This window comes from Urocampus carinirostris, chromosome 3 (assembly GCF_059441175.1).
Source record: "Urocampus carinirostris isolate Australia breed hairy pipefish chromosome 3, RoL_Ucar_1.0, whole genome shotgun sequence".
Taxonomy (NCBI): Eukaryota; Metazoa; Chordata; class Actinopteri; order Syngnathiformes; family Syngnathidae; genus Urocampus; species Urocampus carinirostris.
Window position 1 is genome coordinate 9056813 of NC_142351.1, and position 288358 is coordinate 9345170.

The 288358-nt window shown below is 40.7% G+C and overlaps 8 protein-coding genes across 15 annotated transcripts in view; 2 read left to right on the forward strand and 6 right to left on the reverse strand.

Moving 5' to 3' along the window:
- Positions 1 to 14858: 14858 nt before the first annotated feature.
- On the reverse strand, positions 14859 to 44211 carry ribc1 (RIB43A domain with coiled-coils 1). Its single transcript, XM_088329756.1, has 8 exons — positions 44073 to 44211; positions 42183 to 42407; positions 37163 to 37359; positions 33746 to 33860; positions 33552 to 33670; positions 24340 to 24570; positions 22065 to 22231; positions 14859 to 15195 (listed from the first exon to the last, which is right to left on the reverse strand). Exons 2-8 carry the CDS (start codon positions 42400 to 42402, stop codon positions 15114 to 15116), a joined length of 1131 nt encoding a protein of 376 aa, XP_088185882.1. The 5' UTR covers positions 42403 to 42407; positions 44073 to 44211; the 3' UTR covers positions 14859 to 15113.
- A 358-nt stretch (positions 44212 to 44569) lies between these two features.
- Positions 44570 to 84165, forward strand: smc1a (structural maintenance of chromosomes 1A). Its single transcript, XM_088330567.1, has 25 exons — positions 44570 to 44962; positions 47646 to 47834; positions 47910 to 48022; positions 48772 to 48975; positions 50268 to 50506; positions 54276 to 54534; positions 57113 to 57253; positions 57327 to 57409; positions 59541 to 59640; positions 59722 to 59829; positions 61640 to 61825; positions 64038 to 64217; positions 66806 to 66952; positions 70388 to 70525; positions 70588 to 70811; positions 72832 to 72973; positions 73051 to 73196; positions 73265 to 73418; positions 73484 to 73591; positions 75955 to 76111; positions 76185 to 76339; positions 81526 to 81677; positions 81752 to 81821; positions 81883 to 81993; positions 83886 to 84165. Exons 1-25 carry the CDS (start codon positions 44854 to 44856, stop codon positions 83964 to 83966), a joined length of 3696 nt encoding a protein of 1231 aa, XP_088186693.1. The 5' UTR covers positions 44570 to 44853; the 3' UTR covers positions 83967 to 84165.
- Positions 84166 to 93779: 9614 nt separating this feature from the next.
- LOC148368595 (dihydropyridine-sensitive L-type skeletal muscle calcium channel subunit alpha-1-like) lies at positions 93780 to 176581 on the reverse strand. The gene is made up of 46 exons (XM_088330569.1): positions 176328 to 176581; positions 160756 to 160861; positions 158399 to 158538; positions 153888 to 154021; positions 153649 to 153801; positions 148773 to 148978; positions 146294 to 146397; positions 146081 to 146226; positions 144153 to 144234; positions 143935 to 144095; positions 143644 to 143869; positions 142010 to 142217; positions 141816 to 141936; positions 136309 to 136423; positions 136143 to 136242; positions 136009 to 136078; positions 129024 to 129156; positions 126020 to 126149; positions 125882 to 125941; positions 119957 to 120063; positions 119736 to 119823; positions 119540 to 119647; positions 117214 to 117266; positions 117004 to 117150; positions 116518 to 116719; positions 116288 to 116446; positions 116109 to 116219; positions 115950 to 116033; positions 112213 to 112266; positions 111929 to 111973; positions 110409 to 110435; positions 110211 to 110336; positions 110084 to 110149; positions 109935 to 110026; positions 107687 to 107846; positions 107496 to 107623; positions 107325 to 107421; positions 105582 to 105684; positions 105416 to 105517; positions 103440 to 103573; positions 103203 to 103328; positions 99976 to 100139; positions 99823 to 99887; positions 98581 to 98627; positions 98470 to 98508; positions 93780 to 94186 (listed from the first exon to the last, which is right to left on the reverse strand). Exons 1-46 carry the CDS (start codon positions 176510 to 176512, stop codon positions 93983 to 93985), a joined length of 5418 nt encoding a protein of 1805 aa, XP_088186695.1. The 5' UTR covers positions 176513 to 176581; the 3' UTR covers positions 93780 to 93982.
- Positions 176582 to 184573: 7992 nt separating this feature from the next.
- tmem9 (transmembrane protein 9) lies at positions 184574 to 193599 on the reverse strand. Its single transcript, XM_088329757.1, has 5 exons — positions 193384 to 193599; positions 191530 to 191621; positions 189383 to 189491; positions 187840 to 187971; positions 184574 to 184739 (listed from the first exon to the last, which is right to left on the reverse strand). The coding sequence occupies exons 1-5, from the start codon at positions 193468 to 193470 to the stop codon at positions 184611 to 184613; spliced, it is 549 nt and encodes a 182-aa protein (XP_088185883.1). The 5' UTR covers positions 193471 to 193599; the 3' UTR covers positions 184574 to 184610.
- Positions 193600 to 197104: 3505 nt separating this feature from the next.
- birc5b (baculoviral IAP repeat containing 5b) lies at positions 197105 to 205031 on the forward strand. Its single transcript, XM_088330570.1, has 4 exons — positions 197105 to 197266; positions 199145 to 199254; positions 202751 to 202868; positions 204690 to 205031. Exons 1-4 carry the CDS (start codon positions 197141 to 197143, stop codon positions 204777 to 204779), a joined length of 444 nt encoding a protein of 147 aa, XP_088186696.1. The 5' UTR covers positions 197105 to 197140; the 3' UTR covers positions 204780 to 205031.
- A 5422-nt stretch (positions 205032 to 210453) lies between these two features.
- Positions 210454 to 220806, reverse strand: mrgbp (MRG/MORF4L binding protein). Its single transcript, XM_088329758.1, has 5 exons — positions 220571 to 220806; positions 217210 to 217331; positions 215485 to 215566; positions 212813 to 212887; positions 210454 to 210811 (listed from the first exon to the last, which is right to left on the reverse strand). Exons 1-5 carry the CDS (start codon positions 220710 to 220712, stop codon positions 210609 to 210611), a joined length of 624 nt encoding a protein of 207 aa, XP_088185884.1. The 5' UTR covers positions 220713 to 220806; the 3' UTR covers positions 210454 to 210608.
- A 3487-nt stretch (positions 220807 to 224293) lies between these two features.
- hm13 (histocompatibility (minor) 13) lies at positions 224294 to 258513 on the reverse strand. Of its 4 annotated transcripts, XM_088330571.1 has the most exons (13): positions 257834 to 258513; positions 249988 to 250023; positions 244867 to 244965; positions 241746 to 241828; positions 241581 to 241669; positions 241423 to 241508; positions 241204 to 241329; positions 237039 to 237096; positions 234983 to 235103; positions 233629 to 233731; positions 230964 to 231049; positions 228948 to 229131; positions 224294 to 226131 (listed from the first exon to the last, which is right to left on the reverse strand). In XM_088330571.1, the coding sequence occupies exons 1-12, from the start codon at positions 258056 to 258058 to the stop codon at positions 228978 to 228980; spliced, it is 1266 nt and encodes a 421-aa protein (XP_088186697.1). In that variant the 5' UTR covers positions 258059 to 258513; the 3' UTR covers positions 224294 to 226131; positions 228948 to 228977. The 4 variants fall into 4 exon arrangements, with proteins under 4 accessions (XP_088186697.1, XP_088186698.1, XP_088186699.1 ...); XM_088330572.1 differs by lacking the exon at positions 249988 to 250023 and having other exon boundaries at positions 257834 to 258506; XM_088330573.1 differs by lacking the exon at positions 228948 to 229131 and having other exon boundaries at positions 257834 to 258501.
- A 1188-nt stretch (positions 258514 to 259701) lies between these two features.
- The window catches only part of LOC148368600 (deoxyribonuclease-1-like 2), a 28827-nt gene continuing 170 nt past the window's right edge, over positions 259702 to 288358 (reverse strand). Inside the window, exons 1-10 of one of the 5 annotated variants that reach the window (XM_088330577.1) lie at positions 288288 to 288358; positions 281401 to 281564; positions 278519 to 278607; positions 273239 to 273250; positions 269143 to 269226; positions 267083 to 267180; positions 266892 to 267004; positions 263977 to 264134; positions 263806 to 263902; positions 259702 to 260579 (exon numbers count right to left, since the gene is read on the reverse strand). The exon at positions 288288 to 288358 is cut by the window's right edge and continues 170 nt beyond it. In XM_088330577.1, the coding sequence (XP_088186703.1) occupies positions 260448 to 260579; positions 263806 to 263902; positions 263977 to 264134; positions 266892 to 267004; positions 267083 to 267180; positions 269143 to 269226; positions 273239 to 273250; positions 278519 to 278607; positions 281401 to 281559 (942 nt within the window). In that variant the 5' untranslated portion in view covers positions 281560 to 281564; positions 288288 to 288358 and the 3' untranslated portion in view covers positions 259702 to 260447. Of the gene's footprint in view, positions 260580 to 263805; positions 263903 to 263976; positions 264135 to 266891; positions 267005 to 267082; positions 267181 to 269142; positions 269227 to 273238; positions 273251 to 278506; positions 278608 to 281400; positions 281565 to 285307; positions 285409 to 288287 lie in introns of those variants that run through there. The other 4 variants (XM_088330575.1, XM_088330576.1, XM_088330579.1 and 1 more) reach the window with 4 other exon arrangements.

Below are 288358 nucleotides of genomic sequence, written 5' to 3' on the forward strand. Positions count from 1 at the left end.
ACTTTTGCTTCAACTAAAAGCACCAAAATCATATAGGTTTCCATTTTCTTAAAAGATTTACCATGCAAACGCTGACAGAAGGGGGGGAGGAATAAGTAACTGAACCCTTTGACATTGTTAAAACCATTCGCATGCAAAAACAGACTTTTGCTTCAACTCAAAGCACCGAAATTGTATAGGTTTCCATTTTTTAATCATGATACAATGCAAACAATGGTAGAAGGGGGAGGAATAAATAACTGAACCCTTTGACATTGTTAAAACCATTCGCATGCAAAAACAGAGTTTCGCTTCAACTCAAAGCACCGAAATTGTATAGGTTTCCATTTTTTAATCATGATACCATGCAAACAATGACAGAAGGGGGAGGAATAAATAACTGAACCCTTTGACATTGTTAAAACCACTCGCATGCAAAAACAGACTTTTGCTTCAACTCAAAGCACCGAAATTGTATAGGTTTCCATTTTTTAATCATGATACCATGCAAACAATGACAGAAAGGGGGAGGAATAAATAACGGAACCCTTTGACATTATCAAAACCAAACACACGCAATAACAGACTTTTGCTTCAACTAAAAGCTTCGAAATTGAATAAGTTTCCATTTTTTAAATAATGATAGCATGTAAACAATCACAGAAGGGGGGAGGAATAACGGCAAAAATGATGTTGGATTGATTTTCATTTTGTTTCTGTCGCATTTGATGTTCGTTTTACCGGAGATCAAAGAGATCAAAGCCAGGAGAGAAAGCTTACCACCTGTTGTGAGTCATCATTTGATTCATATTTAGTTTCTTTTGTCTTTTATTCGCATATTTGGTATTGGAGTCATCCAAAAGTCATTGAAAGGAATCCAGTTAAAGTAATCCTGCATAGAGTCTTACAAAACAAGAGTATTTATTCCTGAGTAATGCATTTTTTAAATGGCAAAAACAAGGGGCGTGTCCCCCCGATTAGCATAGCGCCACAGGCGGCTACATATGCTAATGAAGCCCTTGGTGGGCGCGCGCCACAAGACAGCGATCTCCATGCTTTACAACCTGTTTACCGTTTTATTTTTCGATTTTCTCGCTTGGATTTCAAATCTCCTCCCAATTCTTAATACAGTAGCACCTCTACTTATGAATTGGTTCTGGGAGTTGCTTTGTAACCTGAAACATTCGTAAGTAGAGACGCATGTTTACTGGTCCTCAGCAGTGGTTTTTGCCTGACGTTTTTGGAAAAACTGATTCAATAACGTCTGCTTTTTGTGGCTTTTGACATTCCGTGTGAAAAGCAATGTAAAAGATGAAAAAGGACAAAAGTAAGGAAAAGTGGACATGAAAATGATGAAAAATGAAGGAAAATGACTGAAAAAGACAAACGGAAAGCAAAAAGTAAAACGGGGAATTAAAAAAAGAGAAAAGGAAAGGAAAAGGAAACAAAAAGCAACTCAAAGAAAATAACTAGGGGAAAAATGAAGAAAAACGAAAGGGGGAAGATAGGAAAAAATAAGAAAATGAAAAGAAAATTGAAGGGAAATGAATGAAAGGGACAAAATGGAAAGAAATAATGAAAAACAAGTGGGAAAAAAGAAAGGAAAAGGGAATAGGAAAATTCAACTATTCAAATATAAAATGACTCAATTTTGTGCAGGCTTGGGGAGTAACGGAACACATGGAACGGCAAAAATGACGTTGGCAAGCTGTTTGGATTTTGTTTCTGTGGCATTTGATGTTCGTTTTGCCGGAGATCAAAGAGATCAAAGCCAGGAGAGAAAGCTTACCACGTGTTGTGAGTCATCATTTGATTCATATTTAGTTTCTTTTGTCTTTTATTAGCATATTTGGTATTAGAGTAATCCAAAAGTCATTGAAAGTAATCCAGTTAAAGTAACCCTACCCAACCCTGGTTTTGCCGGAGATCAAAGAGATCAAAGCCAGGAGAGAAAGCTTACCACGTGTTGTGAGTCATCATTTGATTCATATTTAGTTTCTTTTGTCTTTTATTAGCATATTTGGTATTGGAGTATTCCAAAAGTCAATGAAAGTAATCCAGTTAAAGTAACCCTACCCAACCCTGGGTGTAACTTAACCCCTCGGTCTTTTTAAAATGACTCAGCGTCCGCACTAACTAAAAGCTAAACATCTCAAATCTGAAATAAAATCTAGGTTTACACATTTTATTGAGGATAGCATGCAACTAATGACAAGAGGGGGAGTAATAAGTAACTGAATGTGATCTACGTCAAACTAAAGCTCCAAAACATGCATCGGTTTTCATAATTTAATGAGCATGCTAACAAAATCAAAAGGTGGACGAATAAGTAACCGAACCCACTGCAAACAGTGACGCAAGGGTGAGGAATAAGTAACTGATCCCTTTGTCTTTCTAAAATCACACGGATGCCCAAAAACAGTGTGTGCATTAAAAAAAGGTTTCCATATTTTAATGAGGGTATCATGAAAACAATGATGGAAAGGAGGAATAAGTTGTCGGGACCAGGACAGGAAGCAGAACCCACTCGCGTAACGTTACTCACAGTTTATTGGGGAGAAGAGAAAGGAGCGCACACTCGATCCGGGGTGGTGGGAGTAGATTGCTCGGAAAGAGGAAGTGGTCAAAATCAAACAGAACGAGCAAAAACACAGGACAAAAACGGGGATTCACAAGGCTTGGCAAAACAAGAGCAAAAACACAGGGAAAACGGAGATTCTCAGGGCTTGATGTGTCAAAACAGAGTTCTCAGACGCTCCGAAAAAAGGCGACTCACAGGACAGCGTTTAAGTAGTCACAGGGAGCAATCCGTCAACGAGTTTCAGCTGGTGTCCATGGGCGGGGCCAATTGGGCGCCCTGGCAACCATGACAGAAGCTGGCGCCACACGGTGGGGCCAATTGGGCGCCCTGGCAACCGTGACATAAGTAACTAAATGTCATCTGATCTTTTTCAAAATCACACAGATGAAAAAACAGCGTGCATTTTATATGAAACCCTCCCAAAGATTTATAGGTTTCCATATATAATTGAGGATAGCTATAAACAATGACATAAGGGGGGAGGAATAAGTAAGGGAACCTTCTGCCTTAAAAATCACACAAATGAAAGAAACAGTGCCTACATCTGCTAAAAGCACCCAACCTTTTTTAACTTTCCATGTTTTAATGACGATAGTTTGCAAACCATCACAGAAGGGGGATGAATAAGTTACATAACTCTCTGCCTTTTATGAATTGCGCAGATGTAAAAAAAATGGCGTCTATTTGAACTAAGAGAACCGAAACATTGAGAGGTTTCTGTAGTTTAATGATAGCATGCAAACAATGAAGGAAGGGAGAGGAATAAGTAAGTGAATCTCTGCCAACGATAGGAGGAGGAGGTATAAGTATCTGTAACCTATGCGATTGACCAAATCACACAGATAAAAAAAAAGTGTCTGCTCTAACTAAAAGCACCCTAGAAATTCTAGGTTTCTATATTTGATTGAGGATAGCATGCAAACAATGACGGAGTGGTATTAGTAACTGAACCCTCTGTCATTACAATACGCAAACCTAGAAATGACAGGCCTTCAAATGTTGCCTGAAAATTGCCTTCAATTGCCATACATATCTCCTTAGGCATGAGGTTCAGTTACTTATTCCTCCCCCTTTGTCAGTGTTTGCATGGTATTTTCATTTAAATATGATAAAATGGTCGTGCCTTTGGTTTAAGCAAAATGCTGTTTTTGCATGAGTGTGGTTTTGACCATGTCAAAGGATTCAGTTCCTTATTCCTCCCCCTTTTGTCTGTGTTTGCATGGTACCATCATTAAAATACAGAAACCTATACAATTTTGGTTCTTTCAGTTGAAGCAAAAGACTGTTTTTGCATGTGTGTTGTTTAGACAATGTCAAAGGGTTCATTTACTTATTCTTCCCCCCTCCTCTTATTATTTTCTTTGTATCATTATTAAAAATTTTAAACATATACAATTTCGGTGCTTTCAGTTGAAGCAAAACTCTGTTTTTGCATGAGTGTGGTTTTGACAATGTCAAAGGATTCAGTTCCTTATTCCTCCCCCTTTTGTCTGTGTTTGCATGGTACCATCATTAAAATATGGAAACTTATACAATTTTGGTGCTTTCAGTTGAAGCAAAAGACTTTTTTTGCATGTGTGTGGTTTAGACAATTTCAAAGGATTCAGTTATTTATTCCTCCCCCCTTCTGTCATTGTTTAAATGCTATTATTATTTAAAAAATGGAAACTTATTCAATTTTGATGCTTTCAGTTGAAGCAAAAGTCTGTTTTTGCATGTGTGTGGTTTAGACAATGTCAAAGGATTCAGTTACTTATTCCTCCCCCCTTTTGTCATTGTTTACATGCTATTATTATTTTTTAAAAATGGAAACCTATACAACTTTGATGCTTTTAGTTGAAGCAAAAGACTGTTTTTGCATGTGTGTGGTTTAGACAATGTCAAAGGATTCAGTTACTTATTCCTCCCCCCTTCTGTCATTGTTTACATGCTATCATTATTTAAAAAAACGGAAACTTATTCAATTTTGATGCTTTTAGTTGAAGCAAAACTCTGTTTTTCATGCGAGTGGTTTTAACAATCTCAAAGGATTCAGTTACTTATTCCTCCCCCCTTCTGTCAGCGTTTGCATGGTAAAATTATATAAAAAATAGAAACCTATACAATTTTGATGCTTTCAGTTGAAGCAAAAGTCTGTTTTTGCATGCGAGTGGTTTTAACAATCTCAAAGGATTCAGTTACTTATTCCTCCCCCTTCTGCCAGTGTTTACATACTATCCTTATTTGATTTCGACAAAGATCGGATCACATCTGACAGCGATTTGACGCAGAAATGTGAGAAATTCCATTTTAAGTGCCAGTGATTCTTTTTTCTAAATATTTGTATTTCATGTCGCGTACTGTTTGTTTCGGTAAATATTTCATAACTAACACACTAACAATGCATTATGGGAAGTGGCTGTGAAAATGCTAAGTAGCATCCGGTGTATATATTAGCATCGCACTCGCGTGTAACTATTTAGCCATAAGACAGTATTAAGTCTAACTCCCGGTCCTTTTACCACTTCCTGTGCCTGATGGCTTTTGCTTCGATCAGATTGTATATTTTGTGTATCTGGTTTTTGTCAGTTTTACTATGGAATGTTTTGGGGAGGGTTGGAGGGGAGGAGAAGCGTTTGCAGACTAAAGGGTTGGCATCTTGCCGGTGACCAAAATATATCTTGATACATCGGTACTCGACCGTAAGGTGTGGGCGGTTTTGATCTTTATAGCAAAAAAAAAAGCGTTGGATCTAGGTATTTCGTGTAACGCTGAAAAAAATGAGTCCCCAAAAATCGTTTTGTTGAAAATTCCACAAAAATGGCGGTTTTTTGTTCAATGACCTTTGCAATGCAGCCCTAAATTTAAGTGAGTTTGTAGGAATCCACAAACTTTGATTTGGTTTCAGAAAAGTCGTTCATCTTGCTTCGCACAGTACCCAAAATTTTGTGTCGTTTTGTGCAAAACCCCGCAAAAATCGTGATTTTTTGTTCAATGACCTTTTCAATGCAGCCCCAAAAAAACTGCTTCAAATTTTGTGAGTTTGTTTGTAGGAATACACAAAAATTGGTAGAGTTGCGCAAAAGTGTTTTATCGTGTTTTGCACAGTACCCAAAATTTTGTGTCGTTTTGTGCAAGACCCCGCAAAAATCGCGATTTTTTTTTGTTCAATGACCTTTGCAATGCGGCCCCCCCAAAAAAACTGCTTCAAATTGAGTGAGTTTGTTTGTAGGAATACACAAAAATTGGTAGAGTTGCGCAAAAGTGTTTTATCGTGTTTTGCACAGTACCCAAAATTTTGTGTCATTTTGTGCAAAACCACACAAAAATCGTGTTTTTTTTTTGTTCAATGACCTTTTCAATGCACCCCCAAAAAAAGAACATTTCTTCAAAATGAGTGAGTTTGTTTGTAGGAATCCACAAAAATTGGTAGAGTTGCGCAAAAGTGTTTTATCGTGTTTACACAGTACCCAAAATTTTGTGTTGTTTTGTGCAAAACCCCACAAAAATGGCGTTTTTTTGTTCAATGACCTTTGCAATGCAGTCCCCAAAAAAGAACATTTCTTCAAAAAGAGTGAGTTTGTTTGTAGGAATACACAAAAATTGGTAGAGCTGCGCAAAAGTGTTTTATCGTGTTTTGCACAGTACCCAAAATTTTGTGTTGTTTTGTGCAAAACCCCACAAAATCGCGTTTTTTTGTTCAATGACCTTTTCAATGCAGCCCCAAAAAAAGAATATTTCTTCAAAATGAGTGAGTTTGTTTGTAGGAATCCACAAAAATTGGTAGAGTTGCACAAAAGTGTTTTATCATGTTTCGCGCAACCCAAAATCTTGTGTCGTTTTGTGCAAAACCCCACAAAAATCGTGTTTTTTTGTTCAATGACCTTTGCAATGCGGCCGCAAAAAAGAAAACTGCTTCAAATTGAGTGAGTTTGTCTGTAAGAATCCACAAAAATTGGTAGAGTTGCACAAAAGTGTTTTATCATGTTTCGCGCAACCCAAAATCTTGTGTCGTTTTGTTGAAAATCCCACAAAAATCGCGTTTTTTTTTTGTTCAATGACCTTTTCAATGCAGCCCCAAAAAAGAAAAATGCTTCAAATTGAGTGAGTTTGTTTGTAAGAATCCACAAAAATTGGCAGAGTTGCACAAAAGTGTTTTATCATGTTTTGCACAACCCAAAATTTTGTGTCGTTTTGTGCAAAACCCCAACAAAAATCATGTTCTATTATTCAATGGCCGTGACAATGCAGCCTATCAAAGAAAACTACTTCAAATTGAGTGAGTTTGTCTGTAAGAATCCACAAAAATTGGTAGTGTTGTACAAAAGTGGTTCATCTTGTTTCGCCCAACCCAAATTTTTGTGTCGTTTTGTGCAAAATCCCAACAAAATCATGTTCTAGTTTTCAATGGCCGTGACAATGCAGCCTTTCAAAGAAAACCGCTTCAAATTGAGTGAGTTTGTCTGTAAGAATCCACAAAAATTGGTAGTGTTGTACAAAAGTGGTTCATCTTGTTTTGCCCAACCCAAAATTTTGTGTCGTTTTGTGCAAAACCCCAACAAAAATCGTGTTCTATTGTTCAATGGCTGTGAAAATGCTGCCTATCAAAAAAAAACACTTAAAATTTAGTGCGTTTGTTTGTAGGAATCCCCAAACTTTGATCTTTTTTCAGAAAAGTGGTTCATCTTGTTTCACACGACCCAAAATTTTGTGTCATTTTTGTGCAAAACCCCAACAAAATCGTTTTATCTTGTTAAATGGCTTTGTCAATGCAGCCCAAAAAAGAAAACTTCTTCAAATTGGGCAAGTTTGTTCGGAGGAATCCACAAAAACTGGTCAAAAGTGCTTTCTTTTATTTCGAAACACACAAAATCTTGTGCCGTTTTGTGCAAAACCCCAACAAAATCGTGTTCTAGTTTTCAATGACCTTGACAATGCGCCCATTAACGTAAATTGCTTCAAATTGGGCCAATTTACAGCAATTGTGTTGTACAAAAAGGCCCAAAACTGGGTCATTGTGATTTTCTAATAACAAAAAAGTCCACAAAAATTAATTATACACTGAAAAAGGACCTCTGAAAACTGGGTAATTGTGTTCCTTTGGTATTATAAAAATCCACAAAAACGTGTTCCTTTTGTTTGATGTACTACCAAAAAAACACAATAATTGGTTTTGTTGTCTAAAGAAATTCCATGTAATACAGTGGTATGCAATCCGTGGGCAATCGTGGGTAATTGTGATGTTTTTATACCAAAAAATCCACAAAAATTGGATACATTTCTATGATATAACGCGTCTGAAACGATCGTTTTTTACCGTCAACACCCAAAAATCGAAAGTATTTGTTAACTCAAGTCAAGTCCTATTTTTTTGTGACGCCCTTTATCACAAAAAGTCTCAAAGAGCTGCACAGCTTTAACAGTTTGAAATCACTTTTCATTTGAATCTACCGTCACCTCCCCCTTCTGCATCCCTCCGCTACTCCACCGTACCAGGTGAATCCATTTAAAACAGAAAATCTCGAAAACAGTCGGAATTTTTCTTCTGGTGGAAGACGTCACGGCGGTATTTCGTATTTGCGCAGGAAAATTCGAATTCTTGACATGAATTTGTGATCGTTGAGTACAAAAAAAAATCCGTACCCCCGAAAATACAGTCGAGTATCGAGGTATCACTTTAAGCTGAAACAATCGTCGATTTGCGTCTTTATATTTGGGATCTTTCTATAAAATCAATTTATACCACGCCACCATTTTAAACAAACACGATTTCTAGTATCGTTCGTGGAATACCGAAACGGAAATTTCTGAAAAAAGAAAAACATATCGAAGGTCTTTATACATTTTTTACGAAAATTGCGAAGATGAATACTGCCGAGTTTTGTAATCCAAATATTTTGGTTTTCTCTTTAATGGTGGTACAGACATTTGAAGGGGACCATTAGGATAGGGGTCTCCACTCGTTCATACCGTCCAGGGGAGAAGGAAAGACAAAATATGAAAATTAAGGATAAGAAAAAGGGGCGGGGCTAAAGTAGAAATAGTAATAACTATTAACTATATCAAGGAAGGAAGGAGGGAGGGAGGGAAGGAAGGAAGGAAGGACAGAAGGAAGGAAGCAAGATAGGAAGGAAGGAAGGAAGGAAGATAGGAAGGAAGGAAGGAAGAAAGGAAAGGAAGGAAGGAATCAAGCAAGATAGGAAGGAAGGAAGGAAGGAATCAAGCAAGATATGAAGGAAGGAAGGAAGGAAGGAAGGAAGGAAGGAAGGAAGGAAGGAAGGAAGGAAGGAAGAAAGGAAGGAAGGAAGGAAGGAAGGAAGGAATCAAGCAAGATATGAAGACAGGAAGGAAGGAAGGAAGGAAGGAATCAAGCAAGATATGAAGACAGGAAGGAAGGAAAGAAGGAAGGAAGGAAGGAATTAATCAAGATAAGAAGGAAGGAAGGAAGGAATTAAGCAAGATAGGAGGGAAGGAAGGAAGGAATCAAGCAAGATATGAAGGCAGGAAGGAATTAAGCAAGATAGGAAGGAAGGAAGGAATCAAGCAAGCAAGATAGGAAGGAAGGAAGGAAGGAAGGAAGGGAGGTATTAAGCAAGATGGGAAGGAAGGAAGGAAGGAAGGAAGGAATCAAGCAAGCAAGATATGAAGGAAGGAAGGAAGGAAGGAAGGAAGGAAGGAAGGAAGGAAGGAAGGAATCAAGCAAGGAAGGAAGGAAGGAATCAAGCAAGCAAGATAGGAAGGAAGGGAGGGAGGAATTAAGCAAGATTGGAAGGAAGGAAGGAAGGAAGGAAGGAAGGAAGGAAGAAAGGAAGAAAGGAAGTAAGGAAGAAAGGAAGAAAGAAACTATAGCTATATCGATATGGAGGCGGCATAGTGGATGGGTGGTTAGCGCGCAGCCCCACGGTGCAGAGGTTCAGGGTTCAAGTCCAGCTACGGAAACCACCTCGTGTGGAGTTTGCATGTTCTCCCCCTGTGCCTCCTGTTTCCTCCCACCTTCCAAAAAGTTCATTGGCCGGTCCAAATTGTCCCTAGGAGTGAATGACCTAGCACGGTGGCTGAGTGATTAGCGCGTCCGCAGCACAGTTCTGAGGTCATGGGATCAAATCCACCTACCAGCGGAGTTTGCATGTTCTCCCCGTGCGTGCGTGGGTTTCCTCCGAGCATGTCTCGGTGATTGGCCGGTCCAAATTGTCTCTGGGTGTAACTGACCTTGCACGGCGGCTGAGTGATTAGCGCGTCCGCAGCACAGTTCTGAGGTCATCAGATCAAATCCAGCGACCACCCTTCCTGTGCAGAGCTTGCATGTTCTCCCCGTGCTTGCGTGGGTTTCCTCCAACATTAATTGGCTGGTCCAAATTGGCCCTAGCTAAGAATGAGCCAGTGAGTTGTCTGTCCCTGTGTTCAGGGTGTCCCCTGCCCACTGCCCTGAAGATAGCTGGGATGGGCTCCAGCACCCCCGCGGCCCTACTGAGGATAAACGGTGCAGATAACGGATGGATAACAATATAGTGAATGTATATCGAGTTTTCTAAAATGATGGAAATCCCACACGTTGAATAAAAATAAGAAAAATGCCTTTTCGATAAAAAGAATAAATAGGGAAAATGAATTATGGTGACAAAAAAAGAAAGAAAAATGCAAAGTCTGGAACTGGATTTACTCTCGGGAAGGAACTTTTTTTTTGGGAAGAATGTAAATAAGAAAAACGCTGAAACCTTCAAACTTATTTCTTTTGTTGTCACATTTCTGGGTTGTGTTGTCGCTTTTGTTCTTGCGCTACGATTTGGCTGTTCGGACAATGAAATAAGAATAAAAATGACCAAAAAAGGAGGAAGGCGTGTGTGTTTTTTTACGGAAATGGATTATTTTTGTTGACATTGAAACGATTGTTGTTGTTATTGTCACGAAGCAGGACAGGAGACAGGAAGCAGAACCCACTCGCGTAACGTTACTCACAGTTTATTGGGGAGAAGAGGAATGAGCGCAAACTCGATCCGGAAATCGTTGGTCGCGGAAGTAGACAGATCGGAACGAGGAAGTGTCAAAAGCAAACAAATCGGGGCGGGAACAAAACAGGAGCAAAAGACGGGCAAAAACGGAGATTCACTGGGCTTGACGAATCACAACAGAGTTTAGCAGGAGTTTCGCAGACGGACCGACAAAAGGGGACTGACAGGACAGAGTTTGAATACTGACAGGGAGCAATCTGTCAACGCATTTTAACTGGTGTCCATGGGCGGGGCCAATTGGGCGCCGTGGCAACCGTGACAGAACCTGGTGCCACACGGCTGGGACCAATTATGCGCCATGGCAACCGTGACAGTTATTATAGTTTGGTTTATATTTTTTTAATGATGTCTGCTTGCAGCCGTGAAGAAGGCATAAGTTAGTAACTGTAAGGACAAGAACGGAAGCAGAACCCACTCGCGTAACGTTACTCACAGTTTATTGGGGAGAAGAGGAATGAGCGCACACTCGATCCGGAGATCGTTGGTCGCGGAAGTAGATTGCTGGGAACGAGGAAGTGGTCACAATCAGGCTGGGGCGAGAACAAAACAGGAGCAAAACACGGGCAAAAACGGAGATTCACTGGGCTTGGCAAAACAAGAACAAAAACACAGGCAAAACGGGGATTCACAGGGCTTGACGAATCACAACAGAGTTTAACAGGAGTTTCGCAGACGGACCGACAAAAGGGGACTGACAGGAAAGAGTTTAAATACTGACAGGGAGCAATCTGTCAACACGTTTCAGCTGGAGTCCATGGGCGAGGCCAATTGGGCGCCGTGGCAACCGTGACAGAATCTGGTGCCACACAACAGGGACCAATTAGGCGCCATGGCAACCGTGACAGTTATTGTAGTTTGGTTTACATTTTTTAATGTTGTCTGCTTCCAGTCGTGAAGAAGGCATCAAGATAAGTTAACTGTAAGGACCAGAACGGAAACAGGACCCACTCGCGTAACGTTTACCACAAGTGTTATTGAAGTAACGAGGAAGGGTTCCGCCCACGATCCGGTGTTCGCTCTCGTACTCGGCTTGTGATCCGAACACGGAAGTGGATCTTCCGTGGCGAGCGATGGTGGTGTCGGGAACGGAAAAAACGGGTCGGGAGCCGGGACAGGAGAGCAAAAACGTGGTCGGGGTCGGGAGCGAGTCGTAAGCCAGAACGGGAGAGCAGACGTGATCGGGGTCAGAAACAAGTCGTAAGCCAAGACGGGAGAGCGGACGTGATCGGGGTCAAAATAGGTTGCAGCCGGAGACAAATGGTACAGGCGGGGGTCAGGGTTGAAAAAGGCTTGTCTTGCATTCGCGGAGATTCGCAGACGGACCGACAACAGGGGACAAATAGTAGTGGGTTTAAATTGGGACAGGGAGCCAATCAGAGTCCGGGCAGCTGGCGCCAAATGAGCTGGCACAGGTGATTCACATCGGTAATCATGACAACTATTTTCACATGCATGTAATAATCCGATTGGAAATGAAATATTTCCGATATTCACACAATAGCGTAGTTTCAAAGTATAAGTCTTACCAGCCCAAAAAATGCATGATTTAGAAAGAAAACATGTAGAAGTCGCACCTGGAGTATAAACCCTTGAGGGCGACATTTATTTGATCAAATTTAACACTAAAACTAATTTAAAATACAAATAAAATAGAGGCTGAATAAGTGTACTAACGTTTCATGACTGACGTGCCTGGTGATGTTAGTATCGACTTAACATATTAACATATTAAAGTTATTCAGTTAACTCTAGCGCTGGGTTTTTCAACCTCTTTTTGATCCAAAGCGCATTTCTTTTATTGAGAAAAATAATAGTAATAGTAAATCCAAATATAACCAAAACTTGTCGTGTCCTGCATGGTCGCCGTGGCAACCGGCTGGCCCCGCTCCCTGGGAAACAGCTGAAGCAGATCGCTTAATTTGCGCGTTTGCTTCTTAAGGGGGGTTTGTTTATTTTAGGCAGTTTTCAGAGTTTTACCATATTTTGAATCCCGTTTTTGTAGAAAGAAAATACTAAAGTACTACTTAAAATAGGCAAAAAGTAATTTCTCATAAAACAAAAAGATTTGTTTAATAGGTTCTATTGTTTTTCTGTTTTTGTTATTTTTTTTATGCGTACTATTTTTGTAGTGCAATCTTCAAAAGCTTCATAAAACAAAATAAATGATTTAAAAAATATATATATATTATATATATATATATATATATATATATATATATATATATATATATATATATATCCCATCTCATTAGCTACACCGCTTATCCTCAGTAGGGTCGCGGGGGTGCTGGAGCCCATCCCAGCAATCATCGGGCAGTGGGCAGGGGACACCCTGAACTGGTTGCCAGCCAATCGCAGGGCACACAAGGACAGACAACTCACTCGCTCATTCACACCTAGGGACAATTTGGACCGGCCAAGTCACCTGATATGCATGTTTTTGGAATGTGGGAGGAAACCGGAGTGCCCGGAGGAAACCCATGCAAGCACGGGGAGAACATACAAACTCCGCACAGGAAGTCTGGAGCTGCATTTGAACCCACGCAGGAGGTTCCCAAGACATGAACTGTGCGGGTTCAAATCCAGCTCCAAATTGTCCCTAGGTGTGACTGGGCGAGTGAGTTGTCTGTCCCCATGTGCCCTGCGATTGGCTGGCAACCAGTTCAGGGTGTCCCCTGCCCACTGCCCGATGATTGCTGGGATGGGCTCCAGCACCCCCGCGACCCTACTGAGGATAAGCGGTGCAGCTAATGAGATGAGATGAGATATTTACTACCTGTATATTTTGAACCAGTTTTGGGAGTTTGATGACATATTTAATCTTTTATAGAAAAATATAAGAAATACTACTTAAAGTTGAAAAAATGATCCGCCATTAGAACACAAATATTTTTACCATGTTTGAACCGTTTTTGTCAAGGCCAGAACGGAATCAGGACCCAAATGCGTAGCGTTAACCGCAAGTTTATTGAATAGAAACAAGAAGGACAGCAAGTCGCTCTCGTCATCGGATCTTGATCCGAATACGGAAGTGGATCTTCCGTAGAGGGAGATGGCGGTGTCAGGAACAGAAAAACAGGTCGGTAGCCAGGACATGAGAGCAAAAACCTGGGCGTGGTCAAAAACGGGTCGTAAGCTGGGACGGGAGAGTAGACATGGTCGGGATGAAAAACGGGTTTTCAACCCAGGACGGGAGAGTAGACGTGGTCGGGATCAAAAACGGGTCGTAAGCCGGGACGGGAGAGTAGACATGGTCGGGATGAAAAACGGGTTTTCAACCCAGGACGGGAGAGTAGACGTGGTCGGGATCAAAAACGGGTCGTAAGCTGGGACGGGAGAGTAGACATGGTCGGGATGAAAAACGGGTTTTCAACCCAGGACGGGAGAGTAGACGTGGTCGGGATCAAAAACGGGTCGTAAGCCGGGACGGGAGAGTAGACATGGTCGGGATGAAAAACGGGTTTTCAACCCAGGACGGGAGAGTAGACGTGGTCGGGATCAAAAACGGGTCGTAAGCCGGGACGGGAGAGCAGACGTGGTCGGGATCGAAAACAGGTCGTAGGCGGAGACAAACGGTGAGATCAGGAACAGACAGGTGGAAAAATGGGTGCAAAAACAGGCGGGAGTCAGAGTAAAAAATGCTTGCCTTGTAACAACAGAGGTTTGTTGACGGACTGAACAGGCCAGTGAAAGGACTGGGCTTAAAATGGGACAGGGAACCAATCAAATGAGCAGGCACAGGTGATCCAAAATCCGTAATCATGACTGTTTTCCCCTTTTGTTGTTGTTGTTTTTAATGAAATAAGTAAAAACTCAATTTCGCAAAGTGCAATATCTATACTTAATTGAAATATCAAGATTAGTATCAAACAGCTTCACCAAACAAAAGTTGTCGATTTTCCATTTTCTACCTCATGAGCAGATCATTCGTAAATAAAAATGATAACAAATCTACTGCCACCTACTGATATGGATGAAAGCTACAATTACTGGGTTGATCACTGCAATAAAGCGAAAATATTGAACAATAGCATGCTTTTTAAAAGCAAATTTAAGCATTTTTGTTCACAGCAAAATGCTTGAAAAGACAACAAAAATACTGTAAATCGATTGTTTTACAGCACAAGCATAACGGCCTGTCGTTGTCGGGCATTCTACTTGCTTGAGGTTGTTGGGTTTGTGGTTTGTCTAAAAAGCATGAGGGAGCCACTAGGGAGTGCCCGAGAACATTATGACCGCATGCAGCTCCGTCCATCCGGAGGCTATCGCGATCCTTGGTTTGAATTAAACAGTCGGAGAAAATGTTTTTTTGATTTTGCTGGTATTTATTGTAGTTACCTTGACACGAAACCTAGCTAAAGACACTCCCAGAGGCTTAAAGTACTACCGTGTAAATTCCCACGAAAATCAGTTCAGCCATTCCGGCGCTTATAAGCCACATACGAACACACACATACATGCAAATCGGGATTTGTACAACAAACTAGACTAAATGCATAGATTTTGAGTTGCAATTTTTTTTAACTGTATTTGATTTGAGATGAACGAGTGAAGGACTGTTTTTATCAGCGAGCGCTTGTTCGAAACTGCGTGAAATAATCCTGAGTGGGTTTGTTGGTGTACAGCTCCTTCTCCAAATACTGCTGACTGAAAGAAAGAGAAGGGAAAAAGAAAATCATGAGTTAATGGATATTTCAGAGAGGAGCGATCTGACCAAACGTAGAAAGAAATGTCGAAATAAGAGCTAGAAAATAAATGAAAGCATCAATGGATCACATTATAAGTTAAATGGATCTCTCTGTGTAATTATCTTGTCTTTTTTTTGTTGTGTATTCTTTCATGTATTTTTTTCGTCTTTCTTGTTTGTTTTCTTTCTGTCTTTTTCTCTCTCTTTCCTCTTTTGCGATCATTCTCTCTTATTTATGTTTTTATTTGTTTCTTTTTTGTTCTTTCTTTCTTTCCTTCCTCCCTTCCTCCCATCTTTCCTAGCGTTCTTTCTAGATTCATTCTTCCTTCCTTCCTTCCTTCCTTCCTTTTCTTTCTTCCTTCCTTCCTTCCTTTTCTTCCTTCCTTCCTTCCCTTCTTCTTTGCTTCCTTCCTTCCTTCTGTCCTTCCTTCCTTTCTTCCTCCCTGCCGCCCTCCCTCCCTCCCTTCCTTCTTTCCTTCCTTTTGCACACCCTCCATCTCTCCCTCCCTCCTTCCCTCCCTTCCTTTCTTTCTTCCTTCCTTCATTCTGTCCTTCCTTCCTTCCCTTCTCCCTCCCTCCCTTCCTTCTTTCCTTCCTTCCGCCCTCCCCCATCTCTCCCTCCCTCCTTCCCTCCCTTCCTTTCTTCCTTCCTTCCATCTTTCCTTCCTTCTTTTCTTCCTTCCTTCCTTCCTTCCTTCCTTCCTCCCTCCCTCCCTTCCTTCCTTCCTTCTAAACCTCCCTCCCTCCCTTCCTTTCTTCCTTCCTTCCTTCCTTCCTTCCTGCCTCACTCCCTCCCTTCCCTTCTTCTAAACCTCCCTGCCTCCCTTCCTTCCTTCTAAACCCCCCTCCCTCCCTTCCTTCTTTTCTTCCTTCCGCCCCCCCTCCATCTCTCCCTCCCTCCTTCCCGCCCTTCCTTTCTTCCTTGCTTCCATCTTTCCTTCCTTCCTTCCTTCCTTCTGTCCTTCCTTCCTTCCTTCCTCCCTCCCTCCATTACTTTCTTCCTTCTTTCCTTCCTTCCTTCCGTCCTTCCTTCTTTCTTCCCTCCCGCCCTTCCTTCCTTCCTTCCTCCCTCCATAATTCCTTCCAAAATACACGACTGTCACGGTTGCCCATGGCCACCAATTGGCCCTGCCCGTTTGGCACCAGCTGCAGCTTGTTGACCGATTGGCTTCCCTTCTATTTAAGCTCAGTGCTTGGTCAGTCTGTCAACTAACCTCTGCACCCGCAAGACGTGTGTTTTGACTATGTCCGGTATCCTGTTCGTGCATCCTGTCCGGTATCGATCCCGTCTATTTCGTCCTGTTTTGATATCGGTCTCCGGTCACCAGTGTCTGGTATCGTTCCCGTCTATCTCGTTCTGTCTGATCTATATTGTCTTCCCTCCTATTTAAGCTCAGTGCTCTCACTCACCCTTTGTCAGTCTGTCAACGAACCTCTGCACCCGCTTGACGTGTGTTTTGACTCTGTCCGGTATCATGCTTGCTTATCCTGTCTGGTATCGATCCGGTCTATCTCGCCCTGTTTGATATCTGACCCCAGGCTCCAGTGTTCCCGTCTATCTCGTCCTGTTTGATATCGGACTCCAGTCTCCAGTGTCTGGTATCGATCGACTATCTCTCCCTGTCTGATATCTGTCTCCAGTATCGGGTATTGATCCATTCCATCTGGTCATGTCTGATATCTGACGCCAGTCTCCAGTATCGGGTATGGATACCGTCTATCTCGTCCTGTTTGATATCGGACTCCAGTCGCCAGTGTCTGGTATCGATCCCGTCTGTCTCGTCCTGTCTGATATTTGACTCCAGTCTCCAGTATCGGGCATCGATCCCGTCTGTCTCATCCTGTCTGATATCTTGCTACCATCTCCAGTATCTGGTATCGATCCTGTCTGTCTCGCCCTGTCCGATAGCTTGCTACAATCCTCGGTATCCAGTATCAATCCCGCCTGCCTCATCCTGTCGGATATTTGACTCCAGCCTCCAGTATCCGGTATCGATCTGGTCTATCTCGTCCTGTTTGATATCGGACTCCAGCTTCCAGTATCTGGTATCTAACAACTGTCTCTCCCTGTCTGATACCTTGCTACAATCTCCAGTATCGGGTATCGTCCCTGTCTATCTCGTCCTGTCTGATATCGATCTCCAGTGTCTGGTATCGATCCAGTCTGTCTCGTCCTGTCTGATATCTGCCTCCACTCCTTAAGTTTCTGATATCAATCCTGTCTGTCCCGTCTTGTCTGGTATCAACTCCATCTGTCCGGTATCTGCTCGTGTATCTGGTATCGATTTCGTCTGCCTCTGGCTTCCTGTTGCTCCACGCCAGACTTCTGCCTTACTTCTTCCGCCCAGCGATCGCCGAATCACTGGCGTTTGTGTTGCCCCCAATTGGCCCCGCCCATTTTTCGCCAGCTGCAGCTCGTTGACCGATTGGCTTCCCTCCTATTCAAGCTCAGTGCTCTCACTCACCCTTTGTCAGTCTGTCAACGAACCTCTGCACCCGCTTGACGTGTGTTTTGACTCTGTCCGGTATCCTACTTGCTTATCCTGTCTGGTATCGATCCGGTCTATTTCGCCCTGTTTGATATCTGACTCCAGTCTCCAGTGTTCCCGTCTACTCGTCCTGTTTGATATTGGACTCCAGTCCCCAGTGTCTGGTATCGATCGACTGTCTCTCCCTGTCTGATATCTGTCTCCAGTATCGGGTATGGATACCGTCTATCTCGTCCTGTTTGATATCGGACTCCAGTCTCCAGTGTCTGGTATCGATCCCGTCTGTCTCGTCCTGTCTGATATCTGACTCCAGTCTCCAGTATCGTGTATCGATCCCGTCTATCTCGTCCTGTTTGATATCGGACTCCAGCTTCCAGTGTCTGGTATCGATCGACTGTCTCTCCCTGTCTGATACCTTGCTACAGTCTCCAGTATCGGGTATCGTCCCTGTCTATCTCGTCCTGTCTGATATCGATCTCCAGTGTCTGGTATCGATCCAGTCTGTCTCGTCCTGTCTGATATCTGCCTCCACTCCTTAAGTTTCTGATATCAATCCTGTCTGTCCCGTCTTGTCTGGTATCAACTCCATCTGTCCGGTATCTGCTCGTGTATCTGGTATCGATTTCGTCTGCCTCTGGCTTCCTGTTGCTCCACGCCAGACTTCTGCCTTACTTCTTCCGCCCAGCGATCGCCGAATCACTGGCGTTTGTGTTGCCCCCAATTGGCCCCGCCCATTTTTCGCCAGCTGCAGCTCGTTGACCGATTGGCTTCCCTCCTATTCAAGCTCAGTGCTCTCACTCACCCTTTGTCAGTCTGTCAACGAACCTCTGCACCCGCTTGACGTGTGTTTTGACTCTGTCCGGTATCCTACTTGCTTATCCTGTCTGGTATCGATCCGGTCTATTTCGCCCTGTTTGATATCTGACTCCAGTCTCCAGTGTTCCCGTCTACTCGTCCTGTTTGATATTGGACTCCAGTCCCCAGTGTCTGGTATCGATCGACTGTCTCTCCCTGTCTGATATCTGTCTCCAGTATCGGGTATGGATACCGTCTATCTCGTCCTGTTTGATATCGGACTCCAGTCTCCAGTGTCTGGTATCGATCCCGTCTGTCTCGTCCTGTCTGATATCTGACTCCAGTCTCCAGTATCGTGTATCGATCCCGTCTATCTCGTCCTGTTTGATATCGGACTCCAGCTTCCAGTGTCTGGTATCGATCGACTGTCTCTCCCTGTCTGATACCTTGCTACAGTCTCCAGTATCGGGTATCGTCCCTGTCTATCTCGTCCTGTCTGATATCGATCTCCAGTGTCTGGTATCGATCCAGTCTGTCTCGTCCTGTCTGATATCTGCCTCCACTCCTTAAGTTTCTGATATCAATCCTGTCTGTCCCGTCTTGTCTGGTATCAACTCCATCTGTCCGGTATCTGCTCGTGTATCTGGTATCGATTTCGTCTGCCTCTGGCTTCCTGTTGCTCCACGCCAGACTTCTGCCTTACTTCTTCCGCCCAGCGATCGCCGAATCACTGGCGTTTGTGTTGCCCCCAATTGGCCCCGCCCATTTTTCGCCAGCTGCAGCTCGTTGACCGATTGGCTTCCCTCCTATTCAAGCTCAGTGCTCTCACTCACCCTTTGTCAGTCTGTCAACGAACCTCTGCACCCGCTTGACGTGTGTTTTGACTCTGTCCGGTATCCTACTTGCTTATCCTGTCTGGTATCGATCCGGTCTATTTCGCCCTGTTTGATATCTGACTCCAGTCTCCAGTGTTCCCGTCTACTCGTCCTGTTTGATATTGGACTCCAGTCCCCAGTGTCTGGTATCGATCGACTGTCTCTCCCTGTCTGATATCTGTCTCCAGTATCGGGTATGGATACCGTCTATCTCGTCCTGTTTGATATCGGACTCCAGTCTCCAGTGTCTGGTATCGATCCCGTCTGTCTCGTCCTGTCTGATATCTGACTCCAGTCTCCAGTATCGTGTATCGATCCCGTCTATCTCGTCCTGTTTGATATCGGACTCCAGCTTCCAGTGTCTGGTATCGATCGACTGTCTCTCCCTGTCTGATACCTTGCTACAGTCTCCAGTATCGGGTATCGTCCCTGTCTATCTCGTCCTGTCTGATATCGATCTCCAGTGTCTGGTATCGATCCAGTCTGTCTCGTCCTGTCTGATATCTGCCTCCACTCCTTAAGTTTCTGATATCAATCCTGTCTGTCCCGTCTTGTCTGGTATCAACTCCATCTGTCCGGTATCTGCTCGTGTATCTGGTATCGATTTCGTCTGCCTCTGGCTTCCTGTTGCTCCACGCCAGACTTCTGCCTTACTTCTTCCGCCCAGCGATCGCCGAATCACTGGCGTTTGTGTTGCCCCCAATTGGCCCCGCCCATTTTTCGCCAGCTGCAGCTCGTTGACCGATTGGCTTCCCTCCTATTCAAGCTCAGTGCTCTCACTCACCCTTTGTCAGTCTGTCAACGAACCTCTGCACCCGCTTGACGTGTGTTTTGACTCTGTCCGGTATCCTACTTGCTTATCCTGTCTGGTATCGATCCGGTCTATTTCGCCCTGTTTGATATCTGACTCCAGTCTCCAGTGTTCCCGTCTACTCGTCCTGTTTGATATTGGACTCCAGTCCCCAGTGTCTGGTATCGATCGACTGTCTCTCCCTGTCTGATATCTGTCTCCAGTATCGGGTATGGATACCGTCTATCTCGTCCTGTTTGATATCGGACTCCAGTCTCCAGTGTCTGGTATCGATCCCGTCTGTCTCGTCCTGTCTGATATCTGACTCCAGTCTCAAGTATCAGCTATCGATCCTGTCTATCTCGTCCTGTTTGATATCGGACTCCAGTGTCTGGTATCGATCCCGTCTGTCTCGTCCTGTCTGATATCTGACTCCAGTCTCCAGTATCGTGTATCGATCCCGTCTATCTCATCCTGTTTGATATTGGACTCCAGTCTCCAGTGTCTGGTATCGATCCCGTCTGTCTCGTCCTGTCTGATATCTGACTCCAGTCTCCAGTATCGTGTATCGATCCCGTCTATCTCATCCTGTTTGATATTGGACTCCAGTCTCCAGTGTCTGGTATCGATCCCATCTGTCTCGTCCTGTCTGATATCTGACTCCAGTCTCAAGTATCAGCTATCGATCCTGTCTATCTCGTCCTGTTTGATATCGGACTCCAGTCTCCAGTGTCTGGTATCGATCCCGTCTGTCTCGTCCTGTCTGATATCTGACTCCAGTCTCCAGTATCGTGTATCGATCCCGTCTATCTCATCCTGTTTGATATTGGACTCCAGTCTCCAGTGTCTGGTATTAATCCCTTCTGTCTCATCCTGTCTGATATCTTGTTACAATCTTCGGCATCCAGTATCAATCCCGCCTGCCTCATCCTGTCGGATATTTGACTCCAGCCTCCAGTATCCGGTATCGATCCCGTCTATCTCGTCCTGTTTGATATCGGACTCCAGTCTCCAGTGTCTGGTATTGATTGACTGTCCCTCCCTGTCTAATACCTTGCTACAATCTCCAGTATCGGGTATCGTCCCCGTCTATCTCGTCCTGTCTGACATCGATCTCCAGTGTCTGGTATCGATCCCGTCTGTCTCGTCCTGTCTGATATCTGACTCCAGTCTCCAGTATCGTGTATCGATCCCGTCTATCTCATCCTGTTTGATATTGGACTCCAGTCTCCAGACTCTGGTATCGATCCCGTCTGTCTCGTCCTGTCTGATATCTGACTCCAGTCTCAAGTATCAGCTATCGATCCTGTCTATCTCGTCCTGTTTGATATAGGACTCCAGTCTCCAGTGTCTGGTATCGATCCCGTCTGTCTCGTCCTGTCTGATATCTGACTCCAGTCTCAAGTATCAGCTATCGATCCTGTCTATCTCATCCTGTCTGATATCTGACTCCAGTCTCCAAGTTTCTGATATCAATCCTGTCTGTCCCGTCCTGTCCGGTATCTACTCGTGTAATTGGTATCGATCTCGTCAGCCTCTGGCTTCCTGTTTTTCCATGCCAGAATTCTGCCTTACTTCGCTGAATCACTGGCCTTTGTGATAACGCGCATGACTGCCCACTTTCCGTAAAATAAAGCTTGTGTGAGAAACGTTACGCATCTGGGTCCTCCTCCTGTTCCAGTTCATGACAAAGACGAAATACCAAAATCAATAAATAACAATATGCATGATAAATGAATCAATTGACTGTGATTTAGGTATTATGTTATTGTTTTATTGACCTAGCTCATTTTTGTAGCTATTCATTTCTTTCGACATTTGTTTCTAGAAACGGCACGATCGCTTCTCCATATTAGCGCGTATTAGCGCTAGCTACTTACTGGGCTAGCTGTGTTTTAGCTAGCTGCATGTTGAACTGGTCGGTTTGAATTCGTTTCGCTTTTCTCAGTTGGGAAATTTTCTTCTCTTCTCGGCGAGCTTCTTCGCTCGCCTTCGAGAGTTGCGAGTTCCACGCCGCTTCCTGGTTCTTCTCCGAATCGCGGCGTCTCTTATTTCGGAGGACAAAGACGGAAGTTATAAAATTGTAACTTCTTGTGAAGTATCAACGATGAGTGGGACACAATCATGCAGTGGAACAAACTTTATTGGATGTTTTAAACTTTTTTAACAAATAAAAAACGAAAAAGTGGCTGTGCAAACTCTGTACAGAAGTTCAGTGAGGATCTCTCAATGATTCAACGTTGATCTAAATGACTAACGATTATAAACGGAATCCATCTCTGTGTAATCAAGTCTTTGTATAAATGCACCTACACTGTGATCGTCTCAGAGGTCTGTTTAAAGCGCACAGAGCATCATGAAGAACGAGGAACACACCAGGCAGGTCCAAGAAACTGTTGTGGGGAAGTTTAAAGCTGGATTTGGATACAAAAAGATTTACCAAGCTTTAAACATCCCAAAGAGCACCGGGCAAGCAATACTATTGAAATGGAAGGAGTATCAGACTACTGCAAATGGACCAAGATCGGGCCGTCCCCCTAAACTTTCAGCTCCTACAAGGAGAAAACTAATCAGAGATGCAGCCAAGAGGCCCATGATCACTCTGGATGAACTGCACAGGGTCTACACCTGAGGTGGGAGAATCTGTCCATAGGACAACAATCAGTCATATACTGTACAAATCTGGCCTATATGGAAGAGTTGCAAGAAGGAAGCCATTTCTTAAAGATGTCCATAAAAAGTGTCGTTTAAAGTTTGCCATAAGCCACCTGGGAGACACACCAAACATGTGGAAGAAGGTGCTCTGGTCAGATGAGACCAAAATCGAATGTTTGGCAACAATGCAAGAGGTTATGTTTGGTGTAAAAGCAGCACAGCTCATCACCCTGAACACACCATCCCCACCGCCAAACATGGTGGTGGCAGCATCATGGTTTGGGCCTGCTTTTCTTCAGCAGGGACAGGGAAGATGGTTAAAATTCATGGGAAGATGGATGGAGCCAAATACAGGACCATTCTGAATGAAGTCCGCAAAAGACCTGAGACAGGGACGGAGATTTGTCTTCCAACAAGACAATGATCCAAAATATGAAGCAAAAGCTACAATGGAATGGTTCACCAAAAAACATATCGAGATGGCCGAGTAAAAGTCCAGACCTCAATCCAATTGAGAATCTGTGGAAAGAACTGAAAACTGCTGTTCACAAACGCTTAACATCCGACCTCACTGAGCTCGAGCAGTTTTGCAAGGAGGAATGGGCCAAAATATCAGTTTCTCCCTGTGCAAAACTGATAGAGACCTACCCCGAGCGACTTGTAGCTGTCATTGCGGCAAAAGTTGGTGCTACAAAGTATTAACTCAATGGGGCTGAATTATTTTGTTCACCTACTTTTTTATTTGTTCAAAAAGTTTAAAATATCCAATAAAGTTTGTTCCACTTCATGATTGTGTCCCACTTATTGTTGATTCTTTACTATCTATCTATCTATCTATCCATCTATCTATCTATCTAGACATCTATATCTATTTAGACATCTATCTATCTATCATCTATCTATCTATCTATCTACTACTTTTTTCTTTTTGTTTACTATTTACTTTTTTCCTACATTTATTTATTTTCTTTTTTTCTGGCTTTTTTTCTAAATTTGTCCTTCTTTTTTTCACTTCCTTTTGTTTCCTTTTTTTCTCAGCTTTTCACTCCTTTTTCATTTTGGTATTTTTTTATTTTTTGTTCTATTCCCCCCTTTCTTTAAGTCATTTTGTGCATCATTGTACTTAATATTTGGTCATGTTGGGATTAAAGAAGCAAAAAACAACCCGTAGAGCCGTTTAAGACCCGAATGAGCCGGTTCCTTTTAGTGAGCCGAAGAAGCCGGTTCTCAAAAAACTCTACTGACTTTGCTCAACTTCATTCTACTTAGACCTTGACTTCAAAATACCGCATTCAGAACACAGTGTCAGGGGAACCCGTGTATTTTGACCTTCATACACTGTAACTTTGACTTGAGTTGCTTCTTATTTAGTAAATTTGAGCCCTGATTTTTGTGCGCTGGCTAGATTTTCTTGTGCGCTGAGAATGTGCGAGCAGGGAACACTGGTCTCCACCCAAGTAGCTTATTTTACCCCACTGGGGATTTCTCACAGTTCCCTACCTGTCTCTCAAGGCGTTGTTCCTCCCTCTCCCTGTAGATGGCGTCGAGCCGCTCGGGACTCATTCCCTTCCAGTCTCCGGGTCCGGCAGGCTTCCCCTCCCCCAGCCGCTTCACGGCAGCATCCCAACCCTCCGTCATCATAACGGAGGTCAAAATGCGCCACTTGTCGGCCATGTTTTCCCTCTCCTCTTTTCGATCCGCCTCCTTCCGGCTTTCCGATTGTTCGACGGCCTGAAAAAAAGCCAAACGCGGTCATGTGCGTCGCAGGGGTCCCAACGTTTTCTTCTGAGGGACAATTTTAGAGAAATTGAAGGATGCAAGGCCCAAATGAGATTCTTTTTCAACTGAGATAGATAGATAGATAGATAGATAGATAGATAGATAGATAGATAGATAGATAGATAGATAGATAGATAGATAGATAGATAGATAGATAGATAGATAGATAGATAGATAGATAGATAGATAGATAGATAGATAGATAGATAGATAGATAGATAGATAGATAGATAGATAGATAGATAGATAGATAGAAACCATAGATAGATACCATAGAAACCATAGATAGATACCATAGATACCATAGATAGATACCATAGATACCATAGATAGATACCATAGATACCATAGATAGATACCATAGATAGATACCATAGATAGATACCATAGATAGATAGATACCATAGATAGATACCATAGATAGATACCATATATACCATAGATAGATAGATAGATAGATAGATAGATAGATAGATAGATAGATAGATAGATAGATAGATAGATAGATAGATAGATAGATAGATAGATAGATAGATAGATAGATAGATAGATAGATAGATAGATAGATAGATAGATAGATACCATAGATACCATAGATAGATTGATAGATACCATAGATAGATACCATGGATAGATAGATAGATACCATAGATAGATAGATAGATACCATAGATAGATACCATAGATAGATACCATAGATAGATACCATAGATACCATAGATACCATGGATACCATGGATAACATAGATAGATAGATAGATAGATAGATAGATAGATAGATAGATAGATAGATAGATAGATAGATAGATAGATAGATAGATAGATAGATAGATAGATAGATAGATAGATGTGTAGATGTCTAGATAGATGTCTAGAAAGATAGGTAGATAGATGTCTAGATGTCTAGATAGATAGATGTCTAGATAGATAGATGTTTAGATAAATAGATAGATAGATAGATGTGTAGATGTCTAGATAGATGTCTAGAAAGATAGGTAGATAGATGTCTAAATGTCTAGATAGATAGATGTTTAGATAAATAGATAGATAGATAGATAGATAGATAGATAGATAGATAGATAGATAGATAGATAGATAGATAGATAGATAGAAACCATAGATAGATACCATAGAAACCATAGATAGATACCATAGATACCATAGATAGATACCATAGATACCATAGATAGATACCATAGATACCATAGATAGATACCATAGATAGATACCATAGATACCATAGATAGATACCATAGATACCATAGATAGATACCATAGATACCATAGATAGATACCATAGATAGATAGATACCATAGATAGATACCATAGATAGATACCATATATACCATAGATAGATAGATAGATAGATAGATAGATAGATAGATAGATAGATACCATAGATAGATTGATAGATACCATAGATAGATACCATGGATAGATAGATAGATACCATAGATAGATAGATAGATACCATAGATAGATACCATAGATAGATACCATAGATAGATACCATAGATACCATAGATACCATGGATACCATGGATAACATAGATAGATAGATAGATAGATAGATAGATAGATAGATAGATAGATAGATAGATAGATAGATAGATAGATAGATAGATAGATGTGTAGATGTCTAGATAGATGTCTAGAAAGATAGGTAGATAGATGTCTAGATGTCTAGATAGATAGATGTCTAGATAGATAGATGTTTAGATAAATAGATAGATAGATAGATGTGTAGATGTCTAGATAGATGTCTAGAAAGATAGGTAGATAGATGTCTAGATGTCTAGATAGATAGATGTTTAGATAGATAGATAGATAGATAGATAGATAGATAGATAGATAGATAGATAGATAGATAGATAGATAGATAGATAGATAGATAGATAGATAGATAGATAGATAGATAGATAGATAGATAGATAGATAGATAGATAGATAGATAGATAGATAGATAGATAGATAGATACCATAGATAGATAGATAGATACCATAGATAGATAGATAGATAGATAGATAGATAGATAGATAGATAGATAGATAGATAGATAGATAGATAGATAGATAGATAGATAGATAGATAGATAGATAGATAGATAGATAGATAGATAGATAGATAGATACCATAGATAGATAGATAGATACCATAGATAGATAGATAGATAGATAGATAGATAGATAGATAGATAGATAGATAGATAGATAGATAGATAGATAGATAGATAGATAGATACCATAGATAGATACCATAGATAGATACTGTCACAATCACCCGGATCGGAAACACCTGGGTTCTGGATTTGGCGCCAACAGCCAGGACAGCTGATTGGCGCACGCTGTACATTTAAATCCCCAGCTTCCGGTAACACTTTTATCCGATTGTACTATGCGATCTGTTGCCATCTGCTCAGAAAGCCCGTACCTCCGACTCTTTGCCTGCCTCCTGTTTTTCTACCTGATCTCCGTTGCCGACCCGTTTCCAAATCTGCCTACGACCTGCCCTGCCCGCCTGACTCCTGATCTCTCTTCCGAACACAACGACGCCTCTTCCTCTCCAGCCCCAACCAACAATACGACGACTACGCCTGTCCGCGACCATTCCCGCCAAGCCTTCACCCGCCTGTCAAGTCTCGACAATCCGTCAAACAACGGATCGAAGATTCACGTCTTGTCATTCCTTCCTTCCAATAAAAACCAAGAAACGAGTGATCTCAGATTTCCTTACATCCTGCCTGACAGATACCATAGATAGATAGATGGATACCATAGATAGATACCATAGATAGATAGATAGATAGATACCATAGATAACATAGATAGATACCATAGATAGATAGATAGATACCATAGATAGATAGATAGATAGATAGATGGATAGATAGATACCATAGATGGATACCATAGATAGATACCATAGATAGATACCATAGATACCATAGATAGATACCATAGATACCATAGATAGATAGATAGATACCATAGATACCATAGATAGATACCATGGATAGATAGATACCATGGATAGATAGATACCGTAGATAACCAGCTCAGTAGCCTAGATGGTAAGGCGCCCGCTTTGAGACTGGGAGGTTCGGGTTCGCGCCCCGGCCGAGTCATTCCTAAGACTTAAAAAGTGGTCGGCGGCGCCCTCTCTTGGCTGCGGCTGCATCGGGTCAGATGCAATCGACATTTCGTTCTGTGTACATTGTTACACAGAATGACAATACAAGGAAATTATTATTATTATTATTATTATTAAATAGATACCATAGATAGATAGATACCATAGATACCATAGATAGATACCATAGATAGATACCATAGATAGATACCATAGATACCATAGATAGATACCATAGATACCATAGATAGATACCATAGATACCATAGATAGATACCATAGATAGATACCATAGATACCATAGATAGATACCATAGATACCATAGATAGATACCATAGATAGATACCATAGATACCATAGATAGATAGATAGATACCATAGATACCATAGATAGATACCATGGATAGATAGATACCATGGATAGATAGATACCGTAGATAAATAGATACCATAGATAGATAGATACCATAGATACCATAGATAGATACCATAGATAGATACCATAGATAGATACCATAGATACCATAGATAGATACCATAGATACCATAGATAGATACCATAGATACCATAGATAGATACCATAGATAGATACCATAGATACCATAGATAGATACCATAGATACCATAGATAGATACCATAGATAGATACCATAGATACCATAGATAGATAGATAGACTGTAATTTCTTGTAAAGAAGCAACAATAAGTGGGACTCAATCATGAAGTGGAACAAACTTTATTGGATATTTTAAACTTTTTGAAATAATAGAAAAGTAGGTGTACAAAATGATTCAGCCCCATTGAGTTAATACTTTGTAGCACCAACTTTTGCTGCAATGACAGCTACAAGTCGCTCGGGGTAGGTCTCTATCAGTTTTGCACAATGAGAAACTGATGTTTTGGCCCATTCCTCCTTGCAAAACAGCTCCAGCTCAGTGAGGTTGGATGGAAAGCGTTTGTGAACAGCAGTTTTTAGTTCCTTCCACGGATTCTCAATTGGATTGAGGTCTGGACTTTGACTTGGCCGTTCCAACACCTTGATTTGTTTTTGGGTGACCCATTCCATTGTAGCTTTTGCTTTATGTTTTGGATCATTGTTTTATTGGAAGACAAATTTCCGTCCCGGTCTCAGGTCTTTTGCGGACTCCATCAGGTTTTCTTCCAGAATGGTCCTGTATTTGGCTCCATCCGTCTTCCCATCAATTTTAACCATCTTCCCTGTCCCTGCTGAAGAAAAGCAGCCCCAAACCATGATGCTGCCACCCCCATGTTTGACTGTGGAGATGGTGTGTTGAGGGGGAAGAGCTGTGCTGCTTTTACACCAAACATAACGTCTCGCATTGTTGCCAAAAAGTTGGATTTTGGTCTCATCTGACCAGAGCACCTTCTTCCACATGTTCGGTGTGTCTCCTAGGTGGCTTGTGGCAAACTTTAAACGACACCTTTCATGGATATTTTTAAGAAATGGCTTCCTTCTTGCTACTCTTCCATAAAGGCCAGATTTGTGTGGCATACGACTGATCGTTGTCCTATGGACGGATTCTCCCACCTCAGCTGTAGATCTCTGCAGTTCCATTTCAATATTATTTGTCATAATTGCCCTATTTGGAACACCTGGACAAGCTGATTGGTGGCCACACCCTTCTTAAGCCCCTTCAGTTCGAACTTTGTCAGATCGTTGCGAGCTGTTGTGTTTCACTCAGTGAGTGTTCCCGTCCGACTCCGTCCCTGTTAAAACCTGTTTCCTGCCTGATTCCCGTTTTTTTCGACCCGTTTCCGAACCTGACAACGCCTGTTTTGCCCGCCGCCTGCCTACGACCACTATTACGAACTTTACATCGCCTCTGATCTTCAGCCCTGGTCAAATAACTAGCCATTCACGCCTGTCTTCTGCTCGTTCCCGCTCTCTGCCAGTCTTCGGATCAAGCAATCAAGCAAGCCTTACTCTCACTCTCTTTCAATAAAATCTGAGAAACGCATGCAATTGAGTCCTGTGTCCGTTCTGGTCTGTGACATTATTGCTTGCACAATGCTCCTTGGGAAATCTTTTTGTATCCAAATCCAGCTTTAAACTTCTCCACAACAGTATCTCGGACCTGCCTGGTGTGTTCCTCGTTCTTCATGATGCTCTGTGCGCTTTAAACAGACCTCTGAGACGATCACAGTGCAGGTGCATTTATACAGAGACTTGATGACACACAGCTGGATTCCGTTTATCATCGTTAGTCATTTAGATCAACGTTGAATCATTCAGAGATCCTCACTGAACTTCTGGACAGAGTTTGCTGCGCTGAAAGTAAAGGGGCTGAATCATTTTGCACACCCACTTTTTCGGTTTTTGTTTAAAAAAGTTGAAAATATCCAATAAAGTGTGTTCCACTTCATGATTGTGTCCCACTTATTGTTGATGCTTCACAAGAAATGACAGTTTTATATCTTCATGTCTGAAATGTGGCAAAAGGTCCCAAAGTTCAAAGGGGCCAAATAGTTTCGCAAGCCACTATATATATATATTCTTCTTCTTCTTTTTTCCGTTCTTTTTTCTACTTTTTTGTTTTTTCTTGTTGTTCTCTATTTACTTTTTTCTTACATTTCTTTCTTTTCTTTTTTTCTGGCTTTTTTTCAAAATTTTTCCTTCTTTTTTTCTCTTCCTTTTGTTTCTTTTTTTCTCAGCTTTTCACTACTTTTTCATTTTTTTTTTTTTGTTTGTTTTTTCTATTCCCCCCTTCCTTTAAGTCATGTTGTGCATAATTTTACATAATATTTGGTCATGTTGGGATGAAAGAAGCAAAAACAACCTGAAGAGCCGTTCAGGAACCGAAAGAGCCGGTTCCTTTTAGTGAGCCGAGCCGAAGAAGCCGGTTCTCGACAAACTCTACTAACTTTACTCAACTTCGTTCTACTTCGACATTGACTTCAAAATACCGCAGATAGATAGTATTTTTACCTTCATGCACTGTAATTTTGACTTAATTCGCTTCTTAATTAGTAATTTTGAGCCCTCATTTTTGTGCGCTGGCTAGATTTTTGTCAGGTTTTCAATGTAAATCTCTTGAATTTCTGTCTCAAGGTAATTAGCTTGTTTTTATATTACTAGATATAAAAACAATGTTTCTCATATACACACACATGAAGTAACGTTTCAATAATCAGTCTAATTGCATCTTTTGTATGTTTATCAATCTTATATTCTTTTATTGTGAAATGCTCATGTGAACTTTCTCCCTGAAGTATAATAAATTACGCCCACGTTGTGGGCGGGGTCTCTTTCCCTTGTAACAACATCACATGAAGGACGTGAGGAAATCTGCTCTTGGTATGATTCGATTTTAACTACATATATGTATTTTATTTTGGTAAATATGGCCACGAAATAGTCTTAATAATGATTGACTTTAACAATTTTCTTGAATCTTAGAGGGAACACTGCTTAGGGCCCCATGAAAGTTTGGTAGTGGTATTTTCATCTCATCTCATCAGCTACACCGCTTATCCTCATTAGGGTCGCGGGGGGGGGGGGGGGGGGGGGGCTGGAGCCCATCCCAGGCATCTCCGGGCAGTGGGCAGGGGACACCCTGAACTGGTTGCCAGCCAATCGCAGGGCACACGGGGACAGACAACTCATTCGCTCATTCACACCTAGGGACAATTTGGACCGGCCAATTCACCTGAAATGCATGTTTTTGGAACGTGGGAGGAAACCGGAGTGCCCGGAGAAAACCCACGCAAGCACGGGGAGAACATGCAAACTCCACACAGGAGGTTCGATCTCAGACAACTCACTCGCTCATTCACACCTAGGGACAATTTGGACCAGCCAATTCACCTGAAATGCATGTTTTTGGAACGTGGGAGGAAACTGGAGTGCCCGGAGGAAACCCACGCAAGCACGGGGAGAACATGCAAACTCCACACAGGAGGTTCGATCTCAGACAACTCACTCGCTCATTCCCACCTAGGGACAATTTGGACCAGCCAATTCACCTGAAATGCATGTTTTTGGAACGTGGGAGGAAACCGGAGTGCCCGGAGGAAACCCACGCAAGCACGGGGAGAACATGCAAACTCCACACAGGAGGTTCGATCTCAGACAACTCACTTGCTCATTCACACCTAGGGACAATTTGGACCAGCCAATTCACCTGAAATGCATGTTTTTGGAACGTGGGAGGAAACCGGAGTGCCCGGAGGAAACCCACGCAAGCACGGGGAGAACATGCAAACTCCACACAGGAGGTTCGATCTCAGACAACTCACTCGCTCATTCACACCTAGGGACAATTTGGACCAGCCAATTCACCTGAAATGCATGTTTTTGGAATGTGGGAGGAAACCGGAGTGCCCGGAGAAAACCCACGCAAGCACGGGGAGAACATGCAAACTCCACACAGGAGGTTCGATCTCAGACAACTCACTCGCTCATTCCCACCTAGGGACAATTTGGACCAGCCAATTCACCTGAAATGCATGTTTTTGGAACGTGGGAGGAAACCGGAGTGCCCGGAGGAAACCCACGCAAGCACGGGGAGAACATGCAAACTCCACACAGGAGGTTCGATCTCAGACAACTCACTTGCTCATTCACACCTAGGGACAATTTGGACCAGCCAATTCACCTGAAATGCATGTTTTTGGAATGTGGGAGGAAACCGGAGTGCCCGGAGAAAACCCACGCAAGCACGGGGAGAACATGCAAACTCCACACAGGAGGTTCGATCTCAGACAACTCACTCGCTCATTCACACCTAGGGACAATTTGGACCAGCCAATTCACCTGAAATGCATGTTTTTGGAACGTGGGAGGAAACTGGAGTGCCCGGAGGAAACCCACGCAAGCACGGGGAGAACATGCAAACTCCACACAGGAGGTTCGATCTCAGACAACTCACTCGCTCATTCCCACCTAGGGACAATTTGGACCAGCCAATTCACCTGAAATGCATGTTTTTGGAACGTGGGAGGAAACCGGAGTGCCCGGAGGAAACCCACGCAAGCACGGGGAGAACATGCAAACTCCACACAGGAGGTTCGATCTCAGACAACTCACTTGCTCATTCACACCTAGGGACAATTTGGACCAGCCAATTCACCTGAAATGCATGTTTTTGGAACGTGGGAGGAAACCGGAGTGCCCGGAGGAAACCCACGCAAGCACGGGGAGAACATGCAAACTCCACACAGGAGGTTCGATCTCAGACAACTCACTCGCTCATTCACACCTAGGGACAATTTGGACCAGCCAATTCACCTGAAATGCATGTTTTTGGAATGTGGGAGGAAACCGGAGTGCCCGGAGAAAACCCACGCAAGCACGGGGAGAACATGCAAACTCCACACAGGAGGTTCGATCTCAGACAACTCACTCGCTCATTCCCACCTAGGGACAATTTGGACCAGCCAATTCACCTGAAATGCATGTTTTTGGAACGTGGGAGGAAACCGGAGTGCCCGGAGGAAACCCACGCAAGCACGGGGAGAACATGCAAACTCCACACAGGAGGTTCGATCTCAGACAACTCACTCGCTCATTCCCACCTAGGGACAATTTGGACCAGCCAATTCACCTGAAATGCATGTTTTTGGAACGTGGGAGGAAACCGGAGTGCCCGGGGGAAACCCACGCAAGCACGGGGAGAACATACAAACTCCGCACAGAAAGTCTGGAGCTGGATTTGAACCCATGACAGGTTCCCATGACATGAACTGTGCCGCACAAGCGCTAACCACTGCCCCACCGTTCTGCCCTGGTATTATCACAGTATTCTTAAAAGAATTTTCAAGCAAAGGAAAAATTGAGAACCAGAGCTCGATTGTAGCGATCCAGGGCCACCCGGGCGGCTCTCCTGCCTTCCTCCTCTAGGTGGCGTTGCCGTCTCCAGCCGAGATCCAGTCGCGAGAGTTTTTCCTCGGCTAGCATCTCTGCCGGACACAAACAACATTTTTGGTGCAAAGGGAAAAAAGAAAATAGTGAGGAATAAAAGTTTTCGCACCGACCGATGTGTTTATCCTCGGCAGATTTTCTCTCCTGTTGAAGTTTTTGTTCCAGGAGGTTTTTTTCCGTTTCTTTGATTTGTTCTCTCTTTCGCTCTGCCCAGTCGAGATCTTCGCCCTTCACATTGGAAAAAAAACGATTTGGCATACGTCGAAGGAAAGTGTAAAAATAGAATGTTCAAAAAGTACTACTATTAATATTTGTTTTCCCTTTGCTTATGTTGTCGGCCATGTTGCTGCTATGGGTGCCACACCTAGAAACAAAAAAACTGTCTTTTGGGGTTTTTCTTGCTTTTTTTTCCTTTTTCTATTTTTTCCCCATTTTTTCTCTTTTCCTTTTAGTTTTAATGTTATTTTTTCTTTATTTTTTCTTTATTTTTCCTTATTTTATTTCATTTTCTCTTTTGTTTTTTCCCCATTTTTTCTCTTTTCCTTTTAGTTTTAATGTTATTTTTTCTGTATTTTTTCTTTATTTTTCCTTATTTTATTTCATTTTCTCTTTTGTTTTTTGTTTTTTCTTTCGTGTGTCTGTTTTCTGCTTTTTTTTCTTTTTCAATTTTTTCCCCATTTTTTCTCTTTTCCTTTTAGTTTTAATGTTATTTTTTCTTTATTTTTCCTTATTTTATTTCATTTTCTCTTTTGTTTTTTCTTTTTTCTTTCGTGTGTCTGTTTTCTGCTTTTTTTTCTTTCTATTCCCTTTTCAATTTTTTCCGTTGTTTTCTTCTTTTCTTTATCCTTTTCTTTTTTCTTTTTGATTTTCGTTTTCTTTCCTACATTTTACCCCATTTTTTTTTTATATTCAGTTTTTCATTTGTCTCGGTTGCCCATTGCCCCTAATTGCCCCCTCCCGTTTTGCGCCAGCTGCTGCTGGTTACCTGATTGGTTCACCCTCCTATTTAAGCTCAGTGCTCTCACTCACCCTTTGTCGGTCCGTCAACAAACCTCTGCACCTGCATGACGTGTGTTTTGACTCTGTCCGATATCCTGCTTGTGTATCCTGACCGGTTTTGATCCAGTCTATTTCATCCTGTTTGTTATCTGACTCCAGTCTCCAGTGTTTGGTATCGATCCCGTCTGTCTCGCCCTGTCTGATACCTTAATACAATCTCCAGTAGCAGGTATGGTTCCCGTCTATCTCGTCCTGTTTGATATCGGACTCCAGTCTACAGTGTCTGATATCGATCCTGTCTGTCTCGCCCTGTCTGATACCCTGCTACAATCTCCAGTATCGGGTATCGTTACCGTCTATCTTGTCCTGTTTGATATCGGTCTCCAGTCTCCGGTGTCTGGTATTGTTCCCGTCTATCTCGTCCTGTTTGATATCGGAGTCCAGTCTCCAGTGTCTGATATCGATCCTGTCTGTCTCGCCCTGTCTGATACCGTGCTACAATCTCCAGTATCGAGTATGGTTACTCTCTATCTCGTCCTGTTTGATATCTAACTCCAGTCTCCAGTGTCTGGTATTGTTCCCGTCTATCTCGTCCTGTTTGATATCGGACTCCAGTCTCCAGTGTCTGGTATCGATCCCGTCTGTCTCGCCATGTCTGATACCTTGCTACAATCTCCAGTATCGAGTATCGTTACTCTCTATCTCGTCCTGTTTGATATCTAACTCCAGTCTCCAGTGTCTGGTATTGTTCTCGTCTATCTCGTCCTGTTTGATATCGGACTCCAGTCTCCAGTGTCTGGTATCGATCCCGTCTGTCTCGCCATGTCTGATACCTTGCTACAATCTCCAGTATCGAGTATCGTTACTCTCTATCTCGTCCTGTTTGATATCTAACTCCAGTCTCCAGTGTCTGGTATTGTTCTCGTCTATCTCGTCCTGTTTGATATCGGACTCCAGTCTCCAGTGTCTGATATCGATCCTGTCTGTCTCGCCCTGTCTGATACCCTGCTACAATCTCCAGTATCGGGTATCGTTACCGTCTATCTTGTCCTGTTTGATATCGGTCTCCAGTCTCCAGTGTCTGGTATTGTTCCCGACTATCTCGTCCTGTTTGATATCGGACTCCAGTCTCCAGTGTCTGATATCGATCCTGTCTGTCTCGCCCTGTCTGATACCTTGCTACAATCTCCAGTATCGGGTATCGTTACAGTCTATCTCGTCCTGTTTGATATCGGTCTCCAGTCTCCGGTGTCTGGTATTGTTCCCGTCTATCTCGTCCTGTTTGATATCGGAGTCCAGTCTCCAGTGTCTGACATCGATCCTGTCTGTCTCGCCCTGTCTGATACCTTGCTACAATCTCCAGTATCGAGTATGGTTACTCTCTATCTCGTCCTGTTTGATATCTAACTCCAGTCTCCAGTGTCTGGTATTGTTCCCGTCCATCTCGTCCTGTTTGATATCGGACTCCAGTCTCCAGTGTCTGATATCGATCCTGTCTGTCTCGCCCTGTCTGATACCTTGCTACAATCTCCAGTATCGGGTATCGTTACCGTCTATCTCGTCCTGTTTGATATCGGTCTCCAGTCTCCAGTGTCTGGTATTGTTCCCGTCTCTCTCGTCCTGTTTGATATCGGTCTCCAGTCTCCAGTGTCTGATATTGATCCTGTCTGTCTTGCCCTGTCTAAAACCTTGCTACAATCGCCAGTATCAGGTATCGTCCCCGTCTATCTCGTCCTGTTTGAAATCGGTCTCCAGTGTCTGGTATCGTTCCCGTCTATCTCGTCCTGTCATATATCGGTCTCCAGTGTCTGGTATCGTTCCTGTCTATCTCGTCCTGTTTGATATCTGACTCCAATCTGCAGTATCGGGTATCGTCCCCGTCTATCTCGTCCTGTCTGATATCTGTCTCCAGTCTCCTGTATCTGATATCAATCCTGTCTGTCCCGCCCTGTCCGGTATCTGCTCGTGTAACTGGTATCGATATCGTTGGTCTCTTGCTTTCTGTTGTTCCACGCCACGCTTCTGGGTCCTCCTCCGGTTCTGGTTCTGATTTTTTTCTTGTTTTCTTCTTTACTTGTTCCCTTATTTCTTTTATTTCTTTTCTTTTTCTTTATTAGCAAAATAATAATAATAATAATAATAATTTCCTTGTATTGTCATTCTGTGTAACAATGTACACAGAACGAAATGTCGATTGCATCTGACCCGATGCAGCCGCAGCCAAGAGAGGGCGCCGCCGACCACTTTTTAAGTCTTAGGAATGACTCGGCCGGGGCGCGAACCCGAACCTCCCAGTCTCAAAGCGGGCGCCTTACCATCTAGGCTACTGAGCTGGTAAAAGGCTAAGCAAAAAAAATTGGTTCACTTTCTCAGTAGTTTGCATCTTTTTAGTGCTTCTTTTGGGTTGTACGACACAATAAAGCGCCATCTGGTGGTCAAATATTACACAGTATCCCTTTAAAATGGAAAAAAAATCTGGCTAGGCTCCTCTGCAAGATTTTAGAATCCCCTATTCTTTTGTTTGGTCGTACCTTAAAAATCTGCATGCTGGCAGGCCCCAGCTCACCCTCAGTGCTGCCAATTTCCCTCCTAGAGGCCAAGGTGAGACTTGCATCCCGTCGCTGAATATTCCAGAATTGCGTCAGGCCGGTTTGCAGAGCTTCTCGCTTTTTTCCTTCCTCTTTGTGTCTCTGCAACAGCGCTTCGTCCAGCTGCAATCTCTGCCTGTCTGCGACACACAGACACAGAAATAGACGATTCAAAAAAGCCCCATTGACAATGAATGGGTTGAGGATTTTCCCATCCGCAATGAGTGGGGCCCATTCATTTCAATGGGTCACCGTGGTAACCAGGGAGTTTCCATGGGTCACTGTCCCACATGAAATTTAGCCATGGGCAAATGGTGGATGCTAACTAGTGCATGCTGAGAAGTTGATGCTAACAAATTAATGCTAATGAGTAGGTGCTAAAAGCTTGGTGCTAAAGAGTCATGCTAACGGTTGCATGCTAACAGCTCCATGCTAAGAAATGATGCTACATATTAACAAGTCATGCTAAATGAGTTATGCTAACTGCTGCATGGCAACCTGCTGACAAATTATACTAACGGCTACATGCTAACAAGTCATGCTAACAGCTACATGCTATCAAATTATGCTAACTGCCACATGCTAACGGCTACATGCTAACAATTCCTGCTAACTGCTACATGCGAACGAGTCATGCTAATGGATACATAATAACGAGTAATGCCAACTGCTACATGCCAACAATTACGTGCTAACGAGTATTGCTAACGGCTACATGCTAACGATTCCTGCTAACTGCTACATGCGAACGAGTCATGCTAATGGATACATAATAACAGTAATGACAACTGCTACATGCCAACAATTACGGGCTAACAAGTATTGCTAACTGCTACATGCTAACAAGTCATGCTAACAACTACATGCTATCGAGGTATGCTGACTGATAAATGCTAACACCTACATGCCAACGAGTAATACCGGTTCTCACAGCTGCACACCGACAGCTAAATGCTAACAAATTATGCTAACGGCTGCATGCTAATGAGTCATGGTAACGGATACACGTTAACAAATATTGCTAACGGCTACATTCTATCGAGTTATTCTAACGGCTGTATGCCAACGGCTACATGCTAAGAAATTATGACAACGGCAACATATTAATGAGTCATGCTAAACGAGTTATACTAACTGCTGAATGGCAACCTGCTAACAAATTATACTAATGGCAACATGCTAACGAGTCATGCTAACGGTTACATGCTAACAGCTCCATGCTAAGAAATGATGCTACATATTAACAAGTCATGCTAAATGAGTTATGCTGCATGGCAACCTGCTGACAAATTATACTAACGGCTACATGCTAACAAGTCATGCTAACAGCTACATGCTATCAAATTATGCTAACTGCCACATGCTAACGGCTACATGCTAACGATTCCTGCTAACTGCTCCATGCGAACGAGTCATGCTAATAATAATAATAATAATAATAATAATTTCCTTGTATTGTCATTCTGTGTAACAATGTACACAGAACGAAATGTCGATTGTACCTGACCCGTTGTAGCGAGCCGATGCAGCCGCAGCCAACAGAGGGCGCCGCCGACCACTTTTTAAGTCTTAGGAATGACTCGATGGATACATAATAACGAGTAATGCCAACTGCTACATGCCAACAATTACGTGCTAACGAGTATTGCTAACGGCTACATGCTAACGATTCCTGCTGACTGCTACATGCGAACGAGTCATGCTAATGGATACATGATAACGAGTAATGCCAACTGCTACATGCCAACAATTACGGGCTAACAAGTATTGCTAACTGCTCCATGCTAACAAGTCATGCTAAAAACTACATGCTATCGAGTTATGCTGACTGATAAATGCTAACACCTACATGCCAACACAGCTGTACACCGACAGCTAAATGCTAACAAATTATGCTAACTGCTACATGCTAATGGGTCATGCTAACGGATACACGCTAACAAATATTGCTAACGGCTACATTCTAACGAGCTGCATGCTCATGGCTACATGCTAAGAAATAATGCCAATGGCTACATATTAACGAGTCATGCTAAACAAGTTATACTAAATGCTGCATGGCAACCTGCTAATAAATTATACTAATGTCTACATGCTAACGGCTGCATGCTAACAAGTTATGCCTATAGCTACATGCTAACAAATATTGCTAACAGCTCCATGCTAAAAAGTCATGCTAACAGCTACATGCTAGGGAGTTATGCCAGCTGCCACGTGCTAACAGCTACTTTCTAAAAAATATTGCTAACGGCTACATGCTAACAAGTCATGCTAACGGCTACATGCTGAAGAGTTATGCTAACTGCTACATGCGAACGAGTCATGGTAATGGATACATGCTAATGAGTTGTCAACTGCTACATACTAAAAATTACATGTTAACAAGTATTGCAAATGACTTCATGCTAACAAGTCATGCGAACTACTGCATGCTATTGAGTTATGCTGACTGCTGCATGCTAAAAGCTACATGCCAAGGAGTTATACCAATGGCTAGATGCTAACAAATTATGCTAACAGCTACATGCTAGCATGTTATCCAAAATGCCACATGGTAATGGCTATATGCTAACGATTTATGCCAAATGCTAATGAAATTAAATGAAATGATCTGCATCCATATAGCGCTTTTCAAGTCAAGACTTCCCAAAGCGCTTTACCGTGTGCTTCACATTTCCCAATAGCGGCCGTGCAGCCATGTAAGGCGCCAACCTGCTTATTGGGGGCATTAGGGGTTCAGTGTCTTACCCAAGGACACTTCGACATATAAGAAGGAGGAGCTGGGATTCGAACCTGCGATCTCTTGATCCCAAGACGAGCACTCTCCCTCCTGAGCTAATGCCGCCCTAATGAGTTAGGCCAACGGCTACATGCTAACAAATCATGCTAGCAGCTACATGTTAGCAGGTCATGCTAACTGCCACATGCTAACAGCTACATGCTGACGAGTTATGCTAAATGCTATATGCTAACGAGTCATGCTAAGGGCTACTTGCTAACAAGTTACGCCAACTGCTACATGTTAACAGTTACATGCTAACAAATATTGCTAATGGCGTCATGCTAAAAAGTCATGCTAACAGCTACATGCTTGCAAGTTTTGCTCACTGCTACATGCTAACGGCTATATGCTGACAAGTCTTGCTAACAGTGTAACAACAGTGTTATTACTATGTTACTACTATGGATGTAATTTTTGAATACTGTCCCTGAAAGTATCTCCTTATTGCTAATGAAGGATTTTATACATTTTACTGTGAGGGATTTTGTACGATTGGATGCAGGTTACATTTATCGATTGCGATGAAGATTTTCACCGGGTAGGCTGAAGTTCAATGACAGGTCACGCTGATCCAAATTCGGAATGTTTTGGCTGGGGAATTTTGATAACAGAACTCTGGCGCAGAACGGTGATGAAGATAAGACCAATTTGTTGAATCGTCTCATACGTGTTAAAAGAAGATGCAGGAATCAAATGACGTAAGAGGGAGTTCTTTTTTATTGATACACAATTTCAACAAGAGACTCAGCGAATCTAAGATATGCGTGTGTCTTTATAGTTTTCAACATAGCACGTGTACCCGGTTTGGCCCCGTCCCTTCTCACGCCTGAAGGCGTACATGCCCAGGGTTCCGTCCTTATTTGGAAGTGTTTTTAAGTTTATACCAGTTTATGTCACCTTGCCCTTTGCCGTTATCTCTTGTCCTCCCTTAAGGAGGATTGTTTACACTAATTAGTCCGCCGAGACCTTCCCGAGATGTAAGCAACATTTCTTTCTACATTTCTTTCTAAATGTACGCACATCTATTCTACAAATGCAAGTTTATTTTCTACAACAACGGCAGGCATTGTTTGGAGAAGTTGTTTTGATAAGCACTCTGCTGTTATGAGTTTTTTCAGACATCGAGGCGAGGGGGCTTTCCTGGCGCGCCCATGGGAGGAGCCGGCGAGCCAGCTTGCGGAAAAAAACGTGGGCCGAGATCGAAGAAGATCGAGGGAGATCGAGAGAGGAGGCTTGACGGAGACTCAAGCGACACTAATTCGATGGAGTTCACTTAGTCAAAATTAAATCTGCCCCCGTGTGGAAACGAGCACGCATTGTTGCGTTTGGTTAATGGAGTCAGATAACTAATCCGAACAATTTGGTAAACGCTACATTTTAATATTTTAATTCCTAACACTAAAGACTACATTCTTACAGTTACATGCTAACAACTCGATGCAAGCGCTACAGGTCGCACAAAGCAAAAACGAACAGACTCAGAGACAGTTTCTTCCCCACAGCCATTACCACCCTAAACAGACACCGCACAAAAAACTGAAAACTGTTGCAAAAAAACTACCTCACACGTATGTAAAATGGTACTCACGTACATGCTGTCTGCACTATGTTTGTTCACTGCTCAAACAGACACCGCACAAAAAAAAAAAAAAAAAAAAAACTTAAAACTCGTGCCAACACTACCTCATACGAATATAATGTTACTCATGTCTTGTTCTTGCACATGTCGACTGCACTACGTTTAATGCTCAAATTGCACAATGTCTGACCATTTCCTGTTTCATGCTGACTATTTTTGCACTATGATGACTTTGCACCAAATGCAATATTGCACAACCGTTACGATACCGACGTTATCACGACAACCCTGTATGTAACATCCCACATGCCGACATTTCTTGTGTGAATACCATGTAAATTATAACTATAGCCTTATCCCCCTTGTCTTATAACATTATCTTCTCTGTTCCTTTATCTTCTTGCTCATACCTCACTATGAATGTGTAAAACTGGAGTGTCATGCCCAATTTCGTTGTCACAATATGTTAGCCCATTTGTAACAATGACAATAAAGGTATATTCTATTCTATTCTATTCTATTCTATGCTACCGGTTTTATGCTAACCAGCATCAACTTTCACGATTGCCTCGGGAATTGTCTTGTTGTGAATGTTTTCTTACCAAAATCCTTCTTTGCCTCTCGCTCCATTTCCTCTCGGTGTTTTTTCTCCTGGGTCTGTTTCTCGAGTGCACGGAGGTCGAGACCCATCAAACGCCACCTGGGGTTCAGGATTCGAACCCTGCGCTCCGCTTCGGCGACCCTTCTCCGCTCCACGGCCGCCTCCATCGGTTGCTCGACAGGGAAATTCACTTTGTGCATGTTCTTGTTTCGATAAGTCATATGTTCTAGGGAAGAGAATCGAAGATGTCAAGTATTAAGTACTAAATTCTAAAACGGTTATGCAGGAGAAGTATTTTATTTACACTTGCCACCATCAATGTTCCCTGTCATTTTCCTTACCGGTCTGAGCGTTCACACAAAGTCGGTGAGCAACGCTTGAAACAACAGTGAGCAACGGCGATCCCAAGTGTGGCAACTAAACCATTATCAAACATGTCCAAAACTTGACATCATTTTGCTGAGTTTCCGGCAATGCAAAAATATTTTTCACTTTTGAATGAATTGACTCATGTACTATTGCAAAGGTTGTAGGGCCTACAAACGTCGTTTGTTTTTACAATTATTTCACAAGATTTCCACTTTTTTTTTCCTGGTATCTTTTGTCGCATAATGCTAACATTTTTGGGGGCTTATTGAGTCGGTGGCACGATACAGAACTGTATTTAATCACATTTTTGAGTGGAAGTACAATGTTGGCAACAAGATTCACTTGATCTCATCTCATTAGCTGCACCGCTTATCCTCAGTAGGGTCGCGGGGGTGCTGGAGCCCATCCCAGCTGTCTTCGGGCAGTGGGCAGGGGACACCCTGAACTGGTTGCCAGCCAATCGCAGGACACACGGGGACAGACAACTCATTCTCTCATTCACACCTTGGGACAATTTGGACCGGCCAATTCACCTGAAATGCATGTTTTTGGAATGTGGGAAGAAACCGGAGTGCCCGGAGGAAACCCACGCAAGCACGGGGAGAACATACAAACTCCGCGCAGTAATCCCGTAGCTGGATTTGAACCCACACAGGAGGTTCCCAAGACCTTAGAACTGTGCCGCGCACGCGCTAACCACTGCGCAGCCGTGCTGCCCTGATTCACTTGATATACCGGTAATTGGAAATTATTTGAATGCAACACAAACTTTTTCTTCTTTTTTCCGTGGTTTTTTTCTACTTTTTTTTAAATTCCTTTAAAAAAAATCGCATTGTGTTTATCCTAGCTGTTACTTTTTTTCTTTTTGTTCTCTATGTACTTTTTTCCTTTGTTTCTTTCTTTTCTTCTGGCTTTTTCTAAAATTTTTCCTTCTTTTTTCTCTTCCTTTTGTTTCTTTTTTTCTCAGCTTTTCACAACTTTTTCATTTTGGTATTTTTTTCTTTTTTGTTCGATTTCCCCCTTCCTTTAAGTCATTTTGTGCATAATTTTACCTAACATTTGGTCATGTTGGGATTAAAGAAGCAAAAACAACCTGAAGAGCCATTTAGGACCCAAAAGAGCCGGTTCCTTTTAGTGAGCCGAGCCGAAGAAGCCGGTTCTCAAAAAACTCACTTTACTCAACTTTGTTGTACTTCGACATTGACTTCAAAATACCGCATTTAGAACACAGCATTAGGGGAACCCGTGTATTTTTACCTTCATGCACTGTAACTTTGACTTAATTCGCTTCTTAATTAGCAATTTTGAGCCCTCGTTTTTGAGAGCAGGCTAGATTTTCTTGTGCGCTGAGAATGTGCGGGCAGCTTAGAGTGAACATTAGCCACCATTCCCATAACTTTGTGCAATGGAATATTGTTCATACGTCACGTTGACTGTTACAGTTTTAAGTGCAATACCACGGTTCAAGTGCAATATTAATACTTTAATGTTAATTCTAAAATACTAACAGAACGGAACTCACCATGTGTGACGGAATTCTTTCAAAAATAATGCAAAAACAAGCTTTCTGGACTACAGCAGGGCCGTCTTTCTAGTCCTCGGTATCCATGGCAACAACAAACTCCTTTTTAAATCACATCAAACATTCACATTTTTAGTTATTATTATTATTTTGAAAAAAATAAACCCAGACTAGTAATTATTCAGTTTTTGTATCATTTTGATAAGATTAAAAGAAATAAATCACAAATATTTCGGTTGGTCTCGCGAGATCAACTGCGAGATTACGCAGAGGTTCCCGTTAGATTGTAAAATGGCGCTTTGCTGTGGTCGTCTGTATCTATGGCAACACCAAATTCATTTTTAAATAAATTGTGCGTTCAATGGTTATGTAATTATTGTTTCATTGAAAATACATAAAACTATAGCAACTCCGTTTTCACTTTCACTCGATTCGACATCCAAAACGTTGCTCCGAAGATCTCGCGAGAGCGTACGAGGTTACAGCTCTCGCGCTCAAAGCTTCCTGCTGGATTTTAAAATGGCGTATTGTTGTCATTTCGGCATCGTTAAAGATTCATAAAAATCCGTTTAAACCGTCGATAAAGGACTAATGCGTGACACAATGGGATATATTTAGTAGTGAGCATTATTAGAACAATAATTTGTTTGCATGCACGCTTCTTTTGTAGAGCTCGTCCCGTGGACATTGTTTGCTAGCATTAGCATCAGCTAGCAGTCGGTTACTGATTTTTATGTTGTTTTCCTCCGTGTGCTGAATAACGTTCATATTTTAAACTACAATGGGCTACCTGAAGCTCATCGAGATCGAAAACTTCAAGTCGTACAAAGGACGCCAAATTATTGGACCCTTTCATAAATTCACGGCGATCATCGGCCCAAATGGATCAGGTATGTCCGCTCGTATAAATTGATATTTTATTCTAAATTTGCACAATTGAGGGTTTTAATGATTTAAAATGTGCATCTATATTCGTTGCGTCATGGGTGTGTCTCACCCACGCTTCATAGTCTACTTGTACACCCATCCATTCATTATCTGCACCGCTTATCCTCAGTAGGGTCGCGGGGTTGCTGGAGCCAATCCTAGCTATCTTCGGGCAGTGGGCAGGGGACACCCTGAACTGGTTGCCAGCCAGTTGCAGGGCACACAGAGACAGGCGACTCACTCGCTCATTCGCACCTAGGGACAATTTGGACCCGCCAATTATGCAGGCAATAATCCGACTTGAAAGAAAATATTGGGTGGTAATTTCTGGAGCAATCCCAATGAATCACTAGTGGTTAACGAGTAAATATGGCGCCTGCGAGTAATCCGATGGCAAGGGCGAAACTTGGGCGACGTGGTGACACGAATAGCAGTGTTCATTTGACCTGTGAAAAGTGATGGGTCCCGGGGACTCGCATGCTCAAAAATCTATGGGTCCCAACAGAGATCTATGGGTCCCCAAAATTTAGTGTGCTCGTATTTTCCCTTACGAAATACAAAAAATGTTGTTGTTTTTCAAACATGTATATATATGTACTTTAACATGTTATATTGTACATGTGTTTCCTTTTATCATATATATTGTTAATGAACATTTTGTTGTGAGACACTGAGTTGCTCGACGTGAATGAGGTTTATTATAAATAAAGTTCAAAAATGAAGTAGCTTGGACGTTCACTGTAGAAGGAAAAAATACATGCAAATATAATTAAGTAGAATAATACATTTTCTTATTCAAATTTTTAATTCGTTTTCTGCATTAAATTATTTTTGGTAATATATCGATTAAAAGGGATCACCACAAACCTGTTTTTTTTTCATTTTCTCCTTTTATACTTCCTTTTTTTTTCTCAACTTCTTTATACAACATCATCATTCGTAATATAATGCATCAAAGCACATGAGCCGTTTGAGAGCCGGCTCTTTAATGAGTTGAGCCGGTTCTCTAAAAAGAGACGGACTTTCTCTTACACAACTCGAACTTGAGATTGTCGTGCAGACGAAAACTCGAACCGCAAGACCAAAACAACAATGGCGGATCTGCCTGACGAAAAGTTTGGAGTGCAGTAAATCTTTGTTAAAAAATTATGATGGCAATTTCGTGTCAAAAAAGTTGCGTCCCGGAGACGCACTTTGATTTGACACGATGCGTCCCCAGCAAAAATAATGCGTCTAGGACGCAGGGACGCAGGCAAACGGTAACACTGGAATAGACTCAATTTTTTTTATTCCACTTTCTCCATTTAATAAAGGATCCTCTCATTCATGTCACTCACCAAAATAGTAGCGTGCTTTTTGCCCCAAAAGTAAGCTCCATTTTCGTGTCCCGTCTGTCTACAACACGTGCTGGTATTTGGCTAGCCAGAAGCGTGGACTTTCACTATATATGGATGGATACAACGGTTTCATTATGTCAGCGGTTGCAGAATTTACAATGGAAATGTCCCGGAGAAATCAACCTATATGGCTTTCTGGCATGTAAGCCTGAGTTTACATGTGATAATGGATTCTATTCTAAAAGTCCCATAGTGCTCTGCGGTATCAAAATATCCCGGATGAGGAAAACAAGTAAATAGTTCACTTGAATTTGATTGCATGCGCGAAAAATCGTAAAATGAAAGGACAAACTCAACCGTTGGAATTGGGAAACTGTTGGACTAAAATCTTGTTCAGATTATTGTGCATATTTGCATGACCGGAATACAGAAATCCGGTGAAATCTGGGAAGCAGAAACCTTAATTGTTTTACAATTATTATATCATTTAATACTCTTATACACTAAAACCAAAGAAAAGAATCCTTTTTACAGGCTCAATCTTTTGTTTCACCAATAAAAGTTGTTGTTTTTTTATCTACGACTGTATCGTCGTTTTATTTTTTTTATTTTTTTTCTTACCACGATATCGTCAAATATTAATAAGCAAGGAGACCGTTTAGCCAATCAGATTGCGGAACACAATGCCCGATGCAAATCTGTGATGTAGCGAAACCGTGAAAAGTAGAACACGTTATAGTCAGGGGTTACTGTACTGGCAATTCTGATTTTTGCCTGCATGGAAACTTACCCATAAATTAAGCAGAGGTAAAAAAAAATGGTGTGAACGCGCTATTATTTTAATGTGTTAACAACAACTTAGGAATGTTGGTGATAGGAATGAGTGGAGAGGTGTTGTGAAAGGATAGTGGGATGTTTGGACCCGTTCTAAGGGATGGGCAGGGCACCTGTATAATGCGGCAGGGGTAAACCAGTGAAAGCTGTCGGGCTGTTGAAGAAAAGAGTGTGTTGTGTCACCCTGACCCGGTTGACATGGCCGCTTTCTTGTGTCCCGTTTCATCTGGCGGGACGAAAACTTGACCGACTTGGGTGCCGAGGCGCTTAACTTGTTTGGGTGTTTTCTGAATTTGGGTTGGCCATGGTCCAAAAAATGTTAGTGTGTGTTTTTTTTTACAATTTTTTTCCCTTTTTTATTTTTCTTTGTTATTGTATTTGTTTGTCTTGCTGTCGGTCACCCCTCTTGAGGGATATGACCAAGGTAGATGGATAGATAATGTGTTAAAGGTGACCCATGATAATGTCTCTGCAGGAAAATCCAATCTGATGGACGCCATCAGCTTCGTGCTAGCGGAGAAGACCAGCAATTTGCGAGTGAAGACCCTGAAGGACCTGATCCACGGAGCCCCCGTCGGGAAGCCGGCCGCCAACAGAGCTTTTGTCAGCATGGTCTACCAGGAGGACGATGGCGAGGAGCGCACCTTCACCAGGATGATCATCGGTAGCACACAACAATGTTTTTTCTTTATTTTATCGGAAATTCTTGAGCCGGTCCCTTTGTGGTTTTCCGTGTCAGGTTCCTCCTCGGAATACCGCATCAACAGCAAAGTGGTGGGCTTGCCGGATTACAGCGAGCAGCTGGAAAAACTCGGGATTCTCATCAAGGCTCGGAACTTCTTGGTTTTCCAAGTGAGTCTGACAGATACGCTGGAGCAGAGAATTGTGGTGAAGTAGACCCCCAAGATAGGACAAGAATTGAATTGTCGTCGATAACGATGTGGGTAGGCATAGAATAGAACGCCTTTATTGGGATCAAGAGGTCGCAGGTTCGATTCCCGGCTCCTGTCATGTAAGTAATGACTTCAATGTTGCCTTATGTAGCGGAGTAGAAGTATTGTTTTTTCTTCACAAATTTACTCAAGTAAAAGTAAAAGTATAGGGATTTCAAAATACTAGAAGTACAAAATTTCCCAAAACTTACTCAAGTAAATGTTACGGAGTAAATGTACTCCGTGACTACCCACCCCTGACTTCAAGTATTTTGTTCACAGCAAAAGTCAATTGTAGAACAATATAAATTGAGTTTCACTCTCAGGAACAATTCACAATCTCTAGTCAGACAACTGCTTCACGTATTTTCACACAACAAAAGTAAACGGTTCAACGATTTAAAGTGCGTTTAACAATGCAGTGTAAAATAAGAGACAACTGGTCAAGTAGACATAGCCAATGGCACTTCAAATATTTTGTTCACAACAAAGGTCAACAGTAAAACAATTTAATGTCACTATTCAATCCCTTTCTCTACCTGTCCTACTCACCCCCTCTCTCCCTCGGTCTCTATCCCCCCCCTAGATTAGATTCCACGTTACCGATCGAAATATCTTCACGTTAACGGCGTCGTCCATTTAAAAAGGATTCTTTTGTTGTTTTTCTAGGGAGCCGTGGAGTCCATTGCCATGAAGAACCCGAAGGACCGTACGGCCTTGTTCGAAGAGATCTCACGTTCGGGGGAATTGGCCCAGGAATACGATCGTCGCAAGAAGGAAATGGTGAAGGCCGAAGAGGACACGCAGTTCAACTACCATCGCAAGAAGAACATCGCGGCCGAGAGGAAGGAGGCCAAGCAGGAGAAAGAGGAGGTCAGACCATTGACGTAAAGGATAACCTTGATCTTTCAACCTAAATTGTCTGCGCATCACTGTAAAGTCCTGTGTTTCAGGGATCTTTTTTCTCCACTATTTCCTTCTCTAGCCATTCAAGTTAGCCATAGGCTGCAGGCTATGACTCAGTTTTTGTTGTTGGCTGCTCCTGCTTTGTACTTCATTGTCACTTGCCTTACACAGCTGCTCATGCAAGGCAACGTCGCCGAGTCCCTTGATTTTGGCATCTTTGACTTTTTTTCATTGTTTCCTCCTCTAGACACTTCTATTTGCCACTTGGCTTCAGGCAGTGGCTCGCTGCCTTGTTATTGTTAGCTGCTTCTATGTCTTCCTTCAGTGTCCTTCAGCAAACGTCGTCGGGTCCCATCATCCGGGGCATCTTTGCCCCTTTTTTTTTTTATTGTTCCCTTCTCTAGCCGCTCATATTTGCCTCTTGACTTCAAGCTATGTTCGCTGCTCCTGCTTCCTCTTTTGTTGTCACTTGCCTTACACAGCCTCTTATGCAAGCCAACATCGAACCAAGTCCTGTAATTCGGGAATCTTTTATTTCCACTGTTTCCCTCTCCAGCCACTCAAGTTAGCTACCCGACTGCAGGCCAGTGTTCGTCACCTTATCTTAATGTTGACTGCTCTTTTTGTTCTTCAGTGTCACTTGTCCTTTAAAGCTGCTCATTTAAGGAAATGCTGGCGAGTACTGTGATTCAAACATATTTCACTTTTTTTACGTTGTTTCTTCCTCTAGCCTCTCATATTAGCCACTTTACTGGAGGTTACAGCTCGCCGCTGTTGTATTATTGAGTCTCATGATTCAGGCATCTTTAACTTTTTTCCTCCTGTTGTTATTACTAGCTGCCCCGGCTTCATCCTTAAGTGTCTTTCATAAAATGTCACTGGATCCCTGTTTTTCAGACGTATTACACTTGTTTCCATTGTTTCTTTCTCGAGCCACTCACGTTAGCTACCTAGCTGCAGGGTATGGCTCACTGCTTGCTTATATTCTTACCCTGTTTCGTTCTTCTCTTGCTTTCCACAGCTGGATGATGATGGCTGCCGAATCCCTCTTTTCAGGCAACGGTGACTTGAATTTTTCACTGTTTCCTTCTCTAGCTACTCAAGTTAGCATCTTGGCTGCTGTCAGTGGCTCGCCTTTTATTCTTATTGTTAGCTGCTCTCGTTTTGTACTTCAGTGTCTGTGGTTGACGGCCATTACGCCGACGTGGCCCTCGGGGAAGAGGAATTTGATGTTTCCACTTTTTTTTTTGGTCATCCAGGCGGAGCGCTACCAACGACTGAAGGACGAGGTGGCAAAGGCCAGCGTCCAGTTGCAGCTCTTCAAGCTCTATCACAACGAGACGGAGATCGAGAAGCTCAACAAAGAGCTCGGCCAGCGCAACAAGGAGATCGACAAGGACCGCAAGAGGATGGACAACGTGGAGGAGGAGCTCAAAGACAAGAAGAAGGAGCTCGGCAGGCTCATGAGGGAGCAGCAGACCATTGAGAAGGAGATCAAGTGAGCTCACGGCAGAATTAACTATTACAGTAATCCTTTTTTTCCAGAGGGGTCGCAGTCCCCTAAAAATCTGCGATAGGCATAAAAACCCTTATTTTTTTACTGAAAATACTCATAAAGAAACTACTTAAAGGCTCAAGCCAGTGTCTGAAACTCATGAGAAAAAGCTACCGGACACCAGGACAGACAACTCTGAAAAGTTGCCTGCCCCATTTTTCACAATTTGAAACACAATAAGACGACTCATCGCAAAAAAACCCGTTGTTGCAAAGTATTAAGGATTGATAATCAGAATATATAACAGAACAACACTTTAAAATTAAGTTTTTATCATTTACAGGCTGGCATAGGCTTAAGCTGCAAAACAAAGCCTGCAATTGGCCGAAAAAGATGTGTCAATCATCAGTTGAATTGATCACTATTGGCTAAAGTTATTCGGAGGTCAAGGGGCGGATCCTTTTTATCATTTACAGGCTGGCATAGAACAACACTTTAAAATTAAGTTTTTATCATTTACAGGCTGGCATAGGCTTAAGCTGCAAAACAAAGCCTGCAATTGGCCGAAAAAGATGTGTCAATCATCAGTTGAATTGATCACTATTGGCTAAAGTTATTCGGAGGTCAAGGGGCGGATCCTTTTTATCATTTACAGGCTGGCATAGGCTGAAGCGGCAAAACAAAGCCTGCAATTGGCCGAAAAAGATGAATGTGTATAGCACGTGGTTGACGGCATACAGAAAGCATTTTTTACTATTCTGTATTTGTAAATATTTTATTCTCCTGAATTTACTACACTCACGGATATTAGAGGAGCATTATTATTGAACACAACGACTTCGGTGAGCTACTCCGGCTATATATTTTCCCTGTATCTTGTTTCAGACTGAACTCGATGTTTCTGTGATAAGCGGTGCACATAATGGATGGAATGGAGTGTCTATTTTTAAATTAAACTCAATTCCAAGTGTTTATTGTCATATGCACAGTAAAGTTGCGTGAAAATAGAAACTAAGGAATGGTTGGCATTTCTTGAATCCCAAGACTTTAACCTTCCGAATGATGGAACAATGCATTTGAGTGACATCGTACGGACACCGCATCCGCACGTGTTCTCGACACATATTTGCGTCTTTGCAAGCTTTGGGAATGTTAAGGGGGTAATAAGTTGGACTGAACTATCTGACTGTTTTGTCGACGTTCCCATTGTAGCCTTATAATCCGGTGCGTCTTATGTATGTCAAATATAGGACCAAAAACTATTTTTTCGGGGTGCGCCCTATAACCCGGTGCGCCTTATAGTGCGGAAAATACGGTATGTTTGCGTTTTGTAGCGTCATCAATTTTGTTAGCTTCTTTTGAATCTTTCTTCTGGGCCTGAGGTTTTGGCTTGATTCCAAACCACTTCTCCATTTTTCTTGTGTTCTCTGTGCGTCTACTTTGGAAAATGATATGAAAATGCACGACCTTATAATGCTCAGGAAAGTCCGGAAGCACAAAGTTATTCGATGCAGGCTTCTGATTGGCTGCCGATTATGCAAATTGACAAACGAAATTCCGAAGTTTCCAAACTAAACGAAGATTTCAAAGTAAAGCAAACGTTTGATTTGAAAAGAAAGTTTTTTTTTTCTTTTTTGTTTCTTGAAAAAGTTGTCGGCCACCCGGGCAGAGACGTTTTGTAAGTTGTACGCCAAAAATAAAAGATGCACGCCCCAGGCGTCCGGGCAGACATTATTTCAGACACTGGCTCAAGCTATTGATTAATAAATAAAAGTGCTATACTTTATAAACCTTTTTTTTTTTTTTTACAAATAACTTCTGTCTTGTCAATTATTAAAAAATACCTTTGCTTCTATATTGTCCCTATATTGATCCTCAATAATGCAGATGATATTTTGTCGTCATTATGCAGACGATTGGAAAACAAGAGGTTGCAGGAAACAATCATTCCAGACAACATATAAAAGAACTGTAATTTGTAAACATTCTTTGCAAATAAATTTTGTACTTTCGGGTTACAATTTCAAAACAATCTTGCTACTATATTGCACTTGATTGGATATATGAAATATGATTGGTTGGCAGACTTGCAGCTTTCTATGGGAACCTGATTGAGGCCCAAATCTCAATTTGGCCCAAAATGACGCTATATTCTCTTATGTTATGAATTTTACGATATATTATCAAATGGTTGCCCGTTTTTTTGGCAGGCTATATAAAAAAGATGAATTTTGTACTTTTAAAAAACATTTTCAATTATATTTTGTCACCTTCATGTGAACATTATTGGAAAAACAAGGTGTAGAAATGCCTTTCCTATAGCATGCGGAAAAATCAAACTTGTGAGCAATTCAAAGCATCTTCCTCTCTCTTTTGGTCCTTTGGTGGGTCCAGAGCGTTTTGTCATCATGATGACTTTTAAAGAATATCGACATTGAAAACGATTTGTGCATAGGTTGTTTTACGTATGTGTACAATTAAGACCGCAATATTGTTAACACCCAGTTAGAAAATGGGGCAGAGGGACTGTTTATTTTTCAAACTTTTTCACCCACAAATGAAGTCGTCAATTTACTTATCCAAATTAAGCAGAAGGGAAAGTTATTACAGTGGAACCTCGGTTCTCAACCATAATCCATTCCAGAACCCTGTTCGAAAACCGATTTGTTCGATCACAGAAATCAATTTTCCCATTAAAAATAATGTAAATCGTTTTAATCCGTTCCAACACCCTGAATGTTTACCTTGAATATTTAACGTAAACATAAAGCCAACCCAGGCTAATTGTACATTCGCGTTATCGTAATCTTCCGTGCGAAAAATTACGCAAACGTGAACATGTAAAAATAAAAAAATCAGGTCGTCATTTAGCACCCGGGTCTCCACAACAAGCGTTGAGCGGTTCATTGGAAAGGGGGCTCCGTTCCAACACCCTCAATGTTGGACTCCGTTCCAACACACTCAATGTTTAACGTAAACTTAAAGCTAACCCATGCTAATCGTACGTTCGCGTAATCGTAATCTTATGAATAGGATTTCTTACCTTTGTGGTGGTCAACAGAAGGTGCTCGCACACCTCCTTCATATTTTGCTATTATTTCTTTCTTAAATGCAATAGTTGTACGCACTACTTTTCTTTTTTCACCTGTAGCAACTTTGCCGCTTGCACTGACTTTCTTCGGAGGCATAATAAGGGGCTAAAACACCCGTACGCCGCTCAGCATCGCACCCTAGCGTACGCACTCATGCATTATCGGCATTCAAACTCCGTTTTTTTTGACCGAACAGCGAAGCAAGAATTTCTCGAAATTTTTGGTCGGACTCCGATTTGTTCGAACTGAAACATGCTAGGGTTCACTTTTGGTATCATCAGTCATTATTCAATCGCAGGTTTTTTCAAGACTCGAATGCAATTTGGTCTGTTACCATGGCAACCACCAATGACAACAACACAAAAAGAGGAATTCTCACATCTGTGATGGAATTTGGTGCTCCTCTCCACGGTCTGGTTGCTCTGGCGCTGTGTTCTTGATGTACACCAAATTTTTGCCACACATCCTTTATTTGGGATTTCTTTTGGTGCAGTAGTAAATGTGTGCTCCTTTTCGTAGTCCGTGTCTTGAATGCTCACATGATCTAAAGACCTGTGACGTAAAAACATTTGAAAACTGAAAACTGCTTTAGGTGTGCTGGGGATTGCTCGATCGCAGTATACAGCCGATCCACACAGTTGGCCTTAAGTGTGACTAAACTGATTTTCTCCCCTCCCCAGAGAGAAAGACTCAGAGTTGAACCAAAAGAGGCCGCAGTACATCAAGGCCAAGGAGAACACCTCGCACAAGATCAAGAAGGTCGAGGCGGCCCGCAAATCCTTGCAGAACGCTCAGAAGATGTACAAGAAACGCAAGGCGGACATGGACGAGCTGGACAAGGAGATGAAAGCCGTGGAGCTGGCCAAGCAAGATTTCGAGGAACGCATGGAGGAGGAGGCGCAGAGCCAGGGACAGGATCTTACCCTGGAGGAGAACCAGGTACAGCGCCGATTGAATTTTTACCTGCAGAATATTCCCAATATCAATCAGTCCCGACCTCTCAATTTCCCTCTCCCTTCACCAAACTTTGACGAGCTAATTCCTACGCAAATTGATTAGACGGCTGAATTGAAATCAGGTTTAACGCAAAAGTTAACACTTATAGCTTGTGTAAAATAATAAACCCCAAATAGCTGCCAACTAGTTTAAATGCTGCAATTAACCTCTCCCCAAAACCGTTTTTAATTGATTAAAAAAAATCCTGTGCCAAATATTCGAACAAGGACAGTTTTAAAATCAGTTTAAACACGTTTTAAAACGTATGCAAAAAACTGACTAACTTAAATGTCACAGTTAACCTCTTCCACAAAGATTTTTTTTAAAACTATAAGCAATCCTGTGCAAAATGTTCAGATAACTGATTTTAAATTAGTTTCTTGAAAAGTTGACAGCCATAACTTGTGCCGAAAAAGAACAACGAGCTACTACCTAGCTTAAATGCCATATTCAACCTCTCCCAAAAACAGCTTAATTTATTTAAAAAAAAAAATCCTGTGCGAAATCATTAGATAACTCATTTTTTCAGTTGTAAAGAAAATGTAACACTCATGCATAAGTAAAAATCAACCCACCCGAGCTTGTAACTAATGCTGCAACTAACCTTTCCTAAAACAGTTAATTGATTTTAAAAAATCCTGTGAAAATAACATGATTTGAAATCACTTTTAATTGGTACAAAAAAAATAGCTACTAACAAGCTTAAATGCCACATTTAAAACTCCCCCCAAAACTGTTAAATTGATTTAAAAATATACAATCCTGTGCAATATGACCATACAAAAACTGATTTTAAATTAGTTTTAACACAATGTTAACTCACAACTTGTGCCCAAAAAGCCACCCGTCCTAAATTCTTACCCTTGAGTTCAGAATTTTGCACACAAAAACAAAATGTCAAGTCGTGTTTATTTGTGATGCCCTTAATCACAAGGAGTCTCATTGTGCTGCACAGACACTATTGCAAACTACATACTAATATGTACTGTGTACCTGTGTACCTGACTTGTTAACCTGACTGCACATTTTGCACACCTGGTTAGCTACTCTTCTTGCACTATCGGCACTATGGTAAAATACTATACGTAGCCAAAATACAATACAACATTATTTATATCTGTACATTCAAGGAAACTGTGGGGGTCAGATGCATCGACATTTCGTTCTGTATACACGTGTACTAGAATGACAATAAAGTAGATCTGAATCTGAATCTGAATCTGAATCTGAATATGACCCCATCTTCTGATCCAAAACCTACATGAGGGCAAGGAAGAACTCAAAAACTAGTCAAGTCATGTTTATTTGTGATGCTCTTAATCACAAGAAGTCTCAAAGGACTTCACACAGACCACAGGGTAGTAGACTTTTATTACACAAACCCCTGATCTAAAACCTACATGAGGGCAAGGAAAAACTCAAAAACCTCAACATGAGGTAAATGAAGACACCTTGAGAAGGGACCGCATATATTTTAAATGATGAATTAAACACGAATTTGATGATACAGTGGAACCTCGGTTCTCGAACATAATCCGTTCCAGATCCCTGTTCGAAAACCGATTTGTTCGATCACCGAATTTATTTTTCCCATTAAAAATAATGTAAATCGTTTTAATCCGTTCCAACACCCTGAATGTTTACCTTGATTTTTTAACGTAAACATAAAGCTAACCCAGGCTAATCGTACGTTCGCGTTATCGTAATTTTCCGTACGAAAGATAGCGCTAACATGAACGTGTAAAAATGAAAAAATCAGGTCGTTTACAAGTCATTTAGCACTCGGGTCTCCACAACAAGTGGTGAGCGGTTCATTGGAAAGGGGGCTCCGTTCCAACACCCTGAATGTTGGCCTCCGTTCCAACACCCTGAATGTTTACCTTGAATGTTTAACGTAAACATATAGCTAACCCAGGCTAATCGTACGTTCGCGTTATCGTCATCTTCCGTACGAAAGATGACGCTAACATGAACGTGTAAAAATTAAAAAAAAGGATGAAGAAAAGAATTATGAATTGGATTTCTTACCTTTTTGGTGGTCAGCAGAAGGCACTCGCACACCTCCTTCATATTTTGCTATTATTTCTTTCTTAAATGCAATAGTTGTACGCACTACTTTTCTTTTTTCACCTGTAGCAACTTTGCTGCTTGCACTGACTTTCTTCAGAGGCATAATTAGGGGCTAAAACACTTCGTACACCTATATTAAAAGTGAAAGCAAAACGAAGCACGTCCGCACGCGATAACAGTTGGTCACGAAAAGAGCGATCTACACCCGTACGACGCTCAGCATCGCAACCTAGCGTACGCACTCACGCATTACCGGCGTTCGAACTCCGATTTTTTGACCCAACAGCGAAGCAAGAATTTCTCGAAATTTTTGGTCGGACTCCGAATTGTTCGAACTGAGTGGCGTTCGAAAACCGAGGTTCCACTGTATTTATGTTGGCATGAATGTGATCAGGACGTGACTAGCCGAGTGAAAAAGACTCCAAATAACCGCGTGAGCTTTCCCTTTCAGGTCAAGCAGTACCATCGCTTAAAGGAGGAGGCCAGCAAACGCGCTGCCACACTTGCCCAGGAGTTGGAGAAGTTCAACCGAGACCAGAAGGCGGACCAGGACCGTCTGGACTTGGAGGAGAGGAAGAAAGTGGAGACCGAGGTAACAGGAAAAGACCGATGGAACGAGTGAAAAACGGGAAGGCTGAAAACTGTTTAATGCCCCCAAATTGCAGGCTAAGATCAAGCAGAAGATCCGTGAGATTGAGGAGAACCAGAAGCGTATTGAGAAGTTGGAGGATTATATCACCACTAGCAGGTCAGCTTTACCGCGATGAAAAAAATGAATTGGAATTGTCTTTATTTTTATTTCTAGCATTGTTTACAGCAAATGTCAAAAAAGATTAGGGCTGCAACTAACAATTATTTTAATAATGCATGAATCGGTCGGATATTTTTTTTCGAAGAATCGGATTTTTTAAAGGCATTTTTAGTTTCCTCCTCTTTATTCAAATATTGAAGGTTTGGAGAGATAGAAAAATAATGCACGAAAAAATATATCAGAAATGTAAACCCACTTTTACAATGTTGTCAACAAATTGGTTTTTGTTTTCTTAAATCTTTGAATACAATAAACAATCCCAATTTGAAAATGCTTTATAATATGCTTAAGAATCTGCCCCTTGTGTAGAGTTAGACATGTCATTATTATTATTTTACTTTTTTATTTACTTATTTTCTGAATTTTTTTTTCTACTTCTGCAGCACTTTCTTTTCCCTTGAAATTTGTTATTTCATGATGACACAGTCAAACACTTCAAAGTTAATACTTTTATGCCAAATGTGTTTGTAATGATGCAATGTTCAATAAGAAATTTACCGTATTTTCCGCACTATAAGGCGCACTTAAAAGCCTTTTTTTTTCAAAAGCTGACCATGCGCCTTATAATACAGTGCGCCTTATTTATGGATCAATTTTAAAGTTGCAAAGTTTCCCAACTAACTTGCAGCCGCCGACTAGATTTTCCCCCGAACGCCAAGTAGTACGCGGTGTATGCTGGGATTTATTTACCGGCGTTTCATTGGCTAACCAATGTGTCAATCATCATTTGAATCGATCACTATTGGCTAAAGTTGTTCGGAGGTCAAGGGGCGGATCTTTTTTATCATTTACAGGCTGCCATTGGCTTAAACGGCAAACAAAGCCTGCAATTGCCCGAAAAAGATGTGTCAATCATCAGTTGAATAGATCACTATTGGCTAAAGTTATTCGGAGGTCAAGGGGCGGATCTTTTTTATCATTTACAGGCTGCCATTGGCTTAAACGGCAAACAAAGCCTGCAATTGCCCGAAAAAGATGTGTCAATCATCAGTTGAATCAATCACTATTGGCTAAAGTTATTCGGAGGTCAAGGGGCGGATCCTTTTTATCATTTACAGGCTGCCATTGGCTTGAACGGCGAAACAAAGCCTGCAATTGGCCGAAAAAGATGAATGCGTATAGCATGTGGCTGATGGCATAGAGAAAGCATTTTTTTCTATTCTGTATTTGTAAATATTGTATTCTCCTGGATTGACTACCCTCACGGATATAAGAGGACATTGCCTGCACATTATTATGAACACAACGACTTCGGTGAGCTATTCCGGGTTTTATATTGTCCCTGTATCTTGTTTCAGACTGAACTCGATGTTTCTGTGATAAGCGGTGCAGATAATGGATGGAATGGAGTGTCTATTTTTAAATTCAACTCAATTCCAAGTGTTTATTGTCATATGCACAGTAAAGTTGCGAGCGAAAAAGAAAATAGATACTAAGGAAGGGTTATCATTTCTTGAATCCCAAGACTTTAACCTTCCGAATGATGGAACGATGCATTTGAGTGACATCTTACGGACACCGCATCCGCACGTGTTCTCGACACGTATTTGCGTCCTTGCAAGCTTTCGGAATGTTAAGGGGGTAATAAGTTGGACTGAACTATCTGACTGTTATGTCCACGTTCCCATTGTAGCGCCTTATAATCCGGTGCGTCTTATGTATGTCAAAAATAGGACCAAAAACTATTTTTTCGGGGTGCGCCCTATAACCCGGTGCGCCTTATAGTGCGGAAAATACGGTAATTAAAAATGTCATAAAAACGGTCTTTGCTCCCTCTGCCGGACCAAAGTGGTACTACAACGCTCCGCTTCACAATGGAATTGTGTGGACGCTTATAGTTCTTAGTGGCTCATAAATCACGTCATACAAAAAAAAATCAATGATCTAATAAGTTGCCAACACTTCTAAAAATCAATATTAATCGATTTTATTGATTAGTTCCCTAAAAAAGATAAGAGCGGTGTTCCCCCTCCCCTGCGCTTTACCGTAGAATGGGATAGTCTTGTCGCCTTATGATGAAACAAAATCCGAACAAAATAAACGGGGTGACCTGGTTGTTCCCATGCAGGCAGTCTCTAGACGAGCAGAAGCGCATGGAGGAGGAACTGACGGAGGAAGTGGAATTGGCCAAAAGGAGGATTGATGAGATCAACATGGAGCTGAATCAGGTAAGTTCAGCCGTGAACAAATTTGAGGGCGTGTCCTTGACCGTGGCGGTGTTTTTTGTTGTTGTTGTTTGTTCTGTTTAGGTGATGGAGCAGCTGGGCGACGCCAGGATCGACCGACAGGAGAACAGTCGGCAGCAGCGCAAGGCGGAGATCATGGAGAGCATCAAACGACTCTACCCTGGTTCTGTGGTACGTTCTTTACAGTCAGATACCGTAAGGCGCGCTTAAAAGTCTTAGATTTTCTCAAAAATATGTCTCATGTAAAGCGGCGATGAGGCACACGGCACAGATTAATGCTCAACTCTGATTTTTGGGTGAAATCTGATGTTTTTGTGAGATTTTTCACATTTCCGACTAAATGTGACTTCTATGCGTCTCCTGTGAATTTCAGGTGTCTCTTGTTCGATTGCCATCATATCCCACTTGTGCGGAAGAGGACGCGTGTCGTCACACACGATGCATTGTTAGCGGAAGTGATCATAAATGCTAACGCCGTAGCGTATTTAGCAACTTGAAAGTTCTTCTTCCAGAGGCACGACAGAGTTGTCCCCCTAAATGTCATTTAAATCTAAAACGTCACTTTGCCAACTCTGGACCAGCTCTACACCCTCTGCAGGGTCCTTGAGGGTGCATGGGAGGTTGCCTATCCGGTCTACATGTGTTTTGTGGACTTGAAGAAGGCATTCAACCGTGTTCCTCGGGAGGCCCTGTGGGGGTGCTTCGGGAGTATGGGGTACCGCACAGTCTTTTCTGGGCTGTGCAGTCCCTGTATGCCCGGTTCCAGAGTCTGGGCTGCATTGCCGGCAGGAAATCGGATCCATTTCCGGTGGGAGTGGGACTCCGCCAGGGCCGCCCTCTGTCACCAATTCTGCTCATAATATATGGACAGAATTTCTAGGCCCAGCCTCGGTGTGGATGGAGTCCGGTTTGGGGGCCTCAGCATTGCATCACTGCTTTTTGCAGATGACGTGGCGCTGTTGGCTTCCTCGGGCCGTGATCTTCCGCTCTCGCTGGAGCGAGTCGCAGCCGAGTGTGAAGCGCCCGGGATGAGGATCAGCACCTCTAAATCCGAGACCATGGTACTCAGCCGGAAAAGGGTGGCATGCTCCCTCCGCGTTGGGGATGTGATCTTGCCCCAAGTGGAGGAGTTCAATTGTCTTGGGGTCTTCTTCATGAGCAAGGGTAGGATGGAACAAGAGATCGACAGACGGGTTGTTGCAGCGTCTGCCGTCATTTGGACCCTGTACCGGTCCGTGGTGGTGAAGAGGGAGCTGAGCCAAAATGAAAAGCTCTCGATCTACCGGTCGATCTACGTTCCCCTCACCTATGGTCATGAACTGTGGGTTATGACCGAAAGAACACGATGCTGGATATAAGTGGCTGAAATGAGTTTCCCCCGCAGGGTGTCTGGATTCTCCCTTAGAGATAAGGTGAGAAGCTCAGTCATCCGGGAGGGACTCTGTGTAGAGCCACTGCTCCTCCGCATTGAGAGCAGGCTCGGGAATCTGATAAGGATGCCTCCTGGACGCCTCCCTCGTGAGGTGTTCCGGGCACGTCCCACCGGCAGGAGGCCCAGGACACGCTGGAGAGACTATCTCTCTAGGCTGGCCTGGGAACACCTCGCGATCCCGTCGGATGAGCTGGGGATACCCCTGGCCAAACTAAGGGGAAAAAAATGACTTATAGTCCGGAAAATACAGTAGTATTTTTATTGGCTGTATCTAGGCTAAAATGCTCCCAAAGATTACAAGTTTTGGTACTTGATGTTGAAGCTTTCATTTGTGTATGTTAGCGCTCAAGACAGATGGCATTGTGCATGAGCAACTGTCAGCAGAGATTGTAATCATGTAAGAGGCCTTACTCTGTTGGAAATACAAGTCTGGCAACAATAGTCAACAATGAAGTTCATTGTCGAATAGTTCTATTTTCGATTTTTGACTAATTTCTGCAACTAGGTTACCCGCTTGTCAGAAATGCGATTTCTTGTGTCTTCCCGCAGTACGGCCGCTTGATCGACCTGTGCCAGCCCACGCAAAAGAAATACCAGATCGCTGTGACCAAGGTCCTGGGCAAGAACATGGACGCCATCATCGTGGATTCCGAGAAGACCGGTCGGGATTGCATCCAGTACATCAAGGAGCAGAGGGGGGAGCCCGAGACATTCTTGCCTCTCGACTATTTGGAGGTAAAGGACATAGTCTCAAGACTTAGGGCAAAAATGGGAACAACTCAATACTTCATGGGAAGTTTTACACATTAACAACTTTTACTGTTGAGTGGAAAATGAACAAATTTGGGAAGTCTTATTTTCAACAAAAATGCTCTTCCTTTATTTCTTTCTTTTTTTTTTGCAGGAAAAAAAACAGTTTTGTGAGGCTTGTTTTTGCAAAACCACACAGGATGTTGTGTTAAATTAAGCTAAGTTTTTGTATTTGACTCAAACATTTTGATTTCTTTCTTTTCTTGCTACTTTGCATTATTCAGGGTTCGTATGGGTTCTTAAAATCCTTGAAAATGCTTGAATTTTCATTTTTCGAGGTAAAGAAAATGCTTGAATTTTGTCTGATAAGTGCCTTAAATTCTTGCCATATGATGTTTCTTGGCAGTCTGAGTCGACCGACCACGCATTAAACAAAGAAATATTAATAATACATGTCTGCTTAAATTGTCGCTGCTGGCCCAATGCTGGGATTGCATTGTCTTGGCGTCATCGCCCCCTACAGGTGTATTAGGAAAGATAAATCACACCCAAATGCTGGAAAGTTGCAGATTTATTAAAGGATGATTCTAGAAAGAAAAATACTAACAATGGTTAAATCGTGGAACAAATCCATATGCTGCAAATGTGTGCACAAAAAAGATACAATTCTTAACAATTGGAGAGTCCCTGCTTTCCAGTCGGGTAACTCACAGAGGTGACTAGCTTGAATATTATTTTTTTACTAACTGTCTGCTACATGCTACACCTAAAGAGGGCACTATAAAATGTGCATTAGTGTAATGATTATGTGTCAATTAAGGACATTTATTAAGGGCCATGTTAAAAAAAACAATGTAGCGTTTCCCTGTGGTAAATTGTAATGGGAAGAAGTTTATGCTAATGAAAATGCTAAGCTAAAAGGGACTGTCATGATGCTCAACCTCTCTGAGGAGAGATATGTCCCTAAAATATTTACAAACGCATTGTTAAGATCCACAACTATATTCGCGATTTACTCCAAATCTAAAAATCACGTCTTGGTGAATGCAAACGCAAGATTAACAATCGCAGATATATTTGTGGCTCTGTAAAATACATGATTTACACTTGATTTTTTTATTTTATTGGTATTGGAAAAAATGGGAAATTGGCCTTGAAGGTGCTTGAATTTGTCCATGTTCAAACAAAAATAGCCAGAATATGAAGAAAACGTGTACCTTGCAAACCCTTTGCCCCTGAAATATTTATTTTTAAAAAATATGTATTATTTTCTAGTTTTCACTCTACCTGTTTTCACTTATGCAGAATAATGCAGCGGGTGTCACAGCATCCTTTAAATATCTTTGCTTTCCCTTATACATCTTATGTGCTAGGCAGTGACAGACATTTTTGATTTTTCATTTTCTTTTAGGTTCTGTAAATGCTCTGATATAGTAAGGAATCAATTCTCTCTGTTTTTAACCATCATTTTTGACGGCAATTTGCTAGCTGTGATCATGTAACTACCCGAAAACTTAGTGAGTTTGCAAATGGCACTGAAAGAGGTTGCCACTAATAGGTTGAAACTGTAACATAGGGATTGACAAATGTGGCAACATTGCGTTTAATTATCAAGCAACCCTTAACTTTTGAATGCTAGTGTATATGTTTGTTTATTTTTTCTGTGTGTCTGTACAGCCAAGAAAAAAAGGGGGAAGGAGTTAAGATATGATCACCATCTTGTCCAGGCAGTAGGTTACCCTAGATGTGAAAATGGGAACCTAATTGAGGCCCAAATCTCAATTTAGCCCAAAAAGCCGCTTTATGCTCTATGTTATCAATGTTAAAGGCTGAGTAAACGCTTTAAGTTTTGTTGATGCAGCAAAAAAAAAAAAGAGCGCAAGTGGATGACTGAACAGCGGCTTTTCAACTACCAGTCTCCAGTTTGCTCCTTGGATTCTTTGCATTTTGAGGTTGATCTTTTCCAAGCAATATAAATGTAGACAATGACATATTTGGGCTGTTGGTACCGCCATTTCAGTATTTGAGTTCCATCTGGACTCAGTCTTATTCTTTGGGTTTTCTATTCTCATGTGCAAACGACCCTGCCAAAAAAGGAATGCCAACCAAAGATGCTTTTGCGTCTCAACGCGGGTGATACTCTAATGACGCTCAGCCATTCTATTTTTTTAACTCCTTTCCCGCCGTCTGCTGACAGGTAAAGCCGACGGACGAGAAACTGCGAGAGCTGCGAGGCGCCAAGCTGGTTATCGACGTGATTCGATACGAGCCGCCCCACATCAAGAAAGCTCTCCAATACGCTTGCGGAAACGCTCTCGTCTGTGACAATGTGGAGGACGCCAGGAGGATCGCTTTTGGGGGGCCCTACAGGCACAAGGTACACAATATAAAACTCTTGAATGCTCATGTTAAGTCACATTTATTTATATAGCCCTTAATCACAAAAATGTCTCAAAGTACTGCACAGGATTACAATGACACAATTACCTGATCTTAAACCAACATGCGGGCAAGGAACAACTCAAAACCTCAGCGTGAGGAAAAAGAGAAACCTTGAGAAAGGACCTCACAAGTGGTAATCCCCCTTCCAGGATGACCAGGGTGAATCACAATTAGCATTACTATACACAAGCATAGTAAACACTAGGTAACATGTTGAAAATTTGTCCGGAAAGTGCATGACAGCAGCGACGCCCCCAGCCTGTAAACTAGTCCAGAAAGTCTATGACGGCCACGACGCAGTTTCCCATCGCTGCCAGCTGGTCCATGCAGGCGTTCACATGCTTCCGGTCATGAAAGACAGTAAACCCCCCGGGATAAAGAAACCTCGCCTTCTCTCGAGTGTATGTAATAAAATGTATTTTCAGCCATTCATTACGGCATTTTCCCCACTAAAAACCACATCAACATACAGGACTGTCTCAGAAAATTAGAATATTGTGATAAAGTTCTTTATTTTCTGTAATGCAATTAAAAAAACAAAAATGTCATACATTCTGGATTCATTACACATCAACTGAACTATTTCAAGCCTTTTATTATTTTAATATTGCTGAATTTGGCTTACAGCTTAAGAAAACTCAAAAATCCTATCTCAAAATATTAGAATATCATGAAAAAGTATACAAGTAGGCTATTCAACTAATCACCTGAATCATCTAATTAACTCGAAACACCTTGCGAGGGTTTCCTGAGCCTTAAAAACACTCAGCTTGGTTCAGTAAACTAAATCACAAGTATGGGGAAGACTGCTGATCTGACTGCTGTCCAGAGGACCATCATTGATACCCTCCATCAGGAGGGTAAGACACAAAAAGAAATTTCTCAAAGAGCAGGCTGTTCACAGAGTGCAGTTTCAAAGCATATCCACAAAAAGTCTGTTGGAAGGGAAAAATGTGGCCGGAAACGCTGCACAACCAAGAGAGATGACCGCAGCCTTAACAAAATTGTGAAGAAGAGCCGCTTCCAGAATTTGGGGGAGCTTCAAAGACAGTGGGCTGAAGCTGGAGTCCAGGTATCAAAAGCCACAGTTCACAGACGTGTCCGGGAAATGGGCTACCATAGCCGTATTCCCATGGTCAAGCCACTTCTGAACTCAAGACAACGGAAGAAGCGTCTGACTTGGGCTATGGAGAAGAAGCACTGGACAGTTGCAGAGTGGTCCAAAGTCCTCTTTTCAGACGAAAGCAAGTTTTGCATTTCATTTGGAAGTCAAGGCGCCAGAGTCTGGAGAAAGGCTGGAGAGGAGCAAAATCCAAGTTGCTTGAAATCCAGTGTGAAGTTCCCACAGTCAGCAATGGTTTGGGGAGCCATGTCAGCTGCTGGTGTTGGTCCACTGTGTTTCATCAAGTCCAGAGTAAATGCAACTGTGTACCAAGAGATTTTAGAGCACTACATGCTTCCATCTGCTGAAAAGCTCTATGGAGATGAGGATTTCATTTTCCAGCATGATCTGGCACCTGCCCACAGTGCCAAAACCACCAGTAACTGGTGCACTGACCATGGCATCACTGTCCTTGATTGGCCTGCTAATTCCCCTGACCTGAACCCCATCGAGAATTTGTGGGGTATAGTTAAGAAGAAGATGAAAGACACCAGACCTACAAATGCAAATGAGCTGAAGGCCGCTATCGAAGCATCCTGGGCATCAATAACACCTCAGCAATGCCACAGGCTGATTGCCTCCATGCCACGCCGGATTGATGCAGTAATCCGTGCAAAAGGATTCCCAACCAAGTACTGAGTGCATCAATGGACATTTTCAAATGTTTGATTTAGTTTTGCTGTTATAAAATTATTTTTTTACTTGGTCTGAGGAAGTATTCTAATATTTTGAGATAGGATTTTTGAGTTTTTTTCAGCTGTAAGCCAAAATCAGCAATATTCAAATAATAAAAGGCTTGAAATAGTTCAGTTGATGTGTAATGAATCCAGAATGTATGACATTTTTGTTTTTTTAATTGCATTACAGAAAATAAAGAACTTTATCACAATATTCTAATTTTCTCAGACAGTCCTGTATACGGTAGTTCTTTCTAGAGGTCGATTGATTATTTGAAGGGCCGATTATCGGCACTGGTATTTGGGAATTTGACAGGTATCGGCATTTTTATATATACATATACACACTGGCTTGCGAAACTATCTGCCCCCCTTGAACTTTGTCCTTTTGCCACATTTCAGACTTCAAACATCAAGATATAAAACTAATTTCTTTTGAAGAATCAACAATAAGTGGGACACAATCATCAATTATTATTGGATGTTTTAAACCTTTTTAACAAATAAAAAACGAAAAAGTGGGTGTGGAAAAAAAAAAAAGCTATCGCTCCATGAACAGATTGATGTGTCTACAGGAAATTTACATATTAGTAAAGATCCAAAAGGAAAGCTTGTTGAAAATAGAATCTTTGATATCTGCCATGACTTTCAGGGGGGGAAATAAAGTCCCATTTTGTTTTTCAGACCGTGGCCCTCGACGGAACCCTATTCCAGAAGTCCGGAGTCATCTCGGGAGGAGCCAGCGACCTGAAGGCCAAGGCCAGACGCTGGGACGAGAAAGCCGTGGACAAACTCAAAGAGAAGAAAGAGAAACTCACCGACGAGCTCAAGGTAAGAGAAAATTGAGATTAAAAGGGAAATATTTTCAAGTTCGCACAAGCGCATCACAACGATAGTGCTATGACATCAGCTTCATCATATTTCCAGAGTAACAGTAGAGAAATAGGATTTTTCTATACACAAGCAAGATATTTATTTTTTTCTATCTTGTGTTCTTGTTTAGGGTGGTTCCTTCCCCTGAAATAACCATCAAGTGTAATCTTTGTCAAAACAAAAAGATGAAAAAACAGTGTCTGAATGAAAACATTTTTAGGTTTCCATATTTTCACAAGGATAATCATGCTAACACTGACAGAAAGGAGAGGAATAAGTTAGGGAACACCCTGCAAGCAATGTTGAATGGAGGAGGAATAACTGAACCCTCTTTCCTTTTAAAATCAGATTAAAAACAAAACCAAACATTTTCTTTTACATTTTAAAAAATATAGCACGCAGACAATCGCAGAAGGGGTAGGAATAAGTAACAGATCCTCTTTATCATTTTCAAAATCACCCAGATTTAGAAACAATGTCTCCTTGAACCAAAAGCAACCAAACATTTTCTGGTTTCCATGTTTTAATGAGAATAGTTTGCAAACATTCGCGGACGGGTGAGGAAATGTAACTGAACCCTCTGCCTTATTAAATCAGATGAAAAAGCAGTTTTTGCTTGAATGAAAAGCATCCTGTCAGGTTCAAAACTATGTCCAGATGAAATAAAAGACTTTTGAGTTACACTCAAACTTGTTTATTAAAGAAAAGCAAGCACATTGAAACAAGGCAAAATAGCATTCTTGGATTGCGATGAAACTGAAGTATGAGCCTCCTTTTGATACTGTTTCATAGAGTTCTCATTAGAGGATAGAGTAAAACACGGACACTGATTGGTTTAGGCAGGAATCACATATTCAAATGCAGTGTTGGTCGCTAGATGGCGTGAGAGCATACTAAATGATACATCACAGCAGTTTGCACTAGATAGGAGTCTTGTAAAAATTACCAGTGAACTCCAAGTTGTGGAGACAGAGTTCAAACAGCTTCTGGAAAGTTATGCTCCCGTCCTCGGGTTGTACGGTTTTGCCAAACAGAGTACCGTGCACATGTTTGATAACAGATAGGGAGCTTCCAGAGCTGTCGAAACAAAGGTCCCTTGGCTTGGGAAACCCACGCTCTCGACCCTGGAGGCGCTCGATCGGGACCACAACTCAAACACAACTGTCAAGTCATGTTTATTTGTATAGCCCTTAATCACAAAGAGTCTCAAAGGGCAGCATAGACCACAGATTATTGCAAACCACAGACTATTATGACACCATCCCCTGATCTAAAACCTACATGAGGGCAAATAATAGATATTGTCAACATAAAATATAGGGTATTCATATGCTATAGAATAGTAGTGTGTTTTAAGCCTAAATTTAAACTGCACAATTATTGAAGAAATATAAATGTATAAAAGCATTGTAATATAGTATGAAAGGCAGACTTCGACCATAATTTCCCTTACAACCCAAACAAGTTTTCATATTTTCATGCCAACAATGACAGAAAGGAAAAGAATAAATTAGGGAACTCCCTGCAAGCAATGTCAGAGGGTGGAGGAATAACCAAACCCTCTTCCCTTTCAGAATCAGATTTATAACAAAACCAATTTATTTCACATTTTATTAAAAATACCACAGAAAAAAACATAGAAGGGGGAGGAGTAAGTAACAGAACCCTCTGTCAGTGTTGGCATGCCATCCAGAACCTTTTCGAATTTGTCATATTTCTGCATTAAATGGCCATCAACAGCGGTCTGGTCACAAAAATGATGGTTTGTTTTTTTCTGTTAAGTTTATAGTTGAACAGACACTAATGATAAAGATAGAAGACGCCAATTAATTTGGAGCGCCCAAGGAGAACAAGGGAGGACCGTACAAACCCTCAAGATGTACAATATCCAGGCTGTCCTAAAAGTCACTTCATGAGTCCTTTCTTTTTATTAAGAATAAAGTACCGTAAATTCCGGACTATAAGCCGCTACTTTTTTCCCAAATGTCCAGCCCTGCGGCTTATCCGGTGAAGCGGCCAATTTATGTAATTTTTCTAACGGCCGCTTATGACGAGGAAGACTTCAATTCCTTAGATTATTCAAAAACTGTCTATATGACAAAGGTTCTTTCAGATGGCGAGGAGACGCCTTTTATAGCGACAGTTATAGAGAGGAAGATGAAAACGGTATACCGTGAAAATAACAATTACGGCATGCTTCTTTAATAGATACGTTTGATACGTTGCGTGCGTGTTCATAGTAGCGTGTTGGTACCTTTCAAGGCACGGTTTGGGATGAAAGTTATATTATTATTATTAAAGCTTTGAAAACTCTGTCGGTGTACCGTCTTTCTTTGTAAATATGTGTAACCATATATAATATGTATTTGCAACTGTATATTTTTGTAAAGTATTTGAGACACTAATGCTGATTTTCACGAGCGAATAAGAAAGAAGGGGCAGAGCAAACACGGGCTGATGGGAACTGGGGACGTGTAAAGGTGAGTGTTTGTGAATGCAGGAGACAATAGTGGATATATATTTTTCCCACCCTTACCTTTGGAAATATACACTTTTTTTTCCTTGGATTACTTTCAACGGGTACCCCGACTCTGCAGGTCTGCATCAAATGATAAGTAGCTTACTCTGTTCACTCCACGTCTCGGCCCGGTATTGCTGTACCACCAGGAACGATTTAAACTTATTAGCGTCAATAAATTTGTTCAAACCCAAAAAAAAACGAAGCTATAAAAAAAGGTTAAAAATGTCAGAAAAAAAATTTAAAACGTCATATTGCCAGACATAACGAAATTGTGAATATGCTTGATTGCTATTAAGGTTGTCGAGAAGGGTTGTTCAAACCTCACATTGTTTGTTTGCTGTTATTAGTGTCAATAAATTTGTTCAAACCAAAAATAGCACTGATAGTTTCTTGGCCCATTGGCGAGGACCTTGACTCAGTTCCTTGACTGGGAGAAAGTGTCTTGGCCTATTGGCTTTGAAATGTATCATGAATTGACTAATAATAGATAGTGGACGATTGATAAAGAATCTATATCAATAAACTTATCGAAAATCCCCCCGTCAACAGAGTAGTTCATTCAAAAAACATCTATTATTTAATGTGGGCGCATGCGGCTAATACACTGGTGCGGCTTTTGTATGTACTAAGTCGGTTTTCCTCCCGAAATGCGGTGGGTGCGGCTTATAATCAGGTGCGCCTTATAGTCCGGAATTTACGGTAGATCAACTGAAAACGGTGTGGAAATAGAGGAACTACAACAGGTGCAAAAAAATAATACAACCATGGTCTTATTGGCATTCTTCAAGTGTTTACTGATTAAAGTAAAACAAGTGTAAAACCGATATAGACAAATGAATACTAAACATGAAATGATGGTCTTACCTCCACAGGAGCAAATGAAAGCCAAGAGAAAGGAGGCGGAGCTTCGGCAGGTCCAATCGCAGGCTCACGGGCTGCAGATGAGACTCAAGTATTCTCAGAGCGACTTGGAGCAAACCAAAACTCGGCACCTCTCCCTCAACATGCAGGTGAGCTCTGCCTCTTTTCGGGCCCCGAGTCTCCTCTTGCTGATTTTGGTTTGCCCCCCCAGGAAAAGTCCAAGCTAGAGAGCGAACTGGCCAATTTTGGACCCCGCATCAACGACATCAAGAGGATCATCCAATCGCGTGAGCGCGAGATCACCGACTTGAGGGACCGCATGAACCTGGTGGAGGACGAGGTTTTCGTGGAGTTCTGCAAGGAGATCGGAGTCAGGAACATTCGAGAGTTCGAGGAGGAGAAGGTCAAGAGGCAGAACGAAATCGCCAAAAAACGGTCAGATCATCCGAGAAAGTCATTCTTTCGAATACAAACTAGTGTCACTTGGATAAAAATATATATCTTATAGACAGTTTTTCCTTGTTTTTTCTCAAATGAGAAAAATCAGAGAAAGTAGTCTCATTTCTATACAAAATACATTAAGATTTCATTAAAAAGATAGTGAATTATTCAATATTTTATCCAGTATTCAAAAAATAAAGAAAATTTTGAAATATTCAATATTTTTTCTTATATATTGCTTCAATTAAATGGATCTTGTGCTATCTGTTGTGCACACATCAGCCACCAGGGGCTGTATGTTACGGACCAGGGGTCTCCAACGTGGTGCCCGCGGGCACCAAGATGCCCCCTGAGGACCACTAAGGTGCCCGCGGACCTGTTCTGAAAATGGCTCACCAGTTCTGGGTCATTGTGATTTTCTAGTAAAATTATTTTTTTAGTGGTGGATTGAGTATATTTAGCCATATTTCCGAAGATGAACCTGGGAGTAACAACGCAGTAATAAAATTATAAATTGTTATATTGGAAATGCATATGAGGTTAGGTGCCCTTTGCACTAATTCGTAACGAAAAGTAATTCTCAATTAGAAAAATGTCGGGGACTCCTGTTACAGACAATAAAATGGTCGCAAATATGAGAGCAGCTAACCAAAGGAAAATACATTTCATTTATAAAAAAGCAGATGAATTAGATAATGAATTATTCAACAGTTTTTGTCCTTTTTTTTGTGCTTCATTTCTGTTGTGTACACGTTGGCCACCTGGTGGCATATTATAAGCACACAAAAACTGATGTAAATTTGGGGGTGCTAGAGCCCATACCAGCTATCCTCGGGCAGTGGGCAGGGGACACCCTGAACTGGTCGCCAGCCAGTCGCAGGGCACACAGGGACAGACAACTCACTTGCTCATTCCAACCTCGGGGCCATTTGGACCTTCCAAATAGCCTGACATGCATGTTTTTCAGAATGTGGGAGGAAACCGTAGAATCCGGAGGAAACCCACGCAAGCACAGGGAGAACATGCAAACTCCGCACAGGAAGGCTGGTAGCTGGATTTGATCCAATGACCTCAGAACTAGCCGCGGACGTGTTAATCACTTAGCCACCGTGCCACCCTTTTTGTATTTTTATATTTTTTTTTGCTTCAATTTAATGGATATTGTGCTTTCGGTTGTGCAGTCATTGGCCACCAGGGGCAGTATATTACGGAAATACTGCAGCAATCTTTAATAAATCAAAAAAAATATTAATACAAACAAATAAATACATTAATATTCATAAGACTGGCACGATACAGATCTACGTTTTTAGGATTGTTATAAAGATAAATTATTATAATTCATGTAACAAAAACAAATTAAATAGACTTAATAGATATGGTGCTTTCTGTTGTGCAGCATATTAAAGACATACAATACAGATGCAAACATGAAAGAAATAAATTAATCAAATTAATAAAAACATATTTTTTAAAATATATTGGGGGGAAGCTAAAAGAGATGTTTTGGATCATTCTTATTTTTAACATTTTATTTAGACATAGCACAATAAAAACTAATTACTAAAAGGAAACAATGACATATTTGCATGAAACCAATAATCCATCCATCCATTATCTGCACCGCTTATCCTCAGTAGGGTCGCGGGGGTGCTGGAGCCCATCCCAGCTATCTCCGGGCAGTGGGCAGGGGACACCCTGAACTGGTTGCCAGCCAGTCGCAGGGGATACAGGGACAGACAATTCGATCACTCATTCGCTCTTAGGGACAATTTGGACCGGCCAATTAACCTGACATGCATGTTTTTGGGATATGGGAGAACATGCAAACTCCACACTGGAGGTTCGATCTCATGACCTCAGAACTGTGCCACACACTGCGCCGCCGTCGTGCTGCCCAATAATCCAGTTTTTAGGAAATTCAACACAGAAACATTGTGTTAAAATGTACCCCAATGGGTTATTTATGATTATTTAGAATAAATGCAGTAACAAGTCGTGGTTTTTTTTTCAGTCTGGAGTTTGAAACTCAGAAGACCCGCTTGGGAATTCAGGTGGACTATGAGAAAAACCAACTTAAGGAGGACCAGGAGAAGGTCATGATGTGGGAACAAACAGTCAAGAAGGACGAAGCCGAGATCGAACGACTCAAGAAGGTGAAGACGTTACGAAGATTATGAAAATCGCTCATTTCCTTATTCCACCTTGTGGGGTTTTTCTTTCTCGCCACCAGGAGGAGCACAGACACATGAAGATCATCGACGAAACCATGGCTCAGCTGCAAGACCTGAAGAACCAGCACCTCACCAAGAAATCAGAAGTCAACGACAAGAACCACGAGATGGAGGAGATCCGCAAGAAACTGGGCGGAGCCAACAAGTGAGTTGTCAAGAACCTGGAGACTGAAGAAAGTACCCGCTGAAACGTTTGGGGGTTTTTGTCCCCAGGGAGCTAACGCAACTCCAGAAAGAAGTAACTGCCATCGAGACCAAACTGGAGCAGAAGCGAAGCGACCGCCACAACCTACTGCAGGCCTGCAAGATGCAAGACATCAGGTTGCCTCTTCGCTCGGGTACCATGGACGACATCAGTCAGGGCGAGGTACGGATAAAGACAGAAGTTCGGTGGCAAAGGCGCGATTTCCTGATAGACGCTCTTCGATTCAGGGAAGCTCCCAGACGGACGAGTCCAGCAGCCAGAGGACCTCCAGTAGCGTCCTGGCCAAAGAGGCGCTCATCGAGATCGACTACAGCAACCTGTCTGAAGATCTGAAGGTAACGAACACTGCGCTATACGATAATGCAATGTGAGATGTGCTATTGTGTGATTGCAAGACACTGCTTTTTTTTCCAAGGATTTAGAGACAGCAACCCTAACAAAGCTACCCAAAAGAGGGCGCTGTTTACTTAATTTTACCCCTTAATAATCAATTACCGTATTTTCCGCACTATGAGGCGCACCTTAAAGCCTTTTTTTTTTTTTTTTTTTTTTTCCAAAAGCTGACCATGCGCCTTATAATACAGTGCGCCTTATATATGGATCAATATTAAGTCGCAAAGTCTTGCAACTAAAGCCAGCAGCCGCCGACTAGATTTTTCCCCGAAGGCGAAGTCGTCCGCGGTGTATGCTGGGATTTATATACCGGCGTTTCATTTCCTAACCAATGTGTCAATCATCATTCGAATCAGTCACTATTGGCTAAAGTTATTCGGAGGTAAAGGGGGCGGATCCCTTTTATCATTTACAGGCTCGCATAGGCTAAAGGGGCGAAACAAAGCCTGCAATTGGCCGAAAAAGATGAATGTGAATCACACGTTGGGTGGGTTTCACTACGGCATAGAGAAAACATTTTTTAATATTCTGTATTTGTAAATATTTGACTCTCCTGGATTTACTACACTCACGGTTGTAAGAAGACCATGGTTACGTATCATTATTGAGCGTGATGGCTGCAAGAGAACTTAGGTGAGCTATGCGGCTTAATATTTTCCCGGTATCTTGTTTTAGAACGATCTTGATGTTTCTGTGATGAGTCTGTTTTTAAACTCAATTCAATTCAAAGTGTTTATTGTCATATGCACGGTAAAGAACCCCGTTTCCCTGCACAATCAAATTCTTACTTTGCTGTCCACACAGTTGCCAGCTGAAAATAAAATGGAAACTAAGAAATGTTTGTTTGGTGACATCGTACAGACACCGCATCCGCACGTGTCTACGACACGTATTTGTTTCTTTGCAAGCTTTCGGAATGTTAAGGGGGTAATAAGTTTGACTGAACTATCTGACTGTTTTGTCGACGTTCCCATTGTAGCGCCTTATAATCCGGTGCGCCTTATGTATGGAATATAGGACCAAAAACTATTTTTGGGGGTGCGCCTTATAGTGCGGAAATTACGGTAAATTCCCCTAAAATCCTTGTCCAAGACATACTCATAGTAGATTGAATACTGTTGTTGAACCAATGGTTAAGTACAAGCACAGAAAATGCACTTTTCTTTAAGTCATGTCTATTTGTATAGCCCTTGATCACAAGGAGTCTCAAAAGGCTGCACAGACCACATCTTACTGCAAACTACAGACTATTATTACACCATCCCCTGATCTAAAACCTACATGAGGGCAAGGAAAAACTCCATTAAAAATCGCATCAAAATTTCAACATTGGTCTGAAAACTCGCAATTGGGTTTTTTCCTAAAAGCCCTACTGCAAGGAACGATAATAATGTTCGGGGTTGATTCTAGTAGACACTCAGGAGCATATTTAAGGAATAGTCAAAGGGAAAAAAAAGGATTGACTATAGGAACTTGATCGCAAGGAACCGGCGGCTAAAGTCCAAAATGTTTCTGCTGAAAATCCAGTTAGCAAAACTACTATTTTGCGATTTTGGGCAAAGGAGAAAAAAAAAAGAAAAAATGTCAGGTTTTCAATGTAAATCTCTTGAATTTCTTTCTCAAGGTAATTAGCTTGTTTTTATATTACTAAATATAAAAACAATGTTTCTCATACAAACACACACATAAAGTAACGTTTCAACAATGAGTGTAATTATATCTCTTGTACTTTTATCAATCTTGTATTCTTTTATTTTGAAGTCGTGTTCTTGTCTGTACTGATTCCTCTGACGTTAATAAACACTCCCTCTCTCTGTTCGGGACCTCAGCCAGGAAGGACGTGAGTTTTTTGCTTCCACCATCATGTAGAATTAAACTATATACATGTATTTTATCTGTGCAAATATAGCCACTAAATAGTTTTAATAATGTCTATCCCTGACAAAAATATTATCGGAAATAACGAGACTGTTGTGACGGTCACGTCTTAAAAGTGAGGTGTGTTGTTTGAAGCGTCCGTTTAAAAGTAAAAAAAAATCTTATTAAGAATGTGATGCAATGCCCAACTGAGATTAAAGAGCCCTCATGCTTTAGTTTCAATTGCGCCTGTCTCCTTTGATTTTACTTTTAACAGGCCTGATCGGGGCGGAACAAACCCCCAAGAGGGTGAAAAAAGAAGAGTTTATTGGAGCGTGGCTGAGAAATAAACGCAAAACATGTTTTCCTCTGCTGCCACGTTCTGGCTTGAAGTCACTATAAAAAGACAAAAAGAAAATCAATAAAATCAACATGTTTTGGCTTTCAGGACACCCTGTCAGAGGAGGAAATCAAAGGAGAGACCAACACATTGCAGCAGCGTCTAAACGAGCAGCAAAGCATCCTGCAAAGGATCAGCGCCCCCAACATGAAGGCCATGGAGAAGCTGGAGAGCGTCAGGGACAAGTTCCAGGAAACGAGCGACGGTGAATAGAGGGTCGCCCTCCCCCGTTCTCCCCCCCCCTCACGAACGCGAAACACCGACTGTGGTCTTTTCAGAGTTCGAGGCGGCCCGCAAGAGGGCCAAGAAGGCCAAGCAGGCCTTTGAGCAGATCAAGAAGGAGCGCTTCGATCGCTTCGACGCCTGCTTCGACTTTGTGGCCACCAACATCGACGAGATATACAAGGCGCTCTCGCGCAACAGCAGCGCCCAGGTTGGTCCGAAAAACTTCCCAAAGTAAACGAAGCTGAAAAACCAGATCTGTTTTTCTCAAGTAGTTCTGTCAAAAACCTGGTCTAGTGTGCTGTGTCCTGAAATCTGAAAAATGACACTTAAAATTGATGGCCGACAAGACTTGGGCAGTGTTCTCGTTCGCCCGCGTCCCTGCGTCCTAGACGCATCATTTTTGCTGGGGACGCATCGTCTCAAATCAACGTGCGTCCCCGGGACACAACCTTTTTGCCACAAAATTGTCATTATTACCCGATTACTTTTTTTTTTTAAACAAAGATTTACTGCACTCCAAACTTTTCGTCAGGCAGATCCGGCAGATGTTGTTTTGGTCTCGCGGTTCGAGTTTTCGTCTGCACGCCGAGCTCGAGTTGTGTGGTGAAAAGTCCGTCTCTTTTTAGAGAACCGGCTTTTTCAGCTCAACTCATTCAAGAGAGCCGGCTCTCAAACGGCTTTTTTTTTAACAAAGATTTACTGCACTCCAAACTTTTCGTCAGGCAAATCCGCCATTGTTGTTTCGGTCTCGCGGTTCGAGTTTTCGACTGCACGCCGATCTCGGCTAACGAGATCTCGTTGTGTAGTGAAAGGAAGTCCGTCTTTTTTTTAGAGAACCGGCTTTTTTGGCTCAACTCGTTAAAAAGAGCCGGCTCTCAAACGGCTCACTTGCTTTGATGATTGATATTACGAATTATGTTGTATAAAGAAGTTAAGAAAAAAGGAAGTATAAAAGGAGAAAATTTAAAAAAAGACAGGTTTGTGGTTATCCCTTTGATCTGTATTACCAACAATAATTTGATGCAGAAAATGAATTAATAATTTGATGATTAAAACTGAATGAATATATAGATTTTATTATATTATTAGTCACCGATTTACAATGTCAATCTCGATAACACTAAATTTTGGGGACCCATAGATCACTGTTGGGACCCATAGATTTTTGAGCATGCGAGTCCCCGGGACCCATCACTTTTCACAGCTAAAATGAACACTGCTTGGGTCAACCTAAGGGGGCGGACAGGGGACGAAAGGCAGAACATCACCATGTGCCCCTTCCCTTGCAGGCCTGCTTGATGATCGCATGCAGATATTTGATGTGATTAACACAAATAAAACTCACAATAGTTAGTTTTCCTCCAAGCTTGCCTGTATAGGTACATTTCTCAAACGAAACATTTCAAAATCAGGAATCATCTAACATCGGCCTATCATGACATCAGAGCACCGCTATAGATTTTTTTATTACAATGGGAAAAATCTCGTCAGTCGGCTTCGGTAATCTAATCAATAAGTGAAAAGAAAAGAGTCGTCCTTTTGGGTAGGGTGCGGCATGTGAGTCTCTAGACCAGAGGTGTCAAACAGGCGGCCCGCAGGCCAGATCAGGCCCGCTAAGGGATTGAATCCGGCCCGCGAGACAACACTCAGAGAAGCGCAAGAGAAAAACAAGCTGCAGGTTGAAATATGTCAACTTGATGTTGCCAAAGCCAGGTGCCTCGAACAAAGACACTGTACTTGTATTTATTTCTCTGTCTCTTCTCTCTTTCTCTTTCTTTCTTTCTTTGTCCCCCACCCACTTTTCTTCTACTCTGTCTCTTTCTCTCTCTGTCTTTTAACCTCTTTTGCTCTAACTTCCTTTTTTCCTTTTCTCTCTTTTCTCTTTCTCTCTTCATTCCCTTCACACTTTCTTTTCTCTCCTTCTGTCTTTCTATTTCTCTTTGGATTTCTTTCTTCCTCTCCCTTTCTTTTCCCCCTCTCTCACAACTTTTTATCTTTTGTTTCTCACGCTTTTTCCCTCTCTCTCTTTTTCTTTCTTTGTCCCGCCCTCTCTCCTTTTCCCTCCCTCTTTCTCTTATTTCTTTATCTCTCTTTTTCTTTCTCTTTAATCCACTAGTCCGGCCCCCGACAGAGTGATTGTTCTATCGTGTGGCCCACGAGTTAAATTGAGTTTGACACCCCTGCTCTAGACGGATTGCAAAAGGGGGAGCAGTTTCTGTAGGAGTAAAAGAAAGACGGGGTTTCCTTAGCTAGTGAGAGACTTCTCTTTACAGTAATCAAGATGAAACATATAAAGATTTAAGTACCGTATTTTCCACACTATAGGGCGCACCCCAAAAAAATAGTTTTTGGTCCTATATTTTCCATACATAAGGCGCACTGTATTATAAGGTGCATGGTCTGCTTTTGAAAAAAATAAAGGCTTTTAAGTGCGCCTTATAGTGCGGAAAATACGGTATTAATTTTACTTGTGTTGGGAATTATCAAAAATGTATCTTTTACCAAATTGTTCGAATTAGTTATCTGACTCCATTAACCAAACACAACCTACACTCACCCAACAATCATGCGCGCTCGTTTTTTGAGGGAAAAGAAATGACCAGGAAAGCCGACATTTTCACACGGGGGGGCGGATTTATTTTCCTTAACGGAAGAACTAAGTGTACTCAGGAGACGGCCGAAGAAGTGACCTTAGAGTGTGTGTGAAGCCTCCCTCTCAAGTCCTTTTAGCTTTCTCATATTGGCCCACGTCTCCACGCAAGATGGCGTCTCGGCTCCCCCCATGGGCGTGCCAAGCAGTTGTTTTGCGCCCAACGTTCTCACAACACAGCGCCTTGATGTCTGGCTTCCCAAAACAACATTATCCTGTTATCAAAATTCCCTAGACAAAATATTGTACATTGTACAACAGCCTGCCCTGACCTTGTACATTGAACTAAAGCCCACTCAGTGAAAAATCTTCATTGCATTAAACTGAGTCAATCGTATAAAATCCTTTATAGTTAAATGTATAAAATCCTTTACTTGAAAGCATTAACCGTACCTGTGAGTTGAGATTTTGTGTTTGATTACTGTTGCAAAAATGACTCCTTTTTGGGTGGATTTCTTGGATTACAGAGTACCGAGGTAAGTCAAGACAAGTCCTGTTTATTTGTGACGCCCTTAATCACAAGGAGTCTCCAAGGGCTGCTCAGAGCACAGAATATTGCAAATCAGACTATTATGACACCATCCCCTGACCTAAAACCTACATGAGGGCAAGGAAAAACTCAAACCTCAATCTAAAGAAATTCAAAAAACCTTGAAGTCTTCACAGAGCAGGCGTATCATTTTTAAGTCGACTTGTTCTATTTCTCCATTTTATCTGCGGTCTACTGAGTCAAACAGCCGAGGAACAAGGCAACAATTTCAAACATTTACAAGCACTTTTCAAACCTTGAAAACACAACATTGAAATCGAAGCATTTTCAAGGATTTCAAGCACATGTACAAAGCCTGATGATTGCAAGTCTTCCTTATTAAGCGATTACTAATCTTACAAAACACAACACGGCACCTATTTACTCACAGCAAGACAAACTTTGCAGAATATCGTGACAATATTAGCAATCTACGAGGACGTTATTGTCTGCAAAAAAAAGATCATTTTGAGCTCATTCTAGGCATTTTTTGAGAAAAACAAAGATACTTCATTAAAGAATGATGAAAAGGTTAAAGGAACAGTGTGTATTTTTTAACCACTGGGTCTTCCTGCAATCGAAGTCTCATAATGACCAAACCACGCCACCATTCTCCCCCATTTATTTCCCCTTTTGCGATGTATTTTTTAAAATGCATGTTAATGAGATAATTCATGTACTTCTGATTATTTAAATCGATAATTTCTCATCTCATCAGCCGTACCGCTTATCCTCATTAGGGTCGCGGGGGGGCTGGAGCCCATCCCAGCCATCTCCAGGCAGTGGGCAGGGGACACCCTGAACCGGTTGCCAGCCAATCGCAGGGCACACAGGGACAGACAACTCATTCGCTCATTCACACCTAGGGACAATTTGGACCGGCCAATTCACCTGAAATGCATGTTTTTGGAACGTGGGAGGAAACCGGAGTGCCCGGAGGAAACCCACGCAAGCACGGGGAGAACATACAAACTCCGCACAGGAAGTCTGGAGCTGGATTTGAACCCACGACAGGTTCCCATGACATGAACTGTGCCGCACAAGCGCTAACCACTGCGCCGCCGTGCTGCCCAAATCGATAATTTATTACACTAAATAATACACTGTGCCTTTAAAACTGAAGGAAAATCCGAAATTACCGAAAAAATCTTACCGAAAAAAATCAGTTACCTCCTGGGCTACAGGGCGCCTGATAAGAAAAACTTGCTCTACTTTAGGGGTGTCAAACTCATTTTAACTCGGGGGGGCCACACGATAGAACAAACATTCTCTCGGGGGCCGGACTAATAAATTAGAGAGAAAGGAAAAAAAAGAGAAAGAAATAAGGAAAAGAGAGGGAGAGAAAAGGACAGAGGGTGGCACAAAAAATGTCTGAAAGGAAGAAAGAGAGAAATGCGAGAAAAGACAGCGAGAAAGACGGGAAAGAGAACGAGAGAGGGAGCGTGAGAATAAGAGATGAAGTCGTGAGAGAGGGGGAAAAGAAAGGGAGAGGAAGAAAGAAATCAAAGTGAAATCGAAAGCCAGAAGGAGAGAAAAGAGAAAAGAAAGCGCAAAGGGTATGAAGAGAGAAAGAGAAAAGGAAAAAAGGAAGTTGGAGCAAATAGAGGTTAAAAGACAGAGAGAGAGAAGGAGACAAAGAGCAACAAAGGAAGAGAAAAAGAGAGACACAGAGAGTGAAAGAGACAGAGTGGGAGAAATGGGGTGGAAAAGAAAGAGAGAGAGAGAAACAAAAGATAAAAAGTCGTGAGAGGGGGGAAAAAGAAAGGGAGAGGAAGAAAGAAATCAAAGTGAAATAGAAAGCCAGAAGGAGAGAAAAGAGAAAAGAAAGCGCAAAGGGTATGAAGAAAGAAAGAGAAAAGGAAAAAAGGAAGTTGGAGCAAATAGAGGTTAAAAGACACAGAGAGAGAAGGAGACAAAGAGCAACAAAGGAAGAGAAAAAGAGAGACAGAGAGTGAAAGAGACAGAGACAGAGTGGGAGAAAAGGGGTGAGAGAGAGATACAAGTACAGTGTCTTTGTTCGAGGCACCTGGCTTTGGCAACATCAAGTTGACATATTTCAACCTGCAGCTTGTTTTTCTCTTGCGCTTCTCTGAGTGTCGTCTCGCGGGCCGGATTCAATCCCTTTGCGGGCCTGACTTGGCCCGCGGAACGCCCGTTTGACAACTGTGCTCTACCTCATCAACCGTATTTGTTTTTGTTTCTTTTCTGGCGGTAGGCGTTCCTGGGGCCGGAAAATCCAGAGGAGCCGTATCTGGACGGCATCAATTATAATTGCGTGGCCCCCGGGAAGCGTTTCCGGCCCATGGACAACCTGTCCGGAGGGGAGAAGACGGTGGCCGCCCTGGCTTTGCTCTTCGCCATCCACAGGTGAGTCCCTCAGGTGAGCACCAGATTTATGGGATTCCAAACCCGGCTCATCCATTTCCCCCGCACTTCCTCAGTTACAAGCCGGCCCCTTTCTTCGTATTGGACGAGATCGACGCGGCGTTGGACAATACCAATATCGGAAAGGTGGGTTCGACGTCGCTGGGTTTGGTGGTCTTGTTGCTAACGGGTGTTTTTTTCGCTGAAGGTGGCCAATTACATTAAAGATCAGTCCATGCAGAATTTCCAGGCCATCGTCATCTCCCTCAAGGAAGAGTTTTACACCAAGGCCGACTCGCTCATCGGCGTCTATCCGGAGGTTAGTTTTTCCTCACTTATTGTTTGCCAGATTGGCGATCTAGATTTTATTCCTCAAATTATACGTTTAATATTTTCAAATGTACAGTGGAACCTGGGTTTTCGAACGCCTCTCAGTCGGAACAAATCGGAGTCCGACCAAAAATTTCGAGAAATTCTTGCTTCGCTGTTCGGTCAAAAAAATCGGAGTTCGAACGCCGGTACGCTAGGGTGCGATGCTGAGCGGCGTACGGGTGTAGATCGCTCTTCGCGTGACCAACTGTTATCGCGTGCGGGCGTGCTTCGTTTTGCTTTCGCTTTTAATATCGGTGAACGGAGTGTTTTAGCCCCTAATTATGCCTCCGAAGAAAGTCAGTGCAAGCAGCAAAGTTGCTACGGGTGAAAAAAGAAAAGTAGTGCGTACAACTATTGCATTTAAGAAAAAAATAATAGCAAAATATGAAGGAAGTGTGTGAGTGTCTGATCTTGCTAGGGAATACAGCATGGCTAAATCTACGATCAGGTAAGAAATCCTATTCATAATTCTTTTCTTTATCTTTTTTTTTTATTTTTACACGTTCATGTTAGCGTAATCTTTCGTGCGGAAGATGACGATAACGCGAACGTACGATTAGCCTGGGTTAGCTATATGTTTACGTTGAACATTCAAGGTAAACATTGAGGGTGTTGGAACGGAGCCCCCTTTCCAATGAACCGCTCACCACTTGTTGTGGAGACCCGGGTGCTAAATGACGTGTAAACGTCCTGATTTTTTTTATTTTTACAAGTTCATGTTAGCGTATGCTTTCGTACGGAAAATTACGATAACCCGAACGTACGATTAGCCTGGGTTAGCTTCATGTTTACGTTCATGGTAAACATTCAGGGTGTTGGAACGGATTAAAACGATTTACATTATTTTTAATGGGAAAAATGATTTCGGTGATCGAACAAATCGGTTTTCGAACAGGGTTCTGGAACGGATTATGGTCGAGAACCGAGGTTCCACTGTACTTTGATTTTTCATGTTTTTAGACATGTTGCAATAATCTTTAAAAGGTCTTTTTCCGGGCGTTTTATTCTTTTTATTTTACTTTGTTTTTTGGGGTTTCAGGCATGTTGCAACATGTTTTTTTCAGATTTTGTTTTGTTGCAGAAAATTTTGTATTTTTTTCAGGCATGTTGCAATAATTTTTGTTTATTTTCTAGTTTTTAATTACTTTTTTTCTTTATCTCTTATCATCAATTGTATTTTTTTTTACTTTTTCGATGTGTTATTAATGTATTATTAATTTGTATACGTATTAATTTTTTCTTTTCAGGCATGCTGCAACATTTCTTTAAAAAGTCTTATTTTCATTTTTTCATACATGTCGCATCACTTGCTTTATTTTTTTTGCATTTATTTATATTTATTTTTCCAGGCAAGTTGCAACCATTTTTATTTTTATTTTTTTCTTGCATGTTGCAACATTTTTTACTTTTTTACATATTTTTATATTGTTTATTTTTTTTCAGTTGTTAGGCAACATTGTTTTTTTCTATTATTAGTATTCTCTGTTTTCCAGCATGTTGCAACAGATTTATAAAAATACACATATATACATATATAAAATGTACTTTTTTTTTTTTATTGTATCGATATTTATTGGTCTCCTTCCATTTACTTCTTTGTGAGTGATAAATACGTAAAAAAACACAGATTTCAAGAAGGAGGGCAAATAGTTTCTCACGGCACTGTAACCAAACGTTCATTCTCTTCAATTAAATTTGCTAGCAATACGGCAATTCAGTTCCAGTTCACTGTCTCTGAGATATTTTGTCGCCTTGTCAGCCCTTTTTTTTTTTTTTTTTTTTTTTTTTTTTTTTTTTTTTTTTTTTTTCATTTTTCTGATTGTTTTTTTCTGTCCACAGCAAGGAGATTGCGTCATCAGCAAAGTGCTTACCTTCGACCTGTCCCAGTACGCCGACGCCAACCCCAATCCTAACGAGTAAAAACACAAACATTCCCTTGTATTCGTTCTTTTCTCCTTTCCCGGAAAGTTTTTGTAGTATTTTCTAGCCGGCGTCTGCTCGTATGTCCCGCCACTCTTCATTTTCTGGTTTTACGGAGTAGTTGTAGTCCGCTTTCCAATTCTCCCGGGGTCTTTTGCGCACCGATTCGCTTTTTATGAATAAAACGGGATTCTAAATGGTCTCATTTCTATTTCTGTTTCTTTTATGTGGAGCGGCAGAAGTAAAGCGGTGGTCTTGGGAACAAAGAGTCACAGGGTTCGTACAGGTGCCCGAAATCCTTAAAATGGTTGAATGTTGTTCTCAAGGTCAGGAAAATGCTTGAATTTTGGATGAAGTTCTTAAAATGATTTCCGTTGCCCCGTTTACTGGAAGATTTTTTTTAAGGGGTCTAAAAATGACACTGATGGTTGCCCCAGCGTTACTGCCCCCTAGTGTCTCATCCAAGAAAACAGGTTTTTTTAGACGAGTCATGGGAATTCCGGCTCTTTCGGCTCAGCTTACTGGAAAAAAGATGGCTGTTTTGGCTCCCAGGGTTTATTTTTTATTCCATAATAGCAAAAATAATTAAACATGACGCACAAAATTAAAATATTCAAGTCAAGTCATGTTTATTTGCATAGCCCTTAATTGCAAGGCGTTTCAAAAGGCTTCACAGACCACAGATTATTGCATATATATCTAATGCCATTTCTCCCACCCAGAAATCAAGAAAGGAAAATTAGGGAAAAGAAATGGAGAGAGAGTCAAAGAGAAAGCAAGAAAGAAAGAGTAATAGTAGGAGAAAGAGGAAAAAGAGAGAATAAGAGAAAAAAGAAGAGTGAGGACAAGAGACAGATAGTAGGTGGAAGAGAGAAGAAAAAGAGAGGATAGAGAAAGGAAGAGTTAAGAGAAAAGAGGGGAAATTGAGTGAAAGACATTGAGAAGGGAGTGAAAGAGTCAAGGAGAGACAGAGGGAGAAAGAAAAAGACAGAAAGAGACAAATGGAAGATGAAAGAGAAAAAGAGACAAAAAGAGCTGAAGAAAGAGAGAAAGAAATATACAGAGGGAGCGAGAAAAAGAAAAGATAGTTACATGTGCTTTGGGGGCGTCGTCTGGCTTTATTTAAAACTGTTGTTTGTTTTTTGCCTTTTTTTTCTCTTGAGCTTCTCTCTGCCCGGTCTCGTGGGCCGGATTCAATTTGTTGGCGGACCTGAACTAGCCCGCGGGCCGCATGCTTGACACCTATGCTTTAAAATAAAAAAAAGCGGTTCATGGAACAATCCGACCCGAGAAAATGAGTGAATCAAAATTATTTCAGAAATAAGAAATGAATGTACCGTATACAATTTTAGATTTTTACGCACTGAAAAGATTTAAAGTCGAACAACACAAAATCCCTAAAATTATATATAAATATGAATTATTCAGTGCTATGAATATATGACAAAAAACTATTTCCAGTTCTATTTTCACCAATCCAAACAGTGAACTTCTAAATTACAGGCAAAAATTATCCACCAAAATAATGAATACAAAAAGCTCAAGATTGTTGTGGAATGTGGACAATAACTAATGATAAGTATGTAGGCATCTGGTGAAGGTCGAGGGATGACGTTGTTGCCGGGGCGGACGAGCTTCACGAGATATCTTAACTTTATCGAGAACACTATAAAAGCCAATGTTGAACATCTGGAACTTTGAACGTGTCCTGAATGCAGTAAAGCGCGTTCCCTTTTTGTCATATCGCCTCTCTGCGTATATTTTTGGGGCGAGGCCCAACGACGTTCTCTCCAAGAAGATCAGCAGTCAAGAATTGAAGATCGAATGCACTCTGCCTCAAAGCAGTCCATATCATTCAAGTGAGTCAAAATTGGATGAAATAAAGAGCGTTCCCTCTCTGCCATATTTCGTCTCTGCGTATATTTTGGGGCGACGCCCAACGACGTCCTCACCAAAACCGAACCCTCAGAAATAAAATGTGACATTTTCGGGGCTTTCGGGCTGCTCCGGGAAAATCAAGCTCATTGGTCGGGGTCGGGTCAGGCTGGATTTTTTTAGTCCCGATCTTACCGCTTTACCTTTGGGCAAGACACTGAACCCCCTAATGCCCCCAACAGGCAGGTCGTTTATTTGTGTGAATGGGTAAAAGTGTGAAGTGCATTGTAAAGCGCTGGGGGTCCTCAGTAACTGCTATATACATGCAGTATTATTTTCACTTGATGTTTTTGTTTTGTTGGATTTTGGGGTATTTTTCACGTTTAAATATTTTTTTCACTATAAATTGTTTTGATGTTTTTTAGTTGATACTCAATTTTTTTTTCCGGTAAATTTTACTTGATATTTCTTTTCAGTGGGTATCAGTTCATGTTTTTGTTTTTATTGGATCATTTTTCTTATATTTCTGCTTAAAGTGGACTTTTTTACTATATTTTAATTGTGGTATTCGACAGGTTATTTTCGGTTGATATATGTAATTTTAAATTGATTTGGTTTATGATTTTGTTTTATTTTCTGCAGATTTTTTTCAGTTCATTTTTTTCTACCACCGGTTATTTTCTTCTGAAACAAATTTCACTTGTTATTTTTGTTTTAGTGGACTTTTTTTGGAGTTGATATTTTTGTTTTACAATGGATTTTCTTTGTTTTTTTTGTGTGTGTGAATAAAAGATAAAAAGTAGTTCTTTTTGGGAAACACATTCAGGTGGAGACTGCTTTATTAGCTCTTAGCATAACATGAGTTTGTCAATCAAGCGTGCGTGTTAGGGACTTGAGATGGAGCATAAATAATCATGCTAAAAGGAAAGGCTGAGTGATTAGCTGTTGCCATAACACGAGTTTGTCATTCTGGCTCTAAAAGAGGGTTGCCAACACTTTTTTTTCCAGTTGATATTTTTGATTTTTCAGTGGGGTTTCCAGTTCATATCTTTTCTGTTCATATTTTTTCACTTGATATTTTAGTTGTTTTGGGGAGTTTTTTGGGGTTTAATTTTCACTTCATAATTTGTTTTTAGGTGCATTTTCTTTACATTTCACTTTATATTCTTTTTTATTTGACTTTTTCATCCGTTGATTTTTTTTCCCCTAGTGGATTTTTTTTCTGTTTATATTTTTTCTCTTAATATTTTAGTTGTTTGGGATTTTTTGGGTTTAATTTTCACTTCAACATTTCTTTCTAGGTGCATTTTTTTTAAATGTCACTTTATATTCTTTTTTATTTGACTTTTTCATCCGTTGATTTTTTTTATCCCCTAGTGGATTTTTTTCTTTTTATATTTTTTCACTTGATGTTTTAATTGTTTTTGGTTTTTGGGGGTTTAATTTTCACTTCATAATTTGTTTTTAGGTGCATTTTCTTTACATTTCACTTTATATTCTTTTTTATTTGACTTTTTCATCCGTTGATTTTTTTTCCCCTAGTGGAATTTTTTTCTTTTTATATTTTTTCACTTGATATTTTAATTGTTTTTGGTTTTGGGGGGTTTAATTTTCACTTCATGATTTGTTTTTAGGTGCATTTTCTTTACATTTCACTTTATATTCTTTTTTATTTGACTTTTTCATCCGTTGATTTTTTTTCCCCCTAATGGATTTTTTTTCTGTTTATATTTTTCACTTGATATTTTAGTTGTTTTGGGTTTAATTTTCACTTCATAATTTGTTTTTAGGTGCATTTTTTTAATTTCACTTTATATTTTTTGGGGGGGAATTTTTAATCCGTTGATTTTTTTTTTTGCCCCAGTGGATTTTTTTTTCTGTTTATATTTTTTAATTTGATATTTTAGTTGTTTTGGGGTTTAATTTTCACCTTATAATTTGTTTTTAGGTGCATTTTTTTATTTCACTTTATATTTTTTTATTTGACTTTTTAATCTGTTCATTTTTTTTGCCCTAGTGGATTTTTTTGTATATATATTTTTTCACTTGATATTTTAGTTGTTTTGGTTTTTTGGGGGGTTTAATTTTCACTTCATCATTTCTTTTTAGGTGCATTTTTTTTAAATGTCACTTTATATTCTTTTTTATTTGACTTTTTCATCCGTTGATTTTTTTCCCCCTAGTGGATTTTTTTTCCTGTTTATATTTTTGCACTCGATATTTTAGTTGTTTTGTGTTTTGGGGTTTAATTTTTGCTTGATAATTTGTTTTTAGATACATTTTAAAATTTTATTTCACTTTATATTCTTTTTGGGACTTTTTCGTCTGTTGATTTTTTTTTCCCCACCCATGTTTTTTCTTTTTTTAAGTTTTCTTTTTATCCCCTTCGATTGAAACTTTGTGACCCGCGGGACATTCCTTTCTAAAAGAAGAGTTTAACAGGGGGGGCTCGCTTGCCACATTTCTGCAGGGTCCTGCCAAGTCACAGCTGCAGCCCTTTAGGAGAGGCACAAACAAACCCCTCAGATTTGCAGTCATCATTGCTAGCATGAAAACGTAGCTCTCCAAATGCTAGGCTATCTCCGTCATTTGAATGAGGTGTGTTGGGGAGGGGGCCGGTTAAGTCACAGCTTCAGCTGTCTAATAGAAGCGTAATAATAGACCCTTTGAGACTTCTCGTCGGGGCGGCAGTGGCTCAGGAGGTAGAGCGCTCGTCTTGGGATCAAGAGATCGCAGTTCGAATCCCGGCTCCTCCGTGTTATATGTCGAAGTGTCCTTGGGTAAGACACTGAACCCCTAATACCCCCAATAAGCAGGTTAGCGCCTTACATGGCTGCACGGCCGCTATTGGGAAATGTGAAGCACACTGTAAAGCGCTTTGGGAAGTCTTGACTTGAAAAGCGCTATAGAAATGCAGATCATTTCATTTAAAGAGCCAAGAAAAATAAAACTCTTCAGGGCCTGCATGGATATGTAGCGATTTAAATCAGGGTTCGTACGGATGCTTGAAATCCTTCAAAATGCTTACACTAAAATGTTTTTTTAAGGTCGGGAAATTTCCACAGACAGTCAGGAGATCATTTCTCCGTCATGCCGTGAGGCTCTTTAATCCCACCCGGGGGAGTAAATGCCACCCCCACATATGCATGTTACCCTATTCTTACTACAGTGTGTATTTTCCGTGGCACTATTTAAATACTCTATATCATCACGTTATATTGGGTATTTTTGTATTCTATATCTTTTATTATTTTATTTTTCAACACAAGGATAATGCTGGAAGTGGGAATTTTCCTACGGGGATGAATAAAGTATATCTATCCCTCTATATCTATCTCTATCTCTCCATCTATTTCTATCTATATCTATCTCTATCTCTCTATCTCAGCCACAGAAACACCGGCACGCAATAAATAAATGAATGAATCATGACAGCTCCTCCAGCGGAAAAAAAAAAATCGTCCTTTCCACCCAGCGTGGACGGATGGCTGGGGCTTTTTTTTTTTCCAAAAAAAAATGACCGTGCTGTTTGTGCATTATGCCTCAAGAGCGTTGTACGTCGCACAGCAAGTTTTAAACGTCACGAAACATGAACATGAATTCAAGGATGAGTCTGACAAGGCGGAGACGTTAAAACGCGCTGTGTCCAGGTACGGCAAACAAACACAGACCCCGAAGACCTTTGTCACTGCTAAAAACGCCACCACTGAAGCAAGCTATCACATTGCTCACTGCATAGGAAAGCACAGAAAACCATTTACCGATGGCGAATATTTTAAAGAAACGTGTGTGTGTGTGTGTGTGGACGTGCCATCTGCTTTGCTGGTGTTATTTCAATTTTTCATATTTTCTGCAACAAGATATCATTGATGGATGGTATGGTAACTGTCCATATTACTTGTTTTTGATTGTAGAAGAAAAGGTTGCTGACATATTTGAATTGAAAGTTTTTACTTTTTTGATGTTTGAATGTATCCTTTCGTATCAGTACTTCCCCAGCAACGGACTTCCCACGAATAAGCCCTCGTCTTATCACAGATCCTTCAAAAGACAGCTGCATCCGGTTTTGGCAAACGTCTCTTGCCATGTGAGTAAGTTTCATTTTGCAAATACACACCCCAGTGTGTAATATCTGACCACTAGGTGGCACTGTATTGTCTAATGCAGTGATAAAATACTGTGGTTGTTAAGACAATATTAAACAAAAAAATTTGGGGGGAAAAAAATGTGTTTTAGGTATCCTTTATTAACAAAGAATTTAACAACAATAAAATTATTTTGAAAAATCTGTTTTTTTTTTTACAGATTTAGAAAAAAATCAAAGAAATTTAGGGATTTTTAATCCTCAAAATCAAAATAATTTGAGAAAAATTGAAACCGAAACATTCTGAAACAAATAAAAGCAATTTTGGGATTTTTTTTGTTCACATAATCAAAATTATTTTGAAAAATCAAAGTATTTTTTTCAGATCTATCATTTAGAAAGATTTAAGCAAAAACTTTTAGAAAAAAATAAAAGCATTTTGGGGATTTTTCATTCACAAAAACAAAATGATTTTGAAAAATCGTTTTTTTTACAGATTTAGGCAAAAACATTTTGAAAAAAATCAAAGAAATTTAGGGATTTTTTTATCCTCAAAATCGAAATAATTTTTGAAAAATCAACGCGTCAACAGATCTCTCATTAAGAAAAATTAAAACCGAAATAATTTGAAGAATAAAAGCATTTTAGGCAGTTTTCATTCGCAAAAACAAAATTATTTTGAAAAATCATTGTTTTTTTCGGATCTATCATTTAGAAAGATTCAAGCAAAAACTTTTGGAGAAAAAAAGAATTTTGGGGGATTTTTCATTCACAAAAAAACAAATTATTTTGAAAAATCATTGTTTTTTCGGATCCATCATTTTGAAAGATTTAAGCAAAAACTTTTTGAAAAAAATAAAAGCATTCTGGGGATTTTTCATTCACAAAAACAAAATGATTTTGAAAAAATCAGTGTTTTTTCGGATCCATCACTTAGAAAGATTTAAGCAAAAACTTTTAGAAAAAATAAAAGCATTTTGGGGGTTTTTCATTCGCAAAAACAAAATTATTTTGAAAAATCATCGTTTTTTCGGATCTATCATTTAGAAAGATTTAAGCAAAAACTTTTTGAAAAAAAATAAAAGCATTCTGGGGATTTTTCATTCACAAAAACAAAATGATTTTGAAAAAATCAGTGTTTTTTCGGATCCATCACTTAGAAAGATTTAAGCAAAAACTTTTAGAAAAAATAAAAGCATTTTGGGGGTTTTTCATTCGCAAAAACAAAATTATTTTGAAAAATCATCGTTTTTTCGGATCTATAATTTAGAAAGATTTAAGCAAAAACTTTTTGAAAAAAAATAAAAGCATTCTGGGGATTTTTCATTCACAAAAACAAAATGATTTTGAAAAAATCTGTTTTTTCGTATCCATCATTTAGAAAGATTTAAGCAAAAACATTTTGAAAAAATAAAAGCAATTTGGGGATTTTATATTGACAAAATGTTTTGTTTTTGTTTATTGGATCTATCATTTAGAAGAACTTGAACACTTCATTGACAACAACGTAGAGAACATTGTTTACAAAGAAAAATCCCTGAAGGAGCAGCCAAATCTTGAGGGAAGCAAAGGAGAAATCGAATCGAAGACCAATGCTCGGATATAGAAGAGTGCCTCAGCAAGAACAATTCAAAGAAAGCCTTCTAGTGCGTGAGTGTGTGTGTGAATGGGTGAGTGTAAAGCACATTGTAAAGTGCTTTGGGAGGTCATCAATGACTTGAAAAGCTCTATATAAATGCAGACCACTTATCATTTAGCATCTTGATTATCCTCAAAACATTTGGAGGCAGACTCCCTATTGGTGTGTGAGTGTGTGTGTGAATGGGTGAGTGTAAAGCACATTGTAAAGTGCTTTGGGAGGTCATCAATGACTTGAAAAGCTCTATTTAAATGCAGACAATTTACCAATTAGCATCTTGATTATCCTCAAAACGTTTGGAGGCAGACTCCCTATTGGTGTGTGAGTGTGTGTGTGAATGGGTGAGTGTGAAGCACATTGTAAAGCGCTTTGGGAGGTCATCAATGACTTGAAAAGCTCTATTTAAATGCAGACAATTTACCATTTAGCATCTTGATTATCCTCAAAACGTTTGGAGGCAGACTCCCTATTGGTGTGTGAGTGTGTGTGTGAATGGGTGAGTGTGAAGCACATTGTAAAGCGCTTTGGGAGGTCATCAATGACTTGAAAAGCTCTATATAAATGCAGATGATTTAGCATCTTGATTATCCTCAAAACGTTTGGAGGCAGACTCCCTATTGGTGTGTGAGTGTGTGTGTGAATGGGTAAGTGTGAAGCACATTGTAAAGTGCTTTGGGAGGTCATCAATGACTTGAAAAGCTCTATTTAAATGCAGACAATTTACCATTTAGCATCTTGATTATCCTCAAAACGTTTGGAGGCAGACTCCTTATTGGTGTGTGTGTGTGTGTGTGTGTGTGTGTGTGTGTGTGTGTGTGTGTGTGTGTGTGTGTGTGTGTGTGTGTGTGTGAGAATGGGTGAGTGTGAAGCACATTGTAAAGCGCTTTGGGAGGTCATCAATGACTTGACAAGCTCTATATAAATGCAGACGATTTAGCATCTTGATTATCCTCAAAACGTTTGGAGGCAGACTCCCTATTGGTGTGTGAGTGTGTGTGTGAATGGGTGAGTGTGAAGCACATTGTAAAGCGCTTTGGGAGGTCTTCAGTGACTCGAAAAGCGCTATAGAAATGAAACTGTGGTCAGCCATTTTCACTCTCTTGTGATCAATCGGCCCAGGGAATACAAGAAATAGAATAAAAGTCCTCGACGAGTTTGCTCTCTTCAGCTTGTTTTATTACGGATTGGTGTCAAACTCATTTGAACTCGGGGGCCACACCATAGAACAGAGGTTCTGTCGGGGGCCGGACGAGTAGATTCAAGAGAAAGAAAAAGAGAGATAAAGAAATAAGAGAAAGAGGGAGGGAAAAGGAGAGAGGGCGGGACAAAGAAAGAGAGAGAGGGAGAGAGCGTGAGAAACAAAAGATAAAAAGTCGTGAGAGAGGGGGGAAAAGAAAGGGAGCGGAAGAAAGAAATCCAAAGAGAAATAGAAAGACGGAAGGAGAGAAAAGAGAAAAGAAAGCGCGAAGGGTAGGAAGAGAGAAAAGGAAAAAAGGAAGTTAGAGCAAAATAAGTTAAAAAGACACAGAGACAGAGACAAAGAGCAACAAAGGAAGAGAAAAAGAGACACAGAGAGTGAAAGAGACAGAGAGTGGGAGAAAAGGGGTGGAAGAGAGAGGGAGAGAGAGAGAGAAACAAAAGATAAAAGTCGTGAGAGAGGGGGAAAAGAAAGGGAGAGGAAGAAAGAAATCCAAAGAGAAATAGAAAGAAGGAGAGAAAAGAGAAAAGAAAGCGTGAAGAGTATGAAGAGAGAAAGAGAAAAGAGAGAAAAGGAAAAAGGGAAGTTAGAGCAAAAGTGGTTAAAAGACACAGAGAGAGAAAGAGACAAAGATCAACAAAGGAGGAGAAAAAGAGAGACCGAAGAGAGTGAAAGAGACAGATAGTGGGAGGAAATGGGTGGAAAAGAAAGAGAGAGAGAGAGAGTGAAAGAGACAGAGAGTGGGAGAAAAGGGGAGAGAGAGAGATTGAAAGAGACAGAGAGTGGGAGAAAAGGGATGAGAGAGAGAAAAAGAGACAGAGAGTGGGAGAAAAGAGGTGAGAGAGAGAGAAAGAGACAGAGAGTGGGAGATAGGGGAGAGCGAGAGAGATTGAAAGAGATAGAGAGTGGGAGAAAAGGGGTGAGAGAAAGAGACAGAGAAACACAAGTAGAGTGTCTTTGTTCGAGGCACCTGGCTTTGGCGACATCAAGTTGACATATTTCAACCTGCAGCTCGTTTTTCTCTTGCGCTTCTTTGAGTGTTGTCTCGCGGGCCTGATCTGGTATGTATTGGTATATTTTTTTGTATTTCAGTAAAATATAATATAAAATAAAAATAATTGATGCAAGTATTTTTGTAGTATTTTATGGATTATTTTTAGTATTTCCATAATAGTATTTTGTCATATTTCTACGCCAACATTACTCTGCCGTCCGGGTCCCTAAACCATGGAGTCGGGGTCGGCGGCGAGGCCCCGCCTCTTCCTCCTGACGGCCGGGTCGGGCCGCTCCGTGATTGGCTGCGGCGCTTCCTCAGGAGGCGGGGCCGGCAGGCGCCGGCGTTTTTTCTTGAGGATGGCGCGGGCGGCGCCCTCTAGGTCTTCAATGGTGGTGGGCGGGGCCTCGTCCGACTGCTCGTTCTTGGCCTGCGATTGGTTGGAAAAATATTTACGAAAAAATAAAACGATTGGAAAAAAAGATTTGGAGTAAATGCAAATGCTTCAAAGATCGTTCATGAACAAAAACATTTTTGAAAGATACATTTTTTTGCGGATCTTTCCTTAAATCCCCAATGTTTAGTATTTGGCCACTAGAGGGCACTGTATTGTCTCATGCCAACAAAAACCCCTGCCGAATGAGCTCAGCGTAGCAGCAAGATGCCAGACAAATATGGCGAAAAATTTAGGGATTTTTTTATTCACTAAAAAAAAAATATTTTGAAAAATCCGAGGGTTTGGTCTTTCATTAAGAAAACACTGTCTCTTTAACTACAACTTGAACGACAACATTTTGTAAAAATAAAAGCAATTTCCGGATCTTTAATTCTCCAAAACAGTTTGAAAAAAATGAATGGGTTTTATTAACAAAAAATGTTATGAAAAAGACAATTATTTTGAAAAATCGGATCTTTTTTAAGAAAATATTAAACCAAAGAAATTGGGAAACTAATGTGTTTTAGGTATCCTTAATAACAAAAATGTCAAGAAAAAAGACAATTATTTTGAAAACAAATATTTTTTATGGATCATTCATTTAGAAAAATTTGAACAAAAACATTTTGAGAAAATAAAAGCATTTTAGGCCCTTTTTTATTCACAAAAACAAAATTATTTTGAAAAATCAATTATTTTTCACGGGTCTTACATTTAGAAAAATGCAAACAAAAACATTTTGAGAAAATAAAAGCATTTTAGGCCCTTTTTTATTCACAAAAACAAAATTATTTTGAAAAATCAATTATTTTTCACGGGTCTTACATTTAGAAAAATGCGAACAAAAACATTTTGAGAAAATAAAAGCACTTTAGGACCTTTTTTATTCACAAAAACAAAAATATTTTGAAAAATCAATTATTTTTCACCGGTCTTACATTTAGAAAAATGCGAACAAAAACATTTTGAGAAAATGAAAGCATTTTAGGCATTTTTCATTCGCAAAAAAAAATATTTTGAGAAAATCTAATATTTTTTTATGGACCTTTTGCTAACAAAATATAAAAATAAAAATTTGGGAAAATAAGTGTGTTTTAGGTATCTTTTTATCAAAAATAAAAGTATTTTATACAGATGTTTCATTTAGAAAATGGAATTAAAACATTTTGAAAAAATAAATCAGTTTTAAGTATTCTTTATTGACAAAAACATTTTCATTCACAAAAACAATGATTTGAAAAAAAAAAATCAAAATTCTTTTGCTTATCTTTTATTTAGAAAAAAATTAGAGGGCACTGTCTTGTCTCACGCCAACAAAAACCCGTGCCGAATGAGCACAGCGTAGCAGCAAGATGCCAGACAAATATGGCGACTTCCAGGTAGTGATACAACTTTCTCAAACTATGATTTATTTATTTTATTATAAAGTACAATGGGGTTTTTCTTTCCTGAATTAACGTTTTTTGTACCACCAGGAGGCGCTTAACATTGTGGAAAAAATAAAAGCAATTTAGGGATTTTTTTATTCACAAAAAAAAAAAATATTTTGAAAAATCCAAGTGTTTGGTCTTTCATTCTCTTGAACGACAACATTTTGTAAAAATAAAAGCAATTTCTGGATCTTTGATTCACAAAAACGGTTTGAAAAATAAATGGGTTTTATTAACAAATATGTTATGAAAAAGACGATTATTTTGAAAAATCTGATCTTTTTTTAAGAAAATATTAAACCAAAGAAATTGGGGAAAATAAATGTGTTTTGGGTATCCTTAATAAAAAAATGTTTAGAAAAAGACAATTATTTCGAAAACAAATATTTTTTATGGATCTTTTAAGTATTCTTTATTAACAAAAACATTTTCATTCACAAAAACAATGGTTTAAAAAAAATCAAAACATTTTTTGCTGATCTTTCATTTAGAAAAATTTGAACAAAAGCATTTTGAAAAAATAAAAGCATTTTAGGCCCTTTATTCACAAAAACAAAATTATTTTGAAAAATAGATCTTTTGTTAAGAAAATATTAAACTAAAAATGTTGAAATTATGGTGTTAGGTATCTTTTATTACCAAAAGAATTTTTAAAAAATAAAAGTATTTTTCACAGATCTTTCGTTTAGAAGAATTTGAACAAAACATTTTGAGAAAATAAAAGCATTTTAGGCCTTTTTTAATTCGCAAAAACATTATTATTTTGAAAAATCTCATATTTTTTATGGATCTTTTGTTAAGAAAATATTAAACTAAAAACATTTTGGGAAAATAAATGTGTTTTAGGTATCTTTTATCAACAATTTTTTTAAATAAAAGTATTTTTTACAGATCTTTCATTTACAATAATTTGGTCTAAAAGTTTTTGTAAAAATAAATCTGTTTTAAGTATTCTTTATTAACAAAAACATTTTCATTCACAAAAACAATGGTTTAAAAAAATCAAAACATTTTTTGCTGATCTTTCATTTAGAAAAATTTGAACGAAAACATTTTGAGAAAATAATAGCATTTTAGGCCTTTTTTAAATTTGCAAAAACAAAATTATTTCGAAAAATCTTAATATTTTGTATGGATCTTTCATTAAGAAAATATTAAACAAAAAATATGTAAAAGTAAATGTGATTTAAGTATCCTTTATTAACAAAAAAATTAACAAAAATAAAAGAATTTTCATTTCAAAAAATTTGAACTAAAACATTTTGAGAAAATAAAAGCATTTTATGCCCTTTATTATTCACAAAAACAAAATTATTTTGAAAAATCAAATATTTTTCACAGATCTTACATTTAGAAAAATTTGAACACAAACATTTTGAGAAAATAATAGCATTTTAGGCCTTTTTTTAATTTGCAAAAACAAAATTATTTTGAAAAATCTTAATATTTTGTATGGATCTTTCGTTAAGAAAATATTCAACAAAAACAGTTTGGAAAAATAATGTGTTTTAGGTATCCTTTATTAACATAAAATAACAAAAATAAAGGTATTTTTTTTACAGATTTTTCATTTAAAAAAATTTGGACTGAAACATTTATAAAAATCTATTCTTTATCAACAAAAACATTTTCATTCACAGAAACAAAAAATATTTTTTGCTGATTTTTCATCAAGAAAAATTTGAACCAAAACATTTTGAAAAAATAAATGCCTTTTAGGGAAATAATTTCGGGAAAACAAGTGTTTTTTCACAGATCTAACAAAAAAAACAAAAACATTTTGGGGATCTTTAATTCGAGAAAACAATTAGGAAAAATAAATGTGTTTTAAGTATTCTTTATTAACAAAAACATTGAAAAAAATGTGCATTTTTTGGGGTATTCTTTATTAGCAAAATTGTTAACAAACACAAGACTTTTGCTGATCCTTCATTAAGAAAAATTTGAATCAAAACATTGTGAAAAAATAAAAGCAATTTAGGGATTTTTCATTCACAAAAAAATATATATATTGAAAAATCCAAGTGTTTGGTCTTTCCTTAAGAAAAACACATACAAAAATCATAATAAGAAAAAGTTTTTTTAAATGGATCTTTTATTAAGAAAATATGAAACCCCCCAAAAATCAGGAAAAATAAATGTATTTTATGTATCTTTAATAACAAAAATGTTAAGAAAAAGAAAATTATCTTGAAAAATCAAATCTTTTTTTATGGCTCTTTCATTTAGAAAAAAATTGTACAAAAACATTTTGAGAAAATAAAAGCATTTTAAGCATTTTTCATTCGCAAAAACAAAATTATTTTGAAAAATCCAATATTTTTTATGGATCTTTTGTTAAGGAAATATAAAACAAAAAAAAAATTGTTAAAAATAAATGTGTTTTAGGTATCCTTTATTAACAAAGAATTTAACAAAAATAAAATTATTTTGAAAAATCTGTGTTTTTTCTACAGATTTAGGCAAAAACATTTTGAAAAAAATCAAAGAAATTTAGGGATTTTTTATCCTCAAAATCAAAATTATTTTTGAAAAATCAACACGTTAACAGATTAAGAAAAATTAAAACCGAAACATTTTGAAACAAATAAAAGCAATTTAGGGATTTTTTTATTCACAAAATCAAAATTATTTTTCAGATCTATCATTTAGAAAGAAAGCAAAAACTTTTTGAAAAAATAAAAGCAATTCGGGGATTTTTCATTCGCAATAACCAAATGATTTTGAAAAAAATCAGTGTTTTTTTCAGGTCCATCATTTAGAAAGATTTAAGCAAAAACATTTTGAGAAAAAAAAAGTGTTTTTAGGGTTTTGTCATTCTAAAAAAAAGTGTTTTGAGGATCTTACTTGTTGTTGGGCAGAATTGGGTCTTGCTTCGTAGGGGAACTGCGAAGAGAATGGAGATTTTTTTTTCAATTTCTTCTTTTTTTTTGATTATCTTTTGTTAAAAAACGTGACCTGCGTTTTATCGGTCCTCACTGTGAAGTCCCAAGATTGGAGCTGCTCTGAAATTGAAAAGGAATCCAACCCAAATTCACATTCATAGCATGAAATAGCATGAAACAAATATGGATACCTTTTAGGGTTGTTGTTTTTTTTTTCTAGTGTAGTTTTTTTTCCCGCTTGATATTTTTGTTTTTAAGTAAGATTTTTCAGGTACTATTTTAGTTTTTCAGTGAATCTTTTTTCCCTTGATATTTTTTTTTTATTGAATTTTTTTCACTTGCTATTTTTTCTCCGTTTGACTTTTTGATGTTTTTTCTCTTTTATTTTAGCAAAAAAAATATCATTTGCCTTTTTTTTAGTTTTTTTTTAAATTGTATATTTTTGTTTTTTCCTCTTTTTTCAATTTCCAATTGTTTTTTTTCATTAATATTTTATTTTTTACCAGTGAACTTTTTTTTTCACTTGCTATTTTTTCCTATTATTTTTTTTTGTTTTTTTCCAGTTGTTTTTTTTTCTATTGGTTTTTTTAGGTAGATTTTTTTATTATTCAGTGATGTTTTTTTCCATTATATTTTGGGGATTTTTATTATATTTTTTCGGTTGATATTTATGTGTTTCAAGTGCAAATTTTCACTTGATTTTTCGTATTTTTTCCACAAGTATTTGATTGTTCATTTTTTCAGTCGACATTTTTGTACTTTTTCAGATCATCTCATTATTTGTTTTCATTTGATTATTTTTTTTAATTCTGTGAAATTTTTTTGGGGGGTGGAGGAAAAATATTTTGGAGGATTTTTAGTAGTTTTATCAGTTGATATTTTTGTTTTTGCAGTGCTTTGTTTTCAGTTGATATTTAATTTTTTTCCCCAAGTATTTGTTTTTATTTTTTTTCAGTTATTATTTTTGTATTTTTCCAGTTTTTTTTTTTTTTATTATTGAAATATTTTTAGGTAGACTTTTTATTTTTATTCTGTACATTTCTTTTTTCTATATGTATATATACATATTTGTAGATTTAATAAAATGCTTACAATTCGTTTTTGAAGTGAGTTTTTTTTTCATTTTATTATTATTTTTTTATTTTTACTTAATATATATTTTTTTTTCAGTGGATTTAGTTTTTTTCCATAAATATTTGAATTCTTCAGTGGTCCTTTTAGTGTTTTTTTTTCAACCAGTTTACATTTGGTAAAAACCGAATCTGTTAGTGGTCAATGAGATCAGCAAGTATTTTTTTTTAGAGGCGGGGCTTACCTGACTCCGCCTCCTCGTGTGGTTGGTCGGACTCGGCCGGGCTTCCTTCCCTTTGCATGGCCAACCTGCAAGGCATCGAACACGTTTTCAGACTCGACTCGGTCTAGGTCGTGGTGGTTTGGGGGTGCGGGGCCGAAAAGGGGCGGGGCTTACTCGGCAAAGGCGTTGGGCGGCGGCAGAAAGTCGACGGCGGCGGGAGACTCTGGTTGGTTGTCGGAGAATTTAAGGGGCCTCTGATTGGTCATGTGAGGGGGCGGGGCATTGGCGTCCTCCACTGTGAAAGGCTCCGCCCGATTTCCAAACAGTCCGTGCGTTCGCTAAAATAAAGTCATTGGAATTTTCACATTATGGAGATTTTCATGAATCAAAATTTGAAAGGTTGGCAAATATATTTACTCGTTCCTTTTTGGCCTGGTCCTGGTGTAGAAAGAGTTAGAGGGTTATCAGATATTTACTCATTTACTAGTATTACTAAGAGCTTAATTGGGTTTGTCTTTGTACTGTCCCTTGACATGGCCTTCTCATATTTACTACTATTGTGAGTGTCATTCTTTTTGACTTCTTCTTGGTGTCGAAAGAAATGCAGGGCCACATAGAGTCATCATATTTTAATAGTATTTAATAGCATTTTTATGGGCTTCATTCTTCGTAGTCTCTCCTTGGTGTCACAAGACCCTGATGTCAAAAGACATGTGACACCAGGAAGAGGCCAAAAAAAATGATTTCCATAGTTTTATTAGTAAATGAGTATAATATATGATAGTAATGCCTCAAAAACCCCGAATTTACTAGTATTACTATGAGCTTCATTCTTTTTGGCCTGCTCCTGGTGTCACAAGACATGCAGGGTCACATATAGTTATCATATAATTGCTCATTTAATAGTATTTGTATGGGCTTCATTCTTTGTTGTCTCTTCATGTTGTCACAAGACCCTGATGTCAAAAGACATGTGACACCAGGAAAAGGCCAAAAGGAAGGAGTTACATAGTTTTACTAGTAAATGAGTATAATATAAGATAATATTGCCTCACAAACCCCGAATTTACAAGTATTACTATGAGCTTCATTCTTTTTGGCTTGCTCCTGGTGTCACAAGACATGCAGGGTCACATATAGTTATCATATAATTACTCATTTAATAGTATTTGTATGGGCTTCATTCTTTGTTGTCTCTTCATGTTGTCAGAAGACCCTGATGTCAAAAGACATGTGACGCCAGGAAAAGGCCAAAATGAAGGAGTTACATAGTTTTACTAGTAAATGAGTATAATATAAGATAGTATTGCCTCACAAACCCCGAATTTACAAGTATTACTATGAGCTTCATTCTTTTTGGCTTGCTCCTGGTGTCACAAGACATGCAGGGTCACATATAGTTATCATATAATTACTCATTTAATAGTATTTGTATGGGCTTCATTCTTTGTTGTCTCTTCATGTTGTCACAAGACCCTGATGTCAAAAGACATGTGACACCAGGAAAAGGCCAAAAAGAAGGAGTTACATAGTTTTACTAGTAAATGAGTATAATATATGATAATAATGCCTCACAAACCCCGAATTTACAAGTATTACTATGAGCTTCATTCTTTTTGGCTTGCTCCTGGTGTCACAAGACATACAGGGTCACATATAGTCATTATATAATTACTCATTTAATAGTATTTGTATGGGCTTCATTCTTTGTTGTCTCTTCTTGGTGTCACAAGACCCTGATGTCAAAAGACATGTGACACCAGGAAGAGGCCAAAAAGAAGGAGTTCCATAGTTTTACGAGTAAATGAGTATAGTATATGATAATAATGCCTCATAGACCCTGAATTTACTAGTATTACTATGAGCTTCATTGATTTTGTCAAGTCAAGTCATTTTTTGGCCTGCTCCTAGTGTCACAAAACATGCAGGGGTCACATATAGCTATCATGTATTTACTCATTTAGTATTACTATGAGCTCCATTCTTTTTTGTCTCTTCTTGGTGTCACAAGAACCTATTTTACAAGACATGTGACACCAGGAAGAGGCCAAAAAGAAGGAGTTACACAGTTTTATTAGTGAATGAGTAAATACATGATAACTATGCGTCATTGACCCCGCATTTACTAGTTTTAAAATGAGGTTGATTCTTTCTGGCCTGCTTTTGGTATAACAAGACATACAGTTGACATATTTTTACTCGTATTATTATGAGTTTCATTCTTTTTTACTTCTTCTTGATGTCAAAAGAAATGCAGGGCCACATAGAGTCATCATATAATTACTCATTTAATAGTATATTTATGGACTTCATTCTTTGTTTTCTCTTCATGGTGTCAGAAGACCCTGATGTCAAAAGACACGTGACACCAGGAAGAGGCCAAAAAGAATGAGTTCCATAGTTTTATTAGTAAATGAGTATATAATATAACAAGCAGGTTCACCTATAGTTATCATATAGTTGCTCGTTTAATAGTATTTTTATGGGCTTCATTCTTTGTTGCCTCTTCATGTTGTCACAAGACCCTGATGTCAAAAGACACGTGACACCAGGAAGAGGCCAAAAAGAATGAGTTACATAGTTTTACGAGTAAACGAGTACAATTTATGATAATAATGCCTCATGGACCCCGAATTTACTAGTCTTACTATGAGCTTCATTCTTTTTGGCCTGCTCCTGGTGTCACAAAACATGCAGGAGTGACATATATTTACTCATTTAGTATTACTGTGAGCTCCATTATTTTTGGCCCCTTCCTGGTATCACAAAACCTGCAGGGTATGTGATCCATCTTGCAAATTCCCAATTAAGGCTCGAACCATTGTTGTGGATTAACTGTAAGTCAGCAGCCTTCGAGCTGGCGGGAGTCAGGAGATAAGTCACAAGATGTTGACTGAGTAAGTCAGGGCTGGAAAAACATCATGAGATATTTTTCAGCACAGTATAAAGCCAAACATTTCTTGGACAAACTTAGAACGTGGCTTGAATGAATGTTGCTGAACGGATGCAATAAAGGACGTTCCCTTTTTGCCATATCTCCGTCTCTGCGTATATTTTGGGGCGACGCCCAATGACGTCCTTTCCAAAACCACATGTTAATGTGCTCCAAAGTTTCTCAATGAAAATCCAGAAGAGCAGCAAATCAGAGAGTGTGAGTGTGTGATGCAGCTCCTCCTACGATTGTCATTTGTTTTTGGTGTTCTGGATTGAACAAGGCCCACACTCTTTTACATTTAATGCATTTTTACAAAGTCTTTTCCGTCTTTTGTGGGATTTTTCTCCCCTCAGTAAAACTTTATGGCTCGGTATACAATTTTTTTAAAACATTCAACGTAATTTTAGCTGAAGTTTGACATTTCCGCCCATGGTTTCCTGCCAAACATGTCCAAATGATATCACACCTGGTAGATGTGCTCCTCTCCAGCCTCCTCCATGGCTCTTTCCAGTTCCTCTTCGTTCTGAAGGTCTCCGGAAATGGCCCTGTGCATTTCTGCTGCCACTTCGTCCTCGATACACCTGAGACCCGCCTGCAGCAGAAATACAATTACACTAACCTTCTTATAGCGACATTGTGTATCATTTCTTCTTCCAAGGGGGGAGAGGAGGTGATTTAACGGGACCACGAAAACATTTCTGACCTGTATCTCAGGACCGGAGGCGTTCTTCTTCGAGGGCCGGTATCCGTAGTACTCCTCCTGGCGCTTGAGGAACTTTCGGAAATGATCCTGGAGCAGGAAGGTGGCGTAGAATTTTCCCACGGTCACCTCGTCGTCTGGAAACAGAGACGGGGTTTATTTTCCCAACGGTATCGGACGAGGATCGGTACTGGATCGGTTAGGTTTTCACATTTCTTAAACTAAAATCTGACTCCGAAGACACTTCACGTGTCTTGTCCAAACCCTTACAGTTGGAGCATGCCCAAAAGTCGGAGAAGTTATTGAGTATAGTCCACATATTCATTTTTTAGCCGAATCAAAGAGTCAAACACGTCAGATCTTTCTTCCTCGCCCATTCTTATGAAACATAGCGATGAAATGTTCACGCCCCACGACCAAGCCTCTGGCTGATTGGTCCACGCCGTCGTCGATGAAAATTTCCAATCGTCATTTTAAGCTTGGGAGAAGGGTGATAGGCAGTGTTCCCTCTAAATTGCACGTGTGCGCAATTGCGCACTGCTCGCATATTCTCAGCGCACAAGAAAATCTAGCCAGCGCACAAAAATCAGGGCTCAAAATTACTAATTAGGAAGCGACTTAAGTCAAAGTTACAGTGCATGTAGGTAAAAATACACGGGTTCCCCTGACGTTGTGTCCTAAATGCGGTATTTTGAAGTCGAGTCAAAGTAGAACGAAGTTGAGTAAAGTTAGTAGAGTTTGTCGAGAACCGGCTTCTTTGGCTCGGCTCACTTCGGGTCTTAAACGGCTCTTTAGGTTGTTTTTGCTTCTTTAATCCCAACATGACCAAATATTATGTAAAATTATGCACAACATGACTTAAAGGAAGTGCATGAAGGTAAAAATACACGGGTTCCCCTGACGTTGTGTCCTAAATGCGGTATTTTGAAGTCGAGTCGAAGTGGAACGAAGTTGAGTGAAGTTAGTAGAGTTTGTCGAGAACCGGCTTCTTCGGCTCGGCTCACTAAAAGGAACCGGCTCTTTCGGGTCCTAAACGGCTCTTTGGGTTGTTTTTGCTTCTTTAATCCCAACATGGCCAAATATTATGTAAAAATATGCACAACATGACTTAAAGGAAGGGGGGAATAGAACAAAAAAGAAAAAAATACCAAAATGAAAAAGTAGAGAAAAGCTGAGAAAAAAAGAGAAACAAAAGGAAGAGAAAAAAGAAGGAAAAATTTAGAAAAAAGCCAGAAAAAAAGAAAAGAAAGAAACAAATGAAAAAATCAATTAGAGAACGAAAAGAAAAAGTAACAGCTCGGAAAAAATAAACACAATGAGATGTTTTTTAAAGGAATTTTTAAAAAAGTAGAAAAAAAACACAGAAAAACGAACAAAAGTGTGTTGCATTCAAATAATTTCCCATTATATCAAGTGAATCTTGTTGCCAGCATTGTACTTCCACTTAAAAATGTGATTAAGTACAGTTCTGTATCTTACAACCGACTCAATAAGCCCCCAAAAATTTTAATATTATGCGACAAAATATATCAGAAAATAAAAAGAAATGGATATCTTGTGAAAGAAAGAAACGACGTCTGTAGGCCATACAACCTTTGCAATAGTACATGAGTCAATTCATTCAAAAGTGAAAAATAATTTTGCATTGCCGGAAACTCAGCAAAATGTAACGTGATGTCAAGTTTTGGACATGTTTGATAATGACTTAGTTGCCACACTTGGGATTGCTGTTGCTCACTGTTGTTTCAAGTGTGGCTCACCGACGATCAGACCCGTAAAGAAAATTACAGGGAACATTGGTGATAGGTCATCGCCCTCCGGACAGAATGGGGCACGACACACACATTCTCACCCCATTCCAAAGCACGGGTGTTTTTACGACATCCTTCTTTCAAGGCTGAGGTCAAACTCAGGACAAGTACCCCGAGTATAAGTAGAACAAAACAGAGTATGAAATAGTATATAACTTCAGTATGCACCTCCGATGGGAGGGATGACTTGGTCCAGAAGCTTCATACTGGTCCGCTTCCAGATGGCTTTGATGATAGCTCGGAGCTCCTCATTGGCCTGCTCGAAGTCACCTGATGGGAAGGGAAGGAGGAATGGGTTTAGCCGGCCGAGAGAAGAACCATCGGTGTTCCCCACCTTCTGTCTTGATTTTAAGCGCCGTCCGAACCAACGAGAAGAGGGTTGCGTTGAAGGTGACCGTCCCGTCGCTGTTGAGGGGCATGTTCATGCCCACCAAGCGCTGCCCGCAAATGAACAAGCTTTAGGATCTTGCACCATACATCCTCATGCTATGAGGCTCTTTAACTCCACCCGGGGGAGTAAAAGCCCATATTAAACCCCACCCCCACATTTGCATATTACCCTATTTTTATTACAGTGTGTATTTTCCGTAGCACTACTGCTGGAAGTGTGAATTTCTCTACGGGGATGAATAAAGTATCTATCTATCTATCTATCTATCTATCTATCTATCTATCTATGGTATCTATCAATCCATCTATCTACGGTATAGATGGTATCTATCGATCTATCTATCTATCTATGGGATCCCTCTATGGTATCTATGGTATCTATCTATCTATGGTATCTATGATATCTATCTATGGTATCTATCTATCTATCTATCTATCTATGGTATCTATCTTTCCATCTATCTACGGTATATATGGTATTTATCAATCTATCTATCTATCTATGGGATCCCTCTATGGTATCTATGGTATCTCTCTATGGTATCTATGGTATCTATGGTATCTATCTATCTATCTATCTATCTATGGTATCTATCTTTCCATCTATCTACGGTATATATGGTATTTATCAATCTATCTATCTATCTATGGGATCCCTCTATGGTATCTATGGTATCTCTCTATGGTATCTATGGTATCTATCTATCTATCTATCTATCTATCTATCTATCTATCGATGGGATCTATCTATGGCATCTATTGTATCTATCTATCTATGGGATCTATCTATGGTATCTATCTGCGGTATTTGTATATTGTATTCTTTTTGCTTTATTATTGTATTGTTCTCAGCTCAGGGTTTTTTGTTTTTGTGGATCTTCTTTTAGTGGATTTTTCTTTTGTGTTCCTTTCACTTGATTTTTTTGTTGATTTTTTTAACTTAATTTTTTATTATTGTGTACTTTTTTCACTGTATTATTTTTGTTTTTAGTGGATTTTTTTTCCAGTTCAGTTTTTTTTTTTGCTGGATTTTTTGTTGATTTTTTTTTCTTGATATTTATTCTTTTTCAGTGATTTTTTTTGTTGTTGACTGTAAAGGATTTCATACATTTGACTGTAAAGGATTTTATACGATTGAATACAAATGAAATGTATTGAGTTTCATGCAATAGATATTCACTGACTGGGCTTTAGTTCAATGACAGGGCAGGCTGTTCGAAATGCATAATATTTTGTCTAGGAAATTAAGATAACAAGACTCGTGGATTTGCTGACGCAGAACGACAGGCGCTGTTGTGGGAGAGCCAGACCTCAAGGCGTGCAAACAACTGCTTGGCACGCCCATGGGAGGAGCTGAGCCGCCATCTTGCGGGGGAGACGTGGGCCAATAAGAGAAAGCTAAAGGACTTCAGAACAGGGTTTTTCTCACAGACTCCAACGTCACTTCAGCCGTCTTCGATGGAGTAGGAAAAATAAAAATCCACCCCCGTGTGAAAGGCCTTCCTGGTAATTTTACCTCTCAAGAAACGAGCGTGCATAATTGTTCGAGGAATGTAGGTTGTGTTTTGTTAATAGACTCAGATAACTCATTCGAACAATTTGGTAAACGGTACGTTTTGATAGTTAAATTCCAACAACTGTCTATTGACTATTCTGGTTCTAGCAATGCTAACAGTCCATAGCGTACCTTGCAGGCGGCCCGATGAGGGCAGAACTTGCCAAAACCGAGCGGAGGTTGGATGCGTCGGAGCAGCGTCACCACGTCTAGATGTTTGATGCGCCCTCTAGCCGATCACAAACCAAAACTGGCACCGCGTACCCCTTAAGAAGTAGAAATCTCCATGACTATGTAACTCACGTGGCCTCTGGGTCATATTCGGCCCAAATCTTCTTGAACTCGTCCAGGTGGTGCGGACCCAGCAGCGACCAATCGCGCGTCAGGTAGTCAAAGTTATCCATGATGACGGCCACGAACAAGTTGAGGATCTGTGAAAAGCCCCGGCTGTTATGCTCTAACGTCGTGAACCAAAAGAGAAAGAAAATGCTGACCAGGAAGGCGCAGAGGCAGTAGAAACTCAGGAAGTAGAAGACGGCAAAGTTGGAGCCGCAGGTGAACTCCTCGCCGGGCTGGAAGTCCGACTTTGGGTCGCACTTTTGCCCGTACATGGACGCCATCATTACCTCCTCCCAGCCTTCTCCGGTGGCACATCTGCAATGGCGGAACGGAGAAACTGTTCAAAGAAACTCCCCCAGAGGGCGCCCACCAATGGTGGTGACATGAAATTGAGCAGACCTGCGGCCAACCTCCCCAAACCTGCCTTATTAACCACAGCCCTTCATTACGTAACAGATTACCCAACCAGAAAAGGACCAAACGGGATACATCCCCACCCCTCTTAAAATTATCGAGGCGAAGGTCCCTCAGCCGCTATTGGTCCCTGTTCCAGTGGCGAGAAAGATCCATGGTAGCTTCTGGTCCTTGTTCTGGTGGTTGGAAGGTACTTTGGCTGCTTATGGTCCCTGTGCTAGGTTCAAGAAGGTCCCCCCGTTGCTTCTGGTCCCATGTTCCAGAATGGAATGAGCCTCTGCGAGCCACGGGCCCTGTTTTGGCAGCAAGGAGAAGGTCCCTCGCCGGATTATGATCCCTATTCTGGTCGGCGAACGACTTTCCTATTCCTTTTTATGGCAGCGAGAAGGTCTAAGAGCTGCTTCTGGTCCTCTGTTCCAGCAAGGAATGAGCCTCTACAAGCCACGGTCCCTGTTTTGGCAGCAAAGAGAAGGTCCCTCGCCGGATTATGATCCCTATTCTGGTCGGCGAACGACTCTCCTATTCCCTTTTTGGCAGCGAGAAGGTCTCAGAGATGCTTCTGGTCCCCTGATCAGGTGGTGAAGGACCTTTAGCAAGCAACGTGTCCTGTTCTGGCGGCATGTAGAAAGTCCCTCTGTTGCTCCTGTTTCAATGACGAGCCGGTCTTTCTGCTACTTCTGGTCCGTGTTCTGGTGGTGAGAAGCTCCTTCTGTTTGTTCTGGTCCTTTTTCTGGCAGCGAGAAGGTCCTTTGGCTTCTTCTGGTCCCTGTTCCTGCAACGAGAAGGTCTTTCAGCTCCACAGAGTCCCTGTTCTTGCAGCGAAAACGTCTTTTGGACACTACTGGTCACTGTTCTGGCGGAGAGAAGGTTCTTCAGCTGCTTCTTGTCCCTTTTCTGGTAGCCAAAAAGGTCTCACTGCCAACTCTGGTCACTGTTCCGGCAGCGAGAAGGTTTCTCGGTTGATTCTGGTCCCTGTTCTGACCTGGAGAAGGTCTAACGGCTTCTTCTGGTCCCTGTTCTGGCAGCGAAAAAGTTTCATGGTTGCTTCTGGTCCTTGTTCTGGTGGTTAGAAGGTACTTTGGCTGCTTATGGTCCCTGTCCTAGCACCAAGAAGGTCCCACCGTTGCTTCTGGTCCCATGTTCCAGCAAGGAATGAGTCTCTGCGAGCCACGGTCCCTGTTTTGGCAGCAAAGAGAAGGTCCCTCGCTGGATTATGATCCATGTTCCCGTCGGCAAACCTCTCTCCAATTCCCTTTTATGACAGCGAGAAGGTCTCAGAGATGCTTCTGGTCCCCTGATCAGGTGGCGAAGGACCCTTAGCAAGCAACGTGTCCTGTTCTGGCGGCATGTAGAATGTACCTCTGTTCCTCCTTTCCCTGTTTCAATGACGAGCAAGTCTTTCTGCTGCTTCTGGTCTGTGTTCTGGTGGTGAGAAGCTCCTTCTGTTTGTTCTGGTCCCTTTTCTGGGAGCAAGAAGGTCCTTTGGCTTCTTCTGGTCCCTGTTCCTGCAGCGAGAAAGTCTTTCGGCTCCACAGAGTCCCTGTTCTTGCAGCGAAATCGTCCTTTGGATGCTACTGGTCACTGTTCTGGCGGAGAGAAGGTTCTTTGGTTGCAACTGGTTCGTGTTCCAGCAACCGCTTGTGGTCTTTTTTCTGACTGCAAGAAGATCTTTCAGCTGCTTCTAGTCCCTTTTCTGGTAGCCAAAAAGGTCTCACTGCCACCTCTGGTCACTGTTCCGGCAGCAAGAAGATTCCTCGGTTGCTCCTGGTCCCTGTTCTGGGATAGAGAAGGTCTCACGGCTTCTTCTGGTCCCTGTTCTGGCGGCAAGGATGAGCTCCTTTTGTTGATTCTATTCCCTCTTCTGGTGGTGAAGAACAGGTCCCTTTGCCACATTTGTTACCTGTTCCATTCTCTCTTTTGAGCACCTTTGTTCCCGTTTCCCTGGACTTTGGTCTATCCACAAAACACAACAAGAAGAGAAAAACTTACCGGAACAACATGAGGACGGCCTGTGGGAAGGTCTGGAAGTTGTTGTTGCGGTTGATTTCGGTGCCGTCCACCAGAGCAATTTTCCCAAAGATCTGGAAAGGTTTTCTTTTAGAATTTAACTGAATCTGACGTTGTCACAGAGATGGTACCTGCATCCCAATGACGGCATAGATGAAGAAGAGCATGACGATGAGGAGAGCCACGTGAGGAAGAGCCTGAGGACAGAACAGGAAGTCAGATCGGTCGCTGGACCTTCCACGAGAGGGCGCCACAAACCTGGAAAGACTTGATGAAGGTCCAGAGGAGGTTACGGATGCCTTCGGAGCGGTTGAGCAGCTTGACCAATCGCATGACACGGAAAAGTCGGAAAAAGGTGATGGACACCGAAGCGTTTTCCGAGGCCTGAAACGGAACGATTTAGAATCAGTAGAATGGATTTTGATTGAGAAGATCACAAAAACAAGGGATGCTTACGGCTATTTCTTGCATGGGGTTGGTGTCCTACAAAATGGAGGAGACCAAATGAGAAGATTCAACTGATGAAGGCAATTACTTAAATTTCACACCATAAAGTAATTCATCCTAGAATATGCTAATATTCCTGTGCGGAGTTTGTATGTTCTCCCCGTGCTTGCGTGGGTTTCCTCCGGGCACTCCGGTTTCCTCCCACGTTCCAAAAACATGCATTTCAGGTGAATTGGCCGGTCCAAATTGTCCCTGGGTGTGAATGAGCGGGCGAATTGTCTGTCCCTGTGTGCCCTGCGATTGGCTGGCAACCAGTTCAGGGTGTCCCCTGCCCACTGCCCGGAGATGGCTGGGATGGGCTCCAGCCCCCCCGCGACCCTAATGAGGATAAGCGGTACGGCTGATGAGATGAGATGAGATGAGATAAATGAATAAAACCTTTTGTAGCTAGTATTTCTAATTCATCCAATTTTTTTTTCCAAAAACGTCTTCTTAATTTCTCCTTTTGTTATTCTTTGTCTATTTTGTCCTTGTCCTTTTCTTTTGTCTTCTTTTCTATTTTCCTTTTTGTTATTCTCTTTTTCCTTTTTTTTCTTTTAATTTCCTTTTCAGCCCTTTTCTTTTTTTGTCCTCTTTTTAATTTCAAGACGGTGCAGAATTTTTTTTAAAGTATTTTTATCCGTCAAATTATTTTTGCAATACATTGCCCACAGTACCCACAAATGGAGAAGTAGATCTTGGAGTAGTTTGAGACCAAAATAGATATGGAGTGTCTGAGCAAAGTGTTTGTGATCTCTCAAAATCCTACAAGCCAAGAAATAGGAAAATGGTTCACTTCTTCTGATTGATGCACACATTTTCTTCTATTCCTTTTGTTATGTCACAAAAGTCCCTCGGCTGCTTCAGGTCTCCGGTTCTGTGGCGAAGGTCCCCAATCAACCCATGTTCCTTGTTCTGGCAGTGTAAAGAAGGTACTGTGGACAGTTCTGGTCCCCTGTTCCGGCGTTGAGAAGAAAGCCCCTTGGCGGCTATCGGTCCTTGTTATTAAGACAGACTGTCCCTAGGTTGGGTATGATCCCCTATTCCGGCGGTGAAGTTCCTCTCGCAACCCACATTCCCTGTTCTAGAAGTGAACAGAGGGTACCTCGGATGCTTCTGGTCCCCTGGCTGAAGTGACCTACTCAGTGCTGGAACAGGGACTAGAAGCAGCTCTGAGACGTTCTCACTGCCAGAACAGGGACCAGAAGCAGTTGAAGGACCTTTTAGCTGCCAGAATCAGGAACAAAAGCAGCTGAAGGACCTTCTCTTCACGACTGGAACAGGACAGGAAACGTGGGTTGGCTTCTATGAGAGTTTCTATGATAATTTGTAACTAGTTACTTTTGGAGTAACACGCGACTTTTTGGTATCAGTTCTCTGGGTGTAAATGAATTACTTTTTAAATAAAATAACTAGAATCTGTAGCTAATTACTGTTTAACAGAAATATGAGTGAGTAGAGGTAGGTGCCATGCTCCAGGAGATATTTACACAGCCTTGCAGACAGTACAATCCTCCGCTTGCAGCCAGGGCACTCTGAAAAATCAGAAGACACATAGAGTCAGATGAAATCGAATTCTCCTGGAAACCGCAGCAGCAAAAAAAGCGTGTGGAAAAGGCGTGAGCGGCACTGCCGCGTGTCAAAAGCGTGACGGCCGAGGAAAAGGCAAACGGTGGAAATCTGCAGGACGCGGTGCTTGTGCAGCAGAAAAAAAATGGTGGTGACTTTCATTGTCGCATTCCTAAGGTGGGAGAAAAACAGCAACAGCACTGACCATGTTCTGCAAACTAGTTGTGCCGGAGTCGACCTGGGCCGCGACCATACGCGTCTAGGTGCAGTATTTCATAAATATCAAAAAGTTGGATCAGCACCTGAAGTACAGCCGTGCCTCAGCTTCCCAACTGAATATGTTCCTGGTCTAAATTGAATCCGTTGTGGCCCATTTGGAAAGTCCACTTCTTTCAATGAAACATGAATCTAACCAGAGATTTAGTCCTATGAGACGGTTATATATAAAACTGTAAAGTAGGCTTAAACGTATTTGCTCAAGGCGTGTATTTCTAATCAGTTTGATGTTCCTTTTGGCCGTCTTTTAGTCTTCCTGCCTTTGTTTAAAGGTGTTGGTACTTTTCTAGGGCGGTGGTCTTTTGTCTCAACATACCAGTACTTTTCCATGTCTTGTGATTTCAATAAAACACAGAGGCAGACGGGGGGAGAGTCAGACTGAGTGTGACTGGAGAGCCGAGAGTGAGTAAGTTGTCCACCCCTCCCCTCCAGCTGCAGTTGTTTAAAAACTAAACAAGTCTTTGCCTGAATTTTCTTCTATCGTTAGCCAATTTTTATAACTCTCCCCCACGTCAGTGGTCTATTACTTAGACCCCCCCAAAAATATTAAAACTAATGATGATACCTTAATATAAGCACATTTTTGTACAATTTACATACCTTTGGAGTGACTTGTGACGGTATCTTTGTTTCCTCTATTGCAATGTATGTATTTTGGGAGATTTTTGTAAATTTATGATTCATTTTAATTAATTTAAGTTAAACCTTAAAGGGACCCTACAGTTAAAAGAAGGCTTGTCCTTGTTCCAGATGACCCCGTCACCCTTGCTTGGGCTCAAGACGTTCAACTTTTGCCTGAAGGGAGCAGTTGTGCTGTAGTTTTTTGATAGGGTCAAGAGTTTTGCTTTGCTTAATCCACTTTCCATATGGAGGCATTGAGGACTGTACCAATTGACACCCCAACCCTCTGAATTTCGCTCAATTAAAGAAGGGGTGGGAATCGGCTGAGTCAGATGGTATTCAGGGGTTGAGACCATTTCCTCATGAGTTTTAACTGAGGTCTCTTGTTGTGGGTTTTATTCCAGAAGTTAGCTAATTGAGCTGACAATATTAGTTGGTATTTTTGTAATAGATAATAACAATAATCCATTATATTTCAAAGCGCCTTTCAGGATACCCAAGGTCAATGTACACAGTTTATAAACAACCGTATTAAACAAACAGGCAATAAATATAAAAGTAAAACAAAGAACAGTTTAAAATAACGGGAGGGTGCATGTGAGGCAGTTTAATATGGATAGGCAATTGGGAAAAGATGGGTTTTTAGTCCAGATTTGAAGATGGACAGAGTGGCGGAATTCCGGACGTCAGAAGGTAACGAGTTACAGAGCTGGGGGGCAGAACAGCTGAAAGCTGTGCTCCCCATGGAGCTGAGATGGGCAGTGAGTACAGTGAGATGGATGGATGAGAAAGATCTGGGTTTCAGGATGGCGTGACAATGTGAAGAAGGTCAAAATGGCCTTGTAGGTGTATAGAAGGGTTTTGAAAGTGATTATCATCGGAAGACAGTGGAGTTGTTGAAAGACAGGGGTTATGTAATGGCGACAGGGGTTTTTGGTGATAATGCAGACACCAGAGTTCTGGACCAGTCGCAGTTTAGAGGTAAGCTGTAGAGGAAGGAATTACAATCATGAGGATGGCGGTAGTGTGGGGCAGACAGGGGAACGGTAGACAGTTGATAGAATAGAATATACCTTTATTGTCATTGTTACAACATGGGATATGCTGTGACAAGGAAATTGGACGACTCCAGTTCCACATTTACAGTGAGGATAAGAGATAAAGGAACAAAGAACTAACTGTCTTTGTTGTAAGTAGGCTTTGTTTTCCTTCGGGGGGTGATGAGGGGGGTGAGGAACAAACAGAGTTGGTGGATACAACCGGAATGTTTGATGTTTGATCTTACATTACACGTAGTCCAGTGTTTTTCCCGAATTGCTCAGTCCACATATTTTTGGGATTTGGGAGCACAGTCCATAAACATGCCCGATTAAAGTCGACGATGAAGCTCCGTTGGGGTGTGCAAGCTGCTGTTTATTGATAGCCGCGGGCAGGAGATTTAGCGCTATGCTAACGTTAGCATCCGGTGAAACGGTTAGCGGTGGAAAGTAAACAGCAAACACAAAGACCACAGTTAACTCTCCCGGTGCATAGAAGTGTCTGCACGATACTGCTAGAAACTCCATATCCATATATTGATTTAGCGCAGGTAAAGTAGGTGACCAGGTCATGTTATTTTTATGAGAGGGAAAGGACAAAACCCAGATTTCTTGACCTGAGGGGAGGGAAAAACTAAGGAAGTGTCAATGGAGAGAGAGAGAGATGTGTCAACTTTAAAGATGATGCATTTGGTGCCACTGAGTAGAATTTCAGTTTTTTTGCCGTTTCATTTGAAGAAGTTGATAGTGAACCGGGATTTTATTTCAGGTAGGCAGGAGGTAGGGAGGGTTGGTGTTGGGTTAGGCTTTGGAGGAAAGGTAAAGCAATTGGAAAGCAATGTTGCCGGTCTACTTGTGACTCCGAGAGCCAAGAAGTCTGCAGGCTTGAGAGCGTTCTCCACCAGGGCCCCGGAGCTATGGAACGCCCTGCCTCCGGAGATAAGATCTGCAACCTCAATGGAAGTTTTTAAATCAAGGCTGACACACTTCTATTCCAAAGCTTATGATTGATGCCCACCTCATATTCTGTATTGTCCTGTCTTTTTCTGACTGCCTGCCTGGCGGTGATACGAAGGAGAAGGACGATTTGAGATGAGTCAGCGGACCAGCGTTTGACCTGAAGCATGTGAACGCCTGCATGGACCAGCTGGCAGAGATGGGAAGCTGCCTGGTGGCCTTCATAGACTTTCTGGACTAGTTTACAGGCTGGGGGCGTCGCTTGCTCTCATGCACTTTCCGGACAAATTTTCAACATGTTACCTAGTGTTTACTATGTTTGTGTACTGTAATGCTAAATGTAATTCACCCTGGTCATCCTGGAAGGGGGATACTACTTGTGAGGTCCCTTCTCAAGGTTTCTCTTTTTCCTCACGCTGAGGTTTTGAGTTGTTCCTTGCCCGCATGTTGGTTTAAAATCAGGTCATTGTATCATTGTAATCCTGTGCAGTCCTTTGAGACATTTTTGTGATTAAGGGCTATATAAATAAATTTGACTTGACTTGACTATTTACGGAAGATAGAGCCTGGTGGAGGAGGTAGGTTTTAAAGAGAAAGAGCCCACAGGACAGAGCCCTGAGGCACACCCGTGGTGACTGGAGAAGGGTCAGAGGAGATGGACTTAAGTTGTATGAATTTAGTGCGGCCTGCGAGGTAGGAATGGTACCATAGGAGGGGGGTGCGGGTTATTCCAATTGAAGAGATTTAATTTTCTTCCCAAAAAGAGAGGGGTCTCATTGGAAAAAAATTGTATTTGTTTCATTCTGCTTTCTGTTGTAGTCCAGAATGATGGCTATACACCTTTTGTTTAGTTCTAGCCCTCTATTAAAACCTCTGTCAGTTTTCGCTCTAGCCTTGCATGTACATCTTCTTAACTCTTCCGGACAACCGCAACGAATTTTTCATTTTAGTCGAATTGGTCGATGTCGGAGGCGTTGGAAAGCCGAGGCACCGTTGTACAAAAAAACTAAACAAAAAGGGAAAAAGTTAGACGGTTTGTGGTGATACTCACATCCACTTCACTCAGGATGACGTCCACCACGCTGCCGATCACGATGATGAAGTCAAAGACGTTCCAGGGGTCTCCGAAGTAACCCTGTACCCGGCACATTATCAATGAAGGGACAACCCGAGTGGCCCTCCCCCCCAAAAAATTAAAAAAAAAGCTGACCTTTGCTTTAAAAGCCATAAGCTTGAGGATCATCTCCACGGTGAAGAGCACGGTGAAGATCAAGTTGAGGATGTCCGACAGCTTGGTCACGTGGTCCGATTGGTCGCAGTGCTAAAAAGGACAAAAATGGACAAACTTTGCTTCCATTTGCCGCGGGATATCATCTGAGGTGGGCTTACCTGCATCCCCAGGCACAAAGTGTTGAGCATGATGAGGAAGAACATCAGGTACTCAAAGTAGGAGGAGGTGACCACGTACCAGACCCGGTACTGGTATGGGTTCTTGGGGATGTAGCACCTCAAAGGGCGGGCCTTCAAGGCGTACTGGACACACTGGCGCTGGAGGACCAAATTGGAAAAGTCGTGTCAGGAACGGATACCTTTTAGTTTTTATCCAATGAAAAAAAAACCTGGTTTTTGTCCAGCTCGCAGTCCTTGTACTCCTGCTCTCCTTGCTCCTGGAAGGTGACGATGACGAAGCCCACGAAGATGTTCATCATAAAGAAAGCGATGAGGATGATGTAAACGATAAAGAAGATGGACACGTCCACCCTGTTGTTGAAAACCGGACCCATGTCTTCCTCTGCAGAGTCGATGGCTCGGTACAAGAGTCTGAAAAATGCCACCAGATGCGGGACAGAAGTAGTAGATAGGTCCATCGATGGATTCACTAAAGCCATGCATCTATTGATCCATTCATCTATTCCTACATCTGACTATAGATCCATTGATCCATCCATCCAACCTATTAAAGATCTATAGATCCATCCTCATTTTCTTCCATCCATCTACGTCTCCATCCATCCATAGATCCATTCATAAACCCATTCTTCTTTTCTTCTATCCATTCATGTCTCCATTCATCCATCTGTAACTGGCAGAACCTGAGGACCTACTTTGGCCATCCCTCAAAAGTGGAGACGGTGAAGAGCGCCAGCATGCCATAGAGGACATTGTCGAAGTTGAAGTCGTTGTTGATCCATTCTCTCTTGGCCAAAACTTGATCTTCCAAGGAGTTCTCCATGTGCTTGATGAACCAGCCCCTGAGATCACAAATTGGGTCAGTGGCCAATTCACATCGTTTCAGAAGGTCGGATCTGCTTTACCTGCATTCTTCTTCTGTTATCTTGGACGGGTCCGTGCAGCTGTAGAATTTACCCTGGTAGAATAAAATGTCTTTATTGTCATTGATTCTTTTCATGCATGTTGCAGCAAACATCTCATGACGAAATGGACAAAAGACGAGAAGAAGAAAAGGATTATTGGTAGAGGACCTGTTTGTCACCTCAATAACTTTGGAAGCTTCTTTAATCGATCATTTCGACTCACGAGCGTGTCTTACATCATTAGAACAGTCATTTGTTAGTTCGTTTAGAAATGATAGATAGATAGAGAGATAGATGGAGAGATAGAGAGATAGATAAATAGATGTCTAGATAGATAGATGTCTAGATGTCTAGATAGATGTCTAGATGTCTAGATAGATGTCTAGATAGATAGATAGATGTCTAGATAGATAGATAGATAGATAGATAGATAGATAGATAGATAGATAGATAGATAGATAGATGGATAGAGTTCTAGATAGATAGATGTCTAGATAGATGTCTAGATATATGTCTAGATATATGTCTAGATAGATAGATAGATGATAGATAGATGGATGTCTAAATAGATATAGATTTCTAGATGTCTAGATTTCTAGATGTCTAGATGTCTAGATAGATAGATGTCTAGATAGATGTCTAGATAGATAGATAGATAGATAGATAGATAGATAGATAGATAGATAGATAGATAGATAGATAGATAGATAGATAGATAGATAGATAGATAGATGTGTAGATAGATGGATAGAGTTCTAGATAGATAGATGTGTAGATAGATGGATAGAGTTCTAGATAGATAGATGTCTAGATAGATGTCTAGATAGATGTCTAGATAGATAGATAGATGATAGATAGATGGATGTCTAAATAGATATAGATTTCTAGATGTCTAGATGTCTAGATGTCTAGATAGATAGATGTCTAGATAGATGTCTAGATAGATAGATAGATAGATAGATAGATAGATAGATGTCTAGATAGATAGATAGATAGATAGATAGATAGATAGATAGATAGATAGATAGATAGATAGATAGATAGATAGATAGATAGAGTTTTAGATAGATATCAAGATGGATAGATAGATAGATAGATAGATAGATAGATAGATAGATAGATAGATAGATAGATAGATAGATAGATAGATAGATAGATAGATAGATAGATAGATAGATAGAGTTTTAGATAGATATCAAGATGGATAGATAGATAGATAGATAGATAGATAGATAGATAGATAGATAGATAGATAGATAGATAGATAGATAGATAGATAGATAGATATCAAGATGTCTAGCTAGATTGATGTCTAAATGTCTAGATAGATAGATAGATGTCTAGATAGATGTCTAGATAGATGTCTAGATAGATGTCTAGATAGATAGATAGATGTCTAGATAGATAGATAGATAGATAGATAGATAGATAGATAGATACATAGATAGATAGATAGATAGATAGATAGATAGATAGATAGAAAGATGTCTAGATAGATATCAAGATGTCTAGCTAGATTGATGTCTAAATGTCTAGATAGATATAGATGTCTAGATAGATAGATAGATGGATAGATAGATAGATGTCTAGATGTCTAGATGTCTAGATGTCTAGATAGATAGATAGATAGATAGATAGATAGATAGATAGATAGATGCCTAGATAGATAGAGAGATAGATGGATAGATAGATGCCTAGATAGATAGATGTCTAGATGTCTAGATAGATAGGATAGATGGATGGATGGATGGATGAATAGAAAAATACCCAATATAACGTTTTTCTATAGATTATTTAAATAGTGCTAGGGAAAATACACACTGTAATAAAAATAGGGTTATATGCAAATATGGGGGTGGGGTTTAATTTTGGCATTTACTCTCCCGGGTGGAGTTAAAGAGCCTCATGGCATGAGGAATAAATGATCTCCTCAGTCTGTCCGTGGAACAAGACTGTGACAGCAGTCTGTCGCTGAAGCTGCTCTTCTGTTTGGAGATGATGCTGTGTACTGGATGTGATGAATTGTCCATGATTGACCGCAGCTTGTTCAGTGCCCGTCTCTACAGTTACAGTTGTCAGGCTGTCCAGCTCTGTGCCTCACTAGTTTATTAAGACGAGAGTTAGCGCTGCCCACCCGGTTTGAAGCACGATATACATTTTACAGTGTCTGAGGTCTTATTTCACCCTTCCTCTCTCAGTCCATCAAACATGGGACACATGGTCATTTCCACCCGTTGACTTATGGAACGCAACCACAGATAGAGGAGACACAGCTAAAGCCTGAAATGAAAAGTGTGGTACAAAACCATCCGGCAACATCTCTAACCTTGAAAAGTTGTACTCCGATGCAGGCAAAAATGAAGTTGAGCAGCATGGTGACCAGCACGATGTTCCCGATGGTCTTGATAGCCACAAACACGCACTGGACCACGTGCTGCAAAGCAAACCAATACAAAGTCAGAAAAAATCAAATAAAATGTAAAAAAAACACCAAGAAGGCCGACGCTTTGTCTTCTTCTGACCTTCAAGCCTTTAGCCCGGTTGATGGCCCTGAGAGGCCTCAGCACCCTCAGCACCCTCAAGATCTTCACCACAGATATAGCGCTTGACCTTCACACAACAAAGGACACCAAAGGATGGAAAACGAGTAAGCATTTCTATGCTGGATGGATGTTCCATGAGGTTTTCGGAGAAGTTCATAAGAGAAGGTCAGTGGAGAAGATTATTGGAGAAGGTCACTCACTCCATGCCCATGGAGAGAAGGGACACGCCCACCACGATCAGGTCCAGGATGTTGAAGGAGTTGCGGCAGAAGGAGCCCTCGTGCATGAAGGCTCCATAAACCGTCATCTGACGTCGAGATACGTTACAATTAAGCGATGCCTTCATTCATCCATCCATCTGTTCATAAATTCACTCATCCATCTATGTCATGATCACCTGTGCCCGCTCTTTTGGCGCCAACTGCCTCGGACTCTGATTGGCTCCCTTTCCCTATTTATACCCACTTCTGTCTGTCCCCTTTTGTCAGTCCGTCTGCTAACCTCAGTTTATACTAGGCAAGCCTTTTTTGACCCCGATTCCCACCAGTTTTTTTGCTCCTGTCCAATGTTCCCTGTAAGCTGCATGTGTGCACAATTGCGCACTGCCCAGAGCTTTTCCGCGCACAAGAAAATCTAGCCAGCTCACAAAAATCAGGGCTCGAAATTTCTAATTAAGAAGCGAATTAAGTCAAAGTTACGATGCATGAAGGTCAAAATACACGGGTTCCCCTGACGCTGTGTTCTAAATGCGGTATTTTGAAGTCAAGGTCGAAGTAGAACGAAATTGAGTAAAGTCAGTAGAGTTTTTCGAGAACCGGCTTCTTGGGCTCGGCTCACTAAAAAGAACTGGCTCTTTCGGGTCCCAAACGGCTCTTCGGGTTGTTTTTGCTTCTTTAATCCCTACATGACCAAATATTATGTAAAATTGTGCACAAAATGAAGGAAAGGGGGGCAAATAGAACAAAAAAGAAAAAAATACCAAAATGAAAAAGTAGTGAAAAGCTGAGAAAAGAAGAAACAAAAGGAGAGAAAAAGAGAAGGGAGCAGGAAAAAAATCTGAAAAAAAGCCAGAAGAAAAGAAAGACACAAATAAAGGAAACAAGTTAATAGAGAACAAAAAAAGCAAGAAAAAAGTAACAGTTAGGAAAAAATAAACACAATGGGATTTTTTTAAAAAGGAATTTAAAAATTTTTTGAAAAAAACAGGGAAAAAGAAGAAAAGGTTTGTGTTGCATTCAAATAATTTCCAATTATATCAAGCCAATCTTGTTGCCAACATTGTAATTCCACTAAAAAAAATTAATTAAATAGATAGATAGATAGATAGATAGATAGATAGATAGATAGATAGATAGATAGATAGATAGATAGATAGATAGATAGATAGATAGATAGATAGATAGATAGATAGATAGATAGATAGATAGATAGATTTTGCATGACTGGAAACTCGGCAAAATGTAGGTTGATGTCAAGTTTTGGCCATGTTTGATAATGACTTAGTTGCCACACTTGGGATTGCTGTTGCTCACTGTTGTTTCAAGCGTTGTTCACCGACTTTGAGTGAACGCTCAGACCCGTAAGGAAAATTACAGAGAAAATTGCTCCCGTCTGTTCCCCGGCTACGACCCGTTTTCCATCCTGACTACGTCTGCTCTCCCGTCCCGACTTATGACCCGTTTCTGACCCCGACCACGTTTTTGCTATCCTGTCACTGCTATCGACCGGTTTTTCCGTCCTTGACACCGCCATCCCTCGCTACGGAGTATCCACTTCCGTGTTCGGATCAAAAACTGAGTACGAGAGCGACTTGCTCCCCGCGCCTAGCAAGAACCAAATCGTGGGCGCAGCCCTTTCCCTTTCCTTTAATAAAACTTGTGAGAAACATAACACGATAGGGTCCTGTTTCCGTTCTGGCCCTGACAATCGAGTAGATTCATCCGTAAATAGATACAGGAAATCCATCAATCTATCCAGGTCTTCACCCATCCAGCGATACATTAATCCATTCAGTAGAACCCTGCATACATAGATTAAGTCATGGGGCCCCAGACTCAATTTACTTGGGGGCCTCTGGAGCTAGGGCCCGTGTTTAACTGAGTCAAATCAGGTTTTCCACAAGGAAAGCTCTGATACCAACATTCCACGGTTCTCAAATATCTCATCTCATCTCATCTCATTAGCCGTACCGCTTATCCTCATTAGGGTCGCGGGGGGGCTGGAGCCCATCCCAGCCATCTCCGGGCAGTGGGCAGGGGACACCCTGAACTGGTTGCCAGCCAATCGCAGGGCACACGGGGACAGACAACTCACTCGCTCGCTCATTCACACCTAGGGACAATTTAGACCGGCCAATCCACCTGAAATGCATGTTTTTGGAATGTAGGAGGAAACCGGAGTGCCCGGAGGAAACCCACGCAAGCACGGGGAGAACATACAAACTCCGCACAGGAAGTCTGGAGCTGGATTTGAACCCACGACAGGTTCCAAATATAGTTCATAAAATTTGTTACACAAATTAAGGTACAGTGGAACCTGGGTTTTCGAACGCCTCTCAGTTCGAACAAATCGGTTCTCGACAAAAATTTCGAGAAATTCTTGCTTCGCTTTTTGTTCAAAAAATCGGGGTTCGAACGCCGGTACGCTAGGGGCGATGCTGAGCGGCGTACGGGTGTAGATTGCCCCCACCCCTCGTGAAGAACTGTTTTTGCTTTCGTTTTTAATATCGGTGAACGGAGTGTTTTAGCCCCTAATTATGCCTCGGAAGAAGGTCGGTGCAAGCAGCAAAGTTGCTACAGGTGAAAAAAGAAGAGTAGCGCGTACAACTATTGCATTTAAGAAAGAAATAATAGCAAAATATGAAGAAGATATGCGAGTTTCCCTTCTTTCGAGGGAATAGAGCATGGCTTCTGCAGACCACCACAAAGGTAAGAAATCCTATCCTATTCATAAATCTTTTCTTTATTCTTTAACCGCTCACGACTTGTTGTGGAGACCCTGGTGCTAAATGACGTGTAAACGACCTGATTTTTTAATTTTGACACGTTCATGTTAACGTAATCTTTCGTACGGAAGATTACGCTAACGCGAACGTACGATTAGCCTGGGTTAGCTTCATGTTTACGTTCATGGTAAGCCTTCAAGGATTTGGAACGGATTAAAACGATTTACATTATTTTTAATGGGAAAAATGATTTCGGTGATTGAATAAATCGGTTTTCGAACAGGGTTCTGGAACGGATTATGGTCGAGAACCCAGGTTCCGCTGTATAAAAAAACCATTACGAAAAAATGTGAAACTATAAATGAAATAATGTGAAAAAGTAGTAATGGATCTGAAACTTTGACGATGTGTATTATTTGACCACTAGATGTCACTCTATTGTGTAGTGCAACCAAAAATGAGTGCTAGGAAGAACACAAACTACCAAGACTCAAAATGACCTTTTCTTGCCCAGCATTTTTGAGGTTTTTGGGTACCCGCAACAGCAAGACGGCTGACAATTAGCTTATGTTATGTAAGATAAATGCATATTTCTCAAGCATTTTTAGAAAATGCATTTGAATGAATGAAAACTTTATTCGAAGATTAAAATAAAAACGGAACAAAAACAATAACTCAACAACAAAATAATGTGACATAATATGTTGGAAAAGGGCTAATCAGAAGCAAATGCTTATATTCCCTACCCCCTTTTTTCCATGTTTTTTTCTACTTTTTTGTTACTTTTTTCTTTTTGTTCTCTATTTACTTTTTTTCCTACATTTCTTTCTTTTCTTTTTTTCTGGCTTTTTTTCTAAATTTTTCCTTCTTTTTTTCTCTTCCTTTTGTTTCTTTTTTTTCTCAGCTTTTTACTACTTTTTCATTTTGGTATTTTTTTATTTTTTTGTTCTATTCCCCCCTTCCTTTAAGTCATGTTGTGCATCATTTGACATCATATTTGGTCATGTTGGGATTAAAGAAGCAAAAACAACCCAAAGAGCCGTTTAGGACCCGAAAGAGCCGGTTCCTTTTCGTGAGCTGAGCCGAAGAAGCTGTTTCTCTACTAACTTTACTCAACTTCGTTCCACTTCGACTCGACTTCAAAATACCGCATTTAGGACACAACCCGTGTATTTTGACCTTCATGCACTGTAACTTTGACTTAAATCGCTTCTTAATTAGTAATTTTGAGCCCTGATTTTTGTGCGCTGGCTAGATCTAGAGCAGGGGTGTCAAACAGGCGGCCCGCGGGCCGGATTAGGCCCGGTAAGGGATTGAATCTGGCCCGCAAAACGCTGAGGGAAGCACAAGAGAAAAACGAACTGCAGGTTGAAATATGTACACTTGATGTTGCCGAAGCCGGGTGCCTCTCACAAACGCTGTACGCTGTATTTCTCTCACTCTCTTGCTTTTTTCTCTCGCTCGCTCTCTCCCTCGCTCTCACTGTCTCTCTCGCTTTTCTCTCTTTCTTTCTTTTGCTTCTCTCTCTCTTTTTCTCTCTTGCTTTTTGCTTTCTCTCTCTCGCTTGCTTCCCGCTTTCTCTCTCACTCTCTTGCTTCCAGTCCCCTTCTCTCTCTCTTTCACTATCACTTTTCTCTGTCTTTTGCTCTAGCTTTTCTCTCTCTCTCTCTCTCCCTCGCTTTTTGCTCCTTTTTGCTTTTTTATCTCTTTCGGTATTGGCTCTCTCTCTCACTTTTCGCTCTCTTGCGTTTCGCTCTCTCTCTTGCTCTTGCTTTTTTCTCTCTTTCTCTCACTTTTGCTCTCTCTTGCCTTTCGCTCTCTCTTGCTCTTGCTTTTTTCTCTTTCTCTCACTTTTCGCTCTCTTTTTCTCTCACTTTCCCCTCTTGCTTTCCCCTTCACTCCCCCCCCTCTCTTTCTCTCTCCCCTTCTCTCTTTCTCTTTATTCTACTCGTCCGGCCCCCGAGAGAATGTTTGTTCTATCGTGTGGCCCCCGAGTTCAAATGAGTTTGACACCCCTAGATTCTAGAGGGAACACTGCTCATATCACTCATACCCCATTTTCTTCTTCTCTGTATTCTGCCAGGAATGTTTTTTGTTTTTAAATTTCAACAAGTGAATAGTTGGACATTGTTTGATCTCGTCTTGTAAATTGTTCCAAATTTTGACTCCACACACAGACACACACATACTTTTCCTGGTGGTTCTCACCTTTGGCATTTTGAATTTACTTCAGCCCCTTAGGTTATAATGTCCTTCTTTCTGAATGAATAATTTTTGGATGTTTTCTGGCACTATGTTTTTGTTGACCTTAAATAGCAGTCATGCAGTGAAAAATTTTGCTAAATCATCTAATTTTAATAATTTGCACCGCAGGAATAAAATATGAGTATGATCTCGATATCCTACACTGTGTATCCGGACATTTATATAAAATAGTATAATAATTTTGGATTCTTAATCAATACAGTGGAACCTCGCTAGTTCGCGGTTCAGAGCTTCGCGGGTCTAAAAAATATACCTTACCTTCTCAATAAAAGCGTTTATTGACTTGAGCAAGGGCGAGCTTATGTCATCTGAGGACACGGTGTGGACACTCTTATTGTGAAGGGGAGGGGGAGGCCCTGAGACAATGCTTAGTCATGCAGAGTTACCGCTTCGCTCACCCCCCTTCCTTCAACTCCTCCCACCTCACCCCCTTCTTCTGTGGCGCTGTTTATCATGGAGGAACTCGGCGACGTAAGTATATTCTCTTCTGTCACATTTCATCTCAAGTTTGACTTTATTCTACCAAAAGTGAGGGTTTTTTGTACTACCTAAACACGGCTAATTGTGTGTGGTTTCGTGTATTTGTTGTTTTGGTACATTCAGTTCCAGTGTGAAGAGTTCTGGACGAGTCACCCAATAACTCCTTGCCAATCTATACCTGTATACGTTTTTTAAGAATTTTTTAGTTTTCATGGGTGGTCTCGGTCCCCATTAACCGCGCTAACCGAGGGATTACTGTATTGCTAATTTTATGCATTGTTTACCACTGGGAGACGCTAAATAATACCAGCGTCCCTTTAAAATTTCAAATTGATGTGGGGGCCTCAAACTATCCTCCCATAGGCTACAATTGGCCCCCCCGCCCCAAGTTTGAGACCCCTGGGTTAAGTCATCCGTGCATCCATTCATCCATCACCTTGAGCACGATCTCAATGGTGAAGACGGTGGTGAAGACAATGTCCGCATAGGCCAAAATCTGTAGGAGAACAGAGAAGTTCCTCAGCTTTCGTCGGAAAAGGGACGTGACCTTCCGCCGTGAGATGTTTTTTTTCACCTGGTTTCTGTAAGAATTTGGGTCAATGGGGTCCTCCGCTGCCAGAGAGATGGAAGACAGCAGGATGAAAAGCAGGATGAGGTTGGTGAAGGACGAGGCGTTGATGATCTTGTAGCAAAGTTTACGGAACCTGGAGGAGAGCGTAAACATCAAATCGAGGAACTCGACAGTGTTTATTTTACCTGTGAAAAGTGATGGGTCCCGGGGACTCGCATGCTCAAAAATCTATGGCTCCCAACCAATGTTCCCACTAATTTTCCTTATGGTTCTGAGCATTCACACAAGTGAGCAACACTTGAAACAACAGTGAGCAAGGGAAATCCCAAGTGTGGCAACTGAGTCATTATCAAACATGTCCAAAACTTGACATCACTTTACATTTTGCTGAGTTTCCGGCAATGCAAAATTATTTTTCTCTTTTTTCTGTGTTTTTTTTCTCCTTTTTTTAAATTCCTTTAAAAAAAAATCTCCTTGTGTTTATTTTTTCCAAGCTGTTACTTTTTTCTTTTTGTTCTCTATTTACTTTTTTCCTACGTTTCTTTTTTTTCTTTTTTTCTGGCTTTTTTCTAAAAATTTTCCTTGTTTTTTTCTCTTCCTTTTGTTTCTTTTTTTCTTAGCTTTTCACTACTTTTGTATTTTGGTATTTTTTTCTTTTTTGTTCTATTCCCCCCCTTCCTTTAAGTCATTTTGTGCATCATTTTACATAATATTTGGTCATGTTGGGATTAAAGAAGCAAAAACAACCCGAAGAGCCGTTTAGCACCTTTTGGTGAGCCGAGCCGAAGAAGCCCGTTCTCGACAAACTCTACTAACTTTACTCAACTTCGTTCTACTTCGACTCGACTTCAAAATACCGCATTTGGGACACAACGTCAGGGGAACCCGTGTATTTTGACCTTCATGCACTGTAACTTTGACTTAAGTCGCTTCTTAATTTTGAGCCCTGATTTTTGTGCGCTGGCTAGATTTTCTTGTGCGCTGAGAATGTGCGAGCCGTGCGCAATTGCGCACGCGCGCAGCTTAGAGGGAACACTGGTCCCAACAGATATCTATGGGTCCCCAAAATTTAGTGTTGTCGAGGTTGAAATTTTAAATCGGTGACAAATACCGGTAGGTAGAGCGCTCGTCTTGGGATCAAGGGATCCCAGTTCGAATCCCGGGTCGTCCGTGTTACATGTCGAAGTGTCCTTGGGTAAGACACTGAACCCCTAACACCCCCAATAAGCAGGTTAGCGCCTTACATGGCTGCAAGGCCGCCATTGGGAAATGTGGATCACATTGTAAAGCGCTTTGGGAAGTCTTGACTTGAAAAGCGCTATAGAAATGCAGATCATTTCATTTCATAAAATAAATCTATATATTCATTCACTTTTAATCATCAAATTATGAATTCATTTTCTGCATCAAATTATTGTTAGTAATATACCGATTAAAGGGATAACCACAAACCTGTCCTTTTTTCATTATCTCCTTTTATACTTCCTTTTTTTCTTAACTTCTTTATACAACATAATTCGTAATATCAATCATCAAAGCAAGTGAGCCGTTTGAGAGCCGGCTCTTTTTAATGAGTTGAGCCAAAAAAGCCGGTTCTCTAAAAAAAGACGGACTTCCTTTCACTACACAACTGGAACTCGTTTGACTTGATTGATTTGCCGTTTGGTGATAGTCGGTGTATACCTGATGGTACCCATCATTGACAAATTTGCGTTTTGGTATCGGAGTCATCCAAAACAAGTACCGTAAATTCCGGACTATAAGCCGCTACTTTTTTCCCAAACGTTCAACCCTGCGGCTTATTTAGAGATGCGGCTAATTGATGTCAGTTTTCTAACGGCCGCCAGCGGCGCTCGAGTACAAAAGGTAAGATTTAGACCGGTGGAATATACAGTATGCGCAGAGGAAGACTGCAACTTCTTAGCGTAGACATATCCTCATCATGCAAAATGCAAAAAGAAAGGCACATGACGCAGCTTTCAAGCTAAAAGCAATCGTGCAGTCCGATAAAGAGAAAACAGAGCTACTGCACGTAAACTTTACTTTGCGAGCGTGTTGCTAGCTTGTTTTTGAATAAGGGAGTGTGAGACGACGTCTATATGACACTGTCTCTTTCCCATACTGAGGAAGATGACTTTGATGACGTCAGTTATAAGGAGGAAGACGAGGACGGTTTACCGTGATTTCTACAAATACGGTATATTTTTTTAACAGACGCGTTTACTGTGTTGCAAGCGTGTTGCTAGGAGCGTTTTGCTACCCTTCACAGGCACGGTTTGGGATGAAAGTTCAAATATTATTATTAAAGCTTTGAAAACTCTCTCGGTGTACCGTCTTTCTTTGTAAATATGTGTAACCATGTATAATATGTATTTGCAACTGTATATTTTTGTAATGTATTTATTTTAGAGACTTATTCTGATCTGTTTTCCACGGGCGAATCAAAAAGAAGGGGCGAAAACAACGGGGGCTGACGGGAAGTGGAGTAAAGGTGAGACGTGTTTATGGACGCAGCGGACAATAGTGGATGTATATTTTTCCCACTCTTACCTTTGGAAATATACATTTTTTTCCTTCGATTATTTTCAACGGGACCCGGACTCTGCAGGTCTGCATCAAACCTTAAGTACCGGTATCATTTTCCGTTCATTTTGCCGGCTGTGGTTTTTGGACTGTGTACTTTATATTCAGTTACAATCGCGGGACTCAAAGTCGGGTTTGGGTTAATTTTATGATTGTGTTACATGTTTTGATGTGGGCGCATGCGGCTTGTATACAAGTGCGGCTTGTGTAAGTACAAAAGCGGTCTTCCTGTTAAAATGTGGTGGGTGCGGCTTATAATCAGGTGCGCTTTATAGTCCGGAATTTACGGTAATCAGGTAATAATGACAATTTTGTGTCAAAAAAGTTGCGTCCCCAGCAAAAATGATGCGTCTAGGACGCAGGGACGCAGGCAAACCAGAACACTGACTCGAGAAGAGGATGGATAGCTGGTTCAGTGACCCACTTGTTCTGCGGGCCGAAGATGAAGAAGGAGCTGGCTTCCGGCAAGGGGACGGCCTCCTCCTTCAACTGCAGGTCGGCCATGGGTCGGGGTCGAGGGCTGACGGGGATCTCGGGTTCCTCCTCTTCGTCGTCACCTCGGATAGAGAAAAAACAAGATTGTATTCATCTGCTATGCCGACAAAAAGCCGAGCCATTGTTGCCACCGGGCCGCCATCAGGGTTGGGTAGAGTTACTTTAACTGGATTACTTTCAATTACTTTTGGATGACTCCGATACCAAATATGCTAATAAAAGACAAAAGAAACTAAATATGAATAAAATGATGACTCACACCACGTGGTAAGCTTTCTCTCCTGGCTTTGATCCCTTTGATCTCCGGCAAAACCAGGGTTGGGTAGGGTTACTTTAACTGGATTACTTTCATTGACTTTTAGATGACTCCAATACCAAATATGCTAATAAAAGACAAAAGAAACTAAATATGAATAAAATGATGACTCACACCACGTGGTAAGCTTTCTCTCCTGGCTTTGATCCCTTTGATCTCCGGCAAAACCAGGGTTGGGTAGGGTTACTTTAACTGGATTACTTTCATTGACTTTTAGATTACTCCAATACCAAATATGCTAATAAAAGACAAAATAAACTAAATATGAATAAAATGATGACTCACACCACGTGGTAAGCTTTCTCTCCTGGCTTTGATCCCTTTGATCTCCGGCAAAACCAGGGTTGGGTAGGGTTACTTGAACTGGATTACTTTCAGTGACTTTTAGATGACTCCAATACCAAATATGCTAATAAAAGACAAAAGAAACTAAATATGAATCAAATGATGACTCACAACATGTGGTAAGCTTTCTTTCCTGGCTTTGATCTCTTTGATCTCCGGCAAAACTAACATCAAATGCGACAGAAACAAAATGAAAATAAATCCAAACAGCTTGCCAACATCATTTTTGCCGTTCCATGGATTCCGTTACTCCCCAAGCCTGCACAAAATTGAGTCATTTTATTCCTATTTCGTTTCTTTAGTCTTTTATGAGCATATTTGGTATAGGAGTAATCCAAAAGTCATTGAAAGTAATCCAGTTAAAGTAACCCTACCCAACCCTGGCCGCCATACGGACACTCAACCATGCCTTCTCCTGGAAGTCGTCTGAACCCGATGCTTCAGCCAAGCCGACGGAACTCCAGCTCGTATAAATTGGTGTAAAAGTGGAGCGATGTTCAATTAAAACAACACTTACTCTCATTACATAAGAAAGGGGACCCTTAAGACCCCGTTAGATAGACGAAACGCATCCACATACATACACTTCGACGGCCGCAGGAAACTCTTGCCGAAATGCGCTTGGTGAATTTGTAACCGGGGCGGTGGCGTGCTGGGAGGACGCGGCCTGCGACGCGGCTCAATTTCTTCACTTTGACATTCAGAGCACTGGGCAGAAATCACATCGCGTCAACACGCTCTGGAGGCCATCGCGATGCTCTGTTTTAATTAACTATGGAAAAAGCGAGTTGGCCGGTTGCACGCAGTCCACGCACGGGCAGGATGTTGGCACACCGCAGACACATAAGAAAGGGGACCCTTAAGACCCCGTTAGATAGACGAAACGCATCCACATACATACACTGCGACGGCCGCAGGAAACTCTTGCCGAAATGCGCTTGGTGAATTTGTAACCGGGGCGGTGGCGTGCTGGGAGGACGCGGCCTGCGACGCGGCTCAATTTCTTCACTTTGACATTCAGAGCACTGGGCAGAAATCACATCGCGTCAACACGCTCCGGAGCCCATCGCGATGCTTTGTTTTAATTAACTATGGAAAAAGCGAGTTGGCCGGTTGCACGCAGTCCACGCACGGGCAGGATGTTGGCACACCGCAGACACATAAGAAAGGGGACCCTTAAGACCCCGTTAGATAGACGAAACGCATCCACATACATACACTGCGACGGCCGCAGGAAACTCTTGCCGAAATGCGCTTGGTGAATTTGTAACCGGGGCGGTGGCGTGCTGGGAGGACGCGGCCTGCGACGCGGCTCAATTTCTTCACTTTGACATTCAGAGCACTGGGCAGAAATCACATCGCGTCAACACGCTCTGGAGCCCATCGCGATGCTTTGTTTTAATTAACTATGGAAAAAGCGAGTTGGCCGGTTGCACGCAGTCCACGCACGGGCCGGATGTTGGCACACCGCAGACACATAAGAAAGGGGACCCTTAAGACCCCGTTAGATAGACGAAACGCATCCACATACATACACTGCGACGGCCGCAGGAAACTCTTGCCGAAATGCGCTTGGTGAATTTGTAACCGGGGCGGTGGCGTGCTGGGAGGACGCGGCCTGCGACGCGGCTCAATTTCTTCACTTTGACATTCAGAGCACTGGGCAGAAATCACATCGCGTCAACACGCTCTGGAGCCCATCGCGATGCTTTGTTTTAATTAACTATGGAAAAAGCGAGTTGGCCGGTTGCACGCAGTCCACGCACGGGCCGGATGTTGGCACACCGCAGACACATAAGAAAGGGGACCCTTAAGACCCCGTTAGATAGACGAAACGCATCCACATACATACACTGCGACGGCCGCAGGAAACTCTTGCCGAAATGCGCTTGGTGAATTTGTAACCGGGGCGGTGGCGTGCTGGGAGGACGCGGCCTGCGACGCGGCTCAATTTCTTCACTTTGACATTCAGAGCACTGGGCAGAAATCACATCGCGTCAACACGCTCTGGAGCCCATCGCGATGCTTTGTTTTAATTAACTATGGAAAAAGCGAGTTGGCCGGTTGCACGCAGTCCACGCACGGGCCGGATGTTGGCACACCGCAGACACATAAGAAAGGGGACCCTTAAGACCCCGTTAGATAGACGAAACGCATCCACATACATACACTGCGACGGCCGCAGGAAACTCTTGCCGAAATGCGCTTGGTGAATTTGTAACCGGGGCGGTGGCGTGCTGGGAGGACGCGGCCTGCGACGCGGCTCAATTTCTTCACTTTGACATTCAGAGCACTGGGCAGAAATCACATCGCGTCAACACGCTCTGGAGCCCATCGCGATGCTTTGTTTTAATTAACTATGGAAAAAGCGAGTTGGCCGGTTGCACGCAGTCCACGCACGGGCCGGATGTTGGCACACCGCAGACACATAAGAAAGGGGACCCTTAAGACCCCGTTAGATAGACGAAACGCATCCACATACATAGACTGCGACGGCCGCAGGAAACTCTTGCCGAAATGCGCTTGGTGAATTTGTAACCGGGGCGGTGGCGTGCTGGGAGGACGCGGCCTGCGACGCGGCTCAATTTCTTCACTTTGACATTCAGAGCACTGGGCAGAAATCACATCGCGTCAACACGCTCTGGAGCCCATCGCGATGCTTTGTTTTAATTAACTATGGAAAAAGCGAGTTGGCCGGTTGCACGCAGTCCACGCACGGGCCGGATGTTGGCACACCGCAGACACATAAGAAAGGGGACCCTTAAGACCCCGTTAGATAGACGAAACGCATCCACATACATACACTGCGACGGCCGCAGAAAACTCTTGCCGAAATGCGCTTGGTGAATTTGTAACCGGGGCGGTGGCGTGCTGGGAGGACGCAGCCTGCGACGCGGCTCAATTTCTTCACTTTGACATTCAGAGCACTGGGCAGAAATCACATCGCGTCAACACGCTCTGGAGGCCATCGCGATGCTTTGTTTTAATTAACTATGGAAAAAGCGAGTTGGCCGGTTGCACGCAGTCCACGCACGGGCCGGATGTTGGCACACCGCAGACACATAAGAAAGGGGACCCTTAAGACCCCGTTAGATAGACGAAACGCATCCACATACATACACTGCGACGGCCGCAGGAAACTCTTGCCGAAATGCGCTTGGTGAATTTGTAACCGGGGCGGTGGCGTGCTGGGAGGACGCGGCCTGCGACGCGGCTCAATTTCTTCACTTTGACATTCAGAGCACTGGGCAGAAATCACATCGCGTCAACACGCTCTGGAGCCCATCGCGATGCTTTGTTTTAATTAACTATGGAAAAAGCGAGTTGGCCGGTTGCACGCAGTCCACGCACGGGCCGGATGTTGGCACACCGCAGACACATAAGAAAGGGGACCCTTAAGACCCCGTTAGATAGACGAAACGCATCCACATACATACACTGCGACGGCCGCAGGAAACTCTTGCCGTTATCCTGTGTAGGTATCAACTAAAATATCAAGAACCTCTACCCCAGGGGTAGGGAACCCTTTTGACCTTAAAAGCCATAATAGCAAAATATTTATACAATTTTTTAAGAGAGGGCCAAACCGTATATTTTAGGCCAGAGGCTAATTTTTCAAGAAATGAAATTGTGAGAGACAGAACTGGAGTAGTAGTGGAACAGAGCAAGCGTGTGGATAAGAGAGTACTCGGTCGGTTTGGACACATTGGAGAGGATGGATGAGGAACGAATGTTGAATGCTGGTGTTCAGCATAAGTAAACAATCACCATCTTTGACTGGTAAACATCTTATATCTAGCAGTTGTACTTGCACCGCACCTACACTCACTTCAGGAATTTCAAGTCTGACTCAAATGAAGACATTGAACAGGCCTTGATGTTCTTTCCCCCAGCAAATTTGGGTGCCTGTTCCACCCAGAGACAGGAGAAGCATGTTTTGATTTATTTGATTTTATTTTTAAAAAAAATTTTTAAAATTAATGCAGAAGTCAATGGGGGCGGCAGTAGCTCAGGAGGTAGAGCGATCGTTTTAGGATTAAGGGATCCCAGTTCGAATCCCGGCTTGTCCGTGTTACATGTCGAAGTGTCCTTGGGTAAGACATTGAACCCCCAATTACCCCCAATAAGCAGGTTAGCGCCTTACATGGCTGCACAGATCACAGCCGCTATTGGGAAATGTGAAGCACAATGTAAAGCGCTTTGGGAAGTCATTGACTTGAAAAGCGCTATAGAAATGCAGATCATTTCATTTTCATTTCATTTCAAGAAGAAGGCCGTGATTGACGTGGATGGATGGTGTTATGAGTGGACTGCAGGAAAGAGTCTAAATATAATGGTGATAGGAATGAGTGGAGAGGTGTTGTGAAAGGATAGTGGGATGTTTGGACGCGTTTACCCCTGTATGATGCAGCAGGGGTAAACCAGCGAAAGCTGTCGGGCCCTGCTGATGAACAGAAGTGTGTTGTGTCACCCTGACCCGAGTGACATGGCCGCTTTTTTCATCTGGAGAGACGAAAGCATGACTAACTTGGGTGTCGAGGTGCTTAAATCGTTTGGGTGTTTGGGAATTTGGGTTGGCCATGGTCCAAAAATGTTTGTGTGTGTTTTTTGCTACTTTTTCCCTATTTATTCATTTTTTTATTTTATTTTCTTTATTTTTGTATGTGTTGTCTTGCTGTCGGTCACCCCTCTCGAGGGATATGACCAGGGGAGATGGCTAGATGGCTAGATAGATAGATAGATAGATAGATAGATAGATAGATAGATAGATAGATAGATAGATAGATAGATAGATAGATAGATAGATAGATAGATAGATAGATAGATAGATAGATAGATAGATAGATAGATAGATAGATAGATAGATAGATAGATAGATAGATAGATAGATAGATAGATAGATAGATAGATAGATAGATAGATAGATAGATAGATAGATAGATAGATAGATGTCTAGATAGATGTCTAGATAGATAGATGTCTAGATAGATAGATGTCTAGATAGATAGATGTCTAGATAGATAGATGTCTAGATAGATGTCTAGATAGATAGATAGATAGATAGATAGATAGATAGATAGATAGATGTCTAGATAGATGTCTAGATAGATGTCTAGATAGATAGATAGATAGATAGATAGATCTCTAGATAGATAGATCTCTAGATAGATAGATCTCTAGATAGATAGATCTCTAGATAGATAGATAGATAGATAGATAGATAGATAGATAGATAGATAGATAGATAGATAGATAGATAGATAGATAGATAGATAGATAGATAGATAGATAGATAGATAGATAGATAGATACTTTATTCATCCCCGAAGGGAAATTCACAATGGTCACTATGGTCATGAACTTTGGGTTATGACCGAAAGAACATGATGCCGGATACAAGTGGCCGAAATGAGTTGCCTCCGCAGGGTGTCTGGGTTCTCCCTTAGAGATAAGGTGAGAAACTTAGTCATCCGGTAGGGCCACTGCTCCTCTGCATTGAGAGGAGCCAGGTGAGGTGGCTCGGGCATCTGATAAGGATGACTTCTTCGTGTTCCGGGCATGTCCCACCGGCAGGAGGCCCTGGGGCCAGGACACGCTGGAGAGACTGTGTCTCTGGGCTGGCCTGGGAATGCCTCGGGATCCCGTCGGATGAGCTGGAGAAGGTGGCTGGGGATAGGGACGTCTGGGCTTCCCTATGAAGGCTGCTGCCCCCGCGACCCGATAAGCGGAAGACAATGGATGAATGGATGGATGGTGTCTCAAAAGGGAACATACATTATGAAATGAGCATCCATATCAAAGATTCTTCAGCGGCATACAGAAAACAGGGTCTGTTTGTGTGACAGCTTGACTGTGAACTGTAGGTAAAACTGTGCTCTTTGATTACTGGACCAAACTCTTTATATGATGAGATAAACCCAACTAAGAATTTTCCGGACTTGGAATGCTTCAGAAGAATTTTCACGTTTAGCATTTTATCACTGAGCCGTTGGTACTCATGAAGAGAGCCAGATCTGGCTCGTGAGTCAGATCCCGACCACTGCTCTAGAAATACTTGTCCAGTGGCCAAACTTCCGATTACAAAAAAAATTATATGGTGCAGCAAAAGGTGAGACTATCTTAGTTTAAATTGTTCACCAGTTTTTCTAATAATTGAGTAATTTATTCTATGAAAATAATAAATTGACCCCAAAATTTGCTACCAGTTTGAAGGATGTTCGAGTATATTCATAGACGGAGTACTTGGATTTACCTGGGAAGTCTGCAGGCGGGAAGGGATCCTTGACTTCATTGACGTTGGATTCAAACTCATCAACTTTGAGCTGAAGGAAAGAACGTTGTTGAGTTTGTTCTGCGTGAAGTCGACATGTTGGTTTACTGAGGAACCTTAGCCGTGGTCGGCATGCCCTCCATCTTGGCTCTCTGCTCAGCCAGTTTCTTGGAGATCCTCTCCCTCTCCTCGTCGGTCTTGTCGGGCATCTTGGACCTTCGTACCATTGAGTTTCGGTAATCATTTTTTTTTTTTTTTTTTTTTTGTCAAAGATGGATTTACCGTAGAAGTTTCCTTCTCATCTTCTCCTCAGCCTTTTCCTTCTGAGCCGAGGTCAGACTCTCGGCCTCGGCAAGGTTGTCCACGGCGATGGCCAGAAAGACGTTGAGAAGAATGTCTGGTTGGATCCGATTCAGGAAAACATAACTCTTTTGTTAAATGGTCTGCATTTCTATAGCGCTTTTCAAGTCAATGAAGACCTTCCAAAGCGCTTTACAATGTGTTTCACACTTACCCATTCACACACACACTCACACACCGTTAGCGGCAACAGGCATGCGAGGCGCCTACCTTCTTATCGTGGGCATAAATACATGAATCAACAAATAAACATATACCTAAATAAGTGAATTTATTAATAAATAAATTAATAAAAATATAATAATGAATACATAAAAATAAAAACTAAGCGCATAACCAAATATGCTATAAAAGAATAGGTCGATAAAACATTTAATTGAACATGTAAAAAAATGAATGAATACAAAAAATATAAATACATATGTTAAGACAACCATAAATAATCATGAAAAATAATTAAATTAATATCTTAACATTATCGACAGAGAGTGTGCCTCAAGATTTTTTCCGACTAAAAAGGCGCGCCTCGGATCAAAAAAGGTTGAGAAACACTGACATAGAGCAGCAACCAATTTTCCGAATAAAACCATAAATCCTTCCATACCGTAAAACTGTCAATATTCTATGAGTATACAGTATTCCTTTGTTTCACTCAAGGCTAACACGTCAACCTTCCTTTTACGATCTCCTCTTTCTTCCACTCAGTCGCTTTACTTCCACATCCTCTCACATTTAGTGACCCAATCACTAGAGTTTGCGAGACCTTTCGGTCTCCCGCCCCCCTTAGATAGAGAGGGGAGGATCCCCAGTCCCCTCGAAAGAACATTGTATAATGTTTTATCATAAATGTTGGTGGAAAATAAAAACAGAAGGTGATCAGTAAAGTTGACAAGCTAATATACCCAAGCTCTAGTGGTCCACTCTTGTCAACAGCAACAAATTTGGATAAAGCGATTATCTAAAACTTCCAGTTATGCAAGATTTACCAGGATAGTTTTGGAACGCAGCATCATATCCAGATGTTTCCTGCAAAGTTGACAGTTTTTCCCACAATCATCCCCCGTTTTATGATTGAAAATAGTCAGAAACACCAATCTCGTCAGCAACACCAAAATTGGATAATCAGGACTTTGGAAGCTTTCATATTTTTTAAAAGTTTCCTCTAAAGTTCACAGTTTCTCCACAAAATAACCCTCTTTGATCATTTCAAATCATCAAGAATATCAGGAAACCAATGTCGTCATCAACATCAAATTTGGATAATCAGGCCGTCAAGAACTTGATTAATTACGCATTACAGTCTTAGAACACAACATCCTTTCCAGATATTTCCTGCTAATTTGACTGTTTTCTACACAATATTCTCCCTTTTGATGATTTGAAATAATCAGAAACATCAGGAACACTAACCCCGTCAACAACACCAAATTTGGGTAGTTGAGACGTCAAGAACTTTACCAGTTATGCACGTGTGAGTTTAGTGCACAAGATCCTTTCCAGATGTTCCCTGCAAAGTTGACTATTTTCTCCACAATATACCCCCAGCCCCTTTAATGATTTTAAATCACCAGGAACATCAGGAACACTGATCTGGTCAACAACACCAAATTTAGAAAACCAGGCCGTCAAGAAATGAGCACACAAGCTTCCTCAGAACAATTATATCCTTTCCAGATATTTCCAGAAAATTTGACTACCTTTTCTAGAATATTCCCACCTTGATCATTTGTAATGATCAAGGACATCAGGACCACTAATCTCGTCAACAACACCAAATTCAGATAAACAGGCCTTCAATAACCTTATCACTTGCATAAGCTTTCTTAGGACGCAAGATATTTTCCAGATGTTTCCTGTAAATGTGATTGATTTCTCCACAATATTTTCCCTTTTAGTTATTTAAAATCATCAGGAACACTAATCTCATCAACATCACTAAATTTGGACAATCCAAGCATCTAGTGTGAATTTCCCTACGGGATGAATAAAGTATCCATCCATCTATCTATCTATCTATCTATCTATGGTGTCTATCTAGACATCTATCTATGGTGTCTATCTAGACATCTATCTATGGTGTCTATCTAGACATCTATGGTGTCTATCTATCTATCTATCTATCTATCTATCTATCTATCTAGACATCTATCTATCTATCTATCATCCATCCATGGTATCTATCTATCTATGGTATCCATCTATGGTATCTATCTATCTATCCATGGTATCTATCTATGGTATCTATCTATCTATCCATGGTATCTATCTATGGTATCTATCTATGGTATCTATCTATCCATCCATCCATCCATCCATCCATCCATCCATCCATCCATCCATCCATCCATCCATCCATCCATCCATCCATCCATCCATCCATCCATCCATCCATCCATCCATCCATCCATCTATCTATCTATCTATCTATCTATCTATCTATCTATCTATCTATTACTGTTTTGGTAACTGAAGTTATATACTATATTTTTTGCCGTTTTATTCCACTTATACTCAGAAATAATTGTCCTAAGTTTGACCTCAGCCTTGACTGCATTTCTTTACAAGGGTGTCGAAACCGCATTTCCTTTGGAATGTGTCTTTGGTTTCCGTCTGTGCAGATAACAATGATTTATCACCTCGCCTTGGGGGTAGGGCGATGACCTATCACCCTTCTCCCATTATTGGGAAATTTGCATCGACGACGGGGCGGACCAATCAGCCAGAGGCCTGGTCATGGGGCGTGAACATTTCATCGGCATGAATTATAACTGCATTTAATTATAACACCCCAAAACCCCCTCGTCTTTCTACACACGATTGTAATTGGCAAGGAAGAAAGATCCGATGTGTTTAACTCTTTGATTCGGCTAATAAATTAATAGGTGGACTATACTCGGCTCAATAACTTCTACGACTTTTGGGCATGCTCCAACTGTAAGGGTTTGGACAAGACACGTGAAGTGTCTTCGAAGTCAGTTTTCAGTATAGTAAATGTTAAAACTTTACATTACGCAAGCTTCTTCTGAATTTGTCTGGCGTCACTGTCCAATCACCCGAATTTCCATGGATGGTTGTCCGAAACGTCCAGTTCCAGAAGTTTCCTCAGGACCAGTGTTCCCTCTAAGCTAAACATTCTCAGCGCACAAGAAAATCTAGCCAGCGCACAAAAATGAGGGCTCAAAATGACTAATTAAGAAGCGGCTTAAGTCAAAGTTACAGTGCATGAAGGTAAAAGTACACGGGTTCCCCTGAGGTTGTGTCCTAAATGCGGTATTTTGAAGTCGAGTCGAAGGAGAACGAAGTTGAGTAAAGTTAGTAGAGTTTGTCGGGGAACCGGCTTCTTCGGCTCGGCTCACTAAAAGGAAGCGGCTCTTTCGTGTCCTAAACGGCTCTTCGGGTTGTTTTTGCTTCTTTAATCCCAACATGACCAAATATTATGTAAAATGATGCACAACATGACTTAAAGGGGGGAATAGAACAAAAAAGAAAAAAATACTAAAATGAAAAAGTAGTGAAAAGCTGAGGAAAAAAAGAAACAAAAGGAAGAGAAAAAAAGAAGGAAACATTTAGAAAAAAGCCAGAAAAAAAGAAAAGAAAGAAAAGTAGGAAAAACGTAAATAGAGAACAAAAAGAAAAAAATAACAGCTCGGAAAAAATAAACACAATGAGATTTTTTTTAAAGGAATTTAAAAAAAAGTAGAAAAAAAACACGGAAAAAAGAAGAAAAAGTTTGTGTTGCATTCAAATAATATCCAATTATATCAAGTGAATCTTGTTGCCAACATTGTACTTCCACTAAAAAATGGGATTACCGCATTTTCCGCACTATAAGGCGCACCTAAAAGCCTTTATTTTTTTCAAAAGCTGACCGTGCGCCTTATAATACAGTGCGCCTTATATATGGATCAATATTAAGTCGCAAAGTCTTGCAACTAAGGCAAGCAGCCGCCGACTAGATTTTCCCCCGAAGGCCAAGTAGTCCGCGGTGTATGCTGGGATTTATTTACCGGCGTTTCATTGGCTAACCAATGTGTCAATCATCATTTGAATCAGTCACTATTGGCTAAAGTTATTCGGAGGCAAGGGGGGCGGATCCTTTTTATCATTTACAGGCTGGCATTGGCTTTAACGGCAAAACAAAGCCTGCAATTGGCCAAAAAAGATGAATGTGTATAGCACGTGGCTGACGGCATAGAGAAAGCATTTTTTTCTATTGTCCTGGATTTACTACACTCACGGATATAAGAGGACATTGGCTGCACATTATTATGAACACAACGACTTCGGTGAGCTACTCCGGGTTTTATATTGTCCCTGTATCTGGTTTCAGACTGAACTCGATGTTTCTGTGATAAGCGGTGCAGATAATGGATGGAATGGAGTGTCTATTTTTAAATTAAACTCAATTCCAAGTGTTTATTGTCATATGCACAGTAAAGTTGCGAGCGAAAAAGAAAATAGATACTAAGGAAGGGTTGGCATTTCTTGAATCCCAAGACTTTAACCTTCCGAATGATGGAACGATGCATTTGAGTGACATTGTATGGACACCGCATCTGCACGTGTTCTCGACACGTATTTGCGTCTTTGCAAGCTTTGGGAATGTTAAGGGGGTAATAAGTTGGACTGAACCATCTGACTGTTTTGTCCACGTTCCCATTGTAGCGCCTTATAATCCGGTGCGTCCTATGTATGTCAAAAATAGGACCAAAAACTATTTTTTCGGGGTGCGCCCTATAACCCGGTGCGCCTTATAGTGCGGAAAATACGCTAAGTACAGTTCTGTATCTTACAGCTGACTAAATAAGCCCCCAAAAATGTTAATGATATGCGACAAAATATATCAGGAAATAAAAAGAAAAGGATATCTTGTGAAAGAATTGTAAAAACAAACGACGTTTGTAGGCCCTACAGGCTTTGCAATCGTACATGAGTCAATTCCTTCAAAAGTGAAAAATAATTTTGCATTTGCAATGAATTATCTTGCCACACTTGGGATTATGGTTGCTCACTGTTGTTTCAAGCGCTGCTCACCGACCTTGTGTGAACGCTCAGACTCGTAAGGAAAATTACAGGGAACATTGCTCAGGACAGTTATACAACCATGCATTTCAGGTGAATTGGCCGGTCCAAATTGTCCCTAGGTGTGAATGAGCGAATGAGTTGTCTGTCCCTGTGTGCCCTGCGATTGGCTGGCAACCAGTTCAGGGTGTCCCCTGCCCACTGCCCGGAGATGGCTGGGATGGGCTCCAGCCCCCCCGCGACCCTAATGAGGATAAGCGGTACGGCTGATGAGATGAGATGAGATCCTTTGCAGATGTTTCCTGCAAAGTTGACTATGTTTCACCACAATATTCCCCCTTTTAAGATTTAAACACATAATCCAAATTCTTCCTGAAGTATCCCATAAATAATTGAGAAAAGGATACAGTTCCCGCAGACAAAGAGGACGATGAAGTAGATGGCCACAAGAATACCGGGAATAACTGGACCTCCGTAGGCCATGATGCCGTTGTTCATGATGGCCGTCCATTCCTCGCCCGTCAAGATCTGGTAGAGAGCAAAAGTTCGCACCATTGTATGGGTTTCAATATGTTCCAGGACAGGAAAGGACAGTCTTTACCTGGAAGACACTGATTAACGCCTGAGGGAAGTTGTCGAAGTTGCTGCGCCTGGGTCGGTTGTCAGGAAAGTTGAATTTTCCTCCAAACACTTGCATGCCCAGCAGCGAGAAGATGACGATGAAGAGAAAGAGGAGGAGGAGTAAAGAAGCGATGGAGCGAACAGAGTTGAGCAGGGATGCCACTAGGTTGCTCAGGGAAGTCCAATACCTGAAAAACAAAATGGTTTGTTCCTTTTCAGAACCTTATTGTAAACCTAGGCCCTAACCCTACACCTAACTCGTATCTTCTAACCCCAACCGCCTAACCCTAACCCTCTAACTCTAACCCTTGTCCCTAACCCCCTCTAACCCTTCTTACCTGAACCCTAAAAAAGCTATCATCTACAGTATTTTATGTTAGGTTTAAGTCCCCAACATTTATGATAAAACGCTCTGAAATAAAAAGACAATAGAGAATCGATCAGTTTAAATATCTTGCAAGGAAAGCGATCGAATAGATTGTATACCGCCAATCTCCCAAATCACTCTGAAGAAATCTTCGATCTCTTTCCTATTTTTATTAGGGTTCGCCCTATCGTACATAAGTCTCAACTTCTCTAAAGGGGGGGGTTCTATCTAACTGGTTGAGACCGCATTCTAACTGTTGCTACGCAGTGTTAATATTCTTTCGCACGCCTTGCTTTCCGCCCGGTGATCGCAGCTGGTTTCTGTTTGGACGCCTCCTTTCTTCTGTCAAGGCTTTCGGTGAAAAACAACTTGAGTTATTGCATGCATAAAAGGAAAATTATTACACGGATTATTCCGGGGCAACTTGCACTCATTGGTATGTGAGATAAAGGGACAGACCGTACAAAAAACAACTCATGGCCTTGAAGAACAGCTTACGGGCTAAAAACTCTTCAAAAAGGGCTGAGAACACTTATAACATATTAATGTCAACTGTAGGATAAATATATATGTATAATTCCAACATTTTACGATTTAGAAACAAAAAAAAAGTCGTAGCAATGTCACGGGTCGATGGGAAAGTCTTTAAAATGGTTTGCAGGACTCACTTTGTGACCTTGAGAACTAACTCTAACCCTAACCCTCTAACTCTAACCCTTGTCCCTAACCCCTATCTCCTAACCCTTCTTACCTGAACCCTAAAATTGCTATCATCTACAGTATATTACGATTTAGAAACAAAAAGAAAGTCGTAGCAATGTCACGTGTCGATGGGAAAGTCTTTAAAATGGTTTGCAGGACTTACTTTGTGACCTTGAGAACTAACCCTAACCCTCTAACTCTAACCCTTGTCCCTAACCCCTATCTCCTAACCCTTCTTACCTGAACCCTAAAATTGCTATCATCTACAGTATATTACGATTTAGAAACAAAAAGAAAGTCGTAGCAATGTCACGTGTCGATGGGAAAGTCTTTAAAATGGTTTGCAGGACTTACTTTGTGACCTTGAGAACTAACCCTAACCCTCTAACTCTAACCCTTGTCCCTAACCCCTATCTCCTAACCCTTCTTACCTGAACCCTAAAATTGCTATCATCTAGAGCATATTACGATTTAGAAACAAAAAGAAAGTCGTAGCAATGTCATGGGTTGATGGGTAAGTCTTAAAAATGGTTTGCAGGACTCACTTTGTGACCTTGAGAACTCTCAGAAGGCGAATACACCTCAGCACAGAGAAACCCAAGGGGGTGACCTCCCCCACAGACAACATGATCATCTCCAGGATGCCGCAAAGCACCACGAAGAAGTCAAAACGGTTGAACAGAGACATGAAGTAGGCCCTGGGCCCCAGGGCGTACATCTTCACCCACATCTCCACCACGAACAGCACCAAAAGGACCCGGCTCGCCACGTCTGCCCAAAAAAGAAACCTGCTCAAATTTCGGAAGTTCCAGATAAAATGGCCGCCCGGGTTCTACCTTGAATGGCAGTGAGCGTGGCGGGCTGGTGGTGGTGCTCAGTGGCGATGGTCAGCGTATTGAGGAAGACCAGGAACATCACCAGCCAGTAAAAAGTCCTGGTCTTGACGTAGACCAGGCACTTCATCCTGAAGAAGCGGTTCCAACGACGAGCCAAGCGGCTGACAGAGAGAACGGTGCTAGTTTTCGTCGCTACGCACAACGATAGCTCGACTTACTAGTAGTACACCACTCGGCCTTTGCCTTCAAGGTCATAGAGACTGTCGGTGTCGGAATCCCCGCTGGTCAAAGGCAGCAGACCTGAGAAGGGAATCAACGACACATAAATAGGTGGAGAGTAGTGAATATCACCTCTGGGATACACAAATAAGATTACAGCGGGAACTCCAATCAACTCAAACTTCTGCAAAACACAGGATTTTAGCATTTTAGCATTAGCATATTTGCTTTTAAAATCATTACCATGTGGAGTAATATTACTGGTGGAACTCCTAAAACTCAAACGAAAGCACACTTTATTGGATATTTTAAACTTTTTTAACAAATAAAAACCGAAAAAGTGGGTGCACAAAATGATTCAGCCCCTTTACTTTCAGTGCAGCAAACTCTGTCCAGAAGTTCAGTGAGGATCTCTGAATGATTTAATGTTGATCTAAATGACTAACGATGATAAATGGAATTCACCTGTGTGTAATCAAGTCTCTGTATGAATGCACCTGCACTGTGATAGTCTCAGAGGTCTGTTTAAAGCGCAGAGAGCATCATAAAGAACGAGGAACACACCAGGCAGGTCCAAAATACTGTTGTGGAGAAGTTTAAAGCTGGATTTGGATACAAAAAGATTTCCCAAGCATTAAACATCCCAAGGAGCACCGTGCAAGCAATAATATTGAAATGGAAGGAGTATCAGACCATGGCAAATCGACCAAGATCGGGCCGTCCCCCTAAACTTTCAGCTCATACGAGGAGAAAACTAATCAGAGATGCAGCCAAGAGGCCCATGATCTCTCTGGATGAACTGTAGATGTCTCAAGCTGAGGTGGGACAATCTGTTTATAGGACAAAAATGAGTCGTGTACTGCACAAATGTGGCCTTTATGGAAGAGTGGCAGGAAGGAAGCCATTTCTTAAAGATATCCATGAAAAGTGTCGTTTAAAGTTTGCCACCAGCCACCTGGGAGACACACCAAACATGTGGAAGAAGGTGCTCTGGTCAGATGAGACCAAAATCGAATGTTTGTCAACAATGCAAGAGGTTATGTTTGGCGTAAAAGCAGCACGGCTTATCACCCTCAACACACCATGCCCACAGTCAAACATGGTGGTGGCAGCATCATGGTTTGGGCCTGCTTTTCTTCAGCAGGGACAAGGAAAATGGTTAAAAGACCAACGAGTGCTGGTGGAAAACATCGAAGCGCACAGGGAGTGCAGTTGCTGTGTTTTGCGGAAACGTGGCTCACGTTTAGCATTCCGGACGCTAACGTGTAGCCACCCGGAGCTACCCGGAGCTATCCGGCTTCAGCGCCGCTATACAGAGACACGAAAGCCTGCGGGAATCGGAGAGGAGGCGGACTTGCTAACACGAGGTGGTGTATCTCTGGACACAAGAAAAGATTTCCATCGCCGCAGGGATGTCGAACTTTTGGACTAGCGTGTGATGTCATCCACTCCGCTACAAGCACCCCTAGGGCATCATGTTAATCTGTTAATAAACAACGGGGTAGACTGCTGGAAGTGTGAATTTCCCTACGGGGATGAATAAAGTATCTATCTATCTATCTATCTATCTAAAATTGATGGGAAGACGGATGGAGCCAAATACAGGACCGTTCTGGAAGAAAACCTGATGGAGTCTGCACAAGACCTGAGACTGGGACGGAAATTTGTCTTCCAACAAGACAAGCAAAAGCTACAATGGAATGGTTCACCCAAAAACATATAAAGGTGTTAGAATGGCCAAGTCAAAGTCCAGACCTCACTACAATTGAGAATCTGTGGAAAGAACTGAAAACTGCTGTTCACAAACGCTTTCCATCCAACCTCACTGAGCTCGAGCTGTTTCGCAAGGAGGAATGGGCCAAAATATCAGTTTCTCTGAAGTGTGGCAAACGTTCACAAGCCACTGTATATATACAATTGCACTCACCTTTTCCTTCTCTGTCTGCATCCAGGACCTCAGCGTGGGTGATCCACTCCATGTATCCGTGCAGGTCTTCATCCAGTTGCTGGCGTTCCCGCAACTTCTGGAATTCTCCTCTGGACCGAGCCTTCTCACGCTCTTTGGTGAACTCCCTGAAACGGTTCAATAGGTTTTTCAACTGTGCCCGATCGACGGTTTGTTCGAGATGGGTCGGCTTACCCGCTAAGAACGCCCAGGACCAAGTTCAGCACGAAGAAGGAGCCCACCAGGATGAGGGGGACGAAGTAGACCCAAGGCCATTCGTTGCCGATGGCGTCGTTGATCTGGAAAACAGAATTACCGTATTTTCACAACCAGAAGGCGCACTAAAAAGTCTCCGTGGCGTACATAGACCAGCTCGGTGGTCTTAGGGTTGGGCGCCTAGACCTAAGATTGGGAGCTCACAGGTCCAGCCTTGGGCGAGTTAAAACGTAAAACATTTTGGGGTGAAATTCCATGTTTTTGTGGAATTGTTCACATTTCTAACTAAATGCGGGGGACACGTGACGTCACACGCAAATGATTGGTTTATGGAAGTACTCATGGATGGTTATGCCGTAACGTGTCCAGCACTGGAGCAGCACGGCGGCGCAGTGGTTAGCGCTTGTGCGGCACAGTTCATGTCATGGGAACCTGTCATGGGTTCAAATCCAGCTCCAGACTTCCTGTGCGGAGTTTGTATGTTGCGTGGGTTTCCTCTGGGCAAAAACATGCAGTTCAGGTGAATTGGCGATCCAAATTGTCCATAGGTGTGAATGAGCGAATGAGTTGTCTGTCCCTGTGTGCCCTGCGATTGGCTGGCAACCAGTTCAGGGTGTCCCCTGCCCACTGCCCGGAGATGGCTGGGATGGGCTCCAGCCCCCCCGCGACCCTAATGAGGATAAGCAGTACGGCTAATGAGATGAGAGGAGATGAGGTGTCCAGCACTGTTGTTATCTTCTTGGTGCTTTCGTTTCATGAAACTGTGTCATTTTTCCACCATGGATGAAGGATTTTATACATTTGACTATAAAGGATTTTATACGATTGAATACAAGTTATATTTATTGAGTTTAATGCTATAGTTCAGGGGTGGCGAACACGTGGCTCTAACTCCACACAGAGGGTTCGATCTCATGACCTCAGAACTGTGCCGCCGTAATGAAAGTGGAATAAGAAAGCTCGATGCGGTTGAGAAAATGGTTAATTGCTTTTTTCCAACACAGAGGAGGACGTCTTGAAGCTTATCTTCCAAAAGTAAGTTACACTTAACTTTATCTTTATAGAGCATATTATTTTATGAATTGTTTATTGTTTAGTACATGAGGCTCTTTGCCTCATCATAATTTCTATATACTTGTTGTATTGTAAGGAGAGGAGTGTGTTATGGGTAAAAATGTGTTTTTAATTGTGTGTGTTTGTGTGTGTCTGTCTGTCATGGCTCTTTGACTCCCTCAGTTAAAAATTTTGGCTCTTTGTGTCAAACTTGTTCGCTATAGTTATTTATTATGAGCAGTGAAAGTTAAGGGCAGGCATAAGTAGTGGAAGAGATGGTTTACAGAAAGGAACGTACTGCTGATAAGATAATCAGCACATCCAGACGTTGTTGACGCAGGGGTTGTTTTGAGTACCCCAGACATCGGGACGCTAGTCTACGAGATGATGAAGCCCAGGGGGCTTCCTTGGCGCGCCCACGGGAGGAGTCGGCACGCCATTATGCGGGGAGGAGATGGCCAATAGTAAAAAAGCTAAAGGACTTCAGAAGAAGTCTTCCCACAGCCAACGTCACTAATTCGGCCGTTTTCGATGGAGTACACTTAGTTAAATTGTTAGGGAAAAAAAAATCTGCACCCGTGTGGAAATGTCGGCTTCCCTGTTCATTTTTCCCTCAAGAAACGAGCGCGCATAAACTGTTGGGTGAACGTAAGTTGTGTTTGGTTAATGGAGTCAGATAACTCATTCGAACAATTGGGTAAACGGTACATTTTGATAATTAAATTCCATCAACGGGAAAATATTGCCTCTAGTTACAAAGGCGTTTCAGGATACAAAGTCAAAATACATTACAGTACGCGCTGCCGTTCTTCACTTGCAGAGTTCTACCTGGCAATCTGGTATGTATTCGTGCATCCCAGCATGCTGTTCGTGTCCCTAGTTAAAGTTTCCTTTATTCTTTGTTTTTTAAAATATGTTTATTGTGTTTATTGTGTGATGAAATGAAATGATCTGCATTTATATAGCGCCTTTCAAGTCAAGACTTCCCAAAGCGCTTTACAGGGTGCTTCACTTACCCATTCACACACACTCGCACACCAATAGCGGCCGTGCAGCCATGTAAGGCGCTAACCTGCTTATTGGGGGCATTAGGGGTTCAGTGTCTTACCCAAGGACACTTCGACATGTAACACGGAGGAGCCGGGATTCGAACTTCGATCTCTTGATACCAAGACGAGCGCTCTACCTCCTGAGCCACTGCCGCCCCCATTTGTTTCATGTTCTGATGCTCTTTTGTGATTTGGAACGGATTAGGGCATTTACATTCAAAATGCGCCTCTACTTACAAATGTTTCAGGTTACAAAGATACTCCCAGAAAAAAATTCACTTTGTAAGTAAAGGACAAAAATAAAAATGGCAATCAATCGATTCTCTCCGAAATCCAGAACGAAAACCAATGCAGACCCAGTAGAGGACTTTGGTCCATCCCTCCATGGTGATGCACTGGTAGACGGTTAGCATAGCGAATCCGATGTTGTCGAAGTGCGTGATGCCGTGGTTGGGACCCGCCCAGCCCAGCCGGCACTCCGAGCCGTTGATGGTACAGCGCCGCCCGTTGCCCGCTTGTGCGCACGGGGCCGGCATCTCGCCCTCCGCCGACGCGTAAATATCTGAAGGACGAAAAGAAAAATCAGGTTTTCGTCACAATAGATCCTTTCGTTTGTTCGTAAACCTTGTGGTCAGAAGCTAGTACGCTATAAAAATAACGTTATGTTGTGTGTTTGTGAGCCAGAATCGGAGAAAATATGTTTTACAGCACAGGTGTCAAACAGGCGGCCCGCGGGCCAGATCAGGCCCGTTAAGGGATTGAATCCGGCCCGCGAGACAACGCTGAAGGAAGCGCAAGAGAAAAACGAGCTGCAGTGAGAAATATGTCCACTTGACTTCGCCAAAGCCAGGCGCCTCTCACAGTGACACTGTACTGTATTTCTTTCTTTCTTTCTCTCTCTTTCTCCCTCTCTCTCTCTCTCTTCCTCCATTTTCTTTCACTTTCTATCCCTCTCTCTTCCACTCGCTCTGTCTCTCTTTTTCTTTCTTTGTTCCTTTTTGTCTCGTTCTCTATGTGTCTTTTTACCTTCTTTTGCTCTCTCTTCCATTTTTCCTTTTCTTTGTATTTCTCTCTCTCTCTTATGTCCCCTTCCTCTTTCTCCCCTTCTCTCTTCCATTCCTTTCCTCTTTCTCTCTCTCTATTTCCGTTTGGATTTCTTTTTCTCTCTCTTTTTTTCCCCCCTCTCTCACTATTTGTCTTTTTATCTCTTTTGTTTCTCACATTCTCTCTCTCTCTTACTCTTTTTTATCTCTCTTTCTTTCTCTCTTGCATTGTCCCACCCTGTCCCCTTTTCTCTCCCTCTTTCTCTCTTTTTCTTTCTCCTCAATCTACTAGTCTTTCTTTCTTTGTTTCTTTCTTTCTCTCCATTGTTCCTTTTCATTCCTTTTTACTTTCTTTCTTTCTTTCGTTCTTTCTTTCTCTCCATCTTTCCTTTTTATTCTTCCTTTTTCTTTCTTTTGTTATTTCATTCTTTCTTTCCCACATCTTTCCTTTTCACTCTTCTTTTATTCTTATTTACTTTCTTTCCGTCCATCTCTCCATTTCATTCTTTCATCCTCATTAGTCCGGCCCCCGACAAAATGTTTGTTCTATCTTGTGGCCCCCGAGTTAAAATGAGTTTGACACCCCTGTTTTACAGGATCCCAGAGGACACTCATGAAGAGAATTCTGGTGAAATGCATTCAAGCGATAAGATTGGACCGAGGCACTCATCACAAATGCTCTGGTTTGCAGTGCAGGCTTCATATCAGGAAACAGAAATTCAACTTTTATGATTAATGCTATATGGTCCTATTATATCGGCAAAATATCTTGTTATTTTCCTAGCTTGAGCTAACTGTTAGCGTGTAGCCTAAATGCCAATGTTAGCCTTTTTTAGGACAAGCATCTCTTAATGACATTTAGGCTACACGCTAACAGTTAGCTGAAGCTAAACGGAAGATATTTTGCCAATACAAATACCGTATTTTCCGCACCTAAAAGCCTTTATTTTTTTCAAAAGCTGACCATGCGTCTTATAATACAGTGCGCCTTATATATGGATCAATATTAAGTCGCAAAGTTTTGCAACTAACTTGCAGCCGCCAACTAGATTTTCCCCCGAAATCTGCGGTGTATGCTGGGATTTATATACCGGCGTTTCATTTCCTAACCAATCTGTCAATCATCATTCTAATCAGTCACTATTGGCTAGAGTTATTCGGAGGTAAAGGGGGCGGATCCTTTTTAGCATTTACAGGCTCGCATAGGCTAAAGGGGCGAAACAAAGCCTGCAATTGGCCGAAAAAAATGAATGTGAATCACACGTTGGGTTGCACTACGGCATTGAGAAAACATTTTTTACTATTCTGTATTTGTAAATATTTGACTCTCCTGGATTGACTACACTCACGGTTGTCAGAAGACCATGGTTACGTATCATTATTGAACGTGATGGCTGCAAGAGAACTTAGGTGAGCTATGCGGCTTTATATTTTCCCGGTATCTCGTTTTAGAACGATCTTGATGTTTCTGCGATGAGTCTATTTTTAAACTCAATTCAATTCAAAGTGTTTATTGTCATATGCACAATAAGGTTGCGAGCGAAAAAGAAAATGGAAACTAAGGAATGGTTGGCATTTCTTGAATCCCAAGACTTTAACCTTCCGAATGATGGAACGATGCATTTGAGTGACATCGTACGGACACCGCATCCGCACGTGTTCTCGACACGTATTTGCTTCTTTGCAAGCCTTGGGAATGTTAAGGGGGTAATAAGTTGGACTGAACTATCTGACTGTTTTGTCGACGTTCCCATTGTAGCGCCTTATAATCCGGTGCGCCTTATGTATGGAAAATATAGGACCGAAAATTATTTTTTGGGGGTAGGCCCTATAACCCGGTGCGCCTTATAGTGCGGAAAATACGGTAATATGGACAATCCTAACGTTTAATTTCTCTAACCTGATATGTGTGCTGCAAACTCCAGCATTTCTGGTGAGTGCCTCGGTCCAATCTTTTCGCTTGAATGCATTTAACCAGAACTCTCTTTTTCAGGAGTGTCGGCTGGGATCCTGTACAACTTCTATTCACGATGACTAACGATTTTTCTCTTATTCCGGCACACAAACACAAAACGTGGCGACATTTGAACACCGAATAGCGAAAAATAAACTAGCACAGAGTATTCTTTTGCCTCTAGCTTTGAGTGTGACGTCAGGCTATGAAGCGTCTGAGGGATGCAACATAACTGTTTGTTTCCCACCGATACCGATAAAATCCTGCTTCTGGAAAACGTTTCAAATGACTTCTTTTAAAAGAAAATACTCATAATATATTTAGAAAAAAACACAGAAGTCTGGCATTCATTTTGTTATTGTATGTATTATTATTTGTTTTTTTTTTTCACTTTTATATTTATATTTCAGTAATTATTTTTTTTTTCCTACATATTTTTATTTCTTGTTCATTTTTTTATTGTATTTGATTTTTTTTGTATGTTTTTCTTTCTTTTTTTAAATAGTATTTTGTTTTTTTAGATATGTTTTTATCTTATTTTGTCATTTTTTTTAATTTATGTTATTGTTATTTACTAAACATTTTTATTATTTTTTTCAATTATTTTATCTTCCACCCCATGTTTTCATTTTATTTCATGTTGTTTTTATTTTTTTAATGATTAAGATTTTTTGTTATGTCCTCATTATCATTACTATTCTTTTTTTAATATGTTTTAATGATTAGTTTGTATTTATTCATTTATTTCCTATTATTATTTGTACAGTGTTACGATTATTATTCATATTATTATATTTTCAGCCTTTCCAATCACACCATCCGAGCTCTCCAGTGCCTCGCGCACATTGCAGAGAGGTAGTGAGGATACACGACCAAATCGAAGATATTAGTGGTATAGAAAATCCAAATATATTTTCACTCAGTCCCCTGCCCACTGCCCGATGATTGCTGGGATGGGCTCCAGCACCCCCGCGACCCTACTGAGGATAAGCGGTGCAGCTAATGAGATGAGATGTTAATGCTTAGAATCTTATCATGGCCACGCTCTCTGGTGCCTCACGCACATTACGGAGAGGAAGAGAGGATACACAACTTATTTGAGCTGCTAAATGGATAGAAAATTCAAATATGATTGAATATTACGACATAGTATTAAGGTGTGAAGGATTTTTATTTTATTTATTTGACTATAAGGAATTTAATATAATACAAATTGCATTTGTTGAATGCAGTGGGGATTTTTCACAGGGAAGTCTTGGGGTCAGTGTGGCCTAGACAAGAATAATGTTTACAGAAAAACAACAAGAACGAGGATGGGCTGACGCGGGAAAAGGAGACAAGTGTTCTGATAAGCTTTCTTGTTGTGAGTCCTTTAGACATGGTGGCGTCTTTTGGCGAGGAGGTGGCGACAAGGTGGAGGCTACGTGAGAGTCTGCCAGAGGAGGAGGTGAAGTTGGCACCTGACCTGCCCCATGGGGGGGGGGGCCTTTGTGACTCACCAGTCAGACGAGGTGGGGAGTTCCTGGCCCGCCCATGGGGGTGGAGCCGACGCCTCGACGTGTCAAAAAGACGGAAGACGGCAGACGGAAAGAGAAAGACGGGAGCAGATACGAGAGATGGGAGGCTCGACAAAGACTGATTAGGCTAATTTGACAATAATTCGGCAAAATTGGATGGAATTCACTTAGATAGATAATTTTCAGAAAATAAATCTGCCCCTGTGTGAAAATGCCTGTCTCTTGTCAATATGTTCCCATTAAGAAACGAGCATGCATTGTTAGGAGAATAAAGTTTGTGTTTGGTTAATGGAGTCAGATCACTAATTCGAACAATTTGGTAAACGCTACATTTGTAATATAGTTTTTTCCCTAACAGGTGTCTTATGCACATTAGGAAGAGGTAGTGAGGAGACACGACCAAATGAGAGTATATTCCAAGGAGGAACATAAATGCTTAGAATATTTCTAAGAAGTAGTTCTGGCTGACTAAGTCCAATACCGTGGGATCGAATGACTCGAGTGCATTACGATGAGCTAGAGAGGATACATAACCAAATTGTACTACTACTTCTACGGAGGATCAAAATATATTCGAATATATGAGTAAAAGTGACTCTAAATTAGGAAAATACCGGCCCAGTAACCGTGACGACATATTTATCCAGTATCGTGGAAAATAAATAAGTTAAAAAATACAAAAAATATGGTGCATCCTGCCTTGCGCTTGCTAGCGTACCAGTTCCTGTGTAGTAGCAAGTTTTATGCATCTTGCACTTGAAGAGTTCCAGTCCCATAATGGCGTAAATGGTGACCAGTAGGAAAACCAGTAAAGCGATGTGCAGCAGGGGGAGCATGGCCTTCAAAATGGAGTTCATCACCACCTGCAGGCCTGGAGGCGACACACACACACAAAAACAACGGAAGTCATCCGTCGAGTCTTCCTGGACGCCATCAAAGACGTTCACGAGTTCCTACTGGGGACTCCGGAGACCAGCCTCAGGGGCCTGAGGACCCTGAAGGCCCTCAGCGCCTTCATGTCGAAGCCGCCTCCTTTCTCCGTGGGAACTCCGGAGATGGAGTTGAAGGTGTCTAAGGCGAAGGTCACCAGACTGGAAAGTGGATGGGGGACATATGTCAAAGGGCGAGTGGAAATTCTGCTTTTATGGGTTTTCTTTATCACTCAGAATGCTCCCTGGGGCTATAGCTGGTCTTAAGAACGCTAACACATGCTGCCAGAAGTCGAAAATTCTTTATCCTGTCCTTTGTTTCTTGGCTTTTACTCGTTTTTGCCGATCCCTGTTCTCGGACTGGCTTACCACCATCCGAACGACAAACGATTGGAAACAAAAGTTGGTAGGTGATCAGAAACCAAATTGGTGTAACACGGGGGATGTCGATCTCACATGAACGCTAACACATGCTGCCAGAAGTCGACTATTCTTTGTCCTGTCCGGTGTTTTTTGGTCTTCACTTATTCGTCCTGATCCATGTTTGCAGACCGGCTTACCACCATCAGAACGAGAAACGATTGTAAACAAAAGTGAGTAGGTGATCAGAAACCAAATTGGTGTGACACGAAGGATATCGATCTCACATGAATGCTAACACATGCTGCCAGAAGTCAACTATGTTTTGTCCTGCCCTGTGTTTTTTGGTCTTCACTTATTCGTCCTGATCCATGTTTACAGACCGGCTTACCACCATCCGAACGACAAACGATTGGAAACAAAAGTCGGTAGGTGATCGGAAACCAAATTGGTGTGACACGGGGGATATCGATCTCACATGAATGCTAACACATGCTGCCAGAAGTCGACTATTCTTTGTCCTGTCCTGTGTTTTTTGGCTTTTACTCGTTTTTGCCGATCCCTGTTCGTGGACTGGCTCACCACCATCTAAACGAGAAACGATTGGAAACAAAAGTCGGTAGGTGATCAGAAACCAAATTGGTGTAACACGGGGGATATCGATCTCACATGAACGCTAACACATGCTGCCAGAAGTCGACTATTCTTTGTCCTGTCCTGTGTTTTTTTGGTCTTCACTTATTCGTCCTGATCCATGTTTGCAGACCGGCTTACCACCATCCAAACGAGAAACGATTGGGCACAAAAGTCGGTAGGTGACTAGAAAACAAATTGGTGTGACACAGAGATATCGATCTGATCGCAATACCACCCAGTTGTTTAACTTTATATGCCGTATGTCAAATGGCGAGTAAAATTTTTTCTTTTACTCTTTTTGCCCCTAACTCAGAATGCTTATTTAGATGACATTGCAGCACTAAGGACAGCTCCCCGGTGCCATTGTTGGTCATATAAACGCTAACACGTGCTGCCAGAAGTCGACTACTCTATGTCTCCTGACCTGTTTTATGGCTTTTACTAACTAGTGAAAACACGAGAGATATTGATCTGTACAGAATAATACCCAGTTGCCGAACTGTATACACTGTATGTCAAACAGAAAATTGTGCTTTTATGGGGTTTTTCTCTCACTCAGAATACTCCCTGGGACCATGGTTGGTCATGAGAAGGCTAACACATGCTGATGTTCGTTTTGCCGGAGATCAAAGAGATCAAAGCCAGGAGAGAAAGCTTACCACGTGTTGTGAGTCATCATTTGATTCATATTTACTTTCTTTTGTCTTTTATGAGCGTATTTGGTATTGGAGTAATCCAAAAGTCACTGAAAGTAATCCAGTTAAAGTAACCCTACCCAACCCTGGTTTTGCCGGAGATCAAAGAGATCAAAGCCAGGAGAGAAAGCTTACCACGTATTGTGAGTCATCATTTGATTCATATTTACTTTCTTTTGTCTTTTATGAGCGTATTTGGTATTGGAGTCATCCAAAAGTCACTGAAAGTAATCCAGTTAAAGTAACCCTACCCAACCCTGGTTTTGCCGGAGATCAAAGAGATCAAAGCCAGGAGAGAAAGCTTACCACGTGTTGTGAGTCATCATTTGATTCATATTTACTTTCTTTTGTCTTTTATGAGCGTATTTGGTATTGGAGTCATCCAAAAGTCACTGAAAGTAATCCAGTTAAAGTAACCCTACCCAACCCTGGTTTTGCCGGAGATCAAAGAGATCAAAGCCAGGAGAGAAAGCTTACCACGTGTTGTGAGTCATCATTTGATTCATATTTACTTTCTTTTGTCTTTTATGAGCGTATTTGGTATTGGAGTAATCCAAAAGTCACTGAAAGTAATCCAGTTAAAGTAACCCTACCCAACCCTGGTTTTGCCGGAGATCAAAGAGATCAAAGCCAGGAGAGAAAGCTTACCACGTGTTGTGAGTCATCATTTGATTCATATTTACTTTCTTTTGTCTTTTATGAGCGTATTTGGTATTGGAGTAATCCAAAAGTCATTGAAAGTAATCCAGTTAAAGTAACCCTACCCAACCCTGTATCTAACCAAGAAACGACATTGGTTATAGAAACGCTAACACATGCTGCCAGAAGTCGACTATTCTTTGTCCTGCCCTGTGTTTTATGGCTTTTTTCATGATCCATCTTCTCAGACCAAGAAACCACTGGAGACGAAACCCCAGCAGGTGATCAGAAAAGAAATTGGCGTGACACAGTGTTAGCATGTATCCGTTAGCATGACTAGTTAGCATGTAGCCATTACCATGTAACATTTAGCTTTAGCCATTAGAATGTAGCTGGTAGCATAACTTGTTGGCATGTACGTTTTAGCATGACTAGTTAGCATGAAGGTGGTGGCACATAGCTGTTATCATTTGACCATTAGCATGTAACTGTTAGCTTTAGCCATTAGAATGTAGCTGGTAGCATTACTTGTTGGCATGTACGTTTTAGCATGACTCGTCAGCATGACTCGTTAACATGAAGCTGGCGTCACATAGCTGTTAGCATTTAACCATTAGCATATCTAGTTACCAGGTAGCTGTTAGCATAAGTCGTTAGCATGTAGATGTTAGCATGACTTGTTAGCATGTAGCTGTCAGCATCTAGCTGTTATCATGTAGCCGTTATCATGTAGCGATTGGCATGTAGCTGTCAGCACAACGTGTTAACATGTAGCTGTTAGCATGACTCGTTAGCATGAAGCTGGTGGCACATAGCTGTTAGCAGGTAGCCATTAGCATGTAACATTTAGCTTTAGCCATTAGAATGTAGCTGGTAGCATAACTTGTTGGCATGTACTTTATAGCATGACTCGTCAGCATGACTCGTTAGCATGAAGCTGGTGGCACATAGCTGTTAGCAGCTAGCCATTAGCATATAACTGTTAGCATTAGCCATTAGAATGTAGCTGGTAGCATAACTTGGTGGCATGAACGTTTTAGCACGACTCGTCAGCATGACTCGTTAGCATGAATCTGGTGGCACATAGCTGTTAGCATTTAACCATTAGCATGTAACTGTTAGCTTTAGCCATTAGAATGTAGCTGGTAGCATAACTTGGTGGCATGAACGTTTTAGCACGACTCGTCAGCATGACTCGTTAGCATGAATCTGGTGGCACATAGCTGTTAGCATTTACCCATTAGCATGTAACTTAGCTTTAGCCATTAGAATGTAGCTGGGAGCATAACTTGTTGGCATGTACGTTATGGCATGACTCGTCAGCATGACTCGTTAGCATGAAGCTGGTGGCACATAGCTGTTAGCATTTAACCATTAGCATATCTAGTTACCAGGTAGCTGTTAGCATCTAGCTGGTATCATGTAGCCGTTATCATGTAGCGATTGGCATGTAGCTGTCAGCACAAGGTGTTAACATGTAGCTGTTAGCATTACTCGTTAGCATGTAGCTTTCAGCATGTAGCCCTTAATATGACTGGTTAGCATGTAGCTGTCAGCATCTAGCTGTTATCATGAAGCGATTGGCATGTAGCTCTCAGCACAACGTGCTAACACGTTAGTGTTAGCATGACTCGTTAGCATGACTTGTTCGCACGTAGCCGTTAGCATGTAGCTGTTAGCATAACTCGTTAGCATGTAGCTTTCAGCATGTGCCTCTTAGCATGTAGCCCTTAATATGACTGGTTAGCATGTAGCTGTCAGCATCTAGCTGTTATCATGTAGCGATTGGCATGTAGCTGTCAGCACAACGTGTTAACACGTTAGTGTTAGCATGACTCGTTAGCATGACTTGTTCGCACGTAGCCGTTAGCATGTAGCGGTTAGCATAACTCGTTAGCATCTAGCTTTCAGCATGTACCTCTTAGCATGTAGCCCTTAATATGACTGGTTAGCATGTAGCTGTCAGCATCTAGCTGTTATCATGTAGCGATTGGCATGTAGCTCTCAGCACAACGTGTTAACACGTTAGTGTTAGCATGACTCGTTAGCATGACTTGTTCGCACGTAGCCGTTAGCATGTAGCTGTTAGCATAACTCGTTAGCATGTAGCTTTCAGCATGTGCCTCTTAGCATGTAGCCCTTAATATGACCGGTTAGCATGTAGCTGTTAGCACAACGGAATAAGACTTCAAGGAGCACAAGTTCTCACCCCATGAAGACGATGACAAAATCCAAAATGTTCCAACAGTTGCGTAAGTAAGCTCCTTCGTGGAAGACGAAGCCGTAAGCTACGATCTTCAGGAAGCACTCCAGCGTGAAGATCACCATGAAGATGTACTCCAAACTTTCCTGGACATAAATAACATTCGAAAAGGCACGCTACACCTCCTAGTATCGGTTGGAGACAATGAGTTTTACTTGCTGAACAAGATGTGAGCAGTAAGCCTTTAACTTTGAGTTGAGAGCAAATTAAGATGTTTCTTTTTTTGGTATTCATTATTTTTCATTACCAGTTGATGCTAGGCCAACTTACACAGTGGCTAACGGCTACATGCTAACACATTATGCTAAGGATACATACTATCGGCTACATGCTAACGATTTATGCTAAAGGGTACATGCTAACGAGTCATGATAACGGCTACATGCTAAGGGGTACATGCTGGCGGCTACATGCTAACGCCTTATGCTAACTGATACATGCTAACGGCAACATGCTAATGAGTCATGCCAACACTTACATAACACTTACATGATAACAAGTTGTGCTACTGGCTAGATGCCAATGGCTACATGCTAACAGCTACATGCTAATGAGTCATGCTAACATCTACATGATAAAGACTTATGCTAACAGCTACATGCTAACCAGTCATAATAAGGGCTACATGCTAAGAGGTACATGCTGAAAGCTACATGCTAACGAGTTATGCTAACAGCTACATGCTAACAGCAATGTGCGGACAAGTCATGCCAATGAGTCATGCTAACACTTACATGCTAACACGTTGTGCTGAAAGCTACATGCCAATCGCTACATGATAACAGCTAGATGCTGACAGCTACATGCTAACAAGTTATGCTAACATCTACATGCTAATGACTTATGCTAACAGCTACCTGGTAACTAGTTATGCTAATGGTTAAATGCTAACAGCTATGTGCCACCAGCTTCATGCTAACGAGTCATGCTGACGAGTCATGCTAAAACGCACATGCCAACAAGTTATGCTACCAGCTACATTCTAATGGCTAAAGCTAACAGTTACATGCTAATGGCTACCTGCTAACGAGTCAATCTAACGGCTACATGCCATCTAGTTATGCTAACGGATACATGATAACAGCTACATGCTAACCAGTCATACTAATGGCTACATGCTAAGGGGTTTGCATGATAACAAGTTGTGCTGCTGGCTACATGCCAATGGCTACATGATAACGGCTACATGCTAACAGTTACATGCTAATGAGTCGTGCTAACATCGACATGCTAACAAGTTATGTTAACGGCTACATGCTAACGGCTACATGCTAACTAATTATGCTAATGGGTACGTGCTAACGGCTACATGCCAACGAGTCATTCGAATGAGTCATGGTAACTTTTAAATGCTAACAACTTATGCTACCAGCTACATGCTAATTGCTGCATGCTAACAGCTACATGCTGACTGTTACATGTTAACTAGTCATCCTAACGGATACATGCTAATGGCTACATGCCTACGAGTCAATCTAATGGCTACATGCGAACAAGTCATGATAATGAGTCATGCGAACACTTACATGATAACATTTTGTGCTACTGGCTACATGCCAATGGCTACATGCTAAAAGCGAAATGCTTACGGCTACTTGCTAACGAGTCATGTTAATGGATACATGCTAACAGCTACATGCTAACTAATTACGCTAACTGTTACATGCTAACAGCTACATGCTAACAAGTTATGCCAATGAGTGCTAACCCTTACACGATAACAAGCTATGCTACCAACTACATGCTAACGGCTTCATGCTAACAGCTACATGCTGACGGCTACTTGCTAACTCGTTATACTAACGGATACCTGCTAATGGCTGTATGCCGACGAGTCCATCTAACGGCTACATGCTAACTCGGTATGCTACAATTACATGCTAACAGCTACATGCTAACAAATGAATTGGCCCATTCAAAATATTATTACACAGTGTTATTACACTGTTATTACTAAAGCTGTGATTTCTATACTGTCCCTGAAGGCATCTCCTTAACGACTACATGCTATAACATCTCAGCCCAACTCTCGCAATCGCCTCGGGTATTGTCTGGATACGATTTCTTTTTTCTACTTTTGTCTCTTACGATCTGCAATTTAGTTAAAAATTGCGCGGTCGAACTGTGTCGTTTTTTTCTCTTCTTTTTTGTGCGTTTCGGTATTTCAGAAGCTTTTGGAAGTCCTAGCAAACGGGGGATATTGCGTTTGGTGAAACGATCCTCGGCTTTTTAAGGAGCTAACACGCAATGCACGTATCGCCACTAGGTGGCGCTTCAGCACCCGCTCCTCTCTTTGGACTGACCAGGCTGGAATTGGTGTTGTTGCTATCTTCTTCGGGCATGGGCAGGAAGACGGCCAAGGCCACGCAGTTGGTGAAGATGGTCAGCAGGATGATGATCTCGAAGGTTCTGGAGAAGAAAACTCAGGAAAACTCAGGAGGACTCTCCAAAAAATGGCTCCCCGGGAGCAAAGGAACAGTGTGTATTTTTTCCCATCAAATGTCGTGCTGCCAAAAACGAGCGCTAAAAAGCACAAAGGAAAAAAAGGCAAGATGGAGGGACCCAAGCGCGTCTTATTAGTTTTGGAAAGGAGATGAGAAGGAAAGAAAAAAGACCAAAAAAAAGACGAAAAAAGTAAATAGGACAAAAGTTAAATTTCAAGGAAACAAGGAAATAAGAAAAAAAGAACAAAAGAAAGAAAAGAAAAAGGGATAAAAAGAAAAGAAGAAAAATAAAAAAAATAAAAATAAAACAAGAAAAGGGTGAATCTCAAGGAAAAGGGAAAAGGAAAAAAAAGAAAAGAAAAATAGAAAAGAAGAAAAGAAAAGAAAAAAAAGGACAAAAAAGAGATAAAAGGACAAAAAGAAAAAAGAAACAAAAAAAAGGAAAAGAACGAAAGACAAAAAGGAAAATGAGAAAAATGAATAAAAATAGGACAAAAAGTAAAACTCGAGAGAAAAAGAAAAGGAAAAAGGAAAAAAAAGAAAAAAGGAAAGGAAGGACAAAAAGAAAAGGGAAAAGAGAAAAAGGAAAAAAAAACAGCATTAAGACAAAAAATAGAACTCAAGAACAGAAAGAAATGAAAAATGTAGATAGAATTTTAAAACTCAAGGAAAAGGGAAAGAGAAAAATAAAAAAGAAAAGAAAAAGAGAAAAATGAATAAAAATAGGACAAAAAGTAAAACTCCAAAAAAAGAAAAGGAAAAAAGAGGAAAGGAAGGACAAAACGAAAAAAAGAAAAGAACAAAGTACAAAAAGAAAAGGAGAAAATGAATAAAAAAAGGACAACAAGTAAAACTCAAGAAAAAAGAAAAGAAAAAAGAAAAAGGAAAAAAAGAAAAAGAAAAAAAGGGAAGGAGGGACAAGACAAAAAAGGAAAAGAACAAAGAACAAAAAAGAAAAGGAGAAAAAGGAACAAAATAGGACAAAAAGTCCAACTCAAGAAAAAAGCAAAGGAAAAAAGAGGAAAGGAACGACAGAAAGAAAGAAAGAAAAGGAAAAAGAAAAGAACAAAGGACAAAAAAGAAAAGAAGAAAAATAAATAAAAATAGGACAAAAATTAAAACTCTAAAAAAAAGGAAAAAAGAGGAAAGGAAGGACAAAAAGAAAAGAACAAAGTACAAAAAGAAATGGAGAAAATGAATAAAAAAAGGACAACAAGTAAAACTCAAGAAAAAAGAAAAGAAAAAAAGAAGAAGGAAAAAAAAGAAAAAGAAAAAAAGGGAAGGAGGGACAAGACAAAAAAGGAAAAGAACAAAGAACAAAAAAGAAAAGGAGAAAAAGGAACAAAATAGGACAAAAAGTCCAACTCAAGAAAAAAGCAAAGGAAAAAAGAGGAAAGGAACGACAGAAAGAAAGAAAGAAAAGGAAAAAGAAAAGAACAAAGGACAAAAAAGAAAAGAAGAAAAATAAATAAAAATAGGACAAAAACTAAAACTCTAAAAAAAAGGAAAAAAAGAGGAAAGGAAGGACAAAAAGAAAAGAACAAAGTACAAAAAGAAATGGAGAAAATGAATAAAAAAAGGACAACAAGTAAAACTCAAGAAAAAAGAAAAGAAAAAAAGAAGAAGGAAAAAAAAGAAAAAGAAAAAAAGGGAAGGAGGGACAAGACAAAAAAGGAAAAGAACAAAGAACAAAAAAGACAAGGAGAAAAAGGAACAAAATAGGACAAAAAGTCCAACTCAAGAAAAAAGCAAAGGAAAAAAGAGGAAAAGAACGACAGAAAGAAAGAAAGAAAAGGAAAAAGAAAAGAACAAAAGACAAAAAAGAAAAGAAGAAAAATGAATAAAAATAGGACAAAAAGTAAAACTCTAAAAAAAAGGAAAAAAGAGGAAAGAAAGGACAAAAAGAAAAAAAGAAAGGAACAAAGTACAAAAAGAAAAGGAGAAAATGAATAAAAAAAGGACAACAAGTAAAACTCAAGAAAAAAGAAAAGAAAAAAAGAAAAAGGAAAAAAAGGAAAGGAAGGACAAAACGAAAAAAGGGAAAGGACAAAAAAGAAAAAGAAGAAAAACGAATAAAAATAGGACAAAAGTCAAACTCAAAATAAGAAAAGGAAAAAAGAAAAAAGAAAAAGAAAAAAAGGAAAGCAAAAACAAAACGAAAAAAGGAAAAGAACAAAGTACAAAAAAAGAAAAAGAGAAAAATGAATAAAAACAGGACAAAAAGTAAAACAAGAAAAAGAAAAGGAAAAAAATAAAAAGGAAAAAAGAAAGAAAAAGAAAAAGAGGAAAGGAAGGACAAAAAGAGAGAAATAAAAGAAAAAAAAGGAAAATACAGCACAAAGAAGAAAGAGAAAAATGAATAAAAACATGACAAAAAGTAAAACTCAAAAAAAAGAAAAGGAAAAAAGAGGAAAGGAACGACAAAAAGAAAGAAAGAAAAGAAAAGGACAAAAAAGAAAAAGAGAAAAATGAACAAAAATAGGACCCCGCCTCCCTGGGGAGGGGGTGGGGTGTCCGTCTCCGTAAGAGAATTCCCCCTGCCAGCTCAGCATCATTCCTCTCCGGTGATGCAGGCCGACAGCTGCGGCCCCCGACTCCGTTTTATTTATTCCCCTTACATCTTTCCAATGTATTTTCGACCCCCCTCAACTTGACGCCCCCCTGGTGGCCACCGTGTTTTTACAGGGAGCATTCCCATGCCATTATACTCGAGGGACAAAAAGTCAGCGTGACTCAGGTCGAAATGTGGTTTTATCGTGTCAAATTTTATGGAGTCCGCTTACAGTACTTTGCAAAAGTATTCACCCCCCTTCCTGATTTCTGTGTTTTTATGCATATTTTTAGCACTCACTAATACTTCAGATCATCAAACGATTGTTAATATCACACAGAGACAATCCTGGGAAACACAAAACCCACTTTTCTCATTTTTTCTACTTTGTCTCTTACGATCTGCAATTTAGTTGAAAATTGCGCGGTCAAACTGTGTCGTTTTTTTCTCTTCTTTTTTGTGCGTTTCGGTATTTCAGAAGCTTTTGGATGTATTTCTCATTTTGGCCCACTCTTCTTTGCAAAATTGTTTCAAACCTGCCACATTGGAGTGGTTTCTAGCATGAACTGCCCCTTTAAGGTTTTACACCAGGGGTGTCAAACTCATTTTACCTCGGGGGCCACACGATGGAACAAAGATTCTTTCGGGGGCCGGACTAGAATATTAGAGAGAAACAAAAAGGGAGAAAGAAAAAGAGAGAAAGAAACAAGACAAAGTGAAGGAGAGAAAAAGAGAGAGAGTGGCACAATGAAAGAGAAAGGGAGAACGAGAGAGAAGAGAGAGGGAGAAAGAAAAAGAGAGAAAGAAATAAGACAAAGTGAAGGAGAGAAAAAGAGAGAGGGTGGCACAACGAAAGAGAAAGGGAGAAAGAGAGAGAAGAGAGAGGGAGAGAGAATGCGGGAAACAAAAAAGATATAAAGACAAATAGTGAGAGAGAAATGAAATGAAATGAAGTGAGAGAGGGGGAAAGAAAGAGAGAGAAAGAATGATATCTAAAGATGAATAGAAAGAGAGAAAGAGGGAAGGAGAGAAAAGAGAGGGAGAGAAAGAAAATGGGAGGAGAGAAGGGGAAAGCAGGAGAGAGCGAAAGAGAGAAAAGGAAAAATGGAATAGAGAGCAAAAGAAGGTAAAAAGACACAGAGAGAGAAAGAGACAAAGAGAAACAAAGAAAAAGAGACACAGAAAGTGAAAGAGAGAGAGACACAGAGTGAGAGAAAAAGGGAGGAAAAGAGAGAGCAAGAGAGAGAGAGAGAAAGAAATAGATTCAAGTACACCGTCTTTGTGAGACGCACCTGGCTTTGGCAACATCAAGTGGACATATTTAGACCTGCAGCTCGTTTTTCTCATTCGCTTCTCTGAGCGTTGTCTCACGGGCCGGATTCAATCCCTTAACGGGCCTGATATGGCCCCCGGGCCGCATGTTTGACACCCCTGTTTTACACCATCTCAACTGGATTCAGAGCCAGACTCTGGTTTTTATTTAGCCGTTCGAAGGTGGTCTTGCTACTGCGTTAGCCTAATAGCGAGTCGGGCCACCATTGGCAGTGATAACAGAAACCAAAAAGTTCCAGTTTGGACTCAGCAGTCCACAAATGTTCCTCCAAAAGTCTTGAGGATAATCAAGATGCTGCACGGCAAATGTGAGATCACTCTTTGTGTTTTTTTTTTGTGACAGCGGTGGTTTTTGCCATTTCGCAAAAAGAGAATCGTAAAGCATGGTGGTGGCAGCGTGATAGGTCCGGGTTTAAATCCAATGAAGATGCTGTGGTGTGACCTTAAAAGGACAGATCATGCTAGAAAACCCTCCAAAATGGCAGATTTGAAACACATTTGCCAAGAAGAGTGGGCCAAAATTCCTCTACACCAGGGGAGTTAAACACATTTTAACTCGGGGGCCACCTGATATAAAAAACATTCTCTTGGGGGCCGGATTAGTAGATTGAGGAAAAAGAATAAAAGAGAGAAAGAAATAAGAGAAAGAGATGGAGAGAAAAGGAGAGAGTGTAGGACAAGAAAAGAGAGAGAGAGAGAGAGAGAGAGAGAGAGAGAGAGAGAGAGAGAGAGAGAGAGAGAGAGAGAGAGAGAGAGAAAGGACTGAGAGAACATGAGAAACAAAAGAGATAAAAAGAAAGAAAGGGGAGATGGGGGAAAGAAAGAGAAAGAAAGAAATCCAAAGATAAATGGAAAGAGAGGAGAAGAGAAAAGAGGAGAGAAAGAGAGAAGGATAGAAAGAGAGAAGGATAGAAAAGGAGAAGGGGAAAGCAAGAGAGAAAAGAGAGAGAAAATGATAAAAGGAAGAGAGAGCTAAAAAAGGTAAAAGAAGACACAGAGAGTGAAAGGGACAAAAAGGAACAAAGAAAGAGAAAAAGAGAGACAGGAGTGAAGGAGAGAGAGATAGAGTGAGAAAAAAGGGAGAAAGAGATAGAGAGAAAGAGAGAGAGAGAGAGAGAGAGACAGAGAGAGAGAGAAAGAAATACAAGTACAGTGTCTTTGTGAGAGGCACCTTTCTTTGGCAACATCAAGTCGACATATTTCAACCTGCAGCTTGTTTTTCTCTTGCGCTTCTCTGATTGTTATCTCGGGGGCCGGATTTAATCCCTTAGCGGGCCTGATCCAGCCCGGGGGCCGCCTGTTTGACACCCCTGCTCTACACCAATCATCTTAAATGTTCGATTTCTGTTATCGCTGCCAAAGGTGGCCCAACTCGCTATTAGCTTCAGTGATTAGATTTGGACGCAAGGCGAGGAATAACTAAAGATTTTCACGCCACATAGGAAAATGAAGAACAGAATAAAGTAAAAGCAGTAAAAACTTTGGGACATCATGAAAAACCCTACGAAAACAAAAATAGAATCGCCTGCTAGAGACATTTTTGAGCTCAAATGTTTGTTGCATGACAAGATTTGGTGAAGTGGGCGAGGTATAACTAAATATTTGCATACCACTTAGCCAAATAAAGCCATTTTTTTAAAGCAAGACAATTCCTAGAGGGATGAGCGAGGACTTTGACATTATGGATATTTTTGAGCACAATTTCAGAATGAATTTGGGTGACGATTTTTGGACACAAGTGGGCGAAGAATAACTAAAAATATGCACACCACTCAGCCAAATGAATCTTTTTTTTTAAAAAGCTAGGAGTTACCTAGAGTAAGGATAGATACTTTGACATCATAGATGCTTTTGAGCATAATTTCAGCTTGAAATTGGGTGGCGATTTCTGGACGCAAGTGGGCGAGGAATAATTAAGGATTTGCACACCACTGAGCCAAATAAAGCAATTTTTTAAAGCAAGACATTTCCTAGAGGGATGAGAGAAGACTTAGACATTATGGATGATTTTGAGCATAATTCCAGCATGAAATTGGGTGACGATTTTTGGACGCAAGTGGGCGAGGAATAACTAAAATTTTGCACACCATTCACCCAAATAAAGCCATTTTTAAAGCCATTTTTTAAAGACATTTCCTAGAGGGGAGCAGAGGGACTTTGACGTTATAGATGTCTTTGAGCAATAATTTCAGCATGAAATTGGGTGACGATTTTTGGACACAAGTGGGCGAAGAATAACTAAAAATTTGCACACCACTCAGCCAAATAAAGCCTTTTTTTTAAAAAAAAAAAAAAGCAAGAAGTTCCCAAGAGGAAGGAGAGATACTTTGACATCATAGATGCTTTTGAGCATAAATTCAGCATTAAATTGGGTGACTATTTTTGGACGCAAGTGGGCGAGGAATAACTAAGGATTAGCACACCACTCAGCCAAATAAAGCCAATGTTTTTTTAAAAAGCAAGAAGTTCCCTAGAGGGGGGAGAGATACTTTAACGTTGTAAATGCTTTTGAGCATAATTTCAGCATGAAATTGGGTGACGATTTCTGGACGCAAGTGGGCGAGGAATAACTAAAAATTTGCACGGCATACAACCAAATGAAGCCAAATGAATCCTGATGCAATTGACATATGAGACAAAAAGTGTCATCAATTTTTAGATGTAAACGGGTGAGGAATAATTAAAGATTTGCACGCCACAAAGCTAAATTAAGCCGGATGAAAATAAAAGCAGGAAACTCCCTGCTGGAGTGGGCGGTGAGGCATGAAACAGTACATGCCTTTGGGTGATGAGACGGTAAGGAATAACTAAGGAATTGGCCAAACGGCGAGGAACAACTAAAGTTTTGCTCACCAGGCGGCCAAATGAATCCAGAGGCGTGATATCATGGATGGAATTGAGTGAAATTTCTTCATGAGGCAGAAAATGTCCCCCTGTAACAAGACTTGAACGCAAGAGGGTGAGGTATAACTAAAGATTTGCACACCACTCAGGCAAATGAAGCCATTTTTTTTAAAGCAAGACATTTCTAGAGGAGGGAGACTTTGACATTATGGATGCTTTTGAGCATAATTTCAGCATGAAATTGGGTGACAATTTTTGGACACAAGAGGGCGAGGAATAACTAAAAATTTGCACACCACTCACCCAAATAAAGCCAGTTTTTTAAGCAAGACATTTCCTAGAGGGGAGCAGAGGGACTTTTACATTATAGATGCTTTTGAGCATAATTTCAGCATGAAATTGGGTGACGATTTTTGGACACAAGAGGGCGAGGTATAACTAAATATTTGCACACCACTCACCCAAAAAAAGCCATTTTTAAAGCCATTTTTTAAAGACATTCCCTAGAGGGGAGCAGAGATACTTTGACATTATAGATGTTTTTGAGCGTAATTTCAGCATGAATTAGTGTGACGATTTTTGAATGCAAGTGGGCGAGGAATAACTAAAAATATGCACACCACTCAGCCAAATGAAGCCAATCTTTTTTAAAAAGCAAGGAGTTACCTAGAGGGAGGAGAGATACTTTGACATTATAGATTCTTTTGAGCATAATTTCAGCTTGAAATTGGGTGACGATTTCTGGACGCAAGTGGGCGAGGAATAACTAAGGATTTGCACACCACTCAGCCAAATAAAGCCATTTAAAAAAAAAAAAAGAAGTTCCCTAGAGGGAGGAGAGATACTTTGACATTATAGATGCTTTTGAGCATAATTTCAGCTTGAAATTGGGTGGCGGTTCCGGACGCAAGTGGGCGAGGAATAACTAAGGATTTGCACACCACTCAGCTAAATAAAGCCATTTTTTTTAAAGCAAGAAGTTCCTAGAGGGGAGCAGAGGGAGTTTGACATTATGGATGCTTTGTAGCATAATTTCAGCATGAAATTGGGTGACGATTTTTGTACACAAGTGGGCGAGGAATAACTAAAAATGTGCTCACTATTCACCCAAATAAAGCCATTTTTTAAAGCAAGACATTTCCTAGAGGGGAGCAGAGGGACTTTGACATTATAGATGTATTTGAGCATAATTTCAGCATGAAATTGGGTTACGATTTTTGGACACAAGAGGGCGAGGTATAACTAAATATTTGCACACCACTCACCCAAATAAAGCAAGATTTATATAAAAACAAGACATTTTCAATTCTTTTGAGTTCAATTCAAAAATGAAATCCATCGTTGATTATAAACCAGGATCCTAAATCTTAGTTTTCAAACCCTTACTCTAGCCAAACTCAATTCAGAACCCAAAAATTGGTTCAAAACCCTAACTTACAGCCCAAATCCTAGCTCGTAACCCTAGCTGTAATCCTAACCCAAACCGTAGCCCTCGCCCTAAACCAATTTTGGAACCCTACATTAGGTTTAGAACCCTAATATGGGGCTCAAACCCTAATTCCTAAACCTCCACCTAACTCTAGCTGTAAACCTAGCCCCAATCCTGTCTCAGAACTCTAAATTCAGTTTAATTCTCGAATAAATTAGTTCATAACCCTAACCCCAATCCTATTTTCTAAAGCCCTTACTTGAACACCTAACTTAAGAAACACGACGACAGTTTTTAAGGATTTCCAAGCGCTTCACCTTAAATTCACAACATTAAAATACAAACATTTTTTTTAGGATTTCAAGCACCCGTACGAACATGGAGATTCTATTGTATGGAATTTTTTTCACAAAAAAGCGAAGGCAGCCACAGAAACATCTGTTTCTCCAGAACTTCTCTGGACAAGAAGATGGGATTTGGAGACTACAGGTGGACATTAAGCTAAGGACCTACAGGGGAGAAGTACCCAAACATGAGAAAAAATATGCTACCTACTTGTCTGCATTATTCGGCTCCATCTTTTCCCATATGAAGATTATTATGTCTAAATAGTGTTCGCCATGACTGATGGTCATTTGGAAGTGTAGCTATCAGTTCAGACTGCGCATCCCTGGCTGATTTCATTCAGAGTAACCCATTTCCACTTGTACAGCGCCCCCTATCGTGCGGTACGCCCTGTGTTCACGAAACAGTTTTAGTTTCCATCCGGGCAAGGACTATGTTAAAAAGAATGGACTGTCGAGGCTTGGGTTAACGCACAGGTGTCAAACTGGCGGCCCCCGGGCCAGATCAGGCCAGCTAAGGGATTGAATCCGGCCCGCGAGACAACACTCAGAGAAGCACAAGAGAAAATTGAGCTGCAGGTTGAAATATGACAACTTGATGTTGCCAAAGCCAGGTGCCTCTCACAAAGACACTATACTTGTATTTTTCTTTCTCTCCCTCTCTCTCTCTTTCTTTTCCACCCATTTTCTCCCACTCTGTCTCTTTCACTCTCTGTGTCTCTCTTTTTCTCTTCCTTTGTGGCTCTTTGTCTCTTTCTCTGTTTTTTAACCGCTTTGCTCCAACTTTCTTTTTTCCTTTTCTCTCTTTTCTCTTTATCTCTTCATACCCTTCACGCTTTTCTTTTTCTATTTTCTCTCCTTCTGTCTTTCTATTCCTCTTTGGATTTCTTTCTTCCTCTCCCTGTCTTTTCCCCCTCTCTCACGACTTTTTATCTTTTGTTTCTCACGCTTTTTCCCTCTCTCTCTTTTTCTTTCTTTGTCCCGCCCTCTCTCATTTTCCCTTCCTCTTTCTCTTATTTCTTTATCTCTCCTTTTCTTTCTCTTTAAACTACTAGTCCGGTCCCCGACAGAGTGATTGTTCTATCGTGTGGCCCCCCCGAGTTAAAATGAGTTTGACACCCCTGGATTAACGCGTCTGCCGTAACTGTTCTTCGAGCTTTCGCAAAAAACAGCATCCTTTCCGAGGAGCCGCACAGCACGAAAAGTGACTTTAAATGGAGATTTACATTTTTTTTTATTTGTTTGATGCGTGTGTTTTACTTTGTAATCAAAACCCAGTTCTTCTCCCGCTGTATTTTTAAATACGCACACTTGTATACTTGTCTGTGCCACAGCAGAGGGCACCCGCGCCCTATAGTGCGGTGCGCCATGTGTAGTGTTAAATACAGAAATAGAACTAGCCACGGAGACTGCGCCTTTGAACACGAAAATACTGTAAGGTAATGATAAAAACAAATGTACTAGCTTGTATTGCAAAATGTGGGCTCACAAAGTAATGGTGGGTGGATCCCTTAACCACACGAGCCAGACAGGCAGCATTTACTGTGGTGTGTCTTGGGCAACTACAGCCGGGCTGCACCCATCCCTCTCCAGGCCAAATTATATATATATGTAAAAATGTGGTTGTTTGGATTCCTCAGTCACCAGGGTAGTAAGGGCATTGCTTCTGTGGTGTGCCTTGGGCAAGTACAGCCTGGTGGCAGACATCCTTCTCCAGGCCATTTATATGTGTAAAAAATGTGGTTGTTTGGATTCCTCAATCACCAGGGTAGTGGGGAAACCGTATTCTGTGGTGTGTCTTGGGCAAGTACAGCCTGGTGGTGCCCACACTTCTCCAGGCCAAATTTTATATATATTTATATAAAATGTGGTTGGTTGGATTCCTCAATCACTAGGGTGGTAACCATTTCCTGTGGTGTGTCTTGGGCAAGTACAGCCTGGTGGTACCCACCCCTCTCCAGGCCAAATGTATGTATGTATATCTGTATACAATTTGGTTGGTTGGATTCCTCAATCACTAGGGTGGTAGGGGCATCATTTCCTGTGATGTGTCTTTTGCAAGTACAGCCTGGTGGCACTCATTCCTCTCCAGGCCAAATTATATATATATATATATATATATATATATATATATTTGTATAAAATTTGGTTGGTTGGATTCCTCAATCACCAGGGTAGTGGGGAAACCGTATTCTGTGGTGTGTCTTGGGCAAGTACAGCCTGGTGGCACCCACCCTTCTCCAGGACAAATTATATAGGTATTTATATAAAATGTGGTTGTTGGATTCCTCAATCACCAGGGTAGTGGGGAAACCGTATTCTGTGGTGTGTCTTGGGCAAGTAAAGCCTGGTGGCACTCATCCCTCTCCAGGCCAAACGATACATATATATGTATAAAATTTGGTTGGTTGTATTCCTCAATCACTAGAGTGGTACGGGCACCATTTCCTGTGGTGTGTCTTGGGCAAGTAGAGCCTGGTGGCACCCATCCCTCTTCAGGCCATATATATTTATATAAAATGTGGTTGGTTGGATTCCTCAATCACTAAGGTGGTAAACATTTCCTGTGGTGTGTCTTGGGCAAGTACAGCCTGGTGGCACCCATGCCTCTCCAGGCCAAATTTTAGATATGTATAAGAATTGGTTGCTTGGATTTATCTATCACCAGAATGGTAGGGGCACCATTTCCTGTGGTGTGTCATGGGCAATTACAGCCTGGTGGCACCCACCCTTCTCCAGGACAAATTATATAGATGTTTATATAAAATGTGGTTGGTTGGATTCCTCAATCACTAAGGTGGTAACCATTTCCTGTGGTGTGTCTTGAGCAAGTACAGCCTGGCTGCACCCATCCCTCTCCAGGCCAAATTTTAGATATGTATAAGATTTGGTTAGTTGGATTCCTCTATCACCAGGGTGGTAGGGGCACCATTTCCTGTGGCGTGTCTTGGGCAACTACAGCCTGGTGGCACCCATTCCTCTCCAGGCCAAATTTTAGATATGTATAGGAATTGGTTGGTTGGATTCCTCTATGAGCAGGGTGGTAGGGGCACCATTTATTGTTGTGTGTCTTGGGCAACTACAGCCTGGTGGCACCCATCCCTCTCCAGGCCAAATTTTAGATATGTATTAGATTTGGTTAGTTGGATTCCTCAATCACTACGGTGGTAGGGGCACCATTTACCATTTACCGTTGTGTGTCTTGAGCAAGTACAGCCTGGTGGCACCCATTCCTCTCCAGGCCAAATTTTAGATATGTATAAGATTTGGTTGGTTGGATTCCTCTATCACCAGGGTGGTAAGGGCACCGTTTTCTGTGGTGTGTCTTGGAAAAGTACAGCCTGGTGGCGCCCACCCTTCTCCAGGAGAAATTATATAGGTATTTATATAAAATGTGGTTAGTTGGATTCCTCAATCACTAAGGTGGTAACCATTTCCTGTGGTGTGTCTTGGACAAGTACAGCCTGGTGGCACCCATCCCTCTCCAGGCCAAATTTTAGATATGTATAAGATTTGGTTGGTTGGATTCCTCTATCACCAGGGTGGTAGGGGCATCACTTCTTGTGGTGTGTCTTGGGCAAGTACAGCCTGGCGGCACCCATCCCTCTCCAGGCCACAAATATTTCCATCGGTCTCAAACCGGGGACGTTCTGCGTGTTGGGCAAATGTCCTAACCTCTGCACTACAAAACCACCGATGCAAGATACATCAACTTACATCGACTATATTTATAAGTTCATAGGTTCAGCATTATTATCGACACGGCCATTTTAGAAGTCGATAACGGAAAAAAATTGTGCGGGAAAAAGCAAAATATCTTGGCGTGACAAGACTCGGACGCGGACGGGCGAGGAATAACTGGAGATTTTCTCGCCTTAGGGACAAATGAATAGAGATTAAGGTGACGCGGGCGTGGCATTGAAAGCATAGCAGCTGCTTAAAGAGTTTTCAGTGCCGCCGGATCCGGTTTCCAGAGATTTGAAGGGTTATATTTTGGTGACACCCTATTTATTCCTGTACAGAGCGCATTTTGTGTTCCCTTTCTGATTAAAAAATCCGGTGTACCATTCCTTATCGTTTTCTCTTTTTATTGACAACGTATACTATGACTCTTCTCTCTTCCTTTTGATTCCTTTTTTTCTCAGCTTTTCACTACTTTTTCATTGTGTTATTTTTTTCTTTTTTGTTCTATTCCCCCCTTCCTTTAAGTCATTTTGAGCATCATTTTACATAATATTTGGTCATGTTGGGTTTAAAGAAGCAAAAACAACCTGAAGAGCCGTTTGGGACCCGTAACTAGTGAGCCGAGCCAAAGAAGCCGGTTCCCGACAAACTCTACTAACTGTACTCAACTTCGTTCTACTTCGACTCGACTTCAAAATACCGCATTTAGGACACAACGTCAGGGGAACCCGTGTATTTTGACCTTCATGCACTGTAACTTTGACTTAATTCGCTTCTTAATTCGTTATTTTGAGCCCTGATTTTTGTGCGCCGGCTAGATTTTCTTGTGCGCTGAGAATGTGCGAGCAGTGCGCGATTGCGCACGCGCGCAGCTTAGAGGAAACACTGATACCGACATGTAATTCTTATGTATTCAAAAAAGTCTTTTAAAAAATGGTTTATTTCGATCTTTCCAGGCAACTTTTTGTTTCCTCCATTCTCTCACATTCTTTTCTGGTACCTTGAGTAAAAAATAATGCGATGACGAGATCAAATCGAATGCCTTTTCCTATGTCATCTGTATCACCGGTGGTCTAGTCTGAGGTGGGTAGAGTCGCCAAAAATGTACTGTTACTTCAAAGTAATAGGACTAGAAGTAATACCTAGTCATCCACATAATTACTTGAGTAAAATTTAAAAAGTACTCAGTCAAGTACTGAGTAGCAACGTCTTACTCATGGTTTATTTTCAAACAACCATTCGATCAGATCATCGAAGTCCAACCAATTAACAATAAATTCCAAGTACTTGTAAGTCTGTGTATTCTGTTTGAAAAAAACATATACAAGAGGCTAAAGCTATATAAACTGTGTATACAGTACATTAAAATAACACAACTTTCCTAACCCTGCTCACAGGTGCCACCTGGTGGTTCTTTGGGTCACTGGTCGCATCTAAATAAAAGAAACGAGGTCTCTGACATAATAAATATGCCTTAGCAGAAAGAGACAGATGCCTTACTTACATGGAGGGGGTTTAAGTAACGGGATCAACGTAGCCTAATGTAACAGAGTTAGCGTTTCGTTTCATCTACTCGAGTAAAAAGCAGAGTGATTTGAAAATACGATTACAAGTACAAAATGTCCCAAAACTTACTCAAGCAATTGTAAAGGAGTAAATGTAACTCGTTACTACCCACCTCTAGGTTTAGTGTGTTTTTTTAACCACTGTGCCAATCAAATACTGTTCTGCAGCACACTATTTACTTGTCATACTGTGATATGAGAAATGATCATTGTGTGTCACCTAAGTTGGGTTGAGCGAGGGGGCTGGGAATCCCCTCCTCTAAATCAATCTCCCAAAAAGAGTCAGAAATGACTCTAGCCACCTCCCACTAGGGCACAGGTGTCAAACAGGCGGCCCGCGGGCCAGATCAGGCCCGCTAAAGGATTGAATCCGGCCCGCGAAACAACACTCAGAGAAGCGCAAGAGAAAAACAAGCTGCAGGTTGAAATATGTCAACTTGATGTCGCCAAAGCCAGGTGCCTCTCACAAAGACACTGTACTTGTATTTATTTCTCTCTCTCTCTCTCTTGCTTTCTTTTCCACTCCTTTCCTCCCACTCTCTCTCTCTCTCTCTCTCTCTCTCTCTTTTTCTCTTCCTTTGTTGCTCTTTGTCTCTTTCTCTCTGTGTGTCTTTTAACCTCTTTTGCTCCAACTTCCTTTTTTCCTTTTTTCTCTGTCTTCATACACTTTGTACTTTCTTTTCTCTTTTCTCTCCTTCTGTCCTTCTATTCTCTTTGGATTTCTTTCTTCCTCTCCCTTTCTTTTCCCCCTCTCTCACGACTTTTTATCTTTTGTTTCTCACGCTCTCTCCCTCTCTCTCTTTTTCTTTCTTTGTCCCGCCCTCTCTCCTTTTCCCTCCCCCTTTCTCTTATTTCTTAATCTCTCTTTTTCTTTCTCTTTAATCTACTAGTCTGGCCCCCGACAAAATGTTTGTTCTATCGTGTGGCCCTTGAGTTAAAATGAGTTTGACACCCCTGCACTAGGGGGATATATATGTAATCATTGTGTGTGCCTGTGCGGTCTAGCGACAGCTTCCTTTCATTTGATTTACTTTTACTGGAGATGCAACGGCGCCGACTGGTGGTTGTCGGCGGGATTTCAATGAAAGAAACACCGGTTCAGTGGTTAGGATTCTCACCACCGCGACACGGGTTCGATTCCCGTCGAAAATGTTTTGCGATGCTGGTCGGCTATTGTTCGACTGATCAATCACTGCACAAAATTCAGATATACATTAACGTGAAACCTTGAGTATAACGCGTACTTGAACATTAACTTCTCTTTTAGGTTAAAATATATATATATAAATATATATATATATATATATATAGCGCTTTTCAAGTCAATGAAGACCTCCCAAAGCGTTTTACAATGTGCTTCACACTTACCCATTCACACACACACTCACACACCAATAGGGAGTCTGCCTCCAAACGTTTTGAGGATAATCAAGATGCTAAATGGTCTGCATTTATACAGAGCTTGTCAAGTCAATGATGACCTCCCAAAGCATTTTACAATGTGCTTCACACTTACCCATTCACACACACACTCACACACCAATAGGGAGTCAGCCATGCAAGGCGCCTACCTGCTTTATTGGGGGCATTAGGGATTCAGTGTCTTGCCCAAGGACACTTGGACATATAACGCGGAGGAGCCGGGAATCGAACCTGCAACCTCTGGTAACGCTAAAGGATACTTCCACTCGACGATGTTGATGCAGGCCTTTCGAAAAGGATTCTTGAGCGTGAAGAAGAAGAGAGATCGCGCAGGCCTGGGGTTGCCCCCGGTGGCCTGGAGCTTCTTCAGTTTTTCCCGCTGCTTCCTCTTCAGTTCTTCTTCGTTCATGATCACCGGCTTGGCCGGGTCCGAGTCCGACGCCATCTCGGAGGGTCCTCTGAAGTTTTAATCCCGCAGAATTGAGCGTAATCACGACCTGGGGTGAACTGTAAATCCTGGTGGTCTAGATGTAATAATTCCTCTTGATGGTTTAAGATCTTTAGGTTTGGGATTTGATAATCCCTCCTGGTGATCCAGATCTCCAGATTCTGGACCTGATGATCCCTACTAGCGGTCAAGATCTCCCAAGTTCTAGACTTGATTATCCCTCCTGATGGTCAAGAGGATTTAATACTCTTCGTGGTCCAAGATCTCCAGATTTTGGACTTGATAGTCCCTTTTGGTGGCCGAGAACTCCAGGTTCTGGATTTAATACTCCTGGTGTCTGAGATCTCTAGGTTCTATTCCTGATAATCCCTCTTGATGGTCCAGAGTCTAGACCCAATCACCCCTCCTGTCGGTCAAGATCTCCAGGTCCTTGACCTGATAATCTCTCCCTGGTGGCCCAGATCTCCAGGTCCTGGACCTGATAATCCAGTCCCTGCCTCACCCTTGGCAGACGCTCCCGGCTGAGGACCCCTGACAACAAAACGGCCTGCCAGAGGGCCGGAGAAGTGTCTGGAAGCGCAGTTGGCCTCGCTGGAGTTTAATTTTAGACCCAGGACCATGCTTGGGGATGGGCAAAAAGATCTGGGGGTTGGTGGTGGGTGGGGGGTTTTTGGACTGTGAAGGAAAGGTGGGGGTTCAAGCAGGGCAGGACAGGGTGACATAACCAAAAAACAACCAAGAAAATGACGATTCCCTAGAGCAGGGGTGTCAAAACTAATGAATTACAGAGAAAGAAAAAGAGATAAAGAAATAAGAGAAAGAGCGAGGGAAAAGGATAGAGGGCGGGACAAAGAAAGAAAAAGAGAGAGAGGGAGAGAGGGTGAGAAACAAAAAATAAAAAGTTGTGAGAGAGGGGGAAAAGAAAGGGAGAGGAAGAAAGAAATCCAAAGAGAAATACAAAGACAGAAGGAGAGAAAAGAAAGCGCGAAGGGTATGAAGAGAGAAATAGAAAAGAGAGAAATGGAAAAAAGGAAGTTAGAGCAAAATAAGTTAAAAGACACAGAGAGAAAGAGACAAGGAGCAACAAAGGAAGAGAAAAAGAGACAGAGAGAGAGGGAGAGAGAGAGAGACAGAGACACAGAGAGAGAGAGAGAGAGAGAGAGAGAGAGAGAGGGAGACAGAGAGAGAGAAAGTTGTGAGAAAGGGGGAAAAGAAAGGGAGAGGAAGAAAGAAATACAAAGAGAAATACAAAGACAGAAGGAGAGAAAAGAGAAAAGAAAGCGCGAAGGGTATGAAGAGAGAAATAGAAAAGAGAGAAAAGGAAAAAAGGAAGTTAGAGCAAAAGAAGTTAAAAGACACAGAGAGAAAGAGACAAAGAGCAACAAAGGAAGAGAAAAAGAGAGACAGAGAGAGAGAGAGAGAAAGTTGTGAGAGAGGGGGATAAGAAAGGGAGAGGAAGAAAGAAATCCAAAGAGAAATACAAAGACAGAAGGAGAGAAAAGAGAAAAGAAAGCGCAAAGGGTATGAAGAGAGAAATAGAAAAGATAGAAAAGGAAAAAAAGAAGTTAAAAGACACAGAGAGAAAGAGACAAAGAGCAACAAAGGAAGAGAAAAAGAGAGACACAGAGTGAAAAAGACAGAGACAGAGAGAGATAGAGAGAGAGAAAGAAATACAAGTACAGTGTCTTTGTTCGAGGCACCTGGCTTTGGCAACATCAAGTTGACCTATTTCAACCTGCAGCTTGTTTTTCTCTTGCGCTTCTCTGAGTCTTGTCTCGTGGGCCGGATTCAATCCCTTAGCGGGCCTGATCTGTTTTTCTTGTTTTTTATTTGTTAAAAAAAGTTGAAAATATCCAATAAAGTGTGTTCCACTTCATGATTTTGTCCCACTTATTGTTGATGCTTCGCAAGAAATGAGATTTATATCTTGATGTTTGAAGTCTGAAATGTGGCAAAAGGTCCCAAAATTCAAGGGGGCCAAATAGTTTCGCAAGCCACTGTAAGTTAACACAGTAGACAAACAGCGACTTAAAATGAGTCGAATTTAAATTTGTGTATTAATACCCAAAAACTACATATACAATAGTTTTTTCTAACTTCTAATGTAATTTTTGTATTATTATACCTGTGCAACACATCTTCAACAAGTAATAATAAACATTGATCCGACACTTGTGTATTCCTTAGTAATACCGTAAATTCCGGACTATAGAGCGCACCTGATTATAAGCCGCACCCACCACATTTTAAGAGGAAAACCGATTTTGTACTTACACAAGCCGCACCTGTATATAAGCCGCATGCGCCCACATTAAAAAAATGTAACACAAACACAAAATTAACCCAAACCCGACTTTAACTCCCGTGATTGAAACTGAATGTCCTTCATTAAAGAACACAGTCCAAAAATCACAGCCGGCAAAGTGAACGGAAAATGATACCGGTACTTAAGGTTTGATGCAGACCTGCAGAGTCCGGGTCCCGTTGAAAGTAATCCAAGGAAAAAAGTGTATATTTCCAAAGGTAAGGGTGGGAAAAAAAATATCCACTATTGTCCGCCGTGTCCACAAACACTCACCTTTACCGGTCTCCACTTCCAGTCACCCCTCGTTTGTTCCGCCCCTCCTTTTTCATTCGCCCATGCAAAACATATCAGAATAAGTGTCTAAAATAAATACAAATAAATACATTAAAAAAATATACAGTTGCAAATACATATTATACATGGTTACACATATTTACAAAGAAAGACGGTACACCGAGAGAGTTTTCAAAGCTTTATTAATAATAATATAACTTTCATCCCAAACGATGCCTGTGACAGGGCAGTTAATGGTAGCAACACGCTCGCAACACAGTAAACGGATCTGGTAAAAAAACATACCGTACTTGTAAAAATCACGGTAAACCGTCCTCATCTTCCTCCTTGGAACTGAAGCCATCAAAGTCGTCTTCCTCAGTGTCAGAAACTTTGTCATATAGACGTCGTCCCACGCTCCCGCAGCCTCACTCGCGCTGTTTCCTTCTTTATCGGACTGCCCGATTGCGTTTAGCTTGAATGTTGCGTCATGTGCCTTTCTTTTTGCATTTTGCATGATGAGGGTATGTTTACGCTAATTTAATTTATGCACAAGCCAAGAAGTTGCAGTCTTCCTCGGCGCATATAATCCACCAGTCTAAATCTTACCTTTTGTACTCGAGCGGCCGTTGGAAAAATGACATAAATTGGCCGCATCACTGAATAAGCCGCAGGGTTGAACGTTTGGGGAAAAAGTAGCGGCTTATAGTCCGGAATTTACGGTACTTGAATTTCACAAACGCAAATTCAGACATTTTCTAACATATGTGATTCGCCTGAACTTCCTATTGTTGCTCTAACTCCTGAAAATAGTTCTCTATTCACCAAACGACCAATTGTATTCATTTTCTTTGCAAAACCTGAAATAAATGCAGAGGATGATTTTAGCTAAAGTACCGTATTTTCCGCACTATAGGGCGCACCGGGTTATAGGGCGCACCCCCAAAAAATAGTTTTTGGGCCTATATCTTCCATAGATAAGGCGCACCAGATTATAAGGCGCTACAATGGGAACGTCGACAAAACAGTCAGATAGTTCAGTCCAACTTCTTACCCCCTTAACATTCCCAAAGCTTGCAAAGAAGCAAATACGGATGCGGTGTCCGTACGATGTCACTCAAATGCATCGTTCCATCATTCGGGAGGTTAAAGTCTTGGGATTCAAGAAATGCCAACCATTCCTTAGTTTCTGTTTTCTTTTTCGCTCGCAACTTTACTTTGCATATGACAATAAACACTTGGAATTGAGTTGAATTCACTCAACTCATCAAAGCAACATCAAGATCGTTCTAAAACAAGATACCGGGAAAATATAAAGCCGCATAACTCACCAAAGTTCTCACGTTCAATAATGATACGCAATCATTGTCTTCTTACAAGCGTGAGTGAAATAAATCCAGGAGAGTAAAATATTTACAAATACAGACTAATGAAACATGTTTCTTTATGGCGTAGTTTAGCTAGCTTGCTATTCAGTCATCTTTTTCGGCTAATTGCAGGGTTTGTTTTGGCCCTCTAGCCTATCCGAGGCTCCGAATAACTTCAGCCAATAGCAATTGATTTAACAGATGATTGACACATCTTTTTCGGCCAATCGCAGGGTTTGTTTTGGCCCTCTAGCCTATCCGAGGCTCCGAATAACTTCAGCCAATAGCGATCGATTTAACTGATGATTGACACATCTTTTTCGGCCAATTGCAGGGTTTGTTTCGGCCCTCTAGCCAATCCAAGGCTCCGAATAACTTCAGCCAATAGCGATAGATTTAACTGATGATTGACACATCTTTTTCGGCCAATTGCAGGGTTTTTTTCGGCCCTCTAGCCTATCCGAGGCTCCGAATAACTTCAGCCAATAGCGATCGATTTAACGGATGATTGACACATCTTTTTCGGCCAATTGCAGGGTTTGTTTCGGCCCTCTAGCCAATCCAAGGCTCCGAATAACTTCAGCCAATAGCGATAGATTTAACTGATGATTGACACATCTTTTTCGGCCAATTGCAGGGTTTTTTTCGGCCCTCTAGCCTATCCGAGGCTCCGAATAACTTCAGCCAATAGCAATCGATTTAACTAATGATTGACACATCTTTTTCGGCCAATTGCAGGGTTTGTTTCGGCCCTCTAGCCTATCCGAGGCTCCGAATAACTTCGGCCAATAGCGATAGATTTAACGGATGATTGACACATCTTTTTCGGCCAATTGCAGGGTCTGTTTCGGCCCTCTAGCCTATCCGAGGCTCCGAATAATTTTAGCCAATAGCGATCGATTCAAATGATGATTGACACATTGGTTAGCCAATGAAATGCCGGTATATAAATGCCAGCATACACCGCGGACTACTCCACGTTCGGGGGAAAATCGAGTCGGCGGCTGTTGCGTAAGTTGCGAGACCTTGCGAATTTTGATATTGACCCATATATAAGGCGCACTGTATTATAAGGCGCATGGTCAGCTTTTGAAAAAAATTAAGACTTTTAGGTGCGCCTAATAGGGCGGAAAATACGGTACTTCGTGATGTTGCCCTCTAGTGTCGATAAGCAGCAATAACAAAACAGAAACAGACTTTTCAGAGCTTCATTCATCTTTTCCTATTTTGCATCGTGATAAATATACATTAACATCCAAATAGAACAGCGTGGTAGTGGGGACATTCAATTCGTCTTCATAAATAATCAGCAGAAACAAAGAAATCACAATGAGTGCAAAAGAATTGTTTACAAACACAATAATAATCAAAATAAATCGAATTTTATATTAATAGCAATAAATTATAGATAAAGATTGTCTATCGATATCACATTGCATACAATTATTTGAGGAGGATTCACAAAAACACCTTTGACAGAAATCAAATCAAACAAAATATTTCTCATGAAAGTTCTAAGAGGTTTTTTTTTAGCATCTAAAAGCATTTTAGTCTTTCATTCTGCGGAAAATTGCTTTTAAACGACAGTCAAGTCCACTTTTATCATCATTCTGCAGTAATACGAGCGGCCACCAGATAGCGCCAAAGCTCAGGCCGATAAAAAGATTTTGTTAAGTTAATAGCTTTCAGTTGCCCTCAATTTTACAATTATAAAACAGAAACTTCCCTTTCAATTTGCAAAAACAAGCATGGCACAGTTATGGAACAATATCATAGAGATCTAAATAGAGTCTAAACAGACTAAATAGTGGCTTTTGGAATTGCACGTTGCACCTTTATATTGTTAAACACGGAATACAACAATATTGATGCTCCCTAGCTATTTACATTTTCACATTTTCACATATCATATTATTGATGATTCTCTTATCCGGTCAACTCAAACATGATGAATTAACTATGCAAAAACTGAAAATGTGCAAGTATTTGATGTCATTTTATTGTTTTAATATTGCTGAAGATGGCAAAAACTCCCAATACCGCATCTCAAAATATTATAATATCCTTAAAAAAAATAGACTTGAAGGCTATTAAGCTAGTCAGCAATATTAAACTAATCAAAGACTTGCAGCATTCCAGTTGATTGATAGTGAAATCAGAAGGTAGGGGACTTTTTTTTAATTTTACTTCAGAAAATAAAAGAACTTTATCACGGTCCTGTATGTCTGGATATTAAAATGCACATGCAGTAGTCTGTGATTGCACGAAATGTTTGTCACAATTGACATTATTATCATACTTCCTCAAAGATTTTCTCAAGCCAAGTGAGGAAAGTGACAATAGGGCTGCACGATTAATCCAAATCTATCCGATATCGCGATGTGACGTAGTGCGATTGTGTCATCGCGAGACACTGCGTTTTTTTGTTCCATGTTTGTGAGCCGTGGAGTGTGTGGCTAACCTAAATGGTCGCAGTTTGGGTTTGGGACTAGTAGATTAAAGAGAAAGAAAAAGAGATAAAGGAATAAAAAGAGAGAGGGAAAAGGAGAGAGGGCGGGACAAAGAAAGAAAAAGAGAGAGGGGAGAGAGAGCGTGAGAAACAAAAGGTAAATAGTCGTGAGAGAGGGGGAAAAAAGGGAGAGGAAGAAAGAAATCCAAAGAGAAATAGAAAGACAGAAGGAGAGAAAAGAGAAAAGTAAGCGCAAAGGGTAGGAAGAGAGAAAGAAAAAGGAGAGAAAAGGAAAAAAGGAAGTTAGAGAAAAAGAGGTTAAAAGACACAGAGAGAGAAAGAGACAAAGAGCAACAAAGGAGGAGAAAAAGAGAGCCACAGAGATAGACAGAGACAGAGTTGGAGAAAAGGGGTGGAAAAGAGAGACAGAGAGAGAGATGTCTAGATAGATAGATGTCTAGATAGATGTCTAGATAGATAGATGTCTAGATAAATGTCTAGATGTCTAGATAGATAGATAGATGTCTAGAAAGATAGATGTCTAGAAAGATAGATGTCTAGATAGATAGATGTCTAGATAGATGGATGGATGTCTAGATAGATAGATAGATAGATAGATAGATAGATAGATAGATAGATAGATAGATAGATAGATAGATAGATGTCTAGATAGATAGATAGATAGATAGATAGATAGATAGATAGATAGATAGATAGATAGATAGATAGATAGATAAAAGTCTAGATAGATAGATAGATGTCTAGATAGATAGATAGATAGATGTCTAGATAGATAGATGTCTAGATAGATAGATGTCTAGATAGATAGATGTCTAGATAGATAGATGTCTAGATAGATAGATGTCTAGATAGATAGATGTCTAGATAGATAGATGTCTAGATAGATAGATAGGTGTCTAGACAGATGGATGTCCAGATAGATGTCTAGATAGATAGATGTCTAGATAGATAGATAGGTGTCTAGACAGATGGATGTCCAGATAGATGTCTAGATAGATAGATAGATGTCTAGATAGATACTATAGATGGATGTCTAGATAGATAGATAGATGTCTAGATAGATAGATAGATGTCTAGATAGATAGATAGATACCATGGATGGATGGATAGATAGATAGATAGATGTCTAGATAGATAGATGTCTAGATAGATGTCTAGATAGATGTCTAGATAGATGTCTAGATAGATGTCTAGATAGATAGATAGATAGATAGATGTCTAGATGTCTAGATAGATGTCTAGATAGATAGATAGATACCATGGATAGATAGATAGATAGATAGATAGATAGATAGATAGATAGATAGATAGATAGATAGATAGATAGATAGATAGATAGATAGATAGATAGATAGATAGATAGATAGATAGATAGATAGATAGATAGATAGATAGATAGATAGATAGATAGATAGATAGATAGATAGATAGATAGATAGATAGATAGATAGATAGATAGATAGATAGATAGATAGATAGATAGATAGATAGATAGATAGATAGATAGATAGATAGATAGATAGATAGATAGATAGATAGATAGATAGATAGATAGATAGATAGATAGATAGGATAGAAAGAAAGATAGTTTTTTGTTTTTTTTCCCCCAAAAAATCGTGCAGCCCGATTGGGCAAAGCAGCTGGTGGCAGAAAGACAGGAACGAAAGCGTGATGCGGGGCTTAACTGAGCATTTTATGTCGGTCAAAGACGGTCTTGCGTTGTTCTTGGACTTGTTTCTTCCAGCGTTGCTGGGCCCCCTCCACACGCTCCAAAACTGTGGTCCGGCTGCCCGCCTGTGGACGCATCTCCTAAAAAAAGAAATCAATAAATAAAAGACATTTTGGAGCGCAATTTCCACATTAAAAGACTAGATTTGAATGCAAGCGGGCGAGGAATAACTAAAAATTTGCACTCCACTCTGGTAACTGAAGTCAGATGTAAATAGAAGCAGGGAACTCCCTGTAACATAATTGAGGTTTTTGAGCATGATTTCTTCATGAATCATAAAAGGTCTTCACGTGATGAGACATGGACGCAAGCAAGCGAGGAATAACTAAAGATTTGCAAGACGGGCTATGATTAACTAGAGAATCAAACGCCATGCAGCCAAATGAAGCCAGAAGCGTGGCATTATTGACATTTTTGAGTGTAATTTTGGCATGAAAAAGAGAATGACCTTTGAGGAAAGTAGGTGAGGAAAGATTTGCAAAACAGTGAGGAATAACTAATAAGTTTCACGCTAAGCAGGGAAATTAAGACGGATGAAAACAGAAGCAAACAACTTCATGGGGAATCACATGACATCAAGTACAGTTTTGAAAAAAATTCTACATGAAACAGAAAATGTCTTTGCGTGACTAGACTGACACAAACGAGGGAGGAATAACTAAAGATTTGCACGCCACTCCGGTAACTATAGTCAAATGAAAATAGAAAAATGGAACTCCATCGAACATAATTGAGGTTTTTGAGCATGATTTCTTCATGAATCATAAAAGGTCTTCACATGATGAGACTTGGACGCAAGCAAGCGAGGAATAACTAAAGATTTGCAAGACGGACTACGAATAACTATAAAATCGCACTCCAGGCAGCCAAATGAGGCCAGAAGCGTTGCATCATTGACATTTTTGTGTGTAATTTTGGCATGAAAAAGAAAATTACTTTGAGTGATGAGACTTGGACACAAGTAGGTGAGGAAAGATTTGCAAAATGGTGAGGAATAACTAATGAGTTGCACGCTAAGCAGAGAAATGAAGACAGACGAAAACAGGAGCAAAAAACTTAACTTAATGGGGAATCACATGACATCAAGTATCATTTAGAAAAAAATTCTACATGAAACAGAAAATGTCTTTGCATGACGAGACTTTGACAAAAACGAGGGAGGAATAACTAAAAGTTTGGACACCACTCCAGTAACTCAAGTCAATGAAAATAGAAGCATGGAACTCCCTGTAACATAATTGAAGTTTTTGAGCATGATTTCTTCATGAATCATAAAAAGTCTTCACGTGATGAGACTTGGGCGCAAGCAAGCGAGGAATAACTAAAGATTTGCAAGATGGGCTATGATTAACTAGAGAATCAAACGCCAGGCAGCCAAATGAAGCCAGAAGTGTGGCATCATTGACATTTTCGAGTGTAGTTTTGGCATGAAAAAGAAAATTACTTTGAGTGATGAGACTTGGACACAAGTAGGTGAGGAAAGATTTGCAAAATGGTGAGGAATAACTAAGGAGTTGCACGGTAAGCAGGGAAATGAAGAGGGCAGTCACATGACATCAATTACCTTTTTGAAAATAATTCTACATGAAACAAAAAATGTCTTTGCGTGACGAGACTTTTACGCAAACGAGGGAGGAATAACTAAAAATTTGCACACTACACAGACAAATTATGCCAGATCGAAATTTAAAAAACGGAAACTTCTTAGAGGGGTTATGAGAGGGCCGGTGACCACATGGACATTTTTAGCGCAATTTTCCACATAAAATTGAATGACAACTGATGTGATTTGGACTCAAGCAGGCGAGGAATAACTAAAAATCCACAAGCTATGCAGGAATATAAAGCCATATTAAAACAAAAGCAGGAAACTTCATATGGAGTCTCATGAGATCAAGTATGTTTTAAAGCACAATTTCCACATGAAACAAAAAATGTCTTTGCATGATTGGACTTGAAGGCAACTGGGTGAGGAATAAGAAAAAAATTGCACACTATTCAGCCAATTGAGGAACAGAATAAAAGCAGGAAATTCCCTGGAAGGGGAAGTGACTGTGACCTCCTGGACATTTTGAGCACAATTTCCACAATAAATTGTGTTACCAAGACTTGGACGTAAACGGGCGAGGAATAACTAAAGAAATGCAAGTCATACAGGTGAGATTAAGATAAAAATCCCAGTGACATCATCAAACTTTGAGAGCACAACTTCTGCATTGAACAGAAAATGTCCTTGTGACTTGGACACAAGTGGGCGAGGAATGACTAAATATGTGCATGTCATGCAGTCATTTGAAGAATAAATTAAAAGCGGGAAACTCCCTGTGAGGCACATGTGTCAAACATGTGGCCCGCGGGCCGGATCAGGCCCGCCAAGGGTTTTAATCTAGCCCGCGAGACAACACTCAGAGAAGCGCAAGAGAAAAACAAGCTGCAGGTTGGAATATGGCCACTTGATGTCGCCAAAGCCAGTGCCACTCACAAAACAACTGTTGCGGTCTCTCTCTTTCTTCCTCTCATTTTATGTCTTTCACACGCTCTCTCATTTTCTTTGCACTTTTCACTCTCTCTGTCTATCTCAGTCATTCTTGCTTTCACTCTTTTTCTCTCACCCTCTCTTTCTCTATCTTTTCATTTCTCTCCTTTGCGCTGTTTTTTCCTCACTTTAACTTTCTTTTTTCCCCCTCTCTCTTTCTTTCTGTTTTGCCATGTCTTTTTTCTCACTTTCTCTCTTCCGCTCTCTTTTTCTTTCTCTCTCTCAGTATCTCACACTCGCTCATTTCCCCTGTCTCTTTCTCCTTCTCTTCTCTCATTCTTTTATTTGCTTTCTCTCTCTACCTTTCTATGTCTTTCTCTCATTTCTTGTATCCTTCTTTCTCCTTTTTCTCCCTTTCTATATTGTGCTCTCTTTATTTCTCTCTCCCTTTCATCTGTTTCTCTTTACTTCTCTCTTTTTTCTTCCTTTCTCTCTTTTTCACCCTCTTTCTTTCGCTATACAGTAATCCACTAGTCCGGCCCCCCGAGAGATTTTTTTTTTCAAGCATGTGGCCCCTAGCTAAAATAAGTTTGACACCCCTGCTGTAAGGGGAAGGGACCAAGAAATTCTGGACATTTTTGAGTGCAATTTCAACATGAAACCGCATGGACGTAAGCGGGGGGAGGAATAACTAAAGATCTTACCTCCGAGTCGTCCTCGTTACGCAGAGGCTGAATGTAGATGTCCCGCTTGCGGATGAGAGGCTCCACCAGCAGGAGGAAAAGCATGTAGAGCAACAGCGCCCCCACGACCGACAAGTAGAGGAGGATGGTCACCTGGGACATCGGCAGTCGGTTCTCACTTTTTCACGCATTTACGTTGATTTCGATATGAATTGTGGTGGCACATCGGAATGACTTCGTAGAGAAAAATTCAACTGAAAAAAATGTTCCAGGAAGGACATCTATCTGTCTATCTAGACATATATCCATCTCTATCTATCTAGACATGTATCTATGTAGACATCTATCTAGACATCTATCTAGACACCTAGACATCCATCTATGTAGACATCTATCTAGACATCTATCTAGGTAGACATCTATCTAGACATCTAGACATCTATCTAGACACCTAGACATCCATCTATGTAGACATCTATCTAGACATCTATCTATCTATCTAGACATCTATCTTTGTAGACATCTATCTAGACATCTAGACACCTATTTAGACATATATCTATGTAGACATCCATCTATCTAGACATCTATCTAAACATCTATCTATCTAGACATCTATCTAGACACCTATTTAGACATCCATCTATGTAGATATCTATCTATCTAGACATCTATCCCTCTAGACATCTATCTATCTAGACATCTATCTAGACATCTATCTATCTAGACACCTACCTATGTAGACATCTATCTATCTAGACATCTAGACATCTATCTATCTATACATCCATCTATCGATCTATCCAGACATCCATCCACCCACCTATGTAGACATCCATTCACTCACCCACCTATGTAGACATCCACCCATCCACCCACCTGTGTAGACATCCATCCATCCACCCACCTATGTAGACATCTATGTATGTAGACATCTATCTAGACATTTAGACATCTATCTAGACATCTATCTATGTAGACATTTAGCTAGACATCTATCTAGACATCTATCTATGTAGACATTTATCTAGACATCTAGCTATGTAGACATATATCTATCTAGACATATGTCTAGACACCTATCTAGACATCTATCTATGTAGACATCTATCTATCTAGACATCTATCTAGGCATCTATGTAGACATCTATCTAGACATCTATCTATCCATCCATCTGTCTATCCATCTATCTATCCATCCATCCATTCACCTATGTAGACATCCATCCACCCACCTATGTAGATATCCATCCATCCACCCACATATCTATGTAGACATATATCTATCTAGACATCTATCTATCCACCCACCCACCTATGTAGACATCCATCCATCCACCCACCTATGTAGACATCCATCCATCCACCCACATATCCAGACATCCATCCATACACCCACCCACCCACCTATGTAGACATCCATCCATCCACCCACCTATGTAGACATCCATCCATCCACCCACCTATGTAGACATCCATCCATCCATCCATGTTTCCTGACATGGTACAGTCCTGTCCTGTGGTAGAAAGTCTATCGAGGAGCCGTCCATTCTTTTAGTCTTACCTTGATGGTGTTGCTGCTCCTTTCCTCGTATTTGCACTCACAAAGTAGGCAGTAAGCTTCCACGTCGTGCCCGGGCACCGGCATGGGCTCCACCACGTGCAGACACTTGCTGCAAAAAAAGAAACCAAAACACAAAATCCACTTTCACGACAGTCTATTCCAAATTCACAACTTGTATATAAGATATATAGAATATGTGTACTAGTCCGGCCAGCGTTTGAGAGTTATTTTCTCTTTAGGATGAGAAGTTTTTACAACGAAAAATTAAAATACTAGTTCGCGGTTCCACTTTTGCGAGTTAAGAGCTTCGCGGGTCTAAAAAATATTCCTTACCTTCTCAATAAAAGGATTTATTGACTTGACGCCATTGAGAGCGAGCTTATGTCAACTGAGGACACGGTGTGGACACTCTTATTCTGAAGGGGAGGGGGAGGCCCTGACACAATGCTTAGTCATGGTGAGTTACCGCTTCGCTCACCCCCCTCCTTCAACTCCTCCCACCTCACCCCCTTCTTATGTGGCGCTGTTTATCGTGGAGGAACTCGGCGACGTAAGTATATTCTCTTCTGTCACATTTCATCTCAAGTTTGACTTTATTCTACCAAAAGCGAGCGGTTGTTTGTATTACCTAAACACGGCTAATTGTGTGTGGTTTTGTGAATTTGTTGTAAAAACCGTTCGATGCCGCTAGCTAAAGTATGTTGTTATTGTCAGAAGGTAGCTTTTTCACTTTCATTAAAATGAACACAGACCATTTTTTTAACTGTTGTTTCCCAAAACGCTTCACAAACACTCATCAAATATCACATTTTCACTGTTTTTATCGTCAATACGTAACCGGTAGTGTTAACAAGCGAAATAAACTGCGATGGCTGCATGTGGTTAAGAGCGGTTAATACAATCATACTGAATGGTTCGTAGTGGTTTCGCCGCAGTCCTATTCCGTGTACATACAACATACCGTAAATTCTGGACTATGGAGCGCACCTGATTATAAGCCGCACCCATCACATTTTAAGGGGAAAACCGATTTTGTCCATACACAAGCCGCACCTGTATATAAGCCGCACGCACCCACCCACATCAAATAAACACGAAATGAATCCAAGCCAAACGTCAAGTCCCGCGATTGAAACTAAATGTCCTTCATTGAAGCACACAGTCCAAAGATCAAACCTGCCAAAATAAACGTAAAATGATATAGGTACTTTAGATTTGTTGCAGACCTGCAGATTCTGGGTGCCCGTTGATAGTAATCCAAGGAAAAAAAGTGTATATTTCCAAAGGTAAGGGTGGGAAAGATATATATTCATTATTGTCCGCCGTGTCCACAAAAACTCACCTTTACCGGTCCCCACTTTCCCATCAGCCCGCGTTTGCTCCGCCGCTCTTTTTTAATCTGCTCGTGCAGAATAAGTGTCTCAAATAAATACATTACAAAAATAGACATTTGCAAATACATATTACACATATTTACAAAGAAAGACGGTACATCGAGAGAGTTTTCAAAGCTTTAATAATAATAATATAACTTTCATCCTAAACCGTGCCTTTGGGAGGTAGCCTCACGCTGCAAACAAGACGCTCGCATACCTGCAATTTTGTCTGTTAAAAAAATAGCCTTATTTTGTGCAATTTGCACGATGAGGGTATGTTTACGCTCATAAATTGTGATCTTCCTCGGCGCATAATCCACCGGTCTAAATCGTACCTCTCATACGCGAGCGCCGCTGAGGCCGTTAGAAAAATGACATAAATTGGCCGCATCTCTGAATAAGCCGCAGGGTTGAAAATTTGGGAAAAAAGTAGCGGCTTATAGTCCGGAATTTACGGTAGTTTACAGTTGTTTTTTTTTTATAACATGAATTTCACTCTCTCTCTCTCTCTCTCTCTCTACGCGTATTCTATATGGTGTACTGTATACAGGGGGTATACTGTATACCTGTATACGTTTTTCTTAGCATTTTTGAAGGGGCGCCGCTACTTCGCGGATTTTCAGTTTTCGCGGGTGGTCTCGGTCCCCATTAACCGTGATAACCGAGGGATTACTGTAGTCTTTATTGTCATTCAAAACAAGATGGTGAACCTGGTTTGCAGGGTAATAAAGACTTAAAAAAGAAAAAGACGATTAAAAAAAAATGCTTTACCAGTCCTTTTGTGTGACGTTCCTGTTGTAGATGTGGCCGCTGATGTTTCTGTAGGGCGGGCAAATGCATTTGCAGCGCACGTCCTCGAAATTCTGTCAAGAAAAGGATGAAAAGAATAAGAACAAGAAGAACAAGAGGATGAGAAAAAGGAGGAAGGAGAGGAGGAAGAGTATGAAGAAGTAGGAAAAAAATAAGAGCAAGAAGCAGTGAAAGAGGAGGAAGAGGAAGAATAAGAAGATAAAAAGAAAAAGAAGAGTTAGAAGGAGAGTAAAAGAAGAATATGAAGACAGTGAGAAGAAGAAAAAAAGAAAAAAAGTATAAAGAAAAAATCTAAGTGCAAGCGTAAAAAGAAGAAAGAAAAGAGTAAGAGTAAAAATAAGAGTAAGAAAAGTAATAGTAAAATGAAGAGTAACAGAATGACTCAGATTCAAAAGAAGACAAACAAAAATTTTAAAAAAGGGAAAAAGAAAGAATAAGAAGAAAATGAGGGAGTAAAGGAGAAAAGTAAGAATAAAAAAAAGAGTATGAGTCAAAATAAGAGTAAGAAAAGTAAGAGTAAAATGAAGAATAACACTAAGAGCCACATTCAAAAGAAGACAAACAAAAAAATTAAAAAAGGAAAAAAAGGAAGAATAAGAAGAGGATAAGAGTAAGCGTAAAAATAAGAAAAAGAAAAGTAAGAGCAAAAATAGTACGAACCGGATTAAAAAGGAGACAAACAAAAAGAAAAAAGGATCAAGAGGAAGAAGAAAAGACAAAAGAGTAAAAAGAAAAACAAAAGGGAAAAAGAGGGAAATTGAAAAGAGAAAGAGGAGGAGGGGGAAACGAATAAGAAGAAACGAAAAAAAATAATTACGAGGAATAAAAACGGAGGGAAGAACAGGAGAGAAAAAACAATGAAGAAAAAAATGAGGAAAAAGAAGAGTAAGAAAAGTAAGAGTACAAAAAGAGAACGAACCAGACTAAAAAATGAGACAAACAAAAAGAACAAAGGATCAAGAAGAGTAAAAATTAAAACAAAAGGGAAAAGGAATAGGAGGAAAATTAAAAAGAGAAAAAAAGAAAAGGGGAAAATGAATAAAAAGAAACGGAAAAAACAATAATCACGAGGAATAAAAACGGAAAGAAGAACAGGAGGGGAAACAATCGATGAAGAGAAAGATGAGTAAAAAGAAGAGTAAAAAAAGAAGTGGAAGAATGGGATGAGGATGACGAAGAATCATAAAAAGAGGGGCGAAAGGAGAAGATAAAGGTAGAAGAATTAAAAGGATAAAAATAGACGATGTAGAAAAGGAAGAATAAGTAGAGGAGTAGGAAGAGGTGGAAGAAAAAAAAGAGGAGAAAGAAAAAGTGGTAGTATTGTAGTAACCAAACAAAATCCGTTCGTACGGAATTGGAAACATTCACATTGTAAGAAGGCAGCACGGCGGTGCAGTGGTTAGCGCGTGTGCGGCACAATTATGAGGTCATGAGATCAAACCTCCTGCTTGGAGTTTGCATGTTCTCCTCGTCCCAAAAAACATGCATGTCAGGTTAAATGACCCGTCCAAATTGTCCCTAGGTGTGAATCAGTGATCGAATTGTCTGTCCCTGTGTGCCCTGCGATTGGCTGGCAACCAGTTTAGGGTGTCCCCTTCCCACTGCCCGAACATAGCTGGGATGGGCTCCAGCACCCCCGCGACCCCACTGAGGATAAGCGGTGCAGATAATGAATTTTACGAAAATATTAGTCGTAAAATGTTTATCTAATTGCCTTACTATATTTGCCTATTGCGTCTAATATTAAATGGTGCTTTATTCCAAATTATTTTATAGAAGAAATGAAAAATAACCGGACTACTTGCTGCCTCTCACCTTCGCATCTGCAACGGAAGCAAAATCCAGCAGCGACGCCACAGTAGCGACCACCAAAACCCACCTAACAACCCCAGAAAACGACATTCTCTCTCACACTAAAAAACAAAATTACCAAGAAATATTAAATAAAATAGCAAAAAAACGTTTTAAGTGCAATTTTATCACTGAGCTAGCTTGACACCTGCGTCATGTTTTTTCTTTCTTCTTTGTTGTTTTACCGTCACATCAGGCGATACTGCCACCTAGCGGGCAACAAAATCACACGAAAAAATAAAATAAAATCGAATGAATACAATTTCGTTTTTCTCTTATTGAAGCTTTTTTTTGTCATTGGGGAAAAAAACAAGAATAAATAAATAAAAATGTAACTGAATGTATAAATAAATAAACATTAGCTTCTGACTATTTTATTTAGTCTGTGTTTTCTTTTTAAGAGCAAAGTATGACAAAATGCAAATAATTACGTAATAGTGCTAGGAGACTCGTTTAATTTGTGAGTGCATCTTTATAACAATAACATTTACCAGTGCTTGATAAGTTGATAAATAGGATATCAATATTCATTTGTTCTATCCAAACAATAAAAATACTCTCAAAGGCCTGCACACACCACAGACTATCGCAAACTAGACTATTATGACACCATCCCCTGATCTGAAACCTACATGAGGGCAAGGGAAAACTCAAAAACCTCAAGTCGAGTCAAGTCATGTTTATTTGTGATACCCTTAATCACAAGGAGTCTTAAAGGGCTGCACAGACTACTGAAGGATTTTATACATTTGACTCTAAAGGATTTTATACAATTGAATACAAGTTACATTTATTGAATTTAATGCTATAATTATTTACTGAGGGCAGCACGGCGGCGCAGTGGTTAGCGCGTGTGCGGCACAGTTCTAAGGTCTTGGGAACCTCCTGTGTGGGTTCAAATCCAGCTACCGGACTTCCTGTGCGGAGTATGTATGTTCTCCCCGTGCTTGCGTGGGTTTCCTCCGGGCACTTTGGTTTCCTCCCACATTCCAAAAACATGCATTTCAGGTGGATTGGCCGGTCCAAATTGTCCCTAGGTGTGAATGAGCGAGCGAGTTGTCTGTCCCCGTGTGCCCTGCGATTGGCTGGCAACCAGTTCAGGGTGTCCCCTGCCCACTGCCCGATGATTGCTGGGATGGGCTCCAGCACCCCCGCGACCCTACTGAGGATAAGCGGTGCAGCTAATGAGATGAGATGAGATTATTTATAGACCAAGCCTTTATTCAATGAGCACTGAAAGTTCAGAGCAGGCATAAGTGGTGGAAGAGATTGTTTACAGAAACGGAACGTACTGCTGATAAGATAATCAGCACATCCAGACCTTGTTGACGCAGGCGTTGTTTTGAGTACCCCAGACATCGGGACACTCGTCTAAGAGATGGTGAAGCCCAGGGGGCTTCCTTGGCGCGCCCATGGGAGGAGTCGGCACGCCATTATGCGGGGAGAAAATGGCCAATAGGAGAAAGCTAAAGGACTTGAGAAGAAGGCTTCCCACAGACGCCAAGTCAAGTCCGGTTAATTTGTGACGCCCTTAATCACAAGGAGTCTCAAAGGGCTGCACAGACTATTGTTACACCATCCCTGGATCTAAAACCTACATGAGGGCAAGGAAAAACTCAAAACTTCAGCATGAGGAAACAAAAAAAAACTTGAGAAGGGGCCACACATGAGGGAACCCCCCCTTTCAGGGTGACCAGGTCAAAATGGATGTTGCAATAACAAATAATACACAAATATTGTCAACATGAAATCTAAGTCATTCATAAGCTATAGAATAGAAGTGAGTTTCAAGCCTAGATTTCAACACTTCCACCCAGACATGGGACCAAGTCACACATGTGCAAGTCTCAAGTAAGTCTCAAGTCTTCACCTTCAAGTCCCAAGTAAGTCCCAAGTATTTTTTTCTTGGGCAAGTCAAGTCACAAGTCAAGTCCCGAGTCTTAGATTGCCAAGTCCAAGTCAAGTCACAAGTCATAAAAACAGCGACTCGAGTCGACTCGAGTCCAAGTCACTAAGTCTCAAGTCCCCATGTCTGCAAAGTTCCACCAAGGTTACGGATCAAATCTCAGAGGGCAGAGCATTTCCCCCCTAGACCATCACCCTTTATAGAATAGAATATACCTTTATTGTCATTGTTACAACATGGGTTGAATATATTGTGACAACGAAATTGGACGTGGCGTCCAGTTCCACATTTTACAGTGAGGATAAAGAAAACAAAGAGATAAAGGAACAAAGAAGATAGAAAGCATAGGCTTTGTTTTCCTCCGAAGGGGGGTGTATGAGGGGGTGAGGGACAGAGATGGCCGGATCCAACTAGATGTTTGATCTCACTGTACACACGGTCCAGTATCCGGCACTGGCAACCCAAAACCCGTTCTACTTGTCATGTCGCTGTCTATCATTCAGTTTGTTATGCTTAACAGTTTCTCAGAATAGTTGGATATTTTTTAAGGAACAGAATGTAATAAAACAACCTGAAAACCATCAATCAAGACTTGACTTGTCCTTGCTTTGTTGGCTATCATTCAGTTTGTTATGCTTAACAGTTTCTCATAGTAGTTGGATATTTTTTAAGGAACAGAATGTAATAAAACAACCTGAAAACCATCAATCAAGACTCGCCTTGTCCTTGCTTTGGTGGCTGTTATCATCTAAAAGCACTCTTGCACACATCATCCAGTACAGACCTGGGCACTCCGGTCCTGGAGGGCCATACGTCCTGCCAGATTTTGAAGTTTGCTCTTCTTTAACTCAGGTGATACGAATTATAACCTCGTTAGCAAGCTAGCAAGTGCTCGTTAACGATGCTGGTGATTGGAATCACCTGTATTGGATCAGAGAAACCTCAAAAATCATGCAGAACATACGGCCCTCCAGGACCGGAGTGCCCAGGTCTGATCCAGTACGAGCCAATTAAGACCATTGAGTCACACGTAGTCACATCCAGACCAGTGTCGCTGCTCCTGTGCGGGTGGGCGGCCAAAACAACCCTAGGCCTTATCTTTGATAAGACAGACTTCTTCTGCGTCATGCTGAAGGAGGCTCCGCAGTTGTGTCCGTCCGACAAAAACGACGAAAATCTACCAATCTTATCTTCCAGCAAAATATTTCATCCATGAAAAACATGAAAAGTGTAAACCTGTTTTTCAGAACAATGTCAGTGAATTTTTTTTATTGATTTATTTTGTTTATTTATTTGTGAAACACTCCCAGTTTCCAAGGGATTTACCATATACTTCAGTAGATTTGTGACCCCCTTGTATTGAATTCAACATATCTTAATTTTCATCTTTTTAATCTGTACTTCTACAAAAATCCTGAAAATATTCACTCGCTATTGTTTTTATGATATTTCAATGTCAATCTTGTTTATATTTGCATTTTTCAATTAAAAAAAATAAAAAAATAAAATCCGTAGCCCCACTTCCGCTGTGACGTCACGCGTGACGTCATGGGTTGTTAAAGGAAGTGTTCAAGTGTGGCACTAAAATTCACATGGTCTTTCTTGTTTAGGGTAAGAGGTATATTTATATTTATATTTATATTTATATTTATATTTAAGATTCCAAACCATCAAATATTTAAAAGTTTGTGGCGGAAGTCAGGTGGTCCATTTATGAAGTCAATTAGCCCCGCCCCTCTTGACCACGCCCACTCATTAGCGTCAATTGAAAAAGCCTTAGAGACGCCATTTTCAATCATTTCTGCCCCCAAAGTAATGGCGAACATAGAAGTGATCACTACTAGATTTCATTCCTACAACATGATGTACGCCTTTCATTTACGGGAAGAAAGCTTTTCCAACTGGCCCTTTAAGGAAGATTGCAACTGTACACCTGACAAGGTGAGTGACATCAGCTAGCTGCCATTTAGCAAACTTTCCTAGCAGTTGCTCGGCGGCTCCACTAGGTGGCGACAGAGTCCAAATTTGACCCTAGAATCGCCACTGCTCACTAGCAAAAGGGAATGTTGCTTTCTATCCAAGCAACTATTCTTAACCCCGTCATTTTTTGGCAGTGTTTTTCCAGAGATGTGTTTTTTTTGATTGTATAGTTTGTTTTTTGTATTTTGTCATTCAATATTTTCATTGTGGTGTCATGTAGGCATTCCAGGTTCAAGTTTTTTAGAATGAAAGGGTTGAAATGAATGAAGTCACGGCAGAGCGATAAAAATATTATAATATAGTGGAATAATTTTTTTTTATTTTTTATAAAAAGGTTTTAATTTATTTTGCGTAGAATATTGCATTTTTGGTAATATACTGATGAAAGGGCCCGACCCCCAAAACCAGTCTTTTTCTCTTTTTTTTTTCCCTGCTTTTTTTTTCTTCCTGTTTTTTTTTCCCTTATTTTGTTCTCCATTCCTTTTTTTGAAGAAAAAATCTTGGTTTTTCCTATATTTCCTGCCTTTTTTTCCCTTTTCTTTTTTTACCTAGCTTTTTACTTCCTTTTTTTCCAACGTTTTCCATTTTCTTGCCTTTTCCTCTTTTTTTTTTCCTGCCTTTTTATTTTGTTTCTTTGTTCCCCCCAGCTTTTTACTTTTTATCTCACTTTATTATTTTTTTTATTTTCTTTTGTTTGTCTTTTTCCTTATTTTGTTCTCCATTCTCTTTTTTTAAAAAAAAAAAAAATTTTTTTTTTTTGCTTTTTCCTTTTTTTCCTGCCTTTTTCCCTTTCCTTTTTTTACCTAGTGTTTTACTTAATTTTTTTCTTTTACCTTTCTTTTCTTTTTTTTCTAGCTTTTTCCTCTTTTGTTTTAGCTTTTTATCCGGCTTTTAAACTGGCTTTTTACTCTTTAAGCTAGCTTTATTTGATCTGTTTACCTTTCTAATTGACTACCTTTTGGCTCTTTAGCAAGCTATCTAGCTAGCGTTTTACATTTTTTTGCATGTTAACTTTCTAACATTTGACCTTTTTTTGCTAGTCACAAAGCGAATTTTTGGCCTTGTTCATGGCTAGTTAGCTAGCTTTGTTTTTAGCTTTTTATCCAACTTTTAAACTGGCTTTTTACTCTAACTAAAAAGTTAGCTTTATTTGATCTGTTTACCTTTCGAATTGACTACCTTTTAGGCTATTTAGCAAACTAGCTAGCTAGCGTTTTACATTTTTTCATGTTAACTTGCTAACACTTTACCTTTTATTACTAGTTATGATGCTACAATTTGGCGGCCTTTTTAGCAAGCTATCTAGGTTTCTTTTTAGCTTTCTATCAGTCTGTCTGAATTGCTTTTGACTCATTTAGCTCGATCTCTTATTTTTTTACCCTCCTAGCTAGCTCTCTAGCTACCGTTTGAGCTATTTGGTTAGCCATCTAGCTCATTGGCAAATTTCATCACTGTGTAAGTCTTTTTTTTTTTTCCTCCATAATGATTTATTCTTATCATATTTCTTTATTTTCTTCCTGGATTTTTTTTTCTTTAATCTTCTAAATTTATATTTTAGTTTTTCTTGGTTTGGATCGCAGCTTGTAACCAGGGCAGGAGCTTGGGTCCTCAAGTCAGTCCAGTTGATATCAAAATAAGGTCTCCTTGGCTGGATCAATGAGTAAATTCAACTAAGGTCTAATTAGCTTCGAAAGAACGTGTTGAGTGCTCTATAAATCGATGATCAATTTCGGCGCCGGCGCATTAAATGATCGATTTTAAATCGGTTATCGATTTGTTGTTGCAGCCCGAGAGCATTATAGTTCAGGGTGGAAAATCCAGTCGTGTTTTTGTGCGCAGATGGCGAGGGCCGGCTTCGTGCACTGTCCTTCGGAGAACGAGCCGGATGTAGTTTGCTGTTTCTTCTGCCTGCTGGAGCTGGAGGGATGGGAGCCTCATGACCATCCTTGGTACCTGTGACGTAAATCGTAAAGTAACTGTGACTAACCGGGTTGGGTAGGGTTACTTTAACTGGATTACTTTCAATGACTTTTGGATGACTCCAATACCAAATATGCTAATAAAAGACCAAAGAAACTCAATATGAATCAAATGATGACTCACAACACGTGGTAAGCTTTCTCTCCTGGCTTTGATCTCTTTGATCTCCGGCAAAACCAGGGTTGGGTAGGGTTACTTTAACTGGATTACTTTCAATGACTTTTAGATTACTCCGATACCAAATATGCTAATAAAAGACAAAAGAAAGTAAATATGAATCAAATGATGACTCACAACACGTGGTAAGCTTTCTCTCCTGGCTTTGATCTCTTTGATCTCCGGCAAAACTAACATAAAATGCGACAGAAACAAAATGAAAATAAATCCAAACATCATTTTTGCCGTTCCATGTATTCCGTTACTCCCCAAGCCTGCACAAAATTGAGTCATTTGATTCATATTTAGTTTATTTTGTCTTTTATTAGCATATTTGGTATTGGAGTAATCCAAAAGTAATTGAAAGTAATCCAGTTAAAGTAACCCTATACAACCCAGGTGACTAACCATAGTTTGGGAAAAGCTAAATTCAATTCCACAGGGCACCTTTAAAATGGATTCCCACCAAAGGTCAAGAAATCACTTCAATTTAATCTGTTGGACAAAGTAGATGGATGGATAGATAACTTTATTCATCCCTGTAGCAGTATTCTTGTGTTGATTATTAACAGGATGGCCTCAGGGTGCTGTGTTGTAGTTTAGCAACAGCGGAGTGGATGACGTGACGCGCTAGGCCAAAAGTTCGACGTCCCTGCAGCAGATGGAAATCTTTGTGCCCAGGGTTACACCACCTCGTGTTCACGTTGATAGCGAGTCTGCCTCCTCTCCGCTTCCCGCAGGCTTTTGTGACTCTGTTTAACAGCGCTGAAGCCGGGTAGCTCCACATTAGACGTGAGCCACGTTTCCGTAAAACACAGCAAACCTCACTCCCTGTACGCTTTGATGTTTTTCATTAGCACAGCCAGTTTGTCTGTATTATTTGGTAGAGAGTTCACATTTACCATGATTACAAAGGGTGCCGAAGGCTTTTGACGCCGCTTAGCTAGCTCCAGCTTTTCATCCATGATAGGGCCCCCTCATCAAGGCAGCATGAGAATAATTCAGGGAGTTGATTCCTCGAATAAACGCATTTTTGTGTGTTAAAATCCACAACGATAAAGTGTAGTTGTGAAACAGGACGAAAAACACCGAAAATAGAAGCAGACACTTGAAACGATAAATCACAAAAGGAGCAAAATAACACTGAGCTGCTGGAAAGGCTGCCGCTCGCGGTGGCGCCTATGATGTTAGGCTACGAAATATCAAGAAAAACAATGACATCCCATGATCCAAAGAAATTCCAAAAGAAATTAGAGAGTGGTTGAACTCCACCAGGCTAGAGGGCTCTAATGAACCACTGTCAGAGCCATTATCCAAAAATGGAGAAAAAATTGGAACTGTGTCAAACCTTCCTTCCTGGGATTGGTATCCCAACTAAGATCACTCCTAGAGTGTGACGGCGGCTCAGGCTACAACAGAACCTTCGAAAATGTCCAAAGAACTGCAGGCCCCAGTTGAGGTCGGTGTTCATGACTCCACTATAAGAAAGCCACTGGCCCAAAAGGACATCCATGGGGGAGTTCCCAGGAAAAACACATCAGATTTGCCAAAAAAGCATCTTGATGATCCTCAAGACTTTAGGAGAAACATTTTGTGGACAGATTAGTCAAAAATTGAGCTTTTTGGAAGGCGTCCAGCCCGTTATATTTGGCGTAAAAATGCCAATGTCAATTCAAGGAATAAGAAAGCTGTCCAAAATGTCAATCTCCCCACAGTGCTTTTGCCTGACATGCAGCCCCATATCATTAAGGACTCTAAGAACCTTCATCCACAGTCCGTGATTGCCTCTCCTTAGCCCATTACAGTCAAGTTTTTCTGTGTTTAAGCGTCCGATATGGTTTCCTTTGACCTTTCCTATGTGAAAATCCAATTTCCTTTAGGCGATTCAGCACAGTTTTGTCACATACATTGACTCCAACTTCCTTCCATTTCCTCTTCATTTGTCCTGTTGTGCATTTTCTGTTTTCCAGACATATTTGTCTTCCTTGGCCTACCAGTACACTTGACTTCAACAACCTTCCCATGCTGTTTGTACTTGGTCCAAATCTTTGATAAAGCTGACTGTGAACAGCCCACATCTTTGGCAACCGTACGAGCAGAGTTACCTTTTTCAAGAAGTTTGACGATCCTTTTCTTTGGTCTCAAGAGACATCTCTCTTGTTGGAGCCATCATTCTTGCCAATCCACTTAGTCCAGAAGCCATCTAAGGTGGGATAACTACACTGTTTTAACTGCTTATTTTGGTGAGGATGTCTTTGGGCGTCGCCCCAAAACATACGCAGGCAGAAATATGACAAAAAGGGAACGTTCTTTATTCAACACATTCATCCACGTTCAAAGTCCGTCTGAGAGCCGGTGGGCTCTTTATACTGTGTTCAATAAGATCACGTGATGTTTTTCTCAAACTTGACAGTATTCTTTCTCGGAATCCAAAGTGTTTTTTCCCCGACTCTGCTCAGTCTACATCTTGGTATTTCTTGTATCAACAATGTTTTATAACATCCTGAAGGATTTTATACATTTGACTATAAAGGATTTTATACGATTGACTACAAATTACATTTAATGCAAAAGATATTCACTGACTGGGCTGTAGTTCAATGTCAGGGCACTCTGGTGGAAAATGTTGTTTACAGGAACGGCGGAAACGGGACGTAAGGCTGATAAGATAATCAGCACATCCAGACGCAGAGAGGCCCTGATGACGTAGAAACGCTCGGTGTTGTTTTGGGTATTCCAGACATCGCGACGCCCAGGGGGGGCTTCCTTGGCACGCCCATGGGAGGAGTCGACACGCCATTATGCGGGGAGAAGATGGCCAATAGGAGAAAGCTAGAGGACTTGATAAAAAGGCTTCGCAGGGACTCCAACGTCACTAATTCGGCCGTTTTAGATGGAGTACACTTAATTAAATCTGCCCCGTGTGAAATGTCGGCTTCCTGTTCATCTTCTCCCTCAAGAAACGAGCGTGCATAAATTGTTGAGTGAATGTAGGTTGTGTTTGGTTAATGCCGTCCGATTAACTAATTCGAACAATTTGGTAAACGATACATTTTGATATTAATTCCTAAGGATTCAGATATTTGTTATCCAGCTGACTTGCAGTTAATCCACAACAATCCTCCCCTTGGGAGTTCATCTCCCACACAGATAAACAAAAACAACCGAAAAATAGAGTAAAGGTTAAGTAAACTAAATCATTCCATATTTTATTTCCTCAGAATGCCGTGATTCTATATTTCCCTGAGTGATAAATACACTTTCTTGGCGGCCCTGTATTTATTCCTGCGCTCGTGATTTCCTTTTCAGGGAAGAACACGCGAAACGATCTCCGTCTTGCGGCTTCCTCCAGCTGAAAAAACCTTTTGAGGAGGTGACGGTGGCCGAGCTCTTCCACTTGGAGAGGGATCGCGTCAAGGCCTACCTGGTGAGACGCGCTTAAAGGGACAGTGCGGATTACGAAGTAGGCCGAAACGATCTCGATAAGCAAAAAAAACACATCCGCTATTATCAACTTCGAGTCCCGGTGTGTGATATCTGGCCACTAGATGGCAGTGTATTGTCTACTGCGAACGAAAACAAGCGGCAAGAGCCTAACGTAGCAGCAAGATGCCAGACAAACAGGACTGCTAAGTATGGATTCTGCTATTTAAAAAGTGCAAATTTCTCAACTTATGAATATTTATAAAAAAAATGATATTGGTTTGATAGCCGTATTAAAATCATCCATCCATTATCTGCACCGCTTATCCTCAGTAGGGTCGCGGGGGTGCTGGAGCCCATCCCAGCTATCTTCGGGCAGGGGACATAAGATGAGGCTAGCCTAGAGGGTGCTAACGTAATTGTCTGACATCTTGCTGCTAGGGGTACCTGCAGATACCTGTTTGTTTTTGTTTTCTCCTTTTTGATATCTTTTGAATTATATTTTTCTTCCCCTGTTTTTCCCCCCTCGTTTTCTTATTTTTTTCTCTGCTTTTTATATTAACCTCTTTCTGCTTTTCTTCATTCATTTTTGCCTTTTCCCTTTTTTCCTTGCTTAAATTTATTTTCCTGCTTTTCTTTTCCCCCCACTATTTTATTATTTTATTCTTTCTTTCCCTTGATTTTTCTTCCCCTTTGTTTTTTCCCCCTCGTTTTTTCTCATTTATTCTCTGCTGTTTATATTTATTTATTTTCCTCTTTCTGCTTTTCTTCATTCATTTTTGCCTTTTCCCTTTTTTTCCTTGCTTATTTTTTCCTGCTTTTCCTTTTTCCCACTATTTTGTTATTTCATTGTTTCTTTCCCTTAATGATTTTTCTTCCCCTTTGTTTTTTCCCCTCGTTTTTTCTTATTTTTTCTCCGCTTTTTATATTTATTTTCCTCTTTCTGCTTTTCTTCATTCATTTTTGCCTTTTCCCTTTTTTCCTTGCTTAAATTTATTTTCCTGCTTTTCTTTTTTCCCACTATTTTATTATTTCATTGTTTCTTTCTCTTTGTTTTTCCTTTTTTCTTCAATCTTTTTTGCTTTTTATGATTCTCATCTCATTAGCCGTACCGCTCATCCTCATTAGGGTCGCGGGGGGGCTGGAGCCCATCCCAGCCATCAGTGGGCAGGGGACACCCTGAACTGGTTGCCAGCCAATCGCAGGGCACACGGGGACAGACAACTCACTCGCTCATTCACACCTAGGGACAATTTGGACCGGCCAATTCACCTGAAATGCATGTCTTTGGAATGTGGTAGGAAACCGGAGTGCCCGGAGGAAACCCACGCAAGCACGGGGAGAACATACAAACTCCGCACAGGATGTCCAGAGCTGGATTTGTTCCCACGACATGAACTGTGCCGCACAAGCGCTAACCACTGCGCCGCCGTGCTGCCCTTTATGATTCTATTTTTATTTATTTCTTTTTCTTTTTCATCGATTTTGGCTTTTTTCCCCTCTTGTTTTTCTTCTATTTTATATTTTCATTGTTTTAATATTTTTCTTTTCCCTTGCTTTTTTTTTCATCGTTCTTTTTTTTCCCCCTTTTCTATTTCCTTTATTCCTTTTTCATTTTCTTATTTATCCAATTTTCCCCCCCCCCCTTGTTTCAATTTTATTTTCCTTTCGTTGCAAAAACATTAGAAAGAAGTTTAATTTTTATCACTTTAAATCTGTCCTTTGTGGCACTCCTTTTCAACCACACTACACAATCCATCTAGTAAGCAAGTTTTAGACACTGTCCCTTTAAGACGGTAAAGCCTGTTTTCTTCCTTTTTGGCAGCGCAAGGTGTTCAATATGAAGATGTCGCAAGTGCGAGAAGCAGCCGACCATCTCTTGAAATATATAAGATGCCAATATGATGCTTTATGACATATGTATGACCTGTTACAGTAAATAAGTAAGATTTTGTTTTTTTTTAATTGTATCAAAATAAAGTTGAACAGTGCCAGAGAAATGTACCTGGAGGCCAGGATGATTTTTACTTGTGTTTTTTTTCATTTTTATAACTGTATAATTGTTGCATTGTCCGTATACTTTTTCCACATTTTCTGGAAAAAAATTAAACTTGTTTGACAATGTTTGTTGAAACAACACTAAAATAAAAGGAAAACTTGCTTTTAATTTATTTTTTTGTGAATAAAAACATCAGGCTCGGTCCCTCAAATCAAGTCTACTTATCAGTGGAGCCTCGAAGTGCGGTACTCGAGTACTGTTCTGGATAAAATGACTCGAGTATAAAGTAATCATCCGAATAATTACTTGAGTAAAAGGAAATGCATGCTTTGCGGAACGAAGTCCAGCCCGGCCAGACTTAATGATTGACATTTTATACCTGAACCAGTCCTGAACTTGGCTATTTTCAAGACCCGTACTAGATACAATTTCTTTAGAGGTCTGCTCATTAGCAAGTAAAATATGTGTTTTGGGCCCCTAGATATTAGATTAAAACTATTGTAAACAAGTGTCAAATTGGAGACTGTCTCGGTATAAGAAAATAAATCTCAGCTTCAATTGTGTGGCAGCAGAAATAACCAATCCATTACCAAATTACGATATTTCCGATTTCAGGTCGAAACGATTTCCATGCTAAGTATTTGATACAACAAATTATATCAAATGTTTGGTGTCATATCATCTTAAGAAATTGTGTTGGTGTAAAAGATGTGGGGGGATTTTTCAGGGGTCTCCAACATAGCATATGCGCTGCCCAGACTGCCCTCATTACTACATCCAATTTTTTTTTTTGATAGTCTTTCAGTCTGTGGGCTCTAATCCCCTCCCCTAGAAATGTCTCATCTCATCTCATCAGCTGCACCGCTTATCCTCAGTAGGGTCGCGGGGGTGCAGGAGCCCATCCCAGCAATCATCGGGCAGTAGGCAGGGGACACCCTGAACTGGTTGCCAGCCAATCGCAGGGAACACAGGGACAGACAACTCGCTCGCTCATTCACACCTAGGGACAATTTGGAGCAGCCAATCCACCTGAAATGCATGTCTTTGGAATGTGGGAGGAAACCCACGCAAGCACGGGGAGAACATACAAACTCCGCACAGGAAGTCCAGTAGCTGGATTTGAACCCACACAGGAGGTTCCCGAGACCTTAGAACTGCGCCGCCGTGAAATGTAACTCCCCTATTTAGAATACTTATCTATTTAAAGGTGTTATCCGTAACTTGGCGCCATCTTCTGGCTGAAATCAGCATCGCAGCCTCTGCCAAGCACCCCACCTTTAATGATTTCCAGCTTCGGCTTGTCGACATAGAAAAATGCAAAAAGTAAATATACAATTCTATCACGTCAAAATAAGATCAAAAATATCCTGAGACCAACAAGGAGGCTCAGCTAGCAGGCTTACAGTGCCTAAAGAAAGTATCGGTTTCCGAGAACTTAGTCATATTACCAAATTTCGGGCTTAACGGGGGTGTGGGGGGGAATCCTAAAAAGAATCAACCAATGAGACGTCATCGTGAATTGGAACCACATTCTTTCAGAATTTTGTGAGAAGTGTACAACAACAAAAACTGAGGTAGATGTTGCAAAAATATTGGCCCCCTGCAGGGTTGGGTAAGGTTACTTTAACTGGATTACTTTCAATGACTTTTGGATGACTCCAATACCAAATATGCGAATAAAAGACAAAAGAAACTAAATATGAAGCAAATGATGACTGACAACACGTGGTAAGCTTTCTCTCCTGGCTTTGATCTCCGGCAAAACGAACATAAAATGCGACAGAAACAAAATGAAAATCAATCCAAACAGCTTGCCGACATCATTTTTGCCCTTCCATGTGTTCCGTTACTCCCCAAGCCTGCACAAAATTGAGTAATTGTATTCATATTTCGTTTCTTTTGTCTTTATCAGCATATTTGGTATTGGAGTAATCCAAAAGTCATTGAAAGTAATCCAGTTAAAGTAACCCTACCCAACCCTGTACTTACTAGACCGAACGAATCTCTCGACTGGCGTTAGATTGGGGTTGCACGTGCCTAACTCTGATGAAGCTAAATCAGAATTGTAACAACACAGATTAAATTTGGATGACCAATCTTTTATATCTGAGCCATATTGTCATGGTTGCCATGGCGCCCAATTGGCCACGCCTGTGTGTGTCACGGTTGCCATGGTGCCCAATTGGCCCCGCCGGTGTGGTGCCAGCTGCGGCTGGTTGAGATATTGGCTTTCTGTCTATATAAAGCTCAGCGCTCTCTTGCTTCGGTTGTCAGCCCGTCAAAAGAACCTCTGCCCCACAAGACGTGGGATCTGACTTAGTCCTGTTTTCCTGTTGATATCTTTAGTCCGGTATCGTTCCCGTTTATTTTTGTCCGGTTTAATTTCGGGTTCCAGTTTTGTTTCCGTCTATTTTCGTCCTGTTCATTATTTTCTCCAGTTTTCGTTCCCGTCTAGTTTCCCCTGTTAATTATCGATATCCGGATTCGTTGTTAATCCTGTCTGTCCCTTCCTGTCCAGTATCGACCCCATCTGTCTGATATTAACTTAGGCAATTGGAATCGGTCTTGTCGGTCTCTGGCTTCCAGTCTTTCCACGCCAGACCGGCTTTCTAACGAGCATGACTCCCCATTAAAATAAAAGGCTTGTGTGAGAACGTCACGCGATTGGGTCCTGATCCTGTTCTGGTTCTTGACCCATGTGTTCTCATGAAAAGAGCCATAGTTTCCTGACTCCTGCTCTAGAGCATTTGTGGAAAGATCTAAAAAATTATGCGCACAATCACCATCAAACCTTAAGGAACTTGAGCTGTTTTGTAAAGAAGAATGGGCAAAAACTTCTGTTTCCTCGATGTGCAAAACTTATTGACCCCAATGGCTGTGATCGCAGCAAAAGGAGGTTGTATGTAGTATTAATTCAAAGGGGGCCAATATTTTTGCAACACCTACTCATCAATTATTAGTTTATTCATTAGCACAATATAAAATGTTGAGTAAATTTGGTTCCACGTCAGGATTGTGTCTCACATGTTAATTCGTAGGAAATATTGAGATTTTTTTTTTTACACCAGATCGCTCAAACTGGCGGTCCTGGGGCCAATTGCGGCCCCCAGGATGATAGTTTGAGGCCTTCGCCTTAGTAGGAAAGTTAAAGGGACAGTGTTTATAATTTCCCCAAAAGATGTCGCTGTTTTTTTGTTGTGCCACCCAGAGTGACCAAAACGCCTCTTCTTACTTTTGAAGCAAAGATAAATAAAAAGAAGTAAAGATAAAAGAACTGATAAAAGGAAAAAAATGACAAAAAAAGAAGAGAAAATTTAAAAGAAATGAGACAAAAAGTAAACTGCATTGCATTTTCTCTTTAATTCCTTTTCTTTTTTCCATATTTCCATAGAGCAGCTTCAGCGACAGACTGCTGTCACAGACTGAGATCATTTCTTCCTCATGCCATGAGGCTCTTTAACTCCACCCGAGGGAGTAAAAGCCCTCGTTAAACCCCACCCCCATATTTGCATATTACCCTATTCTTATTGCAGTGTGTCTTTTCCGTAGCACTATTTAAATACTCTATATCAACACTTATATTGGACGTTTTTATATTCTATATCTTTACTTTATTTTATTTTTCAACACAAAGATACTGCGGGAAGTGTGAATTTCCCTACGGAGATGAATAGAGTATCTCTCTATCCATCTATCTATCTATTCCTTTTTTTGCTTTCTATTCCCCTACTTTTATTTTTATCCCGTTTTCCTTTGTTGCCTATTTTTATTCTTCGCTATTATTTCATGCTTTAAAAAAAATGTTTTCCCTTCCGTCTTCTCTTTTGTCTTTGAGAAAAGCTGGGTAATCATGAGAAGAAATAGGCTGCTTTTTGCTCCCTTTCACTGTCTGTAGCTTCTAGTCTTCCTTGGATTTATTATGGGTTGCACTACACATGACAGCGACATCTAGTGGACGAATATAAAACACTGTCCCTTTAAGAACAGCGAAGGTTTTTGTGGAAAAGCCCATTTGTCCCGAGACCCCTGATTTACAGGTTTGAATCCTGAAATATGACAATGTGTCAAAAAGGTCTCGGAGTGGGGGTTGGGATACCTTATCAAGACATGGTATACAGCCTCTTGTCCAGGGTTGGGTAGGGTTACTTGAACTGGATTACTTTCAATGACTTTTGGATTACTCCAATACCAAATATGCTAATAAAAGACAAAAGAAACTAAATATGAATCAAATGATGACTCACAACAGGTGGTAAGCTTTCTCTCCTGGCTTTGATCTCCGGCAAAACGAACATAAAATGCGACAGAAACAAAATAAAAATAAATCCAAACAGCTTGCCAACATCATTTTTGCCGTTCCATGTATTCGGTTACTCCCCAAGCCTGCACAAAATTGAGTCATTTGATTCATATTTACCGTATTTTCCGCACTATAAGGCGCACCTAAAAGTCCTAATTTTTTTCAAAAGCTGACCATGCGCCTTATAATACAGTGCGCCTTATATATGGCTCAGTATTAAATCGCAAGGTCTCGCAACTTACGCAACAGCCGCCGACTAGATTTTCCCCCGAGGCGAAGTGTATGCTGGGATTTATATACCGGCGTTTCATTGGCTAACCAATGTGTCAATCATCATTTGAATCGATCGCTATTGGCTAAAGTTATTCGGAGCCTCGGATAGGCTAGAGGGCCGAAACAAACCCTGCAATTGGCCGAAAAAGATGTGTCAATCAAATCGATCACTATTGGCTGAAGTTATTCTGAGCCTCGGATTGGCTAGAGGACCAAAACAAACCCTGCAATTGACCGAAAAAGATGACTGAATAGCAAGCTTGCTAAACTACGCCATAGAGAAACATGTTTCATTAGTCTGTATTTGTAAACATTTTACTCTCCTGGATTTACTACACTCACGGTTGTAAGAAGACCATGATTGCGTATCATTATTGAACGTGAGAACTTAGGTGAGCTATGCGGCTTTATATTTTCCCGGTATCTTGTTTTAGAACGATCTTGATGTTGCTGTGATGAGTTGAGTGAATTAAACTCAATTCCAAGTGTTTATCGTCATATGCACAGTAAAGTTGCGAGCGAAAAAGAAAATAGAAACTAAGGAATGGTTGGCATTTCTTGAATCCCAAGACTTTAACCTTCCGAATGATATTTGGAACGATGCATTTTGTGTGATTGGTGATATCGTACAGACACTGTTTCCGTACATGTCTGAGACGCGTATTTGCATCTTTGCTAGCTTTCGGAATGTAAAGGGGGGAATAAGTTTGACTGAACCATCTGACTGTTTTGTCGACGTTCCCATTGTAGCGCCTTATAATCCGGTGCGCCTTATCTATGGAAGATATAGGACCAAAAACTATTTTTTGGGGGTGCGCCCTATAACCCGGTGCGCCCTACAGTGCGGAAAATACGGTAGTTTCTTTTGTCTTTTATTAGCATATTTGCTATTGGAGTAATCCAAAAGTCATTGAAAGTAATCCCTTTAAAGTAACCCTACCCAACCCTGCTCTTGTCACAACACAGCGAAGGAAATCAGGATGCCGTCCACTTGAGGCTAAAATGACAGCCGACGGGTGCTAAAAACAATCTATTTTCTAGGCACTCGGCATAGGCAATCTTGGACTGTCTTGCAACGGATAAGAGCGGAAACGCAAGTATTGACCTCGAATCGCTAAACAAGGGCATCGAAGGAAGAAGCGGGGCTTTGCTCCAGCCGCCGTTTGGCGTGGTCATGTGCGTCTCCTCTTAGGTCCCCCCGGGCTGGCGGGGTTGGATGCCGAAAGGAGCTTCTCTGCGCCGCGACCCCTCTTCCTCTTCTCTGCTTCCCTGGAACCCGCACTTCCTACTCCTCCTCCTGCACCTTCGAAAGAAGCTTTCTCCTTGTCACGGCTGCTGCTCGTCCGTTCGGACGACTTGAGCGAGGAGTTGCTTCCTGGAAGGAGACGGCAACGTCAACTCGGGCTGCGATAGACAGCTATCTTGGTAACCGATGAATAGTTCGATCATTTTTTCCGATTCGTCGATGAATCCGATTTCCTTCTCATGATTCAAACATTGAAGCTTTGCATGGGTAGGAGAGTAGTGCACAAATAACGGAATATTCTGTGATATAAAACAATAAAAAATCCAAGTGTTTGTCAACTAACTTGACAATGCAGACGCTGGCCTACTTAGGAACAAGTGGAATTTGTTGGTAAGTTGCTTCAGTGCTATATTTGGTAAGTTTAAGATTTACATCAATATGTTTAAGGCTTGTATACGTAACCTGTATTGTTTTGTACTCAAAAATAAAGATTTCTTAAAATGATATGCTCAATAAAGATAAAGTTTGGTTTATCTTACTTTTGGAAGATGGGCTTTAAGAGGTCCTCCGTAGAAGTAGAAAGTGGCCCAAAAAAAAGCGATCCAACCATTTTCTCAACCGCATGAAGCTTTCTTATTCCACTTTCATTTCAAAAGAAACGGCTCACCTTTTCTTTACACTTTGCAGCAACCATATTGAATGGATGCACGAGATATAAAATAAAAATGTCAAATTTCTTAGCGCGCTGGAGATACAGTATAGTACGTTTACACACGAACTAGGAAGGGGAAGCCGGATTTCTTCTTCAGGGTGAATGCTGGGTGACCTCTCACCGTGCCACGCGGCGGAAAGAAACACTACAGTACTGTCCTGTACTCTGAAAAAGGTGCACAGAATACAAAATCTAACTTACTGCAATGTCCGGATATTTTTCGACATCCCGATAAAAATGTTGTTATTTAACGCGTCTGTAAACCAAAATACATACAAATGTATGCTCTATACCTGTAAATATCTAAGATACTCTTTTCTTTCGTGATTTTTGCCATGCGTCTTGTAATTAATGTAAAATTGTCCAGAGAGCTCCCGTGCGTGCAGGCTCCCCGAGGCTTGCAGTTTTGTTTGGTCTAGGTTAGCCCCATTAGCATTCGGCGAGATGGCCATGCTCATTGCTTTCTCTCCCGGATGGGTTTGTGTTTGTTGTCGTGATCGTTTTTTTGTTGTTGGCTCACGGTCATTCTGGCTGCTTACTGCATGTTTTCCGTCAGACAGCCCCCCATTTTTCTGCCAATCAGTCCCGGTTAGCCATTTTTTAGCGGCCGGCTAGCCTGCCATGTCCCGGCTGGTTTAGCCCCTCACAGCTCTCAGTGTGTTATTTTTGCCAGTTCGACCCATTTTGACTGTTTGCCCATTTTTATACCATTACTGCATTCACAGGAAACACAACACCTAGGCATTCTCCACAAAAACTACCAAAACTTGGCTGAAAGCACTCAAAACCTTTTCAACAAGAAAACTTGTAAACCTATAGGGTTGCTAGGGTGCTGGTGTTCTTCACATGACGTCACAGGTCAGAAAGTCAAAGATGAGACAGACTGTTATAAAATGCATTATCTCGGAAATTAATTGGAATATACCAATGACAAATAAATAGATATTATGCAAAAAACTGTACTCTTTGTAACTGTACTATTTTTCCCCATTTTGTAGGTTTCAGAATTAGGGTAAGCATTTTAAGAATCTGCACCTTATAATTTTTCTTTTTACTTATTTTTTCTTTGTATTGCTGCATCAATTTCTGTTCCCTAGAAAATTGTTAACTTCGTTTCACACTCCAAAGTTGAAACTTTGATGCTAATTTTGTTTGTAATGATGCAATGTTCAATAAAAAAGGTTTTAAAAAGTGGTCTTGGCGCCCTCTGCCAGACCAAAGCAGTACTACAACTCTCAGTGTCACAGCAGAATTGTGTGCACTCTTATTTGCATTGATTCATCTTACCTAATGGCTCATAAATCACGAAATACAATTAATCTATGATCCAAGTAGTTACCAACGCTTTCAATAATTGATTTCATCAATGAGTTGTTGCAGCCCTGATGTCAACAAGCGGTTATTAGAGCATTTTGTACCTTCTTCGTGAATGGTGGGCAGATCTCGCTCCATCTCCGGTTCTTCTTTGGGCTCTTCCTCCAAGCACAACTTGGCTGAGGAGAAGAAGGTAAATTATATCTATTCATTTGTAAAACTTTGCAGTGGGGAGCCGCCACGCTCACCCCTAGTTCGGATTAGGATGGCTTCCCTGCGTGTAGACCAGGGGTCCCCAACGTTTTTGTTATATAGTCACAAAAATGTTGTTACTATTTTAATCTAGGGTTTGTACGCCCTTATCTGTGGCAAAATTCAAGCAACTTTAAGGACTTGCAAATTTTCACATTTTTTTCAGGACCATTAAATGAAGAAATCCAGTGTGAACCGTGAATTCTGCAGAGCCACAAATATATCTGCAGTTACGTATGCCATTTTTAATCTTGCGCGTTTATTCATCCAGATATGGTGGTGTTCTAATGGTTTCCCTGGTGGTCTAGTGGTTAGGATTCGGCGCACTCACCGCCGCGGCCCGGGTTCAATTCCCGGTCAGCGAACTTGCTTTGACAGTTTCTTCCCCAAGGGCCATTACCACCCTAAACACACACCGCACAAAAAACTGAAAACTCCCACTACCTCATACGAACGTAAAATGGTACTCATGTCTATGTTTCTTGCACAATGTTGACTGCACTATGTTTACTGCTCACCTTGCACAATGTTGACTATATTTTGCACTATGTTGACTATTTTTGCACCAAATGCATATTGCACAACCCTTACGATACCAAACTGTATTACGATACCAACTGTATGTAACATCCTACATGTCGACATTTCTTTGTGTAAATATTGTGTAAATTATAACTATAACCTTATCCTCCTTGTTTTTATAACCTTATCTTCTCTGTTCCTTTATCTTCTTTGTTTTCTTTTATCCTTACTGTTAAATGTGAAACTGGAGTGCCATGCCCAATTTCGTTGTCACAATATGTTAACCCGTTTTGTAACAATGACAATAAAGGTATATTCTATTCTATATATGGATTTTGGTTCTTGCATTTTCAGTTGCAGGGAGTTCTTCCCATGACAATTCACCACTGGGAACTCTACCATGATTTTTTTTTCATTCCCCATAATAAATGTTCATGATTAATATGTAATCCTTGCACTAATACACATTTCATGGTGCCCTATTTAAGTGTAACATTCACCTGTCCTCCTGGGCAAAACCCGTAGAAGGCGATGATGCCTCATAGGACAATGCCATACAAACTAATGCCAGCTGCAGTTAATCACAAGGGAAGAGGGAATGCAATGGCAAAGCGAAGACACCGGAGAGAAGTGTCGGCTTAATCGTTTCACCCAAAATTCAAGCACTTTTCAAATCCTTGAAAACACATCATTAAAATTCAAGCATTTACAAGGATTTCAAGCCCCTGTATGAACCCTGCACCTGAGAGAGACTTCCAAAAACATGCAGGGCATGCGCTCTTTAGGACTGGCTTGCCCACTTCTGCTCTAAAAGGTAACGCGTCACTACCAGTTGACCACAAAAATTTACATATCCAGTTGTCTATAGCATGGTTGCTTGGATAGTTCCCACAACCAATAACGTCGCACAGCACCATTTCCTGTGGATTGTCTTGGCCGAGTACAGCCTGGTGGCGCACATCCCTCTCCAGGCCAACATATGTTTCCAACCGGTCTTGAACCGGGGCCCTCTTGCGTATTCCGCGAATGTGCTAACCACTGCACCACAGAAACATACTATAGTGTGCCTACATCAATATCTGAAAAAATGGGAGAGGATCCGACGCCCCACAATGGGCAGCACTTATTTCGGGGAGAACGTCGTTGGGCACCGCCCCAAAATATACGCAGAGAGAAGATATGGCAAAAAGGGAACGCGCTTTATTGCATTCGGGACACCTTCAAAGTTCCAGACGTTCAACAATGGTCTTTTTAGTGTTCTCGAATAAAGTTAAGATATCGATCTCGTGAAGGTCGTCCGCCTCCCTCAGCATATCAGCTTGTGACCTCTCGCAACAACATCATCCCACTACCTTCGCCAGATGCCGACATACGTATCATTAGTTAATATCCACATTTCACAACAATAGGGGTATAACTCCCTTTAGATATCTACACCACCCGCAAAGATATCTCTATTGCCAACAATGCAACCCATCTTTTCAGCCTCCTACCCTCTGGAAAGATACAGAAGCCTTCGCTCCCGCACTACCAACCTCACCAACAGCTTCATCCATCAGGTAAAAAGAAACAAACACTCATGACTAAGTGAAATAACTACCTCTGCGCATCAACTTGCGCACACCTGCTGCTCGTATTAATGTTTTACCGATTTAGATTTTACCTTAACTGCCGCTACAATTATACGTTGCACTTAAAACACAAAACCTTAGAAATCGCAACCTGGGTTTACCTCAAGTAGACTAGTACACTACTTCCTAGGGTCACAGTTGGAATACTTTATTGTATGTTGTGTCTTATGTCTTATATATCAGTTGCTTTCCCACAAACATGTTTGACTGCATTGGCATTATTCTAGCAGAAGGATTTTGTTTCGTGTACAGCTTTTGTAGCGGCCGCCATTTTGTTTTTTCGTCTCGATATCCGTCACACTGGAAATGCATAAAGGACGTGATCCCCTTCCCAAATTCCACAAGCGAATGGAAGGTATAGCAGCTCAAACCTTCTTTCACTTCCTGGATGATGTCATCTGGTAGAAAGAAACTCTTCTCTGTGTTTGGAAAAGGCAAGATCTCCGACTCGTGCTACACGAAGAAACACACAATATTCATCGTGTTAAATTAAAGCGGTGCTTCTAAATTATATTGTCACGCTGTCGCCCACCCTCAGAAGAAGAAATCCTCTCCTGCCCCACAAGATCCACTGAAGACTGCCCAAAGCGTTTTTACAATGTGCTTCACATTTACCCATTCACACACACGCTCACACACCAAAAGTAATATTCATATCTGTTGCACAGATTGTATTTTTGTTTTGTCTGTATTTTATTTTTTTCTTCAATGTGGCGCTCATTTCCTTGAATTAGCGTGATCCTGCAGTTTCGTGATATCAGAGCAGTTGAGCGCCAGTGATATGTTCAGGGACTTTTAGTAAATATGATTGTCTTTTTTTTTTGCATTCAAAATCACTAGACGATCACTGTATTGTTAGATTGTGCTCATGTTTTACTAAAATCTGAATATTGTCGCGAGGTTTGGCACAACCAATTCAAACAAGTAAAACAAACTTGGACACAAGATATCCCGAGTGTGCTGGAAATCTAGAAAGTAAAAACCTTGGGGTGTATAAAACAATATGTGCTCCTAATGTGAACTAAACGGAGCCTATCTCGTCTCCCATGTGAACGTAAAAGTTTTATTTTAGCTTAAAACGTTTCGGTACAACTACAAGGAACTACCTAAACCTTGTTTTCCTCCAATTCTTTGTCAAGGTTCCTGAAGGGATAATTGTAAATATATTTATTCTTTTTTTACTACAACGTTAGAATTAGAATTTAAATTAAAATTGTCTGGTTTATACAGGGTTCCTATGGTTGAGTAAAAATGTTTTCCTTGCTTCAAAGAGTTATATCACTTTGTGAACCACTCAACCATTCGCCTGAGAGGAGAAGCTGCTGCATTGTCATATTCTTCTCCGGTCTGTTTGATGTTTCTTGTTTTACGGTGGTGTCAACAGTGACCCTGTGACTTAATTGTTTGTAATAAAATGGGGGAGTGGTTGCAGTTCCGGTGAGATATGAATCAGGCTTTGAGGCGCCATTATCTCAGGAGGTAGAGCGCTCGTCTTGGGATCAACAGGTTGCAGGTTCGAGTCCCAGCTCCTCCGTGTTGTATTTAGAAGTGTCCATGGGCAAGAGACTGAATCCCTAATGGCCCCAATAAGCAGGTAGGCGCCTTTCATGGCTGACTCCCTATTGGTGTGTGAGTGTGTGAGTGAATGGGTAAGTGCGAAGCTATATAAATGCAGACCATTTATCATTTTGACTGTGAAGCATCTCCTCATGAGAAAATATCGATGTCGCTTGTCTCTCAATGTGTGTTTTGTTAAGAGGTGTAAGGTAATAAACCTAACAGTTCCATAGTTCATTTATCTTAAACACAATTTGTCATTTTATTTGTTTATTTTGTCTTTTACTAGCATATTTGGTGTTGAAAGTAATTGAAAGTAACATTACATGACTGCAATATTATGGTATTGAGAATACATTACAGATTACATTTTTTTAACAGTTAACTCGTAACTGTATCTGATTTTCAAATTAATTCTCCCAACCTTTACTAATGATTGTGCCCACAGACAATACTATATACAAAATTAGATATATACAAATTAGATTTTCAAAAACATATGACATAATATAAGTGTGCATGCGATGATTTCTCCTCACCAGCGCCTGCATGTCGTACATGCTTCCCAGATGATCCCAGATGACCGAAGAGGAGATCTGGCGTCCGATGTTCTGACTGAATTTGTCTCGAATGCAGATCATGTGGAAGTGACGATTCACTCCTGCAAAAACACGCATTCTGTAAGGTATTTAACAAGAGGTGGGTAGTAACCAGTGTTCCTTCTAAGCTGCACATTCTCGGAGCACAAGAAAATCTATCCAGCGCAATATTCCCTCTAAGCTGCGTGTGTGAGTTTTTAGAGTTTTTCGAGAACCGGCTTCTTCGACTCGGCTCACTAAAAGGAACGGGCTCTTTCGGGTCCTAAACGGCTCTTCAGGTTGTTTTTGCTTCTTTCATCCCTACATGACCAAATCTTATGTAAAATTATGCGCAAAATGACTTAAAGGAAGGGGGAATAGAACAAAAAAGAAAAAAATACCAAAATGAAAAAGTAGTGAAAAGCTGAAAAAAGAAGAAACAAAAGAAAGAGAAAAAAAGAAGGAAAATTTTAGAAAAAAGCCAGAAAAAAAGAAAGGAAAGAAATGTTGGAAAAAAGTAAATAGAGAACAAAAAGAAAAAAGTAACAGATCGGGAAAAAATAAAACACAATGAGATTTGTTTTAAAGGGATTTAAAAAATAGTAGAAAGAAAACACGGGAAAAAGAAGAAAAAGTTTGTGTTGCATTCCAATAATTTCCAATTATACCAAGTCAATCTTGTTGCCAACATTATATTTCCACTAAAAAAATGTGATTAAGTACAGTTCTGTATCTTACAACCGACTAAATAAGCCCCCCAAAATGTTAATATTATGCGACAAAATATATCAGGAAATAAAAAGAAATGGATATCTTGTGAAAGAATTGCAAGAAAAAACGACGTTTGTAGGCAATCGTACGTGAGTCAATTCATTCAAAAGAGAAAAGAATTTTGCATTGCTGGAAACTCGGCAAAATGTAACGTGATGTCAAGTTTTGGACATGTTTGATATTTAATTATCTTGCCACACTTGGGATTATGGTTGCTCACTGTTGTTTCAAGCGTTGCTCACCGACTTTAAGTGAACCCTCAGACCCGTAAGGAAAATTAGAGGGAACATTGGTAGTAACGAGTGACCTGTACTCCGTTACATTTACTCGAGTAGGTTTTGGCACATTTTGCACTTCTGGGAGTATTCTTAAATCACAATATGTTTTACTTGTGTAGATTTGTGAAGAAGAAACTGTACTCTTACTCTGCTACATAGAACCAGTTACTTGAATCCCCTTCACGCAAGTATGCTTGGCTAAGGTGCTCGTTTCTTTTATTTACATTTCTCCAGTAACCTAAACAACCACCAGGTGGCACCTGGGTTAGGAATGTTTTTGTTTTTTTCTGTATTGTATGCGCAGTGTAGATAGCTGTAGCCTTACATATAAGGTCAAGTCACGTTTATTTGTATATCCCTTAATCACAAAAGTCTCAAAGGGCTGTGCAGTCTACAGACTACCATTACACTATAAAAACTACTATCTATCTATCTACCTTGGTCATATCCCTCGGGAGGGGTGACCGACAGCAGGACAAACACGTACATAAAAACAAAGAAAAAATGAAAAAGTAGCAAAAAAACACACAAAAAATTGACCACGGCCCACCCAAACAATTTAAGCACTTCGGGATCCAAGTTGGTCATACTTTCGTCCCTCCAGATGAAACGGGACACGAAAAAGCGGTCAGGGTGACAAAACACACTCTTCTGTTCTACAGCAGGGCCGACAGCTTTCGCTGGTTTACCCCTGCCGCATCATACAGGTGCCCTGCCCATCCTTCAGAACGCGTCCAGACATCCCACTATCCTTTCACAACACCTCTCCACTCATTCCTCTCACCAACAAGAGCTCTAGCTTCCATTAAATTTAGACCTCTTTCCTGTAGTGCACTCATAACACCATCCATCCACGTCGATCACGGCCTTCCTCTTGGTCTCCTTCCATTGACTTCTGCTCTGTAGATCCTCTTCAACATTCGCTCCTCATCCATCCTCTCCATGTGTCCAAACCAACAGAGTAATCTCTTATCCACGCGCTTGCTCAGTTCCACTACTACTCAAGATCTGTCTCTCACAATTTCATTTCTATCCAATCTTATCACTCCTAACATACTCCTCAAACACTTCATCTCAAATACATTTAATTTCCTTCTCAAATCCGCCTCCAGGCTCCAAGTCTCTGCACCATACAACACAGTCGGCACAATCCCACTCTCATACAGTCCCCTCTTAACATCCATACTCATAGTCAGTGTTGGGTAGGGTTCCTTTACTGGATAACTTTCAATTACTTTTGGATGACTCCAATACAAAATATGCTAATAAAAGACAAAAGAAACTAAATATGAATAAAATGACTCAATTTTGTGAAGGCTTGGGGAGTAACGGAACACATGGAACGGCAAAAATGATGTTGGCAAGCCGTTTCGATTTAGTTTCATTTTGTTTCTGTCGCATTTTATGTTCGTTTTGCCGGAGATCAAAGAGATCAAAGCCAGGAGAGAAAGCTTACCACGTGTTGTGAGTCATCATTTGATTCATACTTAGTTTCTTTTGTCTTTTTTTAGCATATTTGGTATTGGAGTAATGCAAAAGTCATTGAAAGTAATCCAGTTAAAGTAACCCTACCCAACCCTGATATTTCGTTTCTTTTGTCTTTTATTAGCATAAGAGTTATTGGAGTAATCCAAAAGTCATTGAAAGTAATCCAGTTAAAGTAATCCTATCCAACCCTGATATTTAGTTTCTTTTGTCTTTTATTAGCATAAGAGTTATTGGAGCAATGCAAAAGTCATTGAAAGTAATCCAGTTAAAGTAACCCTACCCAACCCTGATATTTCGTTTCTTTTGTCTTTTATTGGCATATTTGGTATTGGAGTAATCCAAAAGTCATTGAAAGTAATCCAGTTAAAGTAATCCTACCCAACCCTGATATTTAGTTTCTTTTGTCTTTTATTAGCATAAGAGTTATTGGAGTAATGCAAAAGTCATTGAAAGTAATCCAGTTAAAGTAACCCTACCCAACCCTGATATTTCGTTTCTTTTGTCTTTTATTGGCATATTTGGTATTTGAGTAATCCAAAAGTAACTGAAAGTAATCAAAGTAACCCTACCCAACCCTGGTTATTTTACAAATTCAAATTAGTACTGTGCTTCGATTCCAGTACGCCAAACTACAAAAGGAATCCTAAAATGCGCACTTAAAACGTCGACTAAAATGTTTAAGAGTTGTGGAATAGAGTACTTTAAAGGAGTAAAGTCCTTAAAATGCTTGAATATTCCCTTGAAGAATAAAGAAGTTAGCATAAAGTGTTAGCATCTCGCCTCACCGACTGGCTTGTGTCCTATCATAGCGTGGAAAAGGCAGACCTCCACTTCGTGACTCCATACCACGGACTCCTCGCCGGGGACCAAGGCGGCGTCCGGAGGCTTTTCGTCCACCTGGCCCTGCGTCACGTCGGCTTCCCCCATCGCTAAAAAAAACACAAAAACCGAATGAAAAGCACCAAAAACGGAGTCAAAAGGCGACTGTTTGGACGGATGTTTTGTTTGGGATCCACCGGAAATTGAGGGATGTTGCGTTCAGGGAGGGTGGGAAATTAGATTCTTGACATGAGTGTGTTGGTCTGGGGAGGCATAGGCGCTATCAGGCTGTACGTGCCCAAGACACACCGCAGGAAATGGTGGGTAAGGGATACAAACGGACACGATTTGAGTTTTATTTGAATTTGTAGCAAATATTCCTTCTTTTGCGTTAAACTATTTATACTACTTTTTCTCTCGGTCTTTCTAGTCTTCTCTCTCAGTTATTTTGCTCTCTAACTCTCTTTCTTACTCACCCCTCTCTTTTTCTTTTCTGCCATTCTCTCATTCACCTCCCCTCTCCTTCTTCTTTTTTTCTCTCCCTCTTTCTCATTTTAACTCCTTTTCTCTCTTGCTTTCTTTCTCTCTCTTTCTTTCTCGGCCGCTCTCTTCCTTATTTCTCTTTCCTATTTTCTCACTTTTTCACCCCCTCTTTCTTTCTCATGTTCACTCTTTTTTTGTCTTTCTCTCGTTCTTTTGATCACTCCATTTCCTTTTCTGTCTTTCTACTTGTTTCTCCTTTCTCTACTGCGCCCTCGCTATTTCTTTCACTCTTTCTCCTCTTTTCTGTCTCTGACTTTTTCTCCCTCTTTCTTACTCAGTCTCCCTCATTCTGTCTGTCTTTTTATCTCTTTTCCCTCCTCTCTCTCTCTCTCTTTCCTATTTTCTCAATCCTTTTTTCTTTCTCATCCCCACTGTTTGTCTTTATCTCATTCTTTTGATCTCTCCATTTCCTTTTCTGTCTTTCTTTATTCCTTTTCTCCCTTTCTCTACTGTGCCCTCGCTATTTCTTTCACTCTTTCTCCCCTTTTCTGTCTCTCTGACTTTTTCTCCCTCTTTCTTACTCAGTCTCCCTCATTCTGTCTGTCTTTTAATCTATTTTCTCTCTCTCTCTCTCTCTCTCTCTCTCTCTCTCACTCGACCGCTCCTTAATTCTCTTTCCTATTTTCTCACTTTCTCGATCCTTTTTTCTTTCTCATCCGCACTGTCTTTCTCTCATTCTTTTGATCCCTCCATTTACTTTTCTGTCTTTCTTTATCCCTTTTCTCCCTTTCTCTACTGTGCCTTCGCTATTTCTTTCACTCTTTCTCCCCTTTTCTGTCTCTGACTTTTTATCTCTCTTTCTTACTCCGTTTCCCTCATTCTCTCCATCTTTTAATCCATTTTCCCTCCTCTCTCTCTCTCTTTCTTTCCCGACCGCTCCCTATTTTCTCACTTTCTCACTCCCTTTTTCTTTCTTTATCTTCACTCCTTGTCTTTCTCTCATTCTTTTGATCTTTCCATTTCCTTTTGTGTCTGTCTTTCTCCCCTTTCCTCCCTTTCTCTACTACACCCTTGCTGTCTTTCTCCCTCTCTCTGACCTTTTATCTCTCTTTCTTACCCTCTCTCCTTCATTTTGTCTGTCTTTTTGCCCCTTTTCCAGCAACGAGATTAGACACGGCACTCCAGGGTAAAACATGTGTTGTGTCTGTATATCGAATGGTCCAATTGCCGGTTTGCATTACTGTACACTGTGGACTTGTAGGACAAACACACAAACTAAAGTACATGCTGACCTCAGCTTACTCACTTTCCATAAGTACCACAGTTGTATCTCATAGTATTCAGTCGCCATATCGCAGTTAGACTTTCACATCTTTAGTGCATTGCATTTTATTCGAATTAATACAAAAAAATGACATCCACATTGAAAGATTTTATACATTTGACTCTAACGGATATTATAGAGCTAACTACAAAGTAATGACATGTACTCAGTTTGATGCAGTAGAGAGATTCACTGACTGTTTTCCTTCAAGGTACATTAGAAGGTTAGGCTGTCTGGAATGTATCGGAAATATTTTGATAACAGAATTCCTGTGAGTGCTGACGGGAGAAGGCCAGACGCACAAGGACGTCGGCATTGTTTTGAGCTGAAAAGCTTTGCTGATATGAGTTTTCCTTAGACGTGGCGGCGCCTTTCGGCGAGGAGGTGGTGAAGCTGGCACCTGGCGCGCCCCTTGCGAGGAGTCGGCCAGCCCCAGGGGAGGAGTCAGCACGCCCATGGGGGAGGAGCCAACACCCCAGCTTGTGAAAAGACATGGGCAGAAGACAGGAGACAGAAGACGGAAGGAGAGATGGGAGATCGAGAATGAGAGGGAGGCTCGAAGAAGACTAATTGGACTAATTAGACAATAATTTTGTTAAATTTGATGGAATTCACTTAGTTAAATACTTTGAGAAAATAAATCTGCCCCCGTGTGAAAATGCCAGCTATTTTGTACATTTTTCCCTAAAAGAGCATGCATTGTTGTGTTTGTTTAATGGAGTTAGATAACCAATGCGAGCAATTTGGTAAACGCTACATTTTTGATAGTTTAATTCCTGACAACATTCTTTGTTTCAATTAACTCAGAACTTTGGAATGGAGGAACGACAGCGTCCTCTTTTGGACAGTTTCTGAACATATTAATTCACCATGTACCAAAATGAAATCTGATAACATGAAGTTTTGAATGTAATCAAAACATCCAAGGCTATATAGTGATAAAATCATGTTCTCACTGTATGTAATTATGTCGATTGGAGGGAGATTCCCGAGTACAGAACATTACGCAAATTTCTGGTCAAGCGTCCCTGGTCCATATAAAAAGAGGAGCTGATCGATAACTCGTCCTCTTTTCTTCTGCCTACCTGGCAGATTCGTCTTGATCGACAGCTGCTTGGTGCGGCCGTGCAGGTCTGCACTGCGGCTTGCAGTTTAGCACGTGCGCCGTATGTTGCAACCATTCGGAGCACGAGACCAAATCTCTCCACGACTACAAATAAGGAGACGTTCCAAATTTAGCACCATGTTTGCTGGTTCTTGGGAACGAGCTTTGATGAACAAGGTAAACTCCCCAAATCGACGAGCATTATAGTGGAAACTTTCCATTTGTGCTGGTAACTTCCAGAAATTCAATTGTCGAAAACACCCATAATATTCAGTGCCGGCCCCTCCCCTTCTTTCCCAATCATTGATTCGCCGTGTTAATAAATTGTGTGTCCATTATAATCGGCCTGGTTCATTGAATCCATTTTCTTGGGATTAGTAATTCATATCAGAACTCAAATACCTCAAATTGATAATACAATTTCTTTTTTTCTCATCAGTGTAGGAAATTCTAGTGTCTTACAGAGAAGAAAAATGATTTATGGCGGAGCACAAGCAACACCTAGAGGCAAATTGGTTTACTGATTGCAGTAAAGAATAATTTGTTTCAAATTGTAACGATTTTCAAAATTGAGATGGAAAAATCCCTACATTTGTGTTCATCGCCAGATTTCAGCGTCACTTAGTTTTCTGAGTGATTCTGTTTCCTGGGTGCTTATTAGAACAATCTAAATGAATTGTTTACACATCTAGTGGGAGGGGAAAAACTCATAGTGCCATGAAATAGTATTTGCCCCTTCCTCAAATCTGTGTTTTTTTGCATATCACTCACAAAAGGTTTCGTGTCCTCAAACCAACTTTAATATCACACAGACAACCCAAGGAAATACAAAATGCAGATTTCAAAAGTTGAGTCTATTTATTAAGACAACAAAAATCAAACCTATTTAGCTCAATATGAAAAAGTAATTGCCCCCTTGACTTAATAGCGGAGTTGGGCCACATTTGGCAGCGATAACAAAAATGAAACATTTACAAAAATGGGTAATGAGTCCGTCACAATGCATTGGAGGAAATTTGGCCCACTCTTCTTTGCAAAATTCTATCAAATCTACTGGAGGGCTTTTCTAGCATGAACTGACCATTTAAAGTCACACCACAGGATCTCAATTGGATTTAATCCAGACTTGGACACTCCAGGATTTTTTTTTTTGAGCCATTGAGAGTTTGCTGGTGTGTTCCGATTTTTGTCCTGCTGCACGATCCAAGAGCGCTTGAATTTGGAGGCGTTAAATGATGGCCGGATGTTCTCCTTCTGGATCTTCTGGTAAACACCACGATTCATTAGTCTGTCAACCACAGCAAGTTGTCCTGGTTCTGAGGCAGCAAAGCGGCCCCAGACCATCACATTGCCACCACCATGCTTGACAGTTTGCATCATGTTCTTTATGTCAAGTGCTGTTTTTACGCCAGATCCAACAGGCTGAAGAGACACACACGTTTGCCCGGAAGCATCTTGATTATCCTCAAGACTTCAAGAAAAACATTCTATGGACTTTTTGGGTGAGCAACCCATTACACCTGGCGTAAAAATACAAATTTCAGCTATGTTTAGGTGTAGCATGCACTTGTCCATCGGAGGCTATGACGCTTCATAGGACAATGCCGTACAAACTAACCCAGGCTACTGCTAATCACGGGGGAAGAGAAAATGCAATGGCAAAGCGAGGCCACCAGTGATCACCGTCTGCGTCAGTTTTAAGCACTCGTAGAGAAACATGGCAACAATTTCAAGCATTTACAAACACGTCACCTAAAATTCAAGTACTTTTCACCCTTGAAAACACATTAAAAGTCAAGCATTTTCAAGTATTTCAAGCACCCGTGCGCAGGGTTGGGTAAGGTTACTTAAACTGGATTACTTTCAATTACTTTTGGATTACTCGAAAACCAAATATGCTAATAAAAGACAAAAGAAACTAAATATGAATAAAATGACTCAATTTTGTGCAGGCTTGGGGAGTAACGGAATACATGGAACGGCAAAAATGATGTTGGCAAGCTGTTTGGATTTATTTTCATTTGGTTTCTGTCGCATTTGATGTTCGTTTTGCCGGATATCAAAGATCAAAGCCAGGAGAGAAAGCTTACCACGTGTTGTGAGTCATCATTTTATTTATATTTAGTTTCTTCTGTCTTTTATTAGCATATTTGGTATTGGAGTCATCCAGAAGTCATCAAAAGTAATCCAGTTCAAGTAGCCCTACCCAACCCTGCCCGTGCGAATCCTGTATTAGGAATTAAAACACAGATTAGAAAGCTTGTGTCAACCTCTTTTATCAACCAAACTACCCAAAAGAAACATTCAGATACATCTCCGAACTCAAATTCTTCGACCCATGTAACGGTAACTTGAGTTGCGACAATCATTGGCGAGAAATCTCTGCCCTCATCTCCTCGTGCCTGCAATTTCGAGGTGAAAGAAGGACCCTGGGGTGGCCGAGACTTTGTAAGCGATACGCCTGCAGCGAGACGAGCGATAGGAAGGAGCAGGAAAGGCTGAACGGGATGCGGTGGGTGGAGCCTGGCGGAATGAGAGTGTCCTATTGGTCCTTCTTCGGTGATTCTGACGAATTATCTTTAGCGAGCTCCTCCTCCCCGAAGGTTTCTTCGTACCTGGAGGAGAACAAATGGTGATGACGTTTGCGGTAACAGTGGACATCTGAAGGCTCACGCCAACACCAGAGTGATTTACAGTGTCGTGAAAGAGAATTCGCCCCCTTCGTGATTTCTGTTCTTTGCATATCACTCACAAAGGTTTCAGATCATCAAAGCAATTTTGATATCACAGAGACAACCCAAAGTTTTGTTATGTTAATTTGTGACACCCTTACAGTGTTCATTTGACCTGTGAAAAGTGATGGGTCCCGGGGACCCGCGTGCTCAAAAATCTATGGGTCCCCAAAATTTAGTGTTATCGAGGTTGAAATTGTAAATCGGTGACAAATATATAATATAAATGTATATATTCATTCAGTTTTAATCATCACAGTTTATTGGTAATACAAGTTATCACTTCAAGATTTTTCAGTTCACAACAATATTATACATTATACAAAATAATATTGCTGAAATAATTATATTAATCCATATTTTCATTCAGTTTTAATCATCAGTTAATAGGTAATACAAAGCAGTTATCACTTCAGATCTTTCAGTTCATATATTCTTCGTGGTTTGCTGTCCCGCCACAGTTGTAATGCCTTCTCAAGGTCCAATCCATTCTCATCCTCCTCATAGCGTAACCAGGAATTTAATTAAGTCCATGTTGGCAGAAAAATCCTTTCCTTGCTAGGAGTATTAGTTTGTTTATTTTCTTTCGTCGAATAGTTCGCTTGAACACACGTGTTTTCCTTGCCTCCGCGATCTTTCAAAGAATTTCCATACCTGTCAAGCTCCAGGGCTCCATGCTCTTACAAAATGTTGTATTTTCCCTTACAAAATAATCTTACACCATATTTTTTTTCAAACGTGTTTATGTCGTTTAACATGTTATATTGTACATGTGTTTCATTATATCATATATATTGTTAATTAAAATTTTGTTGTGAGATCCCGAGTTGCTCGACATGAATGAGGTTTATTATAAAAAAGGTTAAAAAATTAAGTCTCTTGGACATTCATCGTGGAAGGAAAAAATACATGCAAATATAATTAACTAGAATAATACATTTTCTTATTCAAATGATGAATTCATTTTCTGCATCAAATTATTGTTGGTAATATACAGATTAAAAGGGATCACCAAAAACCTGTCTTTTTTGATTTTCTCCTTTTATACTTCCTTTTTTTCTTAACTTCTTTGTACAACATAATAATTCGTAATAAAATGCATCAAAGCAAGTGAGCCGTTTGAGAGCCGTCTCTTTAATGAGTTGAGCCGAAAAAGCCGCTTCTCTAAAAAGAGACGGACTTTCACTACACAACTCGAACTCGAGATCGGCGTGCAGACGAAAACTCGAACCGTGAGACAGAAACAACAATGGCGGATCTGCCTGAGGAAAAGTTTGGAGTGTGGTAAATCTTTGTTAAAAAATGATAATGACAATTGTGTGTCAAAAAAAGTAGGGTCCCGGGGACGCACGTTGATTTGACACGATGCGTCCCCAGCAAAAATAATGCGTCCAGGACGATAAACAACAGTGAGTAACAGCAACACCAAGTGTGGCAACCAATTCATTATCAACATGTCCAAATCTTGACATCACATTACATTTTGCGGCAATGCAAAAAATTTTTTCACTTTTCAATGAATTGACTCATGTATTATTGCAAAGGTTATACGGCCTACAAACGTCATTTGTTTTTACAACAATTCTTTCACAAGATTTCCATTTTTTTTTTCCTGGTATCTTTTGTCGCATAATACTAACATTTTGGGGGGCGTATTGAGTCGGTTGCACGATACACAACTGTATTTAATTAAACTTTTTAGTGGAAGTACAATGTTGGCAACAAGATTGGCTTGGTATAATTGGAAATTATTTGAATGCAACACAAACTTTTACTTCTTTTTCCCTGTTTTTTTCCAATTTTTTTTTTTAATTCCTTTAAAAAAAATCTGTGTTTATTTTTTCCTAGCTGTTACTTTTTTCTTTTTGTTGTCCATTTACTTTTTTTTTTTACCTTTTTTCTTTTTTTCTGGCTTTTTTTCTGAATTTTTCCTTCTTTTTTCTCTTCCTTTTGTTTCTTTTTTTCTCAGCTTTTCACTACTTTTTCATTTTGGTATTTTTTTTCTTTTTTGTTCTATTCCCCCTTCCTTTAAGAAATGTTGTGCATAATTTTACATAATAATTGGTCATGTTGGGATTAAAGAAGCATGAACTGGTTGTTTAAGGTCTCACCACAGCATCTCATTGAGTGTGGGTGACAAATAATGATTTATGGTGTTTACCAGAAGATCCTGAAGGAGAACGTCTGGCCATCAGTTCGTGTCCTCAAAGTGCTCTTGGATCATATAATAGGACATTGATTCAAAACACACCAGCAAGTCCACCTCTGAATGGCTCATTAAAAAAACTAAATAAAAGTGGCCAAGTCAAAGTCCGGATTAAAATCCAATTAAGATGTTGTGGTGAGACCTTAAACAAGCAGTTCATGATGCAAAACCCTCCAATATGGCAGAGTTGAAACAATTTTGCAAAGAAGAGCAGGCCAAAATTCCCCCACAGAGTTGTGACTGACTTGATACCAATATTTATGGCTGCCAAAGGTGGCCCAGCTTGTTATACAGTTCAGGGGGCAATTATGTTTTGACATAGGGCCAGATATGGTTTAACTTTTTGTTGGGCCATAATAAATAGAATTAACTATTCAAAACTGCATTTTGGATTTCCTTGGATTGTCTCTGATATTAAATTGTTTTGATGATCTTAACCCTTCATGAGTGATAAACATGCAAAAACCCAAAAAATCAGGAAGGGGGCAAATACTTATTCAGGGCACAGTAGCAGGACGGCCGGTCAACACGGTGGCTGTAAGTGACGTCGGCGGGAGGAGCCTTTGGCCACAGAGACGGCATTCATGGAATCAGCGAGGCTGGCGGGCGAGCCGCTGACACTTGGATAGGAAGCGAGCCTAGAAGAGGCTGAAAGGACACCTTCGGAGGACTCGTAGCTAAGTGCTCCGAGGGGAGAAGAAAGGACCGAGAAGTAGGATTACACAAAGGAGAAGGAGAAATGGAAGTACAGTAATCCCCTCGCACTTTCGATAGTCTTATCGTTGATGAAGGTATCGTGCATTGTGCTATCACAAACGGAGCATGGCGACAGCTAGCTTTTAGCAACTCGTTGCATTGAAAAGAAATTCATCGATTACATTTGGACTCTGAGGAAAGCCAGAAGAGCGCCAAGAGATACTCATCGCCAGCGGGTGCATGAAGACAGTTATCGGTTGTGGAAAGAGACCGAGGCGATGGCTGGATAGACAGCAATAGCAGTGCCGCAGGTCTGGCCTAATGCTAGGGAAACGCTATCACAAGCTACCCCTGCCGAGCCTGTATCTCACAACGACAGGTCCATTAGCCATGAAACGGATGACCTTGAGCTACAACTTGTGGAGAAACTGCTACATTCGGGACAGATGTATTTTAATCATTGCAGAGACCTGACTCAGGCCGAGGATACCCGTTGCTAGCCAGCCGCTTTCGAAATCGCTTTCTTACACAGAAAGGAGACATCTTCCAATTTTGTTGTACTTTTGGATAATGACAATAAAGACCATGCATGCAAATGCAATTCTGTGTTCTGGGGTTGTATTTGCAGATCTAGAGTTGTTATTTTGTATACTCTCAGTCGGTAGGGCCGTCATCTCAATGTAAGTTTGACCCTTGGGGGCTTTTATGAAGGGACATTGCTACTTTGCATATTTTCACGGGGGATTCTGGTCCCCATTAGCTGCAATTTACGAGGGGTTACTGTACAACAACATTATAAAGCTAAGAGAAGCATGTAGTCAGGATCAAGGCTGCACAATTAACTGAAATCGAATCGATATTGCAATGTGGGCGGCTGTGGCTCAGGAGGTAGAGCGCTCGTCTTGGGATCAACGGATCCCAGTTCGAATCCCGGCTTGTCCGTGTTACATGTCGAAGGGTCCTTGGGTAAGACACTGAACCCCTAATACCCCCAATAAGCAGGTTAGCGCCTTACATGGCTGCAAGGCCGCTATTGGAAAATGTGGAGCACATTGTAAAGCGCTTTGGGAAGTCATTGACTTGAAAAGCGCTATATAAATGCAGATCATTTCATTTCATTTCAATGGAACTTAGTGCAATTGTGTAATCGCAAGACACCGTTTTTTCCCCAAGGATTTATAGTGCCGTGTTTTTTATTTGTGTGATTGAGTGTTTGTCCAACCAGAATTGTCGCAACTCGGGTTTTAACGGCGCCCACCAATCAGAGGCGGGTTTTAACGGAAATAGCCAATAAAGGCGAGGCAAAGTTTGCAAGCCGCAAACAGCAACCCTAACAAAGCTCCCCAGAAGAGGGCGCTGATTCGCTAAGGTTAAAGTATGTCAATAAGACTTAATACACACATAAAACATAACTAGCACAGAAAATGCCCTTTTCCCCTGAAAACACTCCATCGCTCACAAACATTGAACTAAATCCTTGCGAAAAGAAAACGCAGAAAAATGGTTGTCTGTATCAGTCTCAAGATATCAGGAGTAAAAAAAAAAGTGATCTTGCATTCCTAGAATCGGGAAAGCGCAATCCAGGTGGCAAGGACGCAAAAAAGTATGATTCACAAGTATAGATTGGATGAAGTGGAAATGGATGCAGAAAGAAGTTGATAAAGACAAAAAACTGGGAGCAGAAACCAGAAAAAATTCTCGCGTGCAAACGTGGAGAGGTCCGAGCATCGGGTACCTTCACTAAAACTCCTTGGCACAAACGATTGCGTCGGGTTACTCCTGCAATGGTTAGGATGACATGCTTGTTACCCACCTGAACATCTCTGTAAGTTCTCCTTTGAAGAGGGCCACTACGACAGGGAAGCCGACACAGGCGGGCACCAGGTAGAGCAAAGCGGGCTGACCACACAAAAATACAAATTAGAAACGGTTAGGAAAGATGACTTACGGATGTTCATTCACCAATGTGACGGATACCATTTTCTATTGCAGTGCCGTGAAAAATATTTTACCTATATTTCACGTTGACAATATCTGTGTATTATTTGTTATTGCAAAATCCGTTGCCTGTTCATCCTGGAAGGGGGATTACCTCATATGCTTCTCAAGGTTTCTTCAATTAGCTCATGTTGAGGTTTTTGAGTTTTTCCTTGCCCTCATATAGGTTGCAGATCAGGGGATGGTGTCATAATAGCCTGGTTTACAATACAATCTGTGGTCTATGCAGCTCCTCGAGAATCCTTGTGATTAAGGGTGTCACAAATTGACATGACATGAAGTTTTTCCTTGCCCTCATGTAGGTTTTAGATCAGGGGATGGTGTAATCAGTCTTTGGTTTGCAATAATCTGTGCAGCCCTATGAAATGAAACTCCCTGTGATTAAGGGCTATAAAAATAAACATGACTTGACTTCCGGAATTCTATGTTTTTGGCATACTTATTACTCAAAAAAGGTTTCAGATCAGCAAACCAATTTTAACATCACACAAAGACAATCCAATGAAATACTAAGTAAAGTTTTAAAATGTTGATTACATTTCTTAAGGCACAAAAAGTAAAATCACAAAGTAACTGACTAACCACAGTTTTGGGAGAGCTGAGTTTAATTCCACAGGCCAAAATTGATTGTCACCCGTGTTGGATTAAGAAATAACTTCAATTGAATCTGTTGGACCGAGTGAAGTAGGCTACAAAATCATAAGAACACAATTGACATGCCGCAGTCCCCCCAAAAAATCAAGGGAATAAAAAAAGGAAAAAAAAAATTTGAAATCTATCGGCCTGGTCACATAGCCATATCCAAGGCTGTAAGGCTCCAGCGAACCACTGTCAAAGCCATTAACCACAAATGGAGAAAAATGGGAACAGTGGCAAACCTTCTCCGAAGTGGTCGACCAACTGAGAATATCTCAAGATTGTGACAACGGCTCATCCGGTAAGTTAAAAGAGAACCTCCAAGGTACTGCAGGCCTCGCTGGCCTCAGTTAATGTCAATGTATATGATAACCAGGGTTGGGTAGGGTTACTTTAACTTGATTACTTTCAATGACTTTTAGATTACTCCAATACCAAATATGCTAATAAAAGACAAAAGAAACTAAATATGAATAAAATGACTGAATTTTGTGCAGGCTTGGGGAGTAACGGAATACATGGAACGGCAAAAATGATGTTGGCAAGCTGTTTGGATTTATTTTCATTTTTTTCTGTCGCATTTTATGTTAGTTTTGCCGGAGATCAAAGCCAGGAGCGAAAGCTTACCACGTGTTGTAAGTCATCATTTTATTCATATTTAGTTTATTTTGTCGTTTATTAGCATATTTGGTATTGGAGTAATCCAAAAGTCATTGAAAGTAATCAAGTTAAAGTAACCCTACCCAACCCTGATGATAACACTATAAGAAAGACACTGGCCAAAAAATGGGGTCCATTGGAGTTTCCTGGCGAAAACCATTGCTGTCACAAAAGAACACAAGTTTGCCTCATATCTGCCAAAAAGCCTATTGTTGCGTGTGCATTTATCAAGACAAGATTTTTAAATTTTGTGTAAATTGTGACTGTATTCGGGGATCCAAACAATTTGTGTGTAAATATTTTTGCGCCAAATCTCTCCCCATTTAGGTATTGGGTAAAAATGACTAATGTGTAGCTAACATTTTCAGCTGCATTTAGTTCTTACCATTGCAATTTACCACAAGGAAACCCTACCATATATTTTTACATGGTCCATTATAAATGTCCATAATTGATGAATACATATTTCATCATTTCATAGTGCCCTGTTAAGGCAAAGCTTGTCCCAAAGTTAAAGTAGTTATCTCGGTGCATTACTTTTGAAATGACTGGAGAGACCTCACTATTTTCCCTTTTCTAGCCATCGTTCCTTAAAATGGCAGCCTCCATGCCTCTTTGTCAGATGCACCTGACCTCTTAAGCGCGACGACGCTCCACATGACAATACCATACAAACTAATGCCAGCTGCCGTTAATCACAAGGGAAGAAGAAACGAAATAGCAAAGCGAAACCACCCGAGAGCAGTGTTGCCATCATTACGAAGCATACTTGTTTCATTTCTCTTCATTTAATGCGTCGTGTCAGAGTTCTGAGAAACATGGTAACAATTTCAAGAATTTACAAGCACTTCAGTCAAAATTAAAGCACTTTTTAAACCTTGAGAACTCTAAAATTCCAGTATTTAAGGATTCCAAGCACTTGTAAGAACCCGTGGTTGCGATCCATTATCCCTGGTTGACTATTGCTGAGAGCAGGGGCAGACTGAGCTCACGTGACACTCTTTTTTTGAATTTTTGCATATCGCATGAGGTTTTGGTCCTCATTAACCACGAAAAACAAGGGATTACAGGAGCACGTGTTTAATGCAACTAGATAGCTGTTCATGGAAATACTTATGCAGATGGTATCATGACAAAACTAGAATTTAGAAGCCTAACAGTGCAGTGGACCTTAAATGTCTTACCTGTGCATGTTTGAAGGTGTGCATGACAAAGATGGTGAGGCAGAGTCCAAAGATGTAAGCCAGGAAGCTGGAGAAGAAATATGTCCTGCTGTTCTTTTTCAGGCTGGAGAGAAAAATGATAAATACGAGTAGCAGAAGATGTAAATAATACATTTAATAAAAAGTGAACTAGAATGGAAAGGAAAAATCATTACAATAAGAAGAGCAAGCAAATTAAAAACAGAAAGTAGAAATCAAGTAAAATAATAATGTACTGTACACAGGAGATTAATTCATTCTCGGATTGTGCTCACGTCTCAAGCTATCCAAAATAACTGAACTTAATCCGTATCCGGCCTCCCAAAAGCATTTACATTAAACCAAATAGCTATATAACACATCTTTCTGATCAATAAAAACACATTGAAATAGAAATTGCACCTAAAAATACAGAGATCCCTGGCTACTGTGTGCTTCATGGATTTTGAATGGAATTGCCGTTATTGTCATTGATATCAACCTATCGTGCTTGTGTTCTGCCACATATTGCACACAGCAAATACTATCACGGAGCAGGTTGTGTGTGTTGGGTGGGTGTGACAGTCTGTGTCGGCGACTGAGTGACAGCCAGGGTTGGGTAGGGTTACTTTAACTGGATTACTTTCAATTACTTTTGGATTACCCCAATACCAAATATGCTAATAAAAGACAAAATAAAATAAATACGAATAAAATGACTCAATTTTGCGCTGGCTTGGGGAGTAACGGAATACATGGAACGGCAAAAATGATGTTGGCAAGCTGTTTGGATTTATTTTCATTTTGTTTCCGCCGCATTTTATGTTAGTTTTGCCGGAGATCAAAGAGATCAAAGCCAGGAGAGAAAGCTTACCACGTGTTGTGAGTAATAATTGTATTCATATTTAGTTTCGTTTGTCTTTTATTAGCATATTTGGTATTGGAGTAATCCAAAAGTAATTGAAAGTAATCAAGTTAAAGTAAATCTATCCAACCCTGGTGACAGCATACAGAACCCAAACAGCTGGCGCCGGTGGGCGTACTCACAAACGGCCACCAAAACAAACGCGACAGCTAGTAGCTTTAGCGGCTTGTTAAATTGAAAATAAATTCATCAATTAAATCTGTATCCAAACAAAGTCAGAGGAGCAAAAACAAACCGTGGGTGCTCTGTGGATTGTTATCGCATCCAGGAATCAGCAATAGCGAGGCTTTAGAACTGGCCTAGTGCTATGTCTAGGCTAACAACTCTAAGAAAACCCTGCGGCGGCTGCATCTCGCCAACGCCAGATCCATTATCACCCCGCAATAACCATTAGATTTCGGGTAATCCTGCAGCCCTAGTTAACAGGGTTACCTGACGTCAAAACGAAGCAGCAACGCAATGAAGATACCAGGGATGACAATGTCCCCCAGACCCAGCATGGCAAAGTTGCTGGCACTAAGGCCTTTCTCCAGCAAGTCTTGAGGGAAGACCACTGAAAAGAAGAGAGAAAACACATCAAGAAGTTGCTATTTTGCTCACAAGTTGAGCAGAGAGCAGATAGAATAACGTGCTTCACTATTGACTGCATTTCCAGTTTTATGATCTGGCTTCACTGGGTATATTTCAGTACGGAGATCAATTCAGATTCAGATCTACTTTATTGTCATTCTAGTACACGTGTATACAGAACGAAATGTCGATACATCTGACCCGCACAGTTTCCTTGAATGTACAGATATAAATAAAATGTTTTATTGAGTTGGAGTATCGAAGTACTAATAATATACTAAATAATTATGGCTATGTATAGTATTATACAATAGTGCAAAGAGTGCAAGAGTAGCAGCTAACCAGATGTGCAAAATGGGCAGTCAGGTAAACAAGTCACTGTACAGTAATGTATGATGAACTAATGATCGTGCATCGCATATAATGTAAATACATACATTTGTAATTTAATATTTTTCTTCATAAATCATTAGTTTTTAGGAACAGCAAATTCAATTAACCCCTTAAAGTTCCTGTACCTAAAATCCTAATCCAAGATGTACCCAAAGTAAATTGAATTCTGTTCTTGAACCATTTGGTGAATATGGGCGTTTTTTGTCTCTTTTGCAATGTACGACTCAGAAGTTTTGTCCCAAACTGAAATAGTCACTGCAAGTGCTACTGACATTGAGTAATCAGAGTTCGAACACAAAGAAACAGAAATAAAAGGTGGGGGTTTTTTTTTTGCCCGATTTGCCCGAGTGTAGCATGGGCATCTTGGCTGAAAAATAGGTGAGACAATAGCTTGAAGCCTTACTGTCAAATTTTATCAGAAAAACTTTTTACACATTATTCTAGAAGTAAAAGACTTTACATAAGTGGCCATATGGAGACATTTACAGCTATGAAAACCTCTGCAACTGTACATTTTACTTTGGCCAATTTCTTTTAGACATTTTGAAAGAGTTGTAAATGTTTTACTTTTCTTTCCATGAGTCAATCCATAAATTGTGCACACTTGTGCGTAATAGTAGCACCTGCTTCAAAATGGATCCCGGGTTGCATTTATGGATGTTTATTTTAGAAAAAAAAATTCAAGCCTGTTTGTAAATGCAAATTAGGTGGCGAAACTAATGGATTACTAGAAATAAGGTCCAACGAAACAGAAATGTTTTAGGCGGATTCTTATTTATCTGTTGGCATTATCCTGTGTTTTGCAGGAAATATTTGACATTATTGGATTCGCTGGACAGTCCTGGCTCTCACGACTCCATATTTGCTGGGAATCCTATTATCTGACTCGCTGACTTCCAGGGGACTTACTGGTAAGCTATCCTTGCTTTAAAGTTTTTGGGTATCTTGTTTCAGACTGTGATCTATCTTTGATGAATACAATTTGAGAGGGTCATCACATCTCAAGTCCCAAGAGTTTAAAACTTTAAGGCGTTAAATATAACATACATCAGACATAGTGGTATTTGAGAAGTGAAATTAAGTTTATAGGATTTACAGAAAGTGCGCGATAATTCAACCGTTCCCATTTTTTTGGGCACACCGAAATTCCATATCTACACAACTTCCACGCACGTTTTATGGTTAGAACGCAGAGTTTCTGCAGATTCGAACGATACCAAACATTACAAGACAAAATCATAATTGCTGGCACTGCGAGCATTTAAGTCAAACAATGGCTGACATACAAATATTTCAATAGAGATATCAGTGTCTGAAACTCTGGACAAAAAGTTAGCGGACACCAGGGCAGACAACTCTGAAAAGTTCTGAGTGACTAAAATGTGTCCAGGTCCTGCTAAAATATAATTGGAGGTGTGTCATGCACAACTGTAATTACTATACATTTTAATACAATATTTGTGTCACTTTCAATGATGTGATTGAATAAAGTGTTGCAAAATTGCAATCAATCAACAATACTCACATTTGATGGGTGCCTCGAACGATTTGGCAACGGTCACCATCACATTCGTACCAAATACCTAGGAGAATCAGAGTGATTGTTATTCATCATCAGTGATATTTAAGTGGCACTTTATTGGTGTTAATGTTGGCAAGTATACAGTGCCTTGAAAAAGTGTTTGCCCCTTCCTTAATTTTGTGTTTTCTGCATAATTGTCAAACCGTCAACAAACCAATTTTAATATCACACAGAGACAACTGTAAAGTAGGCTTAAACGTATTTACTCAAGATGTGTATTTCTAATCAGTTTAATGTTCCTTTTGGCATCTCTTAGTCTTCCTGTCTTTGTTTAAAGGTGTTGGGGGGTGGTCTTTTGTCTTTGTCTCAACGTACCAGTTCTTTTGCCATGTCTTGTGATCTCAATAAAACACAAAGGCAGGCTGGGGAAAAGCCAGAAGGAACGTGGTCAAAGAGACAAAAGCGAGTAAATTAAAAAACCTAAACAAGCCTTTGCCTGAGCTTCCTTCTATGGTTAGCCAATATTTTTTTTAACTCTCCCACACTTCAGTGGTTGTTTTAGACCCAACACAACCCAAGGGTATACAAAATGCAGGCTTTTGTAGCATGAGCTGAGCGTTTAAGGTCTCAACATCTTAATTGAATTATAATCTTGATTTTGACTTGACCACTCTGAAACCCCCGTTTTGTTTCGTCTTCCCCTGTCAGAGACGGACTTGCTGGTGTGTTTCGGATCGTAGTCCTGCGGCACGACCCAAGAGCGCTTGAGTTTGAGGGCACCGCAGCAAGTTATACTGGTCCTGAAGCAGCAAATTATCGTAAACGTTTGATTTCCATTATCACTGCCAAAGGTGGCCCAACTTAATTTTTTTTAGAGGGCGTTTTGGAATCAGTCGTTTCCTACTTTCCCCTAAAATGAAATATGAATTAAAAAATCTGAGTAAAACGATTCTCAAGATCAAATATAGGTTAATCGATAAATGCACCATTCCGATGTGACATATTTTGAAGTTAATAAATTATTTGAATAATCAATAACATTATCTGAAGAAATGGGTTTAACATTTCTGTTAAACTCATCCTCCCTTTCAGAGCACCACATCTGTTTTTAACCTGTTTTATCAGGAGAACGGATGGAAAACCCCCGCTATCAGTCATTAATATGAAGGTTAGCTACAATTCTTTGTAGTGTGTTAACAATTCATGATATTTTAATTGACACACACAAGTACTAAAGGTAATGGGAATCGAGTGGACATTTAATAGTAAATTAAATAACATTCTGAACCAACTAAGGCTGATAAGTGAAAGACTGAAGGCTAGATTTAAGCGCGATTGTGCTAATGAAATAAAGAACAACACTGTTGCCTGAACCGGAGTGATTTGAGAGCTTCCCAACTAAAAACTGTGAGACAGGGCGACGTTGAACCGGGCCATGGCAAAACGTAGCCTAATTTGCAAATCGAGACTGGCTCCAAATGGAAGCTCAAGGTCTGTCTGCTGGAGGTCAGGAGGCTTAATGAAGTTTCTATCCATCTATCCAGCTACGCTGGTCATATCCCTCTATAGGGGTGAGCGACAGCAAAACAAACACATACAAAAATAAAGAAAATAAAAAAGGGAAGAAGTAGCAAAAAACACACACAAACATTTTTGGACCATGGCGAACCCAAATGCCCACACAAGTTAAGCACCTCAGCATCCAAGTTGGTCATGCTTTCGTCCCTCCAGATGAAACGGGACACAAGAAAGCGACCGTGTCACTCGGGTCAGGGTGACACAACACACTCTTCTGTTCAACAGCAGGGCCCGACAGCTTTCACTGGTTTACCCCTGCCGCATCATATGGGTGCCCTGCCCATCCCTTAGAACCTTGTCCAAACATCCCACTATCCTTTCACAACACCTCTCCACTCATTCCTATCACCATTATATTTAGACCTCTTTCCTGCAGTGCACTCATAACACTATCCATCCACATCAAACGCAACCTTCCTCTTGGTCTCCTTCCATTTACTTGAAATGAAATGATCTGCATTTATATAGACTTCCCGAAGCGCGTTACAATGTGCTTCACACTTACCCATTCACACACACTCACAAACCAATAGCGGCCGTGCAGCCATGCGAGGCGCCAACCTGCTTATTGGAGGCATTAGGGATTCAGTGTCTTGCCCAAGGACACTTCGACATATAACACGGAAGAGCCGGGAATCGAACCTGCGATCTCTTGATCCCCAGACGAGCGCTCTACCTCCTGAGCTAATGCCGCCCTCTTATGCCGCCTACTTCTGCATTAATGAAGTTTAGATTTAAAAAATAAAATCAAATTAAAAAAAATTCATCCTTCTCCTGTCTCTGGGTGGAACCGGGACCCAAATTTGTTGGGAGGAAGGACACTAAGGCCGGTTCAATGTCTTCATTTGAGTCAGACTTGAAATTCCTAAAGTGAGAGTACGTGCGGTGGAAGTACAACTGCTAGATCCAACATATTAACCAGCAAAAGATGGTGATTGTTTACTTATGCTGAACACCAGCGGAGACCTTACACCAAGGGTGTCCAAACTTTTAAGAAGAGGCCAGATTTGGTAAAGTGAAAATGTATGAGGGCCGACTATTCAGCCTTGCATTCTTTGAACAGTTTTTAATAAATTCATCCTCAGTGAATAGTTTTCAGTGCTTGGCGTTCAGGGGCACGGCCTCGCAGCTCTCCTTTGTACCATTTTCATTTGACTCGCAGGGTCCCATAAAAAAGCGCAGCAGTGCCGTTAAAACAGCTTCCATTTGCTTCCTCTTTTCACAGTGTTCGTTTACAATTAGGTTTTTGTAGCACGTTTGGGCTGGCAGTGCCTCTTGAAATTACTTTTTTTTAAAAAAAACAAAACAGTCTCTTGGCAAATTAGGATTTGTTTCAGATTTGGGTGAAAAAAACTACCCGAATTTTCCCTCAATTTTCTTTTTTATTTCCACATGTTGTAAATGGGGTAGGCTTATATTCTCACAGAAAGCCAAAGGCAAGGTGGCCAAATGATTTTATAGCGCTTTCAACATTACTGGCGAGCCACATATTATTACCGTATTTTCCGCACTATAAGGCGCACCGGGTTATAGGGCGCACCCCGAAAAAATAGTTTTTGGTCCTATTTTTGCCATACATAAGGCGCACCGGATTATAAGGCGCTACAATGGGAACGTCGACAAAACAGTCAGATAGTTCAGTCAAACTTATTACCCCCTTAACATTCCGAAAGCTTGCAAAGATGCAAATACGTGTCGAGAACACGTGCGGATGCGGTGTCCGTACGATGTCACTCAAATGCATCGTATGCATATCATTCGGAAGGTAGAAGTCTTGGGATTCAAGAAATGCCAACCATTCCTTAGTTTCTATTTTCTTTTTCGCTCGCAACTTTACTGTGCATATGACAATAAACACTTGGAATTGAGTTGAATTTAAAAATAGACACTCCATTCCATCCATTATCTGCACCGCTTATCACAGAAACATCAAGTTCAGTCTGAAACAAGATACACGGATAATATATAGCCGGAGTAGCTCACCAAAGTCGTTGTGTTCATAATAATGTGCAGCCAATGTCCTCATATCCGTGAGTGTAGTAAATCCAGGAGAATAAAATATTTACAAATACAGTATAGTAAAAAATGCTTTCTGTATGCCGTCAACCACGTGCTATACACATTCATCTTTTTCGGCCAATTGCAGGCTTTGTTTTGCCGTTTAAGCCAATGCCAGCCTGTAAATGATAAAAAGGATCCGCCCCTTGACCTCCGAATAACTTTAGCCAATAGTGATCGATTTAAATGATGATTGACACATTGGTTAGCCAATGAAACGCCGGTAAATAAATCCCAGCATACACCGCGGACTACTTGGCGTTCGGGGGAAAATCTAGTCGGCGGCTGCAAGTTAGTTGGAAGACTTTGCGACTTAATGTTGATCCATAAATAAGGCGCACTGTATTATAAGGCGCATGGTCAGCTTTTGAAAAAAATAAAGGCTTTTAGGTGCGCCTTATAGTGCGGAAAATACGGTAATTTTATCACAGAGGCCGAGGGCCAATAAAAATTTGACCACGGGCCGAAAATGGCCCCCAGGCCGGACTTTGGACATGGGTTGCGTTAAGTTGTAGTTGTGAGGGGCGCTTACCCAGAAAATATCGTAGACAAACAGCCCTCCTAACAGGATGCATCCAGTACTGACATTGTTCAGGTGCAGAAGTTCCACCCCGTTGAGTGCAAAAGCCAAGCCGAAGAGATTGTTAGCGATCCAATGCTGCGAGGACACGACAACAGATCCCGTTATTCCAAACTACAAGATGAACAGCTTACGAGCGTACGATATCAAATGAAAAATGACGTTCAATACCTTTTTCAGGATGTACCACACGCCCACCACACCGCTGGCAAGTAGACACACCAAATTGTTGGTGTCAAACTCGTAGTTAATGATCTCTGAAAAGACAAACGGAACATTTCATGAAGAGCTACTTGCTACCAAAGAGGAAAGCGTGCGTCTTGTCTCACCTTCTTTGGCCTCTTGAGCACCTTGTGTGAAGAGCAGCTGGTATTGTTTGATTGGCAAGGAAGCAGGAATAAACCTGGCGAGCAGAGGACTAAGGTACCAAGAAAGAGACGTAACCATTACTATTCAACAGACTGCTGTCAAAATGGAATGCCTGTGAGACCTACCTCAATGTGTGAGACAGTGCCAGCACACCAAGCACAAAGAAATAGGCCGACAGCAGCAGGTTTATGTATTCTTGGGAAAACACCTGCAATAGCAACGCACAGGTCCAAAATTACACACAAATAGGTCGACTGTGAACCTAAATTTACTTTCAGTGAAGCAATTTTCAACACGATGCTGGTAAGAAGTACTATGGCCAATTAAGAATCTAGTAACGAAGCACATTAATCCAAAGCTGTCGGTTTGGAACTTTGCCTTCCTGGTTTTGTGAAATATCTAATAACTATGCTGTTCTCTGCTCTTATAGGTTCAAAACTTACATGTCTAAAAGCTGTGAGCAAACAGACTATCAGGGGAGTCCAACCGTTCAAAGAATACTACAGTAAGACCTCGGTTATCACGGTTAATGGGGACCAAAACCACCCGCGATAAGTGAAAATCCGAGAAGTAGCGACGCCCCTTCAAAAATGCTTAAAAAAAACAAAAACCAAAAAAAACTTTTATTATAATTATTTTTTAGACCTGTGAAGCTCTGAACCCGCGAACGTGAAACCGCAAACGTGGAACCACCGAAGTAGCGACGCCCCTTCAAAAATGCTTAAAAAAAACGAAAAAAACTTAAAAAAAAAATAATAATTTTTATTCTATTATAATTATTTTTTAGGCCTGTGAAGCTCTGAACCCGCGAACGTGGAACCACGAAGTAGCGACGCCCCTTCAAAAATGCTTAAAAAACAAAACAAAAACAAAAAAAACCTTATTATAATTATTTTTTAGACCTGTGAAGCTCTGAACCCGCGAACGTGGAACCACGAAGTAACGACGCCCCTTCAAAAATGCTTTAAAAAAAAAACCAAAACAACCTTTTTTAAAAAAAAAATCATTTTATTCTATTATAATTATTTTTTAGACCTGTGAAGCTCTGAACCCGCGAACGTGAAACCGCAAACGTGGAACCACGAAGTAGCGACGCCCCTTCAAAAATGCTTAAAAAAAAAATTTTTTTTTTTAAATTATTTTATTTTGTTACTTTTATCTTTTAGACCAGCGAAATTCTGAATCCGCAAACGTCGAAGCGCGAAGTAGTAAGGTCCCACTGTAACTACATCATAAAATATCGTAAACAATGTAGTGTATTTAGAATTCATTCCTTCCACAACACTCTGAACGCAGGTTAATTTGTATCTTGCCCCAGGAAGACTCAATAATTTTTAGTGATGCGTGATAATTGGAGTTGGTTATAAGACTGATAATAGAAAAATAAATAAAATGTAGATTTGATTAGTCAGGGCGGTGGCTAGTGTGTCTGCGGCACAGTTCTGAGGCCATGGGATTAAATCCAGCTAACAGCCTTCCTGTGCGGAGTTTGCATGTTCTCTCCATGCTTGCATGGGTTTTTTTCTGGGCACTCCGGTTTCCTCCCACATTCCAAAACATGCATGTCAGGTGAATTGGCCGGTCCAAATTGTCCCTAAGTGTGAATGAGTGAGTGAGTGAGTTGTCTGTCCCTGTGTGCCCTCGACTGGCTGGCAACCAGTCCATGGTGTCCCCTGCCCACTGTCCGAAGATAGCTGGGATGGGCTCCAGCACCCCCGCGAACCTACTGAGGATAAGCGGTGTAGATAATGGATGGATGGACGGTTCATAGAATAGTTGCACGATGTGTTGTCAAGGGGAAGGGGCTTGGAAAGTAAAAGGGGTTAGGGAAGAAAATGCTAAAGTACTGGAAGGAGGGGCGTGAGTTTAACTGATTTAGTGAGTTTGTGTGAAACTCTGGTCAGCAGCGTTCCCTCTAAGCTCCGCGCGTGCGCAATTGCGCAGTGCTCGCACATTCTCAGCGCACAAGAAAATCTAGCCAGCGCACAAAAATGAGGGCTCAAAATTACTAATTAAGAAGCGACTTAAGTCAAAGTTACAGTGCATGACGGTCAAAATACACGGGTTCCCCTGACGTTGTGTCCTAACTGCGGTATTTTGAAGTCGAGTCGAAGTAGAACGAAGTTGAGTAAAGTTAGTAGAGTTTGTCGCGAAGCGGCTTCTTCGGCTAGGCTCACTAAAAGGAACCGGCTCTTTAGGCTCCTAAACAGCTCTTCAGGTTTTTTTTGCTTCTTTCATCCCAACATGACCAAATATGATGTAAAATTATGCACAAAATGACTTAAAGGAATGGGGGAATAGAACAAAAAAGAAAAAAGTACCGAAATGAAAAAGTAGTGAAAAGCTGAGAAAAAAACAAAAAGAGGAAAAAAAGAAGGAAAATTTTAGAAAAAAAAGCCACAAAAAAGAAAAATAAATGTCGGAAAAAAGTAAATAGAGAACAAAAAGAAAAAAGTAACAGCTCGGAAAAAATAAACACAATGAGATTTTTTTTAAAGGAATTAAAAAAAAAAGTAGAAAAAAAAACACGTAAAAAAGAAAACTGTGTTGCATTCAAATAATTTCCAATTATATCAAGTGAATCTTGTTGCCAACATTGTACTTCCACTAAAAAATGTGATTAAGTACAGTTCTGTATCTTACAACCGACTCAATAAGCCCCCCAAAATGTTAATATTATGCGACAAAATATATCAGGAAATAAAAAGAAATGGATATCTTGTGAATGAATTGTAAGAACAAACGACGTTTGTAGGCCGTACAACCTTTGCAATAGTACACGAGTCCATTCATTCAAAAGAGAAAAATAATTTTGCATTGCCGGAATCTCAGCAAAATGTAACTTGATGTCAAGTTTTGGACATGTTTGATAATGAATTATCTTGCCACACTTGGGATTATGGTTGCTCACTGTTGTTTCAAGCGTTGCTCACCGACTTTGTGAGAACGCTCAGGCCCGTGGAAAATTAGAGGGAACATTGCTGGTGCTGGTCAGTGATTATTTTTTGTTGTTGTGTACATTATTTATTTTGACTTCTTTAACTCTTAAAATCTGCATTTACATCAATGCACATCAAACAAAAGCCCGGGTCTCAAGAGGTTGAAATAATGCTTTTGTAAATTTCCATTCCACTATGAAGGCCAGGCACCTAAAAAAAAGCATTGCTTAGATATTCTACCTCGACCCCATCTTTTTGCAAACCCAGCTCCATTTCGAAGGAAACAAAGAAAATATTGCAAAGTCACCTTGAAGAAAAGGTAGAGCCCAAATAGGGTACAACTGGCGATGATTGGGAATCTAGCAGCATCTCGACTGGTGATGGTCTCTGGCATGTCTGAAGGGTTCTGTGGATACAAGAAAGAAAAATGCTTGGACAACATATTCAAACACGTGGAAGTGATTACCAAACATGTGCCATTCATCGATGTCAAATGACTTAAAGGGACAGTGTATTACAGGGGTCACATTTGGTAAGCTGAAAGTGTGTGGGGCCGAGTGTTCCGCCTGGAATTCTGGGAACAGTCTAATAAATTCACCCTCCGTGAAAGGTTCGCAGTGCTTGCCGATCATAGCTCGCTGTTGTCGCGTTTTCATTTGACTCGCAGGGTCTTGCGAAAAGCGCGCCCGTGACGTAAAAACAGCTTCCAGACGCTTCACCTTTTTCACAGCGGTCGTTTCAAGTTAGCTTTTTTGTGGTCAGCATGTTTCATCTGGCAGTGCCTCTTGATATTATATTCTTTGAAAACCTCCATAGTCTCTTGGCAAATTAGGCGGACACGGTTATTTCACTGAAAAATACTTCAACGGATCTCGAGAGAAGGTAGAAACGGGTCTCGATTATTATATAAAAAGTTATAGTCATGGCATCAAGGTGTCCAAAGATGCCAATAACCTTGTAATGTTGATCTATGATCTAAGTCTTCAGCCCCGTACCAACTGCAAGTAGAAATGGATTCAGATTTATCAGCTCTGACAGACTCTTACTGCAAATGTAAGTCAGTGTATGTACACTTGGTTTTCCCTTTAGGAGTTGTAGATGTGTCCCCTTACTCTTATTTCTTGGAGCATGACTTTTTAAGTTCATAACTTATGACAGAACAAACCCATTCTGTAATCTTTCAAACAGTGTTTTTAGGTTTCCATTTCATGGTAATATACCAAATGAAGGTGGCAGGAAGGAGCTACACGCCGTGCTGTGAGGTTAATAGCGTGCTGCGTTATAACGAACCCAACAGCAGCGTAAACTTCAATTTAATACGAACAAAACACTTACTGTAGAACAAATCCCAAAACTGTATGTAACATCCTACATGCCCACATTTCTTGTGTAAATATTGTGTAAATTATAACCTTATCGTCTTTGTTTTTTTTTATCCTCACTGTTAAATGTGAACTGGAGTGCCACGCCCAATTTTGTTGTCACAATATGTTCAACCCATTTTGTAACAATGACAATAAAGGTATATTCTATTCTATTCTAAATACCGTTGGATTACTTTCAACGGGACCCGGACTCTGCAGGTCTGCATCAAACCTTAAGTACCGGTATCATTTTCCGTTCGTTATGCCGGCTGTGATTTTTGGACTGTGTACTTTATATTCAGTTATAACCACGGGACTTAAAGTCGAATTTGGGTTACTTTTGTGATTGGGTTACATGGTTTAATGTGGGCGCATGCGGCTTCTACACAGGTGCGGCTTGTGTAAGTACAAAAAATCCTCTTAAAATGTGGTGGGTGCGGCTTATAATCAGGTGCGCTCTATAGCCCGGAATTTACGGTAACTTATTTCCGATTCCAACCAATCATCTCCACGTTGAGTTGAACATGAGGTCCACCGCATGCTTTTATCCACTTCAAACATTTCTCCAAATTAGTTTTTGGCGAGCAATCGTTCCGGATACCTCTGATCAACGTTATAATTCTCCAGACACATCGTTCAACCAGTTTTGATAGGAAACTCTCTTACAAATTGTTCAGGTTACAAAGCTACTCCCAGAACGAAATTCGTAAGTAGAAGTACCACTGTACAAGCGTGTGGATTACATGTGATTCAAAGATGGATGAGCTGAAAAGTCATCCTCCCATCCTGATTGGCTGAGAAAAAGCGCTGAATTGATCGCAAAAATATATTTAAGGAATGGATTGAGTCTTCAAACCAACCCACTGCAGATGGTGACTACATGAAGGAGTCCATCAAGATATCAGCTATTTGCAGACTTCAAGAACAGAAGTGAAATAATATAGAAAATTGAAGACATGACTCTCTCCACTACAACAGTGAAGGAAAAGGCCGTTAAAATAGCAAGCAACACCACCGGACATCAAATAAAAGACAATTAACGCCAGAATACTCATTTGGCTGTGATTAGTCTTGCGATGTGATGATTTATTTCATGTTGACAAGGCAATGAAACATACTGTGTTTCATTATATTGAAATTAAGTTAAACTTGAGGCGCTTTCCTCCAACAGAGTAGTCGCCTGGTCCATTATTCTCCACAGGACACGCTGCATCGAACTTTGTCATTTTAATAGTAGGCTAACATAGCTAATATAAATAAATCCAGTATAGGTTGCAATTATTAGAAGGCTTATGATTTTTTTGCGGCTCCAATCAACGTTTTTGGGTTGCCTACCCCTGATCTACCCAACATTTTGGATTTAGAGTTGGGCAATCACCATCAACAAGTATGCAAAACTTCCTGAATTTCAAAATGGACTTGGTGTAAATTTTCAGGCTTTTAGGTTGATTTGACACGAAATGACCCAGGAGCAATTTTTGGAGATATCGTCGTTGGGTGTCGCCCCAAAATATACGCAGAGAGGAGATATGACAGAAAGGGAACGCTCTTTTTTTGCATTCGAGACACTTTCCAAGTTCCATACGTTCAACATTGGTCTTTATAGTGTTCTCAAATAAAGTTAAGATATCTCGTGTATGTTGTCCGCCCCGGCTCCGCCAGCATATCAGCTTGTGACCTCCTGCAACAACGTCAACCCACGACCTTCACCAGATGCCTACATACTTATTAATTATTATCCGCATTCCACAACACAGTGTGATTTTCTACTATTGGGAATTCAGGCCCTTTTTAAGGACGACGGACTTTGGAAAAGTCATTTCATAAAAACAAACTACTGAGCTTTCAGTTTTTAATTCTAGTTTAAAGGTGCGGTGGGTATTTTGAGGCGTCCTTAAAAAAAGTTTAAAATGAAATATTTTATTTAATAAGTATGTGTTATCAAAGCCCAACTGAGTTCAAAGAACCTTTAAGTTTTTTTTGCACCACGCCTATCAGCTTTTCTTACTTTTACCCTGGGTTTTCCGGCCACAGAGCACATTACGCTGGAGGAAAGGAGGCGGGGAGGAGAGTGATTTCACGCGCATGCTCACAGTTTTCTTTTAATTTAGGATGAAAATGGTGAAAGTAAGAAAATGACCGTTTCAAATACAGCCCAAATGCCAACCCAAACCCCAAAATACAATCAATTAAATCAAAGTTTTTGTACCACTAGGAGGCACTCAATATTACACACTGTCCCTTTAAACTAATTATTTTTATTTACCTTTTCAAAAAAAAAAAATAGTAGTAAAAAGGCAATGCTGCACTCTTTTTTGCCCAAATCCTCAAAATAAAAATGACATCCCAAATTGCATTTTCTATGGCGTTTCTTTAGTTTTATCAAATAAAGGAAACAAACTTTAATTCATTACAATCGTAATGAAATTAAACCTCATTGCATCTTTCAACCGAGTCGTCACGTGGTGCGTCATCCTCCACGAAATACAAAAAAAAACAAGGGTTGGGTGTGTAGTTTGAGGTGACCTTAAAACATTTAAAATTAAATCATTTCTCTATTTAGTATGTGTAACAATACTCAATTGAGTTCAAAGAGCCTTCACATATATATTTTTCCCACCCCTGCAATCGGCTTTTATCTCACTTTCGTCATTAGTGTTCTGGCCACCGAGCGCATTAGACTGGAGGAAAGGAGGCAGGAAAGAATAGAATAGAATAGAATATACCTTTATTGTCATTGTTACAAATGGGCTAACATATTGTGACAACGAAATTGGGCATGACACTCCAGTTTTACACATTCATAGTGAGGTATGAGCAAGAAGATAAAGGAACAGAGAAGATAATGTTATAAGACAAGGGGGATAAGGCTATAGTTATCATTTACATGGTATTTACATGGAGAGTGATTTCATGCGCGCGCTTGTGGATTTCTTTTACTGTAGGATGAAAACGGTGAAAGTAAGAAAAGGATCGTTTTAAATACAGTCTGAATGCCAACCCAAAAAGATGAAAAAGAAAAGAGTTTATTTGAGCGCGTCTAAGAATTTCACATACTTTCGCACGCAACAAAAGGAGCTTGACGGAGGCTGCAATGAAAATTTCAGCCAGAAGAGGGGGTCACCAATTAGAATAGTTTTAAGTCAGGAACATCAACTTTAAGTCTCTAATCATCTAATTTTGTCATATCGCCCAGACGTGCCTATTCCAGACCCTTACTCTTACCCAGGGTTGGGTAGGGTTACTTTAACTGGATTACTTTCAATGACTTTTGGATTACTCCAATACCAAATATGCTAATAAAAGAAACTAAATATGAATACAATTACCAAATTTTGTGCAGGCTTGGGGAGTAACGGAATACATGGAACGGCAAAAATGAAGATGTTGGCAAGCTCATCTCATCTCATCAGCTGTACCGCTTATCCTTATTAGGGTCGCGGGTGGGCTGGAGCCCATCCCAGCCATCTCCGGGCAGTGGGCAGGGGACACCCTGAACTGGTTGCCAGCCAATCGCAGGGCACACGCGGACAGACAACTCACTCGCTCAGTCACACCTAGGGACAATTTGGACCGGCCAATTTACCTGAAATGCATGTTTTTGGAATGTGGGAGGAAACCGGAGTGCCCGGAGGAAACCCACGCAAGCACGGGGAGAACATACAAACTCCGCACAGGAAGTCCGGAGCTGGATTTGAACCCACGACAGGTTCCCATGACATGAACTGTGCCGCACAAGCGCTAACCACTGCGCCGCCGTGCTGCCCATGTTGGCAAGCTGTTTGGATTTATTTTCATTTTGTTTCTGTCGCATTTTATGTTCGTTTTGCCGGAGATCAAAGAGATCATAGCCAGGAGAGAAAGCTTACCGCGTGTTGTGAGTCATAATTTTAAGTCTTGACCCTTAAAAAATAAATGGCAACGTGAAGAGTGACCAAAATGTCCTCACTTGGCAAAAATGGATTTAATTTTTGGGGTTGAAAACTCATTTAGGTCCTCCCATCATTGCATGTACCAGAAAAAGACAAGTGTGTACGCTTTTAATTTGCATCTCTCATACTCACTCGGATGCCAAACTCGTACGCTTTTTCTCCAATCTCCTACAAACGAGACAGAGGTAGATGGAGAGGAAGTGGGGAAAAAAAGGATCAAGATCAGAAGAGAAGCTATGGAGAGCATTAAAGTGTACAATAGGTTGTTAAACAAGTAGAAGAGAAAGAATTAAGGATTGGACCAAAGAAGAAAATACTTGAACAGATGTTTCAAAAATTATTAAGTATTTGAGTCACCTACTGAAGGATTTTATACATTTGACTATAAAAGATTTTATACGATTGAATACAAGTTACATTTATTGAGTGCAATGAAGATTTTCACCGAGTAGGCTTTAGTTCAATGACGGTCACGCTGTTCCGAATGCAGAATATTTTGTCTAGTTCTGTTGATAACAGGACTCTGACGCAGGACGGCAGGCATTGTTTAGAGAGGTGGTGGAGCTGACGATGGGCTTCATTGGCACGCCCATGGGAGGAGTCGGCACACTATCTTGCGAAAAAGCGTGGGCCGAGAGAAAAAAACTAGAGGACTTCAGAGAAGGCTGGCCAGAGATGCCAACGGCACTAATTCGACTAATTCGGCCATATTCGATGGAATACACTTAGTTAAATTGCTAATGAAATTAAATCTGCCTCCGTGTGAAAACATCAGCTATTCTTGTTCATCTTTTCCATCAAGAAACCAGCGCGCATTGTTGGGTGAATGTAGGTTGTGTTTGGTTAATGGAGTCAGATAACTAATTCGAACAATTTGGTAAACGGTACATTTTAATATTCAATTCCCAACACTACCAAAAATTGAACCAGAGGTCAATCATGTTGGTTTTCAAAAACACACTTCATATCATCCTTTTTTTCTCTTTAATTTGTCGACAGCCCAAATTAGGGCTGAACGATGAACTGAAATTGAATGGATAAAGCCATCTGACGTAGTGCGGTTGTGTCATGGCAAGACACTGTGGTTTTCTGTCGAGGATTTAGAGTTCTATGTTTGCGATGTCCCCCCCCCCTTCGTTATTTGAGTGATTGAGTGTTTGGCCAACCAGGATTGTCACAGTTTGGGTTTTAACAGCACTGGCCAATCAGAGGCGAGATTTAACAGCACGAGCCAATGAAGGCGAGGCAATGTTTGCAAGCGGAACGCTTTCCTACCCAACGTTGAGTTGTTCTGGGGGAATCCCCTCCAAACATTTGTAGACTAAACCACTATTAAAGTGGTTATCTATTGCTAATTGTAGGTAGGTAATTACATTGATTGGGGAATCAAAAAGTAAATGGTCAGCAGAACGCAATCCTTACAAAGCTTCCCAGATTTGAGCACCGTTTTCTTAAGATGAAAGCATGTCACTCTGATTAAGTGTAAGGGAAATTATAATTTGAATTTGCCTTAGTATGATTTTATCCTCAAAAGTACCTAAACGAAGCCAAAGATTATATCCAGGTTGTTTGTATTCTTGCAACAATTGAATTTTCTCTTGGGGCCTACCAACTATTAATCAAGTTGGCCTTCATTTTAGTGCCGGGAAGTCTGGTCAAGAGCTTGCCTCCCTTTTCTACATTCCCTTCACTCCACAGTGACGCATTGTACCTTGTGTTACAAAGTTTCACTTTCCTTACTGCTCTTTATTATGCTTGCACACCATCTAGCGACCAGCATTATTCGCTTGATTAAACATGTGATTTCTGTCCAAACCAATCAGATTCGTTTCATGTATTCATGTGATCTCGCTTAAGCCAATCAGATGTTTTATGCCTGTGTTTTCAATAAATTAGTCTCTAGCCATTGGAGGTGTGTGATTCCTTCCTGTGACGATCTTGGAAGCAGATCTAGGGGAAAACTCAGGTGGGACGCGCCTCTGATGGAAGGGCTATAAAAAACCTTATCGCATCGAAGTTGCAATACTTGTATGGTGTCGCTATTAGCTTTTTTTTTTTTTTTTTTTTTTTCTTTCCAAAAAATTGTATAACTGCAGTCAAATATTAAACTGAAGACTTATTATTAAAATCTCTGATTTTTCATTAATATTATAATAATAGGTACTTAACATTCTCCCAAGGCAAAATACTACTATAATTTTACATGCACCTTTGCATTATTACGCATCATTTTTAAAAGGTATTAGATGTGACACAGTGTATTAATTCACCAGGACAAGTTGCTGTAACACAGAATGGAGCCATAGTGCATGCATTGGAATAAGTCCAACTAGGTAAGCCTAATTGATAGAACATCACAAGGCCAACTCGATATACTCGTGTTTTTTTTTTTTGTGAGTTAATATGAATTGCAGGGAAAAACAGCACATGAGAAAGTCCGGGTGGATCAAACAAGGTTAGTCAAATATTGCAAGTGGCCTTTCAAGCACCAAGCAAAAAAGGGGGGAAAAAAAATTCAAAAAGTAAAAGGCCTAGAAAAAAAAAAAGCTTGAAAGAAAACAATGAAGGAACAAATAAAAGAAAACAAAATAGAGAAGAAGAAAAGCAAGAAATAAACAAAATGGGCAAAAAAATAAAGAAAAAAGAGAAAAAAACAGTGGGAGTCTCTTTGAAGGGTCTTGTGTTGCATTCAGATAATTTCCAAGCATATCAAGTCAATCTTGTTGCCAACATTGTATTGATGTGATTTATTACAGTTCTGGATTGTGCAACTGACTCAATAAATCCCCCAAAACGTTAGTATAATGTATTAAAAGATACTTTTTTAAAAACCCAAAATGGAACTCTCATGTACAAGTAACGTTTGTGGGCCATGTGACCTTTCCAATAAGCCATTAGTCGAGTCATTAAAATGTGGAAAAATAATTTAGCATTACCGAAAACTGTGAAATGTAACTTGATTCAAGTTTTGCATGCGACCATGCAGCTCTTAGGCACTCCCCTGGTGGTTCCCTGGCACTTCTTCAACAAACAACCGCCCCAACAACCTCCACCAAGTAGAATGCCCAGCAATGTCAAGCCCGGCAATGCTGGGCCATTATGCTCGTGATACCATAAAAGAGCAATAAAATTTTGGTTGTTTGCACTTACATGGCTATACATAACCAAGCTTCCAGCATTAATCAGGTTTAAATGATGTAGAAGTACATAAAAAAGCATGGATTGGATGAGCTGGGGATGATAGAAGTGGAACGTGGGGACTTCTACATTAGTTAAAAGCATCCTCACAGACCCTCTATTTCAGGGGTGTCAAACTCCTTCTAGCTCGGGGTCAGATAGTATGGGGGGAAAAAATACGGAAGGCAGAAGAGTAAATCAAAATCAAAGAAAAAAACAAAGAAATAGAGAAGAGAGAGAAACAGAAAGACAAAGTAAGAGGGAGAGAAAAAGACAGAAAGAAAAAGGAGAAAGAGAAGAGAACCAGAGAAATATAAATACAAAGAAAGAAAGAGTGAAGAGAAAGAGGGAAAAGATGGAGCAAGAAAGGAGGAGAGGGAAAAGGGAGGAAGAGCGGGAGAAAAAAAACAGAAGACATATATGAGAAAACGAGAGTGTGTGAAATGAGAGACAAAGGGAGAGTGGGAAAGAAAGAAAGAGAAATCAAGACAAAAAATAGAGTAAACGAGAGAGGGGGAAAAATGAGAAAGAAAAATGAATAACAGTGACAGAGGGAGGAGGAGACAAAGGGAGAGAGTAAAACCAGAGAAATATAAATACAAAAAAGGAGAAAGAGAGGGAAAAGAGGGAGCAACAAAGGAAGAGAGGGAAAAGTGAGAAAGAGCAAAAGAAAAACAGAAGACATAGAAGAATACGAGAGCGTGAAACTAGAGACAAAGGGAGAGTGGGAAAGAAAGAAGAAGAGAAATTGAAAGAAATAAAAAGAGTGAACGAGAGAGCCCGCGAAAGAGAGGCGGAGAAAAAATGAGAAAGTAAAAATAGTGACAGAGAGAGGAGACAAAGGGAAAGACTAAAAAGAACGAGAAAGGGAGAGAGACGCAGCCGCTTCGTTCATGAATGGTAGTTAATCCTTCGGAACAGTTGTTTCTTTAGGAAGTCATAGACGACAACACGCATATTAATCAAAACTAAAAAGAAATGATACAGTTACAGTTGCTTTTGGGGTTTATTTAAAACTGAAGCTCATATTTTGAGCTTTTTTTTCTCATGCGCTTCTCTCAGTCTTGCCAGCCTGATTAAATTAGCCCATTAACACAGTTTAGGCTACAGTTTACAGTGAGGGTGTCACATCAACAGACCCCGCTTTGGCTGTACTTTGTTAAAGAATCCTTTATATGGACACTTTGTGATGAAAACCCACAGAACAACCGTTAATCACCAAAAAAACGCCAGGCAAGTACTCAGAGCAATTGGATTTGCTCAGCATTACGATTGGCAATGCCCAGCACCATCTGCGCCAGAGGTAATCCTTCTCATTTAGCAGTATTTTGTGACATTTTTAGGTTTTTCTATTTGAGGGTGCCATAAACACATTCATCCTAAACATCTAGAGCTGGCTTGACATAGCTGCACATTTCCATCCTGACAATATTCTTGCACCCTGGTCCAATGAAAACATTTGTGCTAATAATAGTAATAATCCATCCATCAATTATCTGCACCGCTTATCCTCAATAGGGTCGCGGGGGTGCTGGAGCCTATCCCAGCAGAGGGCAGGGGACACCCTGAACCGGTTGCCAGCCAGTCGCAGGGCACACAGGGACAGACAATTCACTCACTCATTCACACCTAGGGACAATTTGGACCAGCCAATTAACCTGACATGCATGATTTTGAAATGTAGGAGGAAACTGGAGTGCAGGCACGTGGTGAACATGCAAACTCCACACAGGGAGACTCGGTAGCTGGATTTGAACCCCTTAGGAACCTCTGCAGCGTGGGGTTGCGCGCTAACCACCCAGCCGCCCTAACAGTGATAGTAATAAGCCTAAATCCACTAGATTATTAAGAATGTAAATTACATGAGAAAAGGCATTACGTTTTATCGCATGATCACACTATTTTTAGTCATGGTGCCGTCCTGAAAGATATAATTGAACGCGAAAAAATCACGACAAGGGGAAAAAAACTGATGTATCTTACGATGAATTGGGCTGAGATAAATTGGGCTTAAATAAAAAAACATTGTGAGTGTTTTCTCCATGTTCTCTGGTTGATAAATGGCAGTCAGCAAATACAGCTGCAGTGGGTGGTTTTCTTCGGGAGTGGTATCTTGCTTTGGCGACATTGTTTAAAAACAAATCATTATCTATTCTACCGTAATACTTTGAATATGACGCGCAAAAAAATAAACACAGCGCAGGCACCAAATAAGGTACCAAACTAACAACGGCCCGGATGCCCAGGGGGCTTCATTGGCACGCCCATGGGAGGAGCAGAGACGCCATCTTGCAGGGAGACATGGGCCAAGAAGACAGAGCTAAAGGACTTCAGAAGAGGGCTACCCAGAGACTCCAACGACACTAATTCGGCCGTTTTCGATGGACTACACTTAGTTAAATCATTAATGAAATTAAATCTGCCCCCGTGTGGAAATGTCGGCTTTCCTGTTCATCTTTTCCGTCAAGAAACGAGTGCGCATAAATTGCTGGGTGAATGTAGGTCGTGTTTGGTTAATAGAGTCAGATAACTAATTCAAACAATTTAGTAAACGGTACATTTTGATATTTAGGGCGGCATTAGCTCAGGAGGTAGAGCGCTCGTCTTAGCATCAAGAGATCGCAGGTTCGAATCCCGGCTTCTCCGTTACATGTCGAAGTGTCCTTGGGTAAGACACTGAACCCCTAATGCCCCCAATAAGCAGGTTGGCGCCTTGCTCGGCCGCTATTGGTGTGTGTGTGTGTGTGTGTGAATGGGTAAATGTGAAGCACATTGTAAAGCGCTTTGGGAAGTCTTCATTGACTTGAATAGTGCTTTATAAATGCAGATCAGTTCATTTAATTTAATTCCCAACATCACCCAGTTCAGCCTGAATGTGGATCCTTGGTGGGACGGGTACACCACAGTTACCGTAAATTCCGGACTATGAGGCGCTACTTTTTCCCCCAAACTTTCAACCCTGTGGCTTATTCAGTACAAAAGGTAAGATTTAGACCGGTGGAATATATGCGCCGAGGAAGACTATGTATAATATGTATTTGCAACTGTATATTTTTGTGATGTATTTATTTTAGAGACTTATTCTGATATGTTTTCCACGGGCGAAAAAAAAAAAAAAAAAAAAGGGGCGAAAACAACGGGGGCGGACGGGAAGTGGAGTAAAGGTGAGACGTGTTTGTGGACGCAGTGGATATATATTTTTCCCACCCTTACCTTTGGAAATATACATTTTTTTCCTTGGATTATTTTCAACAGGAACCGGACTCTGCAGGTCTGCATCAAACCTTAAGTACCGGTATCATTTTCCGTTCATTTTGCCGGCTGTGATTTTTGGACTGTGTACTTTATATTCAGTTACAACCACGGGACTTAAAGTCGAATTTGGGTTACTTTTGTGATTGGGTTACATGTTTCAATGTGGGCGTATGCGGCTTATATACAGGTGCGCCTTGTGTAAATACAAAAGCGGTTATCCTCTTAAAATGTGGTGGGTGCGGCTTATAATCAGGTGCGCTCTATAGTACAGAATTTACAGTACATATAGAGTTAGATTGACAAGAATAGGCAACGGCAAGCATTTTCAAGGACTTCACCCAATACTCATGCATTTTCATGACCTTGAACACAACACTCAAATTCAAACATTTGGCACCGGTGCTGTGGAATGCTCTTCCCCCCCGAGATCCGATCTGCAACCTCAGTGGAAATGTTTCAATCTAAGCTTAAAACACACGCCTACTCTATAGCATATGAATAACCTATATTTTTTTGTGGACAATATCTCTGTATTATTTGTAATTGCAACATCCTTTGCTGTCTGGTAATCCTGGAAGGGGGATGCCACACGTGCGGCCCCTTCTCAAGGTTTCTTCATTTTCCTCATGATGAGTTTTTTTTGAGTTTTTCCTTGCCCTCATGTTGGTTCCAGATCAGGGGATGATGAAATAGTCTGAAAAATAGTCTGTGTAATAACCTGTGCAGCCCTTTGAGACTCTGTGATTAACAGGGTTGGGTAGGGTTGCTTTAACTTGATTACTTTCAATTACTTTTGGATGACTCCAATACCAAATATGCTAATAAAAGACAAAAGAAACTAAATATGAATCAAATGACTCACAACACGTGGTTAGCTTTCTCTCCTGGCTTTGATCTCCGGCAAAACTAACAAATTGCGACAGAAACAAAATTAAAATAAATCCAACATCATTTATGCCGTTCCATGTATGAGTAACGGATTACTCCCCAAGCCTGCACAAAATTTGGTAATTGTATTCATATTTAGTTTCTTTTATTAGCATATTTGGTATTGGAGTAATCCAAAAGTCATTGAAAGTAATCCAGTTAAAGTAACCCTACCCAACCCTGGTGCTTAAGGGCTATACAAATAAAAATGACTTGACATTTTCGAGGATTTCAAGCACCCGTACGAACCCCGGTAAGTACACGTCATTCTCACTCCCAGTTGGCATCTTAAGTTTCAAATTCGTTTTCTGCAACGTGTCTAAGTCACATAACAAAAAGAAAATTCACGAATAAAAATAATATAAAAAAACATGGACGAAATAGTCTGAACTTTAGTAAGAGGAAAAACAATAAATGACGTCAAAAAATAACGTCCATTTTAAAATGACTACCTTACGCCATCTTTAAATAGATGAAGAATATACAATAAAAATAACATTGGAAATTGAAGATAAATGCTGAACTTTAACGAGTATTTCGACACATTATAGGAAACGAAATGTGTAGCTAAGCTAGCTCCGAGATACGAATAGACAGTAAGGGCTAACGAGTGCCTCACCTTGGATTTGGAGCAAGCTACCGAGCGCAGAGCTCCGAAAAAGATGGGCATGAGAGCCATGAGTAGCAGGCTGCCGTAAGCTAGCGCCGTGCCTTCCGGCGTGGCGACGAATTTAGCGGTGGCGTTGACAGCATCCGTCCCGGCTGCGTCGGTGCCGTTCGCGGCGTCTTGTAAAGCGGCGGAGGCAGTCTCCAGGACCGAGCTAGCTTCTTCTACCTCAGCCATAACTCGCCGGGGATGGTGACTGTATAGGTAGGAATGGCGTTGGGTGGCTGGTGAGTTAGTAGGACGAGTTGGTTAAAGGAAGCGTTTTGTTGGTTGAGGGACACAAGTTAGCCGGTAACCGACTAAAGGCCACGTTTCTTAATGCCAAAGATCCAAAGTGTAAGGAGACCTCTCACTCTGACCAGGTTGCTGGTAAAATGAAGCGCATTTCTTGAGGACGAGACAAAAGTTAGCAGGTAGCCAATTAAAGGCCACGTTTCTTAAAGCAAAAGATCCAAAGTGTGTGAAGACCTCTCACTCTGACCAGACTGCTGCTGACAGTAAGTACTTTGTTTGTTGACGAGACGTGAGTTAGAAAATATCCAATTAAAAACCACGTTTCTTAAAGCCAAAGATCCAAACTGTGCACAGATATCTCACTCTGACGAGGCTGATGGTGAAATGAAGCGTATTGCCCGTGGACGAGACACAAATTAGCAGGTGACCAATTAAAGGCCACGTTACTGAAAAACAAAGATCCAAATGTACGCAGGCTTCTCACTCTGACCAGGCTGATAATGAAATGAAACGTATTTCATGTGGACGAGACACAAGTTAGCAGGTAACCAATTAAAGGCCACGTTACTTAAAGCCAAAGATCCAAAGTGTGCAAAGACCTGTCACTCTGACCAGGTTGCTGGTGAAATGAAGCGTATTGCTTGTGGACGGGACAAAAGTTAGCAGGTACCCAATTAAAGGCCTCGTTACTTAAAGCCGAAGATCCAAAGTGTGCGCAGACTTCTCACTCTGATCAGACTGCTGCTGACAGTAAGTGCTTTGTTTGTGGACGAGACATGAGTTAGCAAATATCCAAATAAAAACCACGTTTCTTAAAGCAAAAGATCCAAACTGTGCACAGACCTCCCACTCTGACCAGGCTCCTAGTGAAATGAAGCGAATCGCTTGTGGATGAGACACACATTAGCAGGTAACCAATTACAAACCACGTTTCTTAAAGCAAAAGATCCAAAGTGTGCGCATACCTCTCACTCTGACCAGGCTGATAATGAAATGAAGCGTATTTCATATGGATGAGACAGAAGTTAGCAGGTATCCAATTAAAAAACACGTTTCTTAAAGCAAAAGATACAAAGTAAGCGCAGACCTCCCACTCTGACCAGGTTGCTGGTGAAATGACGCGTATTGCTCGAGGACGGGACACAAGTTAGCAGGTAACCAATTAAAAGCCACGTTTCTTAAAGCAAAAGATCCAAAGTGTAAGCTTCTTACAAAAACATTCAACTGTTCTCCAACTTAGGAGCAGGGAGGCTGGAGGATCTTGTTGACTAAAGAAGAAGATAATATTTGTCTCATTCTACAAAAATGGTTAATACTAAATGTTTTTTTTTTTAATTAAGTACGGTCAATTTAGACAGAAATGTTCTCCATGAGCTTTCCCGGTTAACCTGTAATACATTATAAAATTCACGAATACAAAAATAATAATATACACTCTTCCCCATTCCGCAAATACAAATATGCCAGCCTTGCACAAAGCATGCTGGGTAGTTTCCAGGGTTATTTTTCAGGGTGCCTCCGGTAAGATTGTAATTCTGTGTAAAACTTCAACGGTCAGTAATTGTTAGATTTGGCGGACGCACGAGCAGAGTTGACAACTTTATTAGGGGCAAAGGGAATTAACAAAAGGTGCTCCACACATGGGAGGTAGTGAGAAAACAGGCAACACAAATGCAGTAAAATCATTCATGGCTACTAGAATAAAACAAGTCTTTTTCAGGCACAAAACGGGCTTTGAGGGGTCAGGTAATGGGTAAGTCAGAAAAATGGAAGACAAGAATCAAGTGCAGTCATATGGCGGGTAGGGTGCAAATAATCAATTCGTCCACTGGCGCCCTCTGGTGGACAGTGGCGGGCTGGATCTTTCCAGTTATTGCTAAACCCTAGTTTGCTTACGGTGGATGGATCCATTTTTTTTTCTCTTTACCGACAAGTTACGAAGGGCCTAATATAAAATATAAAAAAAAAACACTTAATAACCATCGGATTGCTCCTAAAAACACTCTTAGCATAATGCTCTAGCAGAAGCACAAACAACTTTGATTCGGTTTGATCTTCCTCTATTCATTTGATTCCATTCAATTTTCACTAAGTGGTTATCAATGACAGGAGACAGTTCCAATTCTCGATTATTTCTTTCCCTTGTCTTTGATTTTAACAGATCACTTTTGATGCCAATTAATTATAAACCTTGTATTAAAACAACTATGTTTTGTTCTCGCCCATTTAAAAGTTACAATATGGTGTCCAGGAACTGTCCCTTTTTTGTTCATGTTTTCTGAATTGGCCTATTTACTTTTGGAAGTCACGAATCCAACAAAGGAAGCGGATTTCATTGAGACGATAGGAAGCACTGGAGTGTGATGGTGATCAGAACCATGAGGGGCATGGCTTGAAGTAGCGGGACAGCGCTCTTGAGTTTCAGTGTCACCTCCACAGGAAAGCTGTCGCTCATCCGCAGCGCCTGCAGGGGAAAACATGAAGCGTATGAGGTGATTTTTGTTTTAGGTTTTTTTTTCCCGTGTTGATGCCACTGAAAGGTGGGTTAGAACATAGCTTAGGCTAAAACAAATCCAGCACATTGAATGAGAGGAAATAAAAAGACAACTTCCTTCTCCATTTCAATTATGCAATATTATCTTGCTATTGTTACTCAGGCAAGATTTTTGGGAACGCCACTGTAAGGGAAATTATGGGCTAATTGTGCCTTTTGTACTATTTTCCAGGGGTCGGCAACCTATGACACAGAGCGCACGGCAAAACAATGATTTTAAAAATGCACATTTTTACCTGAAATTTAGACATTTTCAGTTGCGCGCCGTGTTATTTAGAGGCTTTACGGTAGCGCCCCTTCTCCTCTGCTTCGTGTGTCAGTGTGTGTTTGCGCGGCGCCTCGCAGAGGAGAGTTCCGTGTTTTAACCCAGCCAACGAAACACACGCACGCAATAAATGAACAAATCATGACGGCTCCTCGAGCGAAAACATCTCGTTCTTTCCATCCAGCGTGGACAGACGAATGAGGCTTTGTGCAAAAAATGACCGTGCTGCTTTGTGCCTTATGCCTCGAGAGCGTTGTACCTCGCACGTCAAGTGTTAAACGTCATCACGAGATGTAACATGAGCATGAATTTAAGGATGAGTCTTACATGGCGGAGACATTAAAACGCGCAGTGTCCAGGTACGGCAACCAAACACAGATGCTGAAGACCTTTGTAACTGCTAAAAACACCACCACTGAAGCAAGCTATCACATTGCTCACTGCATAGCAAAGCACAGAAAACTATTTACTGATGGCGAATGTTTTAAAGAAGCGTGTGTGTGCGCGTGTGTGCACCTTCTGCTTTGATGCCGTCATTTCAACTTTTGATATTTTCTGCAACAAGATATCATTGATGAATGGCATGGTAGCTGTCCATAACACTTGTTTTTTTGATTGTAATTCATTGTTAATTGAATTTTGAGGAAAAGAATATTTAAGACGGGAAAACATAATAAGTCAGGCAGCACGGCAGCACAGTGGTTAGCGCATGTGCGGCACAGTTCATGTCTTGGGAACCTCCTGCGTGGGTTCAAATCCAGCTCCAGACTTCCTGTGCGGAGTTTGTATGTTCTCCCCGTGCTTGCGTGGGTTTCCTCCGGGCACTCCGGTTTCCTCCCACATTCCAAAAACATGCATTTCAGGTGAATTGGTCGGTCCAAATTGTCCCTAGGTGTAAATGAGCGAGTGAGTTGTCTGTCCCCGTGTGCCCTGCGATTGGCTGGCAACCAGTTCAGGGTGTCCCCTGCCCACTGCCCGATGATAGCTGGGATGGGCTCCAGACTCCCCCGTGACCCTCCTGAGGATAAGCGGTGTAGCTAATGAGATGAGATGGGAGATGAGAAAAATAATAAGTGTTATAAGCTTTTATTTTTTTTATTTTTAAATTTTTCTTCGTTTTTGTATGTGTTAGTCTTGCTGTCGGTCACCCCTCTCGAGGGATATCACCAGGGTAGATAAATAGCTATAAGCTGGGTCAGGGAGTAACGGAAGAAGAGGCGAGCCGTTTCTTTCGAAATGAAAGTGGAATAAGGAAGCTTGATGCGGTTGAGAAAATGGTCGATCGCTTTTTTTTCCATCCCCTTTCTACCAGGGAGGAGGAAGTCGCCTAACTCTTGAAGCCCATCTTCCAAAAGTAACTTAAACTTGACTTTACCTATCTTTATAGAGCATATTACTTTATGAAATGTTTATTTTTGAGTACAAAACAATACAGTTTACTTATACAAGCCTTAAACATACTTATATCGCACTAAGGCAACTTACGAATAAATTCAACTTACGGACGTTTGTCTGGAATCTCGTTCGTAAGTAGGGGAGCGTCTATTTAAACATCCGATCTCTGTTGCCGTTTTCACACCTATACTAATCTTACTAATCTTGTGTGGACGTTGTTGTATTCCTTGCTTGCATGTTCTGATTCTGAAACTCATTAACTCTTTGCATTGTCAACCGCAACGAAGCAGGTGGCAAAAATGTGCTGTAGTTACTGAGTTAAATGAATTAACTAAAGACCAACTAATTACTATTTTTTAGCAACACGCTCAACACTGAGGTCAAATAAATGAGTAACGTATTTTCCGCACTATAAGGCGCACCTAAAAGCCTTTATTTTTTTCAAAAGCTGACCATGCGCCTTATAATTCAGTGCGCCTTAAATATGGATCAATATTAAGTCGCAAAGTTTTGCAACTAAGGCAAGCAGCCGCCGACAAGATTTCCCCCCGAAAGCGAAGTAGTCCGCGGTGTATGCTGGGATTTATATACCGGCGTTTCATTTCCTAACCAATGTGTCAATCATCATTTGAATCAGTCACTATTGGCTAAAATTATTCGGAGGTAAAGGGGCGGATCCTGTTTATCATTTACAGGCTTGCATAGGCTAAAGGGACAAAACAAAGCCTGCAATTGGCCAAAAAAGATGAATGTGAATAGCAAGTTGGGTAGAACTACGGCATAGAGTAAACAGTATTTTACTATTCTGTACTATATTTGTAAATATTTTACTCTCCTGGATTTACTCCACTCACGGTTGTAAAAAGACCATGGTTACGTATCATTATTGAACGTGATGGCTGCAAGAGAACTTAGGTGAGCTATGCGGCTTTATATTTTCCCGGTATCTTGTTTTAGAACGATCTTGAGGTTTCTGCGATGAGTCTATTTTTACACTCAATTCAATTCAAAGTGTTTATTGTCATATGCACAGTAAAGAACCCCGTTTCCCTGCACAATAAAATTCTTACTTTGCTGTCCACGCAGTTTCCAGCAAAAAATAAAATGGAAACTAAGAAATGTTTGGCATTTCTTGAATCCCAAGACTTTAACCTTCCGAATGATATTTGGAACGATGCATTTGAGTGATTGGTGACATCTTACAGACACTGTTTCCGTACATGTCTGAGACACGTATTTGCGTCTTTGCAAGCCTTGGGAATGTTAAGGGGGTAATAAGTTTGACTGAACTATCTGACTGTTTTGTCGACGTTCCCATTGTAGCGCCTTATAATCCGGTGCGCCTTATGTATGGAAAATATAGACCCAAAAACAATTTTTTGGGGGTGCGCCCTATAGTGCGGAAAATACGGTAATAATTTTGATCGTGTCAAACAATAAACATTAATGGAACATGACATAAGAAGTTGACATTACTGTTGTCCTGGTCAGTTTGAATTCCCGGGGAAAGTCGAAGACCTTGGCGGAGAACGGTGTTATGGCTTTCAGGAAGGACTTCCCATACACAACTATCCTGCAGTACAAGATAAAGCACCACGGTTCAAATGCCAGTGATACACACAAGATACCGTACACACGCATACCTACCGATCATATGCACAGTTCGTTTTATCCGTGACGGTGGTGTCCGTTTTGTCTCTGATGAGCCAGGAGAAGCTTGTGTTGGTGAACAGTCGGATCTTCTTTTTGTCATGACGTGTCATGTAAGCGCAGCCAGCGTGGAAATTTCCTAAAAACATCACGTTCTACACATCACCACAAACATGCACGCACACACACACAAACATATTAAGTGACATGGGGACCAGCTGTGCATACAAGATACAGTGACTAGCCAAAGTATTGACTGCACCCAAGAACTAAATGTCATATTGCCACATTTTAGGCTTCAAACCTAAAGCTAAAAAACTAACAGTATTTTCTAACATGTAAGACACAATCGTGAAGTGGAACCAAATGATTTCAACATTTTATGTTCACAATGAAACAACTAAGAGGTATGTGTTGCACGAATATTGGCTCCCTGTTCTCTCAGCTCAGCTGAGTGCCTCCAGAAGTTCCCCGATGACTTCTGTTTGTTCCAATGTTGACCGAAATGACTCATTTTAAAACATTTACACATCTCTCGGAGCAATGTGGGAGTAATAATATCAAAATGAAGTGAAAAATTACTGAAAATCTACCAAGACTTACCCATCACTCTAAACCTTTGGCCCAGACAAGGAAAAAAACTAATCACAAGAGCAACCAGGAGGACCATGATTACGTTGGAAGACCTGCAGGTATACACAGCTGAGGTGGGACAGTCTGTGCATGAGACAACTATTAGTTAAACTCAGCATACATATTCTCTATAGGGTAGAGTCACAAGAAGAAAGCCCTTTCTGAGAGAACACCATAAAACACGGGTTTGGAGTTTGGAAGAAGGCACAAGGTTGGAATAAGGGGCTCTGGTCAAATGAGACCAAAATTTAACTTTTTGGGTTGAATGCAAAGCCTTACGCTTGGCGTAACAGTAACAATACAAATCACCCTGAAATCACCAACCACACTGACACCATCCCCTGATTTAAAACCTACATGAGGGCAAGGAAAAACTCAAAAAATCCTCAACATGAGGAAAATGAAGAAACCTTGAGATGGGACTGCACAAGAAGTAATCCCCCTTCCAGGATGACCAGGCTTCAACGGATGTTGTAATAAATAATACACAGACCAACGTTTGTTTGCAATGTGTTCCGGTTTTTATTTTCGACCAGTCGCGCAGTGTTTACGAGGCTAACATTGCCATTTAGACTAACACAAATAGTTAACCGAAGCTAAGAAAATAATATTTTGGCTTTGATGCATTTAACCACAACTATCTTTGGATAAAAATAAAATATTTATCAAACAGAAATGCGATTATAGTAGTTTAGCACTTCTATCATTTCCAATCATTACCATGTCATAATTGTTTCTCACTCCAAACTAAGATACCTTGGGCAGAAGCTTAAAAAGCTCACAAGAGCAAAAAATAGGAAGTTGTAGAAGCCAGTATCACCCGATTCAGCCTCAGCTGAGGAGCGTAGGTGGCAGTAAACGAATTGGGTCCGACACTCGCGATAAGCAAGATCAAAGGGTTAGTACGTCTGCAAAGTTCTGGAGTCTCAGTCTAATGAGGTATGCACGATAGTTAGCAGACAAAAATTATCAAAAATATAACACACTTTTAGAAAGAATGAATAAAAGCCGTTTGACTAAAAGTATGTCATGCAGAAGTGGTCGGAAATACATGGAAATGGATGTGGTTAAACAGGTTTTGGACGTGAGGTCAGTTTGATCAGGAGTGTCCGCTGGGATCCTGTCTGGGATTGGGTTGGGCACTCTATAACATTATTTCATTGGTTTGGAACCAAGATTTTACTGTTGTAAAAGGATGGTAGGATGGTTGGATGCGTTCTAAGAGATGGGCATGGCACCTGTATGACGCAGCAGGGGTAAACCAGTGAAAGTTGTCGGGCCCTTATATTTTTTTCTCTCCAATTCTGGCGCACACACAACATGACAACTAGCAGCAACAACAGTTTTCTGCAGGACAAAGACTAGGAACCTTCCCGTGGTGTCCTGCGAAGGGCTCTCTCCCGGGGGAGCCTTACGAATCCAACTCAATCCACTCAGACTCGCTCTCTTTCTTTCTTGGTCCTCTCTCTTTCTTTGTCACTCCTTTTCTCTCTTCCCCTTTACACTCTTGTCTCTCATTTTCTCTATCCCTCTCTTTCCTACTCTCTCCCTACCTCTCTCACTCTCTTTTCCCCCCTTTTGCGTTTTACTCTGTCTGTGTTTCTCTCTTTCTATCTGTCCCTCCCTTTCTCTTTCTTCTACTCTCCTCTCTCTGTTCTTCTTAGGGCGGGTGACTTCGAGAGCAACCCTGGCCCCCAGTCCAAATGCCAGTGGTGCTTTCGAACCATTCGCTGCGACCACACCCCAATCACCTGTACTACCTGCCCACGGGGCTTCCATAAATCATGCACCGGCCTGTCCGAATGTACTAAGGACTTCAGAGGCTTCGTCTGCTTGGGTCACACCCAGTCAGGCCTGGCGGCACAGGACAGTCGCAGCCCCCTCTCCTTCGGAGAACTACGGAGCCTCCCACGAGCGAGTCTAGCGCTACTAAGGATTACCTTAGGCGCCTTGAGTGACTCAACGACGACGACAACAGTTTTCTTTTCCTCAGTCTTCTGACCAGCGCAAGTATTGTTTTGTCTCCAGCGTCGACTGTGACATTACACGAGACATGGGTTATTAAACCTTTACTCAAAGCAATCCATTTTGATGATACATAGCTAAACTTTTAGCGCGTACGCTCATGGACATTTTGCCTCACTTTAGCCTCCGGGCTAAGCCCCGCCCACTGGATACGCCATAATATTACAAACAAATGAAAGGGTCTTTTATTTCCCAGTGTATGCTGGTATACATAAGCAGGCGTCAAATATTCAGTAAGGATATGCTATGATCACCTCGTTGTTCCATTTCTGCAGTACTTTCTTGAAAACGTCGTACAGGCCGTCAATCTCCTGAACGGCACTCTTTGGGTCCGCGTGCAGCCCGACCAAAACAAAATCGTTGGTAGCTGAGGACAAAAAGACTTGTTTATGTGTGTGTCAACAAACAGAAATGTCATGAATTTGTACATTGTTTACTTGCTTACCGGTTTCATTGCTGTGGATGTTAACTGCAAAAGGTGGTCGGACAAAAGGTTTCGGGCCCTGGTACTGATATTGACCTCTTACTTGCACGATCTCTGTCCTGATGATGAAACATCAGGATCAAAATGAGGACTTAATATGCAAAAACGAACATCTATTTTTTATGTTTGTGAAGTACGATCATTTTTTTCAGGTTGAAGCAAACATTCGTATCTAATTTAAGTATTTTATAAAACCATATATGTGTGGGTATGCATGTTTGTGGCTTCATGCCTTTGAAACGCCTAAACCAATTTTTACAAATGTCTTTGGCCAACGTTCGTGTCAAGGCACCCCTAAATAATACCAACAAAATAAATAAAAATTTGCTTTTGTGGGGTTTCTAACGCAGCCAAATTCAGTACTGCGGCTCCCGATCACCGACCACTCCAAGCAGCTGATTCCAATCTTCTATCGGAACTAACACCTTGGTTGATGCAAATGTTTGTCATGCAAACTTTTTATGAAACCAGCACCCAACTACCTCGCTTAAGTAGAATGCCAGGCAAAGCGATGCTTCTATATGGAATATAACATATACACACACATACATATATTTATACACGCATATATAAGACTACGGTACTTAATATATTTTGGTGACAAAAATATTTACCGTATTTTCCGCACTATAGGGCGCACCCCCAAAAAATAGTTTTTGGTCCTATATCTTCCATAGATAAGGCGCACCGGATTATAAGGCGCTACAATGGGAACGTCGACAAAACAGTCAGATAGTTCAGTACAACTGATTACCCCATTAACATTCCCAAAACTTGCAAAGAAGCAAATACGTGTCGTAGACACGTGCGGATGCGGTGTCCGTACGATGTCACTCAAATGCATCGTTCCATCATTCGGAAGGTTAAAGTCTTGGGATTCAAGAAATGCCAACCATTCCTTAGTTTCTATTTTCTTTTTCGCTCGCAACTTTACTGTGCATATGACAATAAACACTTGGAATTGAGTTTAATTCACTCAACTCATCACAGCAACATCAAGATCGTTCTAAAACAAGATACCGGGAAAATATAAAGCCGCATAGCTCACCTAAGTTCTCACGTTCAATAATGATACGCAATCATGGTCTTCTTACAACCGTGAGTGAAGTAAATCCAGGAGAGTAAATTATTTGCAAATACAGACTAATAAAACATGTTTCTTTATGGTGTACTTTAGCAAGCTTGCTAAGTTTGCTACGCCATTGCTAAACTCGGCCAATTGCAGGGTTTGTTTTGGCCCTCTAGCCAATCCGAGGCTCTGAATAACTTCAGCCAATAGCGATCGATTCAACGGGTGATTGATACATCTTTTTCGGCCAATTGCAGGGTTTGTTTTGGCGCTCTAGCCAATCCGAGGCTCCGAATAACTTCAGCCAATAGTGATCGATTCAAATGATGATTTACACATTGGTTAGCCAATGAAACGCCGGTAAATAAATCCCAGCATACACCGCGAACTACTTGGCGTTCGGGGGAAAATCTAGTCGGCGGCGGCAAGTTAGTTGCAAGACTTTGCGAATTAATTTTGCTCCATAAATAAGGCGCACTGTATTATAAGGCGCATGGTCAGCTTTTGAAAAAAATTAAGACTTTTAGGTGCGCCTTATAGTGCGGAAAATACGGTAATCTAAAATAGAAAATGCAGAAGACATCATTTGTACTTTGCCATTTCCAATAAGGTTATTTACAAATGCACCATATAAATATTGTTAACTCACTTGTGATTTGAACTAAATATTCTGATTGGTCCAAAAAATCTGGACTTGAGCAAGTCAATAGATCTTTTACTGTGACACAAGCTGAAGCACCGTGAACCTAAGCAAGAATGTAGGATTGCAAGGTCCTACAACCCTCAATCATCTTATGAAGTTGTTCCCCAGATTTACATCACACAAGTTCTTATCCATATCTAACATCCAAAATGAAACGTGTGGTACACTGTAAAGTAGGCTTAAACGTATTTGCTCAAGGTGTGTATTTCTAATCAGTTGGCATGATGACAAACTGTTATGGTGGCTCACCTGTAGATGAAAACATACTGCCGGAGGTCATCAGACTTGCCCAGACTGGTACTGGATACTGAGCTATAGTCGTAACCTTCATACCTCAAAAGAACACAGACACAAAATAATCCACATAAAACAAAGAAACATGTGACTTTTCCACATTACTATATTGATATGTGCCCTCCTCACTAATACACAATAACAGTTTAACTCATTGAACTGAAGTGGACCAGAATGCATATTTTTAAATGATTACCGGTAAGTATCGGCTGCCGCCAAAAAGCCATTTAATAATTATCAGCTATAAATTCGAATATTATTTGTCATGAATGAATGAACACAATATTAATGAAAACATTATTTTTTTTTGCATTTGAAGGCATTTAAAAAAAAATAGAATCCACTGTTTTTACACAGACTTGTATCTGTAACAGGTTTCAGTATTAATAATCTCAACTATAATGTCATTTATCGGAATAAATATCTTAAAAACAGAAGCATTTACTTCAATTATGCATTAACAAGAAAAATGCCCACTACCGACTGACACCAAAGAGTGTCCAATCAATTTCAAGTTAATAACTAAACGAAAAGTGACATGACATTATTTTATGAAACGATAAAATTCACCCAAGTACAATTAAGAGTCAAACAGAAATACAATTATATTAGTTTAGCATTTCCATCATTTCGAATCATTACCGTGTCATAGGTGTTTCTTGTTTCTCACTCCAAACGAACTAAAATACCTTGGGCAGAAGCTTAAAAAGCTTGCAAGAGTAAAAGAAAGGAAGTGGTAGAAGCCAGTATCACCCGATTCAGCCTCAGCTGAGGAGCGTAGGTGGCAGTAAACGAATTGGGCCCGACACTCGCGATAAGCAAAATCAAAGGGTTAGTATGTCTGCAAAGTTCTGGAGTCTCAGTCTAATGAGGGATGCACGATAATTGGCAGACAATAAATTAACAAAAATGTAACGAACTTATAGCAAGAACAAATGAAGGCTGTTTGACTAAAAGGATGTCGTGCAGAAGTGGTAGGAAATAGATGGGGTGAAACACGCTCTGGATGTGATGTCAGTTATTTTAATTGATGCAAGAGTGTGTGCTAGTTATAGATATGAATGGCGAAGGATAGTTAAGAATGACTGCTATCGACGCATATGATGCAGAGTGGGTAAACCAGTGTATGCTGTCGGGCCTCTCTACCAATGAAAGGTTTCACAGTACAGCAATTCACCCCTTGTAGTGCTGTGGGCGTAATGTTCAGCGTCAGGTTGGGGAGAGCAAAGGAAAACTGAATGCGAGTGTTCTTGACTCCAGCCACCTCCCACTAGGGAGATATGGCTTTGGTTTATAGTTAAATAAATGGATAACAGTAAAAATGTACACGCTGTCAAGTCATTTAATGCCATAACGCATAAATACCTTTTTAGAAGCATTGGCCCAGAGTGCCAAAACGTAAGAATACGTTCTTGTTTCACTCTAAAAATCTATTATTTGCTCATCAGTAAGTATCAAGCCTCTGGGAATGATTTCAGTATGACAAATCACCTTTAGATGGAAGGAGTGGGTATGATCAGATCTTTGTCCACACATCAAAGAAGCCCAACTCGATAGTGTTGCTTTTTTTCCCCCGGTGAATGAGTATGTGTTTGTTGCTCCATATGGCGAGTAAGCATAGTGAAGCAGCGTGGCGATAGTCGAGAGATATGGACAAATAGTAACAGGCTGTTAACTACTTAATAAAGCTTATTCTTTTTTAAAGTCCCATCGTAATCGTCTGGTCAGAGAGGGATGATGTTTCGTGCACGTCCGATGGAACGCAATCGCCCGGGGGAACGCGATCGTTGTTCATGCATAAATTCAGTGTTCTTGCAATGAAATGCTATTTTGCAAGCAAAGTATACTTAATAGAAAGTATTGTTTCGATATTGGAGGTATTACAAATGCACAAAAAATAAAAACAGAAGTGAAAGTTCTATTTGAAATGCATACTTTCACCAAAAGCTGTTTTTTTCCCAGAAGTTTTCTTGGAAACATTTTCAAGAAACTTTGCAATGTTCTACTATTGTTAACAAAATAATGGTAGAAGCTAGAAACATAAGGGATCAAGATTCCTTTTGACATGTCCTATGCTCATATAGAACTACATATTCTGTAGTACTTTATAAGAGAGTCAAATTGGCAAAAATTTGCTGGCACCGGCTTATCTCATTTGATAAAAACGTCTGGTATTGATCGAGTTGAGGATCCACAAAAAAAATAATGTAACTCATAATTAGTCGCTTGGAACCTCATTATTCTATTAGGAGTTCTGATTACTGGAACTATACAATGTTGTTGTAGATGTGAACAAAAATGAAGACACAGAAAATAGTTATAGTTATGTGTGTGGGCACGCACGTAGAAAATAAAATAGTAATTTCCTGGTGTCTTGGAAGCTGTTGTAGATTTTTTATAAGCATTGCCTGTTTCTCTTTCCAGGATCTTTCCGATTTTTTGCTACTGTGTCCCACTTCTGAAAACGTTTAGATTGCATATCCCGACTCTGTGTATTAAAAAACATACCTGTATATACTGAGATTTTGCAACAGGTATTGTATAATAGTGACAAACAAATAACTGAAACCTCTAAAACAGGTTGCATGCCCTCGTGGATTGGAGTATTATATGGTAGTGTAATTAGGGATAAAAGTAAATTGTTCAGAATTGCCTTTAAAAACATACCGTGCATCCCTAAATAGATATACCGTAAATTCCGGACTATAAGCCGCTACTTTTTTCCTTAACGTTCAACCCTGCGGCTTATTCAGTGATGCGGCCAACTTGTGTCATTTTTCTCACGGCCGCTAGCGGCGCTCGAGTGTTGCTACCATTAACTGCCCTGTCAAAGCTATATTATTATTATTAAAGCTTTGAAAACTCTCTCGGTTTACCGTCTTTCTTTGTAAATATGTGTAACCCATGTATAATATGTATTTGCAACTGTATATTTTTGTAATATATTTATTTAGACGCTTTTTCTGATGTGTTTTTCATGGGTGAATGAAAAATGAGGGGGGGAACAAACGCGGGGTGCCGAGTTTAAGTGAGGACCGCTAAAGGTGAGGGACAGACAAGGAAAGAAGAGGGGGTAAAAAGTTGGTTAAAGAAAAAGGAGTTGCGCGAGTAAATGTGTTCATCTGATATATTTTTCCCGCCCTTACCTTTGGAAATATATACTTTTTTCCCTGGATTCTGCAGGTCTGCATCATACCTTAAGTACCGGTATCATTTTCCGTTCATTTTGCCGGCTGTGATTTTTGGACTGTGGACTTTAATAAAGGACATTTGAAAATGTCAGGAAAAAATGTTAAAACGTCATATCGTCACGTCATATTGTCAGATATAAAAAAATGTGAATATGCTTGATGGCTGTTGAGATTGTCGTGTTTGTTTTGCTGCTGTTGGTGTCGGTGGATTTGTTCAGACCGAGGACAATCGACTTTGGCCTGGACGGATCTATTGACACTAACAAAGATGTTATATAATGAAATTGTGAATATGCTTGATTGCTAATAAGATTTTCGAGAAGGGTTGTTCAAACCTCACATTGTGTTTGCTGTTAAAAACGTCATATTGGAATATAATATTGTAAATGTGCTTAATTGCTGTTGAGATTGTCATGATTGTTTTCTGTTATTAGTGTCAATAAATTTGTTCAAACCAAAAAATTTAGTTTCAATCGCGGGACTTGAAATCGGGTTTGGGTTAATTTTGTGTTTGTGTTACATGTTTAAATGTGGGCGCATGCGGCTTATATGCAGGTGCGGCTTGTGTATGTACAAAATCGGTTTTCCTCTTAAAGTGTGGTGGGTGCGGCTTATAATCAGGTGCGCTCTATAGTCCGGAATTTACGGTAAATAGACCATCATGCATACACAGAATGTGGTCCTAATTTGATGTCGTATGAATGCAATCATATGCAGCACATCACATCATAGCAGTCAGCTCAAAAGCTGCAATGGCAGAAAGTTGGATTTATGCAGTCCCAGCCGATTCAGATTAGTCAATTGATTATAAAGATGATTGTGAAAGTGGCGAGGATGCATGCTTAAAGAATCCATCATACCTTTGAGTTTCCCTGTCAAAGGTCAGAAAGCAGACATGAGATCATTGGTTAAATGTCACTTATAACACCTTGTGGATCTGACATCCCTATAAAAAAGGCATTTGGCTTAAATGTATTCTGCAAAACTCACAAAAACTTTACATTTAGCATTTTGGATTGCAATGTCGGCAAGCATAATACTTTCCACGGTTGTTGTTGCAAGCCACTTACATGCAGACTCACTGACTGACGAAATACAATTTAAATGTGGAAATTATATGCTTAAGATTTTGGAGCCAAAACTCAGGAGGTATCACAAATTTGCACTTTTCAAAATATTAACAGATACTTTTTGCCACCTAGGTTTAGAAATGATGGACACATTTCCCAATGACAGAGATGTCAGGCTGATATTTAAGACAACTTCATTATCACAACTAACACAAGCATAAGAGACTTAAACTGTAAATTCAGAGTTCAAACACCTTTTTGATTTTTAAATCCAAGCACCTTTTAAGGATTTTCAAGCCCAATTTTCCAATCTCTTCAGTACCAATAAAAGAAATCCAATGTGAATTAGTTCATACTCCTGATGTTTAAGGTCACTGAGTGCTGCCAGTAGGAAACCAGAAATTGTGATAAATCCTAAGGCAGGAAATAAATCATCTAATTTGCAAGTAGGGAAGCGTCTGTATAAATGAATATCGTTTAATGAAATAATTTTTTGGGGGTGCCAACTCTGTCCCTATTGTCTTTTTGCGGGTCCCCAACAAAAACACTTTTACAGAAATACAACAAAACTAAATATTAAAGTAGTTAATTTTAGTGCTTAAAACAGGGACCTAATATATTATGTTGTTTTCATTCTGTAAATAAAAAAATACTAAAGATAGAACTAGGGAACTACTACAGAAATAATATACAAGTGCTAGTACGGAAATACTTCAAAAAGTATTCATACAGAACTATTACCAAAATTCAATGACAGTAATACGACAATACAAAAATACAATGAAATAAATCTAACGACAGAAATACTTTTGCAGAACTATTAGGACAGAAATACTACAAAAATACCATAGAAACACAAGATATACTAAAGGATTCTACTATGGAAATAAATACAAAAATATTATTGCAGAACTACAATGAAAATACTACAAAAATAAAACTACAGTACTGACAAAAGTACTACAGAAATACTACATAAGTGTATATATATTAAAAACACTACAGAAATATAGCTGTAGTGATACTACAGAAATACTACAAAAATAGAACAGTAATACTACAAAACTATCAAATGTAGTGCTTAAAACAGAGACACAATTTATTATTTTGCTTTAACTGCTAGTGTTTCAAAAAAAAATCTATTTAAAAACACATATAAAGAAATACAACATGTCTGTATGTATATTTATTCATAAATGAAAACAATTCAATAGGCCAATTTCTTAACCTAATGCACACCTCAATCCCAATCGCTCCCCTGCCCGCAATTCAGCTCTGATTTGGCCAGTGGAGCAAGGAGCAAGAAAGGCTGGCTTACGAAAAAACAAAAGTTCTGTTGAAACCAACCAGTGTGCAAGAGGGTCCAGCTTAAAAAGCAACCAGAAAGAGTTCCGTTTATGAGCAAGCTTATCCAGGGACACAATGTTTTGTTTGAGCTAGCGAGGCAGCCAGGTCCTGTTTCAGCACGCAACCAATAGAGTTTTGCTTTGCCCAGTGATCTCAAAGAAAGCGCCCCAACAAAACAAAAACCAGCGGGCCAGCTAAAAACCACAGCTTCAACGCCCTGCATCTAGTGGTTGTAGACCTGAACAGACCTCCAGCCTTGAGGTTTCTCCAGACTACAACCTCTGAATCGGCCTCCACACCATCGTCACATAATCACACTGAAACCAAAGTTCATCCAATGGTAACAGGTCTCGATTGGTGTGATTAAAGGGATATTAGCTCAAATTACATCCATCCATCCATTATAGGCCCCGCTTATCTTCAGTAGGGTCTCTGGGGTGCTGGAGCCCATCCCAGCTATCCCGGGCAATGGGCAGGGGACACCCTGAAATAGTTGCCAGCCAGTCGCAGGGCACACACAGACAGACAATTCACTATTTGGACCGGCCAATTAACCCAATTTGCATGTTTGCGAGTGCCTGGAGGGCACCCACGCAAGCACGGGGAGAACATGAAAACTCCACACAGGAAGGTTCGATCTCATGACCTCAGAACTGTGCCGCACACGCGCTAACCACTGTGCCGCTGTGCTGCCGATCAAATTACAATACAGTAAAAATTAAGCCAACCATGTTGTTTTCTATCCAAATTGTGACACCCAAGATCCCAAATTCTATCTTTGTCTTTTTCTTACCCTTATTTTGTCTAATGTTAAATTCAAGATTCCGTTGTCGATGCTTAGTAAAGAAAATTCCTTCTGAGTGCGCGTGTCTTCATTAAATTTTCATCAATTTAAGTGGTCAAGCGATAATTTGCTCCACCAAAATTTGCTAAGGTGCCAACTTCGTCACCGTTGTCCCTTTTGTGTGTCTCCAACAAAAAAAAACTGCTACCGAAATACTACAAAATTAAATATCAATTTTAGTGCTTAAAAACAGGGATTTAATATATGATTTTGTCTCTTTCCAAAAAGAAAAAAATACTATAGAAGTCTAGAAAAATACCACTACAATAATACTAGAATATTTAAGAATACTATAGAAATATTAAGGCAGAAATGCTACAAACTACAACTACAGAAATATTACCAAAATACTAATATGAAAATCCTACAAAAATACTACAGTAATATTACAGAAATATGACCAAAAAAGGGGTCTGTACCCATTTTTAGTAAGTCATGGGCTTTGCCTTGGCAAAAAGGTGCAAATGAAAAGGGATCATTTCAGCTCATTAACAGTAGAAGGCGTTAATTTCCTGCAAATGCGAGTTGCCACCCGCCGTTTTACACCACAGGAAAAAAAAGATTTCATTTTGCATGTGTGACCATGGCTAAGCACAGATACAGCAGGAAATATCTAAGATATGGATTTTTAAGGGTTTCCCTAAGATTTTTGCATTATCGTTTAGACTTTTTAAGACCTTTTCAAGACCACTTGTTCCCTGGTACAGCCTGAACACAGCCATACTTTAAATCACTCAACCCCAATGTGCAAAACCTACACTTTCCCATCTAGGGCTGAACGATGTTGGAAAAAAACCCAATTGCGATTTTTCAGACCTGTATCGCAATTTCGACACGATTTTCGATTTTACAAGAAGAGTGCAATCCTGTGCTTGTTGTTTTGGGGGAGAACTTAAACATAGTGAGATGCAAACCTACCTCGAGATGACGTCCTTAGAGAATACCACTATAACAAAATAAATATAAATCAACAAAAAGAAAAAAAAATAGAATTGCTAATGAATAAATGGTCTTTATTGACATTATACAAACATATTACGAAATTGGAGGGCTACTCCTCTCAGTGTAAAAAAACGATTATGAAAGGGGCTAGCTATCTACACGCTAGCGTCGGGTAACCAAGACTTCTGCAAGGTCTTTGCGATGATTGAAATACAAAAGTCACAAATGTAGCGGTTTTCACGAGTAGTTTCCCGTTTAATGGGTAATGGATCTGGCGTTCTTGACTAGCCGTATTCGGCAGTGGTGGCTTAAGACTTGTTAGTTTAGCTGTTAGCTTTTCCTTCCAACAACTCCTTTGTCAATTCCCGGATGCGATTAAAAATAAATAAATAAATAAAACAGGCAGTTTAATTACTACTTCTTTGCGCTTTTTTGACTTTCCTCAGAGTCCGATTTAATTAATGAATGTATTTTCAATATAATGAGCCGCTAAAGCTATGAGCTGTGGCGTTTGTTTTGGTGGCCATTTGTGCACGCGCCGCATTACAAACTTTGCCTCGCCTTTTATTGGTTGGTTCCATTAAAACCTGCTTCCGATTGGCCAGCGTTATCGATTCGGTTTCGGATAATCGTGCAGCCCTATTCAAATCCCAAAGTTCCCTGATGACAACAGCGGCTTATAGACTGACTGCACGTAAAGCTCTTACGTAATGCTCCCTTTTCAAAAATGTGGGAATCTGGATTTTATGACTGATACATTGCATTTATTGGTAGTGGTGGTTTAAGACTTGTTAGCCTAGCTGTTAGCTTTTCCTTACGACGCCGCCTTAGTCAATTCCCGGACGAGATTTTTTAAAAAAAAAGAAAAAAAAACGGCAGTGTAATCACCACTTCTTTGCGCTTTTCTGACTTTCCTCAGAGTCCGATTTAATTAATAAATTTATTTTCAATGTAACGAGCCGCTAAAGCTACGAGCTGCGGCGTTTGTTTTGGTGGCCATTTGTGCACGCGCCGCATACAAACGTTGCCTCGCCTTTTATTGGTCGATTCCATTAATACCTTCTTCCGATTGGCCGGCGCTGTCAAACCGCAAAATGTGACAATACTTGTTGGCCAAACACTCCGTCAATCAAAACAAACTAGAGCTATGAATCCTTGAAAAAAACCACAGTGGTTTGCGGTCACACAATAGCATTACGTCACATCGGGATATCAATTTAATTTCTGTTAATCGTGCAGCCCTATTCACATCCCAAGTTACTCCAACGACAACAGCGGCTTATGAACTGACAGCACGTAAAGCTCTTACATAATGCTCCCTTTTCAAAAACGCGGATTTTCTAACTGATTGATTGCATTTATCGGTAATCAGGGTTGGGTAGGGTTACTTTAACTGGATTACTTTCAATTACTTTTGGATTACTCCAGTACCAAATATGCTCATAAAAGACAAAAGAAACTAAATATGAATAACATTATGACTCACAACACGTGGTAAGCTTTCTCTCCTGGCTTTGATCTCCGGCAAAACGAACATAAAATGCGACAGAAACAAAATGAAAATAAATCCAACATCATTTTTGCCGTTCCGTGTATTCCGTTACTCCCCAAGCCTGCACGAAACTTAGTCATTTTATTCATATTTAGTTTCTTTTGTCTTTTATTAGCATATTTGGTATTGGAGTAATCCAAAAGTAATTGAAAGTAATCCAGTTAAAGTAACCCTACCCAACCCTGTCGGTAATATACACACATTTGACACTTTGCTTTCTAACATGTAAAAGTGAAAAAAAGACCTAAACACTAACATAATAATCAAGGTAACAGTGGCAAAGTGAGGCCTACATACACAAAACAGAATTATAATTGATCAAAAATAATAATAATGTGGTGTTAAAACAGTGGTACTTATCTTAAATCAGTACCTTCCACTGTACCTGTTGAGTGATGCCAGCAGACTTTGGATGAAGGAGCTATAGGAAGACTTCACTTCCTGGAGGAGTGTGATTTCACAGCCAGACACTATCTGTACACATTGCACACTTTTGAGCATGTATCCAAACTATTCCGATCCGTGAAAAAGCATTTGGATATCTGTGTTTTTGCATATTTATCGGAAATGTTTCAGATTATCAAACCAATTTTAATGTCACACAGAGACAACACAAGGAAATACGAAATTCACTTTTGAAATGTTGATTCCATTTATTACGCACAAAAAAAAATCATAACTTATCTGGCCTTATGTGAATTAGTAATTGCCGCCTGGGCCACCTTTGGCAGCGATAACAGGAATCAAATGTTTACGATAATTAGGAATGAGTCAAAACGCTGTGGGAAGTTTTTGGCCCATTCTTCTTTGCAAAATTGTTTACATTTCAAGGCAAAGTCAGCTTCATTGTCAATTGTGCAGCAAGAGAATTGAAATTGCGTTTCTCTTAGCCCTCGGTGTCTAGAAAATAAAAAACACAAAAAGACAGTGCGACAGATAAATAGACAGTGCACACAGTCTAGTTATAAAGTGCATTGTGGTACCTAGTAAACAAAAAGTTCTGAGTTGTAAAAAAAAAAAAATCAAAATAAATAAATAAAAATTCTTGAGTTGTGCAATCTGCCATATTGGTGGGTTTTCTAACATGAACTGTTTATGGACACGCAACAGCATCTCAATTGGATTTGAATCCAGATTTTGACTTGGCCACTCCAGAACCTTCATTTTGGGGTTTTTGAGCCATTCAGAGGTGAACTTGCTTGTGTGTTTCAGATCGGTGTCCACCTGCATGATCCAAGAGTGTTTGAATTTGTGGGCATGAAATGTTGTTGGGCGGCAGTGGCTCAGGAGGTAGAGCGCTCGTCTTGGGATCGTGTTACATGTAGAAGTGTCCTTGGGTAAGACACTGAACCCCTAAGGCCCCCAATAAGCAGGTTAGCGCCTTACATGGCTGCACGGCCGCTATTGGGACACTGTAAAGCGCTTTGGGAAGTCTTGACTTGAAAAGCGCGATATAAATGCAGATCATTTCATTTCATGTCCTTCAGGATCTTCTGTTAAACACCAGAATTTATGAATTTGTCAACCACAGCAAGTTGTCTGAGGCAAAAGCATCCCCAGACCATTTACTGTTCATGATACAAAATCCTGGCCAAAAACAGCCTCCATGGGAGTTTCCAGGAAAAAAAACACTGCTGTCACAAAAGAGGAAGTTACTGGTGTTGCCACAGTAGCAAACCACTTTACCACAGATATTATACCTCGCGTTGTCTTTTTTGTGGCTGGAAAAAAACGTCTAGACTATTTACTATCTATGACTCCACCATAAGAAAGACACTGGCATCCATGGGAGAGTTCCCTGGCAAAAACCACTGTTGCGACAAAAGATCATAAAAGGTCTTCTCACGTTTGCCAATAAGCATCTTGACTATCTTCAAGACCTATGGCGAAACATTTTACGGACTTAGTCAAAAATTTAACTTTTCGGAGGGTGTGCAGCTCCTTATAGCTGCCGTATAAATGGCACAGCATTTGAAAAAAAAAAAAAGAGCATGACGCCCACAGTAAAGCATGGTGGTGGCAGTGTGATGGTTTGGGGAAGCTTTGCTGCCTCAGGATCAGGACAATTTGCTGTGGTTTCTGGAATAATGAATTCTGCTAGTTACTTTAGTGGCCAAATCAAAGTCAGGATTTAAATCTAATTGAGATTCTGTGGTGTGACTTTAAACGGGCCGTTCATGCTAGAAAATCCTTCAATGTGGCAGATTTAAAACAATTTTGCAAACAAGAGTGGGCCAAAATTCCTTAACAGCGTTGTAAAAGTCTCAGCAAGCATCGTAAATATTTGATGTATGTTATCATTGCCAAGTCGCTAATAGGTTCAGGTGTCAATTACTTTTTCACATAGGTTTTGATTGTTTCGTGCCTTACACCGTAGGCGCCGCTGCAAGCGGCAGCCTTTCCAGCAACTCTGTGTTATTTTGCTCTTTTTGTGATTTATTTATTGTTTTTATTGTCTGCTTCCATCTTCTGTGTTTTTCGTCCCGTTTGACAACTACACTTTGGATTACTTTCTATCCAATCCTTATGGGGTTTAACGCACAAAAATGCGCTTATTCGAGGAATCAACTCCTTGCCCTGAAGAATTCTCGTGCCGGCGTGATGAGGGGGCCCGATCTTGGCTGCAAAGCTGGAGCTAAGGTGAGGGCTAAGCGGCTAGCGGCGAAATAAGCCCTCGGTAAATGTGAACTCTCTACCAAATAAGACCGACGAACTGGCTGTGCTGGTGAAAAACATCAAAGCGTACAGGGATTGCAGTTTGCTGTGTTTTACGGAAACGTGGCTCACGTCTAGCATCCCAGACGCTAACGTGGAGCTACCCGTTAGGGCAGACAGAGACAAAAGCCTGCGGGAAGCGGGCTACGTGAACACACAAAGATTTCCATCTGCTGCAGGGACGTCGAACTTTTGGCCTAGCGTGTGACGTCATCCACTCCGATAAATGACAACACAGCACCCCGAGGCCATCCTGTTAATAATCAACACAAGGATACTGCTGGAAGTGTGAATTTCCCTACGGGATAAATAAAGTATCTACCTATCTATCCAATACATGGTATCACATTACATAACTACATTTTGCATTTCCTTGGGTTTTCTCTGTGTGATATTAAAATATATTTGATGATCGTAAACCTTTGGGAGCGGTAAATATGCAAAAAAAAAAACCACAAAAATCAGGAAGGGGGCAAATACATTTTCACGGCACTGTATGCAGACTTACGCACATGAAGTGTGCTAATGAATAGGTGAATATCTAAAAGGTACCCGCGTAAGCGTGTGCAGTTCTCTGCTGTTTGATGTTGTTTTTAAGTTTAGCTTTTGCAGGTTGTAGGCACAGATCTTGAACCCTGAAGTGCCTCGGCCCCAAACGACCACACACAGGAGAGTCAGGAAGAGGCAAGGGTATGGTGCACACCACCTCATGATAACTGTGGGACGAAAAAAACATGGGAAAATTAAGGCACTAGTCATTTCAGTAACAATTTCCGCGTGAAAGTGTGGTTCGGTGAAGATTTAAACTGGTAAAGAATAAAGATGAGAAGACAAAATAAAAGGAGTTGTTGGAGGTAAGCACTATAATTTTTAGATTTGATTATTCTATTAAAGTGAATTTAAATCAGCCAAAAAATTGTGCACTCAAACTTAATCTTTAATGTACCATTAACATTTTTTTGCGTGGTAAATAGTTGAATATAGTCAAATAAGGAAACAAAATGACAGAGTGAAGGAAAGATGGACACTTAAAATAATGCGAGTAGATATAGATTGGTTGCAAAGAGGATCGGGAGAACTGCTCTCGGATAAGAAAATTCCTTCCCTTCCCAAAACCCTCTTCCGAGCCCTCTCTTTTCATTAAATCTTCATGGTAACAAAAACACATCAGCCCCAAAAGGTGTGGAATCAAAGAACAGCCATATGATTGGCCAATGGAGACAATAATGCAATAATTAAAACAACCAATGACAGGGAGTCCAAATATGGAACTGGCATCCCATGAAATCTCCTTTGCACATGTCTATTAGTAACTTATCATTTCCCCCTTTTTATTTAACATGAACAAAAAAATAATTCAAATCGCAGTACTGTAAGCATTGCAGGATGTAGGTAAGATTGAAATGCTAGAGCTGCTTGATCTGAAAAACAGCCTGTCTTTTAAACAGTCCCTAATATTTTACTTGTTGAATTGTTGCTATTATGATATCAGAACTGTTATTATAAATATTATGTTTATTTTTATTGTTGTTATTATCATTGGTGCCGCAGTGACATTTGGTAACTAGGCGCATTATGACGTTGAGGGATGGGTATTGCGAAGATTAGTGTATAAAATCTGTGATTATTGTAATTATTATAATTATTGATATCTGACCTATGAAATAAGTATATCCATGAGATTTTGTTATATTAGACATAAGAGGAAAGGAGGATTTGTAAAATGTATTTAATAGGGAAGATAAAGGGGTAGGAAAAATAAGCATCTGCTTCTGACTACCCCTTTTCGAACATGTTATGTGACATTATTTTGTTGTTGACTCATTGTTTTTGTCCTGTTTTTATTTTAATGTTCGAAATAAAAGTTTTCATTCATTCATTCATACTTGGCCACCTACGGAGGGGGGCAAGGGGGTCCCTGTGGTGGTTACCTCAGCTTCACCAATGTATGAATGTGTGACTTAATGGTCTTAAATGCTAACTGATTAATTTGTGCGAGAATGCTTCAAAATTAGAAGGAGCCGGACAAACAAGGACAAGTCACAGCAACCTAGCGGGTCAGCTAAAGTCTCCCATCCAAAATCTAAGAAGCAGAACCTTTAAAAAAAACCCTGTTATTATGCATGCTTAAAAACATATTTGAGATACTAATTTCGTAGATACATCTAAGTGTGACAACTCAACGGCGACTGAAGCCTTTTGCACGCATGTATGGACTTGCTGCGACAAAGACGGAGTAGCCAGGAAGCGCCATTCAACAAGTGGTGGAACTTGTTAAGTGACGTTAAAACTCTACGCTCCACTCGTGCACAAATACAAGCCCGCATGCATGCGTAACTTCAGTTACTCCAACCCCAAAACAATTCAAACTCTAAGATCCAAACCCCAAAAGGTGATCAACAGTTGTGATGACTGCAAAAAAGGTCCTGGTTTCCCCAATTTGTGTAGGACGAGGGTCTGCAACCTTTTTCAGGCTGAAAGCTATTTTTTTATTTACTAACTAGCGCAATGAGTAAAAGTTTGACATCCAGTTCTAAAATAATAACTTATCATGTGATTATTACGTTGTTACTATGCAAGCAGGAAAATGGGTCAGGAGTTATGGGTAAAAAGGGTGTGGAGGAAATACTATATTTGTAAAACACACACTTGTGTATAACACCCACCCCACATTTTTTTTCACCTAAAGAAAAAATCTGTAAAAAAACATTCACTTTTTCTCAGCTTCAACTAAGCATTATAAATAAAAAGCTTTGTTGAACATGTGCTGCCATGACTACAATAATTGACAATGTAAACAATACACAACATCAGTGTAAAATTGTCAATGTATTTATCAGGGTCTGAAATAATGTCTGCCCGTCGGGCATACAACTTACAAAACATCTCCGCCCAGGGGGGCCAAAGACTTTTTCAAGTTAAAAATAACAATATAAATGTTTTAAATCAAACGTTTGCTTTATTCCGATTTCAAAATCTTCATTCGGTTTTGAGATTTCGGAATTTCGGTTCATTTGGCAATTTGCATACTCGGCAGCCGATCAGAAGCCTGCATCAAATAACTTTGTGCTTCCGGATTCTCCCGAGCGTGATAAGGTCGTTCATTTGCATATCATTTTCCAAAGTAGACGCACAGAGAACACAAGAAAAATGGAGAAGTGGTTAGGAATCAAGCCAAAACCTCAGCCTCAGAAGAAAAATTCAAAAGAAGCCAACAAAACTCATGCCGCTACAAAACGTTAACGTACATTAAAAGCATTGTGGAAAGAGGAGTTCATGTGGCTTGGAGCAGACGACGCAACGCAAACATTGCATGAATGATGATGAGTAAATACAAGTACATACTGATGGCAGATGGAAAACAGCGATGTCATATACGAGCAATGAATGTTATAAGTAGATTTATCTCATCTCATTAGCTGCACCGCTTATCCTCAGTAGGGTCGCGGGGGTGCTGGAGCCCATCCCAGCAATCATAAGGGCAGGGGACACCCTGAACTGGTTGCCAGCCAATCGCAGGGCACACAGGGACAGACAACTCGCTCGCTCATTCACACCTAGGGACAATTGGGACCGGCCAATCCACCTGAAATGCATGTCTTTGGAATGTGGGAGGAAACCGGAGTGGCCGGAGGAAACCCACGCAAGCACAGGGAGAACATACAAACTCCGCACAGGAAGTCCGGTAGCTGGATTTGAACCCACACAGGAGGTTCCCAAGACCTTAGAACTGTGCCGCACACACACTAACCACTGCGCCGCCGTGCCGCCCTAAAGTAGATTTATAATAAACTTAATTTTAAAGAGCTGTTCTCTTATACATTCTGATTATCAATCCTGCCCTGGTGTCCGCTAACTTTTCGGCATGAGTTTCAGACACTGTATTTATTTAAAGTCAGATTAAAATAGAGAGATAAAGAGATCAAATTGAATGTTTTTTCCAATGTCATACACAAAACTGGTTAGTGGTTAGGATGCAGCGCTGTCGTCGCCGCAACCTGGATTTGATTTCCCAGTCTTGAGTCTGATCAGCGATGTTTTGGAATTGAAACAAACTCAATCATTGCACAAATACAGTAAAACCATTCTTTAGGTCAGGGGTGTCAAACTCATTGTAACTCGGGGGCCACATGAGTAGTAGATTAGAGAGAAAGAAATATGATTGAAAGAGGGAGAGAAAAAGAGAGAGGGTGGGACAAAGAAAGGGAGAAAGAGAGAGAGAGAGAATATGATAAACAAAAGAGGTAAAAAGAGAAATGGTGAGAGAGGGGGGAAGAAAGAGAAAGAAAAATCCAAAGACAAATAGAAAGAGAGAGGGAGAGCAAGAGAGAAAAGGAAAAATGAAGAGAGAGCAAAAGAAGGCAAAAAGATAAATAGAATAAGAGGAACAGAGATAGAGAAAAAGAGAGACTGAAAGAGGGAGAGAGAGAAATACAAGTGCAGTGTTTGTGAGAGGCACCTGGCTATTTCAACCTGCGGCTCGTTTTTCTCTTGCGCTTCTTTGAGTGTTGTCTCGTGGGCCGGATTCAATCCCTTAGCGGGCCTGATCTGGCCCGCGGGCCGCCTGTGCTTTAGGTAAATAGAAATAATAAATCAGTGCATTCGTGTGCAGCCCACACGAATGCACTGATTTGTGACGCTCTTAATCAGAGTCTCAAAGGGCTGCACAGACCACAGATTATTGCAAACTACAGACTATTATGACTCCATCCCCTGATCTAAAACCTACATGAGGGCAAATAATACACAGATATTTTCAACATAAAATATAGGTTATTCATATGCTATAGAATAGAAGTGTGTTTTAAGCTTAGATTTAAACATTTCCTCAGAGGTTGCAGATCGAATCTCAGGGGGAAGAGCATTCCACAGCACTGGGGCCCGAAAGGAGAACGCTCCGCAACCTGCCGATCTCTTCTTGGGTCTTGGGATCACTAGTAGACCAGCAATTTCAGAGCGAAGGCATGATGAACTGTTCTTTTGCCTCTCGGTCTTTTGGCTTGTTTGGGATGGGATTTTTATTTTAGTAAGGAAAACTCCATCCGGACTAGTTTACAGGCTGGGGAAGTCGTTGCTGTCATACACTTTCCGGAGAAATTTCAACATGTTACCTAGTGTTCTCTTTTATTGATGTTTACTATTGTTTGTGTACTGTAACTCAGTGCTAAATCTATTCCACCCTGGTCATCTTGGAAGGGGGATTACCAATTGTGAGGCCTCTTCTCAAGGTTTCTTTTTTCCTCACGCTGAAGTTTTGAGTTTTTCCTTGCCTGCATGTTGGTTTAAGATCAGGTAATGGTGTAATTGTAATCCTGTGCAGTCCTTTGAGACATTTTTGTGATTAAGGGCTATATGAATAAATGTGACTTGACTTGACATCCGAACCTCAGTGGAAATGTTTAAATCTAAGCTTAAAACACACTTCTACTCTATAGCATATGAATAACCTATACTTTATGTTTATAATATGTGTATCATTTGCCTTCATGTAGGTTTTGGATCAGGGGATGGTGTCATAATAGTCTGTAATAATAGTTTGCAATAGTCTTTGATCTGTGCAGCCTTTTGAGACTCTTTGTGATTAAGGGCTATATAAAGAAACATGACTTGACTTGACTTAAAAATAAAGATTGTGATTGAAGGATTTGGACTAGAAAGGATTTTATACGATTGAATACAAATTACAGGGCGAGGTCAGGGCACCCTGGTGGAAAATGTTGTTTACAGGAACGGCGAGAACGGGACGTACGGCTGATAAGATAATCAGCACATCCAGACGCTGTTGAGGCACAAAGGCCCTGATGACGTAGAAACGCTCGGTGTTGTTTTGAATACCCCAGACATCGGTACTCTTCTCCGAGATGGTGAAGCCCTGGGGGCTTCCTCTGCCCGCCCATGGGAGGAGTCGGCACGCCATTAAGCGGGGAGAAGATGGCCAATAGGAGAAAGCTAAAGGACTTGAGAAAAAGGCTTCCCAGAGACTCCAACGTCACTAATTCGTCCGTTTTCGATGGAGTACACTTAGTTAAAATTGTTAATGAAATTAAATCTGCCCCCGTGTGGAAATGTCGGCTTCCTGTTCATATTTTCCCTCAACAAACGAGCGCGCATAAATTGTTGGGTGAATGTAGGTTGTTTGGTTAATGGAGTCAGATAACCAATCCGATCAATTTGGTAAACGGTACATTTTGATATCAATTCCCAACATGATTTATATAAAAATGCATAACAACACAAACACATCACCTATCCCTACTGTTTTTTTTCCCACAGTATCATTTGTTTTCTTCTGCAAATCAAACATGACCATTAAAAGCAGATGCGGCTTTTTTGGCTTGGTAAACGCCATAAAATCAGGGTTGGGTAGGGTTACTTTAACAGGATTACTTTCAATTACTTTTGGATGACTCCAATACCAAATATGCTAATAAAAGACAAGAAACTAAATATGAATAACATGACGGCGGGCGCAGTGGTTAGCGTGTGTGCGGCACAGTTCTGAGGTCGTGGGAACCTCCTGCGTGGGTTCAAATCCAGCTCCCGGCCTTACTGTGCGGAGTTTGTATGTTCTCCCCGTGCTTGCGTGGGTTTCCTCCGGGCACTCCGGTTTCCTCCCACATTCCAAAGACTTGCATTTCAGGGGAATTGGCCGGTCCAAATTGTCCCTAGGTGTGACTGAGCGAGTGAGTCGTCTGTCCCCATGTGCCCTGCGATTGGCTGGCAACCAGTTCAGGGTGTCCCCTGCCCACTGCCTGATGATTGCTGGGATGGGCTCCAGCACCCCCGCGACCCTACTGAGGATAAGCGGTGCAGCGAATGAGATGAGATGAGAGATGACTAAATTTTGTGAAGGCTTGGGGAGTAACGGAATACATGGAACGGCAAAAATGATGTTGGATTTATTTTCATTTTGTTTCTGTCGCATTTGATGTTCGTTTTGCCGGAGATCAAAAAGATCAAAGCCAGGAGAGAAAGCTTACCACTTGTTGTGAGTCATCATTTGATTCATATTTAGTTTCTTTTGTCTTTTATTAGCATATTTGGTATTGGAGTAATCCAAAAGTAACTGAAAGTAATCCAGTTAAAGTAACCCAACCCTGCATATAATAGTAGCTACCCTATCTACTCATAGATAGACGAACACCTGGCTTTGTGAGTCAAATTCTACCTTTATTTTTAGTCCTAGTTTAACATAACTAGTGCTGGGCAGACTGAATACTCCACTTAGTAAAATATTTACTTGTATTTTATGATTTTTGTGCTTTGACGAAAAAGCGCTAGCTAGTTTGTAGCCGAAACGATGGCACAATTCACCACCATTACAAAAGCTTAATGTGGGCAGGTACTTGCACTTTTTTGCTCCGTTTAATTTCGTCCTCACACAAATAAATAGGCTAAAACAGATGGCTAAACGTTTAGTTTTGAATGTTTTACCTTACCTGGGACGAAGTTCAGTCTTAGGGCGGCAACGCGACTCAATGGCCGGTGTTCTTGACTTCTCTCTCCACAA

Coding starts and splice junctions, on each gene's coding strand:
- ribc1 (XM_088329756.1), bottom strand. CDS start 42,402: ATGACTTATCGAAACAAGAACATGCACAAAGTGAATTTCCCTGTCGAG. Junction 33,861..37,162: donor CCAGCATGCAGATTTTTAAG/GTACGACCAAAC, acceptor TCCAATGTGAAG/GGCGAAGATCTCGACTGGGC. Junction 22,232..24,339: donor AACAACGCCTTGAGAGACAG/GTAGGGAACTGT, acceptor CTCCGAAATAAG/AGACGCCGCGATTCGGAGAA.
- smc1a (XM_088330567.1), top strand. CDS start 44,854: ATGGGCTACCTGAAGCTCATCGAGATCGAAAACTTCAAGTCGTACAAA. Junction 59,641..59,721: donor TCAACATGGAGCTGAATCAG/GTAAGTTCAGCC, acceptor TGTTCTGTTTAG/GTGATGGAGCAGCTGGGCGA. Junction 73,592..75,954: donor ACCTGTCTGAAGATCTGAAG/GTAACGAACACT, acceptor TTTGGCTTTCAG/GACACCCTGTCAGAGGAGGA.
- LOC148368595 (XM_088330569.1), bottom strand. CDS start 176,512: ATGGCGTCGGACTCGGACCCGGCCAAGCCGGTGATCATGAACGAAGAA. Junction 144,096..144,152: donor GGCCGAGTGGTGTACTACTA/GTAAGTCGAGCT, acceptor TCTCTCTGTCAG/CCGCTTGGCTCGTCGTTGGA. Junction 111,974..112,212: donor CAACTAGTTTGCAGAACATG/GTCAGTGCTGTT, acceptor CTGATTTTTCAG/AGTGCCCTGGCTGCAAGCGG.
- tmem9 (XM_088329757.1), bottom strand. CDS start 193,470: ATGTCGTTTTCTGGGGTTGTTAGGTGGGTTTTGGTGGTCGCTACTGTG. Junction 191,622..193,383: donor CTTCCGTTGCAGATGCGAAG/GTGAGAGGCAGC, acceptor TTTTCTTGACAG/AATTTCGAGGACGTGCGCTG. Junction 189,492..191,529: donor AACGTCACACAAAAGGACTG/GTAAAGCATTTT, acceptor CTTTTTTTGCAG/CAAGTGTCTGCACGTGGTGG.
- birc5b (XM_088330570.1), top strand. CDS start 197,141: ATGGCGAACATAGAAGTGATCACTACTAGATTTCATTCCTACAACATG. Junction 197,267..199,144: donor GCAACTGTACACCTGACAAG/GTGAGTGACATC, acceptor TTTTGTGCGCAG/ATGGCGAGGGCCGGCTTCGT. Junction 202,869..204,689: donor ATCGCGTCAAGGCCTACCTG/GTGAGACGCGCT, acceptor CCTTTTTGGCAG/CGCAAGGTGTTCAATATGAA.
- mrgbp (XM_088329758.1), bottom strand. CDS start 220,712: ATGGGGGAAGCCGACGTGACGCAGGGCCAGGTGGACGAAAAGCCTCCG. Junction 215,567..217,209: donor TGTACGACATGCAGGCGCTG/GTGAGGAGAAAT, acceptor TTCTTCGTGTAG/CACGAGTCGGAGATCTTGCC. Junction 210,812..212,812: donor GCCCACCATTCACGAAGAAG/GTACAAAATGCT, acceptor GTCTCCTTCCAG/GAAGCAACTCCTCGCTCAAG.
- hm13 (XM_088330571.1), bottom strand. CDS start 258,058: ATGGCTGAGGTAGAAGAAGCTAGCTCGGTCCTGGAGACTGCCTCCGCC. Junction 244,966..249,987: donor CGTACGAGTTTGGCATCCGA/GTGAGTATGAGA, acceptor TTGTATCCACAG/AACCCTTCAGACATGCCAGA. Junction 233,732..234,982: donor CTGCTTCGTTTTGACGTCAG/GTAACCCTGTTA, acceptor TTTTCTCTCCAG/CCTGAAAAAGAACAGCAGGA.